General features: G+C 32.7%; 7 protein-coding genes and 2 non-coding genes across 13 annotated transcripts; 5 read left to right on the top strand and 4 right to left on the bottom strand.

Moving 5' to 3' along the window:
• The first annotated feature begins 6427 nt into the window (after positions 1 to 6427).
• On the top strand, positions 6428 to 46215 carry LOC113516151 (reversion-inducing cysteine-rich protein with Kazal motifs). Of its 2 annotated transcripts, none has more exons than XM_052899103.1 (18): positions 6428 to 6710; positions 12004 to 12150; positions 15847 to 15902; positions 34161 to 34244; positions 35410 to 35446; positions 37353 to 37535; positions 38087 to 38266; positions 38847 to 39073; positions 39499 to 39634; positions 39727 to 39802; positions 40301 to 40415; positions 41048 to 41213; positions 42218 to 42370; positions 42642 to 42857; positions 43070 to 43247; positions 43728 to 43900; positions 44855 to 44994; positions 45156 to 46215. In XM_052899103.1, exons 2-18 carry the CDS (start codon positions 12039 to 12041, stop codon positions 45789 to 45791), a joined length of 2868 nt encoding a protein of 955 aa, XP_052755063.1. In that variant the 5' UTR covers positions 6428 to 6710; positions 12004 to 12038; the 3' UTR covers positions 45792 to 46215. The 2 variants fall into 2 exon arrangements, with proteins under 2 accessions (XP_052755063.1, XP_026756330.2); XM_026900529.3 differs by having other exon boundaries at positions 39727 to 39862.
• On the bottom strand, positions 46207 to 71988 carry LOC113516152 (brefeldin A-inhibited guanine nucleotide-exchange protein 3). The gene is made up of 24 exons (XM_026900531.3): positions 71760 to 71988; positions 70714 to 70847; positions 69987 to 70106; positions 69147 to 69324; positions 67976 to 68105; positions 67570 to 67749; positions 66894 to 66992; positions 65658 to 65885; positions 64993 to 65226; positions 64569 to 64621; positions 64292 to 64463; positions 63594 to 63708; positions 62632 to 62826; positions 61380 to 61551; positions 60408 to 60531; positions 60111 to 60288; positions 59731 to 59872; positions 58742 to 59024; positions 58093 to 58186; positions 57475 to 57627; positions 56925 to 57137; positions 49770 to 49943; positions 47060 to 49675; positions 46207 to 46505 (listed from the first exon to the last, which is right to left on the bottom strand). Exons 1-24 carry the CDS (start codon positions 71842 to 71844, stop codon positions 46293 to 46295), a joined length of 6285 nt encoding a protein of 2094 aa, XP_026756332.2. The 5' UTR covers positions 71845 to 71988; the 3' UTR covers positions 46207 to 46292.
• A 984-nt stretch (positions 71989 to 72972) lies between these two features.
• LOC113515994 (NADH dehydrogenase [ubiquinone] 1 beta subcomplex subunit 5, mitochondrial) lies at positions 72973 to 76882 on the top strand. The gene is made up of 3 exons (XM_026900322.3): positions 72973 to 73179; positions 73367 to 73577; positions 76571 to 76882. Exons 1-3 carry the CDS (start codon positions 73025 to 73027, stop codon positions 76775 to 76777), a joined length of 573 nt encoding a protein of 190 aa, XP_026756123.1. The 5' UTR covers positions 72973 to 73024; the 3' UTR covers positions 76778 to 76882.
• A 3832-nt stretch (positions 76883 to 80714) lies between these two features.
• LOC113516175 (protein split ends) lies at positions 80715 to 214520 on the bottom strand. Of its 4 annotated transcripts, none has more exons than XM_052899100.1 (8): positions 214504 to 214520; positions 133437 to 133960; positions 86306 to 86368; positions 84260 to 84457; positions 83185 to 83311; positions 82353 to 82543; positions 81659 to 81810; positions 80715 to 81257 (listed from the first exon to the last, which is right to left on the bottom strand). In XM_052899100.1, the coding sequence occupies exons 2-8, from the start codon at positions 133602 to 133604 to the stop codon at positions 80789 to 80791; spliced, it is 1368 nt and encodes a 455-aa protein (XP_052755060.1). In that variant the 5' UTR covers positions 133605 to 133960; positions 214504 to 214520; the 3' UTR covers positions 80715 to 80788. The 4 variants fall into 4 exon arrangements, with proteins under 4 accessions (XP_052755060.1, XP_052755059.1, XP_052755057.1 ...); XM_052899099.1 differs by having other exon boundaries at positions 214448 to 214514; XM_052899097.1 differs by lacking the exon at positions 214504 to 214520 and adding an exon at positions 154710 to 154966.
• On the top strand, positions 87787 to 108999 carry LOC113516174 (pancreatic lipase-related protein 2). Its single transcript, XM_052899101.1, has 8 exons — positions 87787 to 88280; positions 92066 to 92165; positions 95288 to 95436; positions 97473 to 97539; positions 100189 to 100376; positions 101415 to 101633; positions 104485 to 104638; positions 107113 to 108999. Exons 1-8 carry the CDS (start codon positions 88232 to 88234, stop codon positions 107174 to 107176), a joined length of 990 nt encoding a protein of 329 aa, XP_052755061.1. The 5' UTR covers positions 87787 to 88231; the 3' UTR covers positions 107177 to 108999.
• On the bottom strand, positions 110088 to 125411 carry LOC113516172 (malate dehydrogenase, mitochondrial-like). Its single transcript, XM_026900552.3, has 7 exons — positions 125079 to 125411; positions 124423 to 124627; positions 119572 to 119719; positions 116997 to 117182; positions 112234 to 112434; positions 111475 to 111686; positions 110088 to 110926 (listed from the first exon to the last, which is right to left on the bottom strand). Exons 1-7 carry the CDS (start codon positions 125347 to 125349, stop codon positions 110677 to 110679), a joined length of 1473 nt encoding a protein of 490 aa, XP_026756353.2. The 5' UTR covers positions 125350 to 125411; the 3' UTR covers positions 110088 to 110676.
• Positions 157204 to 157292, top strand: Trnay-gua (transfer RNA tyrosine (anticodon GUA)). Its single transcript is given in 2 exon segments — positions 157204 to 157240; positions 157257 to 157292. It is a non-coding gene; the product is annotated as a tRNA-Tyr (tRNA).
• On the bottom strand, positions 157982 to 158063 carry Trnas-uga (transfer RNA serine (anticodon UGA)). The gene has a single exon. It is a non-coding gene; the product is annotated as a tRNA-Ser (tRNA).
• LOC128201611 (uncharacterized) lies at positions 192142 to 196316 on the top strand. Its single transcript, XM_052899096.1, has 2 exons — positions 192142 to 193658; positions 194183 to 196316. The coding sequence occupies exon 2, from the start codon at positions 194188 to 194190 to the stop codon at positions 196057 to 196059; it is 1872 nt and encodes a 623-aa protein (XP_052755056.1). The 5' UTR covers positions 192142 to 193658; positions 194183 to 194187; the 3' UTR covers positions 196060 to 196316.
• Positions 214521 to 232568: the final 18048 nt, after the last annotated feature.

Raw genomic sequence — 232568 nt, 5'->3', positions numbered from 1 at the left:
TTAATCACAAAGTATTAAAGTATATAAATTTTCTATTTTTAGGCTTTTAATTGATTAAATGCATAACATGACCTAATGATCACTCGATCTGTATTATGATCGTTATCATATTTTTGATTTGTTTGTAAATAGTGAAATAAAATTGTTTCACAAAAAAAAAAAATTTAGCTGTAAAAAACTAGTTTAATTTACATTTAAGGTTTAAAAACTAAACTGCTTAACTGATTTTGATAAATTTTTATGGGATCAATCTGTAAATATATCCTTTCAAATAAAAAAAGTATTGTCCAAATCGGTTTATACCTGACGGAGTTATAAGGTAACAAGAAAAAATACAACAGAATTGAGAACCTTCTTATTGAAAATCGGTTGATAAAAAAAAGTATGGACTGTAATTCCTGATGGGGTAGTCAAAGGCATTAGACGACTGTTGTCGTTGTGGCGAACGTAACACTCAATACGCACACATTTCACCGAACAAGTATTTTTTTATTTAATGGGTGATAATGATATGGTAACCCTGCTTGTGCTATAGGTATATACTGGCGAGGCACCAGTGGGAGATCATCCATCAGTCTGATCAGTTAGCCCATCCTGACGAATTCAACTAGAATTAATCATGATGGTATCCAGGAGGAATCACGTGGAGGTCGACCTGTCAGGGCATATTGCTAGTAATGGGGCTATTTGTCTCCATTACTAACAATCCCTTTCTTGCTCGCTAAACATGTTAGAATTCACTGAAGAATTAGTAGAAAATATAAATAGACACAAAGTTTTTGGAGTTGGCTAGATTTGAATTCATGACTGTGGGGTACATAATATTACATAAATAACCAAACTATAGGTAATTAGGCACTAGAATGCGGAGTATTAAGAAAAAGATAAAGGGCATCAAGGACTATAGATCACTTAGATATCTATCAAAATCATATCGGCCGATAACTGAAGTTTTTTTCTCCTATGCGCACATAAAAAAGTATTAAGTACCTATCTCTCGTCTTTTTTTTTACACAACTTAGAATGGCAAACAAGCTGACGGTCCACCTGATGAAAAGTGGTAACCGTCGCCTATAGACATGAGCAGTACCATGGACATAACAGAGTATACTGTTTCGCCCATGATACCCCCCATGCGTTGCCATTCCTGAGGACTCAGGTGTTATTCCTCTGTACCCAGTAAATTTGTCTCTCTTACATCACTGCGCCTCCTTAATTCTCGGTGCCCCCAGGTGTGGCCCGATCAGCTCGACCTAGATTTTTTTAAAAACGGAATTAATACTAGTAGCATTTTCTACCTGTCAACTTTTATTGTAATTGTTTTTGTTTTTGCAGACTGAGAAGAAATACTTTTGGAGGCAACAAAACGACCTTTATTGCATTTCTATCAGGAAATAGACACCTAATTGTTATTATTTGTTATTGATACAATAATTCGTATTTTTTTATTTGGTTTGGTTTTTTATTGATAAAAAATAATTGAATTAAAAATTTGGTTGGATTGGTTAAAAATTGGACAGTATAATTGTTTGTTTTTGAAGATTTTTGATAGATTCTCAAAAACGTTGCTAACATTGTCTTATTTTTCGTGTAATATTCACATGTATCTTTATAAACTGTAATTATTTAAGATTTTTTCATAAACTTCAGAGATAAAGGGGAATGGTATTTTTAATTACTATTATTAAAAAACATTTTTTTTTTTAATTTGACTAGTTGCAACTCGTTGCTGCGTGAATATATATAATATATAATGTATACATATATGTATTCTATCTGTTAGGTTAAAATCTACCCGTGTATTAATTTTCAATTAAATCCGTTTAAATTGAGTTATTAACATCGAAATATCTTTACAATTTTTTTCATTTATAATAATATCTAGTACAAGTAGCAAGAAATTTAACTTGTTGCTAAAATTGCCTATTTAATGATGAATAAGGACTTGCTTTATCAAAAGTGACCTTAACAAACCTTTTCCTGTTTCTCGAAATCAAGCAATTGTTGCATCAACCGGGCATCTTGCAATTCCAACAGAGAGTGCTCTTCTTTTTCCTTTTTGGCCTTCATTATTGCATTGTAATGCTGCCAATGTAATGGTTAAATGAAATGCGCAAATCAAGAATAGTTTTGGTTTGCGTGGAGGAAGCTGTATTTGATAAATGTGCGAGATACTTTAGTTAGTAGCTACGTGCTGCGTGTATATACGTACGTATATACGTATATCTTCGTTTATTGTTAAAGTAAGCATTTATTATTGAATAACTTTATCTCACGGCTTTATTTCTACATGATTTGGAGTAATATTAGCCGTAAAATTGGCTGCTTAAAGGTGCTTTTTTCTTCTTCTCATCCTGTTTCTTTTTTCTTGTTACTTATCTGTTTGTCTTTAATCTTATTATATTATAATAATCTAACCGAAGGATAGAAGGATTTTAATATCAGGGAGATTAGCTCCCTCAGGTACTTAAAAATCGTACTACTGAGCGTTTTTGTAATTTACCGTAGCATGGGATGGCACAGCAGGTTTTTATTGCTATTGTATACTCGTATATGTAATAATGTTGTGCACGTGCACAGAAAATTAAAAGCATATTCATTTATTTGCATACGTTTTGATTTCCTAATATGTATATTATAATATCGATAAAATATAATATAATTATATATTATAATATAAAATCGATATTATTGGGAATGATAGATGGAAAAAGTGTATTTTATGTATAGACATTTTAATTACTAGTAAACTTTGTTTTGCCCTTCTACCGCCACCTACCGGTCTATTTTTTCAATCATGGACATCTCTTTGCCCGCCGTATGTTGTGTGGGCGGGCGAGGTAGGGGCCTCGGGGTAAACCCCTCTACCCCGGCTTCAACTCCGGAGGCGACGACCTCCGGGTCACTGGGTTCTTCAGCCGGCTATTTTTTTTTTATCGCCTCTTACGACACCCACGGGAAAGGAAGCGATGGCCTATTCTATGCCGTGACTACACGGGACTATACAATTATAGTGAGTATTTTATCATAACTTTTAACGAACTAACTTGTACTGTGTCCGGCCATGTTTAGATCCATCTTTGGCACACTTCTACTAAATTGTTGAATTTTTCTCTGTCATACAAATAGTTTCTTCGAGATTAGGTTGTATCTTCAGTTTATTCCATTCATTTTATGAAGGGCGTAAACTCTTTTACGATTCATAAAAATGTTTGAAGTATATATAATTATTTTGAATGTTTATATTGCATGAAAATTGCAATCTGTATGGTCATGGAATAGTTTATTTTATAGTCTGTTTTTCTATATTTACTTAATCTTAGCATATCTTTATTGAATTTAATAATCATAATACAATACATACATATTAATACGTGATGAAAAATTGTACACAAAGAAAGACAGAAAGAATGCAAAAGGAGGGAACTTAAACAGGAATATTAAATAAATTATAATCGAATTTCATCCATTGGATAATGACTAATATAACTTGAAACAGTAATAACATCTTTCTTAATTTAATTTTTAATTAATTACACTAATAATTAATAATAATAACATAATAATAATGATCAAAGGATATGTCAATAATTTTTTAATAGCCCAAATTATTGAAAGACATATCATATAAATTTGTAGAAGCAAAGGAAACAATTAGAAAGTAATAATTAATTTGATTGTGGTGTAATAATATACGTATTTAGGTAAATTTAGATTAAACAGATTTCTGACTTAGGGTAAAATACGAATAGGATATCGTGCGTGTCGTATTGGGCCATTTGAATTGGACAAGTAGGCTATCAGTCAATGTCGCTCGGCGTTTTGTTCACTGTATATTTTTGCATAAAAATAACTTACAGTGCGGGTAAGCGGTATGGAAAATGATTAATTATAGCGTAGGGAACTTTACACTGGATGACTACTAAATCAGAGTGGTTTATAAATAGAATTTGAATTTAGCTATAAATTGCGGCTTGATCCGAGATTGGAATTAGGAACAAAATTAATCTGCTATTGTTTATCTAGGATAATTGGTTTCGTTAGAATTTGTTCAGCCATTTACGCATGATTAAGCAGGCATTCAAACTGTTTATTATTAGCTAAGATCCTGCCGCTGAATTCTGCATGTACAAAACTTTTTAATGAAATTTGAAGGCTTACCATGAAATATTTACCTACATTTTGGAGCAAAACGAAACACAAATTTGATGTTACAATATTATACAGTTTTAAAATATTAAAAATGTTAAAATATCATTCCTTTGGACTTTTATGGAAGGATTCACTACGACTGAAATATTAAGCTCCATTTAATTTCTAATTAATTTAATTTAATGATCAAAACGATATGAACGAAAACATGATATTGAGTCTGAAAATTCGGAATTTCATTTCATGGTAGGTCTACTTGGTTTAAAAAAAAGATGAGCGAAAATATAATATAATACAATGCATCCGGGTTGCCTGCTCTCAGTTAATCACAACCTGGAGTAGCTACGTGAAAATAGGTAAAAATTTTGGGCAATTTGGGTAACTCATCATGCTTTTTGATAAGATTTACACCAAATAGAAGTTTATTCTTTCCTCGTATTCGTTTATTCTTTGCTCGTTCCGAGCAAAATTTATTCATGTATTTTATATTTTATTCACATTGATACATTTGTTTCTTATTCTATTTCCCACTAATATGGAAACTTTTATGGGAACACATGATATTTTAATAAATAACACGTAAGTTAAACTGTTACGTGTAATTAGATTGAGAAAGCTCGACTAGTTTCGAGATCAATGCGCGATCCTTAATCATGAGTGGTTATGTAGCTAGCGTGAGTCTGACTGCACACCTCATTAAAATATAATGTGTGCTTACAAAACTTTTAACAGAAAAATTGTAGTCATATTTATTTCTTAATTGCACTTAAATAATTGAAAGAATTTAAATGAAATTTTCTATATTACACGAATTAGAACAAATTAATAGATATGGGATAATGATTCCAATCATAATGTTATAGTTGTGCAAATAGTGTTTAAATGTGGGCACACGTAGTTTTGATGGTTTGGCAAATAAAACTGAAAACGAATCTTTATAATTTACCAAAAAACTGTTGGTGTAATTGAAGAGACACACTTGCTTGTCTGAGCGCTGGTAGAGAAGACAAAGATTTTTTACTTAGGGAAGAGAGATAATCATAGACAATCCTAGTTAATTTTTTTACTAGATTATAGGCGATAAGAAATTGATATTCTGTCTATTTGGAATAAATAATGATTAACTGAAATGAGTATAAAAATGAGATTTGGCCGTGTTGAAGCATATCATATAGCGTATATAATTATTTATAATTATTAAAAATTATTTATTATTATTAAATATTTATTAATTAGTTAACTGAATAAATCTCATAGAAAACATTTACATTATCTGTGACATAAAGCATACCTGTTTTTCTAATATCATTGTGGAAGCCACTTGAGCGATCTTTAAGTATAGCTTTTATCCGTTTGTCCCTAGCACTTGACTCCTGCAGGTAGTTGATTGTCATTAACAAGCATATAGTTCGTTATAATTAAAGTGATTTAACTCTGGAATTTCGAGATTTTAGTCATATAAGATTAAAAGAATATATTAGGTTTGATTTTTCGTTATTATCTATAAGAAAAAAATGTTTTTTGGTGGAATAATCGAAGAAGAAATATTCTTCGTAAATGAAAAATAAAAATAAATATGCTCACTACTAAAAAAATACTTTTAACAATATAATAACTAATACCTTCTCTATTATTTCTGGGAATAATTATAAAAAAAATAATGAAGTTTAAAGTCAAGTAAATTAGTGGAGCTTAGATTTCTGGACTTTAGATTTCATATATATATATATATATATATATATATATATATATATATATATATATATATATATATATATATATATATATATATATATATATAGTACATAATATTCAGAAAGTATTAGGTGTCAGAAAGTAACCGAACAAAATGTTTACTACATCAGAAAATAAAGACGTAAATATTTAATTATCTTTAATTATATAATATACTACGTATAAATAAAGTGCTTTTGAAAATATATACTCGTATTTCAGTACATCTTTATATTACGCCGTTTACAATATTTAAGCCTCTGGACTTACGTATTTCATAATGAAATATAGAGATCGGGGGAACTTTTCAGAAATCCAATAGTTTACAGCCGTAGTCCTTCTGGTCTGGCGCTTACAATCGGTCCCATCTGTGCACTGTTTAAATTAAAAGTAATTTTCTTATGCAGAATTAATTAATGACTAACGAGCTCAATGGGGTTCATCAGGCGGAAGCGAGAAAACGAGATGACACTATACCATTACGCATAGAAAAGAAAGGGACAGTCCGGGTAGAGGCTGGAGTTGAATGAATTTATGCTGGTCTATTTAGTAACGCGTCAATTTGGCGCGTGAGAGGTTGGTGTTGTGGTTGTTTCTAATGTTCTTTATATAAAGAGCGCGCTAATTCCGCGTGTTTGTGATACGTGAAAAAAGTTGGATTATTTATCGGAAAAAAAAATATTTTTAATTTTTATTAAAATAAAAATTATTTATTTTTAAAGTGCAACACTTTAAAATAAATAAAAACAAGTGTCGTGACATATACAGAGTGCGTTTGGGTAATCATTTACAGATAGACCTATAACTACAAAGAAGATGACAAGGTATGATTAAAGTGATTATTTGCTTTATGGTACACAACCTGCAAGATAAGGCTTGATGATGGCATTTTTCTTAAATTCAAGAGACTATGATGTTAACGGTCTTACCACTAAAGTAATTTAAAAAGTTGTTTATCTAAAATAGAAATTAACAAAATTTTAATTAAACATTGTTTATTGGTGTTTATTTGTAACTTTATGTGCCGATTATTATAATAAAATTTACCACTTAAAACACTTTTTATTTTTTATATGACAGATGTTTTTTAATTAGTCGTAAACAGATGTTTGACAAGCTTTTGCTGTCTAAATATTACATATATTTGTACTAATATATTTCATAATAAAATACGTCTAAATATGAATTGAATACTTGTTTACCGCAAGTTTAACTTTTTCTTTTACGACGGTGAGTGCCTATCAAGAAACCTACCGTGAAAAAAAGATAAAAAATAAATAAATAATGTAAATTATTAATGAAAATAATGTATATTTATTAAATAAACTACATAAAGCTTATCAAGAAGAGTTTATACTATAATTAAATAGGTAGTTCTAGAATAATAAATTTGCAAATTGTGTATTTAATTATTTTTAGCAGTATATAATAGTTTAAAAATAGATACTTTATGCAAAATATACCAGAATTCTAGACTTGGCTCTTTACTCACAGTGGCTCTATTTTATACTGCAAAAGTTTACTATTGCAAAAATATACTAGAATTCCTGACTTAGCTCTATACACTGTAACCTACTTAAATAGTTTTAATAACAAAAATTCATTTTTTTTATTACTTAGGTAATAAAAAAACTCTTGAACCTAATTCAAATCCATTTTATAAGTCAATGACAATTTTGTACTTCACTTATGAAACGACAATTAGGGATTAGGTTATAATTGCGTTCAGTTTACAATAGTATGCGTTGGGGGGAAAGGGATTGTTAGTAATGGAGATTGAGAATCCCATTGCTAGCAATTACCCAACCAGGTCGACCTGCTCGCGGTTCCCCCTGGAAACTATCGTGATTAATTCCTGATGAATTCATCATGATGGGCTAACTGGCCTGTTTTCATTCTCATCGATCACCCTTCACTGGTGCCCCGCTAGCGTATCCCGTTAACGCAGGCGGGGTTACTATTCCATTTTCTACCAATAAAAAAAAAGTTTGCGTTAGCAAGTTACCCTGCTATCTGCATCTCAGCTTCAAGACTGATCAGTTGGAACTTATTTAAAGATTATCGCACTGGTTGGGCTTTAGTGAACTTTGTACAATTTTTTTATTATTAGGTTCCTTTTTTTGTAATCGAGACAAAAACCATTCAAGTTGGAGCAAGCAATATACATTTACAAAATTTTATATAAGTGGTTGAACGGTTTTAAAGATTAGCGTGAATGAATATTGTGATATTTTGTTTTTTTTTTTTATATAAATATTAACTAGGCAACAGGTTTCCTTTGGGTATACTAATAAGAAAATGTGTCTAAATCTTTCCTCTCTCTCCCTCATTTACTCTTTTTTTTTATACGGAGATTGTATATACAATTTTTTTCATTTTTTATGTATTTATTTGTTCTTTATTGTACTCGCTAATAATACAGAAAAAAATGATAGTGGAATTCAAATGTACTAAGGCGAGTTTAACTCTATAAAAGTTCTCTTCTAGCAAACACAAAATGGAAAGGAAAAAATAAAGAATGTTTTTTGTACGTTTTTGCAAACATTTTCTATTATACAAATCATGTCCTGTCAATTACAAATATAACGAATTGGTGTAGCCGTTTTGAAGTATAGCGTTTATTCAGCAATATATATTTATTTATATAGATTAAGATATCTAATCTTCGCTATAATGTATGTACTACAAAACTAAAGAATACAAAACAAAAGAAAATTGAAGAATTTTACTGTAACGTCTAGAAGATATTTAAATAATAATCCAATAATGTTTAACTAAGTAAAAATTTTATTTTATAGAATTTTATTATATTATTTTATTATTTATTTTATAGTATTTTAGTGATGATTGGTTTGTGTAATGTTGCCAATAAAAATTAAATAAATGAATAAATATACCAATTGTGAATATTGACCTTAAAAGAGACATTTGTATAAAGTTCAGAAGTCGGCTCCGCCAAGGCGGTAATAAAGCATTTTTATTTCAGTTCGGCCGATTTGTACGGCGGCTCTCTCATGATTTTGTGCACAAACTTCAGGCGGCGAGCCGACGAGTGCGAACAAATGTTTATGGACGATAAAGCTATGCGACTTTAGATCTATCGTGCCGACTTTTTTATAGTAATACTAGTTACAACTCGTGTCGTTTTTCGCGTGAAGAATTTTTGTATTTTCCTTTGGGAGTGATATATGTATTTGTAAAAAAAAATTATATATAATTCAGGTTATCACCACACCAATCACCATTGTATGTCTGGTGAAATGAAATGACAATACAAAATTATTGCTTAAATGAATAAATCAATAATTATGTATCTACTATTACAATTTGTAAAATCTTCTACTTGTCAATTGTTACAAATCATCCGTCTAAAGATGTAATTTATTAAAAAACATTGAATTTGTGTCCTTATACAAGTTAAATTAGAGTATATTGTATGCGTACAAGTCTTCCATAAAACATATCTAAGCATATTATATCGAAAAATTAAAGATTAATAAACGAAATTATTATAAAAAAGATAATTAACATGTATTAACTGATTAGTTACAACTCATGAGTTTGCGTAAAGTTAAAGAAAAATTTTATTCGAGTTCGCTCTCGGTAAATTTCATAGGTATACATTGTAACTTTTTTTACAATTTTTCGCATTTATAAATCAACTAGCGACCCGTCCCGGCTTCGCACGGGTGCAATGCTGATACCTAATACAGAATGTCCTTATAAACAACGTTTACAGCTTTTTTGTCATTAGACAATACAAACATAATAAAGTGCTATAGAGCGAATCGCGGGCTTCGACGCGCTATTTATAGACACGCTCTGCCGGCCGGGCCGGTACCGCCGCACCGCTATGTTCCTGCATTTTAAATCTGTAATATCTACGGAAATATTCATTTAAATTACATGCTATAAAGGCCCATATTGATCTATATTATGTTGACAAGGTATTTAAGGTACTTAATTGGATAAAAAATAATGCTGTATTGCTTAAAATCACTTCGTAAATAAACCATTTTTTTCCGTAAAATGTAAAGGATAAAAAATGGTTATTATGGGTTATCCTTAAGAGATAGACATATATCATCGCGGATTTTTTTGTTGACCTTTTTAAGGTGTACAATACTGTAGTACATTATTTTGATTTATCTCGTGGGGTTCAGCCAGCGTTTGGAATGTAAGCGCAAAATAATGTATTTATTTACGACATCATATTAGAAACCTCTAAATTTATCAGTGTTTCTCTACTATATTATGCATATATTATATATTTAAACCTTCCTCTTCTAATTAATCTCTATCTACTCTATCTATTAAAAAAACCGCTTTAAAATCCGTTGCGTAGTTTTAAAGATTTAAGCATACATAGGGACGGACAGACAGCGCCAGCAACTTTGTTTACTATATAGTGATTATGAAATTTTAAATAATAATAATTTAATTACCTTATTTTTATTAAAAAAAACAACAATAAAAGTAATTGCATTAAACTTAACATGACTAGGTTCAGTAAAAAGTAGGATAATATTTTTGTTTCATATTTAATTTGATTTATAGAGATAAGATTTATATTATAAAAACAATAAATTTATCATGTTTTTGGACCAGTCCCAATTTTACATTTAGTGAGAGCGTTGTTTATTGTTAGGTAAGTAACTTATTTTATTACTCATATTCTACCAAACAAAATATATAAAACGAGTATTTGGCGTCATAATCGGCTTAATTAATGCTCTTGGAATTAACTGTTCCCATTTTCTGCATCTATACGATTTTGGATAACGTGGTGTCTTTTTTGTTGGAAATGTGAACGAAATTGCAAATACAGTTAGTAAACATAATATATACAATTAGAATATAGTAAATTAAAAGTCTTGTCTCATAATATTCGTTTGCGTTAATGTCCGAGACCACTCAACTGATTTCATTCAATGAAATTTTGTATTTTTAGTGTATCATTTGCTTTAACTTGAGAAATAGTATAGTTTTTGTAAATTGTAAAATAAGAATAAGTAACAGTACAAGTTATGTTAGAGAAATTCTAAGAACCTATCACTTTACATCTAAGGCGCATACCATCACTGCTGTAGTGTGTTTGATTAACACTGTTACTTCACAGTATGAACAATAAATTATGATAAACGTTGTGATAAAAATGAAAGGTGGCCTGGCCTTTGATAACTAATATTATTACGTAGTGTGATAACGAAAATTCATACTTTTCTTATATGTAGGTATCATTACATTCTTTATAGTACTTAGAGAACAAAATGTCTTTTGTCTACAAAATAATAATAAAAAATATCTTCTCTTTACGAACAGATTTAGATTTTGTGGAAGAAGTGAAGAAGGTCTGTTTGAATTAATTCATTTGGCATTCTATTATTTCTGTCTATCCCAAAGTGATACAGGCGTGACGTGTATGTAGGTGTATATGTAAATATATATAGATAACTGCTGTCTGCTCTCTACATAGAATGGGTCACCCCTTCCATTCCCGTGCGTGTCACACTAGGCGATTAAGGGAGCATAATGATCGCAGGAATATGCAGCGGCGTCCCTCTTAAAACATCATCGGAAAGCTAACTGCGGTTGCTAACTTGCCTGTCAAGTGTGGCAACTACTGGTAAATCCTCCTTTATGGGGGAGGCCTATGTTCAACAGTGGACAGCTAACGGCTGATATGATGATAATCATAAAGATTTTTGGGGATGATCATAGGATGGTATGTCCGTGATTTTTTTTGTGCCGACTTTTAATTTAATTAACAAATTTAAAATAATTGATTTCCCTTTCAAGTTGCATAGAAATATTGGAAATGATATTTAGTGAATTATATACTGTACCTGATACGGTACACGTTACCATTCCTGAGGACTAAGGTGTTATACTTCTGTATCCTGTAAACTCACTGTCAAATCCCACCCTTCAAACCGCAACACAGCCATGCGAATACAACTGCTTTAAGGTAGAAACACGAAGCAAGCGACCTTTGTACAAAGTCCCCCTCTGGTAAGGTATTTTCAATTAGATATCGAAAATAGGATGTTGATGTATTTGCACATATTATAAAGTATTTTATTATTACGATTTTTAGCATAATATTTTTTATTTCAGTGGACTAGAGGTAGAATATCTGAAGAATTAATAATATGGCGTCTAGTAAATATTGCGGGAGAGCGAGACTTCGGAAGGAAGGCGGGTGGCGGTGGCAGGCCAGGCTGATCGTTGCAGCAGTCACATTTGCGTTTGCAAACTCTCAAGGTAATTATGCTCCAGACGTTATATTATTTATTTATGTAATCGTCAAGGTGTGCTTTATATTATAAGATCTATAAAAAATCCCACATCAATTGAGATAATAGAACGAAAATGCTTTTGTCTTAATTTAATTTTTATTTGTCATGAAAGTAAAGCTTATCAACTGCAGTAGTAATCTTGAAAATCGTTTAAAAACTGGAGACAGTATCGCATACACAAAAAATATAGTTAAACTAAGAACTTTTTTATGGTAGTTCAAAAGTAAACTTGTAAAGTTTATTCTTTATCCTATTTAAGTAACAGAAAACAGTTTGTAGAAATTGTAGACATAGATGACGATGGCATGAAAAAGTCATATAAATCAGCACTAGCAACTGTAACAAGAGGTGTACCTCAGGGTTCAGTATTAGGCCCAATATTTTTCATAATATTTTTGAATGATTTAATAAATTATATGCACAATTTGTTCTTTGATATTGGGATAGTTATTTTTGCTGACGATACAAATGCAGTAATTTCTGGTAATAATGTAACGGATTTGAGCAATAAGACTAATGCAGTAATGACGGCTTTTAACACGTGGTTTTCAGTAAATAACCTGATACTAAATACTTCTAAGACTAATGTCATGGTGTTTAAAACAACAGTTAGAAATAACCAAAGCCTTAGTATACATGTAAATGGAGTAGCTCTCAAAATAGTTGAAACAATGAAATTCTTGGGTATATATTTAGATTCGCTCTTAAATTGGAAAGCTGAAGTAAGTGCAGTAGACGACGCTATAAGCTCTGCATGCTATGCACTTCGTACTCTGAGAGAAGAGCTTACAGAAAACCAGTTGTTGACAATCTATTATGCTTTGGTAGAATCGCGATTACGATATAGCATAAAATTTTGGGGAAATAGCTACAAGTATAACACAAATAGAGCATTTATAGCACAAAAGAGAGCCATTAGAGCCATGGTTCATATTCCTCCCTGGGAATCGTGTGCAGGACATTTTAGAAGACTAAAAATACTAACTGTTCCAAGCCTATATATTCATGTTCTGCTAATAGATTTAATTAAAAATAGACATTTATATGAATCAGAGGATAGTATGAAACAACGATTAATTACAAGAAGGATGGATTTACAAAAGGTTATTATACTCACATTTAACATAGTACAACATTGTCCACGAAACCAAGCGGTGGTGTTATTTAATAAGCTGCCTAGGGAATTAAAGTCATTGAATGATTTAAATATCTTCAGGACAAAATTGAAGTCATTACTGCTAGAAAGGTGTCTGTACTCAATTGACGAATTCTAATTATAGTAAATTTGAATATATACCTATATTGTTTATGTTAAGAGATGACTAAGTGACTATAATATTTGTTTTATGCTTGATTTAATTTATATTTTATATAGTGTATGAAATTATTGTATAACATTCAAATACAAATTTTTGTTTATGAATAAATAAAATAAAAAAAAAAAATATCGGAAATCTCCATATATTTTCTATTTCATTTAAGGAATTTCTATGCGTTATCAGTCAGTCGTTAATACTATTCCATGTTTGAGGTTATCAAGTATGAAGAGGCGGTAGGCTCGTCCGTTATTACTTTGCAATCAAATATTGGTTATTATTCAAATGACTTGGTGAAATGAGTAGTTTTCGAGTTTTACGTACTCCACAATGTACTGCACTATCTGGAATTACATACATACATATATGTAACATATTTCTATTTATTTTATAAGAGTTAATGAGTCCAATTTTCATGCACGTACTGAGTTTCTTAAGTGCTATTAATTTAGTAAGGCAAGACTTTCTATCTCACAGGGTTCCGAGAAAATTAATTATTACCCGTTAGATATACCTATTTTGTTGCTACATTTTGCATAACTCGATTTATGCGCAAGAGAGCGACCATTAGCAAAATGGGTGATATTTTATAGTAATAGCTCGCTTTATAGAATACTGCAGCTACAAACCCTATAATCTTGGTGCACTGTCCACTATCCTCCATTTACTTCCTATAATTTTATTTCAACGAAATCTGCTATCTGCTAAACAGGTTCGCTTTAGTTTATAGCAAATGTACTGAAATAAATACATACTTAACTATAGCTATTTTATTTTTATGACAAACAAGCTGACGGCCCACCTGATGGAAAGTGGTAATATTAAAGTATTAATAATAAAGTGGTTATATTTTCTAGTACGTATTCATTAGGCATCGAATTAATTTTTTTTAATCTTTATTTGTCTGTTTAATCTATATGTGACATTTCACTATATTTTTTTTAATCTTTATACCTAAATGTGAAATTAATATAAATAATAAAGATATATATGAATAATTAACTATATTATCTTACTAAGAACTATTATTATTTACTTGAATTGTCGTACAATAATAAAGATTTATTTTGAAATTTGATGTGAAAAAATATTGTAGTGAACGTAATACGCTCATATTTTGTTGAACATATGAAACTCTGACATGACAAGGAACTTGCTTATTCATATAATTCGGATTAATTTAGTTCGTTAACGGTACTTTGCATCACCAGAGAGTTAGAAGTTTATATTGACATAATGTCTGATTCGACCATACAAAAAAGCCATATACGAGTAGATATGTAGCGGCTTATTAAGAAAAAGTGTCTATGTTTATGTCTAAACAATAGGAATACTGTGTTATTAAAAATAAAAGCTATGTAAAGTAATAAATTAAATTATAACAATGATTTTGCCACACATGCGTCAGGGGTGTTCTTCTCTAGAAATCTGTCCGATTAATAGAATAAGGGCATACGAGTATGCGACCCCGGCCTCCCGAGCCGCTGCAGTATCCCAGTCTTTTCCGCAACTGCGGTGTCCCCCTTTCCTTTCCCACATAAGTCCCTTATTCCTCTCATTTACTAATCTCCTTTATGCATTTCCAACGTTCCCTTCCTTTTTTCCTCAATCCGTTCGTCCAAACCGTAAGTGGCGGAAACTACCAACAAATGCATTCCCAAAGAGGGTTGACGTCAGGCAGGTCGTAAAACTATGCCAAATCCTTTAGTAATATGGATAAAACCATATTACGCCGACCCCAAATAATAATTGGGATAAGGGTAGGAAGATGATGACGAATGATTTTGGCACATTAATAACAAATTATTATTATTACACTGGCTAACACTTGCAGTTTTGGTAAACACTGTTTAGATAAAGAGTTTCAAATATTTTTGCAGTAAGACCGTAATAAATAAAAATGCATAATTGTTATTTACTGAACTGGAAGGCAGGATTAAAAAAATATGTGTAGAAGTGATAAAAACTTCTATAACGACTGAACTAGTTTTCACCCGCGATTTCGTTTATGTAATATAACTGGGATATTTTGATTGACTAGGCTAAAAACAACCTGGGTATGTTCTTCTTCATCTCATATATATTCATGACAGTTGGTTGAATAGTTGAAGCGTTAAGAGGTAATAAATAGACTAACTTTTGATTTCAATTTTTCGATTCCTTGATATATCTACGGCGTAGGAGACAAATAGATCAAAAGCTTTATATAGTCATCTGTAAGTGTCAGCTCCACTTTGTCGCGGCTCGGGACCAGCTGTTGTGCCCTGTTCCGTCCGATCGCGCTGACGCCTCCATACCTATACAAATATTTTCGTGATGTTTTATTGCCCTATTTTTCATTTCAGATATATCGGCGTGCTGCAGCAAGGCGGAGGGGACATGTCGCAGTGTATGTGAGAAGGTAGGTTACACTTTTTTTACTCAACCAAAAACAAGCATATGTTCTAACAAGTTTTTTTAATGGATGATAATAGAATGATAACTTCGCCTGCGCTATCGGTATACGCTGGCGGGGCACCAGTGAGGAATGATAGGTGAGGAGGAAGCAGGTTAGTTAGCCGACCGTGACGAATTTAATAATAAATCAATCACGATGGTTTTCAGGGGGAACCACGAGGAGGTCAATCTGACAGGGTATATTGCTAGCAATGGGGCTACTAATCCCCATTATTAACAATCCCTTCTCCCCCCCTGTACTAACAAGTAGGACAGTTATGCCCACAACTTTAGATCTTTGTAGTAACTCTAGCTAGTAACCTAAACTGTGTGATGGATATAGTTATTAGGGGTATGGTTATATTTAAGAACATCTCCAATAATCTCGCTGCAGGTCAACAAGAAAGAAATATGTAATGCCCATAGAATAAGGATAAAATTTGCATCACGTCACTATAAATACGAGTAAATATGGCGGCCGTAAATTGTCAAAACTCGAGTTTTTCATTTGTTTTGTATACCTTACTAATGAAATGATTGAAAGTTAATTAAATTACTTCGTATATAGAATTAATATAAACAAGTTTTTATTATTCCTGTTATTCAGTATCTACAATAATAATTTATAATACGTGTGAAAGTTTTACAAAACGTGTACAAAATTTGTATAGTTTTTATAATAATTTTGTACACGTTTTGTACTGTAGTATAATAAATAATACATAGATACTATATATAAGGGAATTGCGATCTATTAAATTTTCCCGAAGTTGAAGTTCTTATCGCGTCATATCGGACACGTTCGACTTACGTATTCTCAGATGAGCTATGTCGGACATTCTTTGAGACCGGCCGGCATCACCAGTGGAATCTTAATCACTTCTACAAGGATTTCCAATCAAAGTTTTCAGTAGAAAGCTAAATTGACTAATTAAACGGATTTATTGCTTCCCTGTGTCTTTTCAGTTGTCTGATATTTTTGTTGCGCTCGTCACGTTGTGGTCACTCAATATTTATACGAATTAGATACAGAACGACCGGTGTTGAATTTCCTTTTAATAGAATTATTATAATAACACAGCTTTGATCTAATCTTTTAAATATTCTAGAGGATGTTGATGTTGAATAACAGCAAAATTGGGCGAGACGTCACGGCCTACCTTCCTGGGGCTATTGAAATATTATACTGTGTAAACCATTGGAGGCAAAGCGTGCCGAGTCGATTCTAATCAACAAGCGTGTCGCAACGCGATGTGTTCTGAGAAAGCGCGCACGATGAATAAAGGAAAATTATTAAAATGTGTAAGGAGAGACACCGTGGACTAATACATTCGTATTTAATTCCGTCTCGTTAGGGACTGTCGCGCCGTGATGGCTGTTTCCTCCCCCGCGACACTGTTTGAATACTTTACAAGTTCATATCGATATTTTTATTCATCATACATATCTTTCCTAGTATCGGTATTAAGTACCTAACAAATAAAGATTTTATATATAAATTAGATGTTCAATTGTTCAGTTATGTATGTATATTATTTGTATATATCTGAATAAATTTGAAGCTGGTGTCTTGTGACCATGTGCAGAGTCCAACTGGAAAGTCCACGAAATACATATTTTTAAAGAGTGTATTGCTGAGAGGTCACGATCACACGATGAGACGGACGAGAACATGACCCATGAATATCTTGATACACTTCGGCTGAAGTTTTCACTCCTTTTTCACAAAAATGTAGTTTTGTGACTCCTTGATAGGACACGCCCCACTATACCGTCACTGACGCAGGATGATGACCACGTTGCACCTTTCCGACCACTTGAGCAGCTTCTTTAGAACTGTGAGCGTACACTTTATTATTTTTCTTATTGTAGTGTTCTTCAATCGTGAAAATTTTTTCATCGGTAAAGAGTTTATTTTTCATACGCACAACGGCCCAAATGAGAGGCTAAGCGCGGAAAAGAGAGTCCAATTTACATTACAAGAGGATATTTCTATGCCTTCCACCTGCGTATCGCGACAGAAGGCGTTTTCATCTATCTACTCTCTTGAAAAGATTGTTTTAGGGCATGTCCTGTATATGGACGATAAGCACCGAGCTTCAGGTCTTGTTTTATAATACGCGACAGAGTCCTAGCGGGAATCTTCATTACTCGCGATAACATTTTTTGCTTCCTAATAGGGTTTCAACGAATTCTGGGTTTATCACCATTAGCAGCTTTTGTAGTTCTAACAGCACGCGGCCTCCCCGATCTTCTCTAGTTTTCGACAGAGGAAGTGCTGTTGTATCTGTTGATAATACGATATACTATACAAGCTATACAAGCTTTTAAAGTGTCTGGAATATGACCGACGGCTCCATACCCACTTTGTGCAAGGCAATAATTGCAATCTTATTTTATTTATCACCCCATTCCATATTGTAATTTGATAATGAACACGAAAAATGTATGAAATGGCGCGAAATCGAAAGAAGTTTTTAAAATATATATTAATATAATAAATTAATTTTATTATATTAATATATATTTTATTAATTATTATAATAATTATTATATATTATAATAATTTAATTTAATTTTTAAAATATATATTAATATTTAAAAAAGTTTTTTATGTAACAGTATTTAAGGCCAGACTAGTAAAATACAAATTATTCTTTATTCGAGATTTTTTTTATTTTTTGATGATAAAAATTTATTTTAGGATTTTTTTTAAATTCTATTAATGACTTCTATCCCCAGTTTTAAGGAATGGGTTACATTCATTAACATACAGTATAAATCAATTAATCCAAAGATTATTATTAACCCGCATTGATTCAATGCGTCTTTTTGAATATAATTGCCACGATGCGCTTATGTACTCTATTAATATTGTTATACGACATAATTTCTAATCAGCACGGCAGCCCTCATTGCTACGGAATTTTTCTGCCCTAGACAACAATCTAAATAAAGTGGCGGCTCGTTAAAGCAACTATTAAACATATTTAACCCCTATGGATTCTCTTTATGAATTAATAGAACTAATATTCTGAAATACACGTCAAATTGGTATGAATAGATGAAAGATTAATGGGCATAGACAAGAATTACAGGGTAGTTGGAAACAAGTATGAAATAGAGTTATATCTATTGTTATAAATATCTTTCTAGCGAAGGGAGTAATTGACAATATTGTTCAGACATGTCCTAGATGATAGGGTAGTATGGATAATAACATAATGGCAGTGCCTGTCACACAGCTATGACGGAGGGCAAGCCAACGGCCGCTAAGTGGCGTGACTGTAGTTTTTCATTATGATTAGTCCCTGAAACAATTATTAAAAGCAACGTAGTATTAGTTATTCTAATGATATCAATTGAAATCCTGCGAAATGTGTTTATATTGGACGATATATTGGACGATTTTGCCTCATATTATGATAGCTCCGGGTTCAATTTCTGTACGTCAACAATATGTTAATATAATATAATAATAGATACGAGTATATACAACTATTTGTATTCATGAGTATATTGGTATGCTTGGGTGTATTCTGTTCATTCTGTCTATGTATGGGGTCCGGTGTTTCGAGGTAAGCCAGACGCAATGCTAAGCTGGTCTAAATTGGCACTACTTAACAAAACAAAATGACTAAACTTACACAACATTCGACCTCCGAGACAAAGCTTAAATAATCTGTCTATGTATTTATAAAAGAAGTATATATATGTTTATTAATTGTGTATTATAAGTATAAAAATAAAGACTAGGTAACCAGATTATTTATTCTTATTCTATTGTAAAAATATGTGGATTAGAACTAGATAGCTAGTACATTACATACGTTTTTATAATAAACTTCCAAATGACGTTTTACATTTAAATGAAAGAAAATTTAAGACATATATAAAAAGGACTCTCTGTACAAAAGCATATTATAAATTAAATGACTATCTAAATGACAAAACTGCATGGATTTGAATTTTGTATTAATGTGAATTGTATTGTAAATGTAATTATTGTAATTTTTCTTAAATCAATATTATTTTCTATAGTAATTATTATAATTATAGACTGACGTATCATAAGAATCTGTAACAGATGTATATGAATACAGATGATTGATTGATTGATTACGGTGTAAATTTTCTATTAAATGGAATTAGGTTAATGCTAAATAATAGCTGTAAAGTGCTATACATGTATAGTTCAAAATATAGTTTAATATAAGTAGTAACGTAACACGTGGCCATAGTTTTCAGTATAAGTAATTATACAACTCATTACTGTTCATTAGTTTTACTTTCGCCATTACTCATTTCAACGGCAACATTGTTTATAACAGTAAATTACATATTTTATAATATATATTTTATACTAAATATATAAACGTACGTTAAGTACCTGAAAATGTATTGAAATACACTGTTGCAACATTACAAATATTTACAAGATTATTTCGAACTAGGGTTATCAACTCACTATAAAAATAAGGTCACTAAATAATAAATAATTCACCATATAATAAGCTAATTTCCAATATACTGGACAGACCTATTTCTGGGGTACCTATAACGTTACCATTTAGTTTGTGTTACCATCCAATTATAGTTAGACCTCTGTTCGAATTTTTGTAATTCTTTTTAAATAATTTATTTTATAGAATTATAGTTTTAGTATACAATAGAAATTACAATTCGCCTGCCAAGCGAGGCAACTATTGGCAAAACCCCCCAAGGGGGAGGCTTATGTTCAGCAGTGGACAGTTAAAGGCTGATATGACGATAGTGATGATACAATAAAAGTTAAAGTATACTATTGTTAGTTGTTATTTTTTTAACTCTAATATCAAAGATAAGCTAATTAAGGATTCTATTTCTGACAAGTTAGATGACGATACATGAAAGACTAAAATACGCTATAACGACTCTACATAACTAGAAAATTGTCGTCATTAACTACAATTAATAACGTTTAAGTTATATTGTGTGACCAATAGTACATTGAGTATACAACAGTTACAGTTAAATATGATCTTTTGAAATACTGGGATGCAAGCGTGGAAATTAGATTCGTTTATTTTAGTTTGTGCATATACGTATGTAAGTAGAATAAAAATAAATCGGGATCTGGTTGGCAACCCTATTCCAAACGGTTGAATAACATCAGCCTATTGAGTTCGATCAGGATCATAAATTGTAGAGGAATTTATGAAGTGGCAGTGATGTGCCCAGTGGACTTGTTCCACGACAGGCTATGGGGTGCGAAAAATGTTATGCTACGCTCAGGAAACTGCGGCACGTGTGAACAGTTGTCGGATGTATGAGTGTGTAAATGTAAAACGTTCATGTATTAATTGGCAACACGGTGAGTGTCTTGTACTGTACAATTAGTTGATACATTTTGTATGTTATGTTACACGCGATAAATGGAATCACATGTTACAGTTTTGCAGGGGAGATGTTATTGGCTGTTTTATGTTTGTTTTTTATAAAAACCATGTTTACTTTTCGTCATGTTCGTGAATAAATATCTATATAGTATGGGGTTCTTAAAAAAGGGTATATTGAGGTTTCTTAGGAGTTGGTAACACGCACGTGACACTCCTAGTGTTGCAGGCGTCCATAAGATACAGTAACCGTTTATCATCTGACGGGCTGTATGCTTGTTTGCCACCTTCGTGGTATAAAAAAAAAACTATCTTCAAACCAAATCCTTTGCGGGGAATGCAGAGAGGAGGAGAGAGACCAATCACAAAAGGCCTTTGTAGACCCCTTGTTTTCTGCACTTTCGTGAATTCATAATAAACTCGGAAAATTGATGAAGACGTTAGAATATTTTTCTGTTTAATTAAAATTATATATTGTACCTCTATGCACATGTTATTGGTTTTGCAGGTATATTATTGCTTTGAACTCGTAGTTCTAACGATATTTTGATGTTCATAAATATTAGGTATAAAACATTCAGCTCCGGAAAACAGACATACAGAGCTCTATGGCCGCAAAGATCGCATTAACCTCATTCTATGTAATCATCATGATTGATGTAGAACGCGCGAGGATGAAGGAAGATGTATGTATAGGTAGGTACAATGTACTTTATTTAAAGTAACATAAAAACATCATATTTAATAAACCAAACTTATATTTAAAATTAGCATTTTTGTAAATGTCTATGTACCTATATGACAAAAGATCTGCGTACAGTCCGGTGTAAAAGGAGCTTTTTCCCGGGAGCACTGAGGTTATGGAATGATTTTTCAGCAGAAGTTTTTCTTAGAGACTGCAGAATGGGGTTTTTAAAAAGGGCATTTAAGGTTTCTTAAAGGTCGGCAACGCGTGCATGGTATTTCTGGCGTTACAAGCGTTCATAGGCTATGGTAATCAAGTTTACTATTAGATGAGCCGTCAGCTTGTTTGCCACAATAGTAGTATAAAAAAAAGATCAAGCTGGGATGATGATCTTTAATAAAAAAATAAAAAATATTTTCCTCTTTGCTTCAAGAGTCATAAATACATATTAAAGACAACGAGAGTGGCAATCAGGCAATCGATTCACTTGTGGGTATGTGGTTACTGATGTCTATGAACACGGGCATAACTCACGTGTTGTCCTTTATAATGATTTTGAGTTACAATACCCAGTAACTTCACGACCATATCGTATGTAATACACACGAGTATAAGCAGGTAAAGGCGATTAGCAAATTTTTGATGGGGCAATTTGAAAGTTTTAAAGTTATTTTAAAGGTTTTGTTTTTCTCATACGGCCTATAGATATTCCGTCACCAAACCGCTTGCTTCTTGTGCTTCAATTTGAAAAACATAATATTTGTGTAAGGATTTGATCTAAAAAATATTCTTACAGTTGTAATGATATTACAAATTATAATGTTTTCAACCTGTGAAGTCGCATATTGCGTCAATGGAGCAACATAGCTATTTATTATGTACATTTAATTATTATTATAAGTGCGCGTTGGATTTATTTTTGTGGCAATAGACGGCTAGTTCAAAGACAGCGGCGCGTTTCATGTTCGCGAATTCGCAGCAACTGGGTGGACCGGGCCTATTTTTCGCAGCTGTATTAAATTTATATTCTTACCTAATAAAATATAATATTTATATTTGATAATTAGTAAGTTTAGTGGTGGTTTACATGTGTTGGCGACAGATCTCTTTTTATATAAGTTTACCTATTTAGGTTTATATTTTTATATTTTGAATATGTCTTTTGATAACTTTTTCGTTTTCTACTTGAATGACATTTTATCACTTAATTATGATAAGCGTATTCTTTTTTACAAAGTTTTTATAAAAGGTACGGCAGTGGTTGGCGTGAGCACCAAGTCCCTTTTTAGGATGGCGATGCACAAAATTAAGATCATTATAATGATCGTCAACCTCTAGTAGCATATTGTATTTACAAAGAGCGGGAGCGCGGTGCCAGTATTAATGATGATTGAAACATACACGAAAATATAAATTTAGTTATTACAGCGAGACTATTTTTTACTTATGAATTATATAGGTGCATTTGAATTAAATCTTCATGACGATTGGTTGAGTCGTTTAGATGTAAAGAGGTCAAACTAACAGACAATCCAATAAACGAATTCATTTTCACATCTTGCCTTGCAGGCATTCATAGGCTACGGTGTCCACTTACTATCAGGTGTATGCTTGTTTGCCGCTTCAGTGGTATAAAAAATATATTAGCAATTACATAATATTAACAAGATCCGGTAAAACAGATATAAGGTTTTTTTGTGCAAAGTAAAATATGGTAACGTCAGTACCAGTTACTGTTATGTTACATTCCCTTCAAATTGAAAGTTGCGAAAACAAACAAATGCGCGCGAGCGAGTCGCTTCAAAGCGGGTGAAAATAGACACATCTGAAACCCTTTCATGTCCGACGGGCCGTCGCGTCCCTCCCACGTCCATGACTTTTTGGATTTTAGAAGTTCAGATAGATAGAAATACAAGTCTTCTAAGATTACAATTGTCCTTACTAATATTATGAATGGGAAAGTTAGGTAGGTAATTTGTTTGTTGCCTCTTGGCGCTTTAACGGATTTATCAATCGAAATGAAATTTGGTATATTAATTACCGTATATTTTTGTATATAAGTATTTAAGATGAAGAAGAATTTAACTTATTTTTTATTTCGGTTAATATATCTTGGCCACGCGGAGGAAGTTGCGGATAAATACTAGTATAGGTATATATTTATAAACCCAACCTGCTAATATAATAAATGTGAAAATTTATCCTATCAATTGCAAAACAATTATTAAAATCAGATTAAAATTATCGAAGATATCATGTAGCATTTTACGTAAATCAATATTGACGTATTTCCTTTTTTTGAGAAAGGAACAAAAATGCATTATTCATTAAAAAAATGGGACGTATTACGTATAAGACGTACTCGTGTAGAGTACGTTATACCGCGTCTACAATTAGAATCATCATATTAACTCTTCAGAAGGTTGATTATTCTCTTTTAAATGTACACATTTATGAATTTATATTTAAAGTAGATAAAATCATTTTACATAATAATTTTACATATAAAATTTATACACTTTTTTGACGTTTTGAAACTATATTGACAAGATCCCATTTATTTTTTGCTTATTTATTCTAAACTTCTTCTAGGAAAGTGCACATAATAAACATATTTTGTTTAAATGCAATATAAACCAGATATAAAATGCATTTATGTTTATAGAAAATTAATGTACATTGTAAAATAGGTACTTCTAATAATATTATATTTTTACGATAACTGGCGACGTAGAGTCACTTTGTTGTAGGCAGTTATCGTTTCCACGAAGCTCATTATTCTGTGTGAAGTGCCATTGGGAGAACAGTTGAGGGGGGTGCGGTAGACGGGAGGGTGGGAGGAGGGAATATCTTCAGCTCGTTAATCAAGACGGCTGTCACCGGCACCGTGACATCTCCGACTCTCTGACCAAACTTTATTGCTTCACTGACACGAGTTTAGTGAAAAAGACATACGCTTCAGACGTCAAAAATAACAGACTGCGAAGTCATAATTAAAAGTTTTAGACGATTGTTCTTTTAGATTGTTTGTTGACATACGATTGTAATTATTTCACTTTCATGTATTATACGCAGTTTTAAGTACAATGACATAATAAAATTATTTATGGATTACTTTTTAATAGTAACGGTTTTTATCAAATAGCCTCCGGTGATAACCCTCAGGTGAGGGTTGAATATACTGCTTCAGCATGAGAACTATTTCTATACAATGTCTCGTCAAATTCAATCCCGTACTTCGCTGAGAAAAGTGTCTATGTTGCGTATATTTGAAAATTTCTAAAATTGTATTAAAATAAATTTATGAAAAGTTTGTAATTTTCTGTTTTACTTCATGGTCACAATAGACTTCAATGGTCGTGCGTTTGAAATTCAATTCTATTATGTACCAATTTAAACTGACTATTAACTTCTTAGACATCCTTTATAAAACCATTTTTTTTATTCTTAATTAGTAAAATTGGTGATGTTTGTTGATTGATGATGAAAGTAATTCGAAGTTTAATTAAAGATAAAAATATAATAATCGTACACTTTCCAGTGTTATGTCCGCCTAATGTACTTGCAATCGCAATGTGCATTAAAGTTTAAAATAAATAAATAATCTCCAGAAAGATTTTGAGACTCTTCGATTATTTGTTTCGAGATTCCACCCGGGTCGAATATTTTTTATGTAATAATTTAGAATAATAGTCGTTTTTTTTTAATTACATCTTTAAAGTACCAATAAATCATTAAAGTGGAGCAACGTCGAGACAAATTCACAAAGAACATTAAAGCGGTAATGGAGGCGGTGATTTGATTCCGTCCTTTGGTTAGGTTTAGTTTGCTTGCGTTATTTCAGAGCCACTCTATATACAGCGTGACATTAGGGTTGACAAACTAATATTTGTACATATGTATTTACATGTATTATTATCTATTTAAATGTTATAACATTTAAAAAAACTAGTCATGATTAATTGATTGATTTATTAACGCATATCCTTAACCGTTGGGATTTAAAACTTCATAATTTTCATGTTTGTAAGGTAAGAAAGATAGAATTCTCTAAGAAAGTATTTCATTAAATTTCTATGAAAATGGTATAGGTAAAGACGAAGTAAACAGCTAGTTTAATAAGACAAATAATGAATAACATAGATTATTTTGGTCTTTAGAACGGGTGTGAATTATGAAAGTGCTGAATCAAGATCAAGAAAGAAGCCTTTTTATTGTCATATTGGATAATACGTTATAAATAAGAATGTATAAAAACCTTCTTCTAACTAATCCTATATCCTTTTCTACTATTAATATAAATGCGGAAGTTGTGAGGATGTATTGATGAAAGAATGTTTTCTACTCTTTCATGCAGACTTAGACAGACAGACAGATTGATAGGTTTTATCCTAATTTAATACATACATAGGATACTTTATATAGTGATTCTAGCGGAGCTAATAATAAAGAAAATAGCTAGTTTCAAATAAACAAAAGAAATAGACTTCCATAAATTTGGATTTAAAATCTGGATTCACATGCTGATTGAAGGATATTTTTTTTCTCTAATGGAATCTACTGATGAATTGCATGTGGAAATATCATTGTGAAACGGAGTTGTTTTTTAAGTAATTCATTTATAGCCATTTTAATTAAATGTTTAAATATAAAAAAATTAATAATACTAGTGGATAAAATGTAAAAAAGATTAAGGAAATTAATGTTTGAGTAGTATGAGAGCCCTGTAATATCTTGATTCACGTCACGATATGAGCCGCCACGGTCGGCTTCCCTGTAGAAATAATTACAGCCGGGCGGGTAGTCGCTAAACTATTTAGGGCGACGGCTTGCAATGCTCGGTCGTTTTATTGTTGGACGTTTGAGATTTAATTTGAGATTGCTATTTGAGTACTTTATTAGTTGTTGTTGTGATTCCTTCTGCGGGCTAGGTGGGGTTAAAGAACCCGCCGTATGTGTTAGCATTACCCACTATTCGCTTAGTACAACCTGCTGATAATTATGGAGAGAGGACATTGTTGGTAATGGATTCTAGTGACCCATTGCTACCAGTATAATCTGTATGTAGTAACTATCACGGTAGGTCAATTGACTTGGCTTCAGAGGGGAATTATCCCTAAGAACATAGGATGACTATAGGTACGTGCCTAGGGACGCGTGGTTACAAAGGGGCGCGCGCGTGGATTTCTTAAACAAAGAAAAAAAAAACAAAATTCATTGTGAAGTAAGCATCTACGTACCTACTTATACAATCTAAAAATATTTATACACTTTGTCCAAAGACGACACAGCCTTAAGAATGTGCGTATTGATGACAGTCAACAATTGTAGTGGTGAGCAGGGGTTTTTTTTTATTGGGTGAAAATAGAGTGGTAACCCCGCCTGCGCTAATGGGATACGCTGGCGGGGCACCAGTGAAGGGTGATCGATGAGGATGAAAACAGGCCAGTTAGCCCATCATGATGAATTCATCAGGAATTAATCACGATAGTTTCCAGGGGGACCGCGAGGAGGTCGACCTGGTTGGTTATATTGCTAGCAATGGGATTCTTAGTCTCCATTACTAACAATCCCGTTTCCCCCCGGTGAGCAGGGGTTGTCCTGTTTAAATAGAATGCCAGATTAGAGATTATATTTGTTAGAAATATTTAACATTGAATTAAATTTATTGCTATCTTTAAATTATAACGATGCTTTTGACCAATGTTTGCTAGTACTAGTTAAAACTTGTAATATACTAGCTTTTCCTCGTGACTTCGTCCGCGTAACCGGTATGTATTCTTCTTGTTCAATTTAACGGTAATAAACAATGATGGTTTTTAGGGGGGAACTACGTGGAGGTCCACTCCACAGTCCACAGGGTATATTGCTGGCAATGGGACTGTTAGATCCCATTACTAACAATCTTTTATTATAATAATTTTTCTCCTAGCAATAATAGGTATTATTATAAAAATTGTTATAACTACCTAAGTAACTGATTGCATTTCATTAGTTGTTTATTTATGCGAAAAATAAATAGATAAACACATCATATATCATCCTGCCAATCGATGGAGACATGACTTCCTCTTCTATTGTTACACATAAACATATTAATTCCTTATAGTAAACAATATTATGGTATTATTAGTAATTGGCAATAATTATACCTATTTATATATTGTATTATATATGAACTAGTGATCCGGCCTGGCTTAGCACGAGTTGTCAGAATTTTCAAAAATAACATACAGCCTATGTTACTCGCTGATATAGCTTTCTGTAGGTGAAAGAATTTTTAAATACGGTTGAGTATTTTTTTGAATTTATCTATTACAAATAAATAACCAAACCTTTCTTTTTTATAATATTAATATAGATTTGCTTCTACCAGTGACTTCGTCTGCGTGTTCGGAATATATTCAGTAACCGGGATAAAAAGTGGACTATGTCTTTCTCCATCACGTATGGTACCGGTATAATTTAATTCCATAGTAGTTGATTAAGCCGTTAAGGCGTCAAAATATAACAAACAAACACATTTTCATATTCAGAATATAAGTAAGCATTATAGTTAAAAATAATTAATTCATCAAACTTGTGGTACAGCAGAAAACTGACTTTCAAAGCACAGGTATCCCTATTTCAGAACCCAGAACACCTTTATTGAAATAAATTGTAAACTGTACCATCTCTTGTATTTATTAATAAAATTATTATTATTAAATTACATTGTACAGTTATGGGCATTATAATCCACCACAAAGTAGATGAAATGCACCGAGGAGCTGTAAAATTTTATTGCGACCGGCTATTACACTGGTGTATGCAAAATGTTTGCGTCGGGTGCGCACCGAATCCTAATAGATTCATTGTCATTGTGGCTTCTTGCGAATCGAGCCATTTGTCACTGCCACAGCTGGAGTTTCTCGACCTTTTGCCGTTACCGCAATTGGAAGAAAAAAAATGTTTTATCGACACAGATTGAGTTGTATAAGGTTTAAATGAGTATGTATAACATACGTTTATGGCTGTAACGGAACTAGTGATGATATTTTGGAAATTGATAATTGTATTTTAGAAATATAATAAATACTTACTGAATATTTCAGTTTAAGTTGGTACCATGACTAAGAATTTGCGTAATATTGAAAAAGAAGAAATTGAGAGAAAATATCTTGCGCTTGTTGAAAAAGCTATTGTGGCTCGTTCAAAGTTTATTTATGTTAATAGACATTAAAATAAAGAAGCAATGAAATTAATTCTAGGAAGCTCACGGCATAACAATAAGCTTATTAATCTTTGTATAAACATCGTGATCTTTATATTATAGTTATTATCAGGAAACATCCTTTTGTCAAGCTTTGTTCAACCAAACCATTCACGTTTGACACAGGACGTGTTAACCGTAGTGGCGTCATATCTAACGCATGATGTCAACCGCATCCGATTGTCTCCATACTAATATACTATGGGACCACCACACATCGCCACCAAGTCGCCGTGGCCTATGGTATACAAATATACAAAGAAATACTTTTTATTCAGTCGCCATTACAAACTAACGCCGCGGATTGAATAATAAGCGATGTTTTTGAATGGTAAAGCATCGGTTGCATATAAAAATGTACTGCGCTTATTTTGGTATTATATAATATTGTTATATACTCTTGTTATAAGTATTTAATATTAGTCGTAAGTTAGGCATAAAACTGTCTCTAATTTCCTTGGAAATTTCGGGAATTTTCTTCATAAAAATTTTAGTCCTTTCATGACCACGACGTGGTGCAATCCACGTCGTAACTTCGGCAATTAAGAAGATGGTATGTAGGTAATATATATTTACCTGCAAAAATTTTTCATTGCATTAAGTCTCGATTGATATGTGTAAACAACGCGAAGGTTTAAAATTAATTTTCTTCGTCATTGTTAAGGTAGAGTTAAACCATAAGAATAAGGATTTATATTTTTATGGTTAAATAAAGTGACTATATTCTTATTATTTGTATGTGTTATCGTACTAAGACTATTACATCGTTATTTGACTGTATAAACGGACAACTTTATACATTATTTTTTTAGTATAACGTATATTATTCATAGTTATTGCTCTTTGTTTTTTTTGGAATATTTATATTTTACGTTTCATTTTGTAGAAATTAAAGTATTTAATGAACATTTCATTTAAGTATATATATTTTAATAATGTTAAAGAATACTTTTTATAATATTTTTGGAGTACTCGATACGTATGAGATACGTATGATAGATAGGTATGAATGCAATTCTATTGATTGTTTAAACAGTTTACACTATTCAAATGCGTACTATTGAGTGTTATACTTGTATTTTTTTTTTATAAATTTATATAATTTATTTATAATTTGAGATCGTTTTTTATCTTTTAGTACCCTTAGCAAGCCTCGTGTTCATTGTCTCATTGTTAAGGTTTTTACTGGCTTAATCGACAAACAAGGCAGATTCAAGAAACAGTTAATCCCAAGTACGCACCAGTTCTTTGAAATTCTACAAATTTTAATTAATAATTATAGTCACATACCTAATGTTTATACAGTTTTTTTTTTGTAATTTGTGTCTGTTGATTCTATGATTGGTGACGATAAACTGTGCTAGTTAATAAGTGAATCATTCATAATAATAAATAAATAAAACAGTCTTGTGGAGTCAACTCGGTAAAATACCAGCATCAATGTTGATCAATCAATTTGTTAACTAGCTAATGGTTGATGAGGCATGAATTCAATTGTAAGTATTAATATTTTACAAAATGTAGCTGCGTATTTTCGAGCTACCAATTAAAAACATTCGGCTAATTGCCTATATTAATCTGTTCCGTTTAAAAATATATTATTTTATCAACCAAAGTCATATATCTTACAATATATTTATATTTGTGCGGTAAAATTTGATATAAATTTTCAAGGCATTTTTATCTCGACTATACCACCGTAAGAATTTATAAGCTTGACAATATAATTTCTCTAGTTAATGACTGAACAATAAAGCAATATTACCAATGGCGTGGGCGCTTAGACTTGTTTAAACGACTGATTTGTATACAATGATCATTGTTCGTTCGCGATTCAACCGAGCCTGATGACGCGAACACGGACATAGGTTAATCGATGACAAATATGCGAACATATTGACTCTTTGAACTTATTCTGCGAACAATTCTGCACACAATGGAATTGAGAGACAATAATTTGTTTATATCAAATAAAGCAGCAGTTATTAAATCATAAACACTACGGCGAGTTTAAATTTTTTTTTGGCATCACCATCTCACTATCCTTATTCCATATCATTTGGGACGGAGTACGTATTTTTGAATTTCTATTTGCATTTTTAAATATTCGTTGTCTGGCTAAGTTAACTTCTTCAAAATCTATTCACTTTTTTTCAGGTCTTCCTCTTTTGTCACTTTTTGTAATATGGTTAGGAACCAATCGTATTTGGTATAATTTTTATGATTAAAAGTAAAATCAAATTAAATTTAGAATTGGTAAAGATTTTGTGATTGTCTGTATTTTTGTGTGTATGTATACTTGGCAGATCCAATGCCTATATAAAAAAAAATCATACAGACGAGTTAAGAATCTTTTACGTTAGATAAAAACAAATATTGTAAGCGCAATATATATGTTTAGACTGAATCAGGACGCAACCTCTTATCCAATGTCAGGTTATCTTCTGGTGGAAGAGTCAAGATAATTGAAGCCGAGTACACACTTGATTGTTTTTGTTATCTTCCTATAATTTACGACTTGTTGACACAATATGATGCGAGTTTTGTAACTTTCACGTAGTAATTAAGTTGTTGTCATTGTTAACGTAGATTTATACTAAAAGGACAAAGAGCCAGAATAGCTATTCTGTTACTTTCAGAAGAGAATCAGGTACAGATACAGCGGTGAGAACTCGGTTGGATAACGCTCGATTGCGGGGTAAAGATTGAATCCTAGCTTAAATTAGTCAGTTTTCAAATTTATATTTGTATCAGGCTTTGTAATGAAAGGTATATAAAGTTGTTGATCGGTAAGCCATTTTACCAGAGGGAGGCTTTGTATAAAAGTCGATTGCTTGGGTAACTTTGCCCCTTTCGTGTTTCAACCGTAAAGCAGTTGTGTTTGCATGGCTGTGTTTCGGTTTGAAGGGTGGGATATGACGTGAATGAAAGGGTACAGAGGAATAACACCTGAGTCCTCAGGAATGGCAACGTATGGGACGACGCGACGGTTACCACTTTTCATCAGATGGGCCGTCAGCTAATTTGCCGTTCTAAGTAGTATAAAAAAAAAAGCCGCGTTAGAGATTCTGGTGCAGATTCCACAATTCCCACATTTTGCAGAACATAATTATAAGAATCTAATGTGACAAAACCGAGTCTACAGCGAAAACGGTATTAGATTTTATTTCCAAATAGTGATTTGGAAATAAAATCGTTATTTAAATCTACCTTTACGGAAAGTAGAGCGGCGGCGGAGTGCAGGTCACGGCGGCGGCAGGGCGGTGTTGCTGATACGTCTCGACGCACAGATAACCTTAACACCTCCGATAAAACAATATGACGAGGATGCATGTGTTCATAATAATATGGTAATAGTTATTGAATATAATTTATAATGTATCTATATAAAATAGAATGTTATTATTTATCTATTGTTTTTAATTAAGACTATTTAAATAGACGGTAATATTCAACGTAAAAAGAATAAATTACTTGTGATTTTGTTTTGTAAGTCTAGATAATAAAAGAAAATATGTTCATAGCTGTAGTATCAGGACAGAAGGGGCTGTAGTAAGTATCAGAGGGCATAGGTGAAAGTAAAATCTCGATTACCTTTAATTACCTTAATGTTAATATTATTGTGATTATAGAATTTCCTATGTAAATAGTATATAAATAGCAAAAGTAAAAGGCATTCTGATCTTAATATACTGTACTATACATATATAACAAGGGCATCTATTAATTGTCTGGAGCACAAACTAAAATGTATAGATGTATTGTATTTATAAAATATTGTGCGTAACTAATGGAAGTACGAAACAATTATACAATCTACTCACAAAAGATTAGAATTTGAACCTGGGACTTCATGAAACCACGTGAAGCATTTAGTCGATGTTCATAAAAAATTAGAGCCGTTTGTAATAATTATAGTTATTAACTAGTTAGGTAATTATAGAATTTTTATTATTATTATATCAGCCGTTAACTGTTCACTGCTGACCATAGGCTTTCCCCATAAGGGGAGTTTTGCCAGTAGTTGCCACGCTTATCAGGCTTGTTGGCAACCGCAGTTAGGCTTTGGTGATGTTAGGGACGCTGCTGCCCATCCCTTGACCATTGAGTTCTCTTAGTCGCCTCTTACGACACCCACGGGAAAGGAAGGGGTGGCCTATTCTATGCCAGGACCACACGGTAACAAAAACGACTAATTATATAATACGTAGGAATTATTTTATATTTGCAAGTCTATAACATTATCTATAATGTCGGCCGAGTCATATATTTCATATTCTAGATTATGTGAACAAAATGAACATGTGTTGTTCAATTTGAACACAAATAATTTCTGAGATGCAATATTGACCAATTTACCTTCAGTACTACAGCCGTAACACATGCATTAATTAATGAAATCGTCAATAAAACGTAAAAACAAACTGGTGTTAGTGTAATGGGATATATTAAGGGGCCATGTTACTCGGATGTGTCCGTTCGGCAATTAATTTCATTAACCGAGCCTAATGCGCCCCCATAACGATCTAACATGTGTTTATTTTTATCCACATGTTACTCATTGCGTTAGTTTTATTACCTACTTCTTATAAAACTCGTGTTTTATCTTAAACTTGTTATATTTTGTGGTTTATTTGAACTTTGTCAAATTGGCGGTTGCTTTTTGGACCTTTCTGTATTTTATGACGCGTTATGCTACTATACTTATTTATATTTCTTGTGGTTTATGACTTCAAATATGATTTTAGTATAGGTATCTAATATAAATATTAAATAACATAAGAAAGAATGTGTGCCTATATATCTACCACATACTTTGATCATTTTAAATAAGTACCTATTAATATCTGCAGATCTATTAAATATATCAGCGTGCACATCATTTATAAAGTTTAATGTTTGTTGTTTCAGATGTCCCTCGTGGAGATCACATCTGACTCCACCATGCGAGAGGAGAGGATTCAACATATATATAAATTTTGTGCACCACAGTCTGTAAGTATCGATAACAGCATAAAACAATTAAAAATATGGCTAATATGAAAATAATTATTGAAGTTACAAGTTAAGTTTACAGTGATTTATCAAAATTTAATTTGTTCGCTAGCCGTATTCAACTGATATTTTTTTATACTAATTAGAATGGCAAACAAGCTGACGACCCACCTGATGGAAAGTGGTAACCGTCGCCTATAGAAATGAGCAGTACCATGGACATAACAGAGTATACTGTTTCGCTCATGCTTTGCTATTCCTGAGGATTCAGGTGTTATTCCTCTGTACCCAGTAAATTCACGCCATATTCCACTCTTCAAACCGAAACACAGCCATGCAAACACAACTGCTTTACGATTGAAACACGAATGGGACAGTTCCCAAGCAATTGACTTTTGTACAAAGTCTCCCTCTGGTAATATTTTGATAAATTTTACACTTTCTTGTAAAATTGGTAAATGTGTCTAAATGATACATTCCGCAAAGTTCTTTAGAAATATCCGAACTTAATAATAAAATTTATAAGAAGGAATAAGAAAGTTTAATATTTATGAAGATACCAAGAGTAATAAAAAATAAAATGTATAAATACATACATATCTGATGCGTGCCAGTAAAGTTACGTTTATATTATAAAAGTAATCTGAAATATACCCAAGTATTGTAATGAAATATTATTTATACTATAATCATGTATTCTAGAGTGTTATCCTGGAGTTAAATGAGAATGATGTAGTAAATGCATTAGTCATTATGACGAATTTGCTTCCTCATATACGCATATATATACTCTTACGCATATAATTATCGGTCACATTTATTTACTTGTATTGTTTTCTTGCGTTATTTATAAATCTTAGAAATCAATGTATTTGTGATAAGTAAAGACGAAGGAGGCGGTAAAACGATAGCGTCTATTCATATGGTCACAGCGTTTGTTGGAGTCTATTGAATTGATGTGCTTGAATGATTTTTATTCGTCTCGTCAATAAACCGCCTATCTGTATTGTATTGTAATTGGACTCAGTCTTGAATTACACGCAATAAAAATGAATTTACAGAAATATTGGATTACCTTAGAACAATATGGTAATGAATGTACAAGTAGATTTGTTATCAAATAATGTTTGATGTATAGAGATCATGCCTGTTTGTTTCTTTACAGATTGAGTTTTGGATATGCATGAACCACACGATTCAAGGTACGAGCAAGAAAATTATTTAGATAATAAAAAAATATAAGATGACATAGATTAACATAGATCGAGATCTGATTTACTAATTCTATACTACTTAACATGATGCTATTAAAGTTTTATATATAGTGAAATAGTTTCTTTACTTGTTAAACTTTTACAAAATACTATTTATTATTCTTTTATATTAATAATGTAAAATTATTTCACCATAAATTATATCGGAGTCAAGCGCTTTTTGAGCATAACTTTAAGTAAAAAATCCTCTATCATATTAGGCCCCAATAATTAGCAAATTACTCTGATTTTAGTTTATTTAAGAATTTGTAGTGATATTTATTTATTTAACACTTTTTGCACCAACTTAACAGGATTTGTTGAACAATTTTCAATACGTATAGTGTAGTACAAAAGGCGATCTTATTGCTAAGCAATCTCTTCCAGATATCCTTTGGGTAGAAGGAATAAAAGCATAAATAGGTAGGTGGCGCGTTAAAAAAAATAGATCTGTAAAAAATAATATCTGATAATATATCAAAATAATATATTTATATTTTGAGACAAGCTCTTTGAAACCTCTTAGATTGGCGCCGTTCACTTAACCGATCTAGTAATAAACATTAATTTCTAATTTAGTTATCATATGATTAAATTGAAACCTCGTTTAGATTGTAATATACGGAAATGAAATGAAATGTTGCACAAATGTACTTATCTAACTCGTTTGAAGTACTTAGTTAAAGTGCGCGTTCATATTTCATGAAATATAGAAACTGTTTGCAATCGGCTATACTGGTGAAAATGCCAAACGCATAATTATGATTTTCTTGTGAAAGTTAACAAGCTTACTATTTGTCGCTTATTGTTTGTTATGTCGGTTAGATAAAAAATACCTAGATTTGGTTACAGGTAAAATTAAATAATCTAAATAAATTGTCTTTTAGTAATGGCTATCTTCATTTGTTTTTTTTCTATTAAGTATTTAAATAATTCGTTATTGAGTAATTTCTCAAATTTCATACTCGGAATACTACATAATGTATTAATGTACCTGCTATAGAACATTTAATAAACGCCTAATAAAAGACTAATTAAGACTATGGGGTCCTTCAAAAAGGGTATATTGAGGAATGTTCAGAGTCGGTAACGCGCACATGACATATCTAGTGTTGTAGGTGTCCATAGGCTATAGTGACCGTTTAACATAAAACGGCCTTTATGCTTGTATGCCACCTTTGAGGTATTAAAAAAGACTTATTATTTGAGGTATAAAAAAAAACTTATTATACTTTATTGAAGTATAGCTAGCTATTTAGTTGTTATTTCATCCGCCTGCTACGATTTATTGATTAACCGGATTATCTAACAACCACATCGCTAGTAATATATCTTATTATTTTTTTATGGATGATAATGGAATGGTAACTCCGCCTGCGCTAACAGTATATGCTGGTGGGGCACCAGTGAGGGATGATAGGTGAGAATGAAAATGCAGGCCATCGTGATGATCACGCCTGGAATTCAGCACGATGGTTTCCAAGGGGGACCACGTGGAGGTAGACCTGACAGGGTACATTGCTAGCAATGGGACTGGTGGTCCGCATTACTAACAATCCCTTCCCCCTAATATATATCCTATTAGCTCGACCTGGTTCCTAGTGGGCACTGGTTCACTACCAGCGTACATCGATAGTGGAGATGAGATTACTATGCCATTCTTACTCATTAAAAAAAAAAAACCCACACTACGTGTATACAAAATTTCATGTTCGCTGATTTAGCATTAAAGGCGCAAATATGTAACAAACAAACTCATATAGTAGATATTGTAATATAATTTTTTTATGTCGATAAAATTAACTTATTAAAGTTGAACTTATTAAAGGTATTAACCTGGTTTTGGACGTTGCAGAAATAGTTACTGGTATGGGATGGTGGGGACGTGGTTGCTGTGCCATTGGTCACTCGACGTCGTGCAGGCACGCGTGTGCAACCGCTAAGGATGCGAGCCCCCTGCGCGCCGCCTGTCGGCAATCCGACGAGATCGCACTCTTTGATTGTGTACAGAGCCAACAAGAAGCCCAGTGGTGCTGTTGTAAGTTAAATTCGTTATAAGTTTTCATGTACTTTTTGCAGAACTTGGAATGGTAAACAAGATGACAGCGCACCTGATAAGTAAAGAAATGAAATGTAATCGACGCTTTCAGACATGAACAGTACAGTGGTCATCATAAAATTCTGTGATTGATACGATACCTCTCATTTCTTGTCATTCCAAAGTATTAACTAAGGATTAAATAAGATATAACTCCGTAGATACCTTTTAATTACACTACCCATTCCACCTTTCAAATTTGATCGCAGAAACACAAGTATATAGGAGGGATAGATATAGTAATATATTTGAAAGGAAAGAAACGGATAGTCAAGTTGATGGCTACAATGTCGTCTATATTTTTATTTAGTAATTCGCTTCGGCTTTTCACAGGTAGACATGTAGAAGATTAAGTAGTTTTAAAAATTATTAGTTTCTTAATTACAAACATAAAAATCTAATATTTCCTTTCTATAATATTAATTTAGATTATGTTATCCGCATTAAAAGACTAATATACCATATTAATCAATTGCCTATTTGCTGATCAGCTCAAGCAGACTCGCTCAGTTGCTACGAGGCCTGTCAAAAGGTGCTATGGCGGGTGGGACAGGCGCGCGTCGAGCTCGGCGCCCGGGAGCGGGCCATGGAGGCGTGCGAGCGCTCGCCTGCCTTACTACGCTGCCTTCAGAACATGACCATGTCTACCGTACAAGTTGATACTACTAAATGTAAGAATATTTTATACAACGAAGCAATCTTAGGCGTATCGTAATCGTAAAATAAGCGGCTTAATGATAAGTGTCCATCGCAATTTATGAACGCTTGTGATGACAGGAATAAGATTCGCGCATTGTCGAGTCTTGTGACATAATGATTTTAGGTACTACCTCGTAATCTCACTGTCATATATTAATAAACTTTTTAAAACGGAATATAGCTTACGAGCATTTGCTCGTAACAGTGTGTGAGTGAGAACACAATCCAGCTATGCAGTCGATAATAAAATTATCGCAGTACATATTTTTTTTGGTCCTGATCCGACTTTTTATATTATTGCTTCAAAATGTCATAAAGGCTCATGGCATTTTTAAAGTGGTAGTTTTCACAATTGGACATAAATAACAGTATTAGACATGGCACTATGTAGTGCCCCATCCATGGTTTCTTTCAATCGCCATCCTCTTATTTCCATTATTTATGGGTAATTGCATGGACTCTGCTATTTTGAAATGATAATTTGTAAACATTTTAGATACGATAAAGACCAGATAGCATTGCATATTTAAATGATTATTGTATTTATTTCAGATTTACCATGCTGTAAAGGTGTGGCCAATACAAAATGTCAGAAAGCATGCGAAAATGTACTTAGCCGTACCGGAGATATCAACGAAATTACCGAAGCCTTACTCCAAAGTTGCGGGATGCCCACTTTACACAAAGATATGTGGCAATGCTTCCTATTGAAGGACTCTCCACCTGATACCAAAGATCTCATACCACATGCTGCAAATAAGCTATATTGTTGTCGAAAGGTAAATAAATTAGTCGAGTACTCAACGCCACGCCAGTCCAATTCTAAGCACAATGGATATAGCTGCTGTTTGGCTATTGTTACATATATAAAAGCAATTTCTAGCTTTTGACTTATCTACAGGGTCTTTTCTTAATGGTTAAGATTAGAATGATAACTCCGCCTGCGCTATCGGTATACACTGCTGGGGCACCAATGAGAGATGAGGATGAAAGCATTAACTGCGGTGGTTTCCGAGGAGAATCTCGTGCACGTTAACCTGATTGCTAGCAATGTACTTACGTGCATTACTAACAATTCCTTTTCCCCTGTCTACAGGGTTATGCTGTATAATATCAATAAGAGGCGGTTTATATGGTGACGGTTTACAAGCAGAAAACTACTTTTTATAAAAAATATAACTGAAACGTTTTCATTTGTTATTAGGCAGCAACAATCCATTGTCGAAATCTATGTTTTAATGCGTTCAACTTTGATGTTGAATGGGAGCATTGGAAAAAGTTTGACTCAGAATGTTTAGGGGAACCTCAGGAGGTTGAATTATCTGAATGCTTGGAAGAGAGTGAGTATTTATAAATGGTTTGTATGCATGCAATATCTGACATCAAAAATAAGTTTACATAATTAATTCTTTTGCGCTATTTCCATTTTTAGGTGATTCTCCATGCTCTCTGGGTTGCTCCGGCCTAACGTACTGTAGCCACTTGAATCAACACACCAGCCTCTTCAGGTTTTGTTCCAAAATAGCTGATTTAAGTTCTCATTTAGATGTAGCAAATCTGGCTAGCGGGTATGTGTTCATAAAATTTGGAGTAATTCCTATATTTATTAAGTCGTAGAACCGACTCTGCCAATACGAATAACATATGGTTATAATGGTTAATTGGTAGAGAATGCCATATGGTATTAAGTTCGCCATTTGTACAAATTTTATTGTGCAATGAAGAATAAATAAATTAATAAAACATAGCTCAAGCGTGCTCTACAGAATGTTAACATGTCAGGCAAATTGCAATTTTTTATCGATTCGTAAATACAATGAACTGTGACAATACTTATTCTCTTTATTATTTTAAAAATTGTTCTCTTACATTTTACATTCAACAGATACTTTCAAACTGTTTCGCGAAGTGATTTAAACGTGGTTTTAAAATTCATTAGAAGTATTTCAAATTTTTATATTTTTAGAGAGCTAGGTTATTTTATAATTGTAACTCGTGCATTCTAGTATGGTGACTATATCTGGACATCGTTTACACTTGAAAACTAATGCGACACAGCTCACTACGGACGTGTGGAAAACCGTCTTTTGTGCGTTGAACGTGAAACCATGTACGCCTAAGGTAATAATAATTTATCTTTACACTAGATCGCTTACGAGTAAATAGACAAAACCGAGTGCCCAAGACGCGTCATTTGTTCTTTTTAACTTCACTATATTTTACTAAATAAGTTAAGATCGAAAGTGCCAACTTCTATAAAGCTATAGTTACGTAAAATACTATAATTAGTACTTTTCTCAAACAATGCGCGGATATCAAAAACATTATTTTACTTTTTAAGTTCAATGACGAATAACGAACAATAATATATTTTCACGCGTCATAATGTTCCTTTGTTTTTTTTTTTTCAATAAACAGCTTTCTATTTGTAAGCCAGTTCGAAATTTAAATAAAACCTTTTATTAGTTACCTCCTTGGTTGCTATGTTTCGAAGTAAAAGGTCATGCTATTTTTAAATTACAGGACAGATATGAGTTTACATAGTAATTTATTTGGCCGCAAAACACGACAGATATGGATTTTCATACAATTTTTGCCGGCCGCTGCCTGCATGTATCTGGCCAGTACGGAAATTTTAATTTATCTCGAAGAAGATAGTCAAAATAATGCTCACATTTCCAAGCATGTTTGAGAAAAATACTTTGTTTATATGGGTGTGTATAGAGTATAAGTATAGATAACGTGCGGTGCAGGGCCAGACCAGCCTGCTGTGCATGGCGGACTGCATGCGGCTGGTGTCGGGCAGCGTGGAGTGGCGGCGCGCGCCGGCGCGGGTGTCGGCGCGCATGCTGTGCAGCCGCCTCGCGCCGCGCTCCGACACCGCGCCCTGCGTGCCGCTGCGCCGCTACATGGCGCCCAGTACGTGCCAGCTTTTTTTTTATAGAAATATAATAGAAATAAAATAGAATGATAACCCGCGCTATCGGTAGACACCGACGAGACACCAGTGGAAGATGATAGGTGAGAATGAATGCAGGTCAGTTGGTCCACCATGATGAATTTGACAAAAATTAACCATGATGTTTTCCAGGGGGAACCGCGTGGAGATCGACCTGAGAGGGTATTTTTTTTTTATACAACTTAGAATGGCAAACAAGCTGACGGCCCACCTGATGGAAAGTGGTAACCGTCGCCTATAGACATGATCAGTACCATGGACATAACAGAGTATACTGTTTCGCTCATGATACCTCCCCATGCGTTGCCATTCCTGAGGACTCAGGTGTTATTCCTTTGTATCCAGTAAATTCACGCCATATCCCACCGTTCAAACCGAAATACAGCCATGCAAACACAACTGCTTCACGGTAGAAACACGAATGGGACAGAGGTACTCAAGCAATCGACTTTTGTACAAAGTCTCCCTCTGGTATATTGCTAGCAATAGGGCTATTAGACCTCATTACTAACAATCCCTTTCCTCTTAGTACGTGCCATTCTTCATTACTTTTAGATTCAAATTCATAATCATCTTTATTCTAATGGACTTATTTACAAATTCTTTTAACTACTACTATTCGGGTGACAGTGGTCCTCGCTGGTGCCAAAAGTTCCTAGACCGTTTTTGTTTTATATAGGCTTCTAACAGGACTTATTGAACTTCAAATAATTTTTAGAATTTGTCCAACAATGCTGTCACCGCTCATTTCTACTTATTTTTGTTTAAAGACGCAAAGCATAGGTGAGATGGCTGGGCATGGTCAGTTAAGTAATTTTGGTCCTAGTCCATTTTCACAATTTCACATATTGATCAAAAACTTTCATCCTTTAGTTAGTATTGGAATATTCGAAAGAATTTGTTGTGATCCAAATTAAAATGCACACAAGCCAGATTCTTTATGATGTTTATATTACTTTTACAGGCACGGAACCCGTGCCGATGTCACCTCTGCAAGCTATAACGTCTACGTGCGGTACGCTGGTGTGCGGCGTTGGCGACCTTTGTGTTATCAACAGGAATTGTTTGCACGGAGATCATTGCAACCGGTACTCCTGCGTATCAGGCTGCCTGCTAGGTAACTGCAGCATATTATAAAGAATATAATATGTATTATAAAGAATAAAAATCTTATAAAGAATATAAGTATAAGAAACTAGACTGAGAGCATTTTTGCTAAGAACAGAGTGGGTCTTGTTGTATTGTTTGAATTGACATTATGTAGCACATACATCTGGCTGATGCTGGGCGTCAGTATAGTGTCTTATTCTCGGCCTTTACATGTTTTTGTATTTAGACTTGATGAGAAGTTACGAGGTTTATTTCATAATTTATATTTTTTTCGTCAGGTGATCGTACAAGTGCTAAGGTGCCGATCGGTTCATACGTACGGGTGCCGATGCTGAATTCAGGTAGTGCGGATGAAGTGGGAGGTGCGGCGAGTGGGACACAGAAGGCCTGCTTCAAAGTATGTCGCTGCACTTTAAACGGACTTGGCCACTGCCAGCCCCTGCCCTGCGTCTCGCTTGACAACTGCCGTCTACACGACAAGATTGTTCCGCATAGTAATTTTTTTATTTAATTTAATATAGTACTTAATATTTTTTTAAGTATTGGTCTTCATTACCATTATCATCCTCATCGTAATGATCACGATCCATGACATGGTGCAAGTCCAAATGGTGCTGTCGATTACTTCTCGTTACTGTTACTATTATTTATCCTGCGTTATCACTAGCGAAGTTCTCGCATGAGCGGAATGTTTAATTGCAACCAGGAGGGAAGTACTACATGGAGTGCAACCAGTGCGTGTGCACGATGGGCGAGCGCGTGTGCTCGCGGCGGGCGTGCGACGGCGCGCGGGCGGCGCGCGCGCGGCTGCCGTGCGGCTGCCCGCCGCACTACCTGCCCGTGCACGCGCCCGGCCGCACCTTCCCCAACCTCTGCCTCGCCAGGTACGTGCCTGAATCCACGAAAAAGTTTCATCCATGCCGCCTGCCCCCACACCACTATTTCAAGTGTTCGAGTTCCTAAATCCTCCTCCCTCTATCAACTTCATGGCAATATAAGAGAAGTGACAAATTTATATAATTTTAAATACTTATCCCCTTTATTCATATAAACCTCCTTTAACTATTACACTTTTGTCACTTTTATTTGACTGTGAATTAGCACTAAAGACTAAAACAGTTAAATAACTAAAATAGGTTTATGAGAAGTCTGACGTTTTTATGAATAAGAGAGCTATTGTATTTATTACCTGTAAATACAAATTTCTATAAAAAAGTGAGTCTCGTAGCGAAATAGGTACTTTGAATAATACCGAAAAGTAAAAAAAACACGTCTATTTTCAGCACAACTATGAAATTCTTAATTAGTTATACAAAAAAAAAAGAAATATGAAACTATAAATGTACGTGACTTTCTGTTATTAGATGTGCGGGCGCAACAGATGCGGAAATCGAATTTGCACCGCGGCCAGCATGTTCAGGAGCGGAGGCTGGCACGGGCGCAGAGACCGGCCCGTGCGGCCGGCGGCACGCGTGCCTGCCAGCGCGGAATGTCTGTCTCTCACGTTTGCAGACCTCCTGTCCACAGCACGTGTGTGGTATGTATTTTCAGTACATTTAGTATGTACTCAACTCTAATAAGCGGCAATATGTTAGTTTGTTACAATATATATGTAGTCAACCAGCTTTTGACTTCATACCTCTTACCTCGTGAATTAGGTTCATTTGTGTATTAAAATTAATTCAATACTTGTTTAGTAACTATTTTAAAAAATTTTGTATTTACACATACCTAATTTATGATAAAGATATGTTATAGTTATAGCCCCAGTTAGTTACAAGAACATTATAATTTTCTATTTATTGTATTGAGTGATTAAGTCATGAAAATCATCAGTTATATTACCTAGTATTATAACATTATGGCGTGGTAAAATAAATAAAATAAAATAGTCGTGTGGTCCTGGTCCACATTCTATAATGTGCCATCCCTTTTTTTCTCGTAAGTATCGTAAGAGACGACTAAGGAAATTTAATGGTCGAGGGACGAGCAGCAGCGTACCTTTTACCATATCAGCTGTACTATAGGCATTTCTCTATTGGGGAGTTTTGCCAGTAGTTGCCACGCTTGGTAGGCGGGTTAACAACTGCAGTTAGGCGTTGGTGATGTTTTAAGAGGGACGCTGCTTATCGCACGACTATTAATTGCCATAGTTGCTTTTAACGACACCCACAGAAAAGGAAGTGGTGGCCTATTCTATGCCGGGTCTAAAAGGCAAGCGTACTTTTTAAAATGTCACCAAAGGTTAACTGCAGTTGCCAACTCACCCACCAAGCGTGGCAATTATTGGAAAATCCTCCAAGGGGGAGGCGTATGTTTAGCAGTGAATAGTTAACGTCTGTATGATGACGAAATAAAATAATGTGTGCTGTCGTATTAATGACGCTCAACAGCATTATCATTTTAGGTTTATAATTCATCATAAGGTTTGTAAGATGATATACAAAACCGTTAACTATACTTCTAATTAGGCGAAATGTCATTGTTTTAGTGAATACAACGGACTGTATCACCCAGCCATGGTCACCAGTTTGCGATACAGACGGCAACACTCACGAGAAACCGTGTCTACTCGTGACGCGCGGCAGCAAGTTCGCTTACTGGGGGCCATGCCTCAATAGATGCTCTAAGGTAGCAACAGCTCTGTCTATGTCGATATATGTATACCTATGTAATTTTTAAGTAGATTGTGCGTTACATTAATTTTGCGTTAAATAAATTTATACTCCTTTCATATTATGAACTGTGTTTAGAATAAGGCAATTAATTTTTGTTTTTTTTTTGATTTTTAGGCTGGTACCGTATGCGGTGTTAACGGAATAACTTATACGTCCGAATGTGCTGCGTGGGTAGAGTATGTAACAGTAGATTATGTTGGACCATGCTTAGCTGTCGGCCCCATATCAGACTTAATGGAGCCTAAATGTACCATTGATAGGATTGTGTGTCCTCCATTGAAGAATCCAAAATGTCTTGGCTTTACAGCTCCAGGCGCTTGCTGCCCAAAATGTGGTGGAGCACTCAGAATTCTTTATTCTAAGAAACAAATAGACAGAGCTCTATATGGCACTAATATTTCTGCCTCCGCTATTAATCTGAATAAAATTCTGAGAGCTTTAGAAAGGTATGTCACAATAACCGAATGTACTTTGAGAGGATATGTAACTATAGAAATGGAAATCTTCGTTTCAGTAGAATCACTTTTGGACAATCCCACTGATTTACAGTTAAGTGTATGTGTTCTGGAAGCGGAGAAATTAGCTGACCTTATCAATAGAGAGAGTCCATTAATATCAACTGATTTAGGATTGAGTGCTCTTACTTATGCGATAACATTACACACATACTCCAATAGTTGTGTTAATGGTGCAACTATCTCTTTTGTGATGACTACAGTGTCTTATTTTACAATTTACATTTTAAGATAAAAGTTGTTTGCTCTATTTAGTTTTAAGATGACTGTATATATATGTAGTTACTTATAAATAGATTTGTTTACCAAATATAATAGTGCCATTGTAAAAAATAACCAAGAAATCTTTAATATAGCTTTGGTCTGCTTTAAATGTTTATTAAACAGTTTCAATACTGTGCAACGGTGGGTAATGTGAGTTCATTGTGCCATCCATAACTTTAAACACTGAAGTGTGTGATACATTGTGTTTGCGGCCTAGGTGATTAATTGATGATTGACTGAAATAAAATTTTTATAAAGGCATAAAGTAGTCCTTTTACCAAATATGATATTAAGATAACGTTTTGATAATTATATCTTGTTGATTGTGAAATAAATATATTTAGTTATACAAATAAGATTTAATATTTTAAAATAAACGAAAGTAATTAAGTATATAGTATGATTTTATTTTGCATATAACACTGAACAATAGTGGAATATATTGAATATGAATATTATCACAATTAATTGATCAGTTATAGTTAAATTCGGATAAATCTCTCCTATCGAAAAATAAATTAATCCTGTCGAGTAGTAGTGGCTCTGTAACTGTGTTGGCTAGTTGCAGGAAACCGTTTTGTAATACCGGGCTTATGAGATGGAACCTCTCCAGCGGGAATGTAAGAACAAGCTCCAGATATGCCATCAAAATGTTTTGGAAGCAATATCGTCGCACGTCCGTATCCTGAAAAGTGTTAAGAGAGTTAAACTTTTAAAAAGTAAAACAGTTATTCGCTTATTCATAAAAAAATAAAAACTTTTACTAAAAAGCCTACATTAAGTATTGGTAATTTTTTTTCAAATTGAGAAAATAGTTTTAAATAAACCAACAAAACACTTCAAAAGTAATTAATAATTATTTTTTAACGCTACAGTAGATTCAAATGGGTAAGAACCCAAGTTACGTTCAGAAATCACCAGAGGGAGACTTTGTACAAAAGTCGATTGCTTGGGTACCTCTGTCCCATTCGTGTTTCAACCGTGAAACAGTTGTGTTTGCATGGTTGTGTTTCGGTTTGAAGGGTGGGCGGCGTGAATTTACTGGGTACAGAGGAATAACACCTGAGTCCTCAGAAATGACAACGCATGGGGAGCATCATGGGCGAAACAGTATACTCTGTTATGTACATGGTACTACTCATGTCTATAGGCGACGGTTACCATTTTCCATCAGGTGGGCCGTTAGCTTGTTTGCCATTCTAAGTTGTATAAAAAAAATGTTAAAAAATTATGACCAACCTTATTTATGCTAAGTGTTCTTTGTTGCTCAATCTCTGGTGGTACAGGTTGTGGCGGGATAAGAGGCTCGATATTTTTGTTTTTGTCATAAGACGAACTATCACATATTGTTATATTTACTTTTCGTGCAGTTATCTGTGGGTTAACGCTATCAGTAGCACTGGTTCGTTTGTTTTCAATTTTATTGATTTTTTTTATATCATCAACTGGTTTAATAGATTCATTATCATTCACAATGTCTTTTGGAATAACGTCGCATTTTGATTCTGAGACGTCTGTATTTGTTTCGGAATTATTATTTGAGATTGATTCATCATTTTCAATATGCTCCCTTACAACAGAAGATTGACTGTTTTTCTTGAAGTCAGCAAATGTGAATGGTTTAGGCTCATCGATAGGTTTATCATCATTTGTAGTAATAGATTCACTTTTTGCAGAAGACACTGGCTCATCAGCCACATCTTGAATTGTAGTTGTATCTTGTACGTAATATTGTTCGTAATGATTGGATGATGTGTCGGTATCAACAGAGCTGTAAGATATTCGTTCTTTTACGTTGTTAGTGTCATCAAAATCAGACAAGTTAATTAAATGTTTCATATAACTGTTGCATAACAGTTCCCACGTAGACTTCAATTCGAATATTTTTGTTACAAATCTATCATATTCCAAGGTTAGATTAAGAGTAGTCGTATAATTTTGAAGGATTATTGAAATATCTGCCCCTTTTAATTTAAATCGATGGACGTCACTGAAAAATATTTCTGTGAGAGCTATAATTTTGATTAACCACGATGAGGTCGTTTGTTTATATAAATTAGCAGCATGATCCAAATTTGATACTTTTTGTACTAGAAATTTTAGTCCAGGTCTAGAATCAAACTGCATCGCTCTTGTATAAGATAGTTCCAAGCTTTTAAGTAACATATCAACATTTTCAGTATTCAAAAAGAATTTGTAATTGCAAACATTACTGCCAGTTTTAAGGCTCTCCAACAGAATATTGTTTATTCCTTGAAAGACATCCGATGAAGCTTGTATTAATACTGTGGCAATGATCTGAACCAGTATTTGATGAGCTAAGAGACCAACGACCAATCCTCTATGTGGAATTCTGACGGTATATAGATCTGGATTCAATGAGTTAATAGTTTCTTGTAAGTATATAAGGAATATGTAACTCCTATCATCTATAAGCATCTGAGAAGAGTTTTTAGATGTTAATTTAGAATGTGTGTCACTTTTAACCTGTTCAGTATGAAAAACTTGTTGCGCCATAGCATGAAGTCTTACATTATCATTTACAGAACAATCACGTCTCGCGGCAACTTTCACTATAGCCAGATCTCCATAAAAGCTGTTTGAATTTTCTTTAAATGCATAAGTGAGTTGCTTTAGTGGAGTCAAGCTAACATTACAAGCTCTATGTAGGCTTGTACAAACGATTTCCCACTGTTTATCTGTTAACAAATGCCCTGATGTTAAAATTATATGACGTATGCAAGATGCTCCTAGCCTGGCTATTGGCTCTTGAGGTTGAGCTATACATTCCACTAAAACCAACATAATTTGCTTTAATGCGAATGTCGCTTCAGGACTTTCAATCGGTTCTATTTCTGTATTATCATCGTTCTCTTCATTGGTGGATCTTTCAACATTTATTTGTTGCAAATGATGTAAATAGATTACAATAGTGTCCGTTGTCATTCCACAGCACTGTTTGAAATTGGGCATAACGCTGTCCCAATGTGTGTTCACGTTAGCTATTTGTCGGAGCCAGTTTTGTACCGTTGGTAGTAGGAGGTGATTGATGCAATGTAGTCCAAAATGCGTTCCTGGTACTTCTATAGTATTTCTTAATAGTTTGAATAAGGTTTCCATTGTAGCTGGTTGATTTTTCTTGGAACAAACAACTGTGGCTGAAATCAACCCTTCGATTAAAACATACCACACTTTCAATATGTTACTTGGCCTGTCTAATTTTAATAAGCAGTTATTTGTAGTATTTGACGGTGGTAAACTAGTTGACAATTTTCTATAAGAGATTGGCTCCTCTTCACAATGTTCGTTTATAACATATTTTGTAATATCCAGTGATGCACTTGGTATTATTGGATCTACTACGGATGGTGGTAGGTCGCCCTTAATCCTGTTACCAGTATTAAATATAGGACACTTTGGCATATTATACATCATTGTTAAAATATCTGCACAACTTTCCAAATGATATAAGGCTTCTTTGCACATATCTACTATAACTTTTTCTGTTTTCTCTTCACTGAGTGGAATAAATTTACTGTTTTTAGAAAATTTAAGGCTTAGACTAGGCTTTGGTTGAGGTGGATTTACTTTTTTAGGTTTTACTTCAGTTGCTTGAACTTCTTCATAGTGTAGGCCTTTTATGTGGCTCAGGAGGCATAAAATACAATCTAAAGCTGCATTTGCAAACACTAAAGTGTTATCTGTGCTAAGAAATACTTTGAATATTTCCAATATTGCTGAATACTGATTTGAATTGTTGGCCGCACGGAGTGTATTGAAAAGTGGTCGCCAACCGGATCTAATTTCCATTCTATTTGTTTCGACGAACTCGCAAATACACGATATAATTTGTTCCTGAAAACATAATGGATTACAGTTATCTGTATTTAGCATTTAAAAGAAAAAAAAAACACAGGTTAATAAAGAATGTGTTAAAATATTTATTTACCTGAATATCGTCATCGCAAAGTTCTAGACATAATAGGTTCTCAAAAGGCTTGAGTAGGGCTTCATTGAAGTGGAAGTGCGGTAGTTCTACTTGTTGATTGAATAATGCTGTCGCGCAATCGTGTAGGCATTGGATTGCAAGACTCGAAATTTGGATGTCCTTGTGACATGCCGCCTATAAAACAAATTACGTAATTTTTATTAATTAGATATATGTATATAGTATGTGATGTGTAATATAGTATTATATTATCTGAACATATAATGTTTTTTATTACATAATAGAAATACAGCTGAAATAAAAAAAAAAACTACGTAATTAATTACTAACTACAACTGTGATGTACTCATTAAAGTTGAGACTGCAAGTCCCCCCGCTCCGGCCACTCCTCTGGGTGACGTCCGGGCGGGTGGTCGTGTGAGTCGCATTGTGACATATTATTGTTTATTATTTCCTACACCTACCTACCATACCAGGAGGACAGCACAAAATTGGCGACGAGGTGAAAATTTGTAAGTAAAAAAATATATATATATATATATGTCATACGACTACAAAATTACCTGTTCTAATCAGTCCAAAGAGTGTGTAACTATCGCGTTGTTATTTTAATGTAACTTGACACGAATAACATTAAACTGTTAAATTTCTAAATTCACAAGGAAGAGAGAAGATAATTTATTAATTCTTAATCAATTTATTAAATATAGAAAAGACTAAAAGCAATTTCAAAAAGAAATAAAGACTTGATTCTATAAATTGTATAGAGAAAGCAAAATATTGATAAAACATATTACGGTGCATAGTACGTTTTGTAATTTAGCGACACACTGTGACTGATTTTAACGCGTTTGCGCATCATAGTCGTACAATAACTTGCTATACATGCCTAAACAAATGGTCGGCGTTTGTTGATGTCTAGGTATACCGTACCGCAAGCTTTCTGTTTATATTTACATCACAGTATAAGTGATTATAACAGTTGAATTCTTAAGATAAGTGGTTCGGGGATACCAGCGAATACTGACTATACATACAACAAAATGTGCCTGCATGTATTAGCCGAGTCGGAGTAATTATTCTGACAAATAAAATACACCGTACAATCCGAATGAGCAAAGCCCATCAAATACATAATTCCACATAAACTGTAATCTATTTAGATACAAGTTTATGCAATTGGTGGTTCCGATTATAGAGGTTGCTTCCATAATAAATAGATTTGTATGTAGGTATAAACCTAATACAAATGTAATTATCATAAGATAATTATGATATATTCAAACACTTCACATTAACTTCATTATTTGACAGATATTTGGTAAGAGTTGAGGTTACGATTTTATTTTTCTTACAAGGAACCAGCAGAATATTAGCGTTGCCGGTAGTTCTCTGCTTAATTCTGAGTTGGTTACCCTTTCGCCGTTGGGGCACATAAATTTACCTACGTATTTATGTTGGTTTATAAGTTCAAAAGGCTGTGTTTGTAACTGAGAATAATCCATTTATCCACCTGTACAACAAGTACAAGTATTCGCATTTACAATATTGTTGCCTACAATTATAATAGCATACATTATTACGGTAGGTAGGTATTATAATTTAATAAAAATTAATATAAAAATAGTCTTTATTCCTGAATTACAGATTCTTTTTTTAAATTGTAAATATGTGTAAATAATTAATGTTGACATCAGCAACATCTTATTTTTCAGGTTGTTTTAGAACAACCATTTTAGTATAATCATTTATAAACACAAAATTCTCGAAAAAAATATAATAATAATAACTTATAATATTTTATTTAAATTCAATCCTTGACGGGGTAGTCAGACGCATTTGTTGACTACGATATACGGTTAATATATTTGTTAATAATGGTAACATAATTGGTTATTTGTCGATTATCATTAGTTGACAGTATTTATATAAATACGTATAAATAATGTACCACCCATAAAATTCCCGTTTTGCAAATTGTCTTATTATGACATCTCAATTGTCAAATCGTAGAAAAATGCATTTCCTCAGATCTTAAGTTAAAAGATAATTCTACTAAAATAGAAATAAATATTGTGGAAGCAATTCAATAGAGACTGATGAAAGATCAGTAAAAGGACACCAAAGAAACCAAATCTTGTAAAGAGATTTCAAACGAAAAGAATATACGGTGTATGAAATGCGAGAGTACATATCAAAATAGTTATTTAATGTGTTGCAAGAAATAACTTCTTCTAAAAGTGTGGATTTATAAGCCATTTAGGTCAAAAGCAATATCGCACTAATCGAAATAAGTGCATGAATGTGCTAGCGCTAGTTATATGGCGAAATAAATAGTATAAACCAAATAATCCATCAAGTAAAAAATAAATAAAGTTACCAAACAATCATTCAACTCTCCTATAACTACATTCATACTGAATGTTGAACATACTTTATTCCATTATAAAATATCTTGCCAAAATGGTGAAACCAAATATTAACTATACTCTATTCCACTATAAAATATCTTGCCAAAATAGTGGAACTAAATGTTAACCATACTCTATTCCATTATAAAATATCTTGCCAAAATTGTGGAACTAAATGTTAACCATACTCTATTCCATTATAAAATATCTTGCCAAAATTGTGGAACTAAATGTTAACCATACTCTATTCCATTATAAAATATCTTGCCAAAATTGTGGAACTAAGTGTAACTCTATTCTATTATAAAATATCTTGTCAAAATGGTGGAACTAAATGTTAACCATCCTCTATTCCACTATAAAATATATATCTTGCCAAAGTGATGGAGTTACATTAAACATACCCATTGATTTGAGTACAAAACTAGTATACCCATAAATTCGGGTACAAAACTAACATACCCATCAATTCGGGTACAAAACTAACATACCCATTAATTCGGGTACAAAAGTAACATACCCATCAATTCGGGTACAAAAGTAACATACCCATCAATTCGGATACAAAACTAACATACCCATCAATTCGGGTACAAAACTAACATACCCATCAATTCGGGTACAAAACTAACATAATAATTGATATAATATTATATACCCATCAATTCGGGTACAAAACTAACATAATAATGATATAATATTATATACCCTTCAATTGGGGTACAAAAGTAACAATAATAATAATAGTCGACAAAACCTAGGACTACTTAAAAAAAAAAAACTAACCAAGAAAAATCTGACAAAATTCTAGGACATATAGTCCTAAAGACTCGCTGATGTACTGGGCCCATTTAAAATGTCAGTCTTGGTTGGATTTGGAAGAAGTAGAGAAAAATTGTACTCGTAGCTTATTGTGTACCTAAGAGACTGCTATGATTCTTTATATATTACAATTAAGTTGTATATTAATTTACTAAACACAAAACAAACAAAAAAATCCAAAATTCAAATTCAATATCTAAATGAACATCAGTTAGATATTGATCATAAAATCAAGTATTTAGTAAAATAAAATAGTATAGCTCAAATAAACAGAAAATATAATCGAACTTGTAGACAAAGCTGCGAATTGAGTTTCTCTAGTCATACTTATTTTAAAGAATAGAAAAAAGGAATATAAATCTGTCTGTCAAGGGAAAAGTCCTAAACAAAAAATGTATATGCTAATCTTGGTAAAAAACATGTTACAATTACTACATAATTAAAATACCTAATATGTATTTACTGCACACACACAACAAGATAAATTTATTTGTTTATGCAAATAAATTTATCTTTATCTAAACCTGGCTTAAAAGATGCTTTTTATCAAATTGAGATTAGAGAGAATGTACTTAACTTTTTTATAACAAGCAAGTGGTTATTTCGTTTCGATTACGATCCTACTACAATAAATAATTAAAACTCTGTTTATTTAAATCTCTGTTTAAAGTGACTAAATATTATATTATTTAGTCTGTGTAACAATGGTACTTGTAATTTAACGTGTCAAAATCTATAAATTATATAAATATAATTTATTACTTTAAGTATCTTTATTTTTAATAACAGAGACTTACCTTAGTTTAAATATAAACAAATATTGGTCACGGTTTTGTAGCAAGACATGAAAACCACCAACTAATAGGTATATTATAATATACACATGAATGTTTTAAATGTAACAATTGGAAATAATCCCAAATAAAGGAAATGAATAAAACACCTAAACATGTATTGAATATCTTACACAAGATTAACTGTTTGTTTGTTAATATTTTAATTTCGAACAAATGATGTAAGGCTAAAACATGTCCTACATCTATTTAAATTCGCGATTCACAACGCGAAAGTTTAAAAATGTGTTCAACGTATTTTAACTTTGTAAGGCAAAATAATATACCTACATATCCGTACACGTAGGTTACAAGTAATGTATTAATAAAGGATTTATGTTCATGTTTAATCAATCGTAAGTAGAATTTTTAGGGCATGAGCTAATCTCAGAAAGTATTACTTGTAAGTCCCTAAAGACTATAGAATCACTTAGAAAACCAATTTTTTTGGAAAATTTTAAAGTTATAAAACTAGTAACCTATATTGAGAAATAAATATGATAATGTGTTATAATAATATTTAGATTTTATGTTTAAATATTTTAGATATATGTATAAAACTCTATATTATCAATATCTTAAATTATAAGTTGTACACAGTCACACTTATCTATCTTTATCAATTTATTGGTACACAATAAAAGAAAATGGACTCAAAATTTGGCTACAATGACTGAACAAATACGTAAAATGTTAAGGCGTAAGCTCGCTAAATATACTGTGTTCAGAGTTCTGGAAAGAAAAGCAAACATTTACAGTAATTCGTAATTTCAAAGCAAAAAGAGTTAGTAAATTGTGGACACTTAAGTTTTATAAGCCATGCAATTAGTAGTTAGATGCTCCCAGGAAAACTGAACCTTAAAGTCAATCATTACAAACTCTTTAAATACGAATTCTGAGTCCTTTATTAATGGTTTTCTATTTTTATTTCATTTGAGATAGCGTAAACGAGCATTCGCTACGACTCATGATAATTATTCTGGCACCCCGGCACTGTTGCCATAAACAGTAGATTATGTATCAAGGTACAAAGGATTGATACCAGTCTCGGTACATATAATAGATGTTGTAATCAATGTTCATGAAGAAATAAAATTTTGTCTACATGACATCTGATCTAAAACAATATATTATGTAACATTCCTAAAATTAATCGATGTCTAAACTATAATAAATGTGACATACTTATGTAAATATTGAGATTATAAATAGTAACGTCTCAAATATTGTCAGTATATGTATTGTAGGAATTATTAATTGGAATTCTGATATACTTAGTATAAGACCATAAATCTTCTTAAAAGTACATAAATAAAAGAAATTTTACAAGACTTGACACTTTATTCAGCACAACATTGGATAACTGCTTAGAATTTGGTATTAAACTATACTATTCGACACCATATTGACCGCAGTAGAACGAAGCAAGTAGAATACAAAAATGTGACATTATAATACGTGTACAAATAAATTAAAACCCAAAATCTGACTGGAGGGATAAACTCCTGCTATACCTCATAAGTTACAATATCATGCCACATTATTGATTTGTCATTAGAGATAAAATCTCTTCTATTGTAAATGCTAAGAATAATGAGATTTATTTAGAATGGCAGAGACAAATCAATAAAAGAACATTTTAAAATTGGAAGGGAAAGATATAGTGACATAGATATTGAAAATAGGAGAAAGTGTATTCGGAATATAATTAAAGAAAATATATATGCGATACTTCAATCCCTGTATACATATATTTATTGGCGCTATATCTATAAGAAAATATGGGACTAGACAAGAATTGAGATAAAATATATACACAATAATATACTTAAGAAGATGGAAGATCAGTAAGAAATTATAAGGATGATGAAACGAAAGATCTCGATGGACTTCGAGAGGAAATAGTCATATAGTTATTTTTATACAAACCAGTCTTATTATATTTAGTTGCCTAAGTTATATTTTGTAACATAATATATATGGTAGTATCATGATATTATTTTAGTTACTTATGACTGTAATGTAAAACTATATTGGTGTAGTTGTATCTATATGAAATTTGTGAGTAATTGTATCCTTTCACATTTTGTTGTAAACTCAATTTTGTTTGAAAAAAGCAACAGCTAAGTTTCTTGCCCGTTCTTCTTAGCTGAAATTGCATTCCGAATGGGCGGTAGATTTATAAAAAATGACTATTCAAAAATGCTTAAAAAATAATAATTAAGTTTCCTAGAGTAAAAATATTCATATTCTATTATTAATTTAAAATATTTTGAAAAGGGAGAGATGTGATGTACTCATTAAAGTTGAGACTGCAAGTCCCCCCGCTCCGGCCACTCCTCTGGGTGACGTCCGGGCGGGTGGTCGTGTGAGTCGCATTGTGACATATTATTGTTTATTATTTCCTACACCTACCTACCATACCAGGAGGACAGCACAACAACTGTTAAACGACTAATACGGCGGGTTTACTCGTAGTTATTATGTTAATACGGAAATTTGAAATATTCTCGTTTCTGAATTTCTTCTGATTCACGAAATCTCTGTTTTATAGCATAGGTAAATTTTTAGTTTTACTCGAATGCATCGTTCAAGATTTTAATGTCACCTTATTTATGTAAATACATTAAGTATGGTGGGGTTTGAATGTTTCGGTGCTAAATATTTTTTAGACTTCACTAGAAAATTTACTGATTTTCCATTTAATAATTAAAATATTAGAAGTAATTATGGATATTACTTGTTTAATTGTGATATTACTCCAAGAGTGGTGATGGCGATAGGCAAAATACTGTACCTTTTATATTATATATGATGATACATGTTATTATGCAGATTAGTAGTAAAAATAATCATTAAAAAGAATTATCGTAATCTAAAATTATTTTTTAACCAGTTTTTCTAAATCGATTACGTGATCGCGTGGCTTGTATGAAATTAGAAAAAAATATTTTCCGATTACGAATTTGTTCCTTGGGAAAGTTGTCAAATTTTAATGTAAACTTACTGAATAATAATAATATTTATTAGGCTTTGGTTTAGTATATCGTTTATATCTCATCATGTATAAGAGAAACGGTAATACATACTTGCATGAGATGTGGTCCTACTACGGTCCATATGGCCATTCTGTGCGCGAGAGGGCGCGCGGCTCGCAGGCAGCGCAGCGCGACGTCGCCGCCGCGGCACAGCGCACGCGCCGCCTCGCCGCCACCACCACCACCACCACCTCCCGCGCCCCCACCGCGCCGCCACCACGCTGCATTGTTGTTCGCAACGTCTTGTTCCCACGAGGTGAATAGCTGAATAGATAAAACTATTTATAACAATACATTCCTTTTTGGGTAGGTGTACCGCAAGGTATGATACTGGGACCATAGTAGTCTGGCCCCAGTATTTTACCTTGCGATACACCTATCCTAGGAAGAATCCTATGTTTACTATTACGTAAAACCGATAAGCGTGGTGAGCAATTATGTTCCACCTGATGCTACTTTATTACTAATAATGTAGTTAGATAATGAAAATTTCTTCTAGTAATGGAAAGCAATTGTGCTATATTACCATAATTTTGACTATTAGCAACAAATCATGAAATGAATGTAAATTTATATTATTTAGCCTGATCAATTTACTAACAAGTCGGTGTTGGTGTGCGACAAGTCGCTGCAGTGCTGCACGCAGCGCCGGGAGCGTTGTGGTAGCAGCGAGGCGAGAGAACAGCGCGTCCGCTGCCGCTGACAGTGCGCAGCACACGCGAACTGCGCCCGAGCCGCTGATTACATTCCCGCCCTGTCGCATATCGTATGATTAGGGTAACTTTTTAAGAGTCGAAGGCTTCGAAAGAGAGACGCCCTGTCTTCGCGATTCGATATGAGTGACATGGCATCTGTTATATCCACTGCTAGTGCTCTCATTGAGGCAAATATTATTGGGGGAAAAATTGAATGTGATGCAAACGAATTGAAACTACAATGAGATCAAAATCAAAATCAAAAGATAAGGTATTTATATTATAGCGAGGTATAATCGATGATTATTCATTTTGTTACATGTATTCGTACGATCGATTGTTAGATTATTTGTGGCATCAACCGTAAAACCATTAATTAATAAATCGATTTTCAACGATTTTTAGACAACATTAATACACAGATATCGAACTTTGATAGATACTGCGACCGTCACTGCGTATCAATTAATGTCCCCAAGTTATCGTTAATATCGTTTATACAAAATTCTTTAACATCGACTTACTTCCTGTCGACAAGCTTCGACGATTTTTGGCACCGACATATCATTATTGAGATTATTTTCGAGCACAGGTTGAAGGAAGTTGAAGACATCCACGCTGAAAAGTACAAAGAAATTTTAATATATATTTTTAAAATATTCGTTATCGTTGGCATGAGATGTAGTTGTGTGCATATTCCTAATTATTATAAACATGGCAATTAGCAAGTAAATTCTAGGGTAAGGGTGACTTAATCTGAGCTAAGCGTAGACTGTTCCGAGATATCATAAAGATAATAAACAAATTCTATAAGTTGGTAGAATAAGGCAGGGGGTAGTACGCTACATTAAAATGGATCGAAGTAGAACAGGAAATCTTATCCCCAGAAGCAAAACCACTAATTAGTAAATATTAAGTCGAAGATCTCGTTTGGGTATATTGACTACTTCCTGGTAGAATATTGACTATTTTCTGGTAGAATCTTATTTAAAAAAGTTGTTTTTTATAGTAGAGCATACGGGCAATCGGCTCACGTATCGATAAATAATTAGCACCAGAGGAATTGTAAATGTGCTGCCGGCCGTTTAAAGACACTATTGGTGGGAGTCGAAATGGGGATTACTAGACGAAAATGATTTTTAACAGTATTTTGTTTAAAATAAAATTGAATACCAGGTCTCGTCGTCCCGCGGGTCTAGCGGCAGCTTGGTGTCGGGCTGCAGCACGGAGACGGTCTTGTTGCGGGCGGTGTGCAGGGCGAGCAGCGAGGAGGGCTGCGCGTGGGCGGCGTGCGCGGCGTGGGCGGCGTGGGCGGCGTGCGCGGCGTGCGGCGGCGCGTGCGCGTGCGCGTGCGCGTGGCGCCCGAACAGCGCGTGCTCCACGCTCGACACGTACTCGCACGCCGCGAATATGTGCTCCCAGCACGAGGGCGCTTTCGAGCCTAGCTCCAACCCGCCTAGTACACAATTACAACATAGGCTGAAATCAAAAGCATCGACATCCTTTTTGTCGTGGCGACAAATCAGTTAAATTGCAGTCCAGGGATTCTAAGGTAAAATATCTAATTGTGTTGCATGATTGTATTTTATTTGCATTGAAATTACAAGATTTAGCAATCAGGAGCTAGCAATACGTAATGCATCATAGTGTATTCTATAGATAGTTCATGTTAGACGTTACCACTCTCCAAGTCTACTATCAAGTGGACTGTCAGCTGATTTGCCATTACAAGTTGCAAAAATGATCTCTTTATGATAATAGATCTATACAGAGATCTTATTTTATATGAACAAGGATGAAGTTAGAGAAGTATATAAAAACAGCTTCTTTAATTTCGTTTTCATTCATAATTGATTTTATCCGTATAAAAAGGTCCAGCGACTTTATTCTATTCTACATTATATTCTATATCTATCTGATTATGATCGGTCATTGCCTTCTCCAATTCAGTATTGAATACTGAGATATAGGTTTCGTTCTGTGGTCTCCAATCTCACACAATCTTAATTGTATCAACTATTGTTATGTACGATGCTTAAACTATAATCTAAGATTGATGAGAAAATGAAATTTATTTATTATTATTACACGTAATTTAACTTGTCTCTTTCTATTTCTATTTTCATTTTCATTTGTTTATTATAATTTTAGTTTAGTAATACCTGTGATAAGTATATCTAATGAGAGTGCATGTGTTGCTAAAATTTTCCCATTAGGCGGCTGTGATATAGCAGAGTTGGCTAGAAGTGCAAGGATGCTACTGCAACGATTCTGTAGGCTTAGAGTATTGCTGACTCTGGCCGCCTGAAACAATAATATTACACCACTGGTTAAGATGTGTATGTATCGGGCAATCTAAAATTTATTGGTAATTTTGTGACAGTTTTAATATATTCGATGATCAGTTCTTAAATTCATTACAAAAAAAAAAAATTAGGTACAAAAGGCGGACTCGATGCTATGTAATACACTCTACCAGTCAACATTTGGCAAAATAGAAATGTAACTATGTATGTAAAACATTTAAAACACATTTACCTACCTTATGTAGTCCTTCTAGGCACTGTATAGTGAGCCCCTCCCACGCGATCCTCTTCCTCTTGCCGAAGGTGTTGATCTTCTTCGATATGATCCCGTGTAGCTTCTGTTTCTTATTTCTGTAGCCTGTCAGTGGGACGCTTAGTACTGTCACCATTGAATCCCAGATACATGTGAGTATCCTGCAAGAGATTAATTGATTGTTTTATTGCTAAGGTTCGTAAAGTTTTATGATGCTACGATATCTATAGAATGATAATCTTTGATAATGAATGAAAAAAATCTAATTTCACTATATTACCTTCTAGCCCATCGGAAGCTGGCTTGATGTTCAGGAGAGTCATTCGTATTGTTGTATAGCATTGAGACCTCTTTTAATTTCTGCCAGTCAGACATCACTGGACTCGGGTCCAAACCACCAAGGTCTGCGAGCACAAATATTTTCTATTAATTTTAGTAGCTATTACAATTTTAAAATTATTATTAGAATTGGTAGTATTTCTTAGTAGTATTTCTTAGTAGGGTCATTTATTTTTTAAGAAAACTAATATGACCATGATATTTTTCATCTTATGACTATGTAATTTGACGATAGGTATTAAGATAAGAGATTGTACTGTTTATTTGATTAGAATTACTTTGTTTAATTCCGCTACTTTTAGCCACATACATAGTGTGCCTACCAAAACTCGAAAATTGACCACCACTATTATTATCAGAATGTCCATAAATAATCAAATAACCAGTGATATGGATTTCTGCAAGATAACACCTAGTCCAGTAAGATATTGGTAGATTTTATTCAACCAAAGCTATAGGCAGGCATTATCCACTATTTCTTATTGTTTTTGTTTTCACTATTCTTTTTTATAACACAGGGGGCAAACGACCATGCTGCTCATTCGATGACTGCTGGCATTTTAAAAAGGAATATGCTCTTTTTATTAAAGGTTATGATGTCGCATCAGTTTGGAAATATTACTGTTGGAATTTGATTCCAAAGAGTGGTTGTACGTGGAAGAAATTGCCTTGAGTAGTATAATGGAAGTATATAGGAGGTATGTAGGAGATAGTAGAATGGAACTTTAGTTTGTGGCGGGTTATACGGTGGTGAAAATTTACAATTTCTCAGAGAACTGCCCATGATAATTTAATCTAATTCTCTAATTATTTAGTAGGAAAAATAAAATATATCGATCTATTATTGTTTCTAAAAATTTCACGAAAAAGACAAAATACAATTTTAATCTTATTTATCCGTCCTTTCCTTTACCTGATAGTAAATGTATGAGGGGGTGATCTGCTGTTGGCACGTCTTTCAGTAGATCGTTCGAGAGCACCTGCTGATACAATTCTCGAAGCCAGGTAGCTGACAGGTAGACGAGGACGCCGCTGCCTTGCACTTCTTCAACGAACTCGTCCTCCGTTAACACAATCGGTACTTTCTAGAACATTAATATTTGGGAAGATAAGGCGATTTCAGAAGATTCTGAAGAATGAAGAATGAAATAAATTGATGTCATAAGTAAAAGAATGACAAGGAATGAAAAGATACAAGTTGTAGAAAATATAAGAGAAGTTTATTTATGAAAGTAGTTATAATTTTCACTCACAAACAACAAAAAGTCTGCGAAATAGTATCTACATAAGAGTTTCAGGACAAATATCCTCAAATGTAAAACCAGTCCAGAAGTCTGACCATGAAACGTGCTGTGAAGAAACAAATATACAAGGAGTAGTTATCACTATTTATTTTTATCTCCAGGACATTATAAGAGCTAATTACAATAAGCTAAGAAAAATTCGAAGTGAAATTCCTTAACAGGCCACCTGACTAGCGCAATAACAGCAGACTCATCTTAAGAGGAAAGGAGAAATAGGTGCCCAAATTATTGGAACACGGTGTCACAAAGAATAACCGAGATAACTTTCTCTTTAATAGAAGTGAACTGAGGAGTAATTGGTCCACAGAATATCTATAGCAGAGTATACAATAGAGATGAATGAATGGCACGGTGTGGGCGTAAGAGAAAGAGCAGTGATGTCATCTGCATTGCGGGTTACTTTTTGTTACACCGCTTTGTGTGGTGGCTCTGGTTCCCCCCAACTATTACCTATCAGAGGCCTTGTATATCTATGATTTATACTATCATTTGTTACCGTTTGTACTTTGCTTTCGTCTATCTTGCATATCATTAATTTATTTTATCTTTCATGCTTCATCTCCTTTTCTTTGGCGTGGATTATTGTTTTCTATTATTATTTTATTTATCTATTTCTATTGCTGTTTGTTTTTATAATTGTTATACTTGCATTCAGGGATTTATAAGAAGTGAATCAAGAGTGATTAACAAGTTACCTACAGTAGACGTATGTGCGACATAGAGAGACGAATGGTGTGCCGCAGGCGAGTGAGTAGGAGCAGCGATCGTAGCGTGTCCCTGGCGCTGTTTGAGCAGGAGGATGGGCACGTGGTGTACGTGGCTTCAAAGAAGTGAAATAAGGGCGGTCAGTAGAGTACCTACAGCGGTGTGTGTGACAGAGAGGGGCGGCTGGTGCGGCGCGGGCGCGGCGGCGCGGCGCTGGCGCAGGTTGAGCAGCAGCGCGGCGTACGTGGCGAGGTACACGCCGTCCGCGTTCATGATGCACGCGGTCGCGGGCGGCGCCATCGCGTTGTGCTGGCAGCACTTCGACGCGAACTCTTGCATCGCCTCGTCCACCTGATCAACAAATCTTTTAAACAACTCAGTGTAGCAATCAAACTGATGGCCTAAACATGAACTGAACCATGGATAATTGAATATCAGAGAATGATTTGTGACGCTCATGGCGTCCTTCGTGCATTGCTATGGTGCTATTTCTGTTGATGACGTAAAAGTTCTAACGATTCCAAAAATAGTTATAAGAATTCGTTTAGAATTGGCAAAGATTGCGCTCAAAACATAATATATTATAATTTAAAAGCGTTTAAAAATAAGCAATTAGAGTGCGTAGGTAGAAAGAGAATGAAATTAAAAATGCAAAAAAAAAAACTGTATAAAAAAAACTAAAACAAATATTCAGATATATTGAGTTTAAAATAGACAACGTACAACAATTGTCGCAAATATGATACAATTGAGCAACTAAAGGATGTTTTCAGAAAGTTAAATTTTTTAGCGTGTTTATACTAAACAAATATTAGATGCAAGAAAAGAGTCATATTTTGTTATGCTTTGGTTGAAACGAATTTCACACGGGGTTCATTCCTTTACAACTTTTGGTCCAATAAACTCGCATAATAATCGTTACATTATTTTTCCATCATACATCATTAATAAGTGTCGCCATCAATCATCATTTATTAATAACCGTCGAAATAAAAGAATACTCGTATGGATAATATTAATATAGTCGACATCAAGCACTTACTAATTAATCATTACTAATTATTGCGTTTTTTGCTAAATTGTAAATAGATTCTATATTGTAACTAAAACAAACAAACCTCAATGCAGGTACGAAGATGCAGCAGTTTGGGGAGCAATGTGTTCTGCAAAGTTTTAATGAACTGTCGCGCATTGTGTCTCTCCAAATCAACGTTGCATTCGGTTATTGTACATCTGTAACATAAACAAATGAAGAATATTCTTCAATTTTTATTCTATTTATCAAAAATCTAGAAGTTACCAAATGTTTTAAAAGTGAAGTCTAGATATATTTAGAATACTTTTTAGGGTTTCGTACCAAAAAAGTATTAGACGGATGGACAAAGACGCACCACAACTGTTCTTTATGTTTATCTATCACAGCATTATAAGTCACCAACTATTAAAGCTATCGGTTTGAAATTTTGTTTAGTTTTTGATATCGTTGATCCACGCATTTTGCAATGGAAATAATTGACAAAAACTTTCCAATGCGCATAGTAGAGGAAAAAATAGAGGGCGAAAGAGGAACCTCTTCCAAGACCGAGGAATAACTACATGGGACAGATAAAAGAAACACTAGGTATCATGTCGTATAGGGAGGTCAAGGATATGGCCTGGGATAGAACTGGCTGGAAGAAGATGCATGAATTAGTTGCACCGACAAGAGGAAACTCTTAAATGAGAAAAAGATAGGTCATATATATAAGGCATTAAAAATATAACCTTTAAAATTTGTTTTAAAAATATCGAGTGAAAATTAAGATCGTCAACTCACCTGCCCAAATTTAAAGTTTTTGGTATAGTCTTGACTTTATTAGTATTAGTATGTTTCTCAGTATCACTGTTGGGTGTAGGATTACAAGCGCGTGAAGGAAGAAACACGTTATCCGCATCTGAATCTGCTTCGCCATCACTACCGGAGCTTAAGTTCTCAGGGCCAGATGTATCTGTAAATAAAATGGTAGCTTTTACTTTTTATTTTTCTTCGAGTATAATAATTATAATTTATAGAAGCTTTATGTGTAATAAATAAGATTCAAAATCTTTATTACCTGACGAATCGTTGTCCTTTCCTTCATTGCTTTGTAACACGGCTACTACATCTCTGAAATATATCAGGCACAGACTATTTACTACAAGTTCTATTAAATCAAAATATATTTTATTGACTTGTTTTCAACTACCTGCTTCTATAAGCTGGAGGTCTGTTTTCATGTTTAATTTAATATATATATTTTAGATGTTTTGAATATATTCATTTTAAATGAAATATTCAACTGTTGTTCTCAGTACCTAATTAGGAATTTATAAAATCTTGAATCTTAGGCAGTTTTTTACAATCACTGTTGTAAATTAATTAATTAATTTAATCTTCAATTAAATAGAATTGTTTAAGATTAGATTATAATAGCTTAGTTCTAAAATAAAATAACCTTTTTAACATTTATATGTATATTTTTAGTATTTTCTTCTTACCTATAGGGGCTGGGCAATCTAGCTAATGTCTGATAAGTTAGTGGACCAGTGTAATCGGCGTCCTGTAACTTCGGCCAGTGCTGTAACATGACTGCAGCAGTGTCGCTTGGTATATATTCTGAATTATTACACAACTTCTCGAGAGCGTCGAGTAAGGATACAACGCATTCTACTGACGCTGCAACTACCTCTGGATTACCACTACGTCCGCATTCTTCAATTCCGTCCATTATTCTAGAAAATAAATTAATAAGGTTCATCCGGATACTGTAAGATGTATAAGGAAAATTTAAATGTAATAGAAGGCATTGTGGGTATACTTCGTTGACTTTGACTCTTCCATAAAAAAACGGTGACTTTAATAGGACTTTTATATGAGACCAACACGGGAATAAATCCTTACAAATCCAAAAAGAATTGCCAAAATTGGTTTTGTATTGAAAAAGATATCGTGTGACACAAGTATAAAAAGTTTTTAGAGATAGCCTAAAAGTATATCAATTATATTCCAAAATCGAATTCCATCATATATGTTTGAATTTCTACATAAATATTATGTACATATTTTTACTTTTGACCGTTTACTATATCTAGGTAATTCACGGGCGCAAAATAACTAAATATGACTAAACAAAATAACTAAAATGTAAGTAACGTTTACTTACAGTCTCAATATAGCCATGTCATCACTATGACGTTCAGGATGGTCAGTTTTCTTCAATAACACCAAATGCGCTAGGCGTTTCGGATTGTGTAACAGTTCCCTTACACTTCTTAAAGGCTCTACACGATGAGCGACTGGCGGATATAGGAGCATCCTATGATATAACGCTTCTAGAACTGGCCGCAGATTAGAAGTGGAGCCAACTAGACGGACCAGTTGGTTCGCTATGCTGGAATAATAAATAGATTTAATGAAAATTAACTTTCCTCGTTAAAAGTAAAATTTTAATTATGAAGGACATGATTTTAATTGATGTGTTAATAGACAAGTTGGATAAGTTGTGAAGTGGGATCGATCAGTCAGACGTCACGTGAACGTTGCCATGATATCGTTTGATGTCTATTCAATATATAACACTTAACGGAGGGGCCCCGTAGATTTACATTTTACGATTCTGACCTAGATCTGATTGAAATTCAATCTGAAAATTCATAACGTAGTTCAAAACGTAACGTAAACGTATTCACGCACGCCCTTCCCAGGACAAGCTAGGTAGATCTACGTTTTGAATTTTTAATATGTTGCATTTTGGTTCTTTTTTTATGCACACTGTAATTTTTTTGATGCTATTATTTATAGTACTATTTGCTTGTTATTCCTATGGCGTAGTTTTGATTTTAAGAAATATAAGAAGGATATAGCAGTTTTGACTTGTGCGTTAAGTGTTAATTAAATTCGATTTCGTCAAAGTCAGCTAGAAAATAGTTCAACTCTACTGAATGTATGCAAAATTATGTCGTTCATAGCTTAACAATCGACCACAGTAGATGATTTTCGATTGCCAGAGAATCTCCAGTAGACAGGGAGGAATTTGAGACTGCTACCATTGTGATGAAGGTAATTCTTGATTTGTTCTTGTTTATCATCCAAGATAAATCTTGGATATACAAATCTTAGAAGTACAAATCTAGTCGATACAAAAACTACGTCACAATTTAGATCTCTAGTTAAAACTAGAGATCTAAGTTGTGACATAGTTTTTGTATCGACTAGATTTGTACTTAAATCGTCAATACTGTTGAAGTGTTCAATATTTACGTTTAAAATTAACTTACTGGGTTTGATAATAATGATTCAGACGAAAAATCTTTCCGAGAGTTTTTTAAGTAGCTGAAAATAATGATATCTTTGTAACGTTATTTTATATTAAACATACTGTGATAATATCCCTAAATACCTGTAAATAGCTTTGGCTTGCTTGCTATTGAAGCTGGGCGCGCTGTTCAGAGCACCGGAGCCTCGACCTGAGTCGTCCACTAGGTGTCCGTCGTGCTCTCTAGTTAAATAGATAATAATATAATAAAAATTTATCAGTCAATATAAAAACATGTTTAATTTGTTGGAATTTGTTGCTGGACCTCTGTAGTCCGGAACTATACAAGATAAATTAAAAATTATTATAATCTTGGAGAGAATAATGTTGGAGTCCCATGTATCTTAACGGAAATACATAGGTAGGTACTGAACTATGTAAACTGAATGATGTCAATGATTGAATTAAAGCTGATAGAAGATATTTTTAATCAATGATAATAGAATGACAATGCTTCCTGCGTTAACGGTATACGCTTAGCTACAAGTTATTTAACTTTCCGTTTCTGAGCGAAGATTTTCACCCCTTAACTTTACTATTACTACAGTGGCCAGGCGCCATTGTATAGGATTTTTGCTTAGTGCAAGAGAAAGAAAACTTGAATTAAAATCTTATGTATTATTCTTTTAGTTGCGTCTAATGACATTCCGAGGATGTTAAGCGGTGAATGTTATTTCCTTATTTTGTCACTACTCCGAAAACATCTTTTTTTCATTACATATCAATTATTAAATACGTGGGTAACAAAGTTATTGCTTACCTGGACTTAATATTTTTGTCGACTCGAGGCGTACCGAGGAAGGATATGAGCGATGGACAGAATTTTTGCCAGAGGAAGGTAGTGAAGTGTAAATTGCCGCACACACGCTCTGAGAGGCTTGACATAAGGGTCAGGAGGCACTCCAAAAAGAACAGAGCCAATGGGTTCTGCTTTGGTATCCTGGATATCATTGTAATAGATTTTAGGAAAAAAATACTAATAGTAATCTTACATATATGTACATACATATTACATCTCATTGACAGTTACTTAACGGGTGTTTTTATGATTTATTTTGGCTTATTCTTGGTTGTTTATTCTTTAAAGGACTTGAATGAAGATAGAAAAACCGTAAAAAAATCATAATAGTAAACAATCGTATGACAGATATTGAATTTATACTTACAGTTGTGTTTCCGCCAGTCTGCTGCATAGGTACTGAATCACAGGTATGACTTCACTGTAGCACCCTACCGCCACTATATGGTTTCTTCCGAGAGGGGATCCTTCAGACAGAAGCTCTTGACATTCCTCATCTGGAAAACAAATTTTTTAAATGACTATTTTATTATTTATTTCGTATTGAAGTATTGTAAAGTTTGATATACATTAATTTGAAGTTAATTTTTTGTTGACTATCACAGTGTAGTGTAGCTGAGTTTTTATTTCTTATTTGGCTGGATACCATCGATTACCACTACATATTCGTACATGTAAAAAAAAACCTTTACGTCTTCCCACTGGAAACCATTGTAATTAATTTCCGGGAAATTCCTCTTGGTGGACCAATTGATCTGACTTCATCTTCACTGGTACCCCGCTAGCTTATATCATTAGCGTAAACAAGATTACTGCTTCATTTTCATCCATTTAATACTACTGAATCCATAATATATTGGGTATTATGCATTCAGTACTAATTCACCAGAAGGAATAAGTTGTTTGCTTGAATATCTCTGTCTCATTAGTGTTTCTGTTGTGAAGCAACTGTCTTTCTTTGGCTGATTCATTGTGAAGGGTAGGGTAGGTATTAAAGTGAAATTACAGAGCATGGAGACAAACACCATAAGAACTAAACAGAGGAAAAAGAATTGTTAGTAAAGGGGTCTAAATGACTCATTGCTAGCAATACACTTTATAAGGTCGACATCCACGCGGTTTTCCCTGGAAACCATCGTGGTTGATTCTAGTGGAATTCGTCACGATGGGCTAACTGATTTACTTTTATCCTCACCTGTCATCCCTCACTGGTGCCCCGCCAGCGTAGGCGTGGTTACCATTCCATCATCACTCATTTAAAAAAATAAGAATTTAACTCACCCAGCTGATGGGGGGAAAGGGAATGTTAGCAATGGAGTTTGACAGCCCCATTGCTAGCAATATGCCTTATTAGGTCGACCTCCACGTGGTTCCCCCTGGAAACCATCGTGAACAATTCTTGTTGAATTCGTCACGATGGGCTAACTGACCTACTTCATCCTCACCTATCATCCTTCACTGGTGCCCCGCCGGTGTATACCGATAGCGCGGGTGGGGTTACCATTCCATTATCATCCATTAAAAAAAAAAAAACTCACCCAGCTGAGCACAGTAGGCACGTAGCATCTGTGCGGCCGCGGCGCGGGCGGCGGCCGCCACGTGCGGGGGCCCGGCCGCCGCCTCCCCGCAGCGGCCGCAAGCCCACACGCATAGTCGACCATTCAGGGTTCGGCGGGGAGACAACGCCAGCGAGAGGTACATCCGGAATATTTGGACCTGCCGTGTACCAGAAGGCCACATCAGTAAAGTTTCAGAGTATTTTCTACTAACTTATTTGTTAAGGGCTTTCTCTTGTTGTATAATCCAATGTGAATTCGTGTGGTCCCAGCATAGAATAAGCCACCCTTTTCTATTCCATGAGTGTCGAAAGAACCGACTAAGGAGGGCGAGGGATGGGCAGCAGTGCCCCTCTTAAAACGTTTCTTAAGCCTAATTGCAGTTGCTAATCTGCCTGCCAAGCGTGGCAACTACTGGCAAAACCCCCCAAGGGGGAGGTTTATGTTCAGCAGTAGACAGTGATGATGATGATGATGATAATCCAATGGCATCGAACCGATAACTACAAGGTATTCATCATAAAATCATATCAGCCGTTAATTGTCCACTGCCGAACATATGGACTTCTTCCATAGATTGTCTTAAGGAATGGTCTCGAGCCACCTGCATTTGAAGCATGCGAGTTCGTTGCACCGTCTAGTGAGGGAGGGGGGGAGGGGTCGTATACTTTATTTGCTTGTACGGGGTCGCTACTAAAATAAAAATGTCTACTTAGTTAACATAAGATTTGTTTTATAATATGTATATAAGTGCAAGTCTGCCGTTATCGTATTTCATTTAGTGTTAAAGAAAATATATAATTATCATTAATATGTACTTACCTGTGTGTCCGGTAAGTGGTACATGACTGAAGCTGTAGCGCACAGGAGCTGAGAAGGCATCCACAGAGAATCATCTTCTGGCTCAATGCCTCTGTGAAATCTGTCATCTCGCAGTATTTTCTGAAAAGGGAAATTTTCAAATAATAATAATATTAACAACGGATGCTTTTTTGGTCCTAAAGGCCATGGTCGTTGGTCAAAGAAGATATAACCCTTTCTTGATTTCTTAATATCACGAGTCGGTTCGATAATTAATAAATAATGCTTATTGGAGGCCTTTGGAAGGACACCAGGACCAGAGGTACGGGATGGGCCGTGCTCTCCGCCCTCACCCACTGTTAGATCGCTAATGGAAGGAATTGACCAAAATGTTTTTTTTTTTTTATGGATGTCTACGTTGTATGAAAAATATTTTATCAAAATTGTAACCGTTATGAGTTGCGAAGTTTTCGTGATTAGTAAGTTTCGCTTACATATATTTATATGGATTGATCACTATTTTTGCAAAATCGATCAAAACATTTATGCAAACATGTTTTAAAGTCTGCGTTAGGGCAGATGTAACGTGGTGAAAAAAAAAATGAAAAGGTGAAAAATTTGTTGAGAACAATTGAATGTGCAAATTATAGGACTATACAAAGTGGTGAACCTTGGTACAGGCCTATTATGATGATTTGTAATGTAAGATTATGGATGTTTTGTAATGTAATTGAAGAAATGAACGTACATGGAAGCCCTGGAGTGCGAAACTAACGAGCCGCTGTCGTTTGCTCTCCAGAGCTATTTGGAGAGGCAGCAGGCACGTGCGTCGCAATTCGTAGGAAGGCCGACGAGCGCTGCTTTCTTGTAAGCACAATATTTCTGAAAGTTCATATTGCATATTATTGCTTATAAGAATGGTAATACACAGTAATATCTCGCAATACTAATATGTAATGAGATTTCTAAAAACCGTGGGAGCCAATGTGCATAGACGATGATTATTACTTTCATCTATTGATTGCAATGAGAATTATCAAAGTCGGTTGAAAAATAAAATACGTACCATAAAAAAAAGATATATATATATATATATATATATATATATATATATATATATATATATATATATATATATATATATATATATATATATATATATATATATATAAAAAAAAATTTCATTGAAATCCATTGTGTTATTTTTTCGTGATAAAGTGAGACAAACAAATATATAGGTAGCCCACACCAATTCTAAAAATGGTTAATTTGGATTTCGCTTTTTTATTTTTAATCATCCTACAAAAAATTGTATACTGACATATAATTGCGACGTTGCTCTTCCTTATTAACGCTTTTCAAGAAAATTACCTTATATCTTCTAAACTACATTTTAATTAAATACAGTACAATACAATATTTAAGGTATGGCTAGAAATAAATAATAACAACATATAAAGTAAATAGTAGGTATATTCGGTATAAGTAGACAATTAGTCAAGTATTTAACTTTTCCAAAAGTAATGTGTTTTTAATATTATTGCAAAGAAATTAACCAATTTTTCTTAAAAAATAATTTGATATTATCCAGAAAATATATCCAGGTTTCTAACACATAAGGCGTAATTACAAAAACAAACAATAAACATTGTGAATATGGTTTTATAAGTAGGTAGTCAAGTAAGTACAAATAAAATATATTTTAACATGCTAAGTTATATTTATACTCGTTATTGTGGGTAAATATCATAAGTTCAACTCTATTATAAATACTTATATCTACATACTACGTACCAAGAGCATCTTGGCAAGATTTTCTCAAGGTAGATAATTTCGGTCCTGTCGCTTCTTTGAAAATGTCTTGCAGCAACTCCTCCATGGTTGCCGGAACGCGGCTATATAGTTTACTTCACCATAAAGACAGATAATTTCATTTTATAAATAATACAGCGACACAAATGGTTTTGCGTTCAGCTTTACGGTATCGAGTGGGTGTTGTTGCGTTATCAGTTGACGATAGTCGCGGTGGAGCATGCTCAGTTAGAAAATCAATACGCCAACATACTAATACATTTTTTGTAAAACAATCAACAGGTGGTACATGTTGGTTTATGTTAGGTGCAAACATAAGTAATATTTCATTAAAAAAAATTAATAGCGAGGTACATGTATGAGGTACGTACATTTTAAGAACTTAGTCATCTAGGTTGTGAATATTTATGTATTAAATGCCTATTAAAATTTAATAAATAAATCTTACCTACACTTGTTTATATTTTAACTTACTGCTCTAAAATATATAAAGTTAATAATCTAGATGCTATTTTTAATTATATGTACAAAAATCAAACTTCGCGCTATGCGGTAATCACAGAGTACATTTTTACGTGGACATGTACTTAATCTAAACCACAGATGATAATTATCTAAGAACAAGGAATTTCCGAAATCTTTGTTGATTACAATGTATAATGTTCATTAGGCATTTTGATTTACAGATTAGTTTTAACCATTTCTATTTCATCGTTTATTTAAGTCTAAATCTTTGGGTGTAATTGATTTTGGCAATATAAGATGCAGATTTCTTTTGTGCATATATATCCGGCTGGTGTCACTTTGAATAAAAAAGGGTTCAATATAATCTATGCAACCTATTCATCAAATTTTTAAGTTTTCTATCCTACCATTAAAAAAGGAAAGATTTAAATGTTTATTTAAAGTTACAATTATCAGCGAGTAATATTATTATTTTCGAAATTTCTATCAACCCATGTAAAGCCGAGCTGTATCTCTAGTACATAATAAAATATATATATATATATATATATATATATATATATATATATATATATATATATATATATTCATATATATATATTTTATTAATTGTTAATATCTTTAGGTGGTTGCATAGATTTGATTTTCAGTTTCGTCTATATCTATTAAAGGTAGTGCCATAGTAATATTACTTACACTGCCTACTCATAACTCGTAAATAACGTAGATACTTTCCAAGTTTCTACTTACTCTGTGTCCATTGTAAGTTTGTCAAAATAAAAATGGTGTCCTGGAGTTCTTTAGGTCGTTCTTTCGGTGTAAATCTTTTCAAAAATCATTTTAAGGGATCTTGTAATATTCAAAATGTGAGTTTTTCAACAAACAAAGCGCTTTGCGCTGGTGGTCACCATAAGACGTTTGCTATGCAACCTTCCAGGTACCGTGTCTCCTGAATCGATTACCTAACCACTTTTTTTTATAAATAATACATATTTACAAATATCAACAGTATAAACCTTTGCAAGTGTAGTTAATTAACTTATGTAAATTGATATATTTGTAAAATAATGGGTATTTATTTGTATACAAATGTCGTAAGATTCTAACCTCTGTTGTTATTACAGATGGCAATGGCACAAATTCAAGGATATGTTTCACTACTACGTGATGGTTGGGTTGATTCCTGTCAGTCTGATTATCTTCTACTCCAATGTCTTCATAGGACCTGCTCAATTGACACCTATTCCTGAGGGTTACAATCCTAAGCACTGGGAGTACTATAGTCATCCAATTACGAGATTTATTGCCCGATACATTCATAATAACCCGCAGCAAGTATGTTTTATTTTAATGTTTTCTGTTATTAACAAATCAGTGAGCAGAGCAAGTGTCATTATGCTTGTTAGAATTATGCTTTTTATGATATTTAGATTGGCAAATAAATTAATAGCCAGGTAACTATCGCCTATATATATATATATATATACACAGTGGATTTAATTTAATACGATCTTGGTTGTAGCGACCATTTGTCTATAGCGACGTTAAATCTAAGTACTTTGAATTTAAAGCATACTTTAGTACAAAATTCATGTGGTTATAGCAACTTTGGATGTAACGCTGAGTTTGGGTGTAACAACTGTTTTTAATGAATTATTTGTAACAAATTCTTACAAATCTTTAAATGGGGCCTTTCGCCAAAAATAACTCTATGGCTGTAATCAGGCCAATGTTGGTCTATGGTGCACTAGTTTGGTGGCCGAGGACAAAACTATCGACCACTGCCGCCAAACTAAAAAGCTTTCAGAGACTGGTTTACTCCTCTGTTAGAGGCTGCATGAAAACAGCTCCTACAACAGCAATAGAGTTGGCCCTCAACATAACACCCCTAGACTTGCACATACAGCAGGAAGCGGCCTTAGCCGCTATCCGACTAATGCATCTGGAACTATGGGGTAAAAATCACTACAGTCCCCACACTGCTATTCTGAACCAGGCAATCGAATATCAACCTTTGATTGTGGCTTCGTGTGACAGGACTCATAATCATTATATATTTAACAAAAAATACCAAGTACAAATAAAAGAAGAGGAAAAGGACCAATCCGGTGTACATGAATTACGCATATACACAGATGGCTCCAAAACTGAGAATGGTTCAGGAGCTGGAGTCTTTTCCTTAGACCTTAATATAAACATGCACATACCGCTTGGCGACCACAGCTCAATATTCCAATGCGAATGTGTTGCAATAACCGAGGCTGCTGCAGTTGTACATAAGCTAGGAATAAATGGTTATAGCATTAGATTCTTATCCGGCAGCGCAGCAGTACTAAAAACATTACGAAACAACAAACTAATAATTGAATGCCACCATTCACTGGATAGGATATCTTCCAATAACCGAGTTATCCTCCAATGGATAAGAGGGCACAGTGGATCTTATGGTAACGATGCCGCAGACGAACTAGCTAGAAAAGGCTCAGGAACGAGGGTGGTAGGCCCGTATCCACTCCTTCCTCTTCCATTCTCACAACTTCGAATGTGGATTCGTCAAAGATCCTCTGACATATAAAACCAATGTTGAATCAACGACTATCAAAACGTTTATTACATCTAGACAGAAAAAACCTCAAAACAATGATAGGGACAATAACGGGTCATTGTCCATTAAACAAACATCTATACACAATAGGAGCCACAGACAGCCCTCTATGTCGAGGCTGTTTCGACGCCGAAGAAACGGCTGCTCACGTAATCCTGGAATGTGAGGCTGTGGCCTATCAACGTTTAGAAATCCTCGGAACGGTGAGGTCGCTCCGTGAGGCCTGTGAAGAACCCAGGAAGCTTCTGCGCTTCTGGACGGAGCTAGGTTGGCTGCACTAGCCACGACTCATACGCACAATGGCCCAAATGAGAGGCTAAGCGCGGAAAATGGAGTCCTTTTCACATTCACATTCACATTCCTACAAATCCCATGCAGATATTGCGACCGAAGTTGGTCGTTGAAGAGACACCAGGATTTCTTTCTTTCACAAAAATTTCTAACCTTTTGTTTACATCCACACAGATGGTCAACAAGTATGGAGACCATTACCTATTGTTTATAGATATCAGCTAAGTAGGTAGGGAAGCATGTATGTTTCGGAGTTTAATTTATGGTTCAGTTACAAAGTGATATTCTGAGTAGCAACTGAGTTTAGTAAACTTTGGATAAGTGTGACTGCCTCGATGCACATTCACTGTTAAAGAAAGGCTGGAAATCATTTCAAAATTGAAAAACAGTGAAAACAATGGTGTTTTGTGCGAAGAAAAAACTATACATGTGTACATGTCTGTATCTATTTACTTTTGCCTGTAACAACTTCCTGATATAACGATGAAAATAGAGTGGTCCCTTCATCGTCATTATACCTGAAATCCTTTGTATATATATATACTAATAGCCTAAGGACTATTAGAGTCATTATTCTTGAGGTCTATGGTGTTATGCTTCCATATTAGCAATGTGAATGTGGGTCAGAAGTACCCGGGTCTAATTAATTTTAACTTTTGTAGTCTCTTTCCATTAACAGTAACTCAAAACCTAGCCTTCAAGTCTCAAGAATAGTGCCTAAATAAGAGCTTTGAATTTTTTATACCAATTGTGTGTGTAATAAGAATGAAAAATGTATCAATATGTAAGTTTTTTTTGGGAACCATTGTTTGGTTTGTATATAGAAACATAAGTGTATTTAAGGGAGGGGGATGTGCCTATCTCAAATAGGTCTGGTACCCACCCCAGTGAGTGTAGTGAGCAGAGTTTTTAATTGTGTGTATACATAGTTTGTATATACATAGTGTCCCCTTTGTAAGGGGCCAAACCCCACCTGGAAGATTATGTTCCAGGTGGGGTCTGTAAAGGCCATCCCTTCCTTTCCTGTGGGTGTCACAAGAACCGACTAAGGGAAGGCGAGGGATGGGCAGTAATCTCTCTCTTAAAATATCTTCAAAATCTAACTGCGGTTGTCAGTCTGCCTGCGAAGCGTAGCAACTATTGGCAAAACCCCCTAATAGCTTATGCTTGAATATTGAATTGTCTCTGCATATCTCATGAGGAATGTGATGTGAGGATATAGTTCATAATATAAAAAAAGAAGTTCATTCAAAGTAACATTTTGTTATTTTACATTAGTCAAACTTGTGGTTTATGGAGTTCAGGTTATTTATTTATAATTTATAAGATTATAACTCAAATTTTATTTCATACTTTAGTTAAAAAAAGAAAAGTATGTTAATTATATGTTTTATAGTATGTTCAATGTATTTTAAATAATTCCTATTTTCAGGAATATGAAAAGTTTATGCATTTTATTGATGAAGAGGCTCAAAAGATAAAGTTGCGCGCTTTGGAGAAGCAGATCCTACAGAAAATGGGTGAACGTAGTGACTATCAGGCATATTATTATAGACCAATGGTCAACAAATACATGCGCATTGAGAAGAAGACTGGAGATGAACTTTACGAGCGTGCTGGTGATAACTACAAAGAATAAAAAAATTCAATGCCTTTATGCCTTTGGTATTAGTTTATATTTAGTAATCAAGTGAATTGTTAATATTTCAATGTAGATAATAAATCTTTTGATTGTTGCTTATTATTTAATTTTTTTTTTAAATATATAATATAATTATTTACTCCTGATGATTACACTAATTTTATGTATTTTTAATGTTTTTAGTTTTGTTTTATGCCTCCTTAAATGTTTTAACAATGTACATTTTTAACGAAGTCAAAGGTTGAAAAAATAAAAGAATAAGGCTATGGTAACATTGTTATTTATTTTACAGGAAATTCTAACGATTGACAATAATAAATTCCGACATGTGGTGGAACTCTTACAAAATTAATGTCAACACTTAACTAGCTGTATGCTAATGCAACCTGATATGATTCTACATTACATTTTACGTTCGGTTAAAATATGGTTTATAGATGTTGATACTTCAATATGTCGTATATCAGAAAGTTGTCTTCAGAAAAATCTAAATAGCATTTTATATCTCATGTAGTCAACGAATTTGAAAACTTGGACTAAATTACTGGAATTTAGAATTTATGATCATGAATTTTGAAATTTATGATGATTTATATGAGATATGATATCCAGGCACTACTTTATCATAATTTGCATGTACACATCTAACAACAAGTAATGTTTCCTTGCGTTGCTGAATTGACAGAACTCTTTCTACTATTAGGATACTGAATTATTGAACAATACTTTTTAAGAAAATTAAGAAATCGTCTAGTAGACATTAGTTAACGTGATTATCTCCTTTGTATCACATAGTATGATACGACATATTGCAATATGAACAAAGATATAGTTTCATAAATTGTAGTTCCATGAAATATGTATATGTACTTGAAAGGCTGGCGTACATAAAGGTAGGCCACTGCAACGCAGCGCATTGCCAAAATAATTTTCATACATTTTGTATGAGCTGCGGCTCGGTAGAGTCCGCCTGTACTGTGTGATGGTTCATTTAATATGTATGAATGATTTTTGTTATGAACTGTGTTGCGGAACGGCCTACCGAAATGTACATATAAACCTAGTAATTACGAATCCTATTTCTGATTTAATTGAGGTACCTATTAAATGACAGAGGTATAGCTAAAAATAATGGCATATTATTGCTTATAATATCCATTTCTTTTTTGTCATAATTCTTGTTACCCATAATGATCAAAGCTCATGAAATTATTTTTACGTGACAATAGTTACTTATAATTTTGGACGTTATAATACTAAATCTATCGCATGATTATAAGATAAAGTTTCTGTGAGTTTAAAATAATAAGATTTCAAAATGGCATCGGGAGAGGTCATTCTTTTTATAAAAATAAAAATTAATGCAATCATTTGATGTAGTCGTATTCCGGTGGTACGTAGTTTATTAATTTCAAAGGAGTAAAGGTGTACCAAAAGTGACCTTCATCAATTTCTGAGTGTCTCCATACACGTTCATATTGAGAAGGCCCCGAGAAATATAGATGATTTTCTGTATCATTATTCTAAATAACCATTACCACCATACGTCACTGAATCGTAAGTAAAATTTACCAGCGGCTGATTTTATGTACGATTCACTGGCGCCTGATTAAATACATAACGCAAGCGTCTAAATGAAAATTCTTGGTTTAATTTATGAACATTTTTTTATTTTACACTGTCCAGGTGTATAAATAAATAAATATTTTTTTATGGGATGGGATCAAAATGGATTGATAATCTCGTCTACGCAGCAGCAGTAAGCGATGATTGGTGAGAATGTACTTAGATCCGTCGGCCCAATGGTAAATTCACTGGGAATAAATTAACTACGATACTTTCCAAGGGGGACCGCGTGAAGGTCGACCTAATACGAGGATATATTGTTAGCGATGGGTCTCTTAATCCCGTTTATTAATAATCCGTTAATCCGTTCTGTTATTTGTAGTTTAGTGATATCTTTAGCAACAGTTGCTTCGCAGTAAATTGCTTGATGTCGTAACGTCGTAATTGATGAAGATTGCGCAATCCAGGAGATTGCGTAATATTTATTTACGTATGGCTGAAAAAATAATAGGTACTAGAAATGGTAGGTATTTTAAATACTAGAATATATACATCTAGACGGAGTATCGAGTGTTAAAAAGGGGTCATATTTGTCACATTAACTGTGACAAATATGACCCCTTGACGACGATTTTTAAGTGTTCAATTTATACAAAATTTTAAATTAGATATAACATGGAAAATATTATCAATAAATAAATTGACGATTTGTAAGATAAAAGTCAATAAATACTAGATTTAAACGATTTAAAAAAATATTAAAAAAATAGCCTACATATGTCAAGATATTTGTTCATCTAGATGACATTGATCATACAGATGCTTATGAGAGGTATTCTAAATCAGTTCCTTTATCTTTGAACTTGGCTGGACGCATGTCTAGAAAATAAGCAATATTAATAATTATGGATGTACTGACCATTATGGAAAACAATGATTAGTTGAGAAGTATGTAGTGTTGTGTTTATAAAATAAGACAATAAATTATTATGAATATAGTAGTGAACTATTTATTACAATATTTTCTAAATATAACTTGTTTGATGAGCCATATTGTATCGGAATGATGAACAATTCTAATGCATCACTAAAATAATTAACAAGACTGCAATATCATACTGTCCTTATTATTGTGTTTTATTCGAATTTCAAAGGAAATTACTGTAATTCTCTGAAACAATAGTTACCATAAACTATTTTGTATCTCTGCAGCTTCTATTCGTATTTGTTAAAAGGATAATTGATAAAAAATCCGTTTGCCTTGTGTATTACTGTTGGTCAATAAAGTTTTCATAAATAGATATTTACTTAAAAGAAAAATAGCTATATTTGAATATATCCAATTTTGTAAACGATAAAATGAATGTTTTATAAAAGTAAGCATTTATCTACTTAAGAAAAATGAAGTTTTTAAATGTTTGGCCAATCTGTTAATGAAAAGTAGATAAATTTTCGTTATGATCATGTATAGTTTTGTAGTCAGTTTTCACATCGTGTATAAACGTAATAAAAAAATAATAATAATAGGGTGATAAAAAAGTTGATTATTATTTAATTTTTTTTTACTTTATTATTAAAGAATTAACTATAAAGTTTCTCATTCATATGAGATGCATAATAACATATATCCAGATTTTTAATTTTATGGATTTATGTTCTGTGTTCTTGTTTCTACATTATATTTTTATCAATATCTCTACTGTTTCAGAGGATTGTAGTAATCTTTTAAATCCTAATGTTTGGATTATATTTTGTATTTTAATTTTAGTATGACATCCAAGTCTAGTGTTGATATTTTTCACTTTAATAGTCGTTAGAATGAACGGTAACATTGTAAGTAATTTAAATAGCACTTGTTTTTCTATACTGGCCATAATATTAATATTAATATTAAGAAAATAATTTTTAACTTATACTAATGAAAGCTTTATCTACAGATAAACTAAGTACGACAAAATTAGTACCTAAGTAATAAATAAATTCTTTGGCGGTGCTGGAATGCACAAAGCTCTTAACTTTACTGTTAAACAATTAAATTACAAAACGATATGATTTCATTATCCCATTCTTTCAGTCTTCACAGTTTGTAGAGTTCCAACTATGATCCAACAACTATGTATTTAGATTGCTTTTCATATAACATTTGACATTAAAACTATATACAACAACCCTAATATAAATAACAATTTCAAGAAGAAATTGCAACTAAGCTAAACGAGTTCAAAATAATTGATATAAATTAGTATCAAAGCACAAACAGAATATTATTCAATTGAAGTAAAAAAATATGTTTTAACATTCTTAATAGTTATGTATGGACTACGATAGACTTGCTAAGTACACTCTATTAAAATTGTTTTTATGACTCTTCAATAATAACAATTTCGAATCTAATTTTAAGACGGCTACGAGTTTCTACAATGTAAAAATTTAAACATTCCTTTATTTGTTTTTTTCTTTTTCCGCTTGCGCTGCTAACTTTGCTTCTTTCTTTGCCTTTTTTTTCTCCTCCTTTGCTAGTAATTTGGCTTGTCTCTCTTCTTCTTTTGCTAGGAGTTTTGCTTGTCTTTCTTCTTCTTTTGCTAGAAGTTTGGCTTCTTTCTTAGCTTCTTTTTCGGCTTTTAGCCTTAATTTTTCTTCCTTCTTTCTCTCGGCTATTTCATTCTTTTTGTTATCACTACTTTCATCTTTTTTGCTTTTCTCGTCTTGTTTTGTATTTTCATCGTCTTTTTTCTTTTTATCTTCTTTCTTGGGTTTTGCTTTGGGGTTATCTTTTTTCCGTTCAGTCTCTTTGCTTTGATCTCTGGATTTGGGTGGATCGTCTTTATTCGATGGTTTTAGAGGCCGAAAGAAATGTTGTTTATCTTTTTGTGGTGATGTTTCTAGTTGTGTTACAATTTTCTGTGCACATCTGTAAGTAAATAGATTATTAATGTATAAGTATATGAAAATTAAATTACATTTAGTGTAATGTTCAACTAGCGGTTTATTATTAAGGAAGTCTTAATTCATTCGTGAGACTGCGGTATTATATCAGCGAATATTTGTATATACAATGATATGATCTAAATGCTGAGAGTCCATCTGATTGAAATTGTTATTCCCATCAGATATGCCATGATACAGACATATTCCATTTCACCACATCACTAAATATATATGGAAGCAGAAACATGAGTGAGATGGTGATGTGTAAGTGGACAATGATGTATCAAATTGTTCCTTTTGTAAAAAATAATTGTATTTAACAAATTGTATTATACGATTTGTACAATAAAAACTGTTATATTGGTTCTAGTATGTTTATAATACCTTATTCTAGTAGAGGCAGAAGCCGCAGCAGCGCTTTCGCGGCGTCCTTCGCGGAACTCTCTCTGAAACTCTCTTATGGGCGGCAGCCGGCCCGAGGGCTCGCCCGCTGGCCCCCCGGTGTAACTGTGTACTTGATATTCTTGTAGCCTCGCCTGAAATAAACATAAATATGTATATACACACTACAGCAATTTACTTTTTTTAATGGATGAAAATGGAATGCTATCCCTGCATGCGCTTTAGATATACACTAGCGAAGCACCAGTGAGACGTGATAGATGAGGATAAAAGCAGCTCAGTTGGCCCATCGTGATAATTTCAACAAGAATTAATCAGTATGGTTTCCAAGAGGCATGGCGTGGAGGTCGATTTAGTAGGGTATATTATTAGCGATGAGGCTGGTGCTTACAATTATTTGACCCCTACACTACAGGTACCTATCGTATTAACTTCATAATTTTAATATTTTTTCCTGCTTTAGACGATGGCCCCTCTTTGGTAATGAATTGAAATAATTATCTAGTGCCCACTTCAGGATCAGGAGAAGAGCTTTACAAAGACATCTGCGAGTACATGTATGTACATCGTTTTTAAGCGGCCAGGTCTACCCTGGAAAATAATCTTAAATGAGCTAATGATTTCAACACAATTAAGTTGTCTTTTTACTAAGTTAAATTACTGATTATAAGATTACCTTCATGCTATGATGCTGTGATCGTCGTAAAGAATTGGAGGCAGGCTGCCGCGGCCGAGGCGGCGTGGTGGCGGCGGACGCTCGCGGCACCGCGCCGAGACATGCTCCTCCGCACTTCGCACCACCACACAGTTTTGTTGAACACCCATTTATCACATTACCACCGCTATTTGATGACACGGAAGACACTCCTAGAATATAAATTTTTGGAGATAAAATATAGTAATATTACAGTGCTACAATTAATAGCCTTGGACAAAATAGTTTTCCTGTTACACGCATGGAATAGCAAATGTAACCAACGAAATTTCTTGCTGACTACAGTACTGCAGAGAGGTTTAGGTACCAACCTATTATTAATGGCGGAAGTGAGCTGTTTTCATACAAATTTAGAAGCATTGACCCCGAATAAGTGTATATTTTTTATACGACTTAAAATGATAATCAAGTTACTACTACTCTATTATATTATCTGTGCTACTACTACTCGTGTCCCTAACATGCGCTCTGATGTAGAGTTTTTAGGTGCTTTTCGTTATACGCAAAAGCCTTTGACGTGGTTAATCAAATAGAATTTTTACATATCCTCCAAAGCCTAAAGCAAGTAATAATTAATATTATTAAATTCTGGACCTCGTTATTTAAGTATAAACTAATATATTATACTTCCGATTTTAAAAACGCTTTCACCTTATTTTTATATCTATATTATTTTGTATCAATCCTTACGAAGTTTGTATGCTAGTTTAAAAATAAAACCGAGCGAAACCTAGGTGGGTTGCTGGTTAAAAATAAAATTATAGATAGATTCGAATTGATATATTTGCGTTACCGGATAGGGAAGACTCTCCACTAGTGACGGAATATAGAGAAGCAGAAGCAGGCACGGAGCGGGCTCCCATCGAGTAGCTAGACACCGAACCAGGAACACACCACGACTTGCCGCTACCGCTTGATACCTGCACATAAAATAGGTATATGCCATAAAATCTTTTTTTTTTATACAACTTAGAATGGCAAACAAGCTGACGGCCCGCCTGATGGAAAGTGGTAACCGACGCCTATAGACATGAGCAGTACCATGGACATAACAGAGTATACTGTTTCGTCCATGATACCCCCCATGCGTTGCCATTCCTGAGGACTCAGGTGTTGTTCCTCTGTACCCAGTAATTCTAATCAAAAGGAAAAGTAATAAACTTTATAAGAAAGTAAAAATTTTATTTAAGAATTAATAATGAAGTTTCTTTCTTTCTTTCTTAATTAAGAAGTCAATGATTACAATTTATTTGGCAAATACGAAGAGAATATAAAAAGAAAATTTATTAGAAATAATTTTGAATTTAGTACGCTTGCCTGGAAACCGTCTGTCTTTTAACTATTGAAAGTTAATCGTGTGTAAAGTAACCCAAAATAAAATTTTCTATTTATACATCTCCATTATATTTGTCAACTGTCATTTGACAACAGTACAAAAAACAGACCGCAAGTGCGAGGCACTTTGCTAAAAGATATTGTCCATTTGCTCCTCAAATAAAACGAATACTTAAATCGTGAAGTAATTATGAAACACTCGATGAGATGTTTCGTAGTCACATTAGATTGAAAATATTTGGATTTAGAACCGTGTATATAAATAAATGAACTTAGTTGTATTTTTTGTCTCAAAATTAGTTAAACCTATTTATTAATCCTCTTGATTACAAAATAGACTTTTTCAGAACTGGCTACATTATGGAGCAGTGTTTTTCAAAGTGTGGGTCGGGACCCATTAGCGGGTCCTCAAACCTCTACAAGAGGGTAACAGGAACAATAGCAGAGAGATGTAGGTTCCAATGTTATCGGATTGCATTGTCGGAAGGTAAATTTTTCTATCTATTAATAGTTTCAATTAGTATTAAACGGACCTGCCAACTCTTGCTGGTGACGAGACGGGGCGCCTGCCGTAGCCTCAGTATTTTGGCGCGGCAAATAACGCATCGGAGCGGCAGCAACCGTTGACTGACCGCCATCTGTATGGTCTTTACGAAGCACCGACGGCACACCACGCGATGACCGCACGGCGACGTTTGCATCGTCGCTTTCGCGTTTACACATATTACACACTGAAAATAATAAAAAAAAAAAAATCATAAGTTAGAATTCTCCAGAATCAATTGAATATAATGCCAGAGAATGGAAGCTGAAGTCTACAGATAAGAACAGTAATTCCTTTTTTCTTAGAGTATATAGACTGTGGGTGTATTTATTATAAGGTTTGTGCCTAAGTTAATAGGTACATATCTTGTAATAAATTTATTTTTCTTATAAATCTATGTCATTGTATTCAACTAGATGAGTTATATAAGTACTATTGTCAGTAAATAGTTGTTTAATCATAGCAAATATACATTTATTGGGGGGAAAGGGATTGTTAGTAATGGAGACTGAGAATCCCATTGCTAGCAATATACTCAACCAGGTCGACCTTCTCGCGGTTCTCCCTGGAAACTATCATGGTTAATTCCTGACGAATTCATCATGATGGCCTGTTTTCATTCTCATCTATCACCCTTCACTGGTGCTCCGCCAGCGTATCCCAATACCACAGGCGGGGTTGCCATACCATTTTCACCCATAAAAAAAAATATACATTTATTTTATGGATTGCATAAAATCATTTATCAACTATCAAATATTGTATAATTTGTTATTAAATTAGAATTTAATTGAAGGCCAACACAATTACCATAAAATCCTATTGAACAAGTAGAGGCGTGCCCGATTTGGTATTGAATTTGGTAACCTACGACTTATTGTTACACGAAAATATTTCCTTGAACCTTGCAAGGTGAAAATAATAATACATACTGACATATTTTATGAGATCATCGCCACAGCGGTTTACTAACCTGACTCATAAGATTAAGGTCGGGAGTTTGATGGCGGTAAAAATAAGGTAATTAAATTAAAATGAACCGAATAACTAAGTAACTTGCATGCTCAAGGGGGATTGTTAGTTATAGGATTTTTTTTTAATGGATTTAAATGGACTGATGGTAATTCCGCCTGTGCTGGTATATGCTGGCGGGGCACCAGTGAATGATGATAAGTGAGGAAAAAAAAGTAGGTCAGTTAGCCCATTGCGATTAAGTCATTTGGGATTAAGCACATTGGTTTCTAGAGGGAACCGCGAGGAGGTCGACTTGACAGAGTTTATTGCTAGAAATGGGGTTACTAACCCTCATTATTAACATTACCTTCCCTCTCAGCAATATACCCTGAAAGATCGACCTCTACGAGTTTCTCCTAGAAATCATCGTGTTTAATCCCTGGTCTATTTATAACAATGGGCTAAATGACCTGACCTGAAAATAAGTATTATTATCACTCACTGGTATGTATCCTGGGATTACCATTTCATTTTCATCCACTTAAATGTCCTTGATATTACGTGAATTATACTATGCAGATGCATATGAACATACACATACATATTATACACATGTTTACTATTTTTTGGACTAAAGTGTTATGTCTAATAACCTAATAATTGAAAATTTAAAAAAATATATTTACGTTCAATTGGCATCAAGGACGTAAATCAGAAGTCGGCCAGACTTATGTGCGATGGGGGGAGGGGTTACATTAGCCTACCGACCGTATGGGTCCTGATGGGTGGGCAAAGATCTCGCGTAGTGAGTATCTGCTGATGTTAGAGTGGCTGAGGTTGGCCCCGGAAACGATAGAGTAATAACCTAGACGTATTTAAAAGGGACTGGTTTGAGGTGGCGTAGAACAGAAAGTTTTAGAAGATAGGGAAGTATCAGCAGTGAAATATCATTAGTTAATAATAGAATAGAACGTTTACGGAAGGAAAGGTAATTGCGTGATGGTAGAAGCGTGAGTTTAAATGCTTGTAAACGTGGAAGTGATGGACCAAATACCACTGTTGCTACTTTCACAATACTTACTTCTTCCTCGGGCGAAGTAGCTAGTTCTGGCTCGTTCTCTTCCAGTTTATTGAGCAATTTGTCCTGGAACAAAAGACGCAACTTATTAATTTTTATATAGATACGTATATATAATAATAATCGAACTTGACAATTGATTCAGAAACAACAAAAATGTACGAGAATAGTTGGATTTTCAATTGAAGTTCACATATTTATTTAAAAAAGACAAATAGTTATTTATTGGTTGATTTGATCATTTAAAGCTACCAAATTTTATAGTTGAAATCATCATCATTATCATCATACATATTAGCTGTTAATTGTTCACTGCTGAATATAGGGCAGAGGGAGACTTTGTACAAAAGTCGTTTGCTTGGGTACCTCTGTCCTATTTGTGTTTCAACTAGTTGTGTTTGCATGGCTGTGTTTCGGTTTGAAGGGTGGGATATGGCGTGAATTTACAGGGTACAGAGGAATATCACCTGGTCCTCAGGACTGGCAATGCATGGGGATATCATGGGCGAAACAGTATACTCTGTTATGTCCATGGTACTGTTCATGTTTATAGGCGACGGTTACCACTTTCCATCAGGTGGGCCGTCAACTTGTTTGCCATTCTAAGTTGTATAGAATAAAAAATAGGCTTCTCCCTATAGGGCAATATATCTAAGGATTTTGCCAGTAGTTATCAAATTTTGCAGGCGGATTAGCAACCGACAATCAAACTTTGGAGATGATTTTAAAAGGACGTTGCTGCCCGTTTCTCAACAGTTCACAAAAAGTTCTCTTAGTCCTCTTACGATACCTTCGGGAAAGGAAGGGGTGGGCCATTATACTAATTATACTAAATATATATATATATAAATAAATACATATTGATGTTGTATACACGTATTCATGTAAATATATGTATATAATATAATAGAAATAGTTTTATTGTTGCGTATGTAATAAATGTAATAAATAGTATATATCAGCAAAGTAAATACAATGAAGAAATTCTTTGGTAAATCTTTAAACAACTTTTTATAGGCAGAGATCACTTGCTTCAATCCTGACTTAACATACTTCCTTTATACATACATAACAGGTTTAGTGTAATCTTGGATAAAGTGATTGGACAATTCAATTGTTATGTAGGTGTTATTATATGCTCACCGATCTTGAACTTTATAATAATTGTTATAAGCATGTGGTGAGTGACTTGACTTTGACCCGTCTCCCTTACACCTGTCAGCTCAAATCAGTCGTTGTTTGTTCTTATTATAGATACCAATTGTATATAGATTTATTTCTTAATTCTTACATTTTTTTTATAAAACTGCATATGCTCTGTATTGTACGTAAATATTGTAAACCTTAGGGAATGTCATAAAGCAAAATCGGTCAGGTAAAATATAATAATAATAGAAGTATTTTTAGAATAAATAAAAACTTAAAATTCTATCAACAACATTAATACAATAATAATAATTAGCTCTACAACATCGTAGCCAGTCGTCTGTTTTAAGTTTTCCAGTGAAATCGATTCGTCAGACAACGATTTTTGTCTTACAGAAATCAATTGTGTAAATTTGTTTCATTTCTTTAGTTAGTTGGGTAATGCTATCAGTACAGCGGCAGGGGCGAAATTATTGATAAGTGTTAACCAGTGGTCGAGCGACACGGAAAACGTTAATTCAAGGTGGCCGAGAAAATACACATCCTTTATATATGAGATTTCCGTGTATAGTTTCAGTCATCTAAGTAATATGTTTTACGCGAGGTTGTATATAGATTAAATTGGTGGAATAAAACTAGTTGGTTTATTGTGCCGGACGCAGTGTGATTCTCCGAGTTCTATATAGGAAAGTGCATTTGTGTTTAAAATGTTAAGCCCCGATGCATTAGCTCGGTGATTGTTTTAATAATTGTGCTGCATCCTAAGATTTTTGTTTTTGGAACATGTTGGCAAATGTGTCGGACTCATGTCGTGTTCTGACTTTTTTCATAGGTAAGTTTTAATTTATCGAGATGAACGTATGAATATATTTTTTATAGAATTAAAAAATTAATCGAGTTGTAATATTTTGAAATTTATTAACATTTATATAAGATAAATATTAAAATATTGATTTTATATAAATATAAAATTAATTACCCATTATTTACTTATTATGCGAAAATCGATAAAAACTAGGTGTTTTTATATAATATAATATATCTCTATAACAATTGATTCACGCTCTACTGTTACGATAACTTTTCCCATAAGATTATATACTATACTATACCGCCTGACCACCACGTTTTACTACAAATATCATGGCGGCCAGGTGGTTTGGTATAAGGTTTTAATTTCAGTTTTTTTTCATACAATGATGTATTGTATTTTATTCCTTTAGTTGACTCTAACGATAGAGGGGATGAAAAGGATTCAATATAAAAATACATAATATTGTTATTAACATATTAAATATTCAGTCATAATAAATCCTTTACAGTGATCCCATGTGATTCTTACACAGTGATCATATGGGTATAGAGAAATACTTGGAATTAAAATGGTTTATATAGTATATATATAGTACAAAAATGGGACATTACATAAAAAAAAAAACTGCACCGGAATATATAGAGGTGGGAGGGTAGAACTGTACAGGCTTTTGGGTAACGCATCTAGATATTATAGATTGTCATATATGAGTTTAATTACAATACAATATATTATGTTTTATAATTCTACAGCTGGATTCAGAATATTGTTATCTGGATCCATAAGAAACTCAACAGTAACTTTCTTAAATATGTCATTTACAAAACTAGAATTGAATACAATGTCTAAGAACAAAATCTGAGGTAGGTAGGTAGGTCACTGTAATTTATTTAAAGTAAAATATAATTTAATATTACATTTAGCATACTTCCTAGATTTATCTAACACAAGTTCTGCGTAATATATACTTAGCCTATTGTGTACAGTTTGCTATTTTTGTTAGCCGTCAAGTGGATTGTAAATAATAACGCCAATTCTGATTGACTAATGTATTGAGCAATTGATAAACTTATTTATTGAATTGAACGAATATGGAAATTTGAAGAATTGTATATTGATTTTAGAAAAAAATGTAAGAGGTTCCAAAATGGGTAGTATTTGATAGTATGTTCCATATATACAAAATAAATGAAGATTTTTCTCCATAAAAGATTACGATTTCAATTATGACAAAATTAATGTGAGATCTTGAATTAATATTTGATTTCGGCGAAGACCAATCATTAATCTAAATAATAATACAGCGGGTCTACCATGAAATGAAATTCCGAAATTTCGGACTCAATTTCGTGTTTTTGTTTATACCAAAACCGGACCAATACATGGAGTTTAACATTTCGTTCGTCATACATCCTATCATAAAAGTCAAAAGGAACAATATTTTAACATTTTTAATATTTCCTAACAGCATGTATTATGTAATTTTAACATCAAATTTCTGTTTCGTTTGGCTCCGAAATTTCGGAAAACATTTCATCTTAGGCCCTCAGGCGTAAATTCTATATTATTACAGAGTTACTACAAAAGGTATAGAATTGGCGAATGCAATGAGGCTATAAAATTTATGATTACTATACAAAAATCAGTGGCTAAAATGTTGCGTACACACCAACAGCTGAATGGCGAACTTTATTTTATTTCTATTTTTTTTTTGTAAATTGATTGAAAATATTATTAGGTAGTCAGGTTTTCAACAGACTCTGATGTCATGTTACTTTCATTACTTTGAAATGTTTTTGTGTTAAAATTACAATCTAAATTTATATAAATGCCATTTTAAGTTAGGTATAACCTGAATTACACAAGTCGAATATTTGGTAGGTAATGAGTAACGGGATTGAGACTTAGTTATATTAAAAATGACTCATGAGACATATGAGAGAAATTAATCCTACCTACTTTAGATAGAAAATAAAAAAAAAATGCTCACTGCTATAGTTTCTATGGAGTAGTCTGAGGTATTTGCGACTGTTGCCGTTGTGTTATAGAATGTAATGTGCTAACGTGTTATAAAATTACTTTAAAAGGAAAATATTGAATAAATTTTGTAGGTAATAAGACCACTCTTGAGTATTGACAATGATATTCTATTTGGTTAACCAAATATTTGTATGATTTATTTGTCAAGATTTTGATGGCAATTTGATAAATAGTAACTGAATTCTAAAACAAAATTATCCTACTAATATTGTATGAATTTGAAAATTTATAATGTTTGGATGTTTGTGTGTTTATAACTTAACCGCGCTTCAACGGCTGATCAGATTTGAATAAAATTTGGTATACGTGTACGTTATATTCTAATTAATTATCTAATACATATGATGTTTTATATAATGATTCACGCGAGCGAAGTAATAAGAAATAGCTAGTGTCCAATAAAATAAAAAGATTTATATGGCTGCATTTAGGCTGATATATTACAGGCTGCTTGATAAAAATTTTTATTATCAACCTAAAATGAGGTGAAAACTGGTTTTGCTACATTTAAAGTCAGTGTTATTTGTGGGGCTGAATCTTAAATTATATTGTTATATATTTATTTTATAATAGTAAGTTTTATCCTTTTCTTATTCAGAACTGAGTATGTAAATCACTTATAAATTGGTATAAACAAGACACGATCTTATGTGGGTCAGTCAGTTCCGGATCTAGGTTAATATTATATTTTTGTTATTAATTGTAAATAGACTAATGACAAAATTAATTATTGGATGTGACAGATTCGTCTAATTTTGGTTGTTTACCTCGCTCTTTATTTACTGATATGAAATGGAAATACATCATACACAATGCATAATGTTGTACTATTAGAATTATACGTGAGTAATTTTCGAAACAATCAGGGTTTGCTGTGTTGAAGGTTACCAATTATTTATGAACTTTATCTATTATTTACCTTATATATCTTAAAGTAGTATGTAATATAATACCTAAGGAAATTACGTATGATGATGTACGACTATGATTGTTGCATGTTAGTTTTAGTATTCTTGATCGTATGCAACTATCAAGATTGCTAAGTGATATTATTTAGTTACAGGTACTAGGTATTACCTGCGATTGGACGATGATTGGTTGAGACAACTAGGCGCTTAGAGATAATAATCATAGAAACACACTTTCACATTTATAATATTAGTAAAGGTTTGGTAATATTTATTTATCAAATAAGCTAAGTAAAAATTTTAATTAGACGATAACGGAATGGCAATCCCGTCTGAGATATTGCTATAAGGAGGCGAGGTATCAGTGATCGATGATAGGTGAGGGTGAAGCCAGTTTGGTAGATCAATCTCGATGAATTGTTACTAACGTGCCCTATGATTTCTTCGCAGTCCTCTGTGAAAACCATCATGCTTTAATTCTTCTTGAATTTGTTACGATAGACAACTTTCATCCGTCATTAGTATTTTGTCAGCGGATACTGATAGCACTGGTGGGGTTACTATTACATTATCATCCATTAAAAAATACTTATCATTCCTCAACTATTTCCTTAAAATTTCGTTGACTATTGCGATGTAGAATTTGCTACACACTCGTGCAAGTATGAAAAAGAAAAACTTTCACGTTATCCCTCTGAAAACCATTTTGATTAATTTCTGATGAACAAACTTCATTCACATTAGTACTTCTCCAGCGTTGGTTTACGCTGGAGAAGTACTAATGGTTGGTAGCGCAAGCGGGTTACAATTCCATTTACGAGTACATTCATAAAAAAATACCGTTGATCATTTCAGGTGTGTCAGAAGTGTGCTTCATGTCAGCGCCCGTGGGTCAGTGCTCTTACTGCTGCCCCAGAAACGACACATTAGATGTACAATACCAACTGTTCACCAGGTGCGTTATTTTTCTTCTTTATTAATATATTGCGAATAAGATTGAAAGGGGTAAATGTAGCAAGATTGATGGAGCCGATTATCGGTTTTCCGCCTTGAGATAAAAATATGGAATACATGGTAGTTTATCTGTCATAAATGTAATATATTGTTATTGATTATTCTTTGTTATTAAATAACAACAATAAAATAGAATAGCTATTGTATTTTGAAAAGCTATAATATGGGATATTGATATTCTGTAATTAATACATTTTACTGAATAAACAAACAGTATTTTTGGTTTAATGGTATTCCTGAATTTAATCTTTTTTTTTTTAGTTTTTCTAATAGGTAATAACGGGGACGAGACATTAGGCAGCTATTGTCATTCTTTGGCACCCCGTTAGTGTACATCAATGGCACTGTCAAGGTTACTACTCCATTTAAATTCCATAAATAAGATTCCAGTTTTTTCGATGCTTTATAACGTATGAGATTATCTTTTTATTACCTAACTTTACGGCATTTCTCTTGCGGAGCAGGCAGAGAGAACTAAATACCAACCACTTCTATCCTTACATACATATCTTGCTTTCTGTAGTTACATAAATCGTCTTATGCATATATGTCAGTTTCGAAATACATGACTCTTCTTCTCTTTATAATTTATAGTAATATAGTATCTATTTGTCGTTGATTCATATTGAGGTTGCAAAGATTGCTATAGCGATAGATCGGAACTATACCTGTAGGTGCACCCGGAAGGTGCAGGCACTGGGAAAGTTGGTCAGTATCGGTAAACACAACTGAATATGGATGGATTATGCATTCAACAACTCTACTCCAGGTTAGAAGCCCCGGGTGACCTATTTTATGGAATCAGATTTGCTTTTATTAAATCATAACATCGTTATTTATTACCTAGCACTTCTGCGTTATCATAAACTATTATTCCCATCTACTTAGGGTAGGTTTTGTGCGTTTCTGCTGCAACTGTTTTTATTTTGTTTTTTTTTCGAAGATTTTCTGTTACAATAATATGAGACGATAAATGTATTAGATATTGTGTGATTTGCAATAGTCATAATAATGCCATTTATGAAGACTTCAAATTAAACATATTAATATAATATATAAAATATGCTTTATACCCACTTAATAGATATCTATATAAATTAAACCAAACGTGTTTTAAGAAAAAAAAGTGTATAAGTGATTGATTATTATAATTCGTAAAAAATAGTAAAAATAGACTTAAAAAGTGAGATGTTTCCGTATTGGTTCCTTATTTTGTTACTTTTCGTTCGTTGTTCGTTAGTCCTATTGATTTCGAAAGAAATATCACAATTGATTCACAATTGGCGAAGATATCGCGTAATACATACACAAAAATAAATATACAGAGGTTTTAAAAGGGAAGTTCCTTTAAAAAAAAAACGCGTATAAGTACAATAGTTGTTTACGCGATCTTATATAATTATCTAGATTGAACAATGGATGCTATTATTGTATTTATGTATTATTTATGTACTTGTAAGTTAATATTTCCTGAAGTTTCTTTTACTGTAGGTAGTAAGTATGTAATATATAGATGTACAGCTGTCAAGTTATTGTCCATTGACCAGAGGGAGACTTTGTACAAAAGTCGTTTGCTCTGGTACCTCTGTCCCATTCGTGTTTCTACCGTGAAGCAGTTGTGTTTACATGGCTGTGTTTCGGTTTGAAGGGCGAGATATGGTAGTGAATTTACAGGGTACAGAGGAATAATACCTGAGTCCTCAGGAATGGTAACGCATGACGGGTATCATGGGCGAACCAGTATACTCTATTATGTCCATGGTACTGCTCATGTCAATAGGCGTCGGTTACCACTTTCCATCGGGTGGGCCGTCAGCTTGTTTGCCATTCTAAGTTGTATAAAAAAATAAATCTTTGTTACATAAGTAGTAGTAACTTTGAATACTTAGATAAAGGACATAACACTTAGTTCTTAAGTTATGTTAATTTATATAAGGTATGCGTAGTTCTCGTAATTATAGACGTACTAACACCTACGTCTATGATTCTATGTTATGACGTAATTATATTAGGTATATTTTATTAATTCATCATATCAGCTTTTAACTGTCCACTGCTGAACATAAGCCTTTGGGATATTTTGCCAGAAGTTGTCACGCTTGGCAGGCGGATTGGCAACTGCAGTCAGACTTTAAAGATGTTTTAAGAGGGATGCTACTGCCCATCTTACGCCCTCTTTTAGTCGCCTTTTACGATACCCACGGCATAGTATTATATTATCTGTGCCCACGGGAAAGGAAGGGGTAACTTATTCTATGCCGGGACCTATACGGCGATTTTATTGATTGTTACGAATACCCTGTATAAATCATTGAGAGGGTTTTACTAGAAGTTGCTACATTTGACAGGCGGATTGGCAACCGTAATTGTTTTTAATGTATGATAATAGATTAGTAACCCTATTGGCGCTAACGGTTTATGCTGGCTGACCACCGGAACAAAGGAACGTAATAGTCAAGGGATTGGCAGCAGCGTCCCTTTTGAAACGTCATCAAAGCCTGTGTTTGCCAACTCGCTTGCCAAACGTCGCAAATACTAGTAAAACCCCTTTTAATGGGAAAGGCCTATGTTCAGCAGTGGACAGATAACGGTTGATATGATGAGACGATGATGATATAATGGTAATGCATAATGCATATCGTGGGTATTCAGTGATGACCATGACGCTATTAATGTCTATTGGCAACGGTTATTGCTTTCCATTAGGTGGGCTGTCAGCTTGTTTGCCATTCAGAGGGCCTACCATGAAATGTTTTCCGAAATTTCGGATCCGAACGAAACACAAATTTGATATTAAAATTACATAATACATATCGTTTAAAAATATTAAAAATGCTAAAGTATCGTTACTTTGAACTTTTGTAGTAGGATTTTTGGCAAACGAAATGTTAAGCTCCATTTACAGGATCGATTTCGGTACGAACAAAAACACGAAATTGAGCCCGAAAATTCGGAATTTCATTTCATGGTAGACCCCCGGGTTTCATAAAAAAATCTATAATAAAAATAGAATGTGATTGAATTTGTAAAATCTACTATATCTATCATTTATTTATCTTACAGAGCAAATCCTACTTCACCTCAAACTATACCGGAGAGGGATGTCGAAGGTTTACAGAGAACAAATTTCGACTTTAATAATCCTACGGTTATATACCTGATGGGGTTTTCTGAATCGATAAATGGAATCAGTACTACTACTTTAAGAAATGGTTAGTAATCAAATAAATACAACTAAACATATACATAATATACTACAAACAGCGCCATGTGCGGGTCTACCATGAAATGAAATTCCGAAATTTCGGACTCTATTTCGTGTTTTTGTTTCATTTCGTTCGTCATACATCCTATCATAAAAGTCCAAAGGAACAATATTTTAACATTTTTAATATTTTCAAACGGCATGTATTATGTAATTTTAACATCAAATTTGTGTTTCGTTTGGCTTCGAAATTTCGGAAAACATTTCATGGTAGGCCCTCTGGTTCCAAACTAAGCAGACCTTGTACTACAAGCCCGTATACGTACTAGAAAACTATATAGTAGATAAAATTAATATTTTTTTTTGTTAATATATATATAGACATACATGTGTATTGATAAAAAAGTATTGACCCTTAAGAGACCTTAATACGCCTTTTTTGAAGAACCCCATACTGTAGCCACGGCAGGAAGATTTTATAACCTGTTTAATGCAATTTAATAAAAATATACATTTATTTTTTAATAATCGTTGTTTTTTTATATTCGGATAATGCTTAATAAAAATAATTGAGTAATAAAAAGCCCTGTTCAGAGTGGATTTCATCTATAAGTTTACGAGCCATAACGATGCGAAGTTATTGTGTTAATATTTGTCGATCTAGTAATTACGATCTCACAAATGTATGGCATAAAAGCATATTTACGAGCAAATTTATTAACAAAATATGCAGCTGGTATTTTCGCAAATTTTTGAAAATGGGCATGTACTATTATATAATTAAGTATTATTATATAATTTACAATAATGAAAATTACAAATAATTATTATAGAATTGAGTATAGTTATAATTTTTATTACATAATTTATAATTTAATCAATATAATTTCAAATATCAAATTGCAGGAAAGTTGTCAAAGGATCAAATTTCAATATTTATATATATATTTTTATTATTAATATAATTTCTTTTTGCCGTGTGGTGCTGGCATCGAATGGACCACTACTTTTTCCCATGCGTATCGTAAGAGGCGACTAAGGGTACTTAATTGTCGAGGGACCGGCACCAGCGTCCTTTTTAAAACACCACCAAAGCCTAACACCGTTTACCAAGGGGGAAAAGGGATTGTTAGTAATGGAGACTGAGAATCCCATTCCTAACAATATACCCAACCAGGTAGACCTCCTCGCCGTTCCCCCTGGAAACTATCATGGTTAATTCCTGATGAATTCATCATGATGGGCTAACTGGCCTGTTTTCATTCTCATCAATCACCCTTCACTGGTGCTCCGCCAGCGTATCCCGTTAACGCAGGCGGGGTTACCATACCATTTTCACCCATCAAAAAAAAAACACTGTTTACCAATACGCTTGTCAACCATAGCAACTACAGACAAAACCCTATTTATAGAGGAGGCCTAAATTCAGTAGTGGACAGTTTTTTTTTAATGGATGATTTTTTAATGAATGTTGAATTGATGACAGTATTAGTACATATGGGAAATAACCATTACCTATAGATTTGAACATTATAGGGTTCAACTACGATGCCATTGCTGGCAATGGGTAATTTATGACACAACAAGGTGTTAGAAGTTGTACTGGCTACATATTTTACCTTTGATACCACTAGGTAATTGCTAATTTGTAACCATGAGAAGTCGGGTTATACCGTTAGTATCGAGCGAAATAATAGCTTGGCTTATCTAATTGTTTATATCAAGTTTTCTTCTGTATTCTGTTATCTATTTTTTTTTATTTCCTCTTTCTTTCCCATGGGTGTTGTAAGAGGCGACTAGGGGAAGTTAATGATCGAGGAATGGGCAGCAGCGTCCTTCCTACATTACTAAAATTTAACTGCGGTTGCCAGCCCGCCTGCCAAGTGTGGCAACTACTGGCAAAATCCTATTTATGGGGGAGGCTTATATTCCGCAGTGGACAATTAACAGTTGATAAGATGACGATCTAATTTTTAAAAGTTCAGCTAAACTTTAATACTTTGTATAAATGTTTTTTTTTTATGTTTTCTGTTTTTTCTTCAGCGTATTTATCATCAGGCGACTACAACTTTATTTCTGTCGATTGGTCCAGGCTTATTGTGTTTCCCTGGTAAGTTACATCGTTGATTAGTTAGATCCGCGGTTTCGGCTTTAAATACTTTGGATTTGTAAACGATATTATATATAAATCGAAGCATTTGGCGTTCCATTGTTTCTGCCTACCCTAATGGGAAACAGGCGTGACAGATATGTATAAGTAAACAAGAGATATCTCTTATTAACAGAAATTACAGTTATAAATAGAAATAAAATTATAATTGTGGTTGTTACTGTAATGTAATGTAATAAATTGAACATACTACAAAACTAATGTCTTGTATAATATGTATGTATGTATGTGTTGTATTGTATAATTCATGTATGTATAATTTCTGTTTGTATATTATTCTATATGTTTATATGTTAATTTATCTTAAAATGTATTAACGTTTTTATCTTTAAAAATATTTATTTAATTTACAAATTCTTTTGTTAACTCAATGCACTGCCATGTAACTACTAATGTACCGTTTGCCCTGTGCATCCTTTCTTTACCCGTAGGCGTTGTAAGAGGCGACTAAGGGAATTTAATGATTGAGGAATGGGCAGAAGCGTCCATCTTAAAACATCACCAAAGGCTAACTGTGGTTGATGACCCGCTTGCCAAGCGTGACAACTGCAGGCAAACCGCCCCTGTATGTGCGAGGTCTATGTTTAGCAGTGGACAGTTAACGTCTGATATGATGATGAGGATGATGATGAACTAGTACTAGTGTAATCTTTTAGAGGGAACGAATATAAATAAAAAGTATTTTTCTATTAATGGCAAATAAGTTGTCAGCTTACTTGATTAAAAGAGGCAATCGTCGCCTATAGACATGAATTGAACATTACTATTACTGTACAATAGGCAGTTATTGTATCAGTCATTAACTGTCCACTGCTGAACATAGCATCTCCCATAAGAGGGGTCTTTGCTAGTAGTTGCCACGCTTGGTAAACGGGTTTGCAATCGCCATTTGGCTTTTGGTGATGTTTTAGGTTTTAGGTCACTTTTTTTTTAATGGATGATAATGGAATGGTAACCCCACCCGCGCTACCGGTATACACCGGCGGGGCATCAGTGAAGGATGATAGGTGAGGATGAAGTAGGTCAGTTTGCTCATCGTGACAAATTCAACAAGAATTGTTCACGATGGTTTCCAGGGGGAACCATGTGGAGGTCGACCTAATAAGGCATATTGCTAGCAATGGGGCTGTCAAACTCCATTACTAACAATCCCTTTCCCCCCGGTTTTAGGTCACTTATGACATCCACGGGAAAGGAAGGGGTGGCGTATTTTGCCGGGGCTATACGGCTACAGGGCACACGGCGCAATAGGCAGTGCTCAGTACTTATAGTAATTAAGGAAGCGGACACGACATGCATACATCAAATTTTTATCTTACATGCTTCTTGTTTATCATTCGTAAACGTCAATTAGTATTGTAGTTATGTGAAAATTACAATATTTCTCCAACGTTAGTAAACACGTTACTTCGTCCATTTGCCGCATTCCTTTTCTGGAAATGTGCGAATATTTTCAAGCGAGGCGAACATTTATTTATTATGTTATGGCCCTTAGCCAAGTACACTGCAGATTTATGTAGCATTCCCGAATATCGTTACATAATGTCCGGATCTTAGTGTGTTAGTTGTATCTACATTTAGTGCCCATAGGTACACTGATTTATGGGGCCTTTTATGTAATTTATGCCTGAAGTCCTTCACAGTTAAAGCATAATATTTGGCATATCTTTTTTTCCTACCCAATCGAAAAAAACTCATAAAAGAAGAAACATAAGTTTTCCTTTCGTACATGTGCCATAGCAACACAATATGGTCACAATTCAGTTTATTGCTTTGCCCTCAAAAGAGCAAAACACTGATATAATGTAGACAAGTTTTTAAATTAGATCTTGAGGAATACAACAGTTCAATAGTAGTACAGTAGTTTTTGCGTGCTGCTGAAACAAACATACAGACATAAAGTTGGACAAGATTTATTAAAATTGTTATTTTGACTTTTCTTATTAAGACCCCTGATATTAGTTTTTTGTAAATATCTCCCATATGCAGACATCGTCTAGTTACAAATTATTCAATAGTTATATATGTATATATAATTATATATACATATACACTTTCCATTTTTTCTTAATGGTTAGTTGGTAGAGAATGGTATTAAGCTTGCCGCTTGTATAAAGTTTCATTGTGCAATAAAGAATAAATAATAATAATACATATATGTGCGAAGTTGTTAACAAAAATAACAAGGAATTTTGTGTTGATAAATTGGTTAAATGTAATGGGGACTAGCGCTCTCATTGGTAGTAAGTCGATCAATGTATCAGGTCGATCTTTAAGTGATTCTTTTTAAAATTAATTCTCGTAATAACAGATCTAGTAATAATATGGAAGGTTGTGGAAGACCTGGTAGTAATAGTGGTGATCAATCTAGTTGACAGTCACACACATAGTAATGGCAGCAGAATTAAACAAAATAAATTTAATCATATAACCATATACCTAGTAAATTCATAACGACAAGCCAACTGACTTTACTTCATCCCGTGTCATCCCGTACTGATATACCGCCAGCATAAACTATGCAGGGGTTTAAATGCAGAGGGTTGAAATTAAAATTTCATGTGTTAAAAAAACTATATATTTTTCCAGGTATGTCACAGCCGTACGTAACACGAGATATATGGGTAGACGATTAGCAAGATTCGTGCAGTACATGAATGGTATTGGTGTAAGGGCTTCCAGTCTCCATGTCATTGGGTTTTCGTTGGGGGCCGAAGCGGCTGGATTTGCTGGCAAGGAGTTACGCAGAAGGGGCCTTGTCTTAGGAAGAATTACTGGTGACTATTATTCGAGTTCTTTGTTTACAGATCCTTGTTTTTTTTTTTATTCCATTAATGTTCACTGTTTTACTTCCAACAAACAAATACATTATTTATGTTCGATCGAGTAATAAAAACATTTATATAACTTTTACAAACTTTCGTATTTATTTGTAGGATTTATAGCAATACTTTAGACTGTAACGATATAAAACAACTACAAGTGACGGCAAATGACGGTGGTAGACTCACCCTTATCATATAAAATTTTTATATCCTTGATGAAATGTGGGCATGAAGAGTATTACGTTTACTAGAACAGTAACAGTTGACAAATGTGTCTCATTAAATACTTGAGACCAAACCAAATAAATAACCAGCAAATTCACCATTACCCATTGTATCCTAATAGCGAAGTGTAATTTGCACTCAATATTAAGGGAAACGGTATTCTCTAGCAAAAAAAAGTCTAAACTACCTCTTATAACAGCCAAAATATTAATTCTTTTAATAAAAAAACAAACGTTTATAAATATATATTATTATAATCAATAACGCTTCGCAAAAATAAAATTCTGTCACATAGCAAAAAATCCTATCGATTTAAAAATCCTTACAATTGTTATAAACTGTACGGGATGGACAAAGCTATAGGCTACTTTTAATCCCGGCCAGTGAATATATCTCGGTCTTACGAACGAAGTCACAGGTAAAAGTAATATTTGTTTAAGTATTCATGTAAGTATATTTATATGATAATGTGCAATAATTGTCCATTGTATGTGTAAACTGTAAGTCAATATGGAAATGTCTGTAACTATTCGTCTATAACAACGTACAACTTTTCACCGCATAATTACATATCTGTTTCACCAAAGGGTTGATTGAGAGAGAATGTATTTAGTCTGCCTTTTGTACCAAACATTTTTTGTAATGTGGTCAATGAAGAATAAATAAACGATAAAAATAAAAGCTGGTAATTTATATTTATCCAACTCGGCTCAAAATTGATGAAGATTATGGCTTAAAAAAATGAGGGTTTAATGAATTTAACAGGTTTGGATCCAGCGTATCCCGGGTACAGTTTGACCAATAGCAACGATCATCTAGCTAGAGGAGATGCCATATTTGTTGATGTTCTTCATACCAACCCAGGAGTATTAGGGTTCCCACAACCTATCGGCGACGTGGACTTCTACCCTAATTTTGGAATGTGGATACAGCCAGGTTGTTGGGTCGATCAACTCATCAGGGATAAGCAGATTTCATTTATTTGTGAGTATAAAGCCCAACAGTGTGTAGACGTAAGCTGATTGGACAAATAACGTTTACATTAATATTTTTCCAGTGAATCCAATTTAGTATAGGGAACAAAGCATCATAAAAATAAAATATTCCTTCGATAAGAGTTAATATCCGTATGAATCGTCACACCCCTCATTAACTCGACGATAGTCACCACAGATTAAATAAGTTACGTAATACTGCAACCCTAACATCCGTATATTTCGGCGGGAACGCGCGATCGATGTTCTGACGTCACGACGTGGATGCTGGAGGGCGGGAGAAGGCAGCGGGGGTCGGTGCTACCACTACGGCGAATGCTGATTATTATTTTGCGTTCCAAAATGCTATAATTAGAATTTTTGTTTACCGTTGTGGCGATTAAGCAATATTAAAACGGTTCGCCATTTTCACGGTCTTATTTTGGCGTGAAATTTACGGGACACGTCTTGCGTAAGGGAAAACAGACTTGACAGCATTATTTTGTTACATAACAAAATATCGAGCCTATCTCTTGTTGATAAAGTTTATTTTATATTGTTGCGATTTCTTGGTAACAGGATCAGAGATTTTGTACATATCAATGTGGGAATGTTTGCCATAAAGCTTACTTGTGAAGTTTTTAGCGTGTTACATGCATCTCGGTTGTTCTTGTGTTATTACATATTCTGTGATTTCAGTGACATTTTATTGTTTTTTTTACGACTAGCTGTTGCTCGTGGTTTTGCATGCGTGTTGTTGTGTTTCCTCTTACGACAACGAGACGAAATTAATTCAATAATCATAAAATTAATACTTATGTTTGTTTAACTAATGTATCGTAAAATCTTTATTATACGTAGTTTACTTTAGACACATTAAGAAGATTTAATATACAATGGCGAATTCATCTCATAGAGGGATCTCTTAAAGTCAACCTTGGAGAAGCTGAAATAAAACTATAGAATATTAGAGGTTAAAAATTAATGTATTTCTGTGATTTAAATGATTTGTCATCCGCATCATGTTATTCTGCACAAAGTACAAAATTAGATTATCCACAGTAATTTGGTCACATTGCATAGCGGTTACGCTTCGCTGTATAAAAGAGATAGGAAAAACTTTTAACGGCATTCGGCTCTTTGACTAATGAAACGAAGTTTTTTGTTTTTCTCCCAAAATTTGTTTGTTCTATGAGATATATTGACTCGTAATGTATTGATACTAATAAAAAGTTTTATAATTATTTTACTCAAGATTCTTTACGAGAACTCGAAATTTGAATGAACCTAATTATTATTTGGGTAAAAAGTGTCTGGTTCATAGACTAATTTTGGTATCGATCTGACTCAAATTTACAATTATTAATATCTATTTCAATCAGGTATAGAAAACCAAATCTGTTTAATTATCTGTCTAGAATTTATATGATGACAGTATATAAATTTAATATTAATATTTAATTTTCAAAAAATATTGTTTAAAATATTTTTAATCAACTTTATGTACTGAAAGCACGATTTTCTTTATTTTCATTTATTGTTGTAGCAACCGTTAACTGTCCACTGTTGAACAAAGCCTTCACTATAAGGGGGGTTTTCCACTGGTTTCCACGCTTGACAGGCGGGTTGGCAACCACAGTTTGTCTTTTGATGATATTTTAAGAGGGACGCTGCTGCCCATCTCTCCATCATAAGCTCCCTTAGTCGCCTCTTACGGCATTCAAGGGAAAGGAAGGGGTAGCCTATTCTATGCCTCGACCTATACAGCTAATTTCTTTTTTCTTCTATATAAAAAAATAATTTATTATATTTTCTCCCAAGGTACTTGTGTTTTCTTTACTTTCACTTACTCAAATTTTGTTTCTAGAATTCTCATAGAAAACTACAAATTAGATGACTCATTACAAGATCCAATTACTATCATAATTAAACACTCCTGCAAAACAAACAGCCCATAACCACTCCCCGGACATTTCATACGAAAATAATCTATGGTTGTTCTATCTATCATATCTACAGATGATGTCTATATACTTGTGAGTGTATGCACTAAATATGGTTACGTACGTAAAAAGTTTTATCTGTGATTATATTCTCTGTGATGCGGCGTGTTCCATTTTCGAATTGATTTTGTTTGTAATGACAGCGGATTTTATAGCACTGTTGTTAAAGTCACCAGCCAGTATCAAAGCAGTCTGAACTCGTATATCGCAGGTTTATCTTATCGTTTGCACAGCGTGCGAGGAATCAATTATTGTATTTGTCATTTTTCTCAAAGATGAACTTTTGGCTAGCATCCAAGTAGTATATTATATATATTATTATATGTATACTACCGGGAATGCCAAACAAAGTACTACTTTACTGTTCACCTAGTGGAATCTGGTAGTAGTAGTAAAAAATTAATTGGCTTGGATTACTAAAACATTTTAATTCTTCAAATAAGTACTATCATCTATTCTGCTATTATATTTTTTTTTGTAGAGTTTGTAAGCAGCTCCGAAAGAAAACTTTTTAATAGAATAATCTAGATTAGAAACATTTAGGTAAATAGTAGGTAGTTATAAAATAAATTAGGTTATTGTCTTTATTATTCACGCAAGTCTTTAGCTTCGAATTTGCATGGTATATGAATAAAGAGCCGCACACTGGATAATGTAGGGGGTCTTTAATTTTTGTTACATACAGTTTATGTTACTCGCTTTTTACAGGGGGAAAAAAATTTGATTTCAAAAGTTATACAAATATATTCTTTAAAAAATCTTCAATAATTTTTTTATCGAGTTTATTATTTTTACGTAGAAAAAAACTTTCCTCTTTATAAAATTAATTTATATTAAATTCATTATTTATATTTTCAGATGGATGTAGTCACAACCGTGCATGGCGTCTGTATGCAGAGTCAGTAATCAACCCTACTGGTTTTCCAGCAACACATTGTAGAAATTGGAAAGGTCCATTAAGAGAGTGCAGATTCAGAACTAACGGGTACATGGGTTTTGGTGCACAGCCTCCGTGAGTAACTCAACATTTTATACTCATACAAGATGAAAAAGATGTCGGTATCCTGATGGAAAATGACCTATAGACATGAATACCAGGATACTATAAAAACTAGGATATTATACCTCTATACCTTGTAGTTTCATATCTTATTTTTATATTTTTTTTCATATTTTACCCTTTAAACTGGAACATAGTCACAATCATATAAGCATAAATACTTCGCAGCAGAAATACGAGTTGAGCAGAGATAACCAATCACACTACTTTTGTACGAAGTATTTTTGTAGTCTTTTTTAATACTCCCATGGTGGTAAACAAGTATTTGGCCCGTCTAATAGTAAACAGCGTTACTATTATATAATCTGTAACACAAGGGACGTCATGCGCACGTTGTCGACCCTTAAAAGTCTTTTTGTGTGATAGTGCTTTTTGATAATTTCCTTTATTTATTTCTATTACTACTTTACGGTATTCTCATATATAATGCAGTATTACAAAAGAGGGTTTTATTCTGTGTAGTATAATATTTGGCGCAAGGCAGTTGACATTATAGCAGTTTTTACTGTAAAAAAAGTATACTAATTAGATTTTTAATGTCAATCTAAATACTATAAACGGTACTTTCTCACGATCAAATGTTTATTAAATTTCTAAGTTGCGTTTTAATAATTTTATTATCGGATTTAAGTATCTTGCCACCATCTACTATTCAGAGAGAATGTATAGGAAAATTGGACTGAATTGGACTGAAGAAATAATTCTCTGAATTAGGGGTGCATATTTTATTTACCGGTTCATTTTATTAGGTTGGTAGTAGTTTTCTTTTTGTGTACGAATCACGCACGGACGGAGAAATGTGCTGACTATGCGAATATTGATTTTGATATACACATGCTTACGTAAGATATGATTTCGAATCTGAAATATAAATATAAGCGGAAAGTAAACTTCAGTATCTATGCTACAAACCAAATTCAGCCTAATCCACCTTCGAATAAGTACATTTTCTTTTGACGTGATTTCAACTCCTTAACTGTCACAATGAAAATACAGCCAAATTACCCGGACCCTCGGTGGGCGGTGTGGCACTTTCAGCACAATTGATTACTTATGTTGATTGCCAAACCTTCGAGGTTCTCATAACATTGGTTAAGTCAATATTTGCGGTCGTTTTACGACGCCAATATACCAAGCACGTACGTCGTATGAATCTGACTGTAGATACTGGAACTCGCAGATTTAGGGTTACTATAATGGAATGCTTGCTTCTAATAAACTGGTTTTGGTGGGATCATTTTGGACTGATGGTGGTGTTATGAGAAATAGGGATACGTGTCAGCAATAACTTTTTCCATAATTGGTCAGTATAATATGAGCTAATGTATTTTTAAAAAACGGAAGACTATAATTTTTTTTAATGTGTAATAGTTTTTTATACCTAAATTTATGTCTATGATTTGAGGTGGACGCTTATGTATGTGTGTACCATACAGGTGAGAAGCACAATCATCAGCATTATTTTAAACTTTCTTTACTGCTGGCTGCCAGTCAGGCAGCCAAGCTATATTAGTACGGGAAGATCGATACTTTTTGTCATTTATTGAACTATGTTTTGATTCTTCGGGTAATATATTTAACTTTACATTTAGAACACTATCTTAAAAGAATGCTAATGATTTCGGATCCAGCCTGTATAATATGATCATGTCTCATGTATGATGTAAAGGGTAGGGTACTGTCTTTAATCAATGGTATTCGTATAAAGTAGTAGTTTGCAGGTTTGTATTTTTATACGATTTGGAGTGACAAATAAATTGATGGAATTCACTTGAAGAAGTGCGGCAACACCGTCTATAAATATGAACAATACCATAGACATCACTGATATATCACGTCATCATCATATCATCATCATTGTGATGTCCATGCTACAACTCATGCGTTGTTATTCATGAAGATTAAAGCACAGATAATATATAGTACTACATTAGTAGCATTATGTCTCTTCCCCTAGTGATTGAACAGTCTTATTCCATTTAATCTGATATATCCAAGCACGGAAAAAACAGTCGTAAAAAATACAATTGAAGCAATGGTATGCATAGGGGGGAAGAAGGGATTGTTAGTAATGAGAATTAGTAAGCTCATTGCTAGCAATAAACACTATTAGGTCGACCTCCTCGCGGTTCCTGTCGGAAATTAGTGTGATTGATTTATTGTTAAATTCGTTACAATAGACTAACTGACCTGCTTCATCATCACCGGTGTCCCGCCACTGTATACCAATAGCGTAGGCATGGGTTACCATTGCATTATTGTCCATTAAGAAATAGTACACATACACACAAACTTTTACAAATTCGGCTATGGTATATTTATTACCGCATCGAGTTAAAGTTATTATTTCTTTATAATTATGTAGAGGTAATTAATTCCAAAATTTGTCGACTGTATATTAAAAATGACATTATTTGTACTAACAGAATGACTGGCAAAATGTACTTGGAGACCAATGAGAAACCGCCATTTGCAAGAAATGGGCCTTGACACATACGAGAGAAAGAAACCAAAGTGCAACCTTTTCAACTCTGGACATGAGACGACATATCATAGGTCAGAATATTCCTTGAAAACCTGTGTATATGTGATAGTTTAGTACTTGGGTTGGAATCTTCGATTTGAAAACTGTTTTACATTTTGAGTCATGTTTTATAAGTTTGTTAATATTATGATTAGGTATTATTATTATATTATCTATTCTGATATATTTGTTTATTTATATTTTATTTAGATAATAAGTATGTATTGAGCTGTGATAATATAGAGCTATAATTAGTATTACCACAGTGGCATTAGGTTACAATGGGGTCAATTCTGTTTACTATTTTTTAAAATTTCAATTTTATGTCACGACGTAATTTTCATTTTAAGGACTAATATACTGGAAATTTCTAATAGATATAAGTCAAAATTATTAAAAATTTAGTTCATATTGGTCCTATTTATTACATAAATAAAAATTCCGCTGTGACATCAAATTGAAATTTTTATTATTTTATTAGTTTCGTATGCGTGGATTTTAGAAGTAAGGAAAAATAATGAAATAGATCTCTTTTAGATGACGTGTCAAGATAATACGCACACCATTATTTAAGTTAGACCTTCAGGGGTACAATAGCGAATGCCGCATTCGATTTGGTGCAGTACTTTTCGCGTGATACCGGGACAAACATACAGACAGGCAAACAGATAGACAAAATTTCTAAAAATTATTGTTTTGATTTCTTTTGCTACTATTAAAAGCATTTATATATTTTTTTTTAATATCTGCCATGTACAATTACAATTTTTTTATTATATTTTAACATAGTGCTGTTGTTGGTATAATTTCCTTATTTATTCAACTCGACACGGGAGGCGTGATTTACAAGCTTTCATACCTGAAAGAATATAAAAATGTGCTTACACGGGGGATTTAAATTGTGCAATCCGGGAAAATATTTCTTATTCATGCCATCAGAATATTAAGGTGTGTCCGCCATAATTTATAGTAAAATTGTGCAATTTTGTAATGGTTCAGTTTTCCACGCACATTTGAATCAGACATTTAGGTATATTTGGTAAAGAATAGGCATTTTGTAATGTGTCATTTTTAAAGTTGAGTATTGTATTAAAAGTTAATACACCAACAAGAATGACTCTTCGTGTCATAATAGAGTAATTAGTAGTTGAATTTTATAAGCGATTGGTGTAAATAATTATATTTATTATTTATAATTTTATAATATTTTAGCAGTATTTATTATTTTATTATATTATTATTAGCAGTATTTATTATATATTATTTTATTATTGAATTGTAAAATAAACAAATGTGATATTATTCGTAAACCTGTTGTTCTTTTACAATGGATTTAGTTAATTATATTTTTTAAATATGTAATTTTACTAATTTTGCGAAATTGTAATTGAAAGTTATAAGAAAATAAACTCCAAGATTGATAAAAGTAGAAAAATCTTCATTCACAAAGGCAACTGTAGATACGAGTGAATGCCACAAAATGGTGGCAGTTTGATTAAGCTAAGAACTGTAAATTCACATGTGGATCTCGATTTACAGTTGCTAACTTAGTCTTTTTTAAAAGATTTTATTTAACTTGCTTTTAATTTGTAAGTTTTTGTGTTCAAATGTGTTTTCTTTTTTAAGCATTTACTGGCGTCCATTTGTGCTGAAATTTGGTATATTATTATTTATGTAAGTTTGTTAATAATACAGTGTTATGGTACCATCGAGTAAATTTGATGATGAAGACAAAAGGTGGCTATAGAATTTGCAAACTATGCACAATAAATTCGTCATGTTTGGGTTAGTATGATTTTTCTTCACCTAGATCCCGCGTAGTGCTCAGAGTCTGATAATAATGTTGGGTTATATAAGCTATTTTTTTTCACGACGATTCATTTTCAGTCACTTAAGCCATGTTTTGTTTTAAGTGGACTCCTATTTTAATAAGCTAATAATAATATATCTAAATCGGTATTAAGTAAATTATAACAGATTTATGGATTGGGTAATGAGTGCCTGACAATAAAATAAAGTTCACAATATTACTTCATCATTATTATCATATCAGCCTTTAACTGTCCATTGCTGGACATAAAACCCCCTAAGGGGTAGGGCTTAGCGGATTTTGCCAGTAGTTGCTACAATTCGCAGATAAATTGATTCGCAGTTAATTGCAGTTGGGTTGTAGAGATGTTTTAAGAGGGACGCTGCTGTCCATCTCTCTTACGACACCTATGGGAAAGGAAGAGGTGGTCTATTCTATGCCAGGACCACACGGCCACAATATTACTTATTTTTAGTTAATTTTAAATTTCTGCATTGTTGACACATAGATAGGTACGTTACTCTTTATTGTTTCCTCAAAAAAATTACAATAGTAAATTTATTCTAAATATAAATAATTACATATTTTAAATACACTATTGGGAATTTTTATGTCGACATTTCGACGTGGATTGCACCACGTTGTTGTCACGTCAGGACTGAAGTGAGCGACGAGCACCACGATATATTTAATAAAAATATTTTTGTTATAACATTTTCCCATCATTTTACTAACAGCAATCATTACAAAGTATATTTATTAAATCATTCGATTGATTCTTTAAAGTTGTTAAATCAATTATATATTGATAATTAATTAATCATAGAGGAAAGGACAATGATGGGATTATAGGACTTCGGATAATATCAATGGCTATGCATCCTAAAGTTCAGCACTTCAGGCATTTCTTAGAAATTGTCTGTGCCGTAACTTTGGGTAAGTACCACGTTCATCTTTCGAGTGCTGCTTCCATTAGCTCAATCTCTAAGGAATTTAATATGAGGAAATTTAAACCTTTCCAAATACCTTTATCATTTAGTAAAGCATCAATAGAGAGGCATTTGAGTGTAATAGAAATAAAAATGATTGAGGTTTCATGAACAAGTTTGTTAGTAAAAGTTTCAGCATGTTACTTGTGATATTTTTCCGTGAGAATATCATTTGATACTTCTTATTTTATTTACAAATGGATAAGGCAGAATATATCAGTTAAACAGTGGGTATATATATAGAAACATACTTGAATGTAAAACTTAGACTCAATTCCTTTTGCCAGCGTACTAATAATGGGTATGACTCTTATAGAAAAAATGTCATGTCAAGCAGAGAGACCGACTTGGCTGTTATGGTTGCTAATTTTAATTTAAGGAGATTCTAGTAAAAGATAACTAATTGGGATTTACTAATACGTTACTAAAAGGTTAACTGCTTTGATAAAACAATATATAAAAATTCAAATAGCCTAAACTGTGATAAAATGATAATTACGAGGGCTTCAAGTATAATGTAATATGCAGTATCGAAATCAAACATCTATTACAAGTAAAAAGTTTATTAGGAATTTTGTAAAGACTCAAAAATTTCACGACAGGTACTGACCACTGGTATTGAATATGCATTCATAAACGGTTATAAACTTTATCATAGTTTATTTTGTTACAAATTAGCGTAAGCACAATCATCCAGCCTGCTTGAAGATTTAGGTGCAAAGAATTGAAACTGGCAGGCATCTAGTCTACAAGACGAGCTGCAATATTTGCAGTACCACTCCTCAGCCATTTTTTGTTTGGCCAACAGTTCATTTAAAGCTATATCGACGAGAGTGGTTTCGTAATCTGTCATCTTTGGAAGACCCAAGCTTTTAACGATACCTCCACCGCTGATTTCAACTGTGTTTGCGATGTATCTGGAGATAGAAGAACTTGTTATACGAGTATGCTTCTGAATGGAAGACTTTATCAGTTATAAATTGTGAATTATAAATTTTACTGATTGAGACCAAGTAGGGGAAACATCATGTTTGATAGTAATGTAAACAAACTGAGAGGTAACTAAGAGCAAAAAATACTGGCGGAATATATAAATTCCTATTATCAACACACTAAAGGTAGATTTTGTACAAAAGTCGTTTGCTTGGCAAACTTGTGAAGTAGTTATGTTTGCATGGCTGTGTTTCGGTTTGAAGGATGGGATATGGCAGTGAATTTACAGGGTACTGGGTACAGATATAACACCTGAGTCCTCAGGAATGACAACGCATGGGGAGTATCATGGGCGAAACAGTATACTTTATTATGTCCATGGTACTGCTCATGTCTATAGGCGACGGTAATTACGTTCCCTCAGGTAGGCCGTCAGCTTGTTTGCCATTCTATGTTGCATAAAAAAAACTAATTGTTAATAATTAAGATAAAAAAAACGTTGGATTTGTTTCGGCATGGAAGTTACAATCACCTGGCTGGGGATATGACTTGATTAGGATCCGTCTCGACAAAGCCCGTGACTCTTGGTACGTCTTGGCACAAAAGCGCGTATGCGACCTTCTTTACCAGGCCAGCTAATGCGTGGGATTCACTCAAGTTTGCTGCCTTAATGCAACAACCATCACATCTCGTCATGGCAAACTGGGCTGCGCGGACTGCGTTCGTCATCATCTGGGCATTGTGCTGAGGAACGAATTTAGTGGAGTCAAACTTCTATAGAGTTATCACATCCCTGTTTATCGAAAGCTCATTTGTTTTGTTTTATCCACATTGTCTATAATTACATATATTATATGTAACTGTTAATTTCGACATTTGTGTTAGTTTAGTCGTTTGATGTTTTTGTGTAGTCTGGTTCATGAGCATAACTCTTCAAATGGACAGTGAGTATAAACAGTTTGTAATGCAAATTAGATGGACATAGTGTAGTTACAAAGGGTAAAATTGAAATCATGAGCATCTTTTTAAGAAAGTATTAATAAAAATTATTCCCAAATAATCATGTATCGTAAATAACAAATGTTTTATCTATCCATATGAACTTGATAGCTTGACGTGTTGGCATGCTGTGCCCAAAATTCTTTGTCTTTTTTAATTCGTCTTTTAGAGAAGAATGTTCAGAGTTGCCGGTGGTAGATTTTTATGAAAGGACACTACTGATTTTGATATCACCTTATAATAACAGCTTGACTATTTAAAAATGCAAAAGATGTGGAATATCACAAAATACCTGAGCAAAGTCAAAGTATTCGATGGCTTTAGAAAACAAAGGCACTAAAGAAAAGCCTTCAGTACCGCCGACGCATGGCACCCTTGTGTAGCGTGGTTCGAGACATAGAGCCCGCGCGGCGAGAGTACTGGCCCGCATTTCTGGTACAGCCAGTGATCCTAGCAGCTTACGAGGATCATACCAGCTCGTTTCTTTTAGTGTCTGTTGAAATAAATTCTATTGTCTACTTCAATTGACATTCACAAAAAAAATACTAGGTCTTGTTAAAATTATTTTGATAATTGATAAAAAAGACTAATCAAATAATCGCCTAGTTTATGCATATATACATATATGTATGTATGCATAAAATAGGCCACCCCTTCCTTTTTTGTGAGTATCGTAAGAGGTGAATAAGGAAGCTAAATGGTCGAGGGATGGCTGGCAGCGTCTCTCTAAAAGCCTAACTGTGGTTGCCAACCCGCCTGTAAAATGTTGGAAAAATCCCGCCAATAGAGAGAGGTCTAAGTTCAGAAGTGGACAATTAACGGAGGATGGATGAAGATAACGGATATATATATGTATCACTATTGGATTTCAATATATTGTTTAATGGATGGTACAATTATTTATTTGAATTATTTAAGACAGCTTTGTCAGAGTTTCAAATTCGGGGATGCCCGCTTAGTTTCGAACTGGATAGGAGCTTTTATTCATAAGCGCATTATACAGCTGTCACAGGCTGTGTCGCGAGCAGTAAATAATACATAAATAATTAAGTCGACATAAATAATTACAATACAGTATAACTCACAATAGTTATCATCCAACAATTACTTATTTGTATATATTTTCATTACGTTTTGCTAAAACAGACTACAGTTAAGGTTCGATCTAAACAATGATGAATATTTATTAAAAATCGTTTACTTGTTTTACTAAATAAATATTATTTTGTACTAAATAAGTGTAAAATTACATATTGATGCTTCACGGAAGCCACAGCGCTTAGTTACCCAATATCTTTCAACAAGCCGTGGCAAACTAATTAGGTTTTCCTTAATGATATTAATTATCATGGAAAAGCTAGTTGGTTTTTCGTTTCAGTCAGGATTAAATATAACTAATGCCTTTAATTTTCTTGAAGTTCATAAATTGAATTAAAAAAAAGGAATAATATACAATACTTCTTTATATAAGTAATATGTATATTCATATATATGTATGTATTATTTATGTTAGTATATAATAAGTATTTTATTATTATCATGTGTAAGTTTTAATTTAATTTAATTTAATTTTAATTATATTTTTATTTATGTTGTTTATACTGCGTTTAAATCTATCTTTTGCTGTTTTTCTCCCTTATTTAATCTTGTATTTTTTGTTACGCCATGACCAGACACAATTAATTATTCCTCGCCATCCTAAGGTTGCCTGGAATACATCGTTATTTAGCGATAAGGCCGCCCTTTGTTACATTTTTATCTTGCTTTTTTTTGTAATTAATACTCATTTTGTTTTGGTGTGTGAATTAAATAATCGTTTTGTTTGTGTACATACTGTTAACTTTTATAATCTGTATCAGTCTTTGAAGGGAACAAATAAAATAAAGAGTTTTCATTTATTCATACTTTTTTTTATACAATGATAGCAATCTAGCATAGATTCGCCGAATGATAAACAAAACGCAGTACCGTATTCATTAATTTATATGTTACATTTCACAATTTAAACCTGAACATATTTATTGCAAGCATAGAGTTTTTAATGAGTTAGTTTGTTTTTTATCTCCGCGATTTTTTTATTTTGTTCTTAGTACAATATGCTATAAATACATGAGGAGTGAATCTCCAAACCATTAAGCAACACTGCTTAATGAAGAGAACCGTGTTCAGCAGTAGAACCTTATTAGTTTGATAAGAATAAAGAAAGAAGGTCATAGTATGTTATTGACGGGTTTAATATTTCTTAGTCTGTGTTTGTGGGTCGCTTAGAGAACTATATATTTAAAAATATATACGAGAACGTAGTGCTTTTATTTTCTCTAGCTCATAAAGCGTGAGTTCAGAACAAAAGTAAAGTTGACAAAGAAATGCCCGCCTTCATAGCAACACCGCTGAACTAACACGGAGTTTAGAAACAAAGAAAAATTTAGTAATAGAGTGTAAAGTTTGTGGCCATGAGTTAGTTTGTTCTACATAAATTGACAATGTTCTAATTTTCTTGGTAAACATTAGTAATATGACAAAATAATTTATTTAATGATATGTTACTTCACTAATCTGAATCTATTACATTGGAATTTTTTCTCTTTTTCTTTTCTTTTTTTTCATTCGTTTCTTTTTTCCTTATACATATTTAATTTTGAATGGGATGGATTTAAAATATGGGATAGAAATAATATTTGTAGATTGCTATGCACCTACAATGATAAATATTTTTTTTTATTTAATACGAAATTAGATTATAAAAATCAGTAATTTTTGTATCTATTTTTACTTTTTTCTACTATCGATAAAAAGGTCAAATTATTTACAGGAGGAGGTAGCGGGTAAGTAGGTAGCGCCACTTTCTTCGATGCAGAGCATCTAGAAAGCTTGTCTGTTTATATTTGTAAATATCATCGTTTTTTAGATCACCAGATACATTTAATATATGTACGAATATTCCATACAAAATCGATATCTATATAGCAAGAAATTTCGAAATAGCAATGTTATTTCTTTAACATGTGATGAAATAGCATGTAAGCATCAATTCGACAATATTGATCATCAAAATGAATATAACATGAATTTTGTGTGTCACCTTTTGCCTGTAAATATCATGTAAAGCTTTGAATATAAATACGTGAATTTGGGGTTGAAGGTTACAATAAAAAATTTTAACATTTAAAACGTCCTGAATAAGTTCAGTCAATCTATTTATTCTCTTATTTCTATTTATTTTTAATCGAAAACAAAAACGGTCCTCCTCCAGGATCATTTAATTTCGCCACAATTAATTATCACCGATGATCACGCTTGCCTATACTTAGAAAAGAGGCTGCAAAATATCCCACTAACAAATTGCGGAGTTAATACAAATGGCCTTTGTAACCGAATAAAGTAATTTCACCCGAGATTGGGAATGTGCTTCCCTAGGGACAGATGTAAAATATTTATCACTTACTGGTGATTGTGCGAGTTTGTCCCGGATATGGCTGACGTATTTCTCGCCCATTGGGGACCGCTCCCATTTTTTCCTACGTGTAATGTTTTGTAATTTATTTTTGGCTTTTGTTAATTCCTTATTTAAACATATTGCTCGGCTCATTTAGGTTTTTGTTTGGATAATCTTTTTTTATGCATTTTAAAATGGCAAAGAACGGCCTACGGCCTATATATGATGAAAAATGGTAACTGTCGCCTATAAACATGGATATAACAGAGTTTATTGTATTGTTCACCATTCGTTTCAACATGCGTTGCCATTCTTTGAGGACTAATTATTATGTGTCTATTAATTATTAGGTGTTTAATTCAAATTGAAGAAAAAAATATTGAAACCCGCGGTTTTTATTATGATTTTAGACAAAAGATGTATGGGGTCTATCTGTGTACTAAATTTTATTAAATTCCATTTAGCCGATACCGTGATTAATTAATAAATACCTAAATATCTTTATTGACTTTAACATTTTTTAAAGTAGTTATATTCCGCCTTTTTTCAGCACGTGTTGCAATAAAAAGTAGAACATTATTTGTTGGGTTAGCACAACGTCTATATGTGTGACTTATTTAAACAGTAGCAAACACACAAACATATTTTAGATACCAATTTTTATATACATATGAATAGTAGGATATAGGTATTAGTGTTCATGCGAAATTACAAGTAACTGAAGAAGTCTATGGGCATATTCATAAAACAGGAGTAGATTACATCCATATGGGATTAACGAGCCGTATCCAAACCCATAAACAGTTGGTATTTCGACATTATCCGAACATAAAATGTTTAACGCCACCCATGGGATGCAATGTGCTAGCGATATAACTTCGCGCTCCAAATTATAGAACTTTTCAAGAACCTGATAATATTTTCATGTGATACGCGTTGTTCAGAATTCACTGTTCCTCAATAATATCAAGGTGACCAACAAACGTATAGCTCGGTAAATCGCAAACAGTTACTGTAGGTAGTGTATGAATACTTTTTTTTTTTAATGAATGATAATGGAATGGTAATCCCACCCGTGCTATCGGTATACACCGGCGGGGCACCAGTGAAGGATGATAGGTGAGGATAAAGTAGGTCAGGTAGCCCATCGTGACGAATTCAACACGAATTGTTCACGATGGTTTCCAGGGGGTACCACGTGGAGGTCGACCTAATATGACATATTGCTAGCAATGGGGCTGTCAAACTCCATTACTAACAATCCTTTCCCCTTAATACGCTCTTTTTTAATACGAGTAACTCCCAATTTTTTCTGGTTTCGGAATGTTATGATGTTATTGTTAAATTGAGAAACTCTTTATTTAATTCTCGTGAAGTCTATTAAAAATTAAGAGGTTCTCAATTCGTTTGTTTTTATGTGTTGGTACGTGGTATCTTCACCGATTTACTCAGTATCGATTTTGGTGATTCTTTTTTGGATTTGATATAATTTACTATGTTTACGACATACACACCGCATACATTTAATCACGATTTATCTGTTGAACTAAACCTTATCTTAGAATTATGGATACTGTAATAACAGAAATTTATGTCTAAAATAGTAAAAAAAAAAATACCTCAGCGATCAAAGGCACCATGCAGTCTATAGGTGTAGCACACACTATAATGAATGCTTTTGGACACTCATTGGCTATTACGTCCGCATAATGCTTCACTATGGGAGCTTGATAGTAAAACCTTTCCTCGAATGGTATGTCCACGTTCAAATATCCGCTTTCAAGTATCAGCACTATGTCGGTATTCTACAAATAAAAGTAGGCCATCTTATACACTGTCCACAGTAGCATAATGACACTTGATATTTTAGCAGTTTTTATGTATAAGAATTGTATTAAATGAGATTTTTGGAAGTTAATTTCGTACATAAGTCGTACATAAGTTTTTACAATAAGTATCAGATTTAGACTACATTAGAATTTGACATTGTACATTAGAATCTGAAAATTATAAAAAAATAAAAAATAGTTTTTGTGCATCAGATCACATTAGCAAGGATTTGCCTTTATAGATATTTAATAAGTAAATAATAACATAGGTCTTACTATGTTTCTGATAACATTAGTATAAGTGTAGCTTTAAAGTATAACTAGAAATTGTATAGACAGAAACAACATGTTTTGTTTTAGTTCAAAAGAGTACTGAGTGAGTGGGCGCTCGGGCGACGATGTAAGTGGTTTTATGCTATCGTCTGTAGACCGATTGGCGCCGAACGATCGAAGTTCCACTGCACGACCTCTAACGTAGGTATATTTCAATGGAAACATTTATATTTCTTTTTAATTTCATGCGTTGTATCCGTAAATAAAATAATGAAAAAATCTGCGTCATGTTAGTTATTTTTGAGTAGCTTTGTGTATTGAATGTGGAATATTGTGAACTAAAAATGAAATGCCTGTATATTTTTAAATTAATATTCATAAATTAAGTAACATTCTGTAAAATTTTATCGACAAAGAAATATTTGAAGATTGAAATATGCTACAATTAAATTGAATTATACTATTTACATCACAAATAATAAAGTACGAAAATACAAGTATCTTTAACAGTACAAACTATAGACACAATAAAAGATATTATAATAACAACATAAATATATCTTATTCACTTTCAATCGACCCTCCAAACACACTATATTTTTTACCTAGCCAATAACAAACCGCTGTTGTAGCATATTTTTTGCAGCTAGAGTACGAGCTCGTATTGATTGGCAAGTCACAGGTCGACGGCATTCTCACCTAGTCTTGTATACGCCACGCATGGGTGAAGAAAGCGATCCAATAAAACATTCACGTTGAATCGTACAGTCTTTGTCTTTTTAAACTGTTATGAATAATTTAATTGGAAGGAATCATGGTAGACGTAAGTTTATACGAGGTGAAAGTACTATTAGTAAAACAAATGTTTTATTTAAGATTGTTTAATAGGAAGTTTGTATATAAACTTCTTGTTTAATAAATATTCAAACCCATTACAAAACTATTTTAATTGTTGGAGTGTTTTGTCACTTTTATTTCAAATTCGGAATACAGCACAAAAGAAAAAAAAAACACTTCATTACATTACATATTTTAATATAAATTTATTTTATTATTCTAACAAAGATAATATTGTTGGATTGCATACCAGAGTGGAATTTGTGAAGTCGCAAATAATTATTAAGTTTTCCTCTTGGAGAAGAAATTACAAATGAAAATGCAGCAAAATCGAGAAGTTTGTAAAACTTGCTAATGTTCGGCTTTGACTATAGTCCAACTGCAGACTGCGATATGCAAATTGATAGTAGCAGACAAACTACGTCTTCAGAATTACATAAACTAGTTAAGAAGTTTCTACATAACTAACACAAATATTGGAGTTCTTTTAATTATTTATTACTTGTAACCTAGATACGATTTTATATAAGCATAGTCTATTTGATACGGCTTCGTAAATGCGTTTTGTATTTGAATACTTTGTAGTAAAAATTAGTGTTTTGGTAGTAAAACTTTACTCACAAAGCTATCTCTTTATGTTTTTGGGTCTCACGTTTGTATAATTTTCATATTTTTTTTTATATTTTTCATTATTTATAAAATTTTATGCGTGACTGAATCTTTCAGAATAAACTTATTTTTATTTTTAAATAAATCCTAATTATAATAAATATATATATTTTTTTTTAATTTGGAATGCAAATAAACTACTGATCCACGTAATAAAACGTGGTAACCGTAAAATTTTGGATATGCCATACTACTTATCTATATTATTTATCGTGTATAGTATTATATGAAATACGTAAACCAGAGGGAGACTTTGTACAAAAGTCGATTGCTTGGGTACCTCTGTCCCATTCGTGTTTCAACCGTGAAGCAGTTGTGTTTGCATGGCTGTGTTTCGGTTTGAAGGGTGGGATATGGCGTGAATTTACTGGGTACAGAGGAATAACACCTGGGTCCTCAGGAATGGTAACGCATGAGGGGTATCATGAGCGAAACAGTATTCTGTTATGTCCATGGTACTGCTCATGTCTATAGGCCACGGTTACCATTTTCCATCAGGTGGGTTTCCGTCAGCTTGCTTGCCATTCTAAGTTGTATAAAAAAAAATTATTACTAAAAATATAGTGACAAAAAAATAGTATGTAACCTGTAAACACCTTTCCAATTCATAGCAAGCACAGCTGAACGCCTGCACCCTACAATTGGTGTTAATGTGCTGAAGATCCTGGACTACGTTGCATAGATCTCTGCTACAGTCCGTACACTGTGTATCCTTCGCTTCGTACAAACGTAGTCTGAAATCCGATAAATCAGATGAAAAGACGAAATACGCATTTTTCCCTCAGAGTGAAATGACGGAAATCGGATTTCCGATATTCCATTTTATATCTTATGGATTTCTTTATTAGATTCATTTTCCCAAGCGGATTCTTTACCATTATTAGGCCCATTAATACTATTCACTGCCTAAAAATTCGTCGTTAGGAAGTTTTGCTGGAGATTGGAGTAATTTCATTTCAAAGAAAATGTGTTGATGAAAATCTTTAAGAATGAATCTTTAAATATATTTTGTAATATTTTGCTTATATTTGTAATTCTTTTTATTTTTACATGGATCACTTGGATTCAATATAATGAACACTGATGTTTAAGAGAGTAGTTTTGTGAGATAATGATGCAGTATTTTAGACATTTACTGTTTCGTTTACTGGCAGTGGCTGTACATCACTTTTCGTTAGTTTCACTAACGTTATAAAAAAACCTTAGACCGCATTTACTTTTACAGCAAGAGAGGTTGAGATATACCGTTAATGTTAATGTATCCAGTATTAGTTACATTGTAAATAAAATGCATATTCTTGAAACACGGTTTTATTAATACATTGAGTTATAAATTTTACTAATAGTGTAAAACATATTTCTGATATTTGTTTGTATTATATAAACAAAATATCGGAAATTGATATAATTGTTGATAATAGCTAATAGTTTTACTGTAGGTTATATTATGACTATGTAATTTTGTTCATCATTATACAAAAGGGAGTAAGTATACTTCGACGAAGAATATCATTGTACTCAGTTTTCTAGTTATAAAAATTATGTGATAAATAGTAGAATCAAGCTTCAGTCACGGGCCGCCCGACGCTCGTAAAATCTTGGTTTCTTTTATTACATTTGCTTGAATCATCCCTGTCTATATAATAATATCTATAGAAATAGGTCTTGTAGGCGGACGAAAAGAATTGGAGTTGTTGAAGAAGTTTCTCTAAAGTGTATACTGAAGGTCATCAAAATATTATATTATTACTCTTTAATATAAAATAAATATGGTGGTCAATCTTAGTAATCAACTAGAATCTTTATACAAATATATTTTGATTCAATTGATCTCTCCATAAGTGTGCAAATCCAAAACCGCTAATAATACTAATATTGTGGGTTAACGATTGATCGAAATGTAGGCAGAGTTTCTTCTTTTTCAAGAAGTACATTTTAGAAACTAGTTACAAGCGACAACTGGAGGAAATTTGTATTAAACCTGCCCATTATGTTCACAGAGTCAGATGGGTACCTACCGCAATTATTGGATTGCGACAGAGGCCTCCCCAAGGAATCAGTACGAAATTATGAAACGTGTGTTAGGAATTTTTAATTGCGTGCTTTTAACATGGTATGGCTTCTCAGCACTCAACAATAGCTACTCAGAAAATGTAACTTGAACCGTTGACCTTTTTAATAGAGGCAAAGAAAAATACAATTGCTTTCTAAATATGGAAATGTCAAGTATTATCCGTGACATTATACCAACAATATTTTTCAATGTTGAAAAAACTAGACTTTAATGAACCTGAGATCTATTTCTCGTATAGTGGTAAAAGACTAACTGGTGAAATGCTCGAGCGAGATCAGTAGACATTACTTCTAAATTTTCAAGTATTATATCATATTTAATCATTTATATAAAATGACTATTGTGTAATGTTGTAAAGAACGTTAACCTCGTGTGCTGATTAGTGTCATCCTGGGAATATTCTAACAAAGGAAACAATATAAAATCCTAAACTCAACCGTCTAGTAAATAAGGCATACTTATTACATAGTCAGGTGGATGAATTTACGGATAAAAATTAGTTTGCAATAAATACACGCAGATTAAATATTATAATAAAAAAATATGACAAACACTGTCAAATTAGTGTTCTTATTCTTTTTGAAGACTGCTAAAAATAATAAAATACATCCAAATATTTGGATAGTGTTCCAATCGTAATAAAACTGCCAACAATCATTCATTAATATTCATTTATTGACGATCAATAGCACTTAAAGTGAACAAATCTTGTTGAAATTCGATTGTCGTTTCGTTAAAAATGGGCCACATTTAATGCTTCAATGGATCGAGTACAATAAATGTCTGAACAGCATAAAAAGGTTACAAGATACACCCACAATGCGTCAAAAGGCCGGAACCAATTCAACTTTGGCCTTCACAGTTCTAAAGATGAGTGTTTTGTGAAAAAAATCTCTTTTGTCTGTTTATTTTAGATTACATAACAAGTAAGCTACGTGTTTCATTTGATTATTATAAAGAAAAATCAAAACATTAATATTTACATTTATCTTAAAATGATAAATCTATAACCAAAATACATATTTCAGTTAAGAACTACACAAAATTAGTGTATTCCAGTGATTGCTTTTGTATATTACGTTTTAGAATCGCCGCTGGGTTCGATTCCAAATTGACTAGTTTAAATCTCAAATATTAAATTCTTATATTGATAGTTTAGCAAATTTATGATTTTATGTACTACAATTAAAATTACTAGTTTTATATCAAATTTATTTTTAGTTAATACTGCTCCTTAGTATAAAAGACTTCGTTGTAATATTACAAATTGACAAGGAGCTTTAATTTAGTACTTTATAATACTTAGATTAGCTAATGTATCTTTATTATGTTTACATAAGAATATATAACCAAGAAACTCGACTAGTTTTGGTCAAATTATACGTAACTTAAACAGGTAGTTATTATATTAAAATACCATATGTTTGTTATATTTTGTAAATAATGGCTAGCTTCCTATAAAGGTTAATACTGTGATATAAATAGACCGCCGTCGACATAAACGATCTGCGCGATCGTAGCACAAGCCAAGATGTCCCTGAACACAATGTTCGTTACGTAAGAAAAAAAGGTAATACAAAAGCTAGAGTCATCTATGAAGAAGGGAAAACAGGTATTCATAACAGAAATAGAATTTGACATTTGGATTTTCAAGTTGTTACAAGGTTCGTGCGGATAAACTGGTATTTTGACGTGGGACGGGACGAAAGGTCCCCGAGGGATGCCCTAACGGGTCATTTTATGAGGCGTAGCTTGTGGGACAAGAGACGTCACGACTCGCTGAACAGCTAAAGTTTACATTAAGAGCCGTATTCATCTTAACTTGTAACATTTGTTTTGTGGCCACATCACAATGACATGTAATTTTGCTTTGGATCCTTTGGAGATTTCAAATCCCATTAATTCTTCTAATATTATAAATATAAATGTTTGTAAAGTTTGGATGTTTAGATGTTTGTATGTTAACCAATCACGGTTAAACGGTTGAAGGGATTTGAATAAAATTGGGTTCATGTGAAGATTATATCCTAACATATTACGTTGAACATATTATATACGTAACAGCAAAAGTATCTATTTTTAATTGACTTAAAAACAGGAGGAGGTGCTATTTTTTATGTTTGTTTTATGTCAGTACTCCGTCATTTATAAACCGATTTAGATAAATATATATTTGAAAAGATATACAGGAATTTAGAACGATCGTGTAGACATTTCGTCAAAATCGGTTTGGTAACTTGATTTTTTAATCAGAATAACTTATTTGGCTATGATTAAAGTCTATTATTTTGTGGAATAGAATCTACTTAAAAAATTTAACAGTACCATTTATAGTTTAAAACACTACAAAAACCAAGTAAACATGATACCATATTTAATCACGTTATCATAAAAGAAACTTAGTTGAGAGAATTTAAGCAACGAATATCTTGGAATACAACCTAGTATTCCCAGATTGGAGTTAATTTAGAAAAGTTCATTTCATAAAATACAATTAAAGCTGGAACCACATTTATACAAAGCAAACTAACTCCATGGAAGTTATCAAATTTAAATTCACTGCAATACAAAAATTTACCTCATACATATTTAAAATGGTACTTTCTTTATTGGATGGGTTAACGTTTATGCAATGATAAAGCAGATGTAATAATGTTTACAAGATACTGAATGTAAAATATAAATGAATATTTACATAACTAATCTATAATTCAGAAACAAGGAAAGAATCTACAAAGTGGAGCAACAGCTCCAAGGGAAAGGTTAATGGGGTAAGCATCCCCCATAAAACCTAATTACCCTTTTTAATTATAACGTTCTACCTAAATAAAACTGGAACGTTTGCCAGCTGGATACAAAATAATTAACATGATTAAAGTCCATCAGAAGCATGTAGGATTAACGGTTATTAAAAACAGAATTTATGATAAACGGCATTACGAGTAAACAGTGGACAGAAGAAAATGACTAACAGCATGTTTAGAGGTAGATCATTACAAAAAAAGATAGTATGAATGTGTGGCAAATAGGATTACTAAATCATGACCCAAATGTACAGTAACAATATACTATGGTTACTGATTTCGTATAATGGGAAAAACTTTAAAGACGATTATAATAAAATTATATTGCCATAAAGATACTTATTCTTATGGTATCGTTTTTCAATGATTTTATAAATGATTATTATTATTATTAATATATGTGTGTGTGACTTGATGATCTATAGATGAAATAAATTATTAATGAATACAGCAAGTAAATGTAGAACAATGCACTGTCATTTTTAAAGAGACAGTTTTAGAATTCCAAATCATCATTCTGTTATTATTATTCGTTATATGTATTTATAAGTTCACTAACTTTTTAATACAAGGGCATTGCTTTAGTAGCAACGCTACGTACTGCCCTATCGCCGTATCCGCCCCAAGGATCGATACTTGGACACCAGGCCGAGGTTCAGGCATCGGAAACACCTTCTTTTTAGGCGGCGGTAATGCTTTCGGCTCTTCTGGTACCACTTCTTCTTTGCACGGCTTCGGGGGACATTGCACCCGGCGAAATGGCGCTATGAAATGAGTTATATAACTTCGTTACTGACCTCATTACAATAATGAGTATGTAAAGCAATGACCGCGTTCACATTGATTTTTATCGTGCTTTCCACCTAATTTCTTGGTACAATACTGTTAATAATGTAAAGTTTTTTGGGGTTTATATGAGATTTTTAGTATCGTCATCACATTTTGCTGCGAATGGATAAATAAAAACAATCGTAAAAGTTTTGCAGGAAGTCGATGAACTCGGATAGCTCAAGGTAGAAGATAATAGATGGTTGATAATTATAATGTTGACCACCATTCCTCTATTTATTATTCATTTATCATTCTAGATGCTCCTACATACTTCTTAGTTCTGATATTAGTCTGATATCAATTTTTACTGTTGCAAAGAATATTGCCTGAATTGACAAAATTTATTGGTTTTAATAAAAAAAGAAAAGAGTAAGGTGAACTAACTTCCAAAATTTGTGCCACCCTCGATGATTTTCAATTTGATTTTGTGGAGTATTCCCTCCTTTTTTTTCTTCCTTCTTAAATAAGGTTGGGGACAGTCAGGAAAAGCATCCGTTGGAATATCTACTATAGCTCTTCTACACTCATCCTTATCAGACTTTTTCGAATACCATCGAGTAAATATTCCATAGTTTATATTGTTTATTGTCTTTCTTGTACTCCATAAATTTAACCACAAATATTTAGTTTTGTGCATTACATTTACTGCAATCATATCTTATTTTTCTTTAATTTTTAAATACAAGAACTCGGTAAATTTTGTTGCTGTTGTGAAGCAATTTGACGTTTATGTTATTTACAAAGATTTTGGAATAGGTTATTTATATAATTATTTCAGAAAGATGTTATAAGTATTGTAATATTTCTGCCAGCATTTTTAATAAAAGAAGAGTCTTAGATACTATACTTTTTTAATTAAAGATTACTAGATTATCTCTTTAGTAAAAGTTTTAAACGTTTAAAGCATTTATATAGTAGTAGAATTATTTAAAAAAAGAAAGAAATAAAAAAAAACATTTATTGCCAACAATAAAAAGAGTTACATTTATTTACAATAGAAAACAAACTTCATATTTTTAATTGCCAACGTAACTGCCACTCAGTATGTCCTGCAGCAAATTAATAGCTGTAGCGTATTTCTCAATAGTAGTTTTGTTCTTTATTTATAAGTATTTTTTGTGGATACTGTATTACGCAGTTAAGTTGCCAATTCTAGAACAATTTTGATAATTCTTCTTACAGTCAATAGGATATATCATATTAAAATGGTTTCATATTAATTTTAGAACATCTGAAGCTGCCATTTTTGACGAAGCAAAAATCTTACGGTGAAGTAAAAAATATACTTGTCTACAAGTAGTTCAACGTGTTCATGAAACATCTCGTTCATCGGCATGTTTTGCCACGATTTAGGTAGCTGCTTTTTTTTTTTTGCGGAATAAAATATAAAGTATTAAATCATACTTCATAAAGAATTTACTAAATAAAACGCCAACCATTCAATTTACAGATATTTCTAAGTCATGAGCTAATAAATAATTATAAAAAGTAAAAGTCGATCTCTAGTGGTAATTAATGTAAAATGCTTTTAATAGTCGTTGGAATATTTATAGCGAACAATAGATTGAATTGAGAGGGAAAGCGGCGGGCAATGTTCTGCCTTGACACTGCTGTTCGTATTTATAGGCTAGTACATTCTCGGCCGATATTGGCCTATTTCCTGTTTAGTTTCGCTGAAGGCGATGTCATATTTGTAGGCAGTTCAAGCGGCAGCAAATTCGTAATGAAAATTGTTGAAGGTTATTGAACGTGAGGGCTGCAATATTAACTTATATTCTCAATCAATTTTACTTAATCGATGACTGTGTTACCAATTTATGCTGATGGGATACCAGTAATGGAATATTAGATGAGAAAAAGTTTTAATTCAATCTTATTTTTTTTTTTTTTTTAAGAATTTAGTTATTTGATTATTTTAATTTTTTTTTATACAACTTAGAATGGCAAACAAGCTGACGGCCCACCTGATGGAAAGTGGTAAGCGTCACCTATAGACATGAGCAGTACCATGGACATAACAGAGTATACTGTTTCGTCCATGATACCCCCATGCGTTACCATTCTTGAGGACTCAGGTGTTATTTCTCTGTACTGCGTAAATTCACGCCATATCCCACCCTTCAAACCGAAACACAGCCATGCAAACACAACTGCTTTACGGTTGAAACACGAATGGGACAGAGGTGCCCAAGCAAACGACTTTTGTACAAAGTCTCCCTCAGGAATCATAAAGTCCTAACATGGCTCTCCTGGAAGGAGGTTTAATAGAATTAAGGTAGATCTGTCAGACTACCAATGGACCTGCTAAATGCTATTACTAACAATACTTTAACTCCTTTCAACCAGTTCAGTTTCACTATACATCATAGTTAATATAACAATTAACCGCTTATTGCTAGTAATAGGGATTAACAGCTCCAGTGCTACCAACATAACCTATCAGTTTAACCTCTATACGTCCTGGAAACCATCATAGTGAATTCTTGGTGAATTTGTCTCGATAGGCTAACTTACCTGACTTCTTACCTATCATCACTTATTGGTATTCCTACAGCGTACACCGACAGCGCAAGCGGGATTACAATTATATTACCACCAAAAAAAAAAACAATTCACGTCTGGGTACGGTTTTCTCACAATGAGAAGAGGATAATTAGCTTTTTTGTACCTCCTGCGATGGATAGGTAACTAGGTATATCCACATATAATAATATACTTTTTTTAATGGATGATACTGCAACGGTAACTCCGTCTGCGCTATCGGTATACACTGGCGGGGCACCAGTGAGGGATGATAGGCGAGAATAAAGTCAGATTCGTTGGCCCATCGCGACTTGTTTGACAATAATTAATCGCAATGGTTTCTAGGGGGAACCGCATGGAGGTCGACCTGACAGGGTATATTGTTAGCAATAGAGATTAAAGTCGCTATTACTATCCTTCCATCCAATTTCATCCTTCTTCCCCCCATAATAATATACTAGGATAGTACAGAATGTATTTATGTAATATAGCCATAAATAATGTACTTAAATTAAAGATGAAGTTATGACAATGATTTAAAAGGAAATGTTTCATTGGTTTGGTCATTTGGAGAGAATCGATATAAGAAGAACTATGAACTACTAGGGTTCATGCGACTAGACTATAGAACTCATTGGAATATGGAATTAAAAGAGCATCTTCTGTCCTCGTAAACTTATTATGTTTGTGTATGTATATGTACGTATTTTGTATATGTAGTGAGTATATATGTGTATATATATATATATATATATATATATATATATATATACATACTCGGTAAACCTTGTTAAATATATATTAAATATATTTATGTATTTTGAATGTAAGTGTATGAGTTAGTTTGTACTTAGGTACATATTTGTTATTTCTTAGTAGAAATAAACATACTGTTTCCATTTCTTATTGTACACATTCTGCGCGCTGGTAATTAATGCTCCTTTCCACTCAAGGTTTGCTGGAAGAGAATTCTTATAGACTTAAGCTCGCCCGTTGTACATGTTTATTTAGAATAAGTTACAATGTTATACATTGTAATTTCTGTGTACAATAAAGTATAAATAAATAAATAAAGAGATTTATCAAGCAGGAATAAGTGTCGATAGGGCCTTCTTAGAGAGGCGTACGTCGAATAAGTGACGTGCTTAAAAACGGACAAGCGGCTAGCTGAATACATTGATGAATGTGGAGGAATCGAAAGGAGCTTGTTTGAATCGGAGCTCTCGGTGTTCCATTATTTCTGTCTACTTTAATGTAATTTGAAATTGTGTTCCACAAAATGAAACCGACTTCAGTTGTGGCAAACCAGTTATTTTGATCGAAAAAAATAAACAACTGAATCGATTTTGATAAAATTTCTATGTGACCAATCTGTATATAGTTTCAGATAAAAAAAGAATTTTCCAAATTGGTTTATAATTGAAGAAGTTATAAAGTAATAAACACAAAAACATACCACCGAATTAGGAACATCTTCATTTTTTAAAGTCGGTTACAAAGCATGGCGTATATGTATGTATGTAAAAATAGAACAAATCGAGAACCTCTCTTTCTGGAGGATGCTTAAAAATGAAGCAAATGCAATTATTAAATGAATGAGGCGGTAACTACAACATTGATAGCGCCATGATTTATGTAAAATAATTCTGCAAATGATATGGAACACAATATAGTAGGTAATTAAACGAGTAATCGAAGGTTAGTGGTGATCGGTCAAGATGTCTGTGCCCGGATATCGCGTGACGCGTTTTGCGGTCGCCCGGTCGGTCGGTTGCTAGCAGTGGGCGCGATCGCTTCAGCTTCGAATGAATTCCAATAGATTGGAATTATGTTTCGCACTCTTGAATTGCAACCTAAATGACATTTGTGTCACCATTAAAGGAACTGATTCGTCATTGGATTAATATTGTAAATGGTTTATTCGATACTTAAGTTTATATAAACTGTAAGTTATATAGTACAGTATGGGAACTTGCGATTTCCATACAAAATTATCTATTTTAAAATTTTTCGATTTATGTTCATATGAACTTTAGGAATTTTCCGATTTTATTCTTTTAAACTACACCTGTTATATCGTATAAATAAATAAAAAGGTCGGTCAAACTATTTTTGAGTTTTAGCGACACTAACGAATAGCAATTCCTGTTTTTAACGCATTATAACATTAGGTACACAAAAATATTTGTATATTTGGAAATATGAATGATTTGCTGTGCTCGTGTCCTCTTTCGCGCGACGAAATTTTGTATTTTCCCATGAGACTCTTATATTTATGGCGGTATAAAGTATCCTATATCACCGTCTTATATGTTGACTTACATATTAAGCTATCCCGACATCAAGTTTCATTGAAATCCGTGAAGTATTTTCTTCGTGATGCGTACACAGACACGTTCTTGTTACATTTTTTATTACATTGAACTAGCTATTTTCCGCGACTTCGCCAACGTGTATATAAAATAATCAATTAGGCATTAAAATAAAGTATTCTATTTGTTAAGTTTAATCTGTCTGTACATGAAATTTCATACAAATCTGAGTAAAAACATACAAATATCTTTACAAAATTTCATATTTTTAGCATGAATATATTGTTGTTCATTTTGTATTGAAGTTATAATAAAATTACCGAGTATTGAATTAAAGTATCGCGTGAACGCGCGTGCTTGTGGCGCACCTTGCCGATTCTACGCAGAAGCTTCGATTGGGTTTCCTTTCAAGTAATTTGAACTTCGATATTTTTTGACGTCATTTCCGATAGAATCTTTCTATCATTGAGTTTCGGTTTGGTGTGACCTTTGCGACTAACCCTGTGTATACATAGCTATATATTTATTGTATATATGGGTATTATTTGTTAGAGTGCACGCAACGTCTCCATCACATTTGGCTACCTTGCCTCTATTTGTATGAATATTTCGTTTTGACCCTCTTTCCAACGATAATCACATAGTATCGTATATTAGTTTTATTGTACTTATATTTATTTATTTAAACTTTAATGCATAGTGAAACTATGTACATATGGCGGACTTAATACCGGACGGTGTATCTCATCGGGTGAAAATGGTATGGTAACCCCGCCTGCACTAACGGGATACGCCGGCGGAGCACCAGTGAAGGGTGACAGATGAGAATGAAAACAGGCCAGTTAGCCCATCATGATGAATTCATTAGGAATTAACCATGACAGTTTCCAGGAAGTACCGCGAGGAAGTCGGCCTGGTTGGGTATATTGCTATCAATGGGATTCTCAGTCTCTATTACTAACAATCCCTTTCCCCCCTACCGGACGGTGTTCGCTACCAGTCAACCATTGGGCAAACAGAGATATAAAAATAATATTTATATTCATATATTATATTTACAGTTATAAATTTATTATAAGAACTTGTTGTTAATACTATAATAAGTTACTTTATTATTAAGTAAAGTATATATTTCATATAGACCTTTAAATGACTGTATAACATATATATATATATATATATATATATATATATATGTATGATAATCATCATAATATATATATATATATATATATGTATGATGATCATCATCATACATGTACTGAATATATTTTAAAGTACAGTTGTAATAGTCGTTGGTGAACTGAATAAATAAATAGAAATAAAATTTCTTTGTAATCATTTCATTGGTGTTTACGAGTATGTCTGATTACCATCATAAATACTGATTTATAATTTATATTGTATCTTGTTTTAAATAAATGAGAAAATTGTACCGATTTAAATATTTATAGTGGAAATAAATATTTTGATGGCAATTTCCAACTTTCTACATAAGTTTTTTAATAAACAACATTACAATAAGGGGTTTGAATACTTTTGTATTGATAAACGACGTTTTTTTGACACAGTTAATAAATTATTACCAATCTATTGCTACTGTGTGATAATACTTTAGGTAAATATTTCCCATAATAATCTATATAGTACGTTATATGGAGTTTAAAATTGTACAAAACTGGTATCTGATACATTTTATTTATGATACTGTTATTTGTAAAATCATATACATAATTAAATTGTATCTCGATAAACAAAAAACATGCTTACGATTGTTATATTTTTAGTTATTGATGCATATAATATAAACTACTTATAGTGTTACAGTTACAAATGTGAACATTGATCACAAAATAAAATATAAATAAATAAATAAGTTGAATGAATCGTGCAAAATATACCTACTCACATACATCAATATGGTCCGTTTCCTAATCGGTGCGAGCTACGTGAAAAATGTTTTCCGACAAGATTGATGATTTTCCTACTAATCCACTCGACCGACCTTTCTACATCCGTTTTAACTCACACGTTTTGTTAATGTTGGATTAAAAAGAAACAACAAGATATATAATATAATACTATTTACTCGCGACTTTGTCCGCGTGATCATGATATACGTCGTTATAATTTTTCTAGAAATAAAGTGACCGAGAGGAATGTAGCCTATGATCTTCAAAATATTAAGTATATGTACTTATGCTAAATATTTCGAAACCTATGATATTGAAAATTTTAAAAGAATAATTGCCCGTATTTAGTCACATATTCTAATAGATTTCTAGTGACCCCCCTCGGTTTCGTATGAGTGCAATTTCGACATACAAAAATTTTCTGTAAAAATATCAGAGAAACTTTTAGATGTTTCTGATGCGAGGAAACAATTAGATGCGAATGGCAACTTTTATTTTTACTGCCTATTTAGAAACGTAAGTGATCATTTAAAAATATCAGAATTGATAATTATAAATGTTAGAGGTTAGAGCAATTGCTAAAGACAAAAGCATTTTTTTTTTTTTTATACAACTTAGCAAACAAGCTGACGGCCCATCTGATGTAAAGTGGTAACCGTCGCCTATAGACATGAGCAGTACCATGGACATAACAGAGTATACTGTTTCGCCAATGATACTCCCCATGCGTTGCCATTCCTGAGGACTCAGGTGTTATTCCTCTGTACCCAGTAAATTCACGCCATATCCCACCCTTCAAACCGAAACACAGCCATGCAAACACAACTGCTTCACGGTTGAAACACGAATAGGACAGAGGTACCCAGAGGTTTTTTGGGTTAGGCTGAAAAAAAGTCTTATTTATTTCGTATGAGTCATAGATTAAGGATAGTAATTGCAGTGCATAGGTACTTAGACTTACAGAAGAATACGCAGAATAATTTACGAAAGAAACCCTTTTTTTTAATCAGCAATTGAAATTAAAATTGTCATTATTATATTGACCTAGACTAAAACAATATCTTTAATTATTTCGTTATGAAAATGCCTAGTATGATAATGTAGATTACACTTGAATTCAATCGCCATTTCTTTTTCAACCGACTTTGAAAAAAGGAGGAGAGTATTTTTTATGAAGAATTCAGTTATTTATAAATCAATTTGAACATCTATTTTTTTTACCTGAAATCATACAGGTACTTTCAAATTGATCCTATACATATTTAATTAACGTCGGTTCAGAAATTTAGTTTTTAAATCATAATAACTCATTTTGCCACTATAGTAGTTTCTTTTTTACCAAAATCCAAAAATGTTCATAAGATTGCTATACTTTTTAAATAAATAAAATATTGTTGTGTTGTAAGTTACACATTATTCGTAGTTTATCTATTTATTTAGAGTATAGAAGAAGATACTGGAGTGTAGATCACGCATTAATAATGCGTGATGCATTAATAATGCTCGGTAGAAGTGAATCACTGAAAAGTTGGTTGGAACACATTGGTCAACAAGGTAAAACCAAGTGGATACAAGTGGCAAAGCCTATTAAAGTAAGAGTATGGAAAGATAAGTGATTTTAGATATTTTTTATAATAAATATTTACGGACATTTCTTAGGGTCTGGAAGGTACAGTATGGTTGCGGAATATATAAATTAAAAATACGTATTGAAAAACATGTAATAAAAATCTAATTTGATTTAAAAATTTGATATAATTTAAAGGTGTCAAACGTATTGAAGTTTTTAGGAACATTAAACATAAAGTAAAAATTTTCTCCTTAGTTATTCTCCACTATAGATATAGGAACATTTAGTTCCTATATCTGTATACGTATATTTAATCAATTACAAAAACGAGTAGCTTCTCAATATCATATATATAATATAGTCCTTCATATTAGTATTATCATTTGCTCGTTTAATTACAAGCCAAACAAAACTAGGTACTTACGATTTTAGTGTTGAGGTGCATAAGCTCCCGCTCGGTGACTCGGCGCCGCGCGGTCTCCATTTGCTGCTGCCGGTACTGGTTGTACTTGAACAGCAAATACATTCCGGGCAGGGCCAACACCACGAACTGTCGCATCAAGCTCGACGATGACGGCGCGCGTTGAGGCATCTTTTTATTAACATTCTTTATTCAAAATCGCTAAGCACTTTTCTCGCTGATATTACTCAGAACCTTATAGTCGGCATTCACGTTTGATTTATATTCTATTGCACCGGCATTAGAGATCATTTTGAACTGTTTTGAACTTTATTTCATACAACCAAGACACAATTTTCATTAAACTTACACTATGTTATGGAAGATTTTTCGTAACAAATTATCGTAAATAATATCTACTTTAGCACTTTTTATAGCGTCAATAGTTAAAACTACGGGGTTTTCTACTTTCAATAATTGGATTATTGCTTTATTAATAGACCTATTATTTACACTGCGCTATTCTCAGGACTTCCTCATTATCGGAGCTGAAACAAAAAAAAAATAGATTAAAGAATGAGAAAAAAATATTGTAAATATGAAAGTAACTTTATTTATATTTGTTGTTTTATTGTTGCTTTATTGCGCCTTAATGGCTGGGCCAATAATTATGAAATTTAGTATACACGTACTATATGGGACATAGTAGGATATAGGCTACTTTTTATTATGGCCAGTAAATATATCCCGGTTACGCGACCATACCACTTTACACAAGCCGTCAGTGGCTTACCTGATGGAAAGTGGTAACCATCGCCTATAGACACGAGCCGTACCATGGACATAACAAAGTATACTGTCTCGCCTATGAACCCCCCCCCCCATACTCAGATGATATTCCTCTGTACCCTCTAAATTCACTGCCATATCCCACCATTCAAACCATGCAAAAGTATTCATTATTACTCATTGAATACCATTAACATGATATAGAAAATACACAATATTCGACTTCTCTCAAATCAAGAAACGATTTCCAATTATATTATATGTAAATGTCGTGACATTTTTTAATTGGTGTTGGCGTTTGATCAAATAAATAGAAAATTAGTTTCTGACAAAGTCAATATTACCGTTAAAAGCAATTTGTATCCCAAAATAGATTTAATAAGTATAGGAATGAGATGATTGATAACTTCCTCCCTGAGGACCGGTGGCCGTAATAGGTTATTTTCCGTCTTCCTAATATCGACAGACATAAATGTTAATGGTCTTGGTATATAGGTTACGCATTGTAAAGGTTGCGTTCAGTTTGGAAATACTGGTAACGAGGACCCTAGGGGACTGTCATGTAATGTGGTCTTATGATCCCGTTGCTAGCAATATATTCGGTTATTTTAATGGGTGATAACGGAATGGTAATCCCGCCTGTGCTAACGGTATACGCTACTGGGGCATCAGTGAGAGATAACAGGTGAGAATAAAAAGGTGGGGCAGTTAGCCCATCGTGATGAATACACCTGGAATTCAGTACGATGAATATATCCAATTATGTTGAATTCCACGCAGTTCCTTTTGAAAGAATTAAATTTAATCTACCGGTACTTATTGACCTGACTTTATCTTCAGTAATCACTTTTCATTCATCACTCTACCAACCAGCGTAGAGTAGCGCATGCGAGATTGTCTTTCCATTTTCATCTTTTAATTAAATATAACTTAGAGTTAATTTTGTGTTTCAGATGAATGTAGTACGCGATGAAGGCGTTACACCAAGGGTATCTTACATGGTAGTCGAATGTAAAAATATTTTATTTCGTATGATATTACGATACAGACGATCTATTATTCTGTTGATAGAAATGGCCATTCGCTTTGGCGTAATAAAAAGTATTTTCCTGGGGCCTTTTTTTAATAGATGGCAATGGAATGGCAGCCCTGCCTGCGCTAACAGTATGTGCTGGCGGGGCATCAATGAGGAATGACATGAGGTAAGAATGAAAAAGCAGGCAGTTAGTCCACTGTGAAGAATGTACCCGGAATTCAGCACGATAGTTTCCAGGGGAGACCATGTGGAGGTCGACTTGACAGGGTATATTGCTAGCAATGGAACTCGTAGTCCGTATTACTAACAACTCCCTCCTATTTTCTTGGGGGTAGCCGGGGCACTTAAAAAGGCGCGTATATACTCTCAGACATGTCTGCCTATGGCTGAAAGCTTCGCTTGGATTTTCGAGTGGGTACTAGTCAATTCTGGGATGGGTACAGTCTAGCCGTCACCCCTTTAAATACACCCGTTAAGTTATTGGCGTCTGTTTTGTCCACGGCCCGCGGATCTTCCGTCGGTGTATAATCGCCAATGTCCGCATTGCATATTTTCTTATACAACGCATTACATTCAGTAGACGGTCTGCGTCGACTAGCACGTACAGAGTAGATATTTGATATGGATACGCGATAGTATATCCGTTTATTGTAGCGCAAACCTTAGGGAATAACGAGTTTTCACACTGGGATAAATAAAACGAGAGATGGCTTACCAAGTTTATTTATAATGTGAAAGGCCGACAAACCAGCATGTAGTTCAACTGATGGTAAGTGATTACCGCAGCCTGTGGACACTAACGACACCAGGAGAGTCGCCAATGCTTCACTAACCTTTTAAAAAGGTATAAATTCTCTTCTTGTAGGACCCTATATCATATTTATTAGGTACAGTTACTGTTGGTGTGGTAAAACCTTCAACATATAAAGTACTGGATTTCAGGATAGAATACGAATAGTTACTCCTTTGAAATAATGTGCTTTTGGCGTTGAATAACATTGCCAAAGAAGGTTGCTCAGTTTACTTGGTTTTTTAGAGGAAAGATATTTTTTCAATGGATGAAAATGGAATGATAGTCCTGCTTGTACTTTTGGTTTACGCTGGTGGCTAAAGAAAGAAAAAAATAAATAACAAAGGAAGTATATTCATCGCGTTCAAATTTTAATAATCGTAATAAATAATAAGTTGTTTTCGTTTTATTACATTTTGTTTTATTTTATTGGAATAGATATTTTTGTTATTAAAATATATTGTATTAAAATTTATATTAACTTAATAATAAACTTTTCAGGTAAGTAATTTTTATGTGGTAATAAAATTTATAACGAGTTATGTTAGCTTTAGATTTAGAATACAAATGAAATTTTAAATAAAATATATTTACATGTTTATTCAAGAAAACGTAACTAGTATTAGGATTAATACATAACATTGTTTTGCCAATCCAAAAAAAAAACAACAACAATAAGTGAAACAAAACGAAATCTTATCTGTGTATCTTTCAATCTTTACTTTCTACGAAGATTGTCTACGTAAGATTGTCTTTGTGTTAGAAAATTTGCGTTTATACGATAATATTCTTATATGCTATAATTACATCTACAGTATCTAAAATAACATACTTATGTTATTTTTCTTTATAGGTTTTATTGTACAAGAAAACAAATGAATATTTTAATAAAAATTTTAGTTCTACCAATTAGAGTGAGAATGAATAAACATCATCTGCACGGGTACCTCTGTTCCACCTGTTTCTACTGTGAAGCAGCTGAGCTGTGTTTCGGTTAAAGGGTTGAATATGGCTGTGAAATTACAGGGTACGATGGCATAACACCGTAATCCTCAGAAATGGTAACACATAAGATTTACCATGGACGTCACAGTACCATTTTCCATCAAGTGAGCCGTTAGCTTGTTTGCCGTTCCAAGTATCACAAAAAATAACTTACATTAGCACACCAATTTCTTTAAAGGAAAAAGTTTATTTATATTATCATAGAAACATTTTACAGTTTTATTTTTTAAACCGTCATCTCTGCACATTCTAAAGGTTAACTAGTAGAGAGTGCACGTAGCATTACATCTGGCTTTTGTACCACATTTTAATAGTCAATAACGTTAAAAAAAGGAAAACATTGGAACAAGCTATAAGCATTAAAATATTATAAATAATATTACTAGCTTTTACCCGCGACTTGATCTGTGTAACCGGGATATGTTTACTGACTCGGATAAAAAGTATTCTTTTTTCTTCTCCATCCTATATAAACCAAATTTCATACTACCTGGTTAAGTCATTAAGGCGTTATAAGGTAACAAAATTACTTTCATATTTATAATATTAGTAAAGTTAATCGACAATGTTTATATAGACAAAAATTGTATCGATTATGAATGACGTCACAAGACATTATGTCATAACTGTCGAATATAAGCTGATAGTTGAGTATCGATAGAAGTATGATCCCAGTATCGGTGTAAGCCGGTATCAGGGTACAGCTTGACATATTGTAGCGATACGATCGACTCGCGACTGTATAGCAATTTGATTGGCATGCCATCTTAGGGTCAAAACACATCTATGTTTGTAATGTTAATACCTATGGAATTATTATTACTAACTGTAATAACAATAATAACCTTTTAAGTACACTCTATTTTAATAACTATGTGATGTAATCTTCTGAGAAGAATCACTTTAAATAAGTTTTCTTTTTTTTAGAAGAGGAGGTTCTTAAATTTGTTAGTTTTTTTTTATGGTTATTGTTCAATATGAACAAGAGTTTTGTTTTCTACTGAGAATTGTATTAATTAAAAATGCGGAAGTTGGTAACGACGGATGTGTGAATGAATGTTTGTTACATTTTCACGCAAAAAGTACTAAACAGATTTGAATGAAATTTGGTAGGTAAATGGGTTGGTTACATCCTAACTTAGCACATAGAATACTTTATGTACTAATCTACAGCTAGTAAAAACTATTTTGAGTTTTCCATAATAGAATATTTTCATGCCTCTTTTGTTTTATATTTTGTCATTATTATAGTAGCGATTACTTGTTCTGTGAAGAAGTGAAGAAAATATATAATATGAATGTTTTATATACGGCACCTTATTATTTTTATTCTATTTTGATTTTCATTAAATTAAAATCAAAGACTAGGAAGGAAATTAATACTTTTAATCGACTTCAAAAAAGGAGGAGGTTTTATGTTCGACTATGTTTTCCTACGCGATTGCGTTCCCAATTTTGAATCGACGTAGTAATTTTAATGCTGTTGTTTTTGTTTTGTTGCGGAGCTAAATGACTAATGGTTATGAGCGACAATTAATAAACCAGAATTTTTTTACAGAATGAGATTATTGGCCAAAATTCGACTGGTAATGTTAATTCAAAGAAAATTGTTTGATTGTTGAATTGAAAATTGTTTGATTGTTGAAAATTGTTAAATTGTTAATTCAAAGAAAAAGAAGCACTAAAGTCTGTTTAAATTAAATTATTTTTTGCTTACTAACTGTTCCTAGAACTTTCAATAGAAATTTAGCGCTCTTACTAAACTATCTACCTACCTGTTATATTCTAGGTATTCAAAGTCAGTTTCCTCGAAAGTTTGCTAGTTGTAGCCTTAAACGAGTTTAGCTGCGAGGCGACGATGCCACGTAGTGAAATGGCTTTCGGCTGATTGGTTCGTTGGATAACAAAATGGGAACACACCAGCGTTTGATATCGTCCATAATCTTACTTATATAATAAAACTGTAAATAGACGGTGGCTGTATATGGGATATATTTAAGAAAAATTGATATTTCGATACCAATATAAGTTAAAATAATAACTTTGGGAATTTATGTCTGTTTGTCTGTATGTTTGTTCAAATACTACTGCACGAAATTGGATTGGACTAAAGGACTTAAAATCTGGTGTATGTTTTAACTTTACCTAACCTAACCTAACCAAAAAGGGGAAAAGGGATTGTTAGCAATGGAGTTTGACAGCCTCATTGCTAGCAATATGCTCTATTAGGTCGACCTCTACGTGGTTCCCCCTGGAAACCGTCGTGAACAATTGTTGTGGAATTTGTCACGATGGGCTAACTGACCTGCTTCATCCTCACCTATCATCATCACTGGTGCCCCGATACCGGTGTATACCGATAGCACGGGTGGAGTTACCATTCCATTGTCACCCATTAAAAAAAAACCTAACCAAAAAGATGGTTCTAGATAAAACTAGCTTTTTTATAAACTAGCTTTTTGCCCGCTACTTCGTTTGCATGGATTTCAGAAGTAGGGAAAACAATGAAATAGACTATTTAAATAGACTAGATAGCATATCAAGATGAAATATGTCATACACCATTTTAAGTTAGACTATCAGAAACTGTGAAACTGTGTAACTGTGAAAACCGCATCCAATTTGGTGAGGTAGTTTTCGTGTAATGCTCGATAAACACACAGATAGACAGAGATTAAATTAAAAAAAAAATTTCGACATGTAATGCTCTTCATGCCGTGTGGTCCCGGCATAGAATACGCCCCTTCCATTCCCGTGGGTGTCGTAAGAATCTACTAATGGAGGGCGAGGGATGGACAGTAACATCCTTCTTAACAAACTCTAAACATTTGTAAAGCTTAACTGCGGTTGCCAATCCGCCTGCCAAGCGTGGCAACTACTGGCAAAACCATCCAATGGGAAGGCTTATATTCAACAGTGGACAGTTGAAGGCTGATATGATGATGATGATTGCTCTTCTTAAGACTCTTCGTATAAATTTTTCTTAAATATCTCCCATGTGAGATAAGATTTATAAGATAATCTCATTTATTTCCTAAATTTATGTACTAAATGTTATAACAAACTATGTTACAGTTAATGGGACTAGTCTCTTCCTACGAGAATTATATTAACCTACACGTTTCACTACTGCGCCAGGTGGCCTAGTATACGGTTTCATTTGTAGTTTTCCTTTTATTATACAGATAAATAACGCTTTCTTTACTTAGTCGCCTCTTATTGTTGTAAGAATGTCAACCGGGGAACGAAATATAGTATAGTAATTGTTTCTTACTCAGTCGCTCACTCACCACATGCATAAAAAAAGTTTTATTATGTATCTATATATTTTTAATAAAAATTCCTATGTACGTGTATTTAGTATGAGGTTTTTTTAATGGATGAGAATGGAATGCCAACTCCGTCTGCGCTATTGGTATACACTGGTAGGATACCAGTGAAGGATGATAGGCGAGGATGTAAGCAGGTTAATTAGCCCATCGTGAAAAATTCCACAAAAAATCACGATGGTCTCCAAAGTAAACAGTATGGAGGTCGACCTGATGGGGTATATTGCTAGTAATTGGGCTGTTAAGACTCTATTACTAGCAATCCCTTTCCCCACAGCACATGTGGGTACCTTGGGTGTCATATTATATTGTTTATGTTCATGGTGTCGTCTCTGTCTATAGGTTTTTACTTTTCATCAGGTGGGCTGTTCAGCTTCTTTGCAGTTTAAAAAAAAATATAATTCTAAATTTAAATAAGAACCTTTATAACAATATGTTTATAAAAAGAATATTATTTGTTTTAAAACTGACCGTCGGGGTCGCGGCAATGGTTAAAAATAAATTTACACTGGCGTAGGTCATTATGTCCATTCACGTGACAGAAACGCTAATATGGAAAGTAATTCTGCGGACCTAAAGTCCTTGGTGGGGTGGGGTCGTCATGTATAGTTGTAATATGTAAATATACAGCAGAATGTAATTTGTTACGGTTCAAACGAAAAGATTTATAAAGATTTTTACTATAGCTATGTGGGGTGATACATGTGAATTAGAATAAAGATTATCCATTAATTTGTTAATTTAAACAACAAAACATTTTTATAAATTTTCAACTTTTGTAGTAGGTACTCACTACTTGTAAGTACTTTATGTTAGAAAGAGAACACACAGTTATGTAGTTTATTTTTTAATATTTTATTCTCAGAAACCTTATACAAACATTTTTTTTTTCATTTCGATTTCATTTAGATTTATTGAATAAAATTTATTAAAGCTATATAGAAAATGTCGTCAATGTTAATATTGACAAAGGAATAGAAACAGAACATTTATACACATAGATGACTTTATTTTTAGCAACTAGATATTTATAATTTTTAACACGAATATGTTAAAAAGGCTCATTTTATATTGGTGTATTGCTATTGACATTGATATATAAATGTAGTTAGGCTTGACAAAATATAAAGGTAAACAAATAGACTTTTTTTTATTAGTGATAATGGAATGGTAACCCCGCTCGCGCTATCGGTATACACCGGCGGGGCACCAATGAAAGATGATGGGTGAGGATGAAGCAGGTCAGTTAGCCCATCGTGACGAATTCAACAGGAATTGTTCTTTGATAAGGTGTATTGCTAGCAATAGGTTCATTAGACCCATTACTAACAATCCCTTTCCCCCCAACAAATAGACGTTAGCAAATCACAAAACTCCGACTGTTCATTTTATTGCATTTTTGACAGTTTATAACTGCAATATAGATTTCATGTTATTGTCACATTACAATAGCATTTTGAATATAATAACATTTCAATCATTTTTATTATTATTATTTCAGCCGTTAACTGCCTACTGCTGGACATAAGTTTTCCCTATAAGGGGAGTATTGCCAGTAGTTGCCATGCTTGGCAGGCGGGTTAGACACCACAGTTAGGCTTGAGGGGTGCAAGTTTCACCAGAGGGAGACTTTGTACAAAAGTCGTTTGCTTGGGTACCACCGTCCCATTCGTGTTTCAACCGTAAAGCAGTTGTGTTAACATGGCTGTGTTTCAGTTTGAAGGGTGGGATATGGCGTGAATTTACAGGGTACAGAGGAATAACATCTGAGTCCTCAGGAATGGCAACGTATGGGAGGTATCATGGGCAAAACAGTATACTCTGTTATGTCCATGGTATTGCTCATGTCTATAGGCGACGGTATTCACTTTCCATCAGGTGGGCCGTCAGCTTGTTTGCCATTATAACTTGTATATTTTTTTTAAAAAAATGCAAATAATTACAATTTAATAATTAAGCTATTTATTAATATTATTAAAAGATTTTAATAATTGAGTCATATCCAAGTTAAAATGCTGCTTGAGTGATGCCAAATTTTCTAAATAAAGTCACCGTGAAAAGTAATTAATAACAGAGTACACAGGATGCACAGTGCAATAGGATTCAAAAGGCTAATCAACTAAAAGCTCGTCTCTTTGCTGCGACGAATGAAGACCAAATATCGTTTGGATTCTTAGCTGCACAAAGAATGTGTGGATATCATTGTATACCTACTACTGGAAATAACTGTGAAAAATGCATCGTTGCATGATAGTAGATGTATGTAAAATTGAATTAAAGCAAAGATAATAGTGATAAAAAGAGCTGTTTGATAACATGCAAGTATTTGTCTGACACTCCGTCGATTAGTAAGATATGAAGTTCTACTTTAGGGAAATTCGGTAATGTCGAAAAAGCTTTTTATAGCACAGAAAAAATACGTTAGAGTTATCTGTGGTGTAAAACCAATCGAAACATGTAGATCACTATTTAAAACATTAAAAATACTAACTCTTGTATCAATGTGTATTTTTAAAGCAGGATTATTTGTCAAATAAAACCCACAATTTTTTACAAAACTTTCCAGTATGAATAAATTTACATCAAGAGATCCTACAAGGTTGAAATTGTCCATGTGCAGAACCGTACTGCATTAACAAAATGATCATTAAAGTATATAATAGAATACCAAAATGTCTAAAAATACCAAAATCACTTTAAACTACGGTTAAAGAATTGGTTGTTGGAATATAATTTTTATTCAATAAATGACTTTTTTTTAAATAATAAAATGTATGTACACAAATGTATACATAATATGTATAAATTTAAAACAATTTAATATTAGAATGTTAATTAATGTTAATATAATTAAATTATCATGTAACGGATTCATTATATTTGATGATTACTTATAAAGATTTGCACGCTATTAAATATGACAAAACATACTGAACATTAAAAACAAACTGTAACATCTTACATATTATCTATGTTTCTGGCAAATAAATTATTATTATTGATAAATATTCTATAACTAGGTAGTGTATATATCACTAACTAGTTACAGGATACATTGTAACATAACTTTTATTGAAATGTATAATAATATCGTTTATGAGCCTAATATAAAAAAAAAAAAAAAAAAAAAAAAAAACATCGGAAATAAAGTGTAATGTCAACACTATTTGTGCTTACTATAATTTATACGCGAAACACACGTTTTGGGAATACAACCTCTATAAATAGCTCTTTACCAAGTTCAGGCTCGTGAAACAACGTCTGCCATTTATACTAGATGGGTATCTGGGGGCAATAGTGAGTCGTGACGTCACATCCGTCCGCATCTCGGCTGCCGCAGCGCGCCAGAGAATGGCAGATCGGTCTTATGGCCGATAGAAATTATGCGATAGCTTTCGACCTATTTTGTTGCTGACAAACTGTTATACACTGTGGCTTGTTTTATTGGTGTTACGCGATATACAATTGTTTGAATGTCACTTTTACTATTGTAAATTTAAAGTACCAAATGAGTTATCGTTTTTTTTTGTACCACGAAGGTGGCAAGGAGAAGGAACTGTTAGTAATAAGGAGGTATTGCTATCAATATACCTTATCGGGTGTCGACCTGAGGAGGATCGTGGAGCGACCGTCACGCGGTTCTCCCTGGAAACCATGGTGACTAATTTATCGTTGAATTCGTCACGATGGGCTAACTAACCTGCCTTTCCATCCAAATCAATCATCCCTCACTGGAGCTCCGCCACTGTATACCGATAGCGCAGGTGGGGTTACCAATCCATTATTTTAAAAAAGACCATTAAGTTGGCAAATAAGTTTACAGCCCATCTGATGGAAACGGGACGTCTGCGACACTAAGGGTGTCAGATGCGCGTTGCCGATCCTGAAGAAACCTTAATATACCAATCTATTTTTTATGGCTGTATTTTGAATATATTTTACAAGACAATTTTTTTGGATTTATTAACGTTAGTGTGTAAAGTGTCGTCAATGTTCACAAAATAGTATACAAGAGAGCTTCTAGAACAAAGTTAAGAATGAAAATTGTAGAGCTACCTATACCTATTTTAATTAAAGGAATAGATTATTAAATACGTACGTAGAATGGATAAACGGAACAGTCTCTTTTAATACGTTGAAGAATAGACAACCATTTATTTTTTTTCTAATTCACGAGATGTCATTATACTTAGGAAACCAGAAGATACATTGGCTAAAATAATTATATTAAATTAGAAAAGGAAAGAGTTTTTCATTTTTTTTAGATTAATTTTTAGTTATTTTTAACATTAATATTTTATCCATATATTATAGAGATTTTATATATTTTAAACATTTGAATTTGTGAGAGACTCATTTCTAAAAAAACTGCAATAAAATTGTATCTTTTATTACGAATTGTCTTTTATTGAAAAAAAGTAAAAACCTAGTTTTATATTTTTTTTCCATTTATATCATGTTTTTATTGCAGTGTGGCTCGAGTTCCGAAGTGCACAAAAAACAGTTGTTATAAACTTTTAGTTCTTGCTCGCTGTTACATTCTTGGAGCACTTCAGTTATATCTACTTACGAATATTATATAGTTCAAATAATTAATTAATATATAGTTAAAATAAATTACATATAATAATATATGTATTTAAAGGCAGACTTATCATCATATTGAATTATCTATCAATAAACCATACATAGGAATAACAGAAAATATACGAGCAATATTGACGACGCAAAACATATGTATATATAACAAAAGATTTATTTTATAAATTCTTATCTATAATTTATATAAATTGAATAAACTCAAATATTATTCAACCGATTTTAAAAATTCTTTCATTTATATAAAGCTACATTATTGGCGAGTAATGTGAGTTATATATTATTTTTGAAAATTCTATCTGTCTATGCAAAGTCGGGCCAGAACATTAGTAACATAAAATTTGAATAGATTAATGAATGTGGGGGAAGTAAAAGAGGTTTGATTGAATTGAAACATTTATTGTTTCCTGCATACTCTACAGTGAGATAATTGTAATTGTAATTGTATTATTACTTTTTTTATTATTATATCATTCATTAATTGTCCATTGTTGAACATAGGCCTTCCCCATAAAGGAAGTTTTGCCAATAGTTGTCATGCTTAATAGGCGGGTTAGCAATTGCAGTTTGGTTTTAGTGATGTTTTAAGAGGGACACTGTTGCCCATCCCTCGACCAATGGTCGAGTTCCCTTAATCGCCTCTTACGATATCCACGGCAAAGGAAAGATTTTGAGATTTTTTTTTCGATGATTTTGGAATGGTAACTCCGCTTGAGCTATCGGTATATGCTGGTGGGGCACCAAGTAAAAGAAGTGGTGGCCTATTCTATGCCGGGATCACACGGCAAAAATCCAGTTTAGTGCATAGTTAATTTAAAACTTAAGTGGATTCGGTCGACTCATATTAGCTTTTTATAAATTCAAATTGTAACTATGGTTATTTCTGTAGGAATACGTGTGTACGTGCTGTCACGTTTTCCTTCTCATTTATTTGGTCCCGCTTATTATGCGACGGCACGGTTTTTGCATTTTCAGCATCTCATCATTCTCATGCACAATGTAGCGTGCTACCCTATTTGTTTATAAAGTTTTCTACTATATTATACTGTGCTTCATGTTGACCTACAATCATGAAATTTAGCAAGAAGCAATGTCATGTAGCATAAGTAAAGAAAAAATCCGAAAACTGTAAATTTGTAGTTATTTCACAAAAAATAATTAACTTAATGATTTTGTACGGAATCCTTGTTGCGTGAGTCTGACACGCACTTGACCAGCTTTTTCTTTTTCAGTAGTATGATTAATCAATATTCATAAAAAAGGATGTACCGAAACAAGTTGAAAAGATCTTTTAATGTGAATGTAAGATTCAGTAGTCTTAATTTATTGGTGTAAACAACGAATCGGGAATTAAGGGCAACGAATTGGGGGCTCACTGGACCATTAAATGCTTCGTATTTTAGAAATTTATTTCCTTTGTCGTAATCCCAAACAGTGCGCCTTAATTTCTGTATTTATAAATATTAATGGTACTAGTATTGAATTCTTGTATATTGTTATAAATGACAAAACAATTTACACATATTTTTTTATAATATATTTGATTATAATACGAATAAATGATAGATTTGGCTTTCTTATATAAATAAATAAAAATACAACTTATGAATAGGCTTGCGTTACTCAAATGCATTCGCGGACTACTTTACACGTTTCTCCTGATACCTTACGAGTATATTTTTTTTTATACAACTTAGAATGGCAAACAAGCTGACGGCCCACCTGATGGAAAGTGGTAACCGTCGCCTATGGACATGAGCAGTACCATGGACATAACAGAGTATACTGTTTCGCTCATGATACCTCCCCATGCGTCGCCATTCCTGAGGACTCAGGTGTTATTCCTTTGTATCCAGTAAATTCACGCCATATCCCACCGTTCAAACCGAAATACAGCCATGCAAACACAACTGCTTCACGGTAGAAACATGATTCTTTAATTTTTACCTATCTGATTCTATATTTTATTATATTTATTATTATCTCAGCCGTTAACAGACTCTATGCTCTCCCGATTGGAGTGTTTTGCTAGTTGTTGCCACGCTCGGCAGGCAGGTTGGCAAACACTGTTAGGTTTTAGTGATGTTTTAAGAGAGATGCTGCTGCCCACCCCTCGACCAGTAAAATCTACGACACCCATGGGAAAGGAAGGGGTGGTCCATTCTATGCCGGGGCCACAGGGTAATTTTTTATGTAATATTTTATTATAATTAAAAAAACACATAATAGAATTTTATTATAATTCTATTATGTGTATTTTTTACGTCTACCTTGTTATATGACATTTGTACTTTTGGTCTAACTTTACCTTAAGCCTAACAGTTCTCCTTGGGGGGAAAGGAATTGTTAGTAATAGAGACTAAGAATTTCATTGATAGCAATATACCCAACCAGGTCGACCTCCTCGCGATTCCACCTGGAAAATATCATGTTTATTCCTTATGAATTCATCATGATGGGCTAACCGGCCTGTTTTCATTCTCATCTATCACACTTCACTGGTGCTCCGCCAGCGTATCCCGTTAGCGCAGGCGGGGTTACCATACCATTTTCACACATCAAAAAAAAAAAAACTACTGCTTAGATATACGTACTTTACTAAATTAAGTAGTTTTTGATAAAATCAACAGCATCATAAAATTACTTTCACTTGTTAATGAACCGTTAACGTTAACATAACATTTTCACCCATCAAAAAAAAAAGGTTCTTCTTGACGAGTCAAGTTTCTGTTATATTTATCGGTGTATTTATTATTATTTTCCCGGCATCTCTAAACAAATGCGTGCATAATCTTTTTGCTTTCATCCTGGGGTGAGAATCGAACATTTCTGGTGTGAGCAAGCCCCCTCGGTTCCAATACAAACAATATATTTTAATGATGTCGCGTCAATAATTTTCTTCCGTGAAAAAGCTATAATTCGTCTTCACAACGTTCAACTTTTCATATTAGAAAAAAAAAAAAAACTAATTACAAACGTAACAAACTCCATTCAAAGTTGCATACAAAACAAATAAATGCGGAGTTCACTGTGTAAACTCACTTCGAACTTTGATTACTAACGAAGGTTGCCATTTTCAGCCGTATATTATTGCTTGTAAAGTCGACAGTACCTTGGCATTTCAAGTGTATGACGTTGGTAGTCCTAAACAAACTTGCTTCAATGGATTCGTTAAAATATTATTTGATATTTGATTGAAATGGATGGAAACACGGCGAGAATTGAATAGAAGCGTACACGAAGCTAATTAATCGCATGTCTTTCTATTATCAGTACTTGTCTTTAGGTAGGTTATGTCGATAGACCTAAGTAATAAAAAAAAAATATATATACAATATGAACATATTTATTTATATTCGTAATTTGGGCGCCGAACGGTTAACAGCTCATGATTAGCCTGAATATACTTTGTTTAAAGGTGAAACACGTGTCGCAAAAGGTGAGCGAACAAAATGGCAGTCGAAGATTGATGGCTAAATGTAGTGGAATTTCTGGTGGTAATAGTGATATGGACTTCCGCAAGATAACTTATAGTTCAGTAAAATATAATTTACTGAGTTACCTGAGTTATTATGATAGAAACTTTTATAAAACAAAATTTCTCATTGAATATGCTGAAATTTTTATGTTGCTATGCAATGTATTCAATTATGTTGCTCGTAGCAAAAACTAAATTGACTACGTAATTTTATTATGCAAGTAAATTTATATGCATCTTATGCATTAAATTTAAACATAATATTGAGTCAACTTCTTTCAAGGGACAAGGTTTGCTGGAAGAAATCTTATTAGAGAAAAGCTGGCTTTTGTATGTTAGTTTAAAATAAATGTTATGTTAGTGTTTGTCTATAATAAATAATATAAAAATACTCGTATTAATATAATGATGTTCATATTTAAGCCTTTATTTTATTATTTTTCTGAGTTTTCTTGTTTCACTATCAGCTGCTGAGACAGTGTGGCTTGTAATTTTTTGTCGTTATTTTTCCATCTCATGCTTTTTAAAATAAATAGTTTCACCAATAGAATACCTTTTTTAAAGGATGCTAATAATTTTAATTTCGGGTTCACCCTATAGATATGTAAATATATTAGATTATGTACTAGTTTTTATCATTGTCCGCGTGACCGCAATATTGATTGACCGAGATAACAAGTACTCTATGTCCTTCTTCTTTTCAAATATGTGTATGTCAAAAATGTAAGGGTGAATATCTATAATATTTTAGTTAGAATATCTATATATCTACTGGTCCAATAACGAATATGTTAAAGTCTGTTATTAAAAAAAATATATTGTATAATAGACTTTTAACATATTCGAAAATAGATATCCGACCGCTATGGGCAATATCAAAATAGTTAAGGACCTTTATTCCGCCATTAATGTTCAGAAGAACCGAATATATAAATATCGGATCGATATCCATATAACCCATGCCAACAAAAATGATCATTGGTTAAGCTGTTAATGTACCAAGAAGTAACAAACAAATAATAAACAAACAAACTCACCTTCTCGCTGATAATATTAGTATGGATTAGAAGTCTACGAAACAACGGATCACAATGGGGACCGTCTTTGTCCCTTCATCAACAGAAATTAGCATGCGGCGGCGTGAAGACATGAAACGGCGTCAAAAATTTGAATCCATCACGGTTCGTAAACGGAGACAAAGGGAATAGCAAAGCGTGGCTGTCAGTCGTCTCATTAATCACGCAGGTTCGCAAATCCTTTTAGCCAGCGTCGACCTTTTAAAGTGAGGTGAAACGGAATAAGCCGATTAGTAACAAAATGAGAGCAAGAGTATTAAATGTACATGTGTAGATATACGATAATGTCCACTCTATTACAACAAACTTAACGTTGACAATTTTAGACGTTTCCAGCCAGGAAGATTTTTTGAGGGAACGAGTATGGAACTGTCACAGAAGCGAATTTTATAGATTGCAAATAGAAATGGTCATGCAAAAGTGCCGCCAAATTTTAAATATACAAAAATTTATAGTAGATTTGAGAATCAACTTTTTCTCGTTTTGGAAATCGATTGAAAACTTACCATCATTGACACATCTTGATTTTAAGCGGTATGAAGTATAAATGGGATTGTCAAATCCGTTTTATCAACTTTTGCTTATAAAATTAAGGATTGGTCGTGTGGCCAGAAACATAGAATAGGCCACACTTTCTTTTCCTGTGAGTGTCGTAAGAGGCGACTAGAGGAACTTAATGGTAGAGGCACAGCAGCGTCCCTCCTAAAATATCTCTAAAAGCCAAACTGAGGTTGCCAACCCGCCTGCCAAGCGTGGCAAATACTGTTAAAACTCCCCGTATAGAGAAGGCTTTTTTCAGCAAAAATAATAACAATAGGACTAAGTAGTGGGGCCACTTGTGCAGATAAATTTTATTCCTTAGATGAAAAATCGCGTGACGATGAAAATAATTGAACAGTGTATATATCAGGGCAAGTCATAATTCACGATCATCAATCAGCTAATACGTACGCTATATGCATCTCATAACTTGATAAGAGCACATTGAAAATTCAATTATGGAAGTATTCCATCATAAAATATTATTTCTCAAACTCCACCCTTTTAATACGGTTTTGTGTGGGACCACAAAATGTCAAGCGTTACATTGCGATATTTGACATTTAAAACTGTCGTCATTAAGGGAAACTCACATTGTAAATACGATGGTTAGATTTACTGGCTGGCCGTATATGAAAATCACCGTCACGCGAATAAAATGGGCAGCTGCCAGTGAAGTAATAACGACCCAGATGAATTACTATAATAAACGGTATCCACGCAGTCAAAGTTGTGTTTTCGACGTTGTTGTGTTAAAAACGGCTGAACCAATTTTAATGGCTCCTTAATTTATATTGTTTATAATGGCTGATTAGATGTTGTCCATGATATCTATCTGATACGAGTGATAATCATTGTTTGCACCCGTTACTTTAATGCGCAAAATCTAGCAAAGTAGAAAAACAATACCAAACTGTCTTATAATCGTGCAGAATATAGGTAGAATAAAGAAAACTTTCTAATAATAAATACCAAAATACAGCAATAGAAACAAGGTAGACTGTAGTTTCTTACAATTTTTAATATGCTAAATAAAGACACAATTTGTATGGTTTCCTAAGTTGGATGGAACTCTTATATCTTGACAAATATAATCAAACACTCGAGCCTACTTTAAATGTTCTTTCGTTAACAAAATTAGGTCAAAGGAAAACGGAACTCAAAAATAAGAGTGACGTAGTTTAATATTATCATTGCTCACCATAGCGTAATTTTTTAATAAGCGACTACTGTTTTTGGAAGTTGTAAATTTTATCTTAAATGAGGATTCTTGAAAAATTATGTGTATTACTTTTTTTTATACAACTTAGAATGGCAAACAAGCTGACGGCCCACCTGATGGAAAGTGGTAACCGTCGCCTATAGACATGAGCAGTACCATGGACATAACAGAGTATACTGTTTCGCCCATGATATCCCCCATGCGTCGCCATTCCTGAGGACTCAGATGTTATTTCTCTGTACCCTGTAAATTCACGCCATATCCCACCCTTCAAACCGAAACACAGCCATGCAAACACAACTGCTTCACGGTAGAAACACGAAAGGGACAGAGGTACCCAAGCAATCGACTTTTGTACAAAGTCTCCCTCTCACGTTCGAGATATAAAATTTATTCAACCGATTGCTAGAATAAATCTATGAATTTCATAGGGGAGAAAGAACATTATTCAAGTAAAAGGATGAATAAATTTTATAACTCGAACGATATGTATATACATTTTTACGAATATGCTTTCAAGGTAAGGCTCGTAGATATTGATACTTTAATAGGACACTAGTTTTGTACAATATTTTTAAACTAGAAGAAAACTGCACATAGCCATTTGCCACGAAAGTATAAGTTCTTATGCTTATGGTTTCAGTTTGAAAGGTGGAATATAGCATTAAAATTATTAGATAACAATGGTAAGATGCTCCATTGCTAGCAATATAATCTATCAGGTGGACCTCGACACGGTCCCCTGGAAAACATCATGGTTAATATGCAGTAAATTTACCACGAACGGGTTAATTGACCTGCCTTCATTATTTATCCTTTACTGGTACCCCGCTATTACATATCATCGTAGCATAGGTAGGTGCACAATTCTATCTTCATTCATACAAAAAGAAAATACAAACTGTTTATTCATTGCCATTCCTGAAACTAAGGTAGTCCAACCATTGTTCGGCTCGCCATCGACGGAGAGTTCATCCTCATATCCTACAGTCTAAATGGTCGCGTACAAGGCGGTTTCAAAAATGTTTTCTCCTACGAACAGCTCCCTGCTGAGGTTTTTTCAAGAGACTACAGTATCGGGTTCTTCAAAAGGAAGGTAAAGAGGTTTCTTCAGGATTGGCAACGCGCGCGTAATACCCCTGGTATTGCAGGCGTTCATAGGCTACGGTAACCGCTTACCATCAGTTGGGCCGTATGCTTATGAATTGGTGATACATAAACGGTGTCATGAGTGTTACAGTGTACATCATGGTTTCTAAGGTATTATTTATAATTATAGCGCCCTATAATTGCTATTTTAATCAGATGTGCTTGAATCAAATACACATCCGCCTGACAATTACTCCATGTCATGTAAAAATAACCAAATTATCGCTGTAAACCTTGGTTTAGAAACAAGGTCAAAATAATTTATTCATTTGGGTAATTTTTTGTCACGGGAATTCAGCGAGTAGTTTCAGCCGAAAAGAATTGAAACTGGACTGGCTAAAAACTTGACTAAGTTCAACTCTGTTTTTTTTTTTATGGGTGAAAATGGTATGGTAACCTCGCCTGCGTTAACGGGATACGCTGGCGGAGCACCAGTGAAGGGTGATAGACGAGAATGACAACAGGCCAGTTAGCAGTTAGAATACTGTTCTCACCTGTGGGCAGGAGCGCCACAGTACCAACTCCTTCCGTTAGACCGCATTCAAAGTCGGACAGCTCGAATTGTTGACGATCGGCGTCTTACTGTCCGGCTCGACCCACTGAAACTGCGTAGAGATGTTGCATCTCTGTGCATCTTCTACCGAATTTATCATGGGGAGTGCTCTGAAGAATTGTTCGGATTGATACCTGCTGCAGATTTTCACCATCGTACAACCCGCCATAAACTAAAATTTCATCCCAACCATCTGGACGAGTGGCGGTCCTCCACCGTGCGTTTTTCAAGGCACTTTCTCCCACGCACAACCATTCTTTGGAATCAACTTCCAGCTGCAGTATTTCCGGACCGATACGACAACATAACCTTCAAGAAAAGAGCATATTCCTTTTTAAAAGGCCGGCAGCACACCTGCAATGCCGTAGGTGTTGTGGGTGACCATGGGCGGCGGTAGTCACTTACCATCAGGTGAGCCGCATGCTCGTTTGCCCCTGTGTTGTAAAAAAAAGCCCATCATGATGAATTCATCAGGAATTAACCATGATAGTTTCCAGGGGGAACCGCGAGGAGGTCGACCTGGTTGGGTATATTGCTAGCAATGGGATTCTCAGTCTCCATTACTAACAATCCCTTTCCTCCCACTCTGTTTATTTAGGAAATAAATAAATAAATATTTAATACTACGACATTATTTGACCAAATAGGTAGCATGTCGGTCTACCAAGCCTTGTTATTATAAGAATATTTATGGTGAAGCTAAAGTGAGAGTACTACAGTCAGTGTTACTTTTAATTTATTTCTTTAATGATTCCCAATTGTTATAAATTTTTAAAAACTTTTAATGAACATTATTTTGAAAGTGAGTCCCAATAACTTTGTTTTCTGTTGCCAGGCATTTATTGTCAATAATATACAAACACAAACGCTACCATGAATATAACGATCAAAGATTTCGGAATAAAACAATATACTGTGACCATCATTGTATGTACATTTTATGCGCTGCTGTTTTTATTTGCTGCTGTATTTCTAACAGTATATACATTTGGAACCAAAGTATTATGTAAGTATACCTCTGTACCCTGTAATTTTACTTTCTTTAATCCCTTTATACTAAATCATAACGATGACCAGCGCTTCCATATACCCTTTAAAGCCAATCCCCATAAGGTTTCTCCGGATTTAATTCTTGTTGAAATTATCACAATGAGTCAACTGACCAGCTTTCATTCTTATCTATTCGTATTATCTTTAACTGATACTCTGCCAGTGTACAGTAATGCAGCTAGTGATTGTTATTCATTAAAAAACAGAACCATGCGAGTATATTGGCAAATGATTGGTGGCAGAAATATGAGTGGACAGAGGTGACCATGCAAGCGACCTTTATACAGTATTTATTTTTATTAAGTAAAAAAAGGACGAAAGTTAAACAAATACACAATTTGTAATTATCAGTCGAAATGATCTTGATTAATTTACCGAATGGACATATTCACTTTATACTATGAAATCCTAAACAACATTTTGATAATGATCTGATGACGATTTTAGTAATATTCACTTTTTTACGTTAACCACTTATACCGTTCCAAAAAAAAAAACTATTAATTTAAATGGTAATTGTTCCGAGTAATGATTTGTGAACATGAGGCAGCAATTTTCTGAATGATTCTAGCGTGCTGTACTTATTGTCACGCGAACATTTTCAAATCCGTGTGTGCTCTGTCCGACGTGACATTATCCAAGGGCAATCTTCGACCTTCTGCTGACTGTGACCTGACTCACCTCATCAAAACAACTGCACTCTTTAATGTCAACCGCGATGTATAACTTAAGGAAGACACTACGGCAGCTACATTTCACACACGACGAAGGTAACTGGACTCAATTGACTTTTTAATACGACACACAATGGATTCGCGGTTTTGCGGTGATCGTTTTATTGATGATGAGGGTGAACCGCGACGGCATAGGGCTCGGGGCCGGACGGCGGGCGAGCGCGCAAGCCGGCGCGCCGCCTTTCTTTGACTGAATGCTTGCTAAGCGTTTTTTGCGCAGGCGTACTTAAAAGCAGGATTGGCCGAAACTCGCCCTGAAGCTTGCATTCAGGAACGACTTAACTAATCTACGTGCTTCAGTGTATAATCTGTCTTGAATTTAGAGGGTGAAAGTTCAAATTCTTTTAAACACAATAGACTCCCTAGATCATTTTAGGGGGTAGGTTGCGTGTGCCGCACTGCACACGATGGTAATTAAATATATGTTTGACAATACCGAAGGCTCCAGCGGCTGTACTCTTCTGATGACGTCAATCTGTTGAAATGGAGGCTTGCTCATGTGGAAATAGTTTGGCAAGGAATAATCGGGTTATGTGAGTGGTCCAACAGAACAAAATGAGATGGTGATAAGAATAATACATTTTTAAACAGATGACAGTTATAGGTTAAGTGAAAACTTTCAGTAAGAAAGAGACGATTTTACATACGTATTACTTAATAATCTATTTAAAATTAGTTACGTATTAAATAACCTAAGTAAATATCATAATTCATAATATTCACACTTTATGCAAATGTAGACTGATTTGCATTCTAAATGCTATCTTTTATTTAGCTGAGTTCATTGTTGGGCCACTTGTCTTCCGGAATGTGTTTCCACAAAAAAAAAAAAGAACAGCTAGAAGACAATTGGCAGTACTCATTTTTATCTCGTGGGATGTGCGTGTCTTTATATTTAGATACTTGTTCTTCTTTTCTCTTAAACTTCGATTCTTTAATAATTTTTATTAAATTAGAATTGTTTATCTATAAAATCGCCAATCCTATACTATCTTAGGTCTTGCATTTCAGATATTTTGGTTGTATTGTTTGCATATGCGGTCAGCGCTCTTGAACCACTCCAACTCTTGTTGCTGCGCAGAATCAGGGCCCTAGAAATAGATCTACCAAAATAGGCAGATAATAGCGGATGTGAATAATTTCGTGTGACGAATTTTATATTTGCTGTGTAACTCCATTCTTATATATCAGTACATTATAGAAAGGTAATATTTTTGGGGTGTAGGTTACGTGCTATTTATAATATAATTAATTCCTGATTCGATTTTAATAATATTTCTTGCAATCAATAGAGTATTTTGTAATGTCATTTTATCACAATTACAGTTCCTATTTTTGAACCGACTTCAGCTATGTATGGCTTTCTTTTTATTTATGAAATTGTGTTTCGTAGCAAACAAATGGTTTATCTACCTAATATGCTAAGTTAATGGGTCCACACACATCCATCCCTGTACAGATTGAATTGCAAATTATGGTTAGAGGCATTCGTTGCTTACATTTATTTAGTAGGCGATAACATGAAAATTGCAAACCGAGTGGAAATATAGGATTTTCATTGGCTGTGTATACATACAATTCATACATGAGGCAAATGAAGACTAAATATTAGTTTCATAGGTAAATCAAAGAAGAAAAAGTAAATGTAATTGATTTTTTACTATCGGTATTTCAAATTGGCATCTTCTGTTTTAAACTGGCTTGCCCTAATTTTTTTTTATATAACACAGGAGGCAAAAAGGTATACAGCTCGCCTGATGCTAAGTCACTACCGCTGCCTTTGAGCACCCACAACATCAGATGTATTGCATGTGTGCAGCCGCCCTTTTAAAAAGGAATATGCTCTTTTCTTGAAGGTTGTGATGTCGTATCGGTTTGGAAATACTGCAGCTGGAAGTAGATTCTAAAGCGTTTAATAAAAAATTCTTAATCTTCATATTAGAAACTGATTACAATGTATATGTTATAATCAATATTGATATAGACTTTAGAATGAGTAAATATAGACCTACCGTATTTTATTATTATTATTATATTTCAATTAGTTATTTGTTACCTCTTAAATTCTTTTTTTATATGAAAAGATATATATATATATATATATATATATATATATATATATATATATATATATATATATATATATAGTTTTTTTGTAGTGGTGTAGGTAGGTACGCGCACGCATCTATTGAGTTTCGTGCATTTCTTCACTTTTATGACTTATCCTAGGGATGAATAGTAGTGGTGATATATCATTACTACTTCGTTATTAGAAGAATAAAATAAACAGAATTATATTGATTTTTAATAAAATGGAAATTTAAAGATATTAAATGTAAAATTTAAAGGTTTAATTAGATATTAAATAATTTCAAAAGTATTAAAATATTATAACGTCTATTGTATATCATGTTATACAAAATTTCGGAATCGCTCACATCCCTTCGATAGCTCAGTTGGTAGAGCGGTGGACTGTAGGCTATAAAATCGAGTTATCCATAGGTCACTGGTTCAACTCCGGTTCGAAGGAATTTTTGGTTATCCTGTAGTAACCATCACATTTTTTTTAACGTATATATTTATTAATACATAGATATACTTTTTAAATAGGTAATATGTATAATTTTTTCAAAGTATTATTTCTTTATTTATTTAAACTTTAATGCACAGTAAAATTTTATGTACATTTGGCGGACTTAACACCGGACGGTGTTCTCTATCAGTCATTTATTGGGCAAATCGAGAAATACGTAGGCGATGCATTTTTGAATAGAGAAAAAAATAAAGCAATATTTGATAAATTAATATAATATAAACATACATATATTAAATAAATAAATATATACATACAATAAATACATACATAAATAAATACATAAAATATTACTATACAAAAACATTAAATAAAACAACTGCAATAGAAGAGCAAATAAATAGTAATTATAATTTTAATATGAATCATCATCATTTTCCTATCCTTATTCCAATTATTATTTGGGGTCGGCGTAATATGGTTTTATCCATATTACAAAAACATTTGGCTTTTAATTTTACGACCAGTCGTCTGCCTGACGTCAACGCTCTTTGGGAAATTTTAATATGAATAAATTTTTTTTCTAAGAAATTTTTTTACTCAATTTTTCATTTGTATTGTACATTTGCCATTTTATAATATACAAAAAATATTTTAATATGGTGAAATATTTTACAAAAAGAAATCGCTGCGGACAGGATTCGAACCTGTGCGGGTAGAACCCAATGGATTTCAAGTCCATCTCCTTAACCACTCGGACACCGCAGCTCGTAAAAGTGATACCGAAATAAGTAATCACTTATTATAGTAATAAAATATATAGAAATTTTTATATGCAACCTATTAAAACATATTCAAATTATAAATTATTATAAAAAAGGTTTATGAAAACAGTAAAAATTTATAAAACGAATTAGTAGCTCTATTATTTTACTTTGTTTCCAGTTTTCCCAGGAAATAATATGTTTTGCTATGTATTAAATGTTTAATCAAATCGAGAATAGGTATTTAGAACAAATTATAATTTACGGAGACAATTTTCTTTTACTTTTATTGTATATTAATTTTGTGCAATTAATATTGTCTGTTACAATTATAATTGGCCTGTGGCCTGTTAAATCCAGTACAGATAGTTTGATTTATAAAATTAGTTTCTTTGTGGATAACTATTTTTTATGTCCATACAATCAACAATGAAGAAATTTTATAAAGAAAGAATTTCTACTTGATTGTTAACTTTCCTATTAGACGTTAGAGGGCACCATAAAGCGTATGCAGTATGTTATTGCCATTGTACGTCAGATGTCGCTAGTTGTACTACAATGGATTGCACTTGCTATTTTTTAGAAGTTTGACTTGTAGCAAATATTGTTTTTTTTTTATTATTTTTGTTTAAGTACTCTGTCGATAATTTTGACTACTTCTTTATTCTGTGTTTTGTGCTGAATATTTTTGTTGGCTTTAGTGATGTTTTCAGAGGGACGCTGCTACCAATTCCTCGACCATTGAGCTTAGCTTAGTTGTCTTTTACGGGACCCACGGGAAAGAAAGGTTGTATATCTATATAATAGGTATTTATAGGCACCTTATTGTAAACTATTTGCATGTAGGTAGGTAACTTTATTTAATAATAAATAATATTTATACGATCACATGATGGTTGCCTTACATATCGATGGTCGTAGGTTTGACCTCTGCACAATAAAAACATTTGTATTCATAAATATTTCTGTTTTTATTGGCTCTATATTTTATATATTATAGTATGTATATAGGTATTTAAAAAAAAGTATTTAAGTAGGCATGTAAGTGTCATGATAGACATACTGTTGTCTTAGTTTGGGACTAGGTGACGCTGTGTAATATTTATATCTAGTGGTATTTACCTATTTATTTACCTATAACTAGTTATTTTGAAATGCGCCTACAATTTTAATTGTCACATCACTATAAGTGCACCTGACGCTTTTACATTAGCTGCGTTACTATATTTAGCGCATCTAGTCTTAATTATGGCGCTTGCGCATCGACGACTCTTTCTCTTCATCATACACTTTCTTGCTAGTTTCCTTTTAAACTACAGAAAGTGATTTCTTATGTTTTTTTGTTCATATTTCGAAAGTGACAGCAAGGTCTTTGTTTATAGACTAAATTTAATAATTTAATAAAATTTAAGCGATCTCAAATAGCAATACGTATTGATTATTGTTTTATATTGTGTCAGTTATACAGTATTTTATATGTTAAGTTGGTACTGGTAAATTATATCCATGTACCAATTTCTTTTCAAATCGGTTCACTCTTTTCAGCGTGACTAACAAACATACAAACATATAAATAGCTTTACTAATTTTTATACTTATAATATTTGCAAGATTCAAATCAAAACCAATTTTGATAATATTTGCCATAGATAATCGAGACGGTTCTGAGTCGCCATTTTCCTAAACCTATGTATATAACCTACTATTTTGGGAGGAAGGGGATTGTTAGTAATGGGGAGGTTAGTCCCCATTGCTATTAATATATCCTATCAGGTCGACCACTACGCAGTTCCCCCTGGAAACTATCGTGACTAATTTACCGTTAAATTCGTCACGATGGGCTAACTGACCTGCCTTTTCATTCTCACCTCTCACTAGTACTCCGTCAGTATATATCGAAAGCGCAGGCGGGATTACAATGCCATTTTTACCCATTAAAAAAACCTACTATTTTTATTTGATAGTTTTGCTAAATTACTGTCTCATAGACTATCATAGACTAAATAAAAATATATTTATCACAAATTTAGTTTATACATAAAAATATAGAATTGAAATATTGATTTTAAAGATTTAGTGTAATAGTGCCTCAGAATCGATTCCCTTTTTACTTCCATATTAATTTTGCCGTGTTTCATTTATTTACTATTTTTTTTACTATTTTTTTGGTACTTCTAAATTTTAATAGTGTTGATAGTACAGCTTTCTATTTATTTTTGATTGTTATTTATATAGTAAAATTTCCATTCAATTTGTCTCGACAATTTGTTACGGTAGTCAAATATAAGCATTGGAATTTAAATCTGTCAATTTTAAAATTAATATCTGGAAAAACAGTTGATTTTTTTTTATACGATTTAGAATGGCAAACAAGCTGACGGCCCACCTGATGGAAAGTGGTAACCGTCGCCTATAGACATGAGCAGTACCATGGACATAACAGTACACACACATACCGCTTCGCCCATCATACCCCCCATGCGTTGCCTGCCATTCCTGAGGACTCAGGTGTTATTCCTCTGTACCTTGTAAATTTACGCCATATCCCACCCTTCAAACTGAAACACAACCATGCAAGTACAACTGCTTCACGGTAGAAACACAAATGGGACAGAGGTACCCAAGCAATCGACTTTTGTACAAATTCTCCCTCTGGTGAATTTCAATTGATTATTTTAGCTGATTAAAGTCATTGAGATATGAGTAATACATATTTTTGACATAGAAAATATAGTATAGATATATTTATCTGCTTTAAAGATAAATATATCTGCAATATAGATATAATGCAAAGTCAAAATTACATACATACATAATATATCTGTCACGCTTGTCCCCTATTTAAAATTAGTATACGTCGTTCGAGCAAATCATGTGATGCAGCGTGATCCGTCTACCTATTTCCATTATTTTCAGTTGCCCAGTGCCCAACCAGGAAGGTTCGCTTGACCTTCCTTGGTAACTGTTCTATTGTGTATATAAAAAACTAATACAAACATTTACTTAGTCATATTTTTTGTGTCGGTAAAAACTGAAATGCTTTATTTTTTAAGACATGCGGAAGGCGAGGTTTAACGAAACTAGTTCAATAGTTTTTATTCAGTTCTTCATTTAAATTGATATTTTGTATAGACAGCATTGGGATTATTAAATCATTAGCATCATTTCAGCTGTTGGCTGTTCACTGCAGAACATAGGCCTTCCTCATAAGGGAGGTTTTGCCAGTAATTGCCACGCTTGGCAGACAGATAAGCTGCGTTAGGCTTTTGTGATGTTTAAAGAGGGACACCGCTATTCATACTCGACTATTAAGTATCATATTAATGAAATAAATATCGGAAATTGGTTGGTTAATCGTCATGGTATATGAATTTATTTCTCGTTTCCCTTCTGTTGCGTGGTGTTTCTGTGTATTATGTAGTGTTGACATATTACATTGTTACTTTGTCATCACATTGAATTATAGATTAATACTTTTAAAATTATTAATTATTAGTTCGTGTCCGTGACTCTGTTCGTGCAACCGGGATTTGTTTAGCCGAGATACTAAGTTACTTGTTTCCCGTTCCAAATACTAAGTGTATGCCAAATTTCATGATTACCTGTTACAACGACAAGAGGTAATAAACAAAATCATTTACACATTTTTAATAGTACAAATAATATTTAAAAAAAAATGTTTAAATGTCTCCTTAAACAATTTAAAAAGTAATTTGAAACATTCAAACAGGTTATCCGTACCTAAAAACCCTGTAGCTTACCATGAAATATTTTCCGAAATTTCGGGGCCAAACGAAACAATTTCATGTTAAAATTACATAATACATATCTTTCAAAAATAATAAAAAAAATTGAAATATCGTTCGTTAAAACTGTTATGGTAGGATTTATAACGAACGAATTTATTGTGTCGATTTCGGTAAGAACATTTTCTTCAGAAGAAATTTCTTTCAGAAGAAAATTTCATTTCTTGGTAGATCCCTAAATTTTATTTTCGATAATTTCAGGCGGACCCCACCACTCATCATATAAATTACTTCGCCGTGGACACAGCAGAACAGTGCAAATTTAAATATATAAATTTTATCATTATCACTTATTTATTTATCGTATAATCTTTTGTATACGTCAATCTAAACAGCTGGTACGTCTGTTTCAATCAACCTTGACAATATCTGTTTGATGTGTAAGTCTATGTAGGTATATAGTTACACACCTACAAATAGTAAATTTACACTGTTCTTACAAAAATATTTATTTTAAAGACTATTATTAAATACGGCCAATAATCAAATAGTTCTTAAGATTAAAGTCTTTTATAGTTTTAACACAGCAATATATTTTGGTTACGGCGTTGTTTAGCAATAAAAGTGAGGCCATAAAGTTTAATACATCTTAGTTAAGGGACAGACGTACGTTAAAACAAAAGTGGTCGATCGTAAAAGTTGTATTAGTATAGATTTACTAAACGACATTAGCACATTCGTAGAGAAAAGTTTTTTTTATATTTAACAAAAAAAAAACCTAAGCCATTTACGAATTATAATAAAATTATAAAATAGTAGTAAGTAGTATCTGTTCTGCCATCGATAGACCAAAAATGAAAAGTATATTGAATTTATACTTCTTATAATTAATTTTATTTCTTATCAAATTTAATAAAATATTTAAATTCCTATTGGTTAAATTTTATTAAAAGCATTCCATAAATTGTATAAAAAATCAATCATTTGCTTTATCACCATCATTATTGTTATTGTTACAAAATATATTATTATTCTAGCAATTAAATCCATTGATTGCATTTTATATTAATTTAGTATATAAGGAGGAATAAATACAAATTGAATTTTTACCCCTCATAAGTCGCCATAAACAATCGTCAAGGTCTTTGGAATATGAATTGAACGAACACGAACTGTTTTTTTTTAATAAAAAAAAAAAAACTATAATTTCCATCCTTTTTGTTCAAAATTAACTTTTTTACATATATTAACAATTGTAGTTTTTTTATAAAAAAGAAAATTTATAAACAATTGAAATTGTTAAATAAAAATTATAAAATTAATAAATAATACCTATATACAACAAGAACCAGCACATTTTACAAACACTTTTATTGTACGTCAACCATATCTGTGAAATATTAGAAATCATCTGCATAATATATATATAGTAGATATAAACACTTTTGTTTGTGAGCACCCAACCTTAACCTGCCAAGATTAAACGCGTACTTAGTTTACATACCAATATATTGTATTTTATAGTTACCTATCCATTGTTTATGTTATTCAAAACACTTTCCATTTCTTTTGATACATTATGCTTAAGTGTGCTTTGCCATACTCCGAATATAATAAGGTACACATGTTTTAAAAGTAAAGATTTAATTAATTTAAAATATTTTACTTTTGAAGTCTTAAATCATAGAATATTTTAAATATGTTACTTTTATTACGTTAAGTATATGTGTAAATATTTTATGAATATTATTTTATAATGTAGTCGTATTGCTAATTTCTATTCTTTTTAATTGAATTGGTTGTAAGATAAAGGAGTCTACCAGCCTCTTTACTAACAATGGCAATATCATGTCGAGCTCCACGTGGTTCCATCTGGAAACCATAGTGGTAAGTTCGTGTCAAATTCGTCATTATAGGTCAACTGATCTGCTTTTGTCTTCACTTATCATCTCTCACTGGTATCCTGCTAGCGTATATCGATACGCTATGTATATTACCATACTATATTTACCCCTTAAAAAAAAATATAATTTTTGCGAAAAAACTTGAACTCGAATTATATAAATATATTATAAAATATTTAGGTATAACAAAAAAAAAAAAACAATCATAACGCGTTCGCGTAGTGGAATCAAAAGTTGTTATTATCTTTCTTGGCGTTTGTTTAAAAAAAAAGTAGGTACTTCAAAAACATTAAAAAAAGATAAATATTTTGTCTACGCCTGTGATAAGTTTGAACAATATTTAAACGAAAGCAACTAAGTAAGACGGCGCCAACCGTGACATCGGATCCGTTTTTGGAACATTAAAATGTTATTTGTGAAGGATGGATAACGTTTTAGAATGGACATGCAACTGTGACGATGACAAAAAAAATGCACTGGCGCCGGTCGCATGCTATGTATTCAGTGTTTATTTATGCAAATATAGAAAAGATTTTTTGTCATGATAATGCACGTGCGCCATTTCATGTTGAAATAATCGGAATTGAAAGATTAGTGTTTTTGTGTATGCCATTGTATGAGTAATGTAAAATATTATAGCTATCTCGTTAGAATGTATCAACACATACATTTTATAATACAATTGTATGAATATTCATACAATTATATTAATTTAGAATTTGTCGATGGTTTTTACTTAACTTATATTTAATTTTAAATTAATTATATTAGATAAAAATATGTTGTAGGTACACAACTTAAAATTCTAAGCAATATCATATCCAGATTTGTTATATTTGTTTTTTTTATATGTATATTAAAAAAAAAGAAATAAACAAAAGTAATAAAAAAGTTAAATTTATTTATCTTTATTTTATTTGTATTTTCTTTCTTTTAGATATATTTATATTTAGTATTTTATATTATAGTTTTTTTTAAGAAATTAAGAATTTTGTGAGTAATAAGTGAAATAAAATTAACAATGAAATAAATGAAGTACTCGTATTTAATTAGGTGTTATCATGGCATTGTTTATGATGTTGAATTCCTCATGACTTTCCTTCCTTCGTCGCATTCTGGTTTACATATCGGCGCGTGCGCACATACATGCAATCACGTACGCAATCGATTTCGCTGAACTGAAACTGACGTATCGTAATATTGCCATCAATCGATATAATACGTTTACATCAATCCAGTATAGTTATACAATTTCAGTAGTTTTTAAGTAAGCAAATCCACTTAAAATGCTTGATTAAGTATTATATCATATTAGTAATTACTTAATAAACAATGTGTGGTTATTAAACTGCCAATAAATTGTTACCTATATCTATATATATACATATATATTCTTTAGATATGTAGATATTCTTTATAGTTTTCTCCAAAAGATTACAATTGTAACTTACAAAATTATTACAAATACAAACAATTATAAGAAAAGATTCCACTAAGAAAATAATGGGCGGCATTATCGCTAAGAGTGATATACAAGTATCTCTTCCAGGTCACCTTTGGATAGAGAAGAGTATCTATATATATTTTTGTTAATCCAAAGTATATTTTATATGTTATACATATATAAGATTATATAATATTATATTGTATTAAAACTACTATAAGCCCATGCTGTGTGTAGCAATTAACGCTTCTTATAATGAATATAATGTGAGTTTTTTTAATGGACGATAATGGAATATTCACCTCGCCTGCGCTATCGGTATACACTGGTGGGGCACCAGTGAGGGCTGATAGGTGACGATGAACAGAATCTTAAATTTGTTATACAACATTTGTTAAATAAATAAATGTTAGTAACAAGTAAAATGTAATGAGTAGGCATGCCTATTAAATTTTGATGAACATTTTAATATCAGTATTATGACCTACTAAATTACAACGCGTTCAATAATTTGCGGTATTTATTGAGTATGTGGTTTACCCCAATAAATCATTCTTTATATGCTATAATACGTTTCAATAGAACTTAATGGCAATGTAAACAAACGAATACTTGACCGGTCGGGTCTATAAGACAGTTAATCTATTAGTATACTAGCTGACTCGGCAAACGTTGCTTTACCATATACATTATTTCGAGAACTATACATGAAAATTTATCCTACTACAATTATTATATTCGATTGACATCTTGCAACCTTATTGTGGCATATAAAAATCGCGGTTAAAAAACAGGGGTTGATTGTCAAAGCTAGAAAATTTGGATTTGTATGTATTTTTAAATGTTAAATCATAATAAAATAAAAAAAATTGTCAAAAAAATTTAAAAAAAAATATAGGGGTAGGTCATCCTTATCCTTGAGGGGTATGAAAAATAGATGTTGGCTGATTCTCAGACCTACCCAATATGCATACAAAATTTCATAAAAATTAGTAAAGCCGTTTCGAAGGGGTTTGGTAACAAACACCGCGACACGAGAATTTTATATATTAGATATAATCTGATAGTAGTTGAAATAAAAAATATTTTAATCGATTAAATGTTTCTACAATTAATTTCAACAAAACATGGTTATCTTTTCAATAAATTTTGTTGAAATAGACTTACATACTCTATGTGTATATGCCATTAAAGGGCTTGCAAAGTCGTCTGTATTTTTTACCTTTGTCTCACTCGTGCTTTTGCTATCACGAACCAAGTTTTCGAGGTTATTCCAAGACACTATAGCGTGGGGTTCTTCAAAAAAGGGATAAAGAGGTATCTTCAGGATGGGCAACATGAGCGTAATGCTCCTGGTATTGCAGGCATGCTATGGTAACTGCTTATCACCAGGTGGGCCGTATGCTTGTTTACCACCTCAGTGGTTTAAAAAGTAATTGTGTGAATTTCCGACTTCGATTTTCAGTTAAGACAGTAAAATTACTGGACGAGGAGGCATAAGTCGTCCTGAGGACGCTCTTACTGGTATTGTTAATTTAGTTAGGTTGTCGTCGTTTGTTTTTCGTTTTATCCAATTGCATTAAAAAATTCACCAGTGAAGTATAGTGAATTTAAAGATTTATTGAATTCGACGAATTTCGTTGTTTGGTAATAAAAAAAAGTTTTGGCGCATAAACAACTGAACGTATTTGAAAATGGAATCTTTTATTAATAGTCTAAGCGATCGTTTATAATAAAGAACAATACAGCTTGACAGCGCAGGACGTGATTGGGTTGCGTTAACAGAACATTCTACTACAATATGTGACTACTTGACCTCTTCGCTAGACCTCAAGGGGATTTGCATTTGCAGGTGCATTCATAATGCTCTGGCCTACATTTCTCATTTGCCGTATTTTATTCATCGCAATAAAAGTATCGTATGTAATTTATTTTATAACATCTTTATATAGATTGTAATTACATCAGTATGTTGAAGGGATGGTAACTTAATTTGTATGTTAGAAGAAAGAAATAATAATCATGTAGGAAATATTAGATTTGTGATCATCGTCATCACTATTAAATCAGTTGTTATCTATATACTGTTGAACGTAGGCCTCCCTATAGACTGCCGTATTTAATAGTCTTGAGTTACTTGCACCCACTGACTTCCTAATATAGAATCTCCCCTGATAGACTTGTGATACATTTTAGCTTTTGCATTTAATTGCTGGGCTCCGTGTCTCCTCTAGAGTTTTAAACCATGCTTTATAATAACTTCATAATTTGCATCTTTAATTGTTCTTTCAGCATCGAATTATTATGCGGGGAGATTTCCTTCCATATGTTATATAGATGTTACATTTGTTCCCCTGAAGGACAATGTGTTATCTCATCCGTACAGCAAAGGAGAAAAAATTTCTCTCTGCATATGTTTTTCAGAGATACGTATCTCAACATCAAAATTAAATAGCCTATTCGTGTGATACGAGCATTATTTACCTCTATCTTATAATTTCCCGTCAGGTGCGTCCCAGATTAATAGCATGTATGGGTAAAAGTATTAAAAATAAATATTTAATTGCTAAAAAAATATTGCAATATACATATATAGTACGTCACGCTATATATAAACTACGGCAAACCGTAAAGGATTTTAACTTGGAATTATCGATGTAATAATCCTCTAATCCGACCCCCTAAACGTTTGTCGGCTGTTTTGAAGCTGCACGTATCTATATAATTAAAGTCTGTTCTCAATTATTATCAAAGATATTGTATTATGGTAAACAGAGTCTTTATTTATTATTTGGGATATTTTAAAAGTCAGCTTCTTGTGTAGGTGACGAAAGTAAGAATATAATAAGTATCTACTTTCTCTTTCTTTATTCTTTATTGTACACAAAACATACTGTTAATCACAATTCATTATAAACATAATGTACAAAGGCGAGCTTATCTCTAATAAGAGATTTCTTCCAGCAAAACCTTTTCATGTAGATTGTGTTATTTTTAAAATAAAAATAGGCAGTCATACGATCTGCATATATTGTATAAACATATAAGATATGTATACACAAAGAATAATACAAACTACACATTATAAATTACATAAAATACATAAACCCTGTAAACATACACATATACTTACACATACATATATATACACATATATAAATATACATACATATATACTACTTCTGAAGGAGACCGTATAAAAATCGTCAGGACCGTGAAACTACACCAATTTTTGTAAAAAGATCCATCAATGTGTTTTTATTGCAAAGATATACTTGCATGGCCGTTTTTCGGTTTGAAGAGTGGGATATGGTAGTGAAATTACAAAGTACGAATATGTAACACCTTAGCCTTCAATGATGCTGTTCGTGTCTTTGGGCTCGTAATACTATACGAGTAAATAGCTGTGGTCAGCATTCGATAAATTTATTGTGATTTGAGTAACCCTCTTATTCATAAAAACTAAAACATTCTACAAACCTATTTTAACTATTACACTGTTTTGTCCCTTTTTTTCTAATTCGTAATTTAGCATATAAGAAAGAGACAGAACAGTTCAATAGCTAAAATAGAAAATAAAATGGGAGGTTTGCAATTTTTTGAATAGGGGGCTAAAATGTGCAAAATCGTATTACATAGTAAAATTTCCATTACAGTAACAATACCGTCGTTGTCGATGTAACATTATTAGTTATGCGAATGTTGGTAGGAATGTGCGTTGATTTCATAGAATATATAACGCGGTCCAGTGCCTTGTTCTATGACGTTTCTCTTTCCACTAGATTGGGCTACAAGGTGGGTAATGTAAATAGGCTTTATTTAATTATAATTAATTATAATCGTAATAACGTAAATAGAAGAGTATTCTGAGATTACTCTGTGCTGAATCATATTTATCTAATGCACGGTATGAGAAATTCCTGGAATTCTTTATTTGTGGATGCCTTCGTCACACACGGAATTTGTGCGTAAAATTTTTATCCCAAATTCAGTGGCTTGGGTTATGCGTCTCTTATAAATTTACATATCAATAAACGTTTGAATTTTTTGATGCGAAGATTCTGATTTACAAACGCATGACTTTTTTTGTACAAAACGGGTATCAATAAGTTGCAATTAAGCATACAACAACGACTTATTAATCTCATTACAATTAAATTGTTGTGTTTCTTTGTACAACAATGAATTGCCTGTCATCTACGTTAATAATAATCTACCATAACAAAATAAACGCTAGAAATGATACTTTATTTCTGTTTATTTATTTAGGATTGCCAACAATGATTACAATGATATTTTGGTATGACTCTTACATACAATAATACCTATAGTAATATACCTGTATATTACAAACATTGCACATATAATTATTAATAAACACCATATGCATAAAAGAAAAAAATTACATAAATTAAATTTAATAACACTTAAAGGTAGAATATAAAATAAAAGAATCACTTGACAATCTGAGTCGTAAAGATAACAAACTTATAACATGTAGGCCTGACACTTAGTTTGATAATTTGGGTAATTTAGTTTGGTAAATTAATAAATACTTACGAAAACCGATCAGATCAGTAAAATGAACACCCGTTGATCCACAGAATTCATTAAATCCTTTACTAAATCTTGTCACTGGAGAATTCGACCCCAAGACAGTAGAACGAAACGAAGGAATCAGTGGCTTTATAGGCGATGTCGACTTTTTGACATAAAGGTTTTGAATTTTAAATAATTTTACTGCCTTTTATCAGTATGCTTGGAGGCAGAATTAATTAAATGAATGAGCATTAGTTTAATTTAAGATTATTTTTTATTTAAGGGCTTGACCCTTATTGGCTTATGTACACACATTGTATCGTGCATACGATTTTATACAGTCTTCTTCAAATGTATTTGTTACTAATCACACATAGAATTATCTTCGACACATATCCGTAATCTTATCCGAGTTATCTCACATAGTGTATTGTGTACCAGACATTACGTTATCTAGAGTGGAGCGGTCAATGCATTTTAGACGTGGACTATTATTATTTTGTCAACATAGTAATCGTAGTTCTTTACATCATATCCATTTAGAATTATTTTTTTTATACCACTAAGGTGGCAAACAAGCATATAGCCCACCTGATGGTGTGTGTGTGGTGGTAAGTGGTTACCGTAGCCTATGAACACCTGCAATACAAGAGGTATTACGCGTGCGTTGCCGACCCTAAAGAAACCTCTTTACCTATATGTGTATATTATAATAATAGTGTATCCCGCAATTCCGCCCGTTAATTTATTATGTTATTTATTCTTTAGTAAAGGACATGTGTACAAGGCGGTCTTAGTACTAAAAGTATTATCTCCCAGTAAACATTAGAGAAATGTTGAATGCTCGAATGCGAAAATGTTAATTGATATACATACATACTGCTAAACGTGGAAACTTCAGGTAAAACTCTTCTTTATGGGATAGCCCTATGTTCAACAGTGGACAGTTATCAGCTGATATGGTGATGATGATAAATACTAAAATATACATAAACACATAGATAATACACAAATACAAAATATACTATTTTTTTTAATGGGTGATAATGAAATGGTAATCCCGCCTGCGCTGTCAGTATACGCTGGCGCGGCACCAGTGAGAGATGATAGGTGACAATGAAAGCAGGTCCGTTAGCCCATCGTGACGAATTCCACTAGAATTAACTACGATGGTTTCCAGGGGGAACCGCGTAGAGATCGACCTGACAGTGTGTATTGCTAGCAATAGTCAGTTACACCCCATTACCAACAATCCCTTTCCCCTTAATATACTATATTTTACCGATGATGAGAATAGCAGATAATCCTTACTTAACCTTTTTTGTCTGAAATGAAGTATCCTGTGTTTTAAGTTAGGACTTAACTTGTATCTTAAATTTTATTAAAATATTTTAGTACTTTTTCCCTGAAAGAGTGACCAGCAATCTATGCATCCTCACGAACATACGCATAATAGTAGCATTAGGTTCGTGATCTATATATAACCACTGAAATATTTTTTATATAAAGAATTAATGATAAAAACAAAGTGCACCGTAGTAATATTTTCTATCACAAATTCTCGGAAAGTATCTACTTTCATTACCCAAAATATGACAAAAACTGGTTCACGTTTCTATTGAAATAAAAACTATAAACAGCGGGAAGAAATATTATACCGTCTATTATTTTGGTTATATGTTTTTCAGGTAATTAACTAATAAAATCAACGAAGTACTTACTTATTCCAGTCTATAAAAATACAAAGTTGGATAAAGGCTACTATTATCTCGATTGCTAACAACACTATTAGATCGACTTCCAGGCGGTTCTCCTTGGAAGCCATTGTGGTCTTGGTTCTGACTTAACCTCATCTTCACCTTATTGGTGTTCCGCCAGCGTATACGATAGCGTGGGCTGTGTTACCGTTTCAAAAAAAAGTTAGTTTATTACGCATCCTTTGTCTTAGTTAAATCGTGATAAGCAAACTGAATTATTCGCTTGCGTGTTCACAGTAAATGCTGAGTAACTTTGTAATGATTGTATTATTTTTTTGTTTCTTTACATGAATAAGGAAGTTACCTTATAAAGTTATAAGTTAGGTATTAATTGAATGATATGTCTTTATCCGTGTTAAATATCCCTACTTCAATTGTTCTGATATAAGTAGATGTTATTTTTTTCTCTATTGTGCATTGTCTATGATAAAAAATATAAGGGAATTAATTGATATGTTATGAACAGTAGACGCCTAATTTTAGAGATAAAAATGGATTGCCCCGCCTACGTCATCGATATACAATAGCGGGTTACCAGAGAGGGATAATAGGTGAAGATAGTGTTAGGGAATTAACCCATTATGACGATTTATTCGGGAATTAACCGTGATAGTTTTTAGGGATGTTCATTAATACCACTAGATACGTCTATAATTTTAGATGTATTTGTGGCAGTGAATTATAGTTATATTTGAATAAGGTTTTGAAAAAAATATTTTAATTGGATAATACAGGTTGCAAACAAGCATGCGGCTCGCCTTATGTATGTGACTACTTGCTGTTGTGACTGCCTACGAGCACCCGCTACACCAGAAGCATTGCAGGTGTGCTGTCGGCCTTTAAAAAGTGTATGTTCTTTTTTTGACCTTCTTGAAGGTTACGTTGTCGTATTTTACCCATTTTAAGTTCAGTTCTTGTGAGAATTAATTAATCATTAATTATATTTAGCTTTTCAGTAACCTTCGTGATGCTGCAGTAGAAGGCACGTCGTTTTATGTAAATGAAGTTCCGGATTCGCTTCTTTGTCAAGTTATATTTGGGAATGAATTTTTATATAAATTTTTGGGTGTGGGTGTACGGTATTGTGCCATAAGGATAAATAAACTGCGTCCTACTATAATATTCTTCTTTGTTTGCTATTTATTCAATCATAACTCCTAATTTTGTATTCTGTTATTAGTATTTGATTTAATATTTCTATAACAATTTCTAAGAAAATTTAATCACAAATAAAATAAGTATTTAATATAATTCCCGATTTTAAAATCTCATTTGGTATTACTAAATATATACTATCATTACTCTTCGAAATAAATGCACTATCATTTCTCGCGTAGTTATCGGATAATGAAGTTATCAGCGGAGTTAAATAGCAAGTGATTGACGCATCCCGTAGATCATCGTCAGCGTATGATAATTTAATATTAAGTTCGATGCAGTAGGCTCTTTGTCTATTCAATGGTGTATTGCAACATTGTATTTAATTGAGCACATCTATTGAGTGTACAGACAATAACAAAATACTTTTTTATTATTACAATATATATTTCTACAAATTGTTATATTTTCGATATTGGAAATTTTCATATTTTTACAATGAGAAGACAAGGGAATATAATGTTTAATTTACACGTAATATTTGAGATGTCTATCTTATCTTGTTTTTTTTATAGGTAATTTTTTATTTCTGCTAATAAATATATTTTGTCTAGCTAGTAACTATACTAAACTATAACTACACCTAATAGTATAAATACAGAGTATATTAGGTATATGTAACCAGGAAATCTATAATAATAAATTTATTATAAATTAATTATAATTAAATTACACATATAAATATAAAGGTTGTCGGTAATTTTTCTTTTTATCTTTTATATTTCTTTCAAATTTAAAATATACAATGACAATTAAACAATCACTTGAATTGTTTAGTTGTCATTGTATATTTTTATATTTTTGGTGCAATACAGAGTTAAATAAATTAATAAATAAGTATTTTTTTTTGTTTTTTTTGAGCTACAGAGACCTTTTCTCATTGAGTGTACCTACAATTGCACAAAGTTGTAAGGTTAGGTACCTTCCAATGTCATTCTGAAAGCGTTGTGTTAATGACATTTCCCATTCACTAAGCGAAATAGCAGTATCGTATATTAATGTAAAAGCATTTGAAACATTTATTGAATAATTACTGTTATTTTAGCCATTTGGAACGCCACACGAATAATTTATTCGATAAGTTGCAATCAAAAATTTCCAAGTAAATGGAATGGAAAGAGTTCATCGTGAGATCTTAAAAGGTTTTTATTATAATAATGAATGTCTTAATACTTATCTGTAAATTATATAGGACCGCAATAATGTTTTTTAGCACAGATGATATAATTTGATGACATTATGTTGCACTAGCACTTAAGAAAAGATGAGGTTCTTCACAGTTTTAAGCATCTATATTACGCGATGTTTTTTTAATTATCTTTTGAGGTTTATTTCTATGTTGGTTGTATACTATTTTAATTAGATTAAAGAATTTAGTTTTGAGGTAATAAAATCTTAAGTTATTTTATTCATATCAAGTTTTTCCCTCTAAAATTCTTAATCAAATTATAATTACAAAGATTAAAATAAAATAATTTGTCTGTCCTTTCTCTATTGAGGTATTTCCCAACAGACAGAATTTATTTTTATTTATATAGATTACTAGTTTTTACTCGTGACCGAGATTTGTATACTGGCCGGGATAAAAGTATATCAAATTTCACAGTAATTGTTTAAGCTGTTAAGGCATTATAAGGTGACAAACAAACTCACTTTCACATTTATAATATTAGTAATCATTTATAATCAAATAAATTCAGCACCAAATTAAGCGATGATGATTGATTAATGTAATGTTACACCTAATGAATGCAAAAAGTATTATCGCCTTGATTAAGGTGCGGCTTTCATATTTTGTTTAATTTAGGATAATCAACCGAATTGAAAAAGGAGGTTATTAAAACGGCAGTATATTTTTTACACAGTATAATATATGAGTATTATACTGTTATTGAAAATTAGCAAAGATATTCCATAACGTATTATGGAATATCTTTGCTAATTTTAAATAGATTTTAAACCTTCTTTTTAATCGGAATCCTATATGAATTTGTGTTAAGATTAAAGTAAAATAATGTGCTACTTGCAGCAGTAGTTAAATACGTCATTTTATGAAAACGAGGTTCTAGATTCGACCCCGAATGGGCAATGTAGGGAATGATCTTTTACTAGATTGACAGTTAAGTTTATGATTTAAATATTTCTTGTTTGATTTCTGTTTTATTTTTTCTTCTAGCAAATATATATCGTGTGATTGAAAGAGATAATATCGGACATCATGGATTATATTAAAGAGTGATATGCTTTTCCAGTCTAAAATGACGCTACAGAGATATATTTTCCATGGTAGACTATGTAATGGCATTACAGTTCAATGACCCATAGTCTGGACCTATTGGATTTGGCAAACTATGTGCAGTCTGCTGGAAGAATGCCAGACTGTTTGGCGCGATACAGTTCACGTACGCTAGCGTAACAATGCCAGTTAGCGTTATTTGTAATGGATTTATAGATGAGTACTACGTTGCACATATTAATTTATATATGAATAAATTATTTCTGTTGTTATTATCAGAAATAATTCATACGTACAACGATTAGTAAAGTATGTAAAATAAAACACCTGAGTTTCATGTCCGTTCTTTTCAATTGAAAAGTGCGTAAATTTAAGTTTACTCGATTATAAAAAAAAAATATTTTTAATTTTCTTTCAGAGTGAAAGATAATAATAGAACTGATATTAATTAAAGAATATTTTAATTTATTTCTTAGGTAATGTAGAAATTCGTTGTCGCATTTACGAAAGTCGATTTGTGCAAATGTTTCAGGATTGTTCCTTTTGACATTATTCTTCTAGTATTAGTTTGTTGAACACTATGTTTTATAGTAGACAGTAAAGACCAGAATGATGATTATGAAGTGTAAATAAGTCAATTGTTATTATTATCAGAAATTTAAAGCTAAGTGTGGGTTATGAAGTCTAAATCAGTCTAATACACTTGCTAAAATTGTAAAAAATTTAAAGCTAAGTGTATGTAGTAGAAGCTCTCAAGAAATTCCCTTTATAATGACTAGGAGCTGAGGATGTTTTTGATTTGTGAGTTTATAATTGTTTTGTACTAAATATATCAAATTACAAAAGAAAAGTCACATATACATATTATTCTTTACAACTTTGATAAATTAAATCTTTCTACATAATATTTTTTCTTTACTAATTACAAAAGAACAATTAATCTTGTTTAAGATTTTGCAAATTCGTCGAAACATCCTTCCTGCTGCGAGAAAAGATTAATTTCGATATGAGAGGTCAACAAACCTTTGTTAATTTGTTAAATGATGACATGATAAATGCTGCAGTGTTGGGTGACAAAAAATTACATTATAATCAATCATACGCCGTATCTAATTGAGCACAACTGTATATTCTTATAGCACAGCTCATAGTTCAACATAACTATGAACAGATGGAATACAAGGTTAGTAGAAGGTACATAATGTGTTCATAAAAAGATCCAAAACAGCCTTGTCACGCTTTGTTTTGCATGACATATGAACTGCTTTTTGTAGGAGTTCACGAAAAAGACGTATTTGTCATATCAATGGTACTACTAGGAATATATTTATATTCTTCCACAGTAATCTCCGAAACCGCTCAACCGATTTTAATTAAATTTTGTTAATGTATATTGCTTGTTTCAACTTGACATACAGGTTAGTTTTTATTATGACAAGAAAAAAATGGATTCGGTAGGTGGCCGTAGAGGTGAAACAATGTTTGCTGAGTAAGCTAGTAAAATATAAAACTAAAGTAGGTCTAAAGTAAAAAGTCTGTGAAACTTCGTCTGTTTGTTGCCGTTTCATGCTTAAATACGCAATTGTTTAGCGTAGAAAAGTAATTTTATCGACTAGTTTTTTAACCTCTACTTCGTTCGCGCGGTATTCAGAAGCCGGAATAACAATAAAATAAACCACATATAGATGGCGTGTCGAAATAAAAATATACGCTAGATTTTAAATCAAACTTGCAAAAACACAACACTCACAATAGTGAAACCCCCATTCAGTTTTTGCGTGATGTCAGAACAAACATAGATACAGATAGATAGACAGACAAAATTTCTAAATAAATATTATTTTGACTTCTATTGCTTTAACTAAAACCTCATATATATATTTTTTTTAAATATCATTCATATATAGACATCGGTTTGTTAATTTTTTTTTATATTATTATCTAAGATTTTGCACGATACTTTCATGCAAAATAAAAAATGCTATGTAATGTATAGCTAAAAATACATGAATGGACATTAATTCATACAAAGTAATGAAGTTCATACAAAGTAAAGATTTTGTTTCAAGTAAAAAATCTCAGCTAGTGTCATTTAGGATAATGTAAGTATTTTAACTATACCCAACACATGCAAGTTTGTTGACGCGTTTAAAGTTATGGTGGAATAAAGAAACTCATTTATATGTACCCTGAAAACAGCACACTCGTTTTTTGGTAGGGGTAAAGGGAGTGTTAGTAATATGCAGGTTAGTCTCCATTGCTATTAATATACCCTTAAGGTCGATCACCTCACAGTTTCCCCTGGAAACCAACGTAATTGATTTGTTGTTGAATTTGTCACGTAAGGCTAACTGACCTGGTGCCCCGCCAGATTATACCGATAGCACAGGCGGGGTTACCATTTCATTATCATCCATTAAAACTCCTTTTTTGGTTGGTTAACAGTTAGCTAATTTCTTTTGTCGCGTACAATGAACTATAGTTACTTACAAAGGAAAATGTTTTGCAAATACATAATTAAATGATTAAGTACTAATCGTCCGCACATTGGATGCGCCCACGACGTGTTTAGCACATGATATACCGATGAATACAATTAGTATCTTATTGTCCTCCCACGAGGTCCAATGACCCCCTATTGTTTAAACTCGGGATTAGCCGGTGCTTAAGATGTCTAATTGTTAAAGTCTTAAAAGGAAAAACAATTACTATCATGATTATCAGAATCGTTTATTTTTTAAAATTTAAGTATATTTTAATAATTATTATGTATTTTGAAGCTGTAGCGAAAGATAGCTGTAGCTGGAGAGATCGAATTAGTAATGAGGAGGTCCTGTTTAGGGTTAAGGAAAAGAGACAAATTATAAGAACTATTGAGATTAGAAGCGAAAAAATGTTAGGACGCTTGATACGACACGACCAACTTATGAACATTATAATAGAATGATAAGATAGAAGGAAGGAGGGGAAGAGGGAGACCAAGGCATAGTTACATAAGGCAGATCAAGAAAAAAGTTAGTGTCGTGTCGTATCAAGAGGTGAAGAGACTCGCAGAAAATCGTAGTGAGTGGCAAAAGCTGCATCGACAAGAGTGCAGCTCTTAAATAGGATAAATAGATAGATAGCGAATGATATTGGTGATTTATGATGTTTAACAATATGTATATATTAAATATTTGCCGTGTGATCCTGGCGTAGAACAGACTACCGTTTTTCACCATGACCATTGTAGGAGGTGATTAAGGAAACTTAATGTTCGAGAGATAGTCAGCAACGTCCCTCTTTAAACATCTTTAAAGCCTAATGGCGGTTGCCAACCCGCTTGCCAAGCATGACAACTACTGGAAAAGCCCTCCTTATATGGGAAGCTTATACTTCAGGGTCGGCAACGCACGCGTAATACCTCTGGTATTGCAGGTGTTTATAGGCTACGGTAACCACTTACCATCAGTTGGGCCGTATGCGTGTTTGCCACCTCAGTGGTATAAAAAAAAAGACTAACTGTTTACTATTACGGTACGTTACTTATATGATATGATGATGATTATTACATTATTTCTTGATTCAATATTCATTTTTTAAGGCGATCAAGATATCAAATGAGTTATTTTGACGTTGTTTCTATATACCTACTATAATTATATATATATGAAAACTTATTTTATTATTTTATTTATGTATCGCTAAAGTATTTTTGGATTAATACCAACTATAAATTTTGCCTTAAATTTAGTCTTCATTGATTTGGAATAATGTTTCAAGATACTGTTAATATTTAATATAGTTTTTTTTTTTAGTTTTAAAACGTTTTAGAGCCATTACGATGATGAATTATGCGAAGTATAAAAATAAAGAATGTGATTTCAAAATTAATTTTATTACAAGATAAATCTGCAAGAAGGAACAGTCCTGAGCCACCTGCATAGACTGACTTTCAGAAATATATGAGGTACATGTCACTATAATAATAATAACGTCATTCCATAATAACATGTCACTCCATACATGAGGTACCAGCCGTGTGTATCACAGTGTTTTCTATGATGATATTGTTATAGTATATATGAGAACTTTGCGTTCGCGTTCCGTTTATCATCAGCTTGTTTCTTATTTTAAGTATTATAAAATAAATCTCAATCAATTTCAATTTATTTTTTGCTTTTAATTATATGAACCTACTGCTTTTGGCTTTTGATGTAACAGTCTGGTCGGCGACCGACAAACACAAAGGATAGGATGTAACTGTACAGCCGGTAATATGTTTACATATATTCACTTCCGTGTTATAACACTATTAGTGGTCACTTGATAGTTGAAACTTGTGAAAATGCAAACAACAAGTACTTGACGATGCGGGTAAAAGTAATTGGCGATGCGATACGAGTCGGCAAACAATTTCGCATTATAATAATAGGTAGTATGGCCGCCTTCCTATATTAAAAATATATGTAACTATTTGCGTCTGATTTCTATTATACATATTTTGTTATCTTCCTAAATAAAAATTACCGTGTATAAACATTTCATGAGGTACATCTTTGTGAGATGCTAGATGCACTTATAATGGACTTCCGGGCAATTGTTTTAGTTTTAATAAATTACAAAATTTACTCTCAAAGAGAAGGTTTTGAATTGAAGATGTGAAATTTCGGAAGTATAATAATAGTAGGCAGAAAAAAATGAGATTAACTGACTAATACACTGAATCGTTGGGATAAAAAATATTAATTTTATAAGAGATAAAAAAAATGTGTTGGTGTATATATTAAGTAATATTTAAGCCAATATTCAACTAACTGGTTTTGATGTTATTTTGTCACGTTTGTAGTTGCTTTTTTCTGTTAATTTTTTTACAACACAGGGGGCAAACGAGCATGCGGCTCACCTGATGGTAAGTGACTACCGCCGCCCATGGTCACCCACAACACCTATGGCATTGCAGGTGTGCTGCCCGCCTTTTAAAAAGGAATATGCTCTTTTTTTGAAGGTTATGTTGTCATATCGGTTCATATAGTTATGGGTTTGGATTTGTAGTATGTCTATCTAATGAAAGTAAATGTTAATATCTTAGATAACCGTCGCTTGTATGTGAGCAGTATAATTCTCTTTACTCAGTTTGATATAAATTATTTCCTAAATTATATCCTAAAACTATACCTAAGTATTACAGTAATTTGGTTAGAGTACGTATATACAAAACTATATTGTGTTACGAGTCAGAAATTATCAGAAATTACTCAATAAATTTACCAAAAAGGGACTACGTACAAAAGTCTTTTGCTTGGACACCTCTGTCCCATTCGTGTTTCCACGTGAAGTAGTTGTGTTTGCACGGCTGTGTTTCGGTTTGAAGGGTGGGATATGGCAGTGAATTTACATGGTACAGAGAAATAACATTTGAGTCCTCAGGAATGGCGATGCATGGGGGTATCATGGGCGAAACAGTATACTCTGTTACGTCTGTGGTACTGCTCATATCTATAAGCGACGGTTATCACTTTGGGCCTTCAGCTTTGCCATTTTAAGTTGCATAAAAAATATCTAATAAATTACAGATAAAATCTACTAAATACTTTCTTGCACTATATCATTACGGTAAACGTTTACTGGATCTAACCACATGTAGTATATACAGTAATATTTGTGCAAAACATTTGTAATAAGGATGGATGGGAACTTGAAAGAGGAAACGAGAAATCAAATCAAGTACAAAGACCGAGATTGCGAATCATTATTTCGAATCGAGTAAGTCGTTGAACCCAAAATTGGGGGAAGTCACATAAATTACGCGTTTCATTAAATGACTTCCGGGAATAATTTCGTAATCACACCATAACAATGCAATCTCATGTCTATACTTATTATATGGAAAGTTTTTTTTTTTATTTAATAAAAGGCATTTCTCAGAGACTGAAATAATTGTATTTCTTGGCAAATTTCAAATGGCGAGCGATTATGTTTTTTTCTGGAAAAATATTTATTTATTACATTACGATTTTGGAATAATTTGTGGTTTAATAATTCTTCATATTTTCGAGTTGTTTTTTAAATTGTATTTTATTTATACCAATATTTAATAATATTGATTTAATAAAGTAATAATATTGATTTGTATAGTAACTTTAGAATATTAACAATTGTAGATTATAAATATATTTATTGTTACATTGCTCTTATTTATTAATTGCTTTATTCAGTAATGAAGAGGACGAATAGAGAGAGAGAGCTCTTATTTATTTATTTATTTAAATAATTTTATTGACCAAAGTTAAATATGGTACAAAATCCGGAATATACGGCAGACGGCGGCGAATGCTTGTAGCATTCTCTATCAGTCGACCTTTGGGATGAAGTATGAATCGCGTTATTTCATTATAGGGATAGGTAAAAAAAAAATACAACTAATAATGTGTACCTATACATACTATACAAATAATATATACATAAATAACATAAAATAATGCTTTTGTGTTTTCTTTTTCATGATTAGTTCATTCGTTATTATTATTCAGAATTAACAATCCTTTATTTAGAGTAATCGCTACAAATTCCTTTAAACAACAGCACTTGTAAAAATTATTTCCCTCCTAATTATTACAGAGATAATTATCTCTGTAATTGTTAGAGATAACGTAGTATTCAAGTGACCCGAAGTTGAGTGTTAAAGATAAATGGGTTTAAAATATTAAGGGTCGTGTTCGTCTCTTCCAGGAATGTGTTTTGGAATTTATTCGGACTTAGTACCATATGTAAACTTGTGACAGAAATAAGTTGAATAGAGTGGACATGTAGAGTTATTTGTTTGTGAATAAATAGATAGATAAATGAATTATTTGCATTACTTACAGCACTACAGCACTTACAGCACACACAATATGCTTCATTATGTGTATTAAAATATTTATCTCTAAATATTTTGTCCGACTATGCGTTGTTTTCATAGTAAAATTATTAAATAAATTAGTAAAAATTGGTAGATTTTGAAAGAAGTATAATTAAACATACTGAAAACATTTTCGTTCTTCAATTAAACGCCTAATGACGTTAAACAATAATGATGATTCTTAAAAAAAAATAAACAAATAATAATGGCAATTATGATTGATTACTTTTATGGACTATATCTGTATATTGACGGAAATAAAATTTTCCTATTTTCTTATTATATTCCTATCATCACCGTAAGAAATATTATATGCATTTTAAAAACGGCACTTTTTATTTTACAATAATTACTTTAAAAATATATATCGTAAGTGCATTTGATATTCGATTACAGAATTATTATAGCCACATGGAACCTTATTAATGTGATGTGCTGTAAGCCGTTTTATTTATTCTACAAATATTATAAATTTGAAAGTTTTTAAAAAGACGTTTGGATAAGTCTTATTACAAGTATATATAGGCTATAACTCATTGACGTACTTAACATTATTTTCCAAGGAAGGGCTATAATATTGTAGATTATATCCTAATTTAACGCGTACAATCGGGGTGGGGGGAGGGAGGGGATTGTTAGTAATGGGGTCTAACAGCTTTATTGCTAGCAATATCAGATCGACCTCCACGCGGTTCCATCTGGAAAGCGTGGTTAATTCTCGTGGAATTCTTTACGATGGGCTAACTGATATGCTTTCATCCTCATCTATTACCTCTCACTGGCGCCCCGCCAGCGTATACCTACCAAAGCGCAGGCGGAGTTACTATGCAATTTTCACCTATTAAAAAAAAATATCGCATAGTATATTTTACGTACTGATTTAGGCGCACGAAGTCGTGGACTCGTTACTCATAAGGCCGCTCTATTTTATCTATGTTAGTGCATATTATTAATTGAAAAGGCGGCAGTGACTGAAACATAATCCGGTCCAAATGTAGCGCACTGTTTATAAAATAAACATCCCTGTGCGGTCGACTTTCTGTTGGCAGTTTGTGATTTTAATAACCAGTTCATTTTGAATGTAAGCTTTTATTTAGTATGGGATTAGAATAACTAAGATTTATTTATACATCGAGTGATTTAATTTTATAAACACAACCTGTCTGTTTCTCTGTGATTTTTTAGTGTGTTAAATTAATAATAATGTCACAAATATGTGTATAATATCCATTCAATTCGATTTGATAACATTGAAAGTATAAGAAACAAATGGAAATCTTTTTAAAGCAACTGGTAATTCTATTATTTTTTTATATAAATATAAAATGTATTATAATTATATATTTATATAATACTTAGCCCCCTATACTGTTATATACTAGATTATTAACTATCTACATATCAAACCAATGTTAATAACCGTAGCGGGAAGTCAGCGTGAGATTAGTGCGCATGCGCCGTGAAGGTCACAGATAAATGTTTCCGAACCACGCGGGATGAAACGTGCGAGGAGTTAACACTATAGTGATGCGGTAATGCGGTTGATGCCAATATGATGTGCGGTAACTAGTAACGAGATCCGATACGGCTTTAAAAAGGCCCGTAGACGGTCAAGCGGCTTAAGCAAAGAAACCAAGTACTTACGTATATTATGCCACATAAAAAACAACTTGATCGAGCCGCTTCATTTACTTGTATGCATACAGATACGTTTAACAACTTGATCAACATCATCGATGATGTTAACATGTACTGTTAGTAGCTTATAGTCGATGGAAAGAGGTGAATTCACGCGCCATTTTCACCTAAATAGATTAAATATTGGTCTTAATCAATCTATATTAGCTCAACCTAAATCAGAAATTATTAAACATCTCCAAGTTATTATTTCTCTCTTTTCATATGTAGGCAATGTAGATACAATTTTATATTAAAAATTAGTACGTACGATAGTGCTGATATATATAAGGAAGGTGAAAAACCTTAAAAAAATATTTAAAAAATAACTTTCAAACTTTAATAAAAAATATTGTTGTATTTTCATATGTTCTGAACTTTAATGTACGACTCTAAAATTATTAATGTTATGTAACTGTATTGTATTTCCGATGTATGGGTAGGCTGTATAAATTTCTTTAAAGACGTCATAAACATCTTACGAATTATTATAGTGTAAAGCTCTCATATACATTTATTCTATTCTATTGTAATAAAGAAAATAAATATGACACTATGTATTTGATTTTTTGCATACAAAATTTTAAATGTATTTATTGAATAATACACATTTATTATTGTAGTTATTTCACTATAAAAATGGTGATTGAAAATTAAATCTGGGAATGAAAGATGACTATTCGTCAATTATTGTGGCACGGAGGTTTTTTTTTTATACAACTTAGAATGGCAAACAAGCTGACGGCCCACCTGATGGAAAGTGGTAACCGTCGCCTATAGACATGAGCAGTACCATGGACATAACAGAGTATACTGTTTCGCCCATGATACCTCCCATGCGTTGCCATTCCTGAGGACTCAGGTGTTATTCCTCTGTACCCAATAAATTCACGTCATATCCCACCCTTCAAACCGAAACACAGCTATGCAAACACAACTGCTTCACGGTTGAAATACGAATGGGACAGAGGTACCCAAGCAATCGACTTTTGTACAAAGTCTCCCTGTGGTAAATCGCTTCAAACTATACGAATGGAAATATACTTAATGTCCTCTAATTAGCTACGTACCCCTAACAATAACTAGGTGACTTGTCTTATCGTAAATATTGCATAAACGAACCAAAGTAATGCGGGCATCAACGTAATCTGCTGTTATCATCGCTTTCACTGTTAAATATAGTTAAATGCACCAATTGCGACATTTTGGTTTATCTATACATGAAACAGGCGCGTCTGATGTTCTCGTTATTTTATTTAAACATATTGCACAACAGATTTGGTTTATTAAGTATGGATAATTCTATTTAAGTGCCGAACGATAAGTATGAATTTAGATAACAAATTAGCGTTTTACTTGCCACTTAGTATATGTGGATTTGAGAAGTATTTTTTTTAATGGATGGCATGGTAACTCCGCCTGCGCTATCTGTATATACTGGCGGGGTACCAGTGAAAGGTGATAGGTGAAGCAGTTGTGTTTGCATGGCTGTGTTTCGGTTTGAAGGGTGGGATATGGCGTGAATTTACTGGGTACAGAGGAATAACGCCTGAGTCCTCAGGAATGGCAACGCATACGCAAGGGTATCATGGGCGAAACAGTATACTCTGTTATGTCCATGGTACTGCTCATGTCTATAGGCAACGGTTACCACTTTCTATCAGGTGGGCCGTCAGCTTGTTTGCCATTCTAAGTTGTATAAAAAAAACTACATACATATGTATGAATATGGTTAATGGATAATTGGTAGCTAATGGGGTACATAGTCCGGACGGTCTCAGGTTTGTAAGAATGGACTTTTAATTTTCACATTGTTTTATGATACGCTAACTTATGAGTTAACACTTTTTATATAATTTCATTAAACAATAACAGGTTAAATAATGAACTAATTGACTACTTTCTTGATACAGCTTTGCATGTTGTGGGTTGTGGGCTTCCAGAGATTTATTAAATAATAAATATTATAATTTAATTATGCAAGAAATTGGTGAATGCCGTCTTTTGACTGCAGTGGCATATGAAATTATGCTTAAATCTGCTGCACCTTTCACCCATTGAGTATGCAACTGCCAGAGGTGGATTGAGGTCAACAAACTTTATGACGTCATCTATATGTGTGAATTAATATAATCATAAATAAATAAAAAAAACAAGTTTCCGAGCAGTGGCTTAGATTGTAAAAGAACAGCACATAATAAAGATATATCCTGACTGAATAACGTTGACAATTATTTTTATAAGTTTATGTTAGAATTTACAATTTACGAAAAGATGAAGAATTAGAAAAATATACTAGTAAATATTCTATGTACGAAATCTTTAACAGACTTTTTATATTACAAATATTTGATTTTTCAGTATAGATCATCATATACGAGGTCTGTCCGGAAAGTTCGTATAAAAGTGTTCTGGAATGCGAGAAAGAGGAGTGGGGAGGCCAGGTAAGCGCAGGACCCCTTCCTTATGTCCCTAACAATGCTTCAGTTCTGGTCTGACCGCCGTGCGGTGCGAACTGGCTTGTCACGCCATCTGTGAAGTTACCTCTTAACGAAACCCCGTCGGCATGGAGCCCGCTTCCGTTGAAGAGCAGCGCGTCGTAATCAAGTTTCTCTCGAAACTCGGCAAGAATGGCCGTGAAATTTTTGCCGATCTCAGAACAGTTTATGGGGATGATGCTGTGAAGGAACCAACCGTCCACAAGTGGCTAAAAAGATTCAGAGAGGGCCGAGAAAGAGTTCGATGTTCGGGGGATTGTCCATCAAGAATTCGACCCTCCAGGCCAGACAGTTGATGGAAAATTCTACGTCGATGTGCTCAGACGCCTCAAAGCTCGTGTGGCACGAGTTCGTCCAGAATTGGCGCGAGAGGGGCGTTGGATTCTTCACCACGACAATGCCCCTGCCCACACCTCTCTTGTTGTCCGTGAGTTTTTGAGTAAAAATTCCATTACGGTGACCGAACACCCCCCCTATTCGCCGGATTTGGCCCCGTGTGACTTCTTCTTGTTCCCAAAAACCAAATTGGTACTTCGGGGGCGGCATTTGGGGGACATAAATGAGATAAAAAAAGCTACGACGGGGCAGCTGAGAAACCTACAACCAGAGGACTTTCAAGGAGCCTTCTCACAGTGGAAACGGCGTTGGCACAAGTGCATTATGTCACAGGGGGAGTACTTTGAAGGGGATAAAATTGATTTACCTGAATAATTGTAAAATAAAATTTTTAAAAAACTTTTATACGTACTTTCCGGACAAACCTCGTACATCTATGTCGAATATTGAATCTACAGCTAAAATGTAAAACATTTATATTTATGCTCTGTAAAAATCAATTACCACAAATTTAAAATGCACCTAATACGAGAATAAACTCTATCAATTGCAAAAAAAATGAAACACTATTCAAAATTGTTGACATAACTGCCGCAAAAAAATTAGACTAATAGATAACCTTTGTTATTAGGAAGTTGATCAGATGTATTATTTACTTTTACTCGTCACCCTAAAGCCGTCCCTGTACACAGCACTGTAATGACAATAAGCTCGGTTCATTAGTGACAGGCTGTACACACTTTCACTGCCACTTCCTTCGTTAACAAGCGTCATTGGTCATTTGAGATGCTAATTTGTGTTTGTTTTGACATGTACATAGTAAGTAAAAACATAGTAAAAGTAAAGATAAAGTATTAAGTTATATAGCCGTCCGCCCTTTGTATTTGTACAGTTAAGATTTACATACTAGTATTTAAAATATTAAGGCTAATAACAGGTTTCTTATTATTATAAAACTATAAAATTGGCAAAAAAAGTACAATGCAGACATGCAATCACAAGACAACAACTTTATATTATATTTACTTTTATCAATAAAGTTATTTAAATAAATAAATAAAGCATCGGTGATTTACCGACAACTGTTTGGCTATTATTTACTAATCGATAACGAATTAAATGAAATTACAGAGTACGGAAGTATGGAGAATCAATACGTGAGGGGTACTATGCTGTAATGCCTACAGCACAATGCATCCTGTGATCTCCATGGTGCTGTTCACGTTTATAGGCGACGGTTATCACTTTGCACCAGATAGGCCGTCAGTTTGTTTTTGCCATTCTGAGTATTATAAAAATGGTAAATGAGTATGGAATTAATACCTTTTGTACTTATAATTTTACCTGATTATTTCTAAGCTTATGGTTCAAATATGTATTTTTAAAATTAAACATTGTGTACCTACCGGAATTCGATTCTTATAATAGTTAGATCGATTCGAGTAACCGATGACATTTTATATAGTTAAAAATTTATTTGACATAATATAATACTTGCATTTTTGTGTACTGAAATGCTAGGAACTTAGAATATATACAGTTATTATGAAGTAGTTTTTCCAATAAAATTAACCTGTACGATCTAAGGATTATTTTTTAATATAAAGAAAATTTAATCCTAATTTATTTTATAATGGTTATTATGTAATATATAATTAATTAAATATAAATTACATCTATCATTATTTATCGGACGTCGGTGGTCCACTGCTGTACATAGCCCCCTCTTAGAAATGGTCACAAGGAACTGCATCCACTAGTTCTATAGTTTTTCTGTAAGGCATTATTAGATGTTAAGTTACATAATTTACGTTATTAACGTTAATAAATTAGTCGAAATTAGATCAGATTAACTATATTAATGAAATGACACCTAAGCTGTTACGTCAAGATACTGTATTATCATTAGATATCTATAGGTACGTATTATTTTCAAATTACCTTCTCAATTGTTATTAATTTGGCAATAAAACGCATTAGAAGGCACTTCAACAAAATTGCTTCATGTAATTGCTCTATAGTAGTAGATACCACAAATAATACATACTAGGTAGTACCTACTTTAACTGCTATAATAATTATTATAATTTGTTTATACTACCGTGATACAGTTATAGCGACGAGTCAAGTAATTGTAAACTTTATGTCGTTATGTTTAAGTTGTAATTGTAAAGCTTTATTGTTAATAAATAACGATAAATTATTACTTAATTTAAATGAAGTCCATTATAAATAAACGCGTATTATGTAAGTTTTTAGTTGGATGTATTACATAGTATATAATATGGTAATATAATTATATTTTAGTTTTAATGTGTCGTAAGCACTACACTAAACAAAGATTGGACCAATAATTTACAAATGTTGTGTACATTCGCTGTTAGACCGAATTTATATAATTGTATATATAAATGTACATATATATTTGGTCAGTATTTCGGTATTTCGAAATACTTAGGCACCTTGTCATTATTACTTGATTTCTTTCTTAGGTCCTGGAAAAGGATTTTCAGGATTGAAAATAAGAAAAATTTAGATTATAAATTTTCTTGAGTAACGCGATTACACTTACAGCAGCTCTTTTATCTTTCATAATAATCCTTATTTAGTATTTATCAATATGAAAATGGATACTATTTTATTCCTCCATAGGGTCAAGGTACCTTAACGTTTTAATCAAACGTCATAAAGTTTAGTACACGTGTAGTACTCGTATTTGACACGTGCGACCTTGAATGCCAACCTTGAATATTTTGCACTTTAATTTCGTAGGTATTTAGCCCTCTTATTAGAATTATTTTTCTGTAATTCTTATACTATATATATATATATATATATATATATATATATATATATATATATATATATATTACTATACACAAAATTGCAAAGATTGTTTCTAGCATAATAAGGCATAGTCAGATGTTTTTTCTTTAATGCAACTCAGTTTGCCAAACAATATTTTAGTCCATCTGATGGAAAATGGTAAATGTCGTCTTTTGACATAAATAGTACCTATACAACCGGTATGTAAAGGCAAAATAAAAATACCCTAAACAAACCAGAGGGAGACTTTGTACAAAAGTCGATTGCTTGGGTACCTCTGTCCCATTCGTGTTGCAACGGTAAAGCAGTTGTGTTTGCATAGCTGTGTTTTGGTTTGAAGGGTGGGATATGGCGTGAATTTACTGGGTACAGAGGAATAACACCTGAGTCCTCAGGAATGGCAACGCATGAGGGTATCATGGACGAAACAGTATACTCTGTTATGTCCATGGTACTGCTCATGTCTATAGGCGACGGTTACAGAGGATTAATAACCTATCACTTAGATTTCTCAAGAGGTTTGTTTCTTAATTTGATAGTACCAGTTTCCCATTCGAAAAGCGATAAGTACTGATATGAATCAGTTATTGATTAGATAGAATGACATGTCTGATAAAGAGGTAAATAGTTGGAAAATGTCAACTTACATATATATCCATAGTTATAAAAATCTGCATTATGAGCATCTGGGAACCTTACTATTAGACTAAAGGTCATGTATATATATTATTAATTGTGCGTGACTACAATTATTGTTTTTTTATTTAAGTGCAATGTTTATTTAGATTTTTAAAATATATCAATAGTTGTAAATGATCATTATAAATAAACTAGCTGACTACTATACAAATTAGTGATAGGGATACCTTAACCAGTTAACGGTATGAAATATAATTTTACGACCTATTCTCATACATACCAAATATACATGTATATACAAAATTACATTAAAAATTGGTCGAGTCGTTTCGGAAAAATGCGATCACAAACACTGTGACACGAGATTTTTGTAAATATCATATGAATATTAGGTTTGTAATATATATATTTATAATATATAAATTAGGTATATAGGTTTAATATCAATTTCACTGAGTTAGTTGTTATTTTGCTGAAGCTCATATCACTGGTTGGTTGATTAGAACTATTATTTTTTTATTCTGCAACCATTTGTAGTGTGTGACTATATACACAATATGCGTACTAATGGTGGCAGAATTAAAAAATATAATTAAAGACATCAAGTAATTAGTTTAATATCTGTAAATGAATATGTGTTTGGCTTTAATTAGCCCTTTTCTCTTTGATGCTCCATGCATTCATTCAAGCGGCATTTAATTTAAAAAATACCAATATGTGATGATTCTATAAATACCACGTCTTGTAAGCGGTATATGAAACTTTTTTTTAAGTTATCATTTACTTAATTTGAAAAATATTTATAAGACCCATTATTCTCCACTTCCAATTTCAATTTATACATCTATTTCTGTTAATCTAAAAAATGTTTTAAATTCAACAAGTTATAATAATCAATTTTAATTATTTAAAATCTGAAGTTCTTTTTAAGAAGTAAATACTTTTACTTTGACGGAGAAGAAGAAGAGAGAAGTATTAGAAGAAAAGAAAAATTAATAATAATAATTAATAATTATATATATATATATATATATATATATATATATATATATATATATATATATATATTATTTAATTAAAATACTTGTTTTGATTTAAATTTAACCACAAAAAGATAAATCGTAACAATGCATTCTCTGCATGTATACACTCACATATTTTCTTGCGTAAGTTGACACAATTAAAATGTTTTAACAATTTAGTTTTATAACCACAATATAGCTACTACAAATGTTAATTTGAGGAAAATGTAATTTAAAATATATTCATACATATATTCCTTAAAATATTCGTAACTTTTTAAAATGAATATTTTATTAAGCAAAGTTATTCTCCTTTAAACAAAGGGGAATAACTTTGCGAACTGTGTCAACATTCATGGGAGGAGATAAAATTGTTTTTAGTAGGTAGTTATATTGGTTTATACCATACCATATCAGCTATTAGATCTCTACTGCTGAACACAGGCCTCCCCCATAAGGGTTGTTTTGCCAATAGTCTCCACGTGTTGGTAATTGCAGTAAGGCTTTTTGGATGTTTTAAAAGGGACGCTGCTGCCCATTCCTCGCCCTCCCTTAGTCGCCATTTACGACATCCACGGAAAAGAAAAGCGTGCTCCACTTTATGCCAAGACCAGAAGGCGAATATAATGTTTTTTTCTAAATCATATCAGACATTAAATTTAATATAATTAATGTATATCTAATTGAATATGTTTGTTATTTTTTTGATATATTGAAGGCTTTACTAATCGTTATAAAACTTGGTATATAATACTATTTAGGATAAAGTACGACTATCTTGTATTGAGGTGAATGAACATATTCCAGTCATTCGGGAGAAGTTGCAGGTAAAAGTTGCTAAAAATGTAATATTTAGCCGAAATTTTAATTTAAGTGTGTGTGTGTGAGTGAAAGTAGTCCGGTTTATTATATTGAGTCTAGACGGTTATTATAGCCAGGATTAAAACTATACCTGATTGCAATATATAACATTCATTATGTCGAGTTTGACGATTGGTCTCTTACAAAAACATTTTCTGACGAACCGGTGATGAGATTATTATAAAAAAAGAAGATTGAGATGTAAGGATTGCATGAAATCTTGTTTTATTCTTGCGTTGTATGCACACTGAAATTACGAAATCCAAGTAAGCAGCTGTTATCTGTCCACTGCAGAACATAAACCACCTCCTAGACTGTAATAAGGAACAGGACCATTCCTTATGGCAGTTTAACATTGGAGGATTTTGCAAATAGTTACACACAAGTATTCAGTATTTCACAGTCACACATACACATACACACACACTCATACACACAGAGAGAGAAAGAGAGAGAGAAAGATGAAAGACACCTAAAATATTTCAACGAGAGTACAAATTCCAGCCATTTCCAGTCATATCGCTACAGATGGGCAAAGCACCGGGTTTAAACCCGGTGCTTTGGTAAAAACCCAATAAACACCCATAAACTCCCATAATCACCCAAAAAAATAGGTTTTTACGTATTTTTTTGAAAATATGTAAGTAATACCAATAAATTATTTTTATAAATTGTATTGATCAATTCTACAATATTAAATAAAACGTTAACTAATAATATTTCAGGAAATTTTAAAAATCTATATATAATAAAATGAAAGTAATTAATTTTCAGTGTTTTCATGTTGCAGTTGATCAACATGTTGGCCTTTTGCTTCCCGTAGATACTTTAAAATTTCTTCATAACACCTCGTTCGCACACATGGCCGTATATATTTAAATTCTTGAGCCACTAACAGTCCGAAATACTCATTTCTTTTATCCTCTTCTCCATAAATTAAGCATTTAGAACAGTTTGTTTCTTCTTTCAGTAAATTTTCTTTTACTTTATCCTCGTTTTTTTCTTTGTTGCGACGACGCTGGGTAAATCATCTGGACACTGGGTCTCACTATCGCCAAATATATTTGGAGATCGGCTTCGGCTACGGCTTGGCAGACATTTTTTTCTTTCTACAATTTTAAATTAAATTTATTAGAATAAATGCTTCGAACACACGCGATCTAAGTACCTTTTGTGTTTATTATACCTTACCTACCTAGGTATAAAAAGAGTACTTACGTAGATTTTCTTTTATTAACTGTTTTATACGAAGATCTTGATCTCTCAAATTAGCATCCATTTTACTTCCAGTGATTATCAACTAAATTAATAATCCACAAAGTATTAAATAACGTTTTTATGAAATATTTAGCACAAAAACAATACCCTTTAAATATCGATCGTCAGTAACTGTGGCTGACTTACCTATATTCTAGCAAGCAGGACTGCCAGATGTGAAGGGGAAATCCCCAATAAATTGTTGCATGTGACTGATGATGTGAGCATGTTCGTTTCATAATAAAAATGTTGCCAGGTAACCAAAAAGTCGTATGTTTTTGTGCGAATTACGATCATAATCTTTACGATCGTACATTAAAAAATAGACAAATAATAGTATGAGTACGATTTAAATCGTATATCTGTCAACCCTGCTAGCAAGACAGCGACAAAATCACGTTGCATAACAATGTAGCCCAAGCTTATATCTTATGAAATATACGGAAGAGATACGGACTTAGAAAAAACAGAAATGTTGTTCTTTGTGGAAGTCATTGATGAAATTCTATGTATTTTAGCCCGCAAACTTTCTTCAAACAAAAACAGCGCCATCTAGTATCGAGTTCTGTAATTATCTCTTTGTTTATGGATTTGAAGTAAGACCGCCACGCATGCAATACATTATGACTGGGGATTCCCCTATTCGTCGACGCTGAATATGAGGCGACGACAATCACTGTCAAACGTGTTCACTATTACTCTGACTCTGGTAACGTGACTTCCTGGTAACGTGTTAGGTAGGAAAAGCAGTAAAAAAGTGCATATTAAGGGAGCAGATTTGAAATAATATTTATACTTAACAAGAAATAATTAAAGGTAAGTGGATTTTTGAATGATACAATTATATCATGATCACTTAACAATTTTAACTTAAAATTAGATGTATTATTACAAGCTTTTATTTAGCTTGCGTTATGTAAATAAAAGTATGTAGGTATGTTCGTATGTTGATGCAATTATCCTCAATCCTCAACCGACTGGGATAAAATTTTCCATACACGTTTATTTTGGATGATAGTGCATAGTTAGCTGAGAGTCGTCATTGGATAATAATGGTGGATAGCCTAAGATGTGTACTAGATATTTATTTTTAACATAATATGCGTAAGTACCTAATCGAATTAAAGAAGTTGCTGAGAAAAATACAGAACAATACGATAATAAACTAGCGTCTGCGTTTAATCCTCCGAGGAGATGTAATTTTACAAAGGTTTTTTGTATTTATTTTATTATTTTTTTAATAAATTTATTGTAAATAACAAGAAATAATCATTGTAAAAAAATAGGCACTCTATTGTTGAATTTTCGTCAGACCAACTAATCATCGTTCATTTTTTTAGGTTCAATGGGGAGACCTAAAGATTTACGCATATGGGAGCACTACCGTACTTTACCAAACAAGTCTGTTTCTTGCAAGCTTTGTAATAAGGTCTACAAATTCAGTAATGCTGCCAAAATGCTTCAACATCTTATCACTTGTCCAAAATCTCCAGAAACATTAAAAGACTCTATGAAACTTATAAAAGATAGCTCGTCCAAAACCAAAATGTCTGGACTGTCAGAGATAGAGACAAATGATTCTTTTATAAGCCCCTCGTCGTCTGCTAACACTACAATAAATGCTGAGTTTCAAGACACCGATGATCATATAAAAACAGAATTAGCGAGAGCTATATTTGTAACAGGGACGCCATTATCGATGGTGCAACATCCTTTATGGATACAATTTTTCGAAAAATTGCAACCAAAATTTAAAATACCTTCACGTAAAGCTTTAGCGACAAAATACTTAGATAAAATATATAGAGAAATGCGTTTTGAGTTAAATGAGGAACTAAATGCTTGTAGTTACTTACACCTTCAGTGCGATGGCTGGTCTAATTTAAGAAATGAAGGAATAATAAACTTTCTTATATCAAAACCTCAACCTGCATACGTTAAAAGTTTGAATACAGAAAGTAATCCTCACACTAGTGAATACCTTAGCCAAGAAGTTGAAAAAGTAATGAAAGTGTATGGAGCAAATAAGTTTCTTGTACTTATTGGCGATAACGCTAGAAATATACAAAAGGCATTCGAATTAACAAAACTCAAATATCCACATGTTGTTCCTCTCGGTTGCTGTGCACATATCCTTAACTTGTTGTGCCAAGATATTGTAAAGATACAAGAAGTAACTGTGTTTATTATGCAAGCCATAAATATAATAAAAACTGTTAAAAGGAGTCAACGATTAAGTTCCTTGTTGATAAAATCAAGGCAGGGTGAAGATTCTACACAAACACTAAAATTGCCTTGTGCTACAAGATGGGGAAGTCATGTTACTTCGTTAAAAAGTTTGAAAGCAAATAAGATAGCTTTGCAAATATTAACAGTTAGAGAAGATGTGGTAATTTCAAGAGATATTAAAGATTTAATTCTAAGTGATGATTTCTGGACGAAGACAGGGGAATGTATAAGTATTTTGGAACCAGTCACTGAAAGCATATTTTACTTAGAGAGCGACCAGAATCGTTTGCATCGCACATACATTACATTTAGAGATGTACAAGCTAAGATACGTTTTGCATTAAATGAGATTTCGACATTGAGCGAAGAAAGCAAACAGCAGATTCTAACATCAGTATCTTCAAGATGCAATATGGCAATGAGGCCAATACATTTTGCAGCATATATTCTAGACCCCAGGACTCTAGGAGTCGAACTTACTCAAGAGGAAGAACTTAAGGGTATGGAGTTTATCTACAATTTAAGCCAACACTTAAGTTTGTCAAATGTAATGGCAGATTTGGCGTGTTATAAAGCTAAAGAAAACTTTTGGGCCAGAGGATTTGTATGGAGCTCATTAGATAGCATTGAGCCCCTAATATGGTGGAAAGGTATTTGTGGTTCCACTGAGTTAAGCAAAGTAGCGATTCGTATTCTATCAGCTCCCTGTACTTCGGCAGCCACTGAGCGTTCCTTTAGTATCCAAGGCTACATACATAATAACAAAAGAAATCGACTTACAACTGAAAGAACTGAAAAAATTTCATTCATTTGTTATAACTGGAATCTTAAACATAAAGCTGAATGCGAGGACATTCAGTTTAATGAAGAAAATACCTTAGAAGCTTTCATTGAGCAAGTAAATGAACATAACAGTTTAGACGAAATAGAGCCTATCGAACCTATACAATTCATCGCTTGTAATAACTCTGAATCTGACAGTGATTGACTGTAGTTTTACATTTTACTTTCATCTCTTTCTTAATAAACTCAAAATCAAATTAAAAGTTTTTTATTCTGTAGGCTGCATAATAATATTGTCTATGTCCAGTATAGTGGACGTCTTGCGGCTGAGATGACGATGATGAAGTACAAAATCATAAACACCCAAAAATTTGGGTGTTTATGGGGTTTAAACCCAATAAACCCAAAACACCCGGTTTTTACCCACCAGACTTTAAACCCACCCAGGTGGATTGCCCATCTCTACATATCGCAAATATTTGGAACGTAGAATTGATTTAGACTGACACCTCTAGAGCTATATTAAAAATACCTACTATTATTATACTGACTTTAAAAAGTAGACTGCACTTTAATTCGGTCGTACTTTTACTGTTTAGGTCACGTCATACTATAATTATGTATTACGGCTTGAAGGGTGGGATATGGCAGTGAAATTACAGAGTACGGAGGCATATTACCTTAGTTCTTAAAAATAGTCACGCGTAAGAGATATTAAGAGCATCACACTATATTCTGTTTCGTCTATGGTGCATTGTTTATAGGCGCTTGATTTCTTTTAATAATACTGAATTCTTCGAATCAAATTTTGAATTACCATTCTAATTAATTACAACCATAAATTAATTAGATTAGAGTAAAGCAAAGAAAGTATTATGTAAACAGTATTATAGATATAAAAATATTTTTTTATCATTAAAAGATTTATTTTAACGCGATACTTGAATTGATGACAATGTTTAAAAATATTTAACCTTTCCTAGTAGATATTTCATTTTTATAAAACATAACTAATTTAATATGTCAAATATGTTTCTATATTATATGATATTAAAACATTAACTGATTTATTAATGCACGTATGAGTATAACCGTAGCGTATATTACGTAGCACGTTGTTTAGTTTCTGACCGGTCCAAGATACGTAGTGGGTGTACCATTTTATCATCATGATAAGTTAATATCACTCTGTAAACTTTAGATAACACAATTTTAAACAACTCAATCTGATATACTCGTCTAAATTAACGCACGCTTCAATACAATATGAGATTATTTACACTCAAAAAAGTTTTTTTTTTTACTATCATTCCTTTCTCGTTCTCAGGTTATTATATCATGTAAAAGGAAATTGGCAGAATTTTATACAGAAGCATCTCAAAAAAAGCGTGAAGCCAATATGCTTTTTTTTTCAACTTTCTTTATTTAGTATAGAATGCTTATCAAAGCTGGTTATATCTTTAGTGAGTGATATTAATATTTTTAATCTCCTCTCAACATATTCTATGAAGTTTTGAATTTAACAGAAATGATTAGCATCCTAATGATTTCGATTTCAACCTGTATTTTATTATACAAATTGAAAATAAATTATTTTGAAAATTTATAGAGAAAAAACTACAGAAAATTTCGAGTCTTCCATCCTAACAGCCAGCTGTCTAATTAGTAAATTCTAGATTTTTGGTTTAGACAAATTATTTAGTTTCGCTAATACTTCCTTTACATGATTGTAATAATTTCACTTGATGACTTCACCTTGTGTTCTGCATCAATAGATTTCTAATAAATTAATTTACCCAATTGAGACGCTATTCAAACATTTGTAAATTGGACCCAATTCCATGATTTTCGTGGTCGCATTTGTAAGGTATTATTGCCACACTTCATACACGTTCCAATGTAAATCCATTCATTTTACTTGAAACGGTTTGATTTCTTAACCAGGGAATATTTTATTACGTAACTGTCGTTTATCCATTAACTTGGCTATTTATTTAATAGTATGATAAATAGTGTTTGTTGTCGCTTTATGTTGTTGAATTACTATTATCATATTTTTGTTTTAGGTCTTAATTAAAACCAAACATTTTTTTTTTAATAATGTACTAAAGCATTATTCTAAATAGAACAATTTAGGATAACGTTCATTGTGGAATAAGTTTTAATGGTAAATTTATGTGTTTTGAACCTATTTCATATTTTCAACCTACTTCAAAAAGAAGCAGGTTCTCAATTCAGTTGAATTTTTTTATGTTTGTTACGACATAACTCCGTTAGTTATAAACCGATAGGTCCCATAGAAATTTCATCAGAATCAGTACTCGGTATTTTAGTTTTTAAATCAATCTAATTCATAAAATATTAATTTTTAATTAAAAAAAATTGGTTTTACCACAATTGAAGTCTTTTTTTAGTCATAGATTTTTCTTCGGAAGGTTTCAAACACTTATTTACTATCAAAATCCATTTTTATTAACAGCTTTATAATTATACTTTTTTTTATCTTGCTGCGTAAATAACATACTTTGATAATAGAGCACTTTTAGAATAATCTTATATTTTTGCTTTTGTATGGATGTTTTTAAATATTAGGCAAGTAAATAACTTACAAAAAGGAAAACATTGAAAATTAAATGTCAACTAAACATAAATTAGGATGTATAATAATATTATTATATACAAAGAGAATTGACAAAGAGAAAATAGAAAGTTTGTGTTGGAAAAGCAAACAAAAGCAAGCAGTACGTAAAAGGCTTGGTTACCTACATCGTTAATTTAAACGACCTTGAATTTATACTTATATAGTTATTTAGACTGACCTTGATCGTGGCAGAAAAAGTGGATAATAGCAATCGTTCATCATCATTAATTTTTTTTGTGGACATTAAAAAAGTATGTAGATTTCCCATGGATATCGTTAAACTAAATATTAACTTTGACCTTGATTTGGTGTACTCCAAAGTATTTGTAACTGTTTATTTGCAAATATTTTTCGAACCACTAACAGCAAAAATATGAAGGAATAATAAAAAAAAAAAACATTAAAAAATACAAATGATATAATGAAATATCCAAATTTTCATTGTAATAGAAACATTTTAGATAGAAACAATTTACAGTGGTACCCTGCACTTTGGTTATGTTTTGTTAAGAGAGGGACTGGCTGAAAACCAGCGCTGTGCAGCTGTTCACATTGCACTGGGACACTCACAGCACCAGCTGAGTCGGTTCCTTTTGCCTAGTATGGGACACTTTTTGTATATGTTATTTATATTTTATATTGTAATTGTATGTTTACTGACAATAAATGTTTCTATTCTATTCTAACATAAAAAAATAGAGTAAAAAAGAAATAAAGACATGTTAATTTATTAAATGATACAAATCAATTAACCACTCCGCCCATTAGCAGAGTTGTATAGTAATTGCGAATTGATCGCATTATTTACGCATTCATTTATCTGTAGTCATGAATATTTATGTAGCCTTGAAAGCGATGATTTATATTGCCATAAACATTCCACGTAATCGCAATTTACAAATTTATTTCTCTCTTAAGACAATCGACATATGGTGCAAAATTAAATGTCGTTTGCCAAAATATAATAGGGCTGCCACCTGCACCCATTAATTTACATATTTTTTTTATTTATCGCACCTTGTTCTTTATTTATAGGATTTTTTGTCTAATAAATATAGGTATAACATTGAAATTATATGTATATTATGTTACAGTATAATAATCACGTCAAAACAATTATGTGCCGTTGTTGAGGTATGCGCAGTAAGTTAAGCGGTGTTAGCCGCATAGCTGCCACATGCTTGCCGTGTTGTATTTAGATCACAGATAGTTTACATTCATACAAAAACGATGTAAATGAATGAGTGAGTATATATTATTTTTATAGTACAACATATTATATTTCCCTTCCTTTCCCGTGGGTGTCGTAAGTGACGACTAAGGGAAATTAATAGTCGAGGGATGGGCGGCAGCATCCCTCTTTAAATATCACCAAAATTTAATTGCGGTGGCCAGTCCGCCAGCCAAGCGTGGCAATAACGGGCAAAATTCCACTTTATGGGAGAGGATTGTATTCAGTAGTGGATAGTTAATGGCTGATATTTTTTTTTATACTACTGAGGTGGCAAACAAGCATACGGCCCACCTGATGGTAAGTGGTTACCGTAGCCTATGGACACCTGCAATACCAGAGGTATTACGCGTGCGTTGCCGACGCTGAAGAAACCTCTTTACCCCCCTTTTGAAGAACCCCATGCTGTAGTCTCTTGGGAAAACCTCGGTGATATGGTGGCAGGGTGCCGCTATATTACTTAATATAATAAAATCGTAACTAAACGATGTCTGTATTGGGAGATATTTATGAAAAATTAATATCATATCATGGATCACTATCATAAGATCAACAAATGTTAAAATAATAATTTTTAGAAATCCTGTCTGTCTGTCAGTCTCACTGTATGTTTGTTTCGGTATCCTACAAAAAGTACTGCATCAAATTGAAAGTAGTTTTCACAGTTGTATTCCTGTAAGTGTAACTTAAAATCTGTTGTATGCTTTATATTTCATCTAGAAAATTTATATTTCATTTTTATAGCGGGCGAAAAGCTAATAGGAATAGTTCAATCCTATATGTGAGGGAAAGGGATTGTTAGCAATGGAGTTCGACATTGCTAGCAATATGCCCTATTAGGTCGACCTCCACATGGTTCCCCCTGGAAACCTTTGTGAACAATTCTTGTTGAATTCGTCACGATGGGCTAACTGACCTGCTTCATCCTTATCTATCATCCCTCACTGGTACCCCGCCGGTGTATACCAGTGGCGCGGGTGGGGTTACCATTCCATTATCACCCATTAAAAAAACCCTATATGTGAGGTAGTAAATTGAAGGAACTCTTTGAGTATTCCTACACCTAGGGTTACCTCTATTTCAGAAAAAGAAAATCCTTAGTTTAAGTTTATACGAATCGTTCTACTAAAACAGTTCCAAAAGATCAACGAGGTAGGTAGCGTTAATGATGGCAATTAAAAAGAAATAAAATAAATTCAAATCATTGTTTACAAACATCGAGTGAGGTAATTTTGAATAAATGTCTGACAGTAAAATATTTCACGCCAATTAACGCAGCGACTTTAACGTTACGAAATACGTAAACAAACGCTAACCAGTTGCTGTGATGTCAATGCCATGCGATACATTTCTAATAGCTTTACCCCATACGTTAATGCAACTTTCATTATCAACTTGTATGTATGTATTAAACGTAATGTAACTTGTACCCAATAATGATTTTGCATGCTTTAGAATATAAGGCAAACATCTGTACTTCACAATAGATCAATATCTGTAAAAACATTTTCTGGCACATAAACAAATCTATCTATCTCTATTTCTTTTAATTAATGGCAATCGGTCGCCATTTCTACGACCATTTCTGCCAGTGTCGTGCATAAGAGGATCATAACTTGAAAATTATTATTCTCCTACAAGTTCAAGTACTATATTTTCGAACAACATTACAATTTAAACTAAATATTCACCGTTCCCGCCATTTTTTCCGTATAACTTTCATTATCTTAAGTTAGCGTTAATTTATCAACCGACTTCAAAACTAAGGAGGTTCTCAGTTCGGTTGTTTTGTTTTTTTTTTTTTGTTTTTCTCTCATAACTCCGTTATTTTTAAACCGAATTAAAATATTCATAAACTTTAATATATGGTGTCGCGGATTTTTTTGTTAAGCAAAGAATATTTTTGTTTTAGTTTTTATTCTTTTGTTTCAAACAGTTTATTGAGTCTGACGTACGATGACACGGAGAAATTACTGAAGGCTACGTATTAAATTACAACTTATGAAAATATTATTAAAATAATATATATTGTGTAAGTGTGTGTAGGATATATCGGTTGTATAACCTTAACTATATATGTGTATGTATGTGTGTGTGTGTGTATGTATGTATGTGTGTATGTATGTATGTATGTGTGTATATATATATATATATATATATATATATATATATATATATATATATATATATATATATATATATATATATATATATGTATGTATGTAGATATATGTATGTGTATGTGTGTATGTATGTGTATATGTATTAATGTTGTTATTATATTCATAACCAGAACAAATTGTAATATAGTGCCAACACCGTGGGGTGAGGACCTGGTGTAACACAGGTTTATCCTACTTCAGACACCAGTTCTTCACAATACATTAAATTATGTAACCTCCAAAAATAAATGTATTAGAATATAATAGTTTAGTCAGCGCTTGGTATATTATAGAATGGTTACCGACATCGATTACATTTATTTTATTTTAATAATTTTAAATAATTAATTTAATTTTGTTAATTACTAATAATATATATTTACTAAAATAAAAAGTTATCTATAGTACTCAGCGATAATATACCTTTCTAACAATGAAAGATATTTCAAAATCGGATTACTAGTACCGGAGACTACCCCGAACATTCAAACTCACAAACTTTACCTTTATAATATTAGTATACATAAGAAATAAACCAACTGAAATAAACCCAAAACATTTGTATCTTTGGTATTATGTTACTCTACTCTTATCTACAAACTCCCTTATTCATAAAGACAACAACAAGGTTTATGACAGGTTTCATAAACCTATTTTAGCTATTGAACTGTTTCGTTTCTTTCTTTGTGCTAAATTCTCAACTTAAAACAAAAAGACAAAACAGTATGACAGTTAAAATGGGTTTATAGAAAGTTTTAGTTTTTATGAATAATCCATTCATTCATTTGTTTATTTCATAACAAAAGTTGATTGCTTGGGTACCTCTGTCCCATTCGTGTTTCTACTGTGAAGCAGTTGTGTTTGCATGGCTGTGTTTCGGTTTGAAGGGTGGGATATGGCGTGAATTTACACGGTACAGAGGAATAACACCTGAGTCCTCAGGAGTGGCAACGCATGGGGGGTATCATGGGCGAAACAGTATACTCTGTTATGTCCATGGTACTGCTCATGTCTATAGGAGACGGTTACCATTTTCCATCAGGTGGGCCATCAGCTTGTTTGCCATTCTAAGTAACATAAGAAAAAAAAATCTATCCTAAAAATAGAGTAAATTTTATTATGAAGAAAATTAATCCTGCGTTAATTTTAAGTTTTATAAATTCTAAGTTGTATAAAAAAAAAACATTGATAATGCAGGTTCTACAAATATTCCACAAACGAATAAGGGGTTACGAGTATATCTTGATGTTAAACAATGGTTAAACGAATTTTGAATTGCCGTTGATGACATAGTAAGTGTAAAGTTTTGATAAATACAACATCGTGCCAATGACATATTTTTTGTTTAGCTCATGATGATTATTCGTAATTTTCATAAATGGACGAAATATTGCTCCATAATCTCACAAACTCAGTGGTCAAGGTGACTGTTTCCGGTTAAATTAGTCTCAATCATAAGAGGGCCACATTTCAGTTGTGCTCATCGTTTGAAGTTAATCTATGGGATGCGGAATGACCCTGTACAGGTAAACACAGTGTAGGACGATTCTCCACTAGATGGAGTAATGATCTCAAATGAATTGGGAGATCAATATATGTAAGTGACTCAGGACCGTTCAGGCGATTAGAAAAGGAAGGAATATGTTTTAGAGAAATTAAAAAGTTAACCGCTGAAATGATGATGATGGTGAGGTAGAGGAACATTTAATAGATATCATCATTTCTTGGATAAGTGAAGGTTGACGATCGATAACTATATTGGACATTTAGTTCGATATGCTTAAGCAGCATAAAATTTTAACAATGTGTATTGTTAACGGCTATAAACAATTTATTAATTACATTTCACCAAACTGCATTGATCTTAGCGTTATCATAAACTCGCAGAAACAAAGACTTAATTCAATACTAGGGAGGGGGAGGGACGATGGTTAGTAATGTGAACTACCAGTCCTATTGCTAGCAATATACCCATCCTGTCAGGTCGACCTCCACGTGGTCGCTCTTAAAACCAAATCATGCTGAATTCCAGGTGCATTCATTACGATGGGCTAACTAACCTGCCTTTTCATTTTCACCTATCGCCCCTCGCTGGTGCTTCGCCAGCATATATCGTTAGCATTTTTTCTGTCAGGGTTACCATTTCTATTCATCCATTAAAAAAAAAATTGAAGTTGTAAATGTGTATTAAGCTTAAGTTCTCTTAATAGTGCACACATCCGTGTAGTTACAATTCGAAATATGATCGAGAACATGTAGTATATTACATACAGTACATTGAACTAGTTCATAAACGAATAACCTGCTCTTGCAGTACGTAAACATATTTGACCGATATAGGAATTCCGTTTTGTCGTGTGAAGAAAACCACAAAGAACGCAGTTTCGAGTTCCATTTTTGAACTGTTCGGACTATAGGTAACTAGTAACGGGCTCTAATGACATAATAATAGAGGTATTACCTGCCGTCGCGTGTGTAATTGCCCTAAGGTGGGTGCTCGGACAGCCGTACACGGATTACAAACAATCTGGAATTGCGCCTTATTTTTTCCGCTATTTTTACTTTATTACAAATTATATTAAATACTTTAATAATAATATAATATTTACCTAACCATGTATAACATATAGGACCCACTTCTCTTGGAGAAAAACTCACGGAAACTATCACTGTATTGCGATTTTTTCTCTTTACGTTAAACGTTAATATATATTAAAATATAAAAAAAAAAATATAGAATTCTGTCGACATTATTAGTACATTAATTTTTATTTGCATAAACGAGATTGTAATTTTAATTTTGTAATTTTGTAAGCTGAAAATGTATTTCCAGTTATTGTATGTCATTTACCATGCTATAAAATATATTATATTATTTTATTATAAAATTTATTATTTGTCTCTTCTAGCTATAGCTTCTATTAACTCCATAACAAATTACATATGGATTTCGCGTGATGATTCGGGGACGTAACGGCGGCGAGAGGCGATGGTAATTTTATGTAATTCGGCCGTAGATTAACTTTGCCTACCTGGACAAACACATTATCCGAATGCACCAGAAATCTCAATAGTAGCAAACAGTATTATTTTTTTATGGATAATAATGGAACGGTACTCAGCTTGCATTATTGGAATTGGAACGCTGGTGGAGCACCAGTGAGAGGTGATAGGTGAGGACGAAACCAAATCGAGTTGGTTTATCGTGATAAATTCAACAAAATAATAACATTGGTTTTCATGGGAATCGCGTAGAAGTCAACCTAATAGAGTATAATGTTAGTAATGGGGATTAAGATTATACAATAAAAAAAGCGAAGGAATAAATGCTTGAAGAGAGATAGAAAAAATACTTTTAATACTGCAACTGTATATAAATGAATATACCCCCCATGCGTTGCCATTCCTGAGGACTCAGGTGTTATTCCTCTGTACTCAGTAAATTCACGCCATATTCCACCCTTCAAACCGAAACACAGCCATGCAACACAACTGCTTCACGGTTGAAACACGAATGGCACAGAGGTACCCAAGCAATCGACTTTTGTACAAAATCTCCCTCTGGTAATAATTACCGGTTGCAATAATTAACTTACATGTAATTTGATTGAGAAAGCTCTACTAGTTTCGGGACCATTCGAGACATTTAGTCTTGAGCGGCTGAGTCGTGAACGTTCGTATTAAACCGGTTATCTTTGGTAAGTTTACAATCATAAAAAAGTAAGTTACCGCATCAAGCAATGTACTCGACTAAAATGGTTAACGTTAACGGTTCATTAATAAGTGAAAGTAATTTTATGGACGCTGTTGATTTTATCAAAAACTACTTAATTTAGTAAAGTACATATATCTAAGCAGTAGTTTTTTTTTTATGTGTGAAAATGGTATGGAAACCCCGCCCGCGCTAACGGGATACGCTGGCGGAGTACCAGTGAAGAGTGATAGATGAGAATGAAAACAGGCCAGTTAGTCCATCATGATGAATTCACAAGGAATTAACCATGATAGTTTCCAGGGGGAACCGCGAGGAGGTCGACCTGGTTGGGTATATTGCTAGCAATGGGATTCTCAGTCTCCATTACTAACAATCCCTTTCCCCCAAGCAGTAGTTTAGGTACACGTAGAAAAACATAAACAAAATGCGAAACGCAAAAAAAAAAAAAACAGGTACTTTGACTCACCGACCACGTGTGAGACAAATTTTTTGTTGATGTTTTTGCTTCGCATTCCTTCTCCAACGGTTTACAAGAGAAAAAATCCTAACCGTCAGATCAGTCTCATTGTAATCAAGACACGTATCAGATGTAGGCGTCCAAGGACAGCGGTGTGACGACGTGTCCCTATAATATCTTCGATATGATCTCTTGTGCTGTGATAAGTTGTTTTTCGATCATGAATTCTATAATTGGCACGCTTCTTGTCCACTACTTCGTACGTGTGGATTTCGAAAATGGATAACCCAATAAAATAGAACATTCTAGATGACTTTTTTTTTTATATAACTTAGAATGTCAAACAAGCTGACGGCCCACCTGATGGAAAGTGGTAACCGTCGCCTATAGACATGAGCAGTACCATGGACATAATAGAGTATACTGTTTCGCTCATGATACCCCCCATGCGTTGCCAATCCTGAGGACTCAGGTGTTATTCCTCCGTACCCAGTAAATTCACGCCATATCCCACCCTTCAAACTGAAACACAGCCATGCAAACACAACTGCTTTACGGTTGAAACACGAATGGGACAGAGGTACCCAAGCAATCGACTTTTGAACAAAGTCTCCCTTGGGTGAAGAGAATTATCAAGAGAAAACATACAGTAGTTTTTAAGTTACGCCTCTCGAAATATAACAGTGAAAAAAAAAGTATCCGATAATGCAGTATGTTTTACGTGATGCTAGAACAAACGAATAGACAGATAGAAAAATAAATTCTTATTAAAACCCGTCATTTCAATTTTTCTTAAATATTTCCCATGACTTACATCGGCTAGTTACAACTTTGTTATAATAAGATATAAGTACGGGAAAACCTAGTGTAGGACGACCTCTTACTAGCTGGAGTGACGCCCTTTAATACATTGCGGAGAGGCAGTGGATGCAGGTGAATCAGGACCATTCCTTATGGTAGTCTATGGGGAGTTTATGTTTAGCAGTGGACAGATAATGACTAATATAATAATGATGAAGATACAAGTGGTGATGAGAGACAAACGTTTTTCATTCGAAAATATTCAAATATCGAAATACAAAATGAAAATAAGCAAAATTGAGAAAATAATTTATTTAATAATAATTATGTTTCAAATGAATTTTTTATGATACTTAGAACGCCACACAAGCTATGAAAATGTAATTAATTAATTACTTTTTAAAGAACTTGCAATACAAACTTGAAATTTATTATAAAACTTTACTTTTATACTATTTTATGCAGACAAAGCCGTAGCAAGTAGCTATTTAGTATTGTTTTATACATGTAGGTACAGCAAATTCGAATTTAGAAATCAGGTCGGATTTCTAAATTGAAATTTCATTTTTTATTTATACTATGATCAAAGCTCTGATTAAATCGACTCGACGCCGTATCGAAGTATTCACGTCTTACGCCTATCTATATGGTAGGTAATTAGAAAGTCAATTACATTTGCTTAACCGTAGTTGACTTGAAAGGGTTAATAGTATGTTGACAGTGTTCTGCAATTGGCGTGACAGACAGACGGACAGATACAAACTCCAGACAGAATAAGACGACCGTTACACATGTTCATTGCACTCTTAGATTAGTGTTGCATTGCAGTGGTATTGATTAGTTTCAGAAATTAATTTGCACTGTGCAGTTTTCATTATATTTATTGTTTGTAATTGTGCTTTTACATGTTTACTGCAATAAATTAATTTTCTGTCTTAGGTCACAGTTGTATTAGAATTTTTATTAGTTTCAGAAATTAATGTGAACTGCGCAATTTTATGATATATTTTGTAACTGTACTTTAGACGCAAACAAAATCATTGTATGTATTCACGGAGCAAAGATTTTTTTAAATATTGCGATATATAAATAGATAAATTATATGTCGATCATATATAGCACAATGAGCCAGATCACGTGGACGATCACCTAGTCGATGGTCGGATCAAGAAACCGCCGTTAAGGGACCCTGCGAGAGGCTGAAGACCGTGCGAAATGCAGTAATATCATAAAAGAGATAACAGATACCTTTCAAGGACACAATCTTAAGTAATGAAATGGATGAAGAGAGAGAGAGAGAGAGAGAGAGCCAAAGCACAGATAATATAATACTATATACTAGTAGCCAAAGTTAAGAAATGGTTTTTTGAATTTGGGAATTATAAGAAATGTTTTTATGTATTTAGTTTTATTTATATATTATACCATTAAATCCCAAAGTAGTGATAGTATGTTACATCAATAATATAGTCCAAATTAACAGCTGCTGTGACAGTTCAAAACAAATGACTAATAGGGAGATACGAAGTCTAAAAATACATATCAACGCGTGGTGCGTCCCAGTCTGAACTCCCCTACAAAGTTGAACTTTATTATATGGCAGCAGCACCATATTATTTTGTAAATAATTTAATACATTGCTTGCTTTTATTAAATCTACAATTGTATTGGTAAAAAGTATTAAGTAATGTATTACAAATGTTGTGATATAATATTCACAATTCAGAATGTTTTAGATCGGCGCCCTAAATGTGTCATTTGTGAGTCAGTGCTGGTTGGATTGTACTAATAACCATTGCGGGTGACAAATACTTAAATATGTATAATGATAATGATATAAGCCATTAACTGTCCACTGCTGTATATAGGCCTCCCCATTGGGGGGGTTTTTTAGTAGTTTCCATCCAAAGCAGGCGGGTTGGCAACCGCATTTAAGCTTTGGTAATGTTTTAAGAGGGACGCTGATACCCATCTCTCGACTATTAGGTTCCCTTAGTCGCCTTTTACAACACCTACGGGAAAGGAAGGGGTGGACATAGACAGACAGAAGCTCATCGTGAACGCTCTGTAAAAGCCTTCTAATAACTAAGCAGAAAACCAAGAAATCAGTATCATTTATTCAGCTACAATATTTTTGGTCATTTAATCCTATCAATTAATTAATATGTTATCAAATTCGCTACGAAAGGACTAACAGTTGACAAATTTTTCAATATTTTTCCTTATTATACATATTTAGCCGTGAGATCCTGGCATTTTTTTTTTATACAACTTAGAATGGTAAACAAGCTGATGGCCTACCTGATGGAAAGTGGTAACCGTCGCCTATAGACATGAGCAGTACCATGTACATAACAGAGTATACTGTTTCACCCATGATACCCCCCATGCGTTGCTATTCCTGAGGACTCAGGTGTTATTCCTCTGTACCCTGTACATACACGCCATATCCCATTCTTCAAACCGAAACACAGTCATGCAAACACAACTGCTTTACGGTTTCTACCCATCTTCATACGATAGGTACATATAGTTCTCTTTTTTTTAAATAAAAAATATGATTATTCTTCTTTAATGGAAAAATACCTACGCCTAGAAGGACGATAATGGGTTGTAATGGATCGATGATTAAAAAAAAATCTAATTAGGTAACAGCGTGAGTTAAGAAAATATATAAATAGAAATTTACAAGAATGAACTCTATAGGTATTGTTATTGAACAGATATTAAATAAATCATAACCTCTTATAATTACACTTTCAGATAATATCACTAATAATCACAGTTTATCTTATAAAATTTAATCAACTCCATTTTTTAAGTTATATCCTTGAGATGGGATAACGAGATACAGGTACTAAAATTAATTTCAATTGTGGGTTATTGTGGACCGTTAAGAAATATTTTTATGATATTATCCGTTCATGTATATTGAATACATATGTTTACACTTGATTTTAACCATCTTCTGAACGGTTGTGGTATTGTTTGGCGAAAAATTTGGCAATTTTGAATCGATTTCAATATTATTTTTTTCATTCTTGTTGACGTTGACTAATTTACCTGTTATTATTTCAAATATATCTTATACTTATATATTATTAATAAATCTATTAATAAATTTGCAGTAATCACAGTTCTGTTTCAGAAGGTTTAATTTAAAATCTGGTGTACCTTTTGCCTTGATATCCCATCTAGTAGTGGTCTTATTGATTGGTTATCACACGTGATTGTAGGAAATATATATAACCTACGCGTAAGAAAAACGAAAAACTAGTCGTTAATAAAATTATTTGCATATAGAGAAAATAAAAATTGTATTGAAATAAACATTGTCATAAAATACGAAAGTGAATCTTCAATTTTCCATCTCGTGACTTGTGGGAGTAACGTAACCTAGTTTCTTACCAACTGCATTGAATTGCAACGCTGTGACATTTACGGCAAGTTTGGGTATACCCTGCTTTCTTTGGTACCATTATCACACAATCAATTCACAATTTACAATGTCGAAAGTGAATGAATGGGCGATAATTTAATTTCGGTTACTCGTTCACGGTACGCACCCACCGGCGACCTTTCATATCCTATTTAATCACTACTTACAATTACAATACTTACTTAGATGGAGTATTGAGTATTAGAAAACGCTTCAATAAATGCTAAGCTCTTGATTAACACGTAATAATTTTAATCAAAATATTCACGATATTTCTTAGTGTTGTATATTAGTTGGTGTGTAATAATTATTGTATTTTGGCTTCTCTATTTAAGTACAGTGATGAAGTGATAAATGGGGGGGGGGGGGAGAAGAGATTGTTAGCTATGGGGGAATTTTATTTCTATTTCTAGCAACAGATAATTTAGTTGGATTGGGTAATCATCTATGCGGTTTATCATTGAAATTATCGTGGCTATATTCTTATGAATCTGTCAAGATGGCTTAATTCACTCTTACTTATGGGTAAATATATATGTGGTCTACCATAGAAATTACGGGGGCTATTCATCAGGATCAGTCAAGATGGCTTAGTTTACCTGATTTCATCTTACTTATCATCACTACTACTCGTTTAGCATAAACCAATATCACAGGCAGAGTTACTATTCTAATTCTAAATTTTCATCTATATCGAAGTAACGAGTTGTCTGAATGAAAAATAAAAATGTTGAACTGTTTTTAGTAACGCGTTTGTAGAGAGACACTCTATCTAAATGTTTTTTTTTTGATGGGTGAAAATGGTATGGTAACCCCGCCTGCGCTAACGGGATATGCTGGCGGAGCACCAGTGAAGGGTGATAGATGAGAATGAAAACAGGCCGGTTAGCCCATCATGATAAATTCATCAGGAATTAACCATGATAGTTTCCAGGGAGAACTGCGTGGAGGTCGACCTGGTTGGGTATATTGCTAGCAATGGGATTCTCAGTCTCCATTACTAACAATCCCTTTCCCCCCTCTATCTAAATGTTATTAATCTATACTTGTAGATGATATTCGGCTTACGAATACATACAATAAAAGCTTTCAGGGTTACCACGTCTAATTTAGGCCTAAGTATATTTGTTAGATGATTACCAAAGGGAAAAAGTATTATTGTATCGTGTTTGTCTTTTGGTACAAGTTTTCAAGCACTTCAATATACAGGTAACTATAATTAGTAGGAAAGAAAATATATATAATATTTTATCAGTGTTTATTTCATATCAAAGAAAAAAAGAGAGCAAAACATTAATCCAGTGTTGCACTTAAAAATATTGTGGGTATTAAATCAAACAATAAATCATTTCAAGTATCCTAGGCACCCTACCAGCTGGCAGTGATCTCACAGAAATTTTTTATCTTTAAATAATTTTTAAAATTTTTAATTACTTTTTCTTGTTTTTTTTTAAATAAATATTTAGGATAATACTTCAACTAGTAATGTAAAATTAATTATAAATTTAACCAATAAAATTAAAATGCAAACAACAATAAATGTTTACAATAAATCATAAATATTTAAAGATTGATAATAGTTTCTGTGAATTTAGTTATTAAATAAAAATTTTATTATTTGTCTGACTTAAAGTATGGACATATTACTGTAACGATAACCCAGTTATAGCCACTCCTACATTTTCAGGCTGTATTTGGGACAACAAAATTACTCAGTTTAGCTCATTGACCCCAACAATCGATATTCGATGCTCGATAAAACTGATCATAATAAATCCTGTTTCGGTGATTATGTAGGTTTATAGGTTACTATTAGATAAAAAAAATTCTAGTTACTATGTTTTATTTGGAGTTTATTTGTGTATTCTTATTATACTTATGTCATGAATGTTCCTATGGTACAATATTTCGTCATACAAACATAAAGATAAGAAAATTAAAAACCTTAATAATCTTAAATGTATTTAAAAAAGCGTAATTTCTTTAAGTACGAATATACACTAGATGACAAACTTAGTCACAAGATTCTTCGAAAGACAATTATTACGCTATAAATAATAATATTTAAGTAAGAAATTGTTAGAAATGAAAAGAATAAAAATATGTATATAATAGATAATAATACTGTTCATGTCTATAGGCGACAGTTACTACTTCCCATCAGGTGAGCCGTCAGCTTGTTTGCCCTTCTAAGTAGTATAAATAATAATAATAATTTATTTTTACAAAAAAATAATTTACTTAAAAAATCTTTGGCTCAACATTAAAGTTTCATAGTTGGCGAAGATGTAACATGTATTCTGTATAAAAATAAATTCACAGTTGCGCATATAATATAACTTACATACATATAAACTTATTGACAATGGTTGATTAACTTAGTGGTAGGTATCTAAGGTTTGTACTCAATGTATAATTTGAGTTTACCATTAATATTTACCTTGAATTTTGAAGGTAATAAATACTCTGTATATTTTTATTATATTTTGCTTTAGTGACCGCCTTCTTAATTTGGAATGTTGGCACACCACCCATTTAAAGATTTCTAGAACAAAATGTGGGTAGTACTGACTAAATTAACCAATAACAAAGCTACGTATACTTATGTATTATTGTTTATTAATTTTGCTTGTAACTTTGATCACAATTATATAGTAAAATGTATATTTTCCGCGTATCTATAGTGCAAGTAATCACTAGTCCCTATGAATATATATATATATATATATATATATATATATATATATATATATATATATATATATATATATATATATATATATATATATATATATATATATATATATATATATATATCCGGTGCTCAACCCAGAATCGGGAACAGGCAAGGACATGTTTAAGAATATATATGCGTCTTTTTATATTTTATATGTATGGCCTTTAGGCAAGCCCCTCCCCTTCACCCTTCATCCCCCTGTAAAATAATCCTAATTCCGTCAATGCTATTTAAAATATATCTTTCCAATATATTCATATCGATAGATATTATATGAGACCTAGTTTTTAGTGGATGATAATGGAATGGTAACCTCTCCTGCGTTATTAGTATAAACTAGCAGGACATTAATGAGCGATCATAGGTGAGTACGAAACCAGGTCAATTAGCCCATGGTGTGACGAATTCAACAATTTTTAGCCACGATGGTTTCCAGAGGAAACCGTGGAGGTCGAATCGATATACATTATATTACATATATACATTGTTATCAATGGTAAGTAACGTAAATAATTATTACAATTCCTTTCCCCCCTATAATACTTCGTTATCGTATGGTGTATTATTTTAAAATTCAATGAATTGGTTACATAATTTCATATAAACTTTTTTAGTTCGAAGTATCGTTGGCCTGCGTTTGTCAACAAGTGACATATGATACTTTAACTGCATTCGAAGACTCTTAATTACCATAGACTATAAAAAGTTATGAAATGTGTGATTTTCATTTCGATTACGGAATATTATAGCCAATTAGTTTGTCATATATTATGCATACGTTGTTGAGAAAGTAGGCACGTATATTCCTAATTTATTTATACCCATCTAATCTCGTATACTCATTTAGTTCCTTAATATTATAATTTAATATATTTAACCTTGAGAGACTCATATGTGAAGGGTAAATTACATTCACTTTGGATTTATTTAATGTTAATATTATTCCAGTACGTACTTTCATTCATAAGTAACACCTATACGAGTATAACGTTCAAAGCGTACCTTAATCTCACTGTAAGCTTTATTTATGAAGTAAGGGGAGACATCTGAATAGGCAACTGGAATTAGTACGTGGTCTAAAGTATTAACGATATGTCTATCAATGATAATTAAATATCTATACGAATCAGAACCTTATTGAGTTGAAATAAGAATTAGTCATTTGTTTTTCTACTGCAAAAATACATCAGAAGGCATGTGGTTGTGAACGGCAAGAACTAATGAATAAGACGTTGCGGTAGCCATTCGTAACCCTTTTGGTTTAACGCTTCGTCTCACACCTAAACTATTAATGTGTACATATTTATAAAACAAAAATGTTTATCTATTTTCACTGTCTCAAGCTTTCGTCTATTTAAAAGATCCTTATATGTAATAGGGAAGCTGAAAAACTGATTGGGAAAGACTTACATGCATCTCTTGCTTTATTCATTTTTCGTCGAATGTCGTCGAATAGGTGTACATACCGATTTCCGAGACTCGAATCCTCTTCTACGGAGAGTGAAGATTTATCTGATCTTGACAAATCAATAGCTAGAAGTAAAAAACAAAAGTTATAATTGAAAGAAATATATGTGTTATTTTATCATAACTACTTATAATATTATAAAAAAAAATTTGGAGTGTTTGTTTATAACAAAATCATCTTGTTATAAACAAAGAAAATGGAATTGAATCTCTACAAAAATAGCTTCTATATAGTGAAAACTTTGAAGTTATATGCAATCATCCTTTTAACGAAGTGTTTTATTAGTAAAGTATTTTTTTATGTGGAAGCGTTCTAATAACATATAAAACTTCAAGTGCTCAAAATTTCCAATACTCATGGACATGGATATGGTAAAAAATTATTAGAATTTGATTAGAATACAGATATTTGTTGTCTACATTTCTATACTATAGAGAATTCGAGTAATGGACATTGTTTATGGTACGTATTATTACATTAAAAAATAACTAAAATATGTACATTTTTTATTTTCTATTTATATGCTGTGGTTTATACTTTTATCTTTAGTTTAAAAATCGTAAATTAAGATTAAGAAGAAAATGTTTATAGAAATTAGATAAAAATAAAATATGATAATTTATATGTACATGTAAATTTTTATAAATATTTTGTAACTACTAATTTGTGTAATAAAATTGATAAAATATATATTCCAGATACTGTCAAACTCAGGATTTTGTAAAAGGATGTATCTATACTTGTATGTTATAACCTATATAAATATAATACTTGTGAATACCTATATTCTGCATATACTACATATTTTATTTAAAAACCATATAAATTTTTTTAAACATTTTTATTATCTGAATAAGGGAGTTCGGTTCCCAAGGACATAACTTTGTATTTCTATCGCGTGGACAACAGAGTTTTGAAGGGTGACAAATCACGTATGCAGCCTGCACTTTTATTACCAAAAATATTTTTATTTTAGTCTCTAAATGCAGTAGCATTAGTAACATATTCCATTAGTTTTGTATTGTCTCATCAAATTGTCGGTGACAGTAAGTCTTTCTTGGAAATCAACCGAATCTTAAGATTATTTGTTTTATAAAAAAAAAGGAAGATTAATGTGACGCGAGGTGTGAAATTTTCTCATCAAGTACTATTAAGTGTTGCGTTTCTGAGAACTTCTAACGACAGTACTAATGAATTTAGGACAGCAACATGAACGCATAATCCATACTAACAAATGCAACATCTCCAGTTTCGGAAATGTTTGTTGTTACATTGTGCAACGGCTGAGCAACAAACAATTCGATACATAAATCATATATTTGTATATGTTATAGACATGTGTAGTATATAATTCATAAGATGAAAAAATAAACTTGCATAAAAAAATACAAAGATAATCAGCAAAATTTAAATAAATGTACAGTAACCTCAATATATAATATAATGTAATGTAATGTAAAAAGATATTGATCGAATTTGTAGGTATTTTCTTATTTGTTGCATATTTTTTTATAAATAAAATCTAGATATATAGAGAACAGCTACATTACCTGGGATATCCATATAACATTGCTATATTTTAAGCATCTAGCCACATTTACAAGTATGAATCAATTTTTAAAAATCTCTTCACAATCATTTGGATTTACTCTCATGTTAGTTCTACTCGTATATCAATTTAGTCTCCATGAATTTTGTTTTTTTTTGAGATCAAAATCTAAGTTATTTGATATCACATCGTTTACATCAACGTAAGTATCAATTGTTACTTTAACTTTATAGGACATGTTGATATGTGTAATATTATCTTCACAATCTCTCAACCGTAAAGCCGTTTTGTTTGCAAAGCTGTGTTTCGGTTTGAAGGGTGGAATATGGCGTGAATTTACAGGGTACAGAGGAATAACATCTGAGTCCTCAGGAATGCAATGCCCATGCATTGCCATTTCTGAGGACTCAGTGTATATATATATATAGGGTATCATAGGCGAAACAGTATACTCTGTTATGTCCATGGTACTGCTCATGTCTATAGGCGACGGTTACCACTTTCCATCAGGTGGGCCGTCAACTTGTTTACCATTCTAAGTTGTATAAAAAAAAACAATAATAAAAAAAAATCTATAAGGTAGATGATTTCTTTGTTCACATTAAAATAAAAATATATTTATCTATATAACAATATCAAATTTTACGTCAAGTTTTTATTTTGGAACCCTCCTGCCACCATTATCGATCTAATCCAGTCCCGTATCGAAAACAGGTAGCTCAAGAAATGAATCCGGCCGATTAGAGTCGTCGCTTTTTTTATTTTTTTTATAATCTATGGATGATTTATGACCTGTTTTCTTTCTTTTTTTAGAATCTGAGCTTCGGAATAGTAGTCGAATCCTGTGTCAACACAAATTTTAATATCGTAACAGTAAAAAAAGCAGAAAAATACTGATCTTTGATTTATTAGTTAATAGAGGTTGCATATAATGTTGCATATGGAAGTAAATATTTAAAGAGAGTATATACATATTTAATTTATAAAGACATTATTTAAAAACTATAAATAGGTATATGTGATCAATAGAAAAATAGTATGGAACTAGTTAAATACCTCTCCGGTTAAGTAGTACTAGACAAATACATTTAGATGTAGTATCGAGTTCCCGAAAAAGGGTTAATTCGACTTTTGGTTTAAGGGTATGTTTTCAATATATAATATGAATTGTGTTCCACAAAAAAATCTACTTTAATGATGGCAAAACCAGTTAGTTTGATTTTAAAACCACTGAAACGATTTGGATAAAAATTCTATGGGAACAACTTGTAAGTATATCTTTTCGGTTAAAAAAAATCTAAATCGATTGTAATAACGAAGATACGAGGTAACAAACAAAAAAAAAATAACCGACCTGAGAACCTCTTTCTTTTTAAAGTCGGTTGAAAGTAAAGTGTGCTATTTTTCGGGGTTACCATTCCATAATAACGGAAATATTACGGAATGGTAACCCCGCCTGCGATAACAGTATACGCTGCTAAAATAATATACTTTACCTGTTCACGCATACATTGATGAATCATGATAATTTTTATTTAAGTAACCTAATTATAAGTAATTTTAAATATTTATTTTCTTATAAATCTAACGCTCAGCTCGAAATGTAATTTCAACTAAGAAAAACGGGCACGAAACTAAGCAGTTGCTTTTTTTTAATAAAAGTCGAGTATCATATAGCTAAAAACTACAATTAATCGCAGTGTTCTTGTATTTCTATATAAAAGTCAATATTAAAAATCTTATCTGCTTGTAGATACTTAAGTCTAAATGTAGTCTATTATAGAAAGTTTGAGTGATTTTCTATCAGAATTATAGAGTTGGTTTAAAATGGTTATGATTTGTATACAAGTTCACGCATGCACTGATGAATGGTGTAAGTCTAAATGCAGTGTATGATAGAAATTCATTCTCACAACACGAAAAAGTTGTTTTTGGCGTAAAGATTTGAATAAAAAAAATGCATATTACTGGTACGAGCATTAAAGGTATTTTAATGTAATAACTATTGGTTTAACTTACTTAAATCGGGAAAACCTGACTAGTTTCGGGACCAATGCCGGACCTTTAATCGTGATCGGCTGTGGAAGTTATTACATTAAAATATCTTCACTGCTTGTACCAGTAATATATTTTTTTTTTGCTTACATAATATTCAACAGTAAAAGAAAAGATATTTTTTTTATAAAGGCTCATAATGGAATGGAAACCCCACCTGCGCTATTGGTATACACAGGCGGGGCACCAGTGAAGGATGATAGGCGAGGATGAATGAAGTAGGTCAGTTAGCCCATCGTGACGAATTCAACAAGAATTGTTCACGATGGTTTCCAGGGGGAACCACGTGGAGGTCGACCCAATAAGGCATATAGCCAGCAATGGGGCTGTCAAACTCCATTGCTAACAATCCCTTTCCCCCCCGTAGAAAAGATATTGTGTGATGTGTAAAATAAATAACCAGCTAATAATTGTAATAAAGTTATATTATGATATAAATGTAGCATAATGTAATGGAATTTGAGATTTTTCATTGCATTCCGTCGTTTTTTTTTTTTGTAAATCAGTTCTATCAATGAGCTAGGCTTTATAATAGAATGAATAACGGCCAGTCGTAAAGATCTCATTGTGAGCCGTTAAAATTTTTACGATTCTAATTTTAAAGAGGGCACTAAAGTCGTCATAAACAGTTGCTACCCAATAGGTATTATGCGTTTTATGATCTATACATTCAGCAAGCTAAAACCTACAATCATAAAGTATTCTTAAAACTTTACAATAGAGTAGTATTTTCAGTGCATGCTGATTTGGAAATAGCTTATATACTTGCAAAGAGTAAATAATATTTTGTAATAATTCGTGAGGTTAGTTTACGTAATTTCATTAGGATTAGTGTACGCCTACATGATAATTTATTTGACAAAACTGTGGACGATGTAGATACATAATAATATGTTCTCGACATTCTTCTTGTGTATTGCTAACTAACTTTCTCATTAAACTATCATATATAGATTATTCAAGTTATTTTTAAAACAAAATTAGTAAAATACACAATATATATTTTGTATTTATAATTTTTAGGTATGATTATATACATTTACACAGAATATCTCTTTACAAATTAATCATTACAACTATTTAAATGATTTATTATGATTATTGTCTAAATGATTTTCTATCGTAAAGTACATACACAATTCATCAGTGTGTAACTACGTGAAGTGATATAAATATTTTACAGTCATTTACTTTACTTTTTACACTACTTTTTCTTTTACTCGTAACATCGATTATGAATATGTAGTATGTAGTATGTAGTAGCCAATAGTTGAGTGACCATTTTTGGGACTTTTTTAACACTCGATATCTTGTCTATATTTAAATGATCTAAATCTTTAGGATATATTATTAATTATGATTTATTATGATCATTAATAGTAAACAGGGTAGACATTTAAGTAAATTACTTTGGCTAAAAAGTTTTCATCATTATCATAATCAATCCACCTCAATCCAATGCTGGAGATTCACTTTTCTAAAATAGCATGGAGCATAATTTTCAAGACTTCATTTTAAGGCATTAAGGCATCATATGTACAATGAATGAATACAATGAATCTAGCGATGACTTATATTTCATAATTCAATCTTTACTTCAGAATATGTCGACTTTTATTCATCGACACACGGATAAATCAAGGTATACCTCAACTGCTACGAAATTGAATTTACAGGTCTCTACTTTTGCTATTGTGAATTGAGATATGTTACTATAACTCATGAAGCATAAAATTTAGCAATCTATAGAACACCATGAGCATTTTTTATAACTCGAAAAATAATTTAACATAAATAATGAGTCTGACAGCATTTGATTTACAAATGTTTTTTTTACTATTAGGAAAGTGGAGACATGACTAATATAGGGTATGTATTGATATCCATTTTGACCTCCAAAGTTGTGATAAAATGCCAGAGACCATATGCCCGGCGGGCGCCAGCAATAGCAGATAAAACCTCTTTTGTTTTACCAGTTTTACCAACCATATGAAAGCGATAATACGTTGCTCTGACTAGACGGGACGACAGAATAGAGTGTAGCACAAAAGTCTTTTACTGCCTATTTGGCGCCGATTTTTTCGCGTGTACCATGTGGGTCACAGTCGTCAGTCGTCAAAATTACAATAGCGTTACATTACTTATTGTCCATTGTTGATGAATTACTTTGTGTGTTCAGAAAATGTGATGTTGCTCAAACACATCATTAGGTGCATCTTACATTACAAATTTCAACTTTAAATCATTTGTGTTAAAATATAGTTTGTCTTGGTGACAATATACTTGCTATTAATTTAATACTTTTTGCCCAATTTCACTTATTATGTGATAAGTTGGTAAATAACGAAACGAGGGATTGTCATCTACAACTATTAAGGAGGCTATTCTTTAATTCTCTTACTCCAAAAAATTTTGGTAAATATTCTCACAATAAACATTGCATTATATTTCAACATTCAATATATAAATTTATAATTTTTGTACGTCACATTATTTTCACTTTACTAGTTATTTGATTAGAATTATTTTGTTTAAATTTGCCACCATTAGTATATGTGTAACTGCCAACATTCGAAGATTGATTACCATCATTACTACCAGAAGTTCTACAACCATCCATATTAGCTCTCAGTCTCCAACTGCCGTTTTTGTCGTGTTTCACCTCTAAACGAGGTATCTTCAAGCAAAATATTAGATTGTTGCTCGGAGCCTACTGTTATCTATTTTTCGAATCTAATGGTAGTGGAATTTAACAAAATAATCAAATAAAATAGTTAAATGGGGGATGCCTGTGTTCAACAGTGGACAGATAACAGTTGATATTATAAGATGATGTTAAGTAATATAATTAAATAAAATCAATCGATATGTATTACGTGTATGAATTGTTCTGCTAGCTATGAGAAATGAGATACACCCAGTGTCATGTTTCTACAACCTTGTGCTTGTATTACTCTTATAATCGGTTGTTAAATGACTAAGAATAAGAACTAATAATTATATTTTTTATACTTGGAGCGACAAACAAGCTGACGACTCACTTTTTTATACCATTGTGTTAATATAGAAGCATTCGGCCCGTTTGGGCAGCGTGGTTACTTAGCGTAGTCTATGGTAGGCATGAGTAATATCGGTACCGCTCCGATATCTATATATCTAAGTTTCTCTAGACTTTGATGGCGAAAAGAAGATTATCATTCATTTGGATATCACTTATACTAGTCTTTTTTTTAATGGGTTATAATGGAATGGTAACCCCACGCGCGCTATCGATATACACCGGCGGGGCACTAGTGAGGGATGACAGGCGAGAATGAAGCAGGTCAGTTAGCCCATCCTGACAAATTCAACAACGAATCAATCATGATGGTTTCCAGGGGGAACCGCGTGGAGGTCGACCTAATAGGGTTTATTGCTAGTAATGAGGTTGCTATTCCCCATTACTAACAATCCCTTCTCCCCCTACAACACCAGGGTTGCAACAACACCTTAAGAGGCGTTAATAGTTTATTTTTTTTTAATAATTTTTATTTCATATTAAAGGAGTAAGTTCTCAATTGGATTGTATTTTTTTTCATGGCTACGATATTTTTGTCAATTGTCAATTAATCTGATGATTCTTTTTCTATAGAAAAAGCTTACTTTTGATGGATTTATATTATTTTTTTATTCTTTTAAAGAAATCTTATGTTACTTATTCTTTGTGTGTCAAATTCTTGTGGAATCGGTTAAAATCTCATCATCTTGTTCAAGTATCTGCAACATATAATTTTGGTGAGCGATGTTATCAAAGAGGAACCACGATGTAACACCACGTCAAACACATTTAGGTGCTTAAATAGCAGCCTTGAGGGCGCAAATTACGTGCGTTCTCACGGCAGCAGGCGCATGCGCATATCACTCACATAACAATAATAATAGGTACATACGCAAGTTTGTGGCGTAGACACAGGTATTATGTCTATATAGATAATACAATTGGATATGAGAGCCGATATGAACAACGACTAAATTTCGAGTCCAACTTCTAACATCAAGTTTAAATTGAATCTAGTGATCTATTCCGGTTTCACACGAATAGGTAGAATATAATATATATGTTACTATAGGTGAAAGAATTTTAATACAGAAAGACAGAAGATTAACATTGACAATAACAGCGTTACAAACAAGCAAAACGTCGGCAATAAAAAAGTAGGTATGTAGGTACTATTTACCTGTAAAATCTTTTACATCGCGTTAAGTTTATATTGTGTATTTAAAATAACAATATATATATTCTTTATTGCACAAAAACATACAGTAACAACAATAAGTTAATAACAATGTTAGCAAAGGCGAACTTATCTCTAAAAGAGATTTCTTCCAGTCAACCTAACGCAGTGGCATAGGAAGTAGTGAGTGGGCAGTAGTAGTGCAAGACAGAAATTTAAATAAATATTTACATAATGTTACACATATAAAAGTATTTTTTGATAGGATTTAGCGCGGTACAGGATATACTACCAATAAATAGTTTTTATAACATTACATAATTAACGAAAATACGGCATGCGTTGTCTATCTCCATCAATATCTATTCGATTGTAATAAAAACAATATTTTGTTCCTTTGAAAAATTTTTTTTTGTTCTTTATTTTAGGTACATTTTACTGCACTAAATAAAAAAATAATAATAAATGCAGTAAATATTAATGAGAAGTATCGCAAAGCATTTTCTTCAATAACATTATTTATAGGAATTACAAAAACGGATATTATTAATGTTATGTATATAAATCGATTTATATATATAATAACATATCTTACAACGTTATACTTGAATCTTCTATTTGCGTATCCATTCAAAAAAAAATTGCTTGTGTCGATACCAGCTAACAGCAACAATGGAAAACAACGAGGTGCATCTACAATACGCCGTAATGGCGGCGAATTGCTTGCCTTTACGGCCTCGTTCTTTGTTTTACACGAATTATTTGATCCGACATCCATTCAGTGACCGAAGGTCGGAACATCGCAGCCGGAAGACGACTCGGTGATACGGCTAAACTGAGCAAAAACATTAGATTGGTTTTTAATTTGTTGCCAATTGGAAAACCTTTATTTACATGACAATGCAAAACACATTTAATGGTACAGTGTATAAGTTAATAACTTTTTTAAAGCATCCGAGCATGCAGCTATGTACATTATTTAAAACTTTAAGAGTGTTCATGTCTAAATTGTCTATTTGAAAATATTTTACAAAACAAAAATTTGCATTTGAAATTACTAAATTATTAAAAGATTAAAAAAAATTCATATAAAAAAATCTATATTTGATGAATGATTATAAAAATGTGTCTTTAACAACAAGCGAATTAAATGCATTAATCATAAAAAATAATAATTTATTAATCACTAAAATTGTGAATTAACATGACAAATAAGTTTTAAAGCACCTTCTAAATTAGTAGCAAATTTTTTGTCTTTATAGAGATTGGAATATGTACAATAAATTCTTACGCCAGTAAAGCTTTATTAACAATTGTCTATATATTGTATACGATACTTTTATTTTTATCCAAAAGCATGTGTGATGTAAACAAAACATTCTCACTCTTTCTCTTTTTATATCCTATATGGAGTGTCTTTTAAATAGTCATTTAAAATATTGACAATAGTTTGACAAATAGTTTAAAAAATTGACTATGACAAAAATTGACAGATAATGCAAATATTGCTAGATTTCTGTATCAAAATCATCATCATATCAGCCGTTAACTGTCCACTGCTGAACATAGCCTCTCCTTATTAGAGAGTTTTGTCAGTAGTTGTCAAGCGTGTCAAAACTAGCAAAACAGGCGGGTTAACAACTGCAGTTAGGCTTTGGTGATGCTTTAAGAGGACGCTGTTGCCTTTCCCTTGACCATTAAGTTTCCTTAGTCGCCTCTTACGACACCCACTAGAAAGGAAGGGGTGGTTCATTCTATGCCGGGACCATACGGCGATGAGAGTTCGGTGTGAATGCTCTTAATTGTTGTAGAGATAGATAGTGTAAAAAAAACTTTTGATAACTATTATAATACCTTCTATTTTCATAGGACTATTTACACTAACGATGGAGTTAAAAACTTTTTTTTTTATTATTTATTCTAAACTTGTTGCAGGCCTTTTAAAAAGCAATATGGTTTTTCCTTGAAGGTTTCAGTATCGTATCTGTTTGAAAATATTGTTGCTAGGAGTTGGTTTTATACTTTGGTTGTGTGTGGAAGAAAATACATATTTACAGGCTTGCATATTAGTTTATATTTTTTCATTGACGCTATATATGTCTATAGGCAACGGTTACCACTTTCCATCAGGTGTGCTGTCAGCTTGTTTGCCATTCTAAGTTGCATAAAAAATACTCAACTAAGAAAGTCGTATTGTAGTAATTTACCTCATAAAATAAAGTAGATATGGATGGTGACGTCTTTTCGTATGACATGATAATAATAATAAATTAATGACGACACAAGATAGATTTATAAATACCACTGCATTATCGCGAATGATAAAAAAGGAATTTATGATTTCTTAATTTCCTAATGCAGGATTAATTTTCTTCATGATAAAATTTACTCTATTTTTAGGATAGATATTTTTTTTTATTTTTTTCTTATGTTACTTAGAATACTGATTTGTCCATGATACTTCCCAAGCGTTGCCATTCTTGAGAACTCAGGTGTTATTCCGCTGTACCCTGTAAATTCACTGCCATGTCCCACCCTTCAAACCGAAACACAGCCATGCAAATACAACTGCTTCATAGTAGAAACAGGAATGGGACAGAGATGCCCAAGCAAACGACTTTTATACAAAGTCTCCCTCTGGTAAGTATATATTGTATTCAATTTTTATTTATTATTACGATTAAAGTTATGTAGGTTAAGATCTATACTGACTACAATTATTATCTATTAGTGATGTGTTTCGGTTTCGCACGGGATAGAAAGTTAAAATATTTTATATTATTTTTATTATTATAAAATTTGTATTATTTTTAAATCTTATCTTCATTCTTTAATACGATGTTTGAATACATATATAACTTAAATTAACTAACTGATTTAGGGAACGAAGAAGATTTTGGAATGAAGTTGAAACAATTGTCGGAAATGGCAAACACAGTGAGTTCGTTGATGTCTCGTATATATGCATATATATGTACTCGTATATATGTAGATATCGTAAGTAAATTTGTGACAGCTTGGGTTACATTATTGTAATTTTAGTAAGGATCTCTAATTTTTTTAATAATATACAGCCTATATGACTCGCTGATAATGGAGCTTTCTATAGGAGAAAATATTTTTAAAACCAGTTGAGTAATTTTTGAGTTTATCCATTACAAAGAAACAAACATACACAAAAATTCAATTCTTTTTTTAGAATATTAGTATAGATAGATACGGTTAACACCAAATGTGCAAAACCATCGTGCTCAATTCTAAGCGCATTATGATGGGCTAACTGACCAGTCTTTTCGTTCTCACCTTGATGGCATATATTGTTAGAGCAGACGGGATTACCAGTCCATAATCATCTATTAAAAACTTAAGATTTTTAAAACCCTTAGCTAACTATATACATAAGTCTGCATAGAATTATCTATTTTTAAAATTTTTTTATAATGTTAATTCTATTCTATTTTGTAGTCGATAAACGCTGCATTTTGGTGGTGACTGTACGTTGTCTGTCAATGATTATTGTACATTTAACACGGTCTCGCATAATTTATTTCTTACCCTTGTGAATTTCTGAAGAATACTCGTACTTATTTCAACAATCAACTATCTACTGGCGTGAGTTTACTGGGTACAGAGCAATAACACCTGAGTCCTCAGGAATGGCAACGCATGGGGGGTATCATGGGCGAAACAGTATACTCTGTTATGTCCATGGTATTGCTCATGTCTATAGGCGACGGTTGCCACTTTTCATCAGGTGGGCCGTCAGCTTGTTTGCCATTCTAAGTTGTATAAAAAAAATCTATCTAAATATCTAACTCATTTGACTCCTATATTTAAAGTCTTGAACTATTAAGTGATTATACTTTATGATACGCTTTTTTATAGCAGATCGTTTTCAAGTATTACGCTTAATAAGTACTATGATGCAGATAATAGTTTTTATATAAAAAGTGAATTATAAAGTTTTTCTGTTAATAAGTAACAACTTTTTTGTTGACTAATTTAATAGCAGCCTCAGGTCTGTCTGTTTTGAGTAGAAACATCTGTCTGTAACACGTGGAAAGGTTTTTGTGATAATTTATCGTGTATTATTGTCTAATATTTATTTATTTTTTTGACATATTTTAAACGACGGTATTCATATTTCAAAACAAGAGAGTTTGATAAAGGTTTTAGAATTTTAAAAAACATTTTTGTTGCCTTTCTTTTTTATTTTGTTGTTTGTATTTAAAAAAAAAAATTAGTATTTAATTTATGCTTCATTATTTTGATTAAATAATAAATTGTTATTTTTTCAAAGTCATTTTCTAACAAATAATCAATATTTTACTACTACTACTACTTGACAATAAATGGCACTTAAAAATAAAAATGTGAAAAAATAGTGTACATAATTAATTGTGACGGAATATTATTATTACGCGAGCAAACTACAGCTAGTTTTGAAATACAGGTAACAATTTGGAATTAAAATAATATCAGTGGTGTTTGGCTTCAATACACTAGGAATTCAACTTACTTAACTGAGTTAGAATTGTTTTGTAATTGCTAGTTCTGTTTGTCGTAACCGAGCGTAGGTATTCGCAATTGTTCCACATTCTTGTTCTGTGTTATGCGTGGTTCAATAAGTTAATCAGGCTATGAAATATTAAAATATATAATAATATTATAGATTAGACATAGACTATGAGTTAACGTATTCTTATTCAAATTTTGTAGGAATTATATTGTTAATTATATTATTTATTTTTTATAATTTTTTTGTTTACCTACGAATATTATTCACTAAATTGTGTCCAAATAATTTATTTAATACAATGATAATAATCAAAATAATATAATTCCATCAGAATGTTAAAAGGAGATATAAAAACCTGTCAGCCGTCTTCAAAACGGTCCCCTCTAGAAATCATCACCTTTAGAATTGGCCACGATGAGTCAACTAACTTGACTTCGTCCTCCACCGGCGCCCTCTCTTTATACATATAACATTAGTATAGATGAGTTCATTCGTCTATAAAAAAATCCTTTCTACGCTCATCGGAAGACGAAAGTTGAGTAATGTATTACCTAATTTCAGGAATACTATCTGTGAATTTCGAAGTATTATGTACTTTGCATTACAGACCGTCTGTATAATGTATATATGAATTTATAATTTAACATATTGTAACATGTTAAAATATTAAATATTTTGTTTTAACCATCGAGAATCTCTGCGCATTCTAAAGGCTGGTTTGTAGGAAATAGCTACCTAATAGCTTTCAATCCACCTTATGTACCATTTTTATTGATCAATAGAATACATGCGCGAATAATGCGTTCAACCATATTTTAGGGAATCCAACCTCACACGCATGAACCTAAATGGACACGTACAGTGCAGTTTCAAAGGATTTTTTTCCTGCGAAAGCTCAGGCTGTGAAATGAGTTCCCCCCTGCCGAGGTTTTTCCTAGAAACTACAATATAAAGTTTTTCAAAAAGGCTATATTAAAGTTTCTTTAGGGTCGGCAAAGCGTACGTGACTTGTGTTACAGGCGTGCATAGGCTACAGTAACCGTTTACCATCAGACGGGCTATCTGCTTGTTTGCCACCTTTGTGGTATAAAAAAAAAACAAAAAGGGAACTTAACGATCCGGTTCATCACGTCGCCACCAGTCGGGACCTTATAATGAGCACGACTAGGTTCAAATTACTCGAATACAACATGAGTACAAATTACATCAATACACTATATAAATAAAATGAACATATATATAAATAAATATATAGATAAATATCGCTGTTTGTCATGACGCATCGCCGTGATGGCATTCCCTTTATGTCCAGTTGATAATGTTCAAGAAAATAACCTGTAATTACTGATACATATTTTTATATTTGTTTTGGTATAAAAATTATCTAATCTCTCTATTTTATTTTTTATTTATTTATTTAAGGAACACCAACAGCATATTGCATTATAATATATAGGTATAACAGCATTAAATACAATACAATATTAATGCACATGCCTATTATCTCTATCTATCTAATCGTTCTAACGAGCCTTTACTGTCTATAAGGTGACTTCATAATAATGCTATCCTTTTAAGATATGCATTTTATTCAAATTTGTATAAATAAATAATAAATTGTACTTGCAATTGTTCTTATATATTTTGTTTTGAAATCTACTAGAAGGAGACTTTATACAAAAGTCGTTTGCTTGGGTACCTCTGTTCCATTCGTGTTTCAACCGTAAAGCAGTTGTGTTTGCATGGTTGTGTTTCGGTTTGAAGGGTAGGTTTTAATGGGTAGGTTATGGCGTGAATTTACAGGGTACAGAGGAATAACACCTGAATCCTCAAGAATGGCAACGAATGGGGGGTATCATGGGCGAAACAATATACTCTGTTATGTCCATGGTACTGCTCATGTCTATAGGCGACGGTTACCACTTTCCATCAGGTGGGCTGTCAGCTTGTTTGCCATTCTAAGTTGTATAAAAAAATCCTACTTATTAATTATTTAATAAGATTTTTGAAGCTATAAAATATAATTTTAAGCAATTTTGTACAGTATATTTTTATAATTAGACGAATAAAAACAGGATAGAAATGAAAGTGATAACAATAGATTTTACCTAAGCTATGTAGGTATCGTAAATTTATCGATTTATAGAGCTACTGATAAATTTCTTTTATAAAATTTATATTAAAAGTAATTGATAAAAAAATATTTATTTTTTATACTTTTGCACACATTAAAATATGTCTATAAGCTAGACTTAATGCCTGACGGCATTCTCTACTGATCAACCGTTACGCTAAACGAAGAGAGTAAATGGTGGTGCACTGGTCAAAAAAATCAATTTGTAAATGAAATAAATATTTTAATAAATAATAACATTAATTCATTTTAAGACGAATGAACATACAAACATTTATCTGTCCTACATATTTGATAATATGATATCTACATACATAAGATACAAGCTTGAATATTTTTGCCTTGTTATAACTTGATTAAATTTGAATGCAACGTACATTATAAAGTTAATACAGAAGATGCTTCGCCTACATTAACTCCATATTTATAGTAATACCATAGTGGGAGGGCTAAGGTCACATATTGTTTAGGATTTATCAAAATTGCATAGCTACTTCTGTAGGCGAGTGCAAGAATGAGTAAGATAGAAGGTTTACTACCTAATGAAGATGAAGATGATGCAATGTGCAGCATGTAATGGAATACATATCTACATATAAGAAGCCGAATTAAAAGTTATGTCTGAATATCAACGCCACTAACAATATATGGGTTTATAGACATTCCTGTTATAATTTTTTAACATATTTTTTTTTTATGTTGTCAATAATCTTTTTGCCAATGACTATTATGGTGCAATAACTTTTAAAATTAGAATTGCATATTTTTTGCAAATTCCTTACATTTTTTTAATACCTCTAATGTCTTACTTTCAATAGTAGCTGACATTTTTGCGTATTCTTGTTTGAAATTGCTTTTCGCATTAAAATTATCCGTCGTCATCATCATCAAAAATAATAATCATCAAGTTTATTTTAATAAAGAGTAATAAATTCATGAATACTTATATCAGATTACGGCTTGGTCCGTTACGCCTCGTATAAATTGTAACTTTAAATTCAAGAGTCGTAATTCGTGAGGACTATCAGAAATAAAATTCCGAGCTTACATTTCAAAATCTTGTGTATGGTCAATATTTACCAATATTATAATTGTGAAATTGAGTTTGTTTATTTGTTACCTATTAGTGCCTTAACAGTTTCACCAATCATTATGAAATTTGGTAGAAACGCATAATAAGAGATGAAGAAGAGCGATAGGCTTGTGGCGTATATATAATATATAAAACAGACTTTTATATATAACAAAATCTTTTGAATTTCTGTAAAAAAATAAATAGTGATGAACAAAGCGCATGCGAGGTTACGCGCGCAGAATAAATTTGATTTTGTCATTCTTTTAAAAAATATATAGACGTTTTAACAGTTTGTTCAATGTTTTACTTACTCATTTCTCATAGGCTTTTTATTATCGAAATGATACCGAAGAATATTTTGGATCTACCGTTTTGTTATTAAAAACACTTATTGAACAAAGCCTATTACATTCTAAAACTAAACGATTACTTGAATGACAAGCGTACATGGTGTTAGCCAATCATACACGGGCTTTTTAATGATCACGTAATTTTAGACATAGTATATTTAAATAAATACACATAATGTTAACCGAGATTTAAAAGAGTAACTGTTGAGTTTCTTGCAGACTCTTCTTAACAGATAACAATTGTCCGAATCCAGCGGTAGAATTAAAAAAAAAATGTCGATTTAAAAGTGTTTGTAAACAAGTCTATTTAAATAAAGATACTTTAAATTTGGAATTCCGGTCATGTTGACAAAGTCGCGGGTAAAAGTTAGTGTAAATATATCACCACATTTATAATCTAACGCTTCCTTTTATTACCTACTACAATATTGTATGTGCTCGTATGTAGGTAGGTGCATGTTATTGGCGCATACTCGTCTATTGGCGTGGCGGGCCGTTAATCATTAATGATAAACAATTAAACTGATCTGGCATCTGGTACAGGGCAATGAACTTAAGTTACTTGAGCTTATTTACGCATGTAGTGTATTATTAATGTCCATTATACCTAGTGGCAGATAAAACAGCCTGAGTAATCGTTGTACCTACGCATCCACTGTCTATCTTCTGTGAGTTATTAACTATTGTTCCGAACCATAGTATAAGCACAAACATTAAATTGAAGTATTTAAAAGCGTGGGCTTAAATCGTTAAAAGAGATGAATATTTCGTTTACGTCATCAATGAGGTTATCTCTTACTTTTACAAAAATCAACTATTAATAATTTTATTACAATATACATTTTTATTGTAATAAAATTAGTATTAGATCACCTTGAATATAAATCTTCTTGTACTTTCTTTTTTTATCTCATGTTTAATTAGAGTCTCGTACATCGTCGCTGGGGTGTCTGATCACTGTCACCGTCGGAGTCTTGGACAACTTGAAGCGGATTCCCGCGGCTCCAACAACAGATGGTTGAGGAAAACCGGGGATTTTGTCTGGTAAGAGTTCGGCAGTATCCACATATGTATCACCCCTAGAGTAATGGATCTGCATGAGCATTTCCCCTCGACATAAAAAGGGTATCTTGTCCTTGGGTTGCTTTTTCGGGTACACGGATTTCTTTTAATCTGTAGATATTTTGAACCATCAAGTTGTGGACGCCCTCTTTTTCTTTTATTCTCAGATGTGTTTAAATTAATTACGTGATTGCTATCCCGTCTTATCTCATAGCTCAGTTAGTCAAGTATTTACCTGTTTATAACAGAGACTTTAAAAGTAACTCTAATAATCTAAGAAAAAAGTATTATGAAAATTGGCTAACAAATCTTTAAGAAATATACGAACGAGGCCTATATTTTTTGATTACATTAAAACTATGGTTTTAACGGATATAAAAGAAAGACGATGGTCGTTTTTTTGAATCATACATTTATGGATGTATGAATAAGCGTTTCTCACAATAAAACAAATAGTAATATCGTATTATAATATTATTTCAGAAATTGCTCAACAAAAATAAATTGCAGATTTTTAGTTATCCGTTTCATGAACATGAATTAGATCAGACAAATCTGCACTGAATGTGGTATAATTTTAAAGGTCAAAGTTACAACACAGTTATTACATCAGCGGTTCCATCTTGGCAGACTGCGCGGCGCCGCACACCTGTGAATGGAGTGGTGGGGGTTGACCGAGCACACTCGCAACTGGTTTGGCCAACCCATTTGTTGCATAAACAGGTGTCTCCCTTTACTATCTTTAGGTGAATTCTCTTTGTAAATGTGATGTTTAAACATTGCATAAGCGGATGGTTAAAGTAAGACGCGACAAGTGGGTGCGGTTTAGCCTTAAGCGTGTTTGTAATATTTGCATTTTGTATGTTAAGGTTTTATTATATTTTAAGTTTATACTTATCTTTACCCGCAATTTCATACAAGTAAATAGAAGATCTTGGAAAACTAAAAAAGAAAAAAGTAGCCTCACTATATCCTTAAATATATCAAATGGTATCCCCACCTGCGCTAACGGTATACGCTGGCGGGACACCAGTGAGGGATGATAGGGGAGAATGAAAAGGTAGGTCAGTCAGCCCACCGTGATGAATACACTTGGAATTCAATA

Source organism: Galleria mellonella, unplaced genomic scaffold, assembly GCF_026898425.1.
Source record: "Galleria mellonella isolate WM207_F2 unplaced genomic scaffold, CSIRO_AGI_GalMel_v1 utg56, whole genome shotgun sequence".
NCBI classification, from domain to species: Eukaryota; Metazoa; Arthropoda; class Insecta; order Lepidoptera; family Pyralidae; genus Galleria; species Galleria mellonella.
This window is presented reverse-complemented; position numbering and strand designations above follow the sequence as displayed.

Coding starts and splice junctions, on each gene's coding strand:
- LOC113516151 (XM_026900529.3), top strand. CDS start 12,039: ATGGCGTCTAGTAAATATTGCGGGAGAGCGAGACTTCGGAAGGAAGGC. Junction 15,903..34,160: donor GTCGCAGTGTATGTGAGAAG/GTAGGTTACACT, acceptor TTGTTGTTTCAG/ATGTCCCTCGTGGAGATCAC. Junction 39,863..40,300: donor GTAGCAAATCTGGCTAGCGG/GTATGTGTTCAT, acceptor CGTGCATTCTAG/TATGGTGACTATATCTGGAC.
- LOC113516172 (XM_026900552.3), bottom strand. CDS start 125,349: ATGATTGCAGTAAATGTAATGCACAAAACTAAATATTTGTGGTTAAAT. Junction 124,628..125,078: donor GGGTGGCACAAATTTTGGAA/GTTAGTTCACCT, acceptor CTCATTTCATAG/CGCCATTTCGCCGGGTGCAA. Junction 110,927..111,474: donor CAAGTCATATCCCCAGCCAG/GTGATTGTAACT, acceptor TTCTATCTCCAG/ATACATCGCAAACACAGTTG.
- LOC113516175 (XM_052899100.1), bottom strand. CDS start 133,604: ATGCCTCAACGCGCGCCGTCATCGTCGAGCTTGATGCGACAGTTCGTG. Junction 83,312..84,259: donor TCACCAGCAAGAGTTGGCAG/GTCCGTTTAATA, acceptor TTTTATGTGCAG/GTATCAAGCGGTAGCGGCAA. Junction 81,258..81,658: donor TCTGCCTCTACTAGAATAAG/GTATTATAAACA, acceptor ATTTACTTACAG/ATGTGCACAGAAAATTGTAA.
- LOC113515994 (XM_026900322.3), top strand. CDS start 73,025: ATGGTGTCCTGGAGTTCTTTAGGTCGTTCTTTCGGTGTAAATCTTTTC. Junction 73,180..73,366: donor TTTGCTATGCAACCTTCCAG/GTACCGTGTCTC, acceptor TTGTTATTACAG/ATGGCAATGGCACAAATTCA. Junction 73,578..76,570: donor TTCATAATAACCCGCAGCAA/GTATGTTTTATT, acceptor TCCTATTTTCAG/GAATATGAAAAGTTTATGCA.
- LOC128201611 (XM_052899096.1), top strand. CDS start 194,188: ATGGGGAGACCTAAAGATTTACGCATATGGGAGCACTACCGTACTTTA.
- LOC113516152 (XM_026900531.3), bottom strand. CDS start 71,844: ATGGAGGAGTTGCTGCAAGACATTTTCAAAGAAGCGACAGGACCGAAA. Junction 69,325..69,986: donor ACCACTTACCGGACACACAG/GTAAGTACATAT, acceptor GGTACACGGCAG/GTCCAAATATTCCGGATGTA. Junction 59,873..60,110: donor GCCTAGAAGGACTACATAAG/GTAGGTAAATGT, acceptor TTATTGTTTCAG/GCGGCCAGAGTCAGCAATAC.
- LOC113516174 (XM_052899101.1), top strand. CDS start 88,232: ATGTTGGCAAATGTGTCGGACTCATGTCGTGTTCTGACTTTTTTCATA. Junction 97,540..100,188: donor AGGCTTATTGTGTTTCCCTG/GTAAGTTACATC, acceptor ATATTTTTCCAG/GTATGTCACAGCCGTACGTA. Junction 104,639..107,112: donor GGTTTTGGTGCACAGCCTCC/GTGAGTAACTCA, acceptor TTGTACTAACAG/AATGACTGGCAAAATGTACT.